Raw genomic sequence first — 285,985 nt, 5'->3', positions numbered from 1 at the left:
CTTTTCTCCATCCTGTTCTCCCACTGTCAAATTTTCAGAGTTGCAGAGCACAGACAGTTTTCATGGAGGACACCAGACAAAAAGAGAATGAAGCATGTACAGGGCAAGATGGCCTGCCTGCCCGTTGGTTATCATCAGCATACCTACCCCAGTCAACCAACCAGAAAGTTGTAGTGCTGTCTGCTCTGCTGAAATCCTTTAAGCATAATAGTAGAACCCAGTGGAGGCTCCAGCTATGCTGTTGAAGTGTAGGGTGGGAGGGAAGCTGAGCAGGGAGCGAATCAAAACAAAACTTATACGTACTCATTTCTTCACATTGCCCTGCTGTACTTCCTGGTACCCGTCCTGTGCCCTGTTTCCATCCCATAAGCTTTAAAATCACAATGAAACTCTCAGCCCAGAGCAGGAGAATCTGGCTTATTGACTCCTGGCCAGCTGCAGGAACGAGGCACCATTTCTCCCTGGAGCCTTTTTAATTGCTGGCGCACCGTATTATAAAGTAAGTAGAAGAATTGGATTAGTCTTTCTGGCTGCTTAGCTCGTGCTTTTATTGCTCTCTCCTTCCCAAGGCAGTTCCATGCATACAGCAGAACGCAGATGAATGAAGAGCTGGTTTCTAGGTGCTGTTTTAGGACTAGATTTCCTGCAGGGAGGTGAGGGGAAGGCTAGAACCACAACTCAATCCTCAGCTAGAATAGAAGATGCAGGAGCACAGAAAACAAAAGCTTTTCCATGGATTTCTGCCCCCGTGTGCTTATTTACGGTGTCCACAGACAGGCTCCTGAGTCCACATGCAGATACCTACATGGACGACCCGATTTAGCGAACAGAATGTTGAGAATCATTAAGAAAGGGATGGATAATGAGACAGAAAATAGCGTATTACATCTGTATAAATCCATGGTATGCCCACATCTTGAATACTGCGTGCGAATGTGGTCTCCCCATCTCAAAAAAGATATATTGGAATTGGAAAAGGTTCAGAAAAGGGCAACAACAATGATTAGGAGTATGAAACGGCTTCCATATGAGGAGAAATTAATAAGACTGGACTTTTCAGGTTGGAAAAGAGACTAAGGGAGGATATGATAGAGGTCTATAAAATCTTGATGTGTGGAGAAAGCAAATAAGGATTAAATACTCCTCGTAACACAAAAACTAGAGGTCACCAAAAGAACTTAATAGGCAGCAGGTTTAAAACAAACGGAAGTATTTTTTCACACAATACAGTCAACCTGTGGAACTCCTTGCCAGAGGATGTTGTGAAGGCCAAGACCAGTGGTGGGCAACCTGCAGACCACATGTAGCCCATCAGCGAACTACAGCTGGTGCGGCCGGGGGGGGGGGGGGGGGGGGTGTGCCTGCGGACTGTCAACATCAGCAAAATGTCTCGTGGCCTGCAATCAGATTACCCTGATGGGCTGTATGCAGGCCACAGGTTGCCCACCACTGGCCAAACAGGTTTCAAAAAAGAACTAGATAAGTTCATGGAGGATAGGTCCATCAATAACTCTTAGCTAGGCTGTGCAGGGATGGCGGCCCTAACCTGTTTGGCAGAAGCTGGGAAGGGGCAAGGGGATGGATCACTTGATGATCACCTGTTCTGTTCGTTCCCTCTGGGGCACCTGGCACTGGCCACTGTCGGCAGACAGGATACTGGGCTAGATGGACCTTTGGTCTGACCCAGTGTGGCCATTCTTATGCTCAAAAGCACAGAGCCCCCAGCAGCTCCTCTTCAATTCAATGGGGAACTCATTAAGGACCTGATTCAAAGCCTATTGGAGTCAAAGGAAAGACTCCCACTGGTTTCTGTGGATTGTAGACCCAGGCCTTAGGCACCATAACAGACTTAGGAGCTTTGGTAGGCACTCGGTAATTACGGGAGGCACTTATTTTGGAAAATCTTAGCCTGTTCTATTCAATAAGGAGGGGAGATCCTGGCAAAGGCTGCAGCTTATCTCCCAAGAGGAAAGCCAATGTAAGCTGAAGGGAGCAGGAAGTGTTTAACAGCTCGAGTAAATTCCTATTATTTTATGTGGTGCATTCGCTTCAGGGAGAGACATGGGCCTCTGAAGCGCCCACAGAAACTCTCTCAGGATACAACGTAGCCTTTTATTACGCACCCTGGCAAGTGTCGTAAAAGTGACAGAAAACATACTCAACTTTCTGGGCAGAGGCTGCTGATTAATGCCACAGAGATTACAGACGGCTGATCAAGGCAGACGTTTTGACTGAAGGTTTGCAAATGCTTCTGTGGCAAATCTAGTTGGGAAAATTCGGAAGGTTTTTAGTCTAAAGATAAGGAGTACTTGTGGCACCTTAGAGACTAACCAATTTATTTGAGCATAAGCTTTCGTGAGCTACAGCTCACTTCATCGGATGCATACTGTGGAAAATACAGACGATGTTTTATACACACAAACCATGAAAAAATGGGTGATTATCATTACAAAAGGTTTTCTCTCCCCCCACCCCACTCTCCTGCTGGTAATAGCTTATGTAAAGTGATCACTCTCCTTACAATGTGTATGATAATCAAGGTGGGCCATTTCCAGCACAAATCCAAGGTTTAACAAAAACGTCTTGGGGGGGGGGGGGTTTGTAGGAAAAAACAAGGGGAAGTAGGTTACCTTGCATAATGACTTAGCCACTCCCAGTCTCTATTCAAGCCTAAGTTAATTGTATCCAATTTGCAAATGAATTCCAATTCAGCAGTCTCTCGCTGGAGTCTGGATTTGAAGTTTTTTTGTTGTAATATCGCAACTTTCATGTCTGTAATCGTGTGACCAGAGAGATTGAAGTATTCTCTGACTGGTTTATGAATGTTATAATTCTTGACATCTGATTTGTGTCCATATAGACATGAAAGTTGTGATATTACAACACAAAAACTTCAAATCCAGACTCCAGCGAGAGACTGCTGAATTGGAATTCATTTGCAAATTGGATACAATTAACTTAGCCACTCCCAGTCTCTATTCAAGCCTAAGTCATTATGCAAGGTAACCTATTTCCCCTTGTTTTTTCCTACACCCCCCCCCCTTCCTCAGACATTCTTGTTAAACCGTGGATTTGTGCTGGAAATGGCCCACCTTGATTATCATACACATTGTAAGGAGAGTGGTCACTTTAGATAAGCTATTACCAGCAGGAGAGTGGGGTGGGGGGAGAGAAAACCTTTTGTAGTGATAATCACCCATTTTTTCATGGTTTGTGTGTATAAAACTTCGTCTGTATTTTCCACAGTATGCATCCGATGAAGTGAGCTGTAGCTCACGAAAGCTTATACTCAAATAAATTGGTTAGTCTCTAAGGTGCCACAAGTACTCCTTTTCTTTTTGCAAATACAGACTAACACGGCTGTTACTCTGAAACTAGTCTAAAGATGGTGCTGTGATTAATTAACCGCCCTTAACTACCCTGCCTGCGGCGTGTTGTGCTCATGAGACAGCAACACATAAGAACCAAATAACAGGAGTTATTTGGAACCCAGCACAAAATAACTGAATGGCCTCCCCCTGGACTACAGCAGCTTAGCCCAGCCAAGGGAAGTTCTGCGCATGTCACTCTCAATGCAGCTTCCTAGGAGCAAAATTCGGCTGAAGAGCCGGGTGGGACCCTGGGCTGGGTCATAGCCCCGTCAAAGGAGCTGCGAACTGGAGGGATTTCGGCTTCCTTTTCATTATTGCTGTTGGCAGGGCTGTGGTGCCGAGGAGAGGAGCACCGTCCGGGTGATCGGGGAAGGCCAGTGCATCACCTAGAGCCACTGCAGCGTATCACATATTTATTACAGAGCATGGGCTTGGTGCCCACCCATACTACGGCCCTGTTACGCTGCTCTGGTGCCAGCAGGGGGTCAGAAACAGGGACCTTTCCGCCAGCATAAAGCTGGCTATACACTGGCCCTACTCACTGCTGCTGGCACCGAGGGTGAGCCAGGGCTGGGAAGGGGTCAGCGTTCACTGCTGCCTAGGGACCATGGGAAGCAGTGTGTAAGTTAGAGCAGCCCTGAAATGTCTCTAAATGACACCAAGGGCCAGACAGGGCCCTGCACAGCCTCAGACTATGGGGCCATAAAGGTGTCTTAAAGCATGTTTGTCCCTCTCCCTCTAGTGCATAGTGCAGGAGAATTGGGGTCAAGGCATGTATCTCGGCATCCTGCTAGAATATGTACTGTAGCACTTCTGTGCAACATGATGCCCACTGCCAGAGCAAATATGCCAAAGTTTCCCCCCCACAAAAGCAATCAGTAGGGCTGGGGGTCCAGTTTCTAGTGTGGGATTATCAGGGACTGTGTCTTCAGAAGACCAAGCTTCACCACTGGTTTAATAATCTGGTCTCCCAAATGTGGCCGCTGCCATCTCCTGCCCATTACAGAGTCTGTCCACGTCCAGGCAAAAATAACTGCGTTCAGTTCAGCTGCTCAACGCTGACCCGTGCTTTGTTCCACCGGCTGACAGCCCCCTACAAAATCTGTCATGCCTATTTTGCCCTGGTTATTTAGAAAGTGAAAGTTATCTGTAAATTACAACCTGCCAGACCCACTTCTCAGGCCGCCCAAAGCAGCTGTTCTTGGTAATTGGTGGGGAAATGTATTGCTGGATTTATACTGAATAAGCCTCTGAAAGCCAGCCTGGCTCCAGCATCTAGTGGCCTAACAATCCAGCTCTTTGTGCTGATTTAATTAAGCTCTTGACCTGCTTGGCACGGGGGTTGACAGCAGCCTTTCTTCAAGTCCTTCTGACAACAGGTGTGCTTCACTTCTGAATGGTCCTGTTCACAGTGGGCTAGCGCCACTAACAGAGTTACGCATTGCCCAGGTGCCCTAGACAATGCATGGGTGGGGGAGGAGTGAGGAACACCCCCCCCACCCGCCATGATCCCAGTGGTTAAGGCCTCACCTTGCATGTCAAGGCCCTGTTTTCAAATCCCCACGCTGCCTGATATGGCCTGCTCTGTCCTAGGTCAGTGCCCTAATCACAGAGCGCTCTACATATTCATTAGGCCAGAGTGTAAGTGTTTACATAATGCTGCCCCTCCAAAAATAACCCCCCCAGCCCAGTGGTCAGGGCCCTCAGCTGTGAGATGGGAGAGCTAAGGACAAGGCCTTCCTCCTCATTGGGCTAGTGGGGAAACAGAGGCAGCTGTAACCCCTCCCCCCCCTTCTCAGCTTTTCTTGAAAAAACAACTGACCTGGCTGCCGGGAGGGTTCATGGCTGGGAATCCTGAACTGAAGGGGGCTCTCCCTCTGGCCCAGAGTTAGGCATCCAAGGCCCTTAGAGGGGCAGGGCCTAGGCACACCCCTCTCCTCCCTATTTCTGACTGGTTTGTTTAGATGGCTTAGTGTGCAGGACTCTGTGGATCTCATTCTCAAGTGCCTGGTCTCCCCGGACCTTGTACAGGTCGCCTGGGAGCCTCATTCGGGGTGTGGATTCCACCAGGCAGCAGGGCGCCTAGATGTTATGTGTTGCAACGCTGAGTCAGAGTCCCACCCTGGGATCTTTAGGCTCCTAAACACCTTTGAAAATCTGGCCCCATGATCTTGTAACGCCTGAGTATCACAAGCACTAATTTGACTGGTTGATCACTCCAGGGGTGCTAATCCCATTGACACCAGTTGAGGATCTAAGCCCCAGGTGTGAATTAAGCCTGAGAATTAAATAGGATGTTAAAAATCAGAAAAGTTTAAAGAAGAGTCTGACTAAGTTACTACAGCTCAGAAAATCCCCTCAGAGCCTGATCTGTGGGAAATGAACATTGCCACACAGGTACAGGCTGATGGGACCTTGCATGCAAGCTCTTGCTCTGAGGAAGTTAGGTATTAAATGATTCTGGTCAATCATTTCTCTACTTTCATATTATTGTTTAAAAGCAGGTCACGTGGCTCTCTTAAAAGCAGGTCACGTACCTCTGTTTGTGGCATGTGGACAAGTATTGAGAACCTCTGGAATCAGTAACACTGGTTATATTTGCAAAAGTGACTAATGATTTCAGGACACTGGTTTTGGGTGCTCAACCTGAGATGCCTTAATGGGATGTGATTTTCAAAGGACAGATGCTCAGCACTTTCTGAAAACCAGGTCCTTTTTAAGGCAGCTCAGGTCAGGCACCCAAAATCACAAGGCACATTTAAACATTTGGGCCCTTATTCACTAATGTCTGGAAAATGTCAGTGACTACCTGTAAATTCTAGTGTTTGCCTCATGTTTGCAAAATAAAAAAGTTTAAAAAAACCCTTAAAATATAGCACTTTATTGTTGTAATATACAATTTTTAATTACAAAAGTTTTCACATACAACAATTGTTTTTCTTAAAAAAAACCAAAAACATAGGGGCCAGATCCTCAGCTGGTGTAAATCAGCATCGCTCCGTTCACTTTAATGGAGTCAATGGTTCTTCAGTGGAATCACGTCAATTTATACCAGCAAGGGGTCTGGACCAGGATGTGTCCCACAGACAATGTGAAGTGGATAGAGAAGATCCAGCATAGAACTTGCCTGAAAAGAACAGAAGGATCAAGGTCCCCAGCTGGTATAAATCCACTGAAGTCAACGAGACTAACTGAGGCTCTGTCCCAAAGTGAGAAAGGCTGAAATGTGAAAGAGCAACACCCTCCTTTGCCCTGTAATTCCAGCATCCTGCAGAAGGCAGAAAAAGCTTCAGCTTCCATTATTGCCAAACTGTAACAGCCCTAGATAGGTGCCTTGCTGGGCCTGGAGTCAAAATGCTATATCTCAAGAGCACAGACGGGACAACTCTATATCACGCAGGCGAGCCCCGTCTGCACACGGGATCAGGGGCAAAGAAGAGCCCTTTGCATATTTCTTACTCACCTCCCAAGATTCAGCAGCAGAAAACATTTTGGAGTCATCCCAATTTCTCATGCTATAGTCACGACGTGGTGCAGCACATTGTGACTTTCACACTTGCCTGCACAGCTGAACTCCCAGGACCCAGTTCATCCTTGCAAAAGCACTTTGGGGTCTGTCTACAGCAGGACACTGACCCACTGCTTGAGAAGTTTCAAGAAACTCTTTAAGTGGCAGGAGTGAAAATGTTTGTGTCTCATCCTGGTCACAGCATTGGTTCAGGAAGACCAATCGCTGATGACCGCTGTCAGGGAAGGATGAAGGTGCGAGGGTAGATGGACTCCTAGCATTTAAAAGGTACTGTGTGAAACCTGACTTTAGTATTTGGTCCTCATTGTTCAATACCATTTTAGCTCCACTGCAGACTGGGCCTTAACGCATCATCTCCAACACTGGGACTTAGAGGAGGCCTGGACATTTGAGCATTACAAATGCAGCAGCAAATCTTACACTGCAGGCCAGAATTGCTATGAGCAGTTATTTCCTGGAGATAAACCAGATTACACAGGACATATTATCAGCTTCTAAAACCCTGCACTCTTTACATCCTTTTCCCTGTGCAGGTGGCTCCCAACAAGCCACTATGGAGTATTTTTTGCCCTCTTTAAAAAAAAGAGAAGCCATCATCACATTCTGCCTGCTTGTGACTGAACTTTGAGTGGTGTTTTTGTTGCTGTTTAGTTTTTTGCCCTGTCAGTTGAAGGGCTTGGAGTCAGTCTACGGCTTCATGCAACTGCAATGCTCCTTTCATTTTGCCTCGGCAACAGGCAGATTGTGCCTTTCCTCTGGGCTGAAACAGTTCCAGTTCCTGGCAGGAAAGTAAAATTCATTCCAAGTTCCTTTTCTAGGCCACTAACTGGCTAGACTCTGGCATTATTGTGGTCTATCCGAGGCGACTGATTTACTTGGCAATTGCTATAAGATTGGTAGAATGGCTCAAAGAAGCAGAAACGAAAAGTCGACGGCAATGTGCTCCTGCCGCTGTTGATTTAGTGTGTAACATGTTTCGTGAGTGGCAATATCCCAAAGTGATAAAAGGAGGAGGAATTAAAATGAAGAGCTCGCACTGAAAGCTTCTTGCAACGAATGGGCACAAGAGACCCTTCCCAGCTTGGTCTCTGCAGTGGCACCAGCCTAAGGGAAAGGTGAAGAAACTCACACGAGTCAAAGAATAGTGCAGAAGATGCTCCCATTGTTGTGGCAGCCTCCGTCCATCCGTGCAGCTATTCTGGTTGACATGGTGGTAACTTTCTGACTGTTTGTTGCCGAGGAGGTTCCTCGAGTGGATCCTTCGATGTGAGGTCGTGCTGGAGGGTTCTCCAGGGTCCATGCAACGTCAGACCTGGAGAAACAGAAAAAACACCCCACAAGCATCCATTAGCAATCGGGGAGGGGGAGGAGCTTCCTTCTCAGCCAACGGAATGACTCCATTGTCCTGACTCGAGAGCTGATTGATGTTTTTGGAATTGGGAAACGTCAAAGAAAATCTTTGTCAGAATTTTGCATTTCAATGAAAAAGAAAACACGGGAAAGTAAATTGATTACATTTATGAAAATCCGCCCCCCCCACACACACATTTTGTTCCAACTCTCAAGCAGAACAATGTGTGTTAAATTTTGGAATTTCAATGAAATGTCAAATTTTGATGAGAAAAAAAAGGGGGGGGGAATCCAAACACATTTGTGTGATTTTGTTCCCTGTTTTTCAACCACCTTCTCCATGTGAGCGCAGTGCAGGTCTTGGGGATGTGGTGGGTCAGGGAAAGACAGCAGCGGAGGAAAAGTGTACTTCTGGAATCTGTACAAAGAAACCCTGGCTAAACTGGTTACGTGAAAGAACAGGTTTGTTTGGGGATGAAATGAAAGCTGTTGGGGATTCAGTAGTCACGGCTGATTTGGGTCTCAAGAGAGGAATGCACTAAGGTGCAGGCCTGGAACTGTACACATACCCCCAACCCACACAAGAATTGCCTGCCTTCCCGTCCACCACCGAGTGGTGCTGATTTTCGTTTGACTGAGAACAGTGGAAAGCGACAGCCCCAGGCTCTGAGGGCACTGCCGGTGATTTTACAGGAACAAATTCAGAAGCACAATCCACTCAGATCAGCTCTTCTAACAAGCAGCAGCTCAGAGTGGAATACTAGTCTGTCTGTCGGTGTTTCACAGGCCGCCCGCCACCAGGGGAACGGGGGTGTGCGCTCAGGTACATCAGGCTGTTCCTTTCTCTTCCAACCTCCCTTCAAAGGCCAGGTGAAATCAATGGGCCCTGTTCAGGGAAAAGGAGGCCACACCCAGATCTGAGAACAAGCCTGCTAGGAGAGAGCCAATGGAAGAGCATTCTTGGGGCCGACATTAGAACAGGTGCATCAAACTTCTCGCTTCTCGCCAGTGGGGAGTCTGGTTTTCCCATGGTCAGGAGTGAGATGATTCCAGCCTCCGTCTCCAGGTCCTCACAGAGCTTGGCACTGCAGGAGCCGGTGCCTGGAGTAGCTGAGCAAATCTGCCCCAATGGAAGAAGAGGGGGAGGAAAGCGGAGCAGGCTCATGGCCTGAAGCCCCCAGCTCGTGCCCTCTCCTAGGGATCACTGCCCACATTTTGAGAAGGGCTGTTCTAGGCCAAGGGACTCGTTAAAGAGCAGCGCGAGGGGCTTACTTGCTCTTGAAGGTGAGGAGTTTGTTGTTCTGCACAATACAATCTTCTGCATTCGACACCTGCTGCAAAATGGTCTTCTTGGCCCTCCCTTGAAAAATCAGGTTTTCCTGCACCAGGCCTTTGGTTTGGTCAAGCATAACAATCCCATAATCCCAAAAGGACTGGATCCTGTTCTTGGTTACCTGCGGGGGAAATATCCCAACATGGCACAACCAGAACCTGGCAAGAATATTGGGCCAGGTGGCCTTTTCCATGATCTAATCAAATAAAGTGCTGAAGTTGTACATGGTACTTAAGTATATCTATTAACCTGTCATCAGTACAAACAAAACCCCAAAGATCATAAAGCGTAGGGCCCTGATTCAGCAACCTATCCCTATTCAGCAAAGCACATGCTCAGCGGTAACCACATACTTAAGTGCTGTGCTGACTAGACACAGATTTAGGGCTTAAATGCACTGATGAACTGGGGGCTAAATGTCCAAGTAGGACCAATACAGTTAAGCAAAGGGGCAATGTTTAGGCCAGACTAGAACAGAGAGAGATGGAGAGGTTACAGAGTTCCAGGATGGTTTCTCATGTGCTCACAGAACTTTGAAGGAGTCACGTTTAGAAGGCTGTTAATTCTATTTTTTAAGGTGTCCTTGTAACCCAGAAGGCTCACACCTGGGGACGGAGTTCTGGGAGATGGTGTGTTTAAATACGGTGTTGTCTGAAGGTCAGCGCTGTGCCCAGTGGGGCTAGGCAGCTGGACTGCAGGTTACACGTCTCAGAGAGAAGTGTGCTGTGAAACCCTAAGACTGGGGCAGTGACCACACTCCATTCAGGCTCCAGAGGCTTAAAACACCCAGAGATCGGGTTGTTCCAATGGTTAATTACTCTTCCTGTTAAACATTTAAAGCCTTATTTCCAGTCTGAATTTGTCTAGCTGCTACTTTCAGCCACTGGATCGTGTTAAACCTTTCGCTGCTAGAACTTTATCAAAGGTTGTGGTGGAGTCTCCATCAGTGATCATTTATAAATCAAGAGTGTATGTTTTTCTAAAAGATCCACTGCAGCAATTATTGTGGGGAAGTTCCCTGGCCTGTGTTATGCAGGAGGTCAGACTAGATGATCCCTTCTGGCCCTGGAAGCTCTGAGTTAGAACTAGGATGCCCTCACTGCTGAACGTCTCCCATGGGCAGCAGTCCCAATCTCTATCATCCTTGTTATCCTGGGCAGAGCCACCAGGGGCAGTGCAAACTGTTTACTTCTTCTCTCGGGACAGGTAACAGATCCTTGCTAGAGTCTTCATGAGAAACAACAACAGCAATTAGTGCAGCCCGGGCTTCAATCAATGTCCCTTGGGGCCCGTGACAATTTGAATTCTCCCTCAATCCTTTAGGGGTACTTGCATCTGGGGAGCAGTATGATTAGGGTTTCCATAGGTCTAGTTTTGCCTAAGGCCCAGACAACAACAGCTCCCTGATCAGAATGTTTTTCAGAAGGAGTTAGTGGTTGGTGAACAGAACAGAGGAGAGAGCACTCATCTCTCTAGCCTAACCTCAGAGCTCTCTGCGCGTTCATTGCCGGGGCCTTTTCAGTGACGATTATTGCAACAGACTAGTACTGCACCTTGCTGCAGCTTCACCCCACCAGAGACTAGAACAAAGGTGCCCTTAGGGTAATACTGGCAACTCGCCAGGAGTGGGATTGCTGCATCTAGTTTGCAAATATCGGAGCAAACTGCAGCAACTCCTGCTTTTAATGCAGTGGTCCAGCCTGCAGTTTCTGGAGGTCTCAACCTGCAATGCTCCCTCTTGCTCCAAGCAGCTTGGGTGTTTGGCTGACATGGAGCAATGCATGCTGGGATCTGTAGTCCCCATTAGCCACACCAGTACACTAAACATGAAAGCAAATGTTGACCGTATTGCAGAACTCCGTGGGCTGCATTTGGCTTTTGGGAGGAATTTTGGCTACAACAAGGGCAGTGGAGCAACTAACTAAATAAAGCACGTGGGTGAGGAGAAAGAGAGAGTGTGCCAAAGACAAGCAAAGTGACACTCCACTGTAGTCAAGAGGACTACCGCAGTCTCCGACTGTCTCAGCTGCTCTCTTTCATGGCAAATAGGTTCCACATGGAAGACAATTGTCTATCCACATACAAGGAATAATCACAGAGCTACCTATGCTGGGAAAAGTCAGATCAACACTGTACGAAAAGTAAAATAAAAATCAACATTGGAGTGACAAATGTGCTATTAATCAGAAGTGTGGCCTAGCAGATAGATGAACATGATTTGTAGGGGAAGAATCAACTTGGTTTTTATAAAGGGAAATCATGCCTCACCAATCTATTAACATTTTTTAAGTGGGTCAACAAACTTCTGTACAAGGGTGATCCAGGGGATACATTGTACTTGAATTTTCAGAAAGCCTTTGACAAGTTCCCTCACCAAAGGCTATTAAGCAAAGTAAAAAGTCATGGGATCGGAGGGAAGATCCTCTCCTGGATTAGTAACTGGTTAACAGATAGGAAACAAAGGGGTAAGAATAAATGGTCAGTTTCAAAATGGAGAGAGGTAAATAGTGGGGTCCCCCAAGGATCTGTACTGGGACCAGTCCTATTCAACATATTAATAAATGATCTGGAAAAGGGAGTGAACAATGAGATGGCAAAATTTGCAGATGACACAAAACTACTCAAGATAGTTAAGTCCAAAGCAGACTGTGAAGAGTTAGAAAGGGATCTCACGAAACTGGGTGAATGGGCAACAAAATGGCAGATGAAATTCAGTGCAAAGTAAAGCACATTGGAAAATATAATCCCAACTGTACATCTAAAATGATGGGGTCTAAATTAGCTGTTACCACTCAAGGAAGAGATCTTAGAGTCATCGTGGATAGTTCTCTGAAAACATCCACTCAGTGTGCAGGGGCAGTCAAAAAAGCAAACAGAATGTTGGGAATCATTAAGAAAGGGATAGATAATAAGACAGAAAATATCATAATGTCACTATATAAATCCATGATATGCCCACACTTTGAATACTGCGTGCAATTCTGGTCACCCCATCTCCAAAAAAGATATATTTGAATAGGAAACAGTACAGAAAAGGGTAACAAAAATGATTAGGGATATGGAACAGCTTCCATATGAGGAGAGACTGGGACTGTTCAGCTCTGAGATGACTAAGGGGGGATATGATAGAGGTCTATAAAATCATGACTGGTGTGGAGAAAGTGAATAAGAAAGTGTTATTTGCCTCTTCACATAACACAAATACCCAGGGTCACCCAATGAAATTAATAGGCAGCAGGTTTAAAACAAACAAAAGGAAGTATTTGACTGTGCGTTGTGTGAAGAATCTGTGGAACTCATTGCCGATGTTGTAAAGTCCAAAAGTATAACTGGGCTCAGAAAAGAATTAGAGAAGTTCATGGAAGATAGGTCCATCAATTGCTATTAGCCAAGATGGTCATGGACGCAGTCCTGTGCTCTGGGTGTCTCTAGCCTCTGACTGCCAGAAACTGGGACTGGACGACAGGTGATGGATCACTCAAAACTGCCTTGATCTGTACATTTCCTCTGAAGCACCTGGCATTGGCCACTGTGGGAAGACAGGATACTGGGCTAGATGGACCATAGGTCTGATCCTTTTTATGAGCACTGCACAGGGACTTTGGAGAGCTGGACTCTATTTTGGGTGACCTCTGGCAAGTCGCTTCCCTCTCTGTGCCTCAGTTTCCCCCCTTGTAAAATGAGGATAATGATGCTGACCTCCTTTGTAAAGAGCTTTGCAACCTGCTGATGAGAAGGGCGAAGTACTATTACTATCATTACAAGTATATTCCATCAATGGGAATTCTCTCGTTCACAATCTCCTAGCCTCTCCGACATGCATGTTTGTTAAGCATCAGAGTTGCTGCACATGAGCAGTGCTGCTCTGCTCTCCTGTGAAGGGAGGGTGAATTCTCGCTGCTCCTGTTTCCCTTTGATTACCTTAGTGATGCTACAAATGACTAGCAGCTTTCACTACAAATCCAAAGAATAGAAGCTAAGACCTATGGACTTTGACCATTCTTCTGGGATTGACACCAGCACTGAACCCAGGTCTGGTTTCCTCCTAGTGCACCAATCCATCCAGCCTAATGAATTCAGGAGAGACAAATTCAGACTGGAAATAAGGGGCACATTTTTAAACAGTGAGAATAATTAACCATGGGACCATGGTGATAGATTCTCCATCATGGGCTATTTTTAAATCAAGATTGGATGGTTTTCCTCTAAGATGTGCTCTAGTAGAGAACAAACAGGACTGTATCACACGGGAGGTCTGAGTAGATGCTCACAGTGGTCCCTTCTGGTCTTGGAATCTAGGATTTGTTTGAACACCCACCTTCATGTCTGCAGTCTGTAACAACCGGAGGCCACATCCCCGGTTGCCTATGATGTCGTTCTCAACGACGACCCCGTCACCCTTGGAGGTGATGCCGTGGCTGCTGTTGTCATAAATGCCATTGCCACGTAGCTCCACTCTGGCCTCGCTTTCGATCAGCACCCCCCCGAGGCTGTTGCAGGAGATGCTGTTGTTGGCGATTCGTGTGAGCTGGCTGCTCTGTAACACAGCAATCCCGCTGTCGTGGTTGGCATGGATGGCGTTGGCTATGATGTTAAGTGCTTCGCTGCTCTTGATGTACAAGCCAGCGGCTGCAAAAGAGGGGGAAAGAAGTCAGTGAACTCGTCTGAGGGAATAAAACAGGGCAGGTGAAGCAACTGGATCTGCTGGGCAGCCAGAGAAACAAGTCTTCCACCAGCCTGTGACTGGGAAACTCTGAATGTGCTTAACCGTTCAACACCCCTAGTTCTGGACTGGAATAAACCCCAAAATGCCAAGAGAAACTCAGGCTAACCGGCACTCAGGTTTGTGCTAAGGATCAGCGAGCCTCGACTCTGAGGCCGTGTGATAAGTGAAAGGAGGGGGAGAGCTCCCTTTTATGGGCACCCAGCCAGCCAGTTAGCTATAAAGTACCTCTTGGTGTCTGTTCTCTGCTTGCTTTACCTGTAAAGGGTTAACAAGCCCACAGATAAAAGAAAAGGAGTGGGCACCTGACCAAAAGAGCCAGTGGGAAGGCTAGAGCTTTTTAAGATGGGAAAAAAGCTTTCCCTCTGTCTCTCTGTTGTTCTCTCTGGGCTGAAGAGATGGGGGCAGCAGGAATGCTGTGTAAAGTTTGAACCAGGTATGAAAAATCATCTTCCATACCTAGAAGGATTCATTGGGACAGGGAATGTTTAGATAGACACAATCAGGTTTATTTCTTCTATTATCTGTAAGGCTTGTGGACTCCTCTGTGCTCACCCCAGATGCTTTTGTTGCTTGTAACCTTTAAGCTGAACTCCCAAGAAAGCTAGTTTGGGTGCCTAATTTTTCCAATTGCTCTTTTAAAATCTAGCAATAGCCTAAATTCCAGATGTATTTTCTTTCTTTTTGTTTTTAATAAAATTTGCCTTTTTAAAAAAATACCTGATTGGTTTTGTGTCTTAAAAGGTCAGTGCATATGTTATTCAATTAGCTGGTGACAACAGCTGGGATTCCCTTTTGTTTGTTTTCTTTTTTGGCTTCCCTGAGGGAGGGCTGGAAAAGCCGAGGGGCCTCAGGGAAAACTTCCAAAGTGAGTTTTTCCAGGATTTGCAAGAGGCAGTTTTTCACTTGGGTGGTGGCAGCGTTTACCAAGCCAAGGTCAGAGAAAAGCTGTAACCTTGGGAGTTTAATACAAGCCTGGAGTGGCCAGTATTAATTTTTAGAATCTTTGCAGGCCCCCACCTTCTGCACTTGAAGTGCCAGAGTGAAATGCCAGACACTTGACAGGCTGTCTTTGGACAAAGCAGGGTGGGTTTGACATTTGTAACACAACCCCAAGGCCAGGCTAGTTCACAAACTACAGAAATTTTGCACAGCTCTCGTGACAAACTCCAGGATGTCAGCACTGAACTGGTCAGACTCCGGAATGGGAGAGGGCAACAATACTGTACAATACTGAGCACAGAAATGACAGCTATGATAGAAACTGAGAGCTACCGGTTTGCATAGGAGTAATATAGACGCTGCCCAAGGGTTCATTAATGTAGCGGCATCTCTGGTTTCCTGAGACTCAAGCTGACCCTTTATTCAGGGCTGTAGAGAGAGGGATTTTACATACCCCAGCGGTGGTTTCCCACGTCTTCCTGATCTTCTGCTACTACTCCCGTCACCTGTCCTGCCCCCCACAGACAAGCTCCAGCAATTAACCTCTTGCAGGAATCAACTTTCCATCCAAGGAATTCTAGGTGGGGCTCGCTTTGGAGCTCCTCAACGCTGCTCCCTACGCAAAAGCTTTTTCTCCATCTCCCTTCGAAAGGGATGAACCCATAGGCCCTGCAGCCTTTTCGCTTCCTGAGTACCTGCTCCTTTTCTGCAGGGGGTGAAGAAAGTGGCTTTAAACTACCTTTGTGCTTCCTGAATTGTTGCCCAGACCAGTGCCCACTCTGGCTTCAGCACAACCCAGAACAGCCCAATGGCTGCTGTAAGCCTCACCAGCATGTAATGGCCCTCTGAAGACTCTCTGCGGGGCTCATATATAGCCAGAGTACAATGCACTCCAGCCACACACTCCTTTCCACCCCGCAACCTTGGGGGCTGCCAGGGGCTGGTGTAACATGGTTCTACTGGGATATGCCCAGAGAGGAAAATCCCAGTGATGGAAATCCTGCAATGGTTGTTTCCACCCCCTTTGTAGCCTATATAAAATGGCTGCAGCACTGGAGAAAATCCAGTCCCTGGTTTAGAGACTGAATTTATCCTCTGCAAGGCAGTGCCAGGGCGCTACCACTGCTAGGCATCACTCCCCTCCAGTCTGCTCCTCCATATTCGAGCTGCACGGTTACTGTGGTTGTGATCTCCGCAGTCCCAGGAGACCCCGAGCACATCTCTCCGGGGACTCAGTGCGGGGATGGAGTCAGCCCCTGGACAGCATGTTTGGGGCAGGCCCAAGCAGCTGGGACCATGTTCACCTCCATTGTGATTGATGCTGTTGGACTCCACCAGTGCCACGCTGATGGGCCGTCGGGAGGTGAAGCGCTCATCCTCGCTGTCCAAATCATTCTCCCAGCTGGCAGCTTCACCCTCGTCGTTGAAGTTCTCGTTGCCGCCTTGGTTGGCGAGATAGTCGTTGGCATCATCTTTGCGGCAAAACACGGCCACCCCGTAGATGCTGTTGTGGCAAATTCGGTTGTTTGTGATGTGAGGGAGACTGGATGACATTATCCATATGCCACAGCCCTTGTTACCTGCAACATGCAGAGACAGACCAAAGGGTAACAGCCAGGCTCCAACCATGGGCTGGCCCCACTGGCCTAGGCCCTGTGCAGACCAGAGCCGGGTGCAATTTTTCAGGCAAAACTTTTTTTCAGCAAACCATGCAGCTTTGATGACACCAGAACGTTTTGGGAATTTGTCTCGGTTTCACCAAATGGTTTCAGTCAGAAAGAAGCCCCTGAAAATAAATTATGAAAAAAATCGAACCATTTCCATTTTTCACCTTGAAATGACTTGGCGTTTTGACATTTCCTTTTGTTTTACTTAAAAGAATTAAAAAAAAAACCCACATGAAAATGGTCAAAATTGAAACAAAACAAAAAAAATGCCATGCAAGAAGAGACAAAACTTCATTACACCTGAAATGATTTTCTGTTCCACTTTTCGACTCGCTGAAAATTTTGAAAAAAGAAAAGGAGAACTTGTGGCACCTTAGAGACTAACCAATTTATTTGAGCATAAGCTTTCGTGAGCTACAGCTTACTTGGCTTATGCTCAAATAAATTGGTTAGTCTCTAAGGTGCCACAAGTACTCCTTTTCTTTTTGCGAATACAGACTAACACGGCTGTTACTCTGAAACCTGAAAATTTTGAAAAATTCCATTTCCGGTTCAACCGGAAACCACTGGCCTTGCCAGCAAACTGAAAAATCTGTTATTCACACAGCTGTACTATAGACACCTAGTGAGAGACAGCCCCTGCCCCATAGAGCAGTTTGCAAATTAATTATTTTTAATGTTTTATCTGAAATGCTTTTACCTTAAGAATAAATGTGCTTGTGTACAAAGAGCCATGTAGTAACTTAGAACTGTGGGCCATTACGCTGTTCATAGACCAGAGAGAAAGCAAAACACAACGCTGGCCTGTTTAGGCCATCTGGCTCGCTAGAAATATCACAGTGTAGGCAGGGAACTGTGCAGCCTGGAAATACCCCGTCAGAAGGAAGAGACACACAGGTCTCTACCCAAGAGAGGGGGACAGCTGGGGAGCGGGGAGTCTAGAGTGGAGCATGGAGGGGGAATACAGGCGTAGCTGCCCTGAATGGTGACACCTACTGTGTAGCAGAGGTTGGACAGATGCACATTGCTGCAATGATCCATTCATTTCTCTTTCATTTTTGATTTGCTGCTACCTCTTATGTCGACACACAAAAGGAAGGACACCCAGGCTCAGATCCTCAAAGGCATTTAGGCACTTAACTCCCACTGAAATCAAGTTCCTAAACAAAGCATTTTGGGGTGGCGGGGCCCATGAGTTTGCGATGTATTGTACATACTGCCTTGGCCTTGTGGCTAGCGGCCTGGGCTGAGATCCAGGGTTCTAGTCCTAGCTTTGTCACAGACTTCCAGTGTGACCTTGGGCAAGTAGCTGAGTCTCCTTGTTACTGAGTTTCCCCACACGGAGGATAACCCTTCCCTTCTCCTCAGGGGCGTTCCAAGGCACGAGAAGTGGTCAAATATCATAGTAATGATGGACCATGAGTGCCTAGCCAGGGAGATGTCAGTGCTGTGCTGGCTAAGTGCTCACAGCCCAGGTGGTCTGAGAAGTTGGTGCCATTACACTTCCTCTTGCTGCATATTGGAAGTAACAATTTCTGCGACTTTATTTTCTAGCATGAGCGGTATCAATGTACGACTCTTCTTGCCAAAAGAGCCATGGGGTCTTTTAAGACCCTGCACAAACAGGCAGGGTCCTGGCTTATAAAAGGCTCATCCAAAGGATCTCACACACTGTACAATCTCAGTGGCAGCCTCAGGCCCACAATATACAACCTACAAGACTTCCAGCTGTCTGCTCTGCTAGGAGCCCCTCCTCACACTGACCCACCAGCCAACCAGTCTGATGGACCCAACTTACAACCCTCAGCACCCACAGGCTGTGAGAGGGGTCCGCAGCCTGCTTCTCTGCCCTGCTTTGACAGTTGCTCACAGAGGCGGATTAAGATTTACTGGGGCACTGAGCACAAAGAACATTAGGGGGCCCCCTACATACACCCCTGCCACAAGGCCCCACCCCCTGCTCCTCCCATTGTCCCAAGGCCCTTTTTCCTGTCTTGGTAGGAAGCTAGGGATGTGAGAAGAGCTGCCCAGGGAGCCCTGGACCCTCCATCTTCTCTGGGCGGTGCACCTGGGGGGCAGGGACTACTCTCGGGCACCCCAGACCTCCACCCAGGGCAGGTGGGGAGCCCATGGCCCTCCACCTACCCTGGGAATGGAGGGTGTTCAGCCCCCACAGGAGCTGCTCAGCACCTCATGGGCTCATGCCTGAGTGTTTTGCATAAACGGATCATCCCCAGCTCTGGTCAATTACATGAGAATCACACTTTCAAAAGTAGTAGAGGGAAATCTTGAAGATTTTGGTCCAAGCATAGGCACGGACTCCGTGGGTGCTCCAGGGCTGGAGCATCCAGAGAAAAAAATTGGCAGGTGCATAGCACCCACAGGCAATAGAGCTGTAGCCCCAGCCAGGGATCAGTAGTTACTGGGCAGCCCCGCCCCCACCGATCAGCTGGGAGATGGCTGTGTTAATCGCCTATGGGGGGTTCAAGGTTTGTAGCCCCTGGGCTTGCGCAGAAGAGGCTGACCCTGCCTTAGGTAGGGCCCCTCCTCCAGCAGCCTCAGGGACCTGCTCCTGCTCCAGCCAGGGTTAGGGGTGGGCGAGGGGAGAGCACAAGGCTCCCTCTCCTCTGCAGAAGCCCAGCCTGATCAGCAGCGGTGAGACGCTGCTCACCTGGGTCGCCCTGCCTCCTACCTAGATCTCCTGGACAATGTCCAGCTCCCAGCCGGCCCCAACTGTAGGCAGCATTAGGTGAGTCCTGTTTCAGGCAGAGGGAGTCTGGCTGGGGGGCGCTGCAGTATCAGGAGAGGGGGCGGAGAGTCCACCATGGGCACAGTTTGGGGGTGGGGGGACATGCAGAGTCACTGCCACTGCCTTCCCCCATTTCTGCCAGTGCCTTGCTGCTCTGCTCTGCCTAGGTGGGGAAGTGTCTGTCCTCAGGAGTCAGAGTAACAGCTGTGTTAGTCTGTATCCGCAAAAAGAACAGGAGGACTTGTGGCACCTTAGAGACTAACCAATTTATTTGAGCATAAGCTTTTGTGAGCTACAGCTCACTTCATCGGATGCATACTGTGGAAAATACAGTGGGGAGATTTATATACACAGAGAACATGAAACAATGGGTGTTACCATACACACTGTAACTAGAGTGATCAGGTAAGGTGAGCCATTACCAGCAAGGGGGGGGGGGGGGAGGGAAGAAACCTTTTGTAGTGATAATCAAGGTGGGCCATTTCCAGCAGTTGACAAGAACCTCTGAGGAACAGCGGGGGGCGGGGGAATAAACATGGGGAAATAGTTTTACTTTGTGTAATGACCCATCCACTCCAGTCTCTATTCAAGCCTAAGTTAATTGTATCCAGTTTGCAAATTAATTCCAATTCAACAGTCTCTCCTTGGAGTCTGTTTCTGAAGTTTTTTTGTTGAAGAATTGCCACTTTTAGGTCTGTAATCAAGTGACCAGGAGTGCCCTTTAAGGGAGAAGGGGGAGGGGGGGGAGAATGTCCTGGCCCCCCCAGGATAGTAAAAATCTGGGGGCAAATTTGTCTCTCTCATCCCTCCCTTGCATCCATGCATCCTTTATCCAAAATACTCATTTGGCACTGAAGTTAAATAGGTGTTAACAAAATCAGACAAAACAGAGTTTTTCGAAGTGTGATTTAAAATCCTTTCCCCTCTCCATGGCTCAATATTCTGCCTCTTAACTCTTGTGATGTCATTTCACTAGTTTTCCTGTTATCGTAGGCTTTGTCTGGACTAGCATTTGTCCTGCTGCTGTAATTGATTGCCAATTGCTTGGTAAGTGACTGTAAATGCTAATCTAGATGCAAACATTTGCAAAGTATCGTGACATGGTGGCTCAGCCTCAGGCAAACCACAAAACTTTTGTGGCCCAGAACAAACATTTGTGGAGAGCTGCAGTTATCAAAACAATTAGCATTTACGATCAATTAGCTCAAACTATAACAGGTCCACCAACTCTAGTCTAGGCAAAGACAAAGCATGTGTCCCCCAGGCAAGACAGGACTTGGATTTTTAATATAAAAGGAGGCAGCATGAATGTAGCTTCCCTATCCAAAATAAATTTGTCCCTTTTCACCGTTGCATGTACATATAGAACACAACAGAATAGGTTGGGGTAAAAGAAACCCGATTAGTGGAAAGAGGCCCTCAAAAAAAAAAATCTTGTTTTGAAAATAGTTACAGGGTTGGTTTAGTAGTCAAGATTTTTGAGGTTGTTTAAGTGAGATACAGTCCCACTAAAATAAACGTAACATCCAAATCTTATAATTTTTTTTACACATACTTGGGGCTCAAGCTATGGCTCTGATACTGATATTACTCTCTCGGGATCAATCGTGGGTAATTTCCACCCCCCACTTCCCTTTTGGGGAAGCAATAATTAAAAACTGTTCAGGGACTGGGGTAGAATTTATGGGGCAAATTTAGATCATTTGATCAAGAGGTTCTCAATACATGTCCTCCCCCTGCATTATGAGCTTCTTTTAATTTTCAAAGTACTCTAAAATCCACATGCATAATGAGATTATCTAGAAAACAACAAGGAGTCTGGTGGCACCTTAAAGACTAACAGATTTATTTGAGCATAAGCTTTCGTGGGTAAAAAACTCACTTTAGTTTCGTGGGTAAAAAACTCACAGTTAGTCTTTAAGGTGCCACCGGACTCCTTGTTGTTTTTGTGGATACAGACTAACACGGCTGCCTCCTGATACTTGAGATTATCTAGGATATTGGTAAACCACAACAGGGCCAATGGTGCAAGTTTGGAATAATTTGGTTCAGGCGTTCCTCGGATATTGTCCCCTCCCCAATAAGAAAAAAATTTTAATATTCCAGTAGCTCTAAAACAGACCTGCATAGGGAGATTACCTTGAACAATGGTATTCCACAGCTGAAACTGAGGTAGAGGTGAACTCCCATTGAGATGAATGGGTCATTTCACACCACCCAGAGCTATTGTGTCTTTGGAGCATCCTAATTCATCAGAGCACACCCCACTGAGGTGAATGGGCCATTCCACACATCAACAGTTCTCCTGTACTGCAGAGGGCTGTGCAGAGCCCCTTCCCTTACACTAGCTCCCTGAAGTAGGTCCGAAGTCTGGGGCTCCCTGCTATTCCTCTTCCTGCCTCCAGCTGGTGGATGTGCTCCTCGCAGCCCATCAGTTACCATCCCCCTTTCTTCCCATGGCCCTTCCCGCCCAACCGGGGGAACGGTGGAGCCAGGAGGAGGGCAGAGCTGGTAGCTAAAGTGGCAGATCATCCCCCTCCCACAGGTGCCCTCCAATCGTGCCCCTTCACTAACCTCTTCCTCAAGAATCAAGGGAAATTAACCAAAAACATGGTTAATGCAGGTCTTCTTTACACTACAGTGCCTTTGCCAGGATAGCTATGCCAGCTAGACTCACCCCTGCTTAGTACCCTCTTCAACTCAAGACGTGTTTCAGACTCCTGCTGGCATTGCCAGTCTGACGTGCCTTCTCTGGCTTGTCAGATTGGGTTTATATCTGCTGGTGAACCACAGCGCCACTCGTTATACTGCTTCCCAGGCTGGTGAACCACCTGTGGTTCATTAATTTTATACCAGTGTAACTCCACTGATTTCACTGGGGTTGCTCCTGATTTACACTGCACCAAGTGAGGAGAGAATCAGGCATAGGCACCGACTCAGTGGGTGCTCCAGCGCTCAAGCACCCATGGGAAAAAATAGTGTGGTGGTCAACACCCACCAGCCACAGCTGTTCAGCTGGGCTGTCGTTCAGCTGTTCGGCAGCTGGTATGGGGCCTCGGGGGAGAGGGCAGAGCGGGGGCAGGAAGAGGTGGAGCAAGGGCGGGGCTTCGAGGGAGGGGTGGAGTGGGGGTGGAGCACCCCCCAGGAAAAATAAAAGTCAGCACCTATGGGTCCAAGTTCTGCTTGCAGAGGACCTTCTACACCAGATAACTAGCCTCCCTTTCTCCTTATTGCTTTTCTGCCCCCACCACAGCATATAGAGGCTTCTAATTCCAGCTCATGGCATCAGCACCAAGTATGCATATTGGAACAGCTGCTTTACCATTCATCTTGCAGCCGAGAAGCCAGAATAGGGAAAGACCTATTAAGTTTCATGCCTTTCCCCTGCTGGTGAATGGATATTTCCTTTTCTAGTAAGGTTTTGAAAGTCTCAGGGAATGCATCTTCTACCACTGCCCCTGCAAGATCATACTACAGCCTCCAGAGGTGAGTTTTCCCAAGGAGTCAACCTTGTTTTTCTCTTTCCTAATCACATCCCTTTACTTCTACTGTAGTCACCTCTACCACATAGCTCGCTAAATAATCTCACTATGGGTTTACATAGACAGTGAGGCAGCGTGATCTTGGCACTGGACTAGGACTCAGGAGTCTTGGGTTCTATCCCCAGCTCTGCCCGTAGCCTGCTGGGTGACCTGGGGGAAGTCGCTTCCCCTCGCGGTGCCTCAGTTTCCCTAGCTGTAAAATGGGGATAATGATACTCACCTTCTTTGTAAAGCGCTTTGAGACCTGCTAATGAAAAGTGCTAGATAAGAGCTTGTTATTAATAATGCACATACATCACAAGGGGTATTACTGAAATAATAAACCTACTAAAAATAGGAAACTGTCACCCTGCACTCCCCAGTTAGAGGCTTGTTGTCTTTGCTCCTCCTTTCCTGTCTCTTTAGCCCTAATTCCTGCTTCACCTCTTGCCTCCCTCCTCATTAAGGGACCAATCCAAAGCACACAGCAGTCAACACAATGACTCCCACGGACTTCAAAGGGCTTTGGGTCAGGCTGTACATACCGGTGCAAGGCACAGGAGCTCATACCGGGGGTTCCAACAGCTTTTCACATGTGCCGCCATTTCATTTTGATCCTGTGAAACTGGGATTTATTTATTGCTCCAACCTGAGCATTTAATTTTAAAAACGCAACTAACAAGCCAGAGCATATTTACTCTCTCCCCTTTTCTTTCACCTGAAGGGACCTGCTGTTCTCATTTGAATTCCCCTATTCTCCTATTAATCTGTATGTCCTCCTATCACTCCCACCACTGATCCCAGATAACACTCGTTTCTGGACCTCCTATAGCCCAAAACAGGCTAATTGTTGCCCAACTGGACCACAGCTCTCAGCTTTGGGTGACCAGGGACTTTTCCTAGAGAAGTCTTCCCAAGGCTTGAGACATAAAGACAGCAGCACTGGTGTGAGGTGAGAGCTGGCCATTAGCAGCTGTTCTGCAGCCCCTGCAGTACACACCTATCCCTACGGATACATCATTCTACACAAAGGGACAGATTCCCTGTCCAATCCACTCCCTGAGGGCAGGCTCCAAGCATGACAATCAGGGTCTCGACACCCCAAGCGGAGAACAAAATGTTTAACCCCCCTCCCCCCCCCCCATAAGCAGTTAAACCAACGGATTGCATGCTGTGTTATCGTACAATGAACGTATAGCAAGTAAGATCTTTACAAAAGCTTGGAATACACTGAACTGAACAGTCGTTACGGTTATGAATGCATGTGGAAAATTGTAGTTTTAAACGTGGTGCAACTTCGGCAGCATCTCACAGCCAGACGAGGGCGGCACCAAGCACTTAGCCATTGTCCAGCCCAGGAAAAAAAGCAATGAGGAACTATGCAAGCAAACAGAAACAGCTCAAAGCTGCAAAGAAAACCCCAGTGTTCGGGAACGAAGGGCTGGTCAATACTGGAAACGTACATTGGCCTAGCTGCGTCTCTCAGGGATGTTAAAAACCCACCGCCCCGAGAAATGTAGCTACGCCAACCTAACCCCTGGTGTAGACAGCACTAGATGGACAGAAGAATTCTTCCGTCAACCTAGTCTCCACCTCTCAGGGAGGTGGATTAACTTACAGCGATGGCAGAACCCCTCCGGCTGCTGTTTTTCACCCCAAGCAGGTCTCTGTTGCACAAACTGCATGGAAAGAAAACAGGAGTACTTGTGCATGGAGTGTCTGTGCTGAAGCAAGCTGATAACAGGAGGGCTGCACAGACGATGAACCAGAGGGGAACGGGCTGAGCGTCTGGTAATTAAGAACTTGAGGAGGCTGGGTTTGAGGAGACGGGACTGGAAGGGCTGTTGGCAACAACCTGCCAGGAATAGCTAGGCTGGTGAGGGCCGGGGTGAGACCTTGTGATTGTGGACTTTTTGCGGATACAGACTAACACGGCTGCTACTCTAAAAGGAATTTTCAGAGCACCAAGGCCCCTGAAGGTACAGGGTAGTCCCCAGAATGTCAGACCAAGGCAGGACAAAGGGAGTGGAGATTGGCTGCAAGTCCCCCATCATGGATTCCCCCAGTTTAAAGGAGTCCAGTGGACACATAGCCAGCTCCCCTCATCACCAGGGACCCCTCCCTTGGCACAAGGGTTGTGTTAGGGACAGGGAGAGGGAAGGAGGAGTGGCTATCCCCAGCTAGGGTATTGTCCCTTGAGGACCACAGCCTGCTGGCACAAGTTAGAGCAACATCTAAGCTGCTCTTAGTTGTGCTGGGGCAGAGAATCAGGGAGCCATAACTGACTTCCTTCCCACCTCCCCTGCCCTTGCTCAGCATGGAATCCAACTCTAAAGCTGCACAGGACCCTTGATTAAGCAAAAGGTGGGGGACAGCACAGTAGGATGTGGAGAGCTGAGGGCAGGAGCCCAAGGCATTTTCCATATTTTTGGCTTCTTACCGTAAATGGTGTTTCCTTCGATGAGCCCCTTGCCTCTCTCTCCCACGACCACTCCATCCGAGTAGCCACAGCAGATCAGGTTGTTCCTAAGGACAGGGTCACCCCCGCGCCGGATGTCCACCCCTCCCCACTGGTTCTCACGAATGATGTTTTCTAACACAGAGCAGGAGAGAGAAAAATCACCAGAGAGCCCCACTGAAAGAACAGAGGCCGTGCAGTGTTCCTATGCACAGTCCACCCCCGGGGCGTAGCTGCTAAACAATTATACATCTGACAGTCACACACACTGCTGGGAAGTCTTGAAAAGCAAAGAAGCTGAAAAGCAAAGTGCGTGTTTGTAACAGGGGCAGAAGAACCCAGCTGGGGAAGTGCAGAAATGACGCATATACAGCTGAACTGAGTAAATTCACAGAACACATCGAATTATATCCTGACCCCAGTGAAGTCAAAAGCAAAATGACTAGAATGAAGCCAGGATTTCACCCACCATTTATTTAGCAAATTTCACCTCTTTTTGTTTGCAAATCATGCCATATAACTGGCCTGAATTTGCTCTTGGCGAAGTTAACCGGATTCCCAGGATTGGGCCTGGATAAGCACCGTTCTCTATCCAATCACAGAGGGGCCTGACCCAGCTCAGTAGAGCAGCAACACAGGAAAAGGAGATGCAAGAGCAACAATGGCTGGAGACAGGACCAATGGTTACAGCAGAAGCAGATTACTGCTTCTGTCTTTTGAAACAAAAGAAAAGATTTAATTTTAGCGTGTGCCGCACTATTACTATCTTCTATGTTCTAGTGAGTATTTATCCTGCACTGTCTCTTGGGAGCAATTCAGGCTTTTTTAGAAACACATTAACTTTTTTAAAAAGTCCATAGTGGTGGGTCTGTATTTACTTTTTTCTGATGGAAAATAGGGCAACAATTATAATCTTGCCCTATGGAACAACAGAAAAGATTTAATTAAGTACAATTACTGTCCATAACTGCAAACGGAGGGCAGCAGTGTATTCAGCATCTTAGGAGTATCACCAGTTCTACATAATTAGCCTCCCTCCTTCACACGTATATGTTAAGCAGAACAATTGCTAGGGGAAACAACTCCAAGATGCCGCTGAAGTAGAATAACGTTGACGACTCAAGGTCGCCGTGAAAACCAGATACTGGACAAGTAAAAATACAGTTAATCTGGAATGATGCTTCCATAGCACAGCTCTACGAACAAACAGTGCCAAGGAGAGACCAATGATTCCAGTGAAACAATACAGAAAAGACACGCCTACACCCTCCCTTATTGGCGTATGGACTGATGATCTAAGTCTAAGGCTGATTCCAATAGAGTTTGCACTTAGCCACTGAGTCTAAAACAAAAATAACTTTGCAAGAAAGATGCATCTAAGTATGACTTAGAAGCCTGACGCCCATTAGGAAAAACTGTCCATCATGCATAACAAAGCTGGTTTTAAATTATATACCTATTATTTGGCCTCTTCCATTCTCATTCACTGCTATACCAGCTGCAAGCCCCTGGAATATATGGTTCCCACTAGAGTAGAAAGAAAGGAAAACAAAGTTAGCTGCCAACGTTGTTGCTCTTTGTATTATATGTTAATCACACACAGATTTGCCCTAACTAGACTTTCTGGGTTAAAGGAACTGATGCAGTAGCCCTTATATCCTTTACACATTACCCAGCAGAGAGCGCTTCTGTTCAAAGTGCTACCTGGTTGACTGGCTCTAGGCTGTAGTTCATTTCCTTTTCTTCTTTAATGAGACTGCATCAAGCTGTGTTGTGACAATAAAATGGTCATGTGTAACGAGGGAAAAATAGACAGAGGAGAAGATACATACAGAACTTATAAGACAACCGAGCTGCAGGTGTTTGGATAACTTTCATGTGGTTCAAAATATGAATTGTAATGCCAATCAAATGGGGGAAAACACACTGAAATACAAAGCAACAGAAGCAACCCTATCATTAGAGACAGCTATTGTTGGAAGTGTACATCATATTGCAAGACCCGCTAATATACTTGTTATAAAACATAAAGAAGCCACAAAATTAGGAAACAGCAGGTTTGAAAATGCTCTCAACTCACAGATCTTCATAAATGTAACCCCGCAAACTGCAGTAAAGGGCATCAAATGGGATGATCCTCCATTAGCGGAATACAGAGAGAACCCCCATAACGCACATCAACGCGTCAATGGAAGGCAAAGTAAACTGGAAAAAAATAGGCCAGATTCTGCTTTCCAATGCAAATCCACAATTCAAGTGAAGCCACATGGGTTAGTCCCAGCTGGCAAAGAAGCTGGCCTGATCTATCAAAGCATAACGTGCACATTTTATTTCAAAGCAAAAATAAAAGTCAGATATTTTGGCTCAGAAGCACCATGGGACAAATCTTATTGTCATTTACACTCCCGTGGTGTTGCGTGAGTGTAAGTAAGGGTGGATTTTGGCTCAGTGAGTTGCACTTTAATTGTTTTCAGTTTGCTGTGTCATAAAGAGGAGTGAGGCAAGCAAAAGGGTAAAAACCACGGAGCTGTTTGTTGGAAAGGCAATTACAATCTGATCCCGCAGACACTTACCCACGCTGTCCCAATAATTTCAACAGGACCCCTTGCACGAGCGAGGATTACTCACGAGAATAAAGGGCCCTACGTCTCACATCTTAGCAACGTTGGGCATAAAAGGCAATGTGCTGAAGTTTTAGGCCCCCTATTCTCACTGTAAATAAATGAGTTGTCGACGTTTGGGATACGTCTCTGTGCATTGCACCATCTCCGTTCGTGTACTGTGCTCCAGCAACAGGTAACATGGGAAGTGCCCAGATCCTCAGAGGTTTGCAGGGCCACATCTGGTTATGGAAATGTATGGCGGGCCATGAATGCTCATGAAATTGGGAGTTGGAGGGCGGGAGGGCTCAGGCTAGGGGTGCGGGCTCTGGAGTGGAGCTGGGGATGAGGGGTTCAGGGTGCAAGAAGGTGCTCCGGGCTGGGACCAAGGGGTTCGGAAGGCGGAAGGGGGATCAGGGGGGCAGGCTCCAGGTGGCGCTTACCTCAAGCAGCTCCCAGAAACAGCAGCATGCCCCCCTCCAGTTCCTATGCGGACACGCAGCCAGGCAGCTCTGCACGCTGCCCTGTCCGCAGGTGCCGCCCCTGCAGCTCCCACTGGCTGTAGTTTTCAGCCAATGGGAGCTGCGGGGCAGCGCTTGGGGCAGGGGCAGTGTGCAGAGCCCCCTGGCTGCCCCTACGCATAGGAGCTGGAGTGGGGACATGCCCCTCCTTCCGGGAGCTGTGCAGAGTGCAGCAAGACCCCGACCCCGCTCCCTGGCGGGAGCTCGAGGACCAGATTAAAACGACTGGAGGGCCAGTTGTGGCCCCCGGGCCGTAGTTTGCCCACCACTGCTCTACACCCTAAATGGGCAGTGTTTTATAACGGACAGTCTAAGACCACAGGAGGTGCTGAATGATCATATGGGCATCTGGCCATTATATATTGAATGTCTCAGTTTGCTCAGTACGCTCAGAGCATGCGTTCATTTACTCCTATTTGCAATTGTATTTGTACTATACAGAGAAGCATCCACATTTTCTCTATCACTAGCGTGTGTTGAGAAAACTGCAGTAATAACATTACAGCATTATGCGTTAGGATCTCTCTGTCCCTGAAATACAATGCAGTGCTCACAAAAGACGCAATATTTAGAGAGCTATTTATATAGAGAGCTGCTGCCACACAACAAAAGGAGAAAGTACCACACCTCCGCCCACAAACAAATACGCACACACACATCCACCCAATGATTTAATTCGGTTGTCTTTCCAAAAATGCATCTTCTGTGAGGCGATGCAAACATTTAGAATGATAGCAGCTCATTCGTGGGTATAACTCACTTCAAAATGCACTGGGGAAAACGAACGCCGCCCGAATGTTTTGTTCTGCAGCGTGATAGTATCGTTTAAAACCATTGCTGCTGCTCATTGACGAGCCCTCTGTGCAGGCTCCATGGACAAAGATCAGGCAGCGGAATCTCTCGTCAGTGCCACCTCGTGTCTTTATACTAACGGGCCATGGCCTGCCATTGTTCCATGTACACAGCTGTCTGTTGTCTCTGGCCTTACACTTAGATTACAAACTCTGTCGGGCAAAGGTTGTCTCTTTGGTAAATGTCTGTACAGTGTCTAGCACGGGGCGGGGGCAATCCTCTAGCTGCTACCACAATACAGATATAAAAAACAACAACAGTCATAGGGGTTAATGGGAATTTGTATAAAAACAGATGGGTGGTTCATGTGTGACTACTTACCTTTTGCACTGACAGGGCCTACTCTGAGAGGATGGCAATGAAATTTTCAGAGGTGACTATTACTCCTATTTTACAGATGGGGAAACTGAGGCACAGCGTGGTCATTGGCTGGAAATCTCTGCGTCTTGCCAGAAAGCTCAAGACAACGCCCTCTCTGGTAGGGAGAGCACACGGATAGGCAAGCAAGGAGAAGGGGAGGGAGAGGACATCTACAGAACTCTCGGCTGCAAGGAGGTACTAATGATTGGGGTTATTCAATGGCCACAGGGTTTAAACTGAGCATAAGGTTCCCCATCCAGGGGGAGGCAAGAGCTTCTGGCTGGCTGTTTGCAGGGATGGTGGTTCAGCCCTGTTGGAGAGGGGATGGTGAGTGGAGCCGGGAAGCAGAGACAAAAGCAGAGCCCTTCCATTCTCGTTTGCACACAGGATCAGCACGTGGGCTTCATGGTGGGACAGCTGGAGGTAGAACATCATTAGCAGCAATTGGAGCTTGTGATGTGCATGCAGCATTTGCCAAGAACTCAGTACCTGTCAAACTGCACTGCACCGCCAAAAAGCTGCTTTCATGCACCTGGGCTGCCCTCGCCGGGTTGTTATGAACTTACTGGATCATGCTTTGAAATATACCGGTGCCGTATCGCATCGTTGATCAGCAAACACATCAGCGTGCGCCACCGCTGCTTTGATACCACACTGAGAGTGTGCATACAATATCCCCTTCTCCTCCGAGTCCACAGAGCAAACTCAGCTCAGGAAGGGAGACTGAATGCAGGAGACGCAAAAAGAATTGTTCCCCTGGGGATCATTTCACTCTAGCCAGGGGAAACGTTCTGGGAAACCCAAGGCCCCTGGGTGCTGCACCAGTAAGTCCCAACAAGGGGCAGGTAGGTTGTGAGTCACCTAAGGCTGACTTGTCATTGCACTTCCCAAGCACCCCCACATGGGCCAAACTGAGGAGACGATCAGTTACGGACCGGATGATTAAACAGCTGCCCATGAGGTTCAGCTTGTTAAACGCAAGACAGGGGAGCAAGGGAGGCTGGGAGGAAGCGCCAGAGATGCCCCGGATCGCCAAGCGATGAGATCTCTTCCTCCTGCGCTGAGGGAGAAGGTAAAAGCCTTATGCTCCGGAGAACAAGCACTTGTGTAGCACATTGGGAATGACGCACACGGCGTTGGACCTACGCAGGAGTGCGTGAGGCCTGTTTGCCGCGAGGCGTCCTGGGGGAGGGAACCCTGCCCTGTGACATAGAGAACCCGCATTCTCAAAGGAGCAGTTTCATTGATGTCAGCGGCATGACATCCTGGAGCACCTGCACATCAGTGTGATTAAGGGTCCCCCACCAGGGCCAAAATTCCATAGCCTCCTAGCAGTGATGGGTCATCATCCAGGATGAAAAGAGCCTCCGCCTGCAGGCAGAGAAGATACGTGAGGCCTTTGGCAATGCTGTGGAATGGGAAAGGGTTACTTCATCTCCAGCATGACATGATCTACTGTGAGAAACTACAAGCTTTACAGTCATGTATTAATAGTCACCCCTCCAGCGCCTTAGGGTCTGTCTTCACCGCAGTTAGCGCAAGTTAGACTCACTTGAGTGACTCCTCTCCGGTCAGCCTCGCTTGCCTGAGAAAGGCCTGGCCGCGAGAGAATACTGGGGCTGCTGGCTCCTCCCTCGGGGGTGCTGCTGAGATTTCTGGGAGCCCACCCCATGGTTTTTTGTGCTGCACTCTGCTGAGCCACTCTAGGCACTCTTTCCCAGTGAACTGTGGGAGAATTTGTCTGTCGTGTCTGGGCATACCAGAGGAATTATGGGAAGGCACTGGAGGACTTGCAACTCTCAAGTGGAGCTAGCCTGCATCCACGCTGCAGGGTGGCCGTGTTAGCAGCTGATGAGTTGTGCTAACTCGAGCTGTAGCCGATGGACCAGCCAACTCAAGGGAAAAGCACCACCGCACTCGAGTGAAGTGGGGCGGGGGGGTGGGGGTGGATGGGACTCAGGTTAGGGGCAACACTTGAGTTATAACTCAGGTTAACTGTGCAGGGAAGACAAGCCCTGAGATTGTAGCTAGCCCCTCTGCAGCCACCCGGGAGGCAGCAGAGAGCACCTCATAGATTCAGAGGCCAAAAGGGACCATCATGCTCATCATAGCACAGGCCAGAGAACTGCCCCACAATAATTCCTAGAGCAGGAATCCTAGAAAAACACCCAAACCGAAGTTAAAAATGGTCAGGGATGGAGAATCCACCATGGCCCTTGGTAAGTTGTTCCAATGGTTAATCGCTCTCATTGCTAAAAAAAAAATTATGCCCAATTTCCAACCTGAATTTGTCTAGTTTCAACTTCCAGCCACTGGATCACGTTACACCTTTCTCTGCTAGACTGGAGATCCCATTATTAAATATTTGTTTCCCATGTAGGTACTTACATCAAGTCACCCTTTAGCGTTATTTCTGTTAAACTAAATAGACTGAGTTCCTTATGTCTATCACTACAAGGCAGGTTTTCTAATCTTTTAATCATTTTCATGGCTCTTCTCTCCACTTTAGCAACAGCCTTCTTAAATTGTGGGCACCAGAACTGGACACAACATTCCAGCAGTGGTTGCACCAGTGCCAAAAACAGAGGTAAAAATCTCTCTGCTCCTGCTCGAGATTCCCCAGCTAATGCAATCCTGGTATGCATTAGCTTCTTTGGCCACAGTGTTGCACTGGGACCTCATGGTCAGTGAGCTCTTCAGCCAGTTCTTTTAGAACTCTTTTAAACCCCCACTCCCTCCTTTGGGCAGTATGAGCAAGGGCTGCCCAGAATCATGGTTTCTGCAGTCAGTGGGGCCTTCCCTTGGTGGGAGCTCATGGGGAAGGGAGAGCGGAAGGTCAGAGTGGGCAGGCATAGCCAGGACTCTGCATACCCCCATGTCCAGCAGAGCGGGTCTGTGAGGAGTAGGTTGCACCATTGAAGGGGCTGTAGTAAACCTGTTCCCCTCCTTAGCAGAGAAGGGATACTTTGGGAAGCACAGAGCCCTCTGTTACTCTCAGGGGCACTATGCTGGTGCAGCAGCCCTTACAAGGGGCTGTGCTCAACCCGTACAATTTAGCCTAGAGTTTACAAAAAGGAAAATCTATCTACCGACTAGAGAACCTCACCCGGGACCTGCCTCAGTGCCCACCCAGCAAGAGAGTGATGAGAATCAGCACTGGACCCAGGTACAGAAATCCAAGCCACAAACACAAACTCAACAGAGAATGACCCACTGGGGGCTCTAGGGAGATGTTTAACGTGCTTTGTTCCATCTGGGCTGCATCACTGAGCAGGCTAGCGACTGGAATCCCTGCCTAGAGGCAGAATGCAGGGGCTCAAGGGGGCCAGGGCTATTTTCTCTAAAAGTGGGCATCAGATTGCACTCACAGAACAGTATTTCTCCAAGTGCAGACAAAGCACCGAGGACAACTGGAAACAAAGGGCTTTCCCTGCCCTTGGGCACCTGACAGCAGCATTGCCTGGGGCACTGCCCTCCCGTTTTCTGCATGTGCACAGGGAAGTTCCTGTGCTCACGACTGCACAGCTTGAATTCAAAGCAGTCGCTCCAGGCTCAATTACACTTAATGCCTAGTCAGCACAGCTCAGTTTTGACAGCCGGAGGAAGCCAACCTTGTTCCATGACTACAACAGAAACACAGTGAGCAACGCAAGAACTGAAAAGCTGAAGATATGGTACCCGCATTTGCTGTGCATTTGACGTTTCATGGGAGTCACTGTTACTGTTGAGAAGAATTTTCAAAATCTTGCCCAGGAGATGCATCCAAATGACGTTCAGATGTCCAAAGGGTAACCCTCTGGCTGTCTAACAGTCACATTTCCCTGCTATGCCGAAATCCAAAGCTCATACACAAGGGTATTTTTAAAGGTGCAGTCTGGGACCGCGACATTCATGTCCTATTGCCCACATGCGATTCACTGCCTGAGAAGGGAAACGGAGCTATTCCACTGCGGTAAGAACTTCAAAATCACCTATGTGATTTAGGAGCATCAGCCCTATTTTCAAAAGCCCCTTGATTATTTCAGACCCTAATCCTCAGAGGCATTTCGGTGCCTAACTCCCACTGAAATCAACGGGCCAGCACCTAGATACCTTTGAGCATTGGGCCTTTTGGAGCCTAAGTCCTGACTTAAGTGCTTTGGAAAATGGAACATAGGCTCCGAAGTCACTAAGGGCCAGATTTTTAAAGGTATTTAGGCACCAAAGATGCACACAGGTACCTAGTGGGACTTTAAAAAGTGCTAAGGGGCCTAAGGGCATCAAAATCAATGGCAGTTCAGTGCCTAGGAGCTTTGGCTACAACCCTAACGTCTGGAAGTCATCTGTCTGAATTACAGGCAGCCGGATAGGACAGCTAAAGGGTTTGGAAGACAGGCTAACTCAGTCAATTATTGGCATGGCAATCCCTATTCTCTGCATATTTAGAGTTACAGCAGGGGTAGAGCCAGGGCAGCAGGTTCGGTTTCAGCGGTAGCCAAGGAAGGCTCATTGTCCCACAGCGTTGTGCGAGCAGCACAGAATGACGTGGTTGGTAGGAACAAGAGTGCTTCCAAATGCAGGGGGAATCAAGCATGGTGACTCGTAGGGGAGCGAAGGCAAGGGTTCTTTTAAATTCCCACGGCCTGCTCAGCAACGATTGGGCTAGCAATACTGTCTTGTGCAGAATAAAATTTCTTCCCCTACTGGAACCCGAGAGTAAATTATCCCTGCCTCTTCGTTCCCTGTCCTCCTCTCTTGCGTCAACAACTGATCTTGATTGCTCTTGATTATAACCTGCTTTGGCAACCTGCCAGTGACACTGTGACTAGGGAGAAAATGAATCACTTGCTCTCCAGCCTGTCTTTCTCCAGACTTATTAGCCACATCATCACAAAGACCGGTCCATTTTATAAATTGCTACTTGTCTGATGGAGCACTTCCATAATCCTTTATAAAAGAGACCCCCTCTTGACCCTGGTGTTTTACAGCACAGTAAATCTGTCTTGCACTTGCCAACCCTAGCTCCCATCCTAGAACAAGTGGTTCTGCAATCGAGACTTAAGCATTTTTACAAGTAGCTCAAAATAATACTTTCAGCTCTGCACTCAGCACAGAATGTGGACTAATGAGAAGTTAGTGGGAGTTTTACTTAAATAAGGACTGCAAGATTTGGGCTTAATTATACATATTATTAGCATGAATAATCACATTTTGCCTATTACAAATCCCTTGCAGTTACAATTCCATATAATATTTTTCTTCCCTCCTTGCCTATACTGTTGTGTAGTGTTGCTGTGAGCTGTTACTATGTTGGCTGATTCCATCCTAGATTCCACCCCAGAGGGGGCTGCATTTCAACAGTGGCTGAAGTGATTTAAATAGACTTTGTAATTCAATTTGGGCTCCTTCAGGAGAAAGTCACTTTATCTAAGTGCACAGTATGGCTATTACAATTTAAAATACAAAAACCAAATTACTTAAACGTCGAACAAAGGAGCATCATTAAGGGGTGGGGGGGAGAGAAGGCAAATGAAGGAAATATGGCAGCTTATTTCACAATGTTAAGTGTTCTAATATTGTATATTGAGACAGCAATTTTCACCCCAACATGCTTTACAAGCTCTGGTCCCTATGTATGAACCGAATAAGAGGAAGGGCTCCCGAAGATTAGGGCAATAGATTCAGACGCAAGTGAGCTGCATTCACTTCCTGATCCTGCTACAGACTGTGTGCGTGTGTGTGTGTGAGAGGCTGGACAAGTTACTTGTTTCTCTGTGCCTCCGTTCCTGACCTCTACACCTGGGAAGATCATTCTTCCTTCATTTATGTGGACTAAGCGCCGCAGGGCAGAGACTGTCTCCCATTCGGTGTGCGTGGTGTCTAACACAATGGGGCCCTGATCTCAGTTAGGATGAGGGAGGCAACCTAGTGACAGGTTTCAGAGTAGTAGCCGTGTTGGTGCCACAAGGAGTACTTGTGGCACCTTAGAGACTAACAAATTTATTTGAGCATTAGCTTTCGTGAGCTACAGCTTTTGTGTGACAGAGGATGTGGAAAAAACTAATGTACTCAATGCTTTTTTTGCCTCTGTCTTCACAAACAAAGTCAGCTCCCAGACTGCTGCAATGGGCAGCACAGCATGGGGAGGAGGTGACCAGCCCTCTGTGGAGAAAGAAGTGGTTAGGGATTATTAAGAAAAGCTGGACAAGCACAAGTCCAAGGGGCCGGATGCGTTGCATCTGAGAGTGCTAAAGGAGTTGGCGGATGTGGCTGCAGAGCCATTGGCCATTATCTTTGAAAACTCATGGCGATCGGGGGAGGTCCCGGACAACTGGAAAAAGGCTAATGAAGTGCCCATCTTTAAAAAAGGGAAGGAGGAGGATCCTGGGAACTACAGGCCAGTCAGCCTCACCTCAGTCCCTGGAAAAATCATGAAGCAGGTCCTCAAGGAATCAATTCTGAAGCACTTAGAGGAGAGGAAAGTGATCAGGAACAGTCAGCATGGATTCACCAAGGGCAAGTCATGCTTGACTAATCTAATTGCCTTCTATGACGAGATAACTGGCTCTGTGGATGAAGGGAAAGCAGTGGACGTGGTGTTCCTTGACTTTAGCAAAGCTTTTGACACGGTCTCCCACAGTATTCTTGCCAGCAAGTTAAAGAAGTATGGGCTAGATGAATGGACTATAAGGTGGATAGAAAGCTGGCTAGATTGTCGGGCTCAACGGGTAGTGATCAATGGCTCCATGTCTAGTTGGCAGCCGGTATCAAGTGGAGTGCCCCAAGGGTCGGTCCTCAGGCTGGTTTTGTTCAATATCTTCATAAATGATCTGGAGGATGGTGTGGATTGCACCCTCAGCAAGTTTGCAGATGACACTAAACTGGGAGGAGTGGTACATATGCTGGAGGGTAGGGATAGGATACAGAGGGACCTAGACAAATTAGAGGAGTGGGCCAAAAGAAATCTGATGAGGTTCAACAAAGACACTTAGGATGGAAGAATCTCATGCACTGCTACAGACTAGGGACCAAATGTCTAGGCAGCAGTTCTGCAGAAAAGGACCTAGCAGTTACAATGGACGAGAAGCTGGATATGAGTCAACAGTGTGCCCTTGTTGCCCGGAAGGCTAACAGCATTTGGGGCTGTAAAAGTAGGGGTATTGCCAGCAGATCAAGGGACGTGATCATTCCCCTCTATTCGACATTGGTGAGGCCTCATCTGGAGTACTGTGTCCAGTTTTGGGCCCCACACTCCAAGGATGTGGAAAAATTGGAAAGCGTCCAGCAGAGGGCAACAAAAATGATTAGGGGACTGGAACACATGACTTATGAGGAGATGCTGAGGGAACTGGGATTGTTTAGTCTGCAGAAGAGAAGAGTGAGGGGGGATTTGATAGCTGCTTTCAACTACCTGAAAGGGGGTTCCAAAGAGGATGGATCTAGGCTGTTCTCAGTGGTAGCAAATGACAGAACAAGGAGTAATGGTCTCAAGTTGCAGTGTGGGAGGTTTAGGTTGGATATTAGGAAAAACTGTTTCACTAGGAGAGTAGCGAAGCACTGGAATGCATTACCTAGGGAGGTGGTGGAATCGCCTTCCTTTGAGGTTTTTAAGGTCAGGCTTGACAAAGCCCTGGCTGGGATGATTTAGTTGGAGACTGGTCCTGATTTGAGCAGGGGGTTGGACTTGATGACCTCCTGAGGTCCCTTCCAACCCTGATATTCTATGATTCTATGATCTCTAGGCTCTACTGCAATATAAATAATAATACTAAATGCAGCCATGTCTGGGGTGGGAGGGCAGCAACCAACCATCCCAACAGCAAGGGACAGGGTCATTTCTGACCAAAACGACCAGGGCAACCCTCTGAAGAGAAGAGGACTTGGCGAGCTGCATGGCTTTCTGTTTCCCCTCAGGAGAGACGTACCATTAGGCCGTGCCCTTTTTCTGCCTGGTGCCCACTGACTCTGGCAGGCGCAGAGTATAGATCCATCCCCTGCCCCACCTTGGAATGCACCAGACATTGAAATGCTTCTTACCAGGGAGAGCAGCAAGGTCAAATTTAAGGGGGAGGCCGCTCTGGTTAATGTGTGTCACCTTCACCAGGAGCTGTGCACCAGGGGAGTGCACCCTCTCACTCCCATGCCAGGAAACCACCTGTCCAGGCGGCAATGCCCTGCAGGCTCCATGCCCTGCCCTCAGGGGGAACATTCTGCTTCCCATGCTAGCAGAGTTGCATGCACAATTCGAAGGCAGGATATGACCCAAAGGAGACGGCCCATTCATTTGATCAAGGCTAAAAAGATTACTCTCCTGGGGGGAGGAGGCCAGAGCTCACTTTTCAATTCCAGCATCAATGACTAATCAAACTACCCATCTGCTGTGCTTTGACAGCAGGGTTGCCCGGTGGGTGTGCATGAGGGGGCAGAGGGGGATGGACACATAGAGGCTTTAGAACATGATCCGTGTCAGACAAGATGATCACAGCAGTACCTTCTGGCCTTGGGGAGTCTATGACATGTTTGGGGGGATTTTGCACTGAGTCTGGATCAGTCCCAGCACAGATTAGCACATGATCCAATCTCTGCTCTATGGAGCCAGGAGACACCCTGGAAAACAGCACATGCTGTCCCCCTCCTCACCAGGAGCTATGTACTGCATGTAGGAAGAGTTCATGAAGAACCACAGCCAAAGAATGAAGTCAGCTGAATTCTGCTAGTCTGAAGGAAACCTGCCAGGCTCTGACACTCCTGTTCAAACGGATCGGATGTAATCAGCAAACTCCAAAAGAAATAAGGTGCTAGGAGGATTTTCATCAGGAAGACAAACCAGAATGGCAATTACTTGTCTGAAGATCGATTGCTTCACTCCCCCCGACTCTGAGTCCAGCGGCCACCTTCTCTGAACAATGCAGCACCGGCAAATCCCGGTTCCCTTTGAAATCAAAGGTCAGCATTAGAGAACTGCACATGGGAGCTGCTGGGGGACAGAGGCAGCCACAGAAAAGCCCCATGACAGTGTTATTTCTGCTCCTTACCTGAGGAAGGAGGTAATACATGAAAAACATACAGTGAGGGAGACAAACATGAAAGGAGGGCGCAAGAGAGGTCATTGCTTAATAACATACCTCACAATGGGGTTCCCATTATACAGAATATAAATGCCGGCTTCTTTATTCCCATAGATCTGATTGCTACGGATGATGCCTTTTCCGTTGCCAAGGACAACGATGCCTGAGCGAAGGCCACTGTGTATCTTATTACACTGCGGTTTCATTTATGCACATGCGGAGAGAATAAAGGCAAAACAGGAAGAGATTACTCAGACAAGTACACGACAGGAGCTTGCATGAGAGAGATGGGCAGCTTGTATGGAGAGGGATGTGGACAATGGACCCAGTTGCCAGGAGCGGTCAGAAAAACAGAAACCCCTTTAGTAGACCAAAGTCCTGTTCCACTTTTAATTTTCCTGCATGACTTTAGTGCTCACTGAAATAACTTTAAAGCTGCCACACTGGGTCAGACCAATGGTCCATCTAGCCCAGCATCCTGCCTCTCACAGTGGCCAATGCCAGGTGCCCCAGAGTGAATGAACAGGCAATCATTGAGTGATGCACCCCATCCCCCACTCCCTGCTTCTGGCAATCAGAGGCTACAGACATCCAGAACATGGGGTTACATCCCTGACCATCTTGGCTAATACCCCTCGATGGACCTATCCTCCAGGAACGTATCTAATTCTTTTTGAGCCCAGTTATACTTTTGGCCTTCATAACTTCCCCTGGCAATGAGTTCCACAGGTTAATTGTGCATTTTGTGAAAAAGCACTTCCTCTTGTTTGTATTAAGCCTGTTGCCTATTAAACAGATGCTGGATCTATAACTCTGGCACGACTGGATCCCCCCTCTACCCAGCTGGAGTCTACCCAGCTGCTACAGCAGCACTGCAGCCACCTCCACCCTGCCCTGCCAATGGGTCCTGACCCTGGATAGGCCTGGGGCCGGAGGGTCTTCATGCCCATTCTATCCCCAGCAGGCCTGCGGACACCCAACTAGGGTGCCATGCTGGGCAGTGCCTCTCTGTGATGTGCCTACCAGGTCGAGGTCGATCATCACCAAACAGCCAGCGGAGGAGGGGAAAAAACATTGGTCAGCCCTAATATGAATTGTTGGCAGCACCATGGAAGTGAAAGCTCTACATCTCCTGAACCAATCAGGAGCCCTCCCCGCTGCTGGAGAGAGCAGTCCTGTACTGTTGAAATGCAAAGGATTTTGTTTGGTCCATGGAGGGCACGATCTTTGAGTGGAGCAATACACCTGCATGCTTCTCACGCACATACATGGGGCCACCACCTAATCCCGACACAGGCAGATGTCCTGCTAGGTGCACTCAAATGGCAACACGCTGTCTTTACCACAACCAGCTCTTTCAGGGGACAAAAACAGAGGGGTAAACAGAGCTTGATGAGCAAGCTTAGAGCAAGGACGGCGAGTGTGTCAGGCTCAGTCTTCCCGTTTCCTCCATATAAAGATCTCTCTGGGCTCTACGCAAGAATGTTATACTTCTTGGCAGCCCTGGAACACAGCCCAGGTCAGCCTGCTTTGGTCCTGCATCAACTCAGCTCATTACGTCATTTGAGTGCTCCCTGTAACCAAGGGAGTAGTTACAGCGTGCTGACAGACAGGATAAGGGCCCAATCTAAGCTGATCCCGGGGCAGACGGGGTGAGGGAAGGAAGGACAGAAGAGCTATGGGACAGATTTTCAAAAATGCTCTGTGCCCCACAGCTCCCGCTGAGAACAATGGGGATTCCCCTCTCCCCAGCTGAGAACAATGGGGATTCCCCTCTCCCCAGCTGAGAGCAATGGGAGCTGTTGGCTGCTCAGCTCTTCCCAATGGAAGCTCCTGTTTCAAGTGCTGCCGAGTTGCAAAATATTGGACTTTAAACCTGACCCTGGTGCAGGGCTGAATATTACCCATCCTAGGGCTTGGGCCAGCGCAGCCTTGGGGAGGTAATTCAGATTGGAAGCAGTGTTTGTACAGCACCCAGCACACTGGGGTCCCAGTCATGATTTAGACCTTTGGGTGCGACTGTAATAACAATGTTTAATAAATAACAACACTGTGGAAGTCGGCTCACGGCAACGTAGGGAGGAAATTCCACATCAGAAGGGCAAGAGGACGCATTACTGGGGCTGGTTGGGGTTTTTTCCCCCATTAGTGGCTGCTGCTCAGAGATTTGAAGTTTGAGATTAAACCCCAGGGCAGATGGAACAGTGGGCAGAAGGCAGGTGAGCTGATCCAAAGTGCAAGGTGCAATTTATCACATGACTGCATGATTTATCACATGGTTGCACAGGTGACTTCATTGCTATATTTCAATGTCCATTTGATAGGATATTTAGAATGAGGAGAATGCCCTGATGCCCTGTAGGTAACTGTTTTTTCCCTAAGCAGAGCAATTACAAGGTAGGTGACATTTGGGGGTTATTTAAATAGCCCTATAGCCTGTTTGCCTTGAGCCATCATTTCAATGTCAAATGAAATACACTTGTCCAACAGGAGGCCCTCTGAATCAAGCAGATTATTTTGAGGCAGAATTCACTAATGAAGAACTGAAAAGGGTTAGACTTGGGGCAAGAAGCCAAAATCCTTTAGTTCTTAAAGCCCAAGGTGACTCTCCAGGGCAGTTCAGACAGGAATGTTTGGTGCCTGTCTGGCCCCCAAAAAGGAGGAGCTTCAGACAGATCCAGGCTGAGAGAATGTACCTACCAGTATCAAAGGGTTGGCTCCCTTCCGGATATCCACCCCCGCCTCGCAGTTTGAATGGATGTTATTGTCTGCAATCAGACCTCCAGCTGCCAAGCGCAGAAATATCCCTGATGCTTTGCAGTGGTGAATGTCATTCTTCAGCATGATTATCTACAGGGCAGAGGAAAAGCCATTTTAGTCAGTGTGTGTCTGAAGAAGGAACCTCGTAGGAAAAGCATAGGTTTAACCTTCTGCCACCTCAGGAGTCCCTGGTGCATGGAAAACTCCCATTGCCTTCAACTACTAGCAGTATCATGTGCTGTGTTATGATGCCAAAAAGTTCATTAGATTCAGACTTTAAGGCCAGAAGGGACCATCGTGATTATCTAGTCTGACCTCCATCGCAGGACACAGAACCTCACCCACTCCCTCCTGTAACAGACCCCTGACCTCTGGCTGAGTTATTGAACTCCTCAAATCATCATTTAAAAGACTTCAAGTGACAAAGAATCCACCATTTACTCTAGTTCAAACCTGCAAGTGACCCCTGCCCCATGCTGCAGAGGAAGGTGAAAACCCCCCAGGGTCTCTGCCAGTCTGACCTGGGGGAAAAATCCTTCCTGACCCCAAATGTGGTGATCAGTTGAACCCTGAACGTGTTGGTGAGACCCACCAGGCAGACACATGGGAAAGAATTCTCGGTAGTAATTCAGAGCCCTCCCCACCTAGTGTCCATCACTGGCTGTTGGGGATATTTGCTGCTAGCAGTCACCAATGGGCCACATGCCATCATGGGCAGACTCACCATCCCATCCCCTCCAGAAACTTCTCAAGCTGAGTCTTGAAGCCAGTTCTCCCCCACCCTTTGCTCCCCTTGGAAGGCTGTTCCAGAACTGCACTCCTCTGATGGTTAGAAACCTTCATCTAATTTCAAGCCTAAACTTGTTGATGGCCAGTTTATATCCATAAATTCTTGTCAACAAGGCACTTAACTTAAATAACTCCCCCCACCCATCGTTGTTTATCCCTCTGATGTATTTATAGGGAACAATCGTACCTCCCCTCAGCCTTCTTTTGGTTAGGCTAAACAAGCCAAGCTCTTTGAGTCTCCTCTCATGAGGTAGGTTCTCCATTCCTCAGATCATCCAAGTAGCCTTTCTCTGCATCTGTTCCAATTGCATTCATCTTTCTTAAACATGGGAGACCAGAACTGCACACACTATTCCAGATGAAGTCTCACCAGGGCCTTGTACAATGGTACTAACACTTCCCTGTCTCTACGGAAATACCTTGCCTGAGGCATCCTAGGATTGCATTAGCCTTTTTCACAGTCACATCATATTGGCAGCTCACCGTCATCCAATATTCTCAGGTCTTTCTCCTCCTCAGTTGCTTCCAACTGATATGTCCCTAGCTTATAGCAAAAATTCTTGTTAGCCCCTAAGTGCATGACCCTGCACTTTGCACTGCTAAATTTCATCCCATTTCCATTACTCCAGTTTTCATGGTCACTGGGGGGAGGGATAACTCAGTGGTTTGAGCACTGGCCTGCTAAACCCAGGGTTGTGAGTTCAATCCTTGAGGGAGCCATTTAGGGATCTGGGGCAAAAAAAATTGGGGATCGGTCCTGCTTTGAGCAGGGGGTTGGACTAGATGATCTCCTGAGGTCCCTTCCAACCCTGATATTCTGATTCTATCTGCAAATTTCATTAGCACATTCCCACTTTTTGTTCATGAATGAAAACATTAAATAAGACTGGTCCCAAGTCCAACCCCATAGGAACTCCACTGGTAACCTCCCACTCCAGCCAGGCAGTTCCCTTTCAAGATGACTCGTAGTCTCCTCTTTAATCAATTCCTTATCCACCTTTTGATTCTCATATTCATCCCCATCTTCTCCAATGTAACTAATAATTTCCTATGTGGAACTGTATCAAATGCCTTCCTGAAATCCAGGGAGATTAGATCCACTGCATTTCCTTTGTCTAAAAAGTTATTTTTTCAAAGAAGGAGATCAGATTGAGCTGGCACAATCTACCTTTTGTAAAATCATGTTGTATTTTATCCCAATTACCGTTTACCTCTATGTCCTTAACTACTCTCTCTTTCAACATTTGTTCCAAGACCTTGCATACAGCTGAGGTCAAACTAACAGGCCTGTAGTTTCCTCAAGCACTTTTTTCCCCCCTTCGTAAAAATAGGAACTATATTAGCAATTCTCCAGTCATAGGGTACAACCCCCGTGTTTATGGATTCATTAAAAATCCTTGCTATTGGGCTTGCCATTTCACGTGCCAGTTCCTTTAATATTTTTGGATGGAGATATCCAGACCCCCTGATTTGGTCCCACTAAGCTGCTTGAGTTTGACTTCCACCTCGGATGTGGTAAGTTCTACTTCCAAATCCTCATTTCCATTAGCCGCCCTGCCACTACCCCTGAGCTCCTCATTACCCTGATTAAAAACTGAGGCAAAGCATTTGTTTAGGTGTTGGGCCATGCCTGGATTATCTTTAATCTCCACCCCATCCTCCGGGTTTAGTGGTCCGACTTCTTCTTTCCTTGATGCTTCACAGGAGGCAGGGCCAACTGCAAGCCCCTTGTTCACACTGGTAAGCAGTAAATCGCACCCCTAGCCCCACTGACATCAGTGGGCACACTCTCGTGAGAGACTGCTCACCAATGGCAGTTAGTGTTCCCAAAGTGACACACCCCCTCTGTGGTGCAAGAGGCAGAACCTGCAAGAACCCCTTTGCAAGATCAGGGCCTAAATCCAGAGAAGGCTTCTGGACCGGGCCTACAGTCTTCATCCATTCAGTATGATAAAACACAGCCATCTTTTCCCATACCTTACTTACAAGCCCTGATATTAGAAGGAACAAATACACTTGGCTGCAGATGCTTTACATTCCAATACAAGACGTGCAGCTGTGTGTGGGGGGAGGAAGGTATCACATTCATTCAGGGGACATTCCCCCAGCAGACGGCCAGTGCAAGCTGTATGCAAAGCTAAATGGTACTTACTCCCTCCAACAGGAGATAAGTAGGATCAGCTGATACATGGGGCTGGGGCTGGCTTCTGCATGGGGCGAGTTTTGTCTTGAATCCCTTCCAGTTTCACCGCTGGATCCCTGGCTCAGGTTTCTGCAAACTGAATGTATGGGTCGCAGCACTTTCCCCAGTGACGTCTGCCCAATGCCACAAGAGATAGCACGTGGCTTGGCAGCCTACGCAGAAGAGGGCCACTAGATCTGTAATCTCTTTGGAGCAGGCCCTGTTTCACTATGTGAAAGCAGAGCCAATTCCCCACTCAGAGAGTGGGGAAGGTTTAAAACATTGCCCTGAACAGGCTGCGACATCAAGGAATTTGGAAGACATTGTTTATCGTTATTTTTCTTCCAAGCACACTCAAGACCCAACAGAACATCTTCAAATTAATTGCTTTCCGAGAACAAAGGACTTCCCCTTTAGTATCTAAATACATTAGCAAAGCAAGATGTCCCTTGAAAGAAATCACCTAGCCTAGAAGCGAGCTGGGATTTGCACAGGGGACTACTGGGACTGGGAGCCTCCTGCCCACAAAGAGCACTGCCGACCCCGAGTTCAAAAAGCATGAGGTCCTCAGAAATCATGAGATTGACTTAAAAATCATATGCTATTTAAAATGATGTTTTGGATCCTTTTGCTTTTCCTGCTCTGTTTAGAGCCTTTAGGAGGTCACATTTTCAAGCCCTCTATCACTACGTGGATTAGCAACTTATTTTTTAAAATGAAAGCAAGTCTCACATAATCACGGGACTCCAGGAGGTGAGGCTTTAAGGGAAAAAACACCGAAGTGTGAGACTCAATAAAATCACAAGAGGTAGCAACACTGCCTTCATTTTCACTATGCTTTGGGCACCTGATTCCTTTGGGCAGCTCTCAATATCTGCTCTGATGGCAGAGAGACCAGTTTACTACCATGGGTTATCATTCCTGAGCTAAACATTTCCTGTCATCCCAGGACTTTAAGATCCTTACCGTGAATTTCTCTCTATCTCTGTCTCTCTTGTTTCTGTCAGCTGCTCCCTACTTCACTGCAGCAGCTACCGCAATATCATTGAGACAAATCCCACAGCTGCAGGATTAGGGTTTGACTAAGTGTCCTTGCCAGTCAGTTTCCTGCAGGACTGAGACGCTCCATGATGGCTACAGATAGTCCATGCGGCCCAGTGGGTAGAGCACTGGTGTGGGACCCAGCAAACCTGCGTTCTATTCCCAGCTCTGCTGGTGACCTTGGGCAAGTCACTTTCCTGCCCTCTGCCTGTTTCCCCACCTATAAAGTGGGGATGATACTGACCTCCTTTGCAAAGCGCTTTGAGAAGTATTGGTGAGAAGAGCTGGATGTTATTAATATCCACACACACACACATTAATAATATTTTAATGGACTCTTTTTGGAAAATCCTGGGCCTGATCCCCAGTTATTCCACTCCTGCACTTGGCTGGTGGCTTCAAGCCACCTTGGTGCTTCCCACATTCTGTGGCCATGCAGGACACAAAGCCTCAGGGCTGCTCTAACTTGTGCACTGCTCCCCAAGGCTCTCTATCAACCCAGGAGGCACAGAAAAGCCATACTGCAGAGCCCTCTGGTCATGCCCCAGGTCATTTCTCTATGCCAGGGCCTGGGGGTGGGGCAGAGATAGAGCCCTTACGCCAAGCAGGGAAACCCCTGCACAGGCTGCATCCATGGGGGAATTTTTCCACACACTTTAAGGCCTTTTTATGCCATCAGAGCAAATTAGCAGCAAACCTGGTCCTCTCTACTCAAGATGCAATGCACAATTCTGGAGACGAGTTAACAAACGAACACCCACAAAACAGTCATCACAGGAACAATAACAGTGTTTAAAATAAAGTATGATGGGCATGAATGACAAACATTGCCGAGAGAATTCTGCCACATGCAGAAACCCAGAACTAGATTTTGGGTTGTTTGCAAAACAGTCAAGTCAGATCTCATTTGGAGGGATTTTTTTTACATTGTCCATGATCTCCCTTTATTTTAAAAGGCAGGACGTGTGGTTTAGTGGTTAGAGTGCTCATTCAGGAACTCTGAAAGCTATTCCCGCCTTTGGCAAGGCACAGGAACACAGGAATTGCCAAGGTCCATCTGGTTCAGTATCCGTCTCGGCCAGTACCAGAAGCTTCAGACAAAGGTGTAAGAACCCCACAGTAGCAGATGTGAGATAATCTGCCCCACATTAGCTCTCAGCCGGAGTGCTAATAGTTAGAGATTGGTGAGAGTGAAGAAGGAGGTTTTACAGCCTTTCCAAAATGTTTAGTATTAATTATAACTCTGGATATTCTTGTTATCCACACAAAAGTCCAATCCCCATGCTAAGTTCTTGGCTTCAGCCAGTTCCCCTAGAGGTGAGTTCCACCGTCTAAGCATTGTGTGGAAAAACAGTGCTTTTTATCAGTGTTGAATTTGCCACCTGTTAATATGGCGGAACATCCCCCTGTTCTTGTGATAGGACCTTGCTGTGTCACCCTGGGCGAGGTCACCCCATTCTCTCTGCCCCTCAGTCTGTTCCCCTGTACGACAGGGTAGGAGCACATCCCTGCCTACCTCGGGTGCTGGGAGACTGTATCCAGAGCAGTGGATAAAAGGGGCTAGGTCCCTGTGAGGTACGATTATTGAGTCTCTCGCCAAATGGAGTCTGGTAAGGTCTTTCCTACGGGCCTGTGCCCCTCCCCACCTGCCTCTTGCAATGCTCGTGTAAATGGATCATTCTCAAGGGGTGTGCATCAGGCTCGGGGTGGGGGAATGGAATCCTCCCCCCCCCCCCCCCAAAATCTGGCAACGTGATGGGAGTGCCACATGTGTATCTCTGATGGAGGCCACTGGCCCCAGACCAGCACAGCTCTGACCCTAGAAGCGAGTCTGTGAGGAGAATGTTGAGCAAACAGAAGCAGCACCCAGCCAGGGAAGGGGTGGAGAGGAGAAATGCCCTCCGCCCACACCCGGAGTAGAGAGAGAGAGTGCTGAACAGGACCGCGGAGCCACAAAGCAATCCTGACCAAGGTCTCCCTGGAGATGGTGCATCAAGGCGAGGTGACCTGCACAAAGGTCATGATGTTGGAACCTTGGCTCTCCTGTGCCGGCTTCGTGACTCTATTCATCTGGAGGCTTCTTGGGGGCTCCAGTCTTCAAGGCTGAGAGGTGCTGATGGAGCAGGAGAAGCACTAGGGTCAGAGTCCTCCATTGTGCCAAATCAGAGCAGGGGTGACTAGCCTTGAATACAACGTGCTCTATGTTTTCACTAGTATTTCTCATCCGCGCCCTTCCTCTAGTGTGTGCTTAATGCTCCAGATAACATTTCATGGACTTTAACCACATGTTGGATATTGTTAGCTACAGCAGAGCCACACTATGGTAACCGATCTCATGAGACGCAGACAAACACAGCTCAGCAAACCAGGGAGTCATTCACCGAGCTTTCGTCAGCTGCTTCTCACCCAGAGCGAGGTGATTCCGAAGTCAGGTTACAAAGCAGAACTTACAACATGCTTGCACACTTCCCTGCTATTAGAGCTACCCTGAAGTTAGAGACCCAAATCCAGACTTGGTAAAAGCGGGCACCCCTCCACTAATAGAGCAGTGCCTGCTTACACCCGTCCTGAATTTGGCCCAGCAAATGCACTATTTGCATGCTGTGAAAGTACACCTACTAAACAAGAGGACACAGAAGGCAGAACACCTGGTATCTAGATGCGGAATCAGCCCAGCAAAATTAAGGCGGATTACCTTTTAATCGCTGCATTCTTTTATTTAAGCAAACAAGTAGTTAAATACTCCTGCAGTTATGGTATTTAATTCTTTCCAGTCAAATGAACCCCTAGCACCATGTCTGTTTACGAGAGAGAAATAATCTACAAATTGCTTTCACTTATTCCCATTTCAATAAACAACATGGATCAGAAGGTAATTAAATTACACTTCCTTTATTTGCTTGTTCCAAAAAGGTGCTTAATTCAATCTGTTAATTAAACGTGGAGCTAGGCAGGCAAGACTAGTCACTTCCCACTGTCCTGGTGGGGAGGGCAAGTTCACCGTGGAATGCCAAGCCCTGCTCAGCGGAGCAGTGGTAACAGGGAGACTTATCCTGTGAGCTAAGCACGGGCACTCCTGAAAGTTGCGCATCTTGTTCAAGGGCTTTGCTGGGCTGGGCTCTGATCCGACGCCCATTAGAGTCAGCGGAGCTGATCCCACGGACACCAGTGGCCACTGGATCAGGCCCTTGGTTCATCCATGCTATAGTGATGGACAGCAGAGAAATCATCATTAATCCAACAAAGGACAAGGACAAGGTACGGATGATACTTCGCTCCTCACTCCTCCCTAGCACTTCAGTATTGCCTACAATGCAGCACGGAATAATAACCAGGTACTGTAAAGTGCACTGATAACAGAGTGGGCAGCCTTAGCTTGGAGAGTCTTTGCTTTCAAGTGGGGAATTTATGCTAAGCAGAGCCCGCAGTAAGAACTGCTAATCCAGTTTCCATTCTGGCATCAGAAAAAGCCCTGTCTAGTGCCAGGTGCCACAGAAGAGCTCAGCTGGCCTGGGCCTGCACCTGTGTCAGGAGGCTCGCGTGCCATAGCTTTCCTCCGGCTCAGCGCCGCACTCCCCTGATTCGGGGCCGCTGGATGCACAGCTGGTTCTCACTCAGAGGATGCTCTAATTTACATCAGCCGCTAACAGTCTGCAGTGGCAAAACTGCAGCTGGGATAGTGGGGAGTGTTGCTGGCCTGCCCCTTTCCTCCAGCCACGCCCATTACGACAGAGAGGGGAGTGGCACAGGAGCGACTGTCCCACCACAGGATCTCCCTTTGCACTAGGGTGACTCTCCCAGGCCTCAATCCACTGGGTAAATTCTCTGCCACTGGAAATGGGAGAAGACTCCACTGAGCACAATGGAGCTGCACCCACTTACTCCAGCAGCGAATCTGGCCAGATTCCCCCAGTACCACAGGGCATGCTCCCTGGTTTGCAAACACCATCAAACCGAGAGCAAGGGCGAGGCCCATTGTCCCCTCCCTATACACAGCCAGTTTCCTTCCCGCAACCTTCACAGAGGCATGAATGAAGCACAAACTGTAAAGAAGCATCTTCAGTCTGAACTCTGAGTTTCCCTGCCTTAAATCAGGCCGTTATTGTTACTAATACCTCTTTGTGTGTGTATGGCTGGGGCCTGCTGGAGCTGTGATATAACGCTCTCAGCTGCAAACAACATGGCCCAGCTGCTCCAATGGGGATAAGAGGGAAGCTGTTTTAGATAAGAATCATGTCATTGTAGCTCTGTAATAAGAGGAAACGGGGCAGGGATTTTATTGTACAGCTTCCGAGTTCTAAAGCTAAAAGATTTCATCCACTTCAAATAGCCAGCCCTGTGGAGCCAAACAGGCTAATTTCTAGCCTCGCACGTTCTCTCCAAGAGCAATGACAGGACACAGCAAACTGAATGGGGATTAGGCAATCAATTCAAATCAAGCTCAGAAAATGAACTGGAAGTGAATGGTCTCAGATGCCAGGCCAAGAAGAAATCCACAAGAGCAAATTAGTGCAGGAGGAGGGGAAGACACCTTGGAGCCAGCACCCCAGGAAGGGAACCACAAGGGTCATCCTGCCTTTTGGGGGAGAGGTGGAGGGAGTGGACACAGAGTTTGGAAATGTACGGAGAAGCAAAATGACATTTTGTCATCCTTCACTGAGGCAGCACAAAGGACAGCGCTGTTTTCATTCTTCAAAGCAGGATCCTAGGCATGGACGCTAGTGCTTTAGGTGAGACAAGGATTTTAGCCTGTTAAGTTCAGACTGTAAGAAGCATGTTAGACCTTTTGTTTTCTTTGTAAACTGTTCTTATCCTTGCTCACTGTCTCTTAAAAAACACATACTTAGTAACAAAGGGCAAGATGTGTTTTCACAATCAATAGATTGCAGTGCTGTGGTGTTACACTGGGACTGATACTCAGCTGAATCAAATAAGCTTGTGGGGGTGTTGTCTTTCTGGGGACACCTTCCCTGGTAATTGCTGTGAGTGTCCAGTGACAAGGGCTGGACACTACTGGAGGCTGCTTCGAAGGAGTTTGTGGACTGGGGTACAGCTGGCAAAGCAGAGCTGAGGCTGGCACAGCCCTCAGAAGACAGCATGAGTGTCTGAAAGGCTGGAAGCATTAGGGAGCTGACATCCATATTGGCAATATGTCCCAACTTTGTATCACCTGCAGATTTTATTAGCACACTCCCACTTTTTGTGCCAAGGTTATGAATGAAAATGAAAATTGGTCCCTAGACCAATCCTTGAGGATCTCCACTAGTAACCTCCATCTAGCCTGGAAGTTCACTTTTCAGTGTGACCCACTGTTGTCTCCCCTTCAACCAATTCCTTATCCACCTTTCAATTTGCATATTAACCCCCATCTTCTCCAACTAAATAATTTCCCATGTGGAATTGTATCAGATGTTTTCCTGACATCCCAGTAGATTAAAGCTACTGCATTTCCTTTGTCTAAAAAACTGGGATAGTCTCAAAGACCGAGATCAGGTTGGTCCGACACGACCTACCTTTTGTAAAACCATGTTGTATTTTATCCCAATTACCATTTACCTCTATGTCCTTAACTACTCTCTCTTTCAAAATTTGTTCTAAGACCTTGCATACAATTGAAGTCAAACTTTTCCAGATCACTTCCCCCCTCCCCATTTCTTAAATATAGGTACTATATTAACAATTTCCCAGTCATCTGAGAGTACAGATTCATTAAAAATCCTTGCTATTGGGCTTGCAATTTCATATGCCCATTCCTTTAATAGTCTTGGATGGAGATTTTCTGGAGTCCCTGATTTGGTTCCATTAAACTGCTTGAGTTTGGCTTCCACCTCAAATGTAATAATTTCTATTTCCACATCCTTGTTCCCATTAGCCACTGTCCAAGCACCTCATTATCCTTATTAAAAACTGAGGAAAAATATTTGGTTAGGTGTTGGGCTATGCCTCGATTATCTTTAATCTCCACCCAATCCTCGGGTTTAATAGTCCCACTTCCTCTTTCCTTATTTTCTTTTTATTTATATGGCTATAAAACCTTTTACTATTGGTTTTAATTCCCTTTGCAAGGTCCAATTCCACTTGGCTTTTGGCAGTTCTCACTTTTTCCCTACGCAGTCTCACCTCCCAGAGGTAGCTTCCCTTGCTGATCCAACCCATCTTCCATTCCTTGTAGGCATTCTGCTTTCTCTTAATCACCTGTCTTTGATGCTTGTTCATCCAGTTTGGTCTGCAACCCTTCCCTCTGATTTTTTTCCCCTTGCTTGGGATGCAGGCTTTAGATACTTTAAGTTAAAATTGCAGAAACTAATTCCAAGCCTCCTCCATATTGAGATCCTTGAGTTCATTAGTCCAGTCCACTTCCCTAATTCCCCTAATTTTATAAAGTTTTCCCTTTGAAATCAAGTTGCAGACCTATTTTTGTTGATCCTTCCATTTAGTTTAAACTGAATTAATGCAATCACTCGAACCAATGTTGTCCCCTACAACCAATTCTTCTATGAGGTCCTCGCTACTTACCAACACAAACTCTAAAATGGCATCACCTCTTGTCGGTTTGGCAACTATTTGGTGAAGAAATCTCTCAGGGATCATAACTGAAAAAGTCTGGGCCCTACCATACTTAGTAGCACTTGTCCTCCCATCTATATCTGGGAAATTAAAGTCCCCCATAATCACACAATTCCCAGTAGTGCTTATTTCATTACAAATATTTTAAAGAGATCTCTATCCATATCCAAATCAGATCCTGGGAGTCTATAGCAGACCCCAAGCACTCTCCCAGAGGAGCCTCTGTTACCTTTCCTCCCCAAAGTGATTCTGACCCAAACAGATTCAGTTTTATCCATTCCATAACTTCTAACTACCTCATCATTAATATACAATGCTACTCCACCACCTTTATTTCTGTCTTTCCTAAACAGCACATACCCTTCAATACCTGCACTCCAGTCATGACAACTATTCCACCATATTTATGTTATCCCTATAATATCTGCTCTCACTTCTTGCACCAGTAGTTCTAGTTCCTGCATTTTGTTACCAACACCCCTCACATTGGTGTACACACATCTTAGTTATTTGTGCTTGGCTTTGCCCAGATTCCTCACCCGATTAGACAGAGTAATCCTACTGCCAGTATCGCCTATCTGACTGTTACTGTCAGTGCTACTGGCACTATCTTTCCTCTTGATGTCCATTCTCCTACCCTCTGTTCCTTTCTGCATCGCCGTGTCCTCTTTCACTTGATTTTCTTCCTGCTCAATATTAGACTCAGGCGTGGAGATGAGAGGAGCATCTCCCAACCATCTCCCCTGAATTCCTAGTTTAATCAGTTGTGCCACCCTCCATCCTCGAAGTCTATTTCCCTCCCTACTCAGGGGGAGTCCATCCCATGAGAACGGTCCCCTGCCCATGAATGCCTCCCAGTAGTCAAACATCCCAAAGCCCTCCCTATGGAACCACTGCCTGAGCCATCTGTTGATCTTCATCATCTTGTCTCGCCTTCGTTCTCCTCCCCCAGGGACAGGTAGAATCCCACTGAAGATCATCTCAGCCTCCATTTCTTTAAGCATCTTCCCCAGCCTGGCAGAGTCTCCCTTGAAGCATCGCAGCATCATTTGTTCCTGCATGAAGGACACTCAGTGGATTCTTTCCAGCTCCCATTAGGATCCTCTTCAGCCTCAGGTCCACATCCCATATCTTAGCTTCCCGGTCGTCGGCAGGTGGGATTGAACCCGGGGCCTCCAGAGCTTAGTGCATGAGCTTCTACTGCATGAGCGAAAAGCCAACTGGCTGTTAAAATGAGTCTGCTCTACAGCCTTAGCTATCTCTCTCTTTAAGTGGTCTCAGTGCCGCTAGATGGGACAGAGCACCATGCCCAGAAGGTGTGTGGGTTACAGGCGCACCCTTCTGTTCTCCGCATCAGCTCTGGGGACAGGCCTGTCTGTTCTTCATCGCAGGGAATCCGCAATCCAATGGACCTGCCTCTTCCTGGTGATGGTGCGATTCTCCAGCCTTCCACCTTCTGTTTTTTCTGACTGCAAGTCCTCTTGTCTTCTGTTCTCACTTGCAAACTTCTGAGAGTCATCCTCTGTCCTCCAGAGGCTCTGAACTCCATTGACTCTTCCCCTTGTCTTGCAGAACCAGCCAGTCTTCCCTTCTGTTACTGCCTGCCTCTCCCCTTCATTTTCCAACTCAGCAAACCTGCCCCTCAGTCCTGGGCACTGCGAGAAAGTGTCACAAGGGGTGTTAACCCAAATGCTAAATTCTGGCCAGTTTTCACCACAACAGTTCCACCTCCAGCCTAGGTATTTCCATCCTTCCTGTTTCCATTCCCTGCCCCAATGGGGCTACTTGCGTTAGCACAGTTATGTGCTGTGTAAGTGTTTGCTTCACTAAGCCCAAGTTACTACACCAGGACCCGAACCAAAGCCCTCTCAAGTCTGTGGAAAGTCTTCACAGGCTGTAATTGCCTTTGGATAAGGCCCTGATACACATTCGCCATTTGCATACAGAGATTTGTTTCTCATGCAAATCTCCCATGTTTTGATACTAATCTATCAGACTTCAAGTAATGGAAGCGATAACGTGAAAGACGTTTAACACACGGCTGAGCACAGCACTAGAGCATATGCTGCTGTCCTGGCTGGAGAATGCTCTAAGTGGCATAAATGATCCTTCCCATTCCTAATTTGTAAGATCACTTGTTTAGGATCTACCAGGATTACGATGTGTTTGTGGTGAAGGGGGTAGGTGTTAGAACTAGCTGTTGCCTTAAAAACTAACTAAAATCTCTTTCCCTATAAGCAGATGGATGGAATTAATGACTTGGAAGGGAGGATGAGGACACTGCCAGGTGCCATTGCAAAGCATTTCATCTGGGAAGCATCGTTATATAATGAATGTAATCTCCCACCTAGTGCCTCACTCACTAGTGCAGCCAATCAGCTTGCAGTAGCCCTCCTCTGAGTGTTTAATGCTACGGTTCAGTTCAGTTCATGTGCCCTTTCCACGTCCTTATTGCTAAGAAACAAACGTTTCCAAGCCTGTGGCCTAAACAACATGCGTGTCACCACCCCACTGTGTGGGAGACCTCTTGTTCCTGCCCAAAATTGCGAACTGCCAAGAGCTGAGGGCTACCTCTCAGACATTCACCTCTCCTGCGTGCTGCTGTAGGGATAAGCACCTGTTCCACATGGTGTCTACAGCGCTACAATCATCTTGACCATTTAGCTTCAGGTCAGCTTTTGGTGGAACAGTTAGGACTCAAAACTAGTCACAGGTGCCATGGCAAACGCATTTCATTTGAGAAAACCAGTTACGGTTGCTAAGTGCGAACAGGGACAGAACCAGGCACTTGAGAGCAAGGACATGAATAGTTAAGCGCATCAGAAATCTTATACTCCCCGTATACTAAACCAAGACCTGATCCTTCACTCCTTTACACCAGTATCCCTCCACGAGAGCTCACTGTCAGGAAGTATTTTCTGATAGTCTGAATTGGTTTGTGGGGGGGGGTTTGGTGAATTTCATTTCCTACATCCTTTCTGAAGGGATATTAATTTTTCCACATTCTGAACTCTTTAGTATGCATAGAGCACAGGGCCACTTTACAAATCTATGCTGATAAAGGCCTTTATGCTTCAGCCTCCAGCTATCGGAGGTTAGGAAGGAACTGTCTCTTTGAGCAGGTTACTTCCTCGCTACCTACTGCAGAGTTTCTTGCACATTCCTCTGAAGCAGGTGGTACCGGCTGTTGTCAGCGGTGGGACACTGGGCTAGACGGACCACACTCTGATCCAGTCTGGCAATTCCTGTGTTCCTACACTGCTAACCGGGTGGCCCCTTGGCACGTTCAGCATGTTCACAGATGTACTTGGAAATGCTGACTGATAGCACCACACTTTTAAAGGGGTCTCCATCGAGCCTCTAACTTTGCAGGGAGAGTCAGATGCCTCCAGACCTGACAGCACTTGGATGTCTAACGACTTGATCTGAAGGTACAATCAAGCAGACATCTAAGTGCTTTCATTTGCACCCACACTTTAAGTGCAGGTGCAAAGAATGAGGCTGGTTAACAATGTGGCCTGTAGGCTCTGCCGACTGAATCCCCAGGCGGGTGGGAGGGTTTCATTACCAGCCTGTACAGCACCTTGCTGTTCTGTATGCACCGCACGGCATAGGTCAGCTCCCTGAAGACGCTCCCTTCCAGCTTGGCTCGCCCTTGCGAGCAGACAAAGACCCCACCTTTCCCATCCCTGAACAGGCACTTCCGAATGAGGCATCCTTGCAGAGAGCTGGCAAGAGACTGGGCCTCCTTGTCCCTCTGCAGCTCCTGCTGCAGAGTTTTGAGCTCCAGGTCCCTCTGCAGGGCGGTGAGCCCATTGGTTTGCGGCCTGCTGTGGATCACGTGGGCCAGCATGTGGCTCAGACTGTGGGCCCGATAGGACAGTTTGTACATCGACCGGTCATCTTCCTCATTCTCGCTGCTCGTGCTCAGCTCACCATCACTAGAGTCTGTCTCCAGAGTCATGGCTTCCCCCTCCTTTGCTGTATAAAGTTTGCCATTGACTTCAGCCTCTCTCTCACCTGCTTTTTCAAGCACCAGCTGAGTCTTGGAAGCAGGAAGTAAATCATTTTGGTCCCCACCCACCACGATCTCACAGGTCCTTAAGTTCCTCGCTAGCGGACTGCCCCAGCCGCCCCGCTTCGATGCGTTGCAAAGCGCAGGGTCTGACGCCTGTAACAACATGCAGTGGGACTTGGCCAGTGTGGTTAGGTGCTTGCAGGCCCAGTTCCTCTCAGAGGAAGGGATGCCCTCTATGGTGACAGAGGCGTTTTCGCTGCCAGTGAACTCACAGTTTTCCAGGACCCCAAGGGCCACGCTGTGGAAATGGATGCTGGACTGATTGAAGGTGCAGAACTTCACCTGGCATGTCCCCGGGGCGTGGATCTGCAGCTGCCCATTCTCAAAGTTGCAGTTGTCGAACTGGACGTGGCCAGAGGTTGTCTGGAGAAGAATGATCATGAGACAAAATAAATACAAAAATAACTCACATTCCTGGGGATACCATTATGTCCCATTCCACTTCTCAAACCATTCCCCCTCCAAAACACACACATCTAGTGGCACAAGGAACTGGCATGTGTCATGGGTAACTGAAACCCATTGGCTTCTGCACCAAGAGTCCATGCATTTAACTGCCCCAATCTCGATCAGTTACCTTTATGATGCTAGATAGCGTGGCATGCTCCAGCTGCCACATCCCATCAACTAGGTGGCTCAACATGACCTGTTGTGACCATTGAACTGAGCAACATCCATCTACTATGAGTTGGTCCCTACCCCTGGCAGTTTTAGTTGTTGTCAGCCTTTTTTACACAAGTTGTTGGGCTCAGTACAGGCGTAAGCGGGTGAAATGTAATAGCCAGTGATATAGAGGAGGTTGGACTAGACATCCTAATGGCCTCTTCTTGCCTTAATATTTATGAATGTACCAGGAGCGTATACAGCATCTGCTCTACATACTATCACACATGCTCCATCTGTTGTATGCCAGGTTCCAAGCATTCTGCAAGGAAGTTAAATGTTTCTCTCACACATCTATGGGTCAGCGTTAGGCAGGGAGATTTGCCTTAGCACTGGAAACTTCATTCACTCTTCACTGTTGTCCATGTGAACGTGGCGCTGGATTGCTGACATCTGTCATGTCGTCAGCTGTCCCTTCCATGGCTCGGGAGGCTTTGTGACACAAACCAGCACAGCCTGTGTGCAGAAAGCCTTGGAGATCAGCCTCAGTAATCTTTATATACCTTGTGGTGAGAAAAGACAGGACTCTCCTACAGAGAGCTTTATAGCACCTCCTGATTATCCCCACAAGTATGAGACACGCAGTGTCAGTGTCCCCACCTTGCACTGACAACATACATGAGCCATGACCCACAGGGGTCTGGTACAGTGGTCCCCAAACAGTGGGAGAGATTTCGATAAGAAGATACAATCAGTGACTGGGGACAGGAGCTCCCAGGCCACAGGAATCATTTTGCACAACTCTCCAATTTTTATACCTGACCTTTTCTTCGTCAGCCACACATTGCACATTCCCAGGGTAAAGGAGCAGACTTTCAAATCAAAGCGCTAAGATAAACAAATGAAGAACATTGCAATATTTTAGTGAGAGATCAGCTAGATCGTGCATCTAACACCTACATCTTTACCCTTCCTCTTTTTTTAAAGCTACTTAAAAGGGACACTGTGTCACGGAGTGTGGGGGAGTCCAGGCCCTGCACCCCTCTTCCTGGGATTCACTGAGACTCTCAGCCAGCCAGTAAAACAGAAGGTTTATTGGACAACAGGAACACAGTCCAAAACAGAGCTTGTGGGTACACCCAGGACCCCTCAGTGAAGTCCTTCTGGGGGAGCAGGGAGCATAGACCCCAGCCCTGGGGTTCCCTGTGTTCCTCCACCCAGCCCCAAACTGAAACTAAACCCACCGAGCAGGTTCCCTGCTGCAGCCTCCGTCCACATTCCTGGGCAGAGGTGTCACCTCCCCCTCCCCCTCCTGGCTCAGGTGACAGGCTCTCAGGTCTCCCGTCCCCAGGGCACATTCCCAGGTCAACACTCTCCCCTCCCTGCTGCGTCACATCGTCACATCTCTCCCCCCTTCGAGACTGAATTGAGCGGGGTCACTGTGACCAGTGACCTGGGGAAGTTCGGGGCCCCCTCTCCGGGACAGCGCATCCGCTATCAGGTTGGCACTTCCCTTCACATGGACCACGTCCATGTCGTAATCCTGCAGGAGCAGGCTCCACCTCAGGAGCTTGGCGTTGGCTCCTTTCATCTGGTGCAGCCAGGTCAGGGGAGAGTGGTCGGTGTACACGGTGAAGTGTCGCCCGAAGAGATAGGGCTCTAGTTTCTTGAGGGCCCACACCATGGCCAGGCACTCCTTCTCGATGGCCGCGTAGTGTTGCTCCCGGGGTAGCAACTTCTTGCTCAGGTACACGATGGGGTGTCTCTCCCCCTTTTCATCCTCCTGCATTAACACCGCCCCCAGTCCCGTGTCGGAGGCGTCGGTGAACACCACAAAGGGCTTGTCAAAGTCTGGGTTTGCTAGAACTGGGCCACTGACCAGAGCCTCCTTCAGCGCCCGGAAAGCCTCCTGGCACTGCTCGGTCCAGACCACCTTGTCTGGCTTCCCCTTCTTGCATAGCTCAGTGATGGGGGTGGCTATGGCGCTAAAGTGGGGCACAAATCTTCAGTAGTATCCTGCCATCCCAATAAAGGCTTGGACCTGCTTTTTGGTGTGGGGAGCGGGCCAGTCTCTGATCACCTCCACCTTGGCCGGTTCCGGCTTTAGGCGGCCGCTCCCCACCCGATGGCCCAGGTAAGATACTTCAGCCATCCCCACCTTGCACTTCTCCGCTTTGACAGTCAGCCCAGCCCCCTGGAGTCGGTCCAGCACTTGTCTAACCTGGGACACGTGGTCCTCCCAGGTCTGGCTAAAGACACAGATGTCGTCAATATACGCCACGGCAAAACTCTCCATCCCCCTCAGGAGCTGGTCCACCAGGCGCTGGAAGGTGGCCGGCGCTCCCTTGAGGCCGAAAGGCAGGGTCAGAAACTATAGAGCCCCAGAGGGGTGATAAAGGCCGATTTCAGCCGGGCATCTGCATCCAGCGGCACTTGCCAGTAGCCCTTTGTAAGGTCCATGGTGGTAAGGTACCGAGCTCCTCCCAGCTTGTCTAGGAGCTCGTCCGGCCTGGGCATGGGGTAGGCATCCGATACAGTGATGGCATTGAGCTTCCGATAGTCCACACAGAACCGGACTGACCCATCCTTTTTGGGGACCAGCACCACCGGCGAGGCCCAAGGGCTGGCCGATGGCTGGATCACCCCCAAAGCCAGCATGTCCCGGACCTCTCTTTCCAGGTCCTGAGCAGTTTTCCCCGTGACTCGGAAGGGGGAGCATCTTATCGGCGGGTGCGACCCTGTCTGCACCCAGTGGACAGTCAGATTAGTGCGTCCAGGCTGGTTGGAAAACAGCTGTCGGTACGGATGCAGCACCCCCCTGACCCCAGCTTGCTGGGCAGGGGTGAGCTGATCCGAGAGGGGGATTGTTTCCAGGGGGGGAACCAGCTCTGGTCCCAGGGAATAGATCTACTAAAGGGTCATCTCCCTGCTCCTCCCACTGACCACACACAGCTAACACCACATTCCCCCTGGCATAATATGGCTTCATCATATTCACATGGTACACCCGGCGGTGGTGGGCCCGGTTCGACAGCTCCACCACATAGTTTACCTCATTGAGCTGCTTGACGACCTTGAACGGGCCCTCCCAGGCGGCCTGTAGTTTGTTCTTTCTCACGGGGATGAGAACCATCACCTGATCCCCGGTGGCGTAGGCACGGGCCCGCGCCGTGCGGTCATACCAGACCTTCTGCTTCCTCTGGGCTCTGGCCAGATTCTCCCTGGCCAGGCCCATGAGTTCAGCCAGTCTCTCTCGGAAGGTCAGGACATACTCCACCACTGACTCTCCATCGGGAGTGGCCTTCCCCTCCCACTCGTCTCTCATCAGGTCCAGGGGGCCCCTCACCCTCCTTCCATATAACAGTTCAAAAGGCGAAAATCCGGTAGACTCCTGGGGCACCTCCCTGTACGCGAACAGCAGGTGAGGTAAGTACTTGTCCCAATCCTGCGGGTGCTGGTTCATAAAGGTTTTCAGCATCATCTTTAGCGTCCCGTTAAACCTCTCCACCAGCCCATTGGACTGGGGGTGATACGCTGAGGCCCAGTCATGCCGGACCCCACATTTCTCCCACAAGCACCGGAGCAGGGCCGACATGAAGTTGGAGCCTTGGTCTGTCAAGACTTCCCTGGGGAACCCCACTCGGCTGAAAATGGTCAGGAGCGCATCTGCCACGGTGTCTGCTTCAATGGAAGCTAAGGGCACTGCCTCGGGGTAGCGGGTGGCGAAATCTACCACCACCAGAATGTATTTCTTCCCCGACCGGGTCGTCTTGCTGAGAGGCCCCACGATGTCCATGGCCACCTTCTGGAAAGGCTCCTCTATGATGGGCAAAGGTCTCAACGCCGCTTTCCCCTTGTCCCGGGCCTTCCCCACCCTCTGACAGGGGTCACAGGATCGGCAATACTGCCGGACGGTGGTAAAGACCCCGGGCCAGTAAAAGTTCTGTAGCAACCTCTGCCGGGTGCGCCGGATTCCCTGGTGCCCTGCGAGGGGGATGTCATGGGCCAGGGACAGGAGCTTGCGGCGGTACTTCTGGGGGACCACCAGCTGCCTCCTGACCCCACAGGACTCCCCTTCCCCTGGGGGAGCCCATTCTCGGTACAGGAACCCCTTCTCCCACAGGAACCTCTCCTGGCAGCCTCTCCTCATGGTCCGTCCCTCACTGAGGTCGGCCAGGTCCCTGAGCTTCTGCAAGGAGGGATCTTTCCTCAACTCGGCCTGGAACTCAGCGGCTGGGGAAGGGATGGGGCCCGGTTCCCCCTCCGTGGCCAGGTCTGAGGCCGCAGCCTCTCTGAGCCGTGCCCCTCGGCGCTCCCTCCCCACCCGAGTAGGGTCTCGCGCCTCCAGTGTGGTACCCTCCCCAGGGTCAGGTCGCAGTGCCCCTCGCCGGCTCTGGCTACGGGTCACAACCAGGGCGGTCTGGGGGTCGCTTGGCCAGTCCTCTAGGTCTCCCCCCATCAAAACTTCAGTGGGCAAATGGTGGTGTACCCCCACATCCTTGGGGCCCTCCTTGGTCCCCCATTTCAGGTGTACCCTTGCCACGGGCACCTTAAATGGGGTCCCGCCCACCCCCGTCAGGGTCAGGTAGGTGTTGGGCACCACCCGATCTGGGGCCACCACCTCGGGCCGGGCCAGCGTCACCTCCGCGCCCGTATCCCAGTATCCATTGACCTTCCTCCCATCCACCTCCAGGGGAACAAGGCACTCTCTCCGGAGGGACAGCCCCGCACCCACCCTGTAAACCGAGCACCCTGAGTCCAGAGCCTCCAGCCCTCTGGCGGGGCTGGCTGGGGGTACTCTTCCCTCCTGAGCAGGTGGCAAACTGGTAGCCCCCCTTTCCTGGGTCGCCTGCCCCTCGTCCAGCTGAGTCCCTACCCAGTTAACCCTGGGTAGGTTGGGTCTGCTCAGTGTGTCCCGGAGCCCGGGGCACTGGGCCCGTACGTGGCCTCTCTGGCCACAGTGATAGCAGCTCAGGTCACGTTGGTCCCCTCGAACGGGTCGGAGGGGCCCGACACCAGGCATTCCCCTTTGGAGGGGGTTCTCCCTATTTCCCCGCTGGGAGGCCCCATGGTGACTCTCTCTCTGCATCGGGGGGGCCTGTTCTTTTGGGACTCCTCCCGGCTACCCCCTGACCGACTGTTCACAAACTCGTCGGCCAGCTGCCCTGCATGCTGGGGTTTCGCGAGCTTTTTGTCCACCAGCCACAGCCTCAGGTCGGAAGGGCACTGTTCATACAGGTGCTCCAGTACAAACAGGTCAAGCAGGTCCTCTTTAGTTTGGGCCCCCGCTGTCCACTTGCGGGCATATCCCTGCATCCTGTTGACCAGTTGTAGGTAGGTGACCTCAGGCGTTTTACGCTGACTCCGGAACCTTCTCCGGTACATCTCGGGGGTCAGCCCAAACTCACGGAGCAGGGCCTGTTTGAACAGTTCATAGTCCCCTGCCTCTGCCCCTGTCATCCGGCTGTAGACCTCCACGGCTTTGGGGTCCAGTAAGGGGGTGAGGAACTGGAGCCTGTCTGCAGGGTCAACCCTGTGCAGCTCGCAGGCATTCTCAAAGGCCGTCAGGAAGCTATCTATGTCCTCCCCCTCCTTCCGCTGGGCCAGGAAGCACTTATCAAAGCTCCTTGCAGTCTTGGGTCCCCCCTCACTCACCGCAGCCGGGGCCCCACTGCTCCTCAGCCTGGCCAGCTCCAGTTCATGCTGTCTTTGTTTCTCCTTCTCCTGCTGCTCATGTTGACGTTCCCTCTCCTTCTCCTGACGCTCCCTCTCCTTCTCCTCCTGCTCATGTTGACGTTGTTTCTCCTCATGTTGACGTTGTTTTTCATGATCCTCCAGCTCCCTCATTTTCCTCTCCCTCTCCCATTCCAGCCGCATCCGCTCCAGGGATGGGGAGCTCCGCTGGGAGGATCCCCTGCTGGCTGCTGGGGTCAGGGGGCCCTCGGTATTCGCTGGGCTTCCCACAACCCCTCCCCCAGGCATAGGTAGGAAGGGTCTCGGGGTGTCCTGGGCAGCAGTCTGACCCCTCCCAGCCTGGTCAGGCCCCAGGGCCCACACTGCGTCCGCCGGGCGGCTTCCCTCAGGGACAGGGATCGGGTCATCCAAGCGATCCCTCTCCTCCAGCTGGGCAATCAGCTGTTCCTTGGTGGACCTCCCGACGCGCAGCCCCCTCTGCCTGCACAGCTCCACCAGGTCGCTCTTAAGGCGTTTAGCGTACATCTCCCGGCTGGCCACTCGCAGGCCGGGCAGCTGTCCACGGTTTCCAGGAAAAGCCCCTAGTGTGCCAGTCCTTCTTGAGGTCACCACCTCTTTGCCAGGGTTGAGCTGCAGACTCCTCCGCCCCTGGGACCGCTCGCTGCAATCCCCCGGGGGACCCTGTTACTGCAAAAGTCCTTCTCTCTGGTCACACACTCCCAGGGGTTAACCGCCCCCTGAAACCGTCTCTCTCTGAATCTTCAGCACGCCTGGTCCCCGTCAATCCCCCTTCGTTTTACTGTTCCCCAGTCACTTACTGCAGGAAGCGCCGTTCACGGGGTGCAGTAGATCCCACCGCTCCCACCAGTTGTCACGGAGTGTGGGGGAGTCCAGGCCCTGCACCCCTCTTCCTGGGATTCACTGAGACTCTCAGCCAGCCAGTAAAACAGAAGGTTTATTGGACAACAGGAACACAGTCCAAAACAGAGCTTGTGGGTACACCCAGGACCCCTCAGTGAAGTCCTTCTGGGGGAGCAGGGAGCTTAGACCCCAGCCCTGGGGTTCCCTGTGTTCCTCCACCCAGCCCCAAACTGAAACTAAACCCACCGAGCAGGTTCCCTGCTGCAGCCTCCGTCCACATTCCTGGGCAGAGGTGTCACCTCCCCCTCCCCCTCCTGGCTCAGGTGACAGGCTCTCAGGTCTCCCGTCCCCAGGGCACATTCCCAGGTCAACACTCCCCCCTCCCTGCTGCGTCACATCGTCACACACTGTCAAGTCAATTTCAGGCTAAACAAATTATTTGGTAAAAGCTTTTGCAAAATCTAAGCTCAATTCATGGCTCCATCTTCTTTTTAAAATAAAAACACCAATGGGAAATGGGCTTATTTGGAAGGAAACATTCCCCATTCACTGGCTGCAACCCAAATGCTGAAGCTTTGAGCTGATTATGATCCAGAAAGCAAAACTGACGATCAATGAAAGGGAAATGTATCTACTTTCATTGTGGGGGCTGAGAGAAATGTACAACGTCACTAAACAGCATGCAACAGTGAAGAGTAAATTAATCTGTGTTTCAATAATCTAAACAAACACAGAGCAGGAAATCTATTGTTTATTAAATACGATTTTTTTTTTTACCCTGACAGTTTTTCCTTTTAATACTTGTATAGCACTTTTCCTCTGAGCATTTTAAAAACAATTAAGTTAAATGAAGTAGATAATTAAATTATTTCTAAAAATAACAGAGTTCTACTACTCCTGTAAGGTAAGTTTCCATTTTACAGACAGCTCAACAGAGGCAAAGCTCTAGAGGCAAGAGGTCAGATTTTCAAACTTTTACTCCCATGGCTGCGCCTCGAGTAGCCCGATTGGCTTCAGGGTGTACAAATGTCTGGACCAGGCCTCAAGGTGACATGGGCAAGGTCAAACAGCTACCATGCCAAAAAGAGAATTCAGGAGTCCTGACTTCTCCAAGCCTTGGTAACATTACTAAAAAAGAGCATGAATGATATCATGTGTGTGCATCCTCCAGGAAGACATGTCATAGGGACCAGTCTGACCTGCATCTCACAGGCCACAAATACCACCCAGCACCCGCACACTAAATCCAACAACCAGAATTAGATCAAAGTATTACAGCCCTCAGGAGACTAAACTACTGTGAGCCACAGGCAGAGAACAGGAGGGACTGAGGTGCACCGGCGCCCAAAGCCCTGCAATGGCAGGGAACTGATTTACTGAGATACACCCAGATGCCCTACACTCCAAGCTGCAAAGGAAGGCAAAAACCCTTCCAGGTCCCGACCCGGCAGGAAATTCCTTCCCAACCCCACATATGGCGACCAGTTAGACCCTGAGCACGAGAGCAAGAACCAGCCGGCCAAAGAAGAGAATGCTCAGTGCCGCCTCAGAGCATCGTCCCACCCCCACACCCCCCCATGTCCCATCTCCAGCCAGGGCCATCTCGAACGCCCTAACAACACCCATTGTGAGAGTTTCAGACCCACCTTGTACACAACGGGGGTGAACCAGGCTGGCATAAAGACCACGTTGCACAGGCGAGTGGTTGGGCAGTGCTGATCAATGCTGACCAGCAGGGCCACATCTCCTAGCTTCCCCTGCCCCACGATCTCCACTGGCACCTTGAGGATGATCTCGCTCTGCTCTTCGTATACCCCCGGCAGCAGCACGATCCGGTCGTAGACGTCGGCCGAGGCCAAGGCGGCTCGGAGGGTATCGAACTCGCAGCCCTGCCCAACGCGGAGGACATGGCGGTCCTTCTTCCTTCGGAACAAGTAGAAGCAGTTGGAGGACTCGAAGTCCTGGGCATTTTTGGTCCAGGTTTTTGAGGCGACGTAGTGCTGTTTGAAGGCTTCCCGCCAGGACTGGGGCTCCACATCAGGCTGGTTGGGCCAGTTCGGGTGTCTGCATTCAATGCAGCCAAGGCACAGCTGGCGCCATCGGGTGTTATCCAAACTGAGGATCAGCTCGCACCAAGCTCGGCAAACTAGACTGCAGCGGCCAAGGTCGGGCAGACGCAAGTAGGATAAAATCAGGCGCCACAACTCCACCGGGAGACCACTGACCTCCATCGTCACCTAGCAACAGTGGGACACAAAGACAGGCGTTAGACCATCAAAGGCAGGCATTGGTTAGACCTGTGACAGTTCCTTCCTGTGGCCTCAGTCTCACTTCATTCCCTGTAGATGTCCACTGGGTTTGTTCTGCAACCTCTAGCTCCACCCCCCCTCAAGGGCTGGCTGTGCTGCCTTTGCCCTTCTCCTGGCCCCTGCTGACCCAGAGAGAGGGGCCAGGACTGAAAAGTGAACCCAACCTGCCTGGATGGCTGTGCAGAGCACCAACAACTCACTCCCTGCAGAATCCAAGTCAAGGCTTCAATGCACATCAGGGGCCTCATTCAGCACGGCCCGGCGCCTCATGTGGGCAACTACACCAGTGCCAAAGCAGAGCCTGGTGCCACCTGACCAGAATGATGGCCTTTCACAGCCACTGGGCACTGATGTAAAAAACAACAACCATACCTAGCAGCCGATGGGCCCCTGGAGCGGGTGACCTGGAGACCAAGGAACCAATCAGGTACGCCTGTTCTCTGGGCCAGACTCCGTGTTGCCCTGTGACCATCTACACCAGTGCAAAGGGACAGGTATAACAACTCAAACAGCACGGGCACAGGGTGTCTTCAGCAGATGGGTGTTTCGGGAGACAGACCGGGGGCTGCTGCAAATCCCCTACAGGCTGTGGGCAGGAGGAGGCACAAATTAGGACAGGCTATATCAGAGGCTGAACCTGCCCTTATAGGTCTAAAGGAGGATCAGGGTGGTCATGGGTTGCATCCTCCTGATCCTCACGTGCTACCCATGCTGCCGGCTGCTCAGCTAGCCAAAGGTCAAGGTTGAATTTTTTAAGTTGACTGGGTGTTTAGAACTGTGGGGCTTTGAAGACTGCTCCTCCAGGGCATAGTCTGGGCACTCAGCTGTCAGGCATGGGAAGACAGTAGATCTTCCCCTACAGAATATAGCTGCCTCTTCGTGAGCAGCAAGATCCTTACTGGACATTTAGCCCTCCCAAGATTTAAAAAATAAATCCCTGCTACTCCAAGACCCATAGGGGTTCTGGAAGCACGAAACACGCTTCCGTTATCCCTCTGTAGCAAGCTGACTTACTGGCTGGTTAAAAGAAAAGGAGTACTTGTGGCACCTTAGAGACTAACCAATTTATTTGAGCATAAGCTTTCGTGAGCTACAGCTCACTTCATCAGAAGCATGCTGTGGAAAGTGTAGAAGATCTTTTTATACACACAAAGCATGAAAAAATACCTCCCCGCACCCCACTCTCCTGCTGGTAATAGCCCATCCAAGGTGATCACTCTCCTTACAATGTGTATGATAATTAAGTTGGACCATTAGGCTTGAATAGAGACTGGGAGTGGCTAAGTCATTATGCAAGGTAACCTATTTCCCCTTGTTTTCTCCTACCCCCCCCCCCCCGACGTTCTTGTTAAACCCTGGATTTGTGCTGGAAATGGCCCACCTTGATTATCATACACATTGTAAGGAGAGTGGTCACTTTCGATAAGCTATTACCAGCAGGAGAGTGGGTTTGTGTGTGGGGGGCGGGGGGTGAGAAAACCTGGATTTGTGCTGGAAATGGCCCAACTTAATTATCATACACATTGTAAGGAGAGTGATCACTTTGGATGGGTTATTACCAGCAGGAGAGTGGGGTGTGGGGAAGTATTTTTTCATGCTTTGTGTGTATAAAAAGATCTTCTACACTTTCCACAGTATGCATCCGATGAAGTGAGCTGTAGCTCACGAAAGCTTATGCTCAAATAAATTGGTTAGTCTCTAAGGTGCCACAAGTACTCCTTTTCTTTTTGCGAATACAGACTATCACGGCTGTTACTCTGAAACCTGGCTGGTTAAAGGCTCTGCTATTCAGTCCTGTGGCTTGACATCTCTTGAGATGTTGTGTGAGATGAGTGACTCTGTCCTGTCACATCCAGGCAGCTCTTAGAATCTCAGCACAAACAGGGCTGAATTTTAGGCTTGTAGTCTGTAACACTCATTAAATTCTTCAGATGCACCTTAGTCACTCTAGGATGCCCAGGGTGGTAAGCATTGCTTTTCATTTCTATCCTGCAGCTTCAGGACTCCCAGGAAAGGGGAGTGGGGGATAAAAAGGACTACCTGGCTCTATAGATCCCGCCAGCACAATAATCCCCTGTGCTGTAAAATAAATCAAACAGAGGAAGAGGTAGCATTGTACCTCACACTCAGAAATGAAAGGCGTTTGGGTTTAGGGAAGCAGGAAAATCTCTGTGTGGAAGGCGCTGTCTGCAGAAGGTCACAGCAGACAACTGAAGGAAGGAGTGAAATCCAGGGCTTGACGAGAGTGTATTTACCAGGAGAACACTGAACCGTTTGCATGAAGTGCAGCGGCACTCTGCAAAGTGATGATGTAAAATGACACCATCTGGCTGAACAGAGCTTCTGGTGTGCACTGAGAGTCAGACACACTGGCTCCAGTGACATAAATAAGCTTTTGCTGCTTTTTGAGTTCTGACGGTCCTAACGCAGCTATGGGTCTGTGAGCCTGATTCTAGTCCAGCTTGTGCATCATCCACAAAACGGATCACTCAGTTCTAATCAGTGAATCGGGTGCAGACGCAGTGGGGCTGTGCTGGTACCAGTAAGGCAGTGGGTCTCAAACTATTTACCACTGTGGGCCGCATATGCAGCTCTCTAAGTGTTATGTGGGCTGCATCCAAACAACACGTATACTACCTTTATAGCCCTGAGGAGGTCACATGGGCCACCGCTGTGTGCTCATTGGGCTGCAAGTGGCCCTCGGGCCACAGTTGAGAACCACTACAGTAAGGGCTCACTTTTAAAACAAGAGTGGGTACAGGCCTGACCAAGGGTAGCATCTGGCCTTTATCAAGTGCCTTTATAACTAGAGATGAAGTGCAAAGAGAAAAGGACCTAGCCTGACCTCAGAATATAATATGCTTGCAAGATGCTAGCATCATGGATACAAAATAAACAGGGAACCTCACAAACAAACCCCAATCACGTGACACAGCAGAACTGTGCACTAAGGTGAACTTTCCAAGGCGTATGCCAGAGGTAGGCTTCCCAACAGGCAACTGTATTAAATGAGGAACTATGGTGTATGAGACGGATGTTCCCTTTTGGGGGCCTGATCCCCTAGCCGCTCAAACTACAGCTTCAGGCCTTACCTTTGGGGAACCCATCATGACCTTTTGGATTTACTTGGAATCCACCCGAGCCAGGACAGTCATAGCCAGCTTCCTGACTCTGTACAGCTGGATACCCCTATGCCAAGCTCAGGAGAAGTGGGGCCAGCAATGGCTGATGAAGTTCTGGAGCTCTTGCCTCTGCTTCTCATTCTTCATTTGGGACACAGGTCTAACTAGGAGCGCTTGGAGATTCTCTGCAGCCTGATTTCATCAGCTCAGTATTTTTTTCCAGGGGAGGGGCCGGGGAGGGAGTCAGTCCTTCAAACAATTGAAAACTGTGCTTCATATTTCAGAAAATGAGTTCTTCTTTCATTGGTTTGGATTCCATGATCTGAGAAAGGGAAATCCAGCTTCTGAGCTGAAACAGACTTTAATTAACATAAGAAGCCTGTAAAAGAGGCACTTCTAAATGATGGAACATTTGTATCCAGATCAATAGATGAGGGATTAGCCATGAAGAACCCTAGGGAACGTGATTTGGGATGCATTCTCAGCTGAGCTATGCTCACTGGTTCTCTGTTATGATAAAGAGGCAGCTATGTGAAGCAAACCCAGAGGATTACATTTCTTCCATAATGATGTGCCCAGTACATCTTGCACCATCCCATATTCACCTTTCCAGTGATTTCACTGGGGTTTGGATCATGCCCATAACACATACAGAAGTTTCTCTTTACAGCCCACAAATGTCACAAAGAAACAGGGACAGTAGTTAACTGTTGAAAACTTAGATCAGCGTTCAAGGATTAGTGGGGCCAGACATTATGTCAAATCTGTCTCCACAAGAGATTTAAGATAATTTCTCTCTATTTTAGCTCATTGTTATATTTGTTAAATATTGTGCTCCTTCTCCCATGGGCCCAACCCTGCATTCCTTCAATGGGAGGGCTGGGTGCAAAAGGAACATAAGACCTAGCTGGCTGGCTGAAATCTTAACTCCACTCAAGTCAGTGGCAAAACTCCCTTTGATTTCAACAGGACCAGGATTTCACCCTGGATTTCTACCTGAATTGCAAGCCAAAATACATCTCTCTCCTACTGGAGACCTGCAAGCACAATCCTCACAACAATATTTTCATAATGCCATGCTATCCATAGCTCTCAACATACACAAATATTTATTCTCAGCAAGCATGAAAATGGCTAAAAATAAAATGTCCTGTTAATATGAGCTCTGTGGCTGGAAATATCATTACTGGTGACCAGGAAATAAATCTATAATGAAAAATAGGGTCCTGAATCTTCCACCCAGGCTCTCCTTATTGCAGAGCAACGGTGTTGAATTAATGATGTATATTACAGAAGTGTCTAGAAACCCCAGCTGAGATCAAGCCCCCAGTGTACTAGGAGCTGCATAAACACAGTAAAAGACAGCACCTGCCCCCAGAGAACTTACCACGTAAGCAGACAAGACAAGCAAAGGGTAGGCAAGGGGAGAAAGCAGAAGTGGTTTGCACAACGTCCAGGGGAAGGCCATTGACTGAGCGGGCACAGAACCCAGATGTCCTGAGGCCCAGTCCAGTGCTCAGTCCACCAGACCACACGCCTCAAACACAGTGTGGTGGTTCTGGTCAGTGGCTCTAAACACAACATCATATGGTTTCGTATTTACTCTTTCCCAATGACCTACTCATTTGACTTTATCACCCCTTACGAGCTGAGTCATGAGCTCAACTTGTTACTTGAAAAATCAAGCTATGTTTCATGAAGTCAGAAAGAACCACTAGCTCATCTTTCTGTGGATCACAAGATATCAGATTGCATCCAGGTACCCCTATGTTGAGCCCAGTGACTTTAGTTAGACTAAAGTAATTGGCCGCAGAATTTTTATGCCTTGTGATGATATATGAATCAGAAAAAAAGTAAACTCAAATTACTTCCCTATTACTAGGAATCTAGATTATTCAAAATAACATTTGGGAAATCTAATTTACTTTTTACCATTTATACTGGTTATTTATAGGGCTGTCAAGAGATTAAAAAAATTAATCACAATCGCACTGTTAAACAATAATAGAATACCATTTATTTAAATATTTTGGATGTTTTCTACATTTTCAAATATATTGATTTCACTTAGAACACAAAATACAAAGTCTACTGTGCTCAGTTTATATTTATTTTTTATTACAAATACTTGCACTGTAAAAAACAAAAGAAATAGTATTTTCAATTCCCCCATTGCTAGTCATTTAGTGCAATCTCTTTATCATGAAAGTTGAATTTACAGATGTAGAATTATGTAAAAAACCCTGCATTCAAAAATAAAACAATGTAAAACTTTAGAGCCTACAAGTCCACTCAGACCTACTTCAACCAATCACTCAGACAAACAAGTTTGTTTACATTTGCAGGAGATAATGCTGCCCACTTCTTGTTTACAATGTCTCCTGAAAGCGAGAACAGGCATTCTCATGGCACTGTTGTAGCTGGCGTCACAAGATATTTACAAGCCAAATGCCCTAAAGATTCATATGTCCCTTCATGATTCAACAACCATTTCAGAGGACATGCCTCCATGCTGATGACAGGTTCTGTTCAATTAACGATCCAAAGCAGTACGGACCGACGCATGTTAATTTTCATCATCTGAGTCAGATGCCAACAGCAGAAGGTTGATTTTCTTTTTTGGTGGTTCGGGTTCTGTAGTTTCCAAATCAGAGTGTTGCTCTTTTAAGACTTCTGAAAGCAAGCTCCACACCTCGTCCCTCCTCAGACTTTGGAAGGCACTTCAGATTCTTAAACCTTGGGACAAGTGTCATAGCTATCTTTAGAAATCTCACATTGGTTCCTTCTTTGCGTTTTGTCAGATCTGCAGTGAAAGTGTTCTTAAAACAAACATGTGCTGGGTCATCATCCGAGACTGCTATAACATGAAATATATGGCAGAATCTCCCCCAAAGAGTTCAGTCACAAATTTAAAGAATGCATTATTTTTTAATAAGTGTGATCAGCATGGAAGCATGTCCTCTGGAATGGTGGCCGAAGCATGAAGGGGCATATGAATGTTTAGCATATCTAGCACAGAAATGACTTGCAATGCCGGCTACAAAAGTCCCATGTGAACAGCTGCTCTCACTTTCAGATGACATTGTAAATAAAAGGCAGGCAGCATTATGTCCTGTAAATGTAAACAAACTTGTTTGTCTTCGCAATTGGCTGAACAAGAAGTAGGACTGAGTGGACTTGTAGGCTTTAAAGTTTTATATTGTTTTGGTTTTGAGTGCAGTTATGTAACAAAAAAAAAATCTACATTTGTAAGTTGCACTTTCACAATACAGAGATTGCACTGCAGGACTTGTATGAGATGAATTGAAAAATACTATTTCTTTAATCTTTTTTGAAGTGCAAATATTTGTAATAAAAAAATAATATAAAGAGAGCACTGTACACTTTCTATTCTGTGTTGTAATTGAAATCAATATATTTGAAAATGTAGAAAAACATCCAAAAATATTTAATAAATTTGACTTGGTATTCTATTGCTTAACAGTGCGATTAAAACTGCAATTAATAGCGATTAATTTTTTTTAATCACATGAGTTAACTGTGATTAATCGACAGCCCTAGTTATTTCCTATCCTAAATTTGATTATTGTCTTTGTCCAAGCTGAATAAATTTCACTTTTCTTTCTAGTCCGTTTCATTTCCTGGTGTTAGGATAAGGTCACAAATTCTACTAGGGCAAGTGTGGGCAAACTTTTTGGCCTGAGTATGGAAATTGTATGGTGGGCCATGAATGCTCACAAAATTGAAGATGGGGTGCAGGAGGGGGTGAGGGCTCTGGCTGTGGGCTCTGGGGTTAGGCCAGAAATGAGGAGTTCAGGGTGTGGAAGGGGGCTCTGGGCTGGGACAGGGGTTTGGGGCACGGGAGGGGGTCAGGGGTGCAGGCTCCAGGTGGCGCTTACCACAAGCAGCTCTTGGAAGCAGTGTCATGTCCCCACTCCGGCTCCTATGTGGAGGTGCGGCCAGGCGGCTCGGCGCGCTACCCCATCTGCAGGCACCGCCCCTGGAGTTCCCATTAGCCACAGTTCCTGGCCAATGAGAGCTGCAGGGGTGGTGATTGGGATGGGGGCTGTGTACGGAGCCCCCTGACTATCCCTAAACATAGGAGCCAGCAGAGAGGGGGCATGCTGTTCTTTCCAGGAGTCTCAACATACGCGAGCGGAGAGGCCTCTGACCCCGCTCCCCGGCTGGAGCGCGGGAGCAGAGCAAGCCCCAGACCCCGCTCCTCAGCGGGAACTCAAGGGCCGGATTCAACAGACTGGAGGGTCGAATGTGGCCCCCAGGCCATAGTTTGCCCACCTCTGTACTAGGGCATGTTGCAAAACAAACACAAATTTGCATTGAAACCGCTTACAATTTGTATTAAAAAATGCTTAGAATCATGTTTTATTTTCTATTTCTTACACAAAATTGAAATTCTGGGTCTAAGTCACCTAATAAGCTTTAACATTACCAAAACTAATGATTACTTCTTTATATGCAGCAGGAGGTTCTGAAATCTATTCCCTAAGGTCATTCAGGAAGAAGTCTTTGAAACCCTCACTTATGACTGAAGGCTATGTGACCCTGGAAGTCTTACAGTCTTTTGTCTTCCATAGTCTTAATCATGGCCGTCACAATCAAATAGCTATCAGAAGTACAATAGTTAAGGGAGTAGCGTTCTACCCAGGGCTTTATATGGGAAATTTATTAGTCCTGGGCTCCCTGTTATTCAGCTACTATCCATTATAGTTACAGAGTAGTTTCCGATATCTCAGAGAATAAAGTAATAGTGGCAAAATCAGATAGATACCCTACTTCTTTGTATTGTCCACCTTGTCTGTTTAGACTGGGGATTATGGATGGAGCCCGGTAAGGATAAATTAATAATAAGTATTGTTATTTACATAACAATAACAACAAAGATCACCTATAAGCACTTGTATAGCACTTTATATGTCCCAGTTACTGTACGAGCACGAGTTGATCCTCACATCCAGACCTGTGAAGTGTGCTAAAAATGATCTTCCACCTCCAACAGATTGGGGAAGTGAGGCAGGGAGCCCTGGTCAGTGAGTGGCAGAGTCAGTATTTGAACCCAGAATTTCCTCACCAGCCCACACAGTCCCCAAAATGTTTTGGAGTGATCAAAGAGTACATGGAGATCACTGCATATGCCAATCTGAAGCCATAATATGCAGCTACTGCTGATTCAGGAAAGCACGTACACCTGGGCATAAGTCCATTTCTATTTAAGTGCGTGGTGTTAAAACAGGTACTTACACGCTTTCTTGAAGAGAGATACTTTCCTGAATCAGGGCCATGTTTTTTTGAACTAAAGAGGGCACCACCAATTTATAATCAACTCAGTTTCAAAAATGAAGTTAAAAGTCATATTCACCCTGCCCTGAGTCCCTGGTCCATTTATGGGGGTTTACAGTAATTGGTCAATGTTTTCTATTTCCCCGATTGCTTTTGTGAAAGACTCACATCAACAGGGGACACTTACTACAGAGGGGAAAACAATGATGCTGATTGTACACAAAGCACTGTGGAAGCCACAGGGTAAAGAAATTAAAAAACAAACCAACAGCAGACTTTCCCCCGCTTTGCTCTCTTTAAGCTACAGTCAGCTGAGCTGCTGCTTGTAGGCAAATAAATAAAGACATAAATAAAATAAGAGTCAGACAGAAATGTGATTTTTAAATTGATGGTGTCCTTGTAGCTAAATTAATCAAATCACCACAGATACGCCACAGGGCTAAATGCAGTAAAAAGGACCACCTTGTGCATCTCACCGCTGCTGGACGGTCCCTTCTGGCCTTAAGGTCTATGAGATGAATGGTACCCGGGGAAGGGTCTGTCTGGCAGCTTTAAAGCTCTGTTTCATTATAACAAATCTTCTTTTGCCTGTGAAATCTTCAATTAGAAAACCCATTTTTTCAGTGGATGCAGGTGTAAGGGATTTGTAAAGGTCAAATTTACTTTTCACAGCTCTGTTACTTAGAGGTATTCATGGGATGAATCCACCGAAATGAGACAGAAGATAATACCAGCCCAGGTTTCTAAAAGATTTCACAGACATCGGTCATAGACATCCATCAGCAGCAGAAAATATGGCTTGAATAAACAGGAGCAGCACTGGGCAGCATACACCATCATCAGGGGACGTGAGTGACTTTTAGAGGAGCTGGACTTTGGGGTAAAAGGCATTAGACACCACACATGCATTCAGTCTCTTCCCACTACACAATGGGAGCCTCCCAGCTCTCACCAGAGAAATGCTTTTGACAACAGCTCTAGCCTGGCTTCTCCTAATCACGATCAGACACAGTTCCAAGCTTCTGGGGTCACAATCTGCCCCCACATGCAGAGGAGCAATTCTTCCAGAGGTCAGTGGGACTGTGCACATCTCCCTTTAGTGCTAGCCAAAAAGCCACAGATCTCCTTCACCCTGTACCCTATCCAATCTCTGCCACCGATCTCCTTCACCCTTCCTATCTGCTGACTGGCAGGGACGTCCGGAACCAGGGAGGAGTCCCAGAGATCTTCATTGTCCTCTGCTTCTCCCACAGACTCCACCAGCCCAGGAGGACATTGAGCAGCCACTGGAACAGTCTCCTCATTCCCAAAGGAGGGAGATTCAGTGGGAGAAGCTCGCATACCGATTGTCCCAAGAGGGACAGGCAGTGCTGCCCCAAGCCGGGATCCAGCGTCATCACCACATCACGCAGGATCAGGGGCTCAAGGACTCCCCGTGCCAGGGGAAGGCAGAGCCATTGGGAGCTCCAGACAACAGACCTGCCATCCAGCACAACGCTATCCTCCTCCTCAGGGCACATAGCTCCATTCTCAGCTGTTGCCAGCAGCTCAGGGGCCTCCAGAATCTTCGCCCTGTCAGAAACAGTCCCACGGAAACCTGTCCCATCAATCTGTTCTTCACCCCCATCTCTAGAACCTGCCTCTGTTTCCGCTGAAGGAAGGGAGCCCTCAGCCTCCAGGACTCTCCCCTGTCCAGGCACAGTGATGGGGTCACAGCAGAGGGTTCCTCGGGGGAGTAGGGAGGGCTGCTCCCTGGCCAGCAACAGGCCACATAAGGTGACGGGGGATAGACTCTGACAGTGCAGATGCAGGTTCTGTCTCCTGCTGGTCCCTTGCTGTCCCGATCCCCACCTCACTATCCTGGGGTCCCCACATTCGTACCAAGGACCTCTGAGCCAGCAGCAAGTAGGCAGGAATCCCTCAAATGAGTACAGTCACCCCTCAGGAAACATTTAATGTTTTCCAAAGTAGCAAACACTGTATAACCGGCCCCATCTATGACACCAGGTGCAGGGGTTACATAGAACCACATACACCTGGGGCTGGAACGACAACACGCCTCACAATGGATTCATCCTGACAGCAGGAACTGCCTTCCCCTAACAGGAGAGATCAGACAGTGGCGTCTCAGTGTGGAAGGGGGCACTGGAAAAAAACAGCTTGAATGAGGAGTGCAGAGACAGGAGAAGGGCAAAAACAATAGGTACAAGTCTTTTAGGAGCCTGCCAGCCCACCCGTTTACAAATGTACATCTCCAGGGGGAGCTGAGACAGATGAGGGCAGAGGAAAAATGGCTGATTTTTGCTGGGTGAGAGACCTGGGTTCAATTCCTGATCCACCATAGGCTTCCTTGTGCCTCAGTTCCCTATCTGTACAAGGGAAGCAATGACACTGCCCAACCTCACAAGGTTATCGCAAGGATAAATGCATTAAAGTCTGTGAGCTGCTCAGATACCAGGGTGATGGGCCCAGATAAGTACCTGAGATCAGACATGCTTTATTAACTGGTCTGGGGAAGAAGACAGCTCCCTCGACCCCACCCCTGGTGCACTGTACCAGGTGGCTTTGCAGAGGAGGACAAAGCAGCCAGTTGGTGTCTGGAGTTTCACAGGTGGGGTGATTATATACAGGCTGCAGCACTGAGGGCTGTTCAATAGGGCAGCTGAATGGCAAGAAACCATTGAAAATGGTGGGAGCAGGAAGGGAGACCAGAAAGATCTCTCTGCTGCCACGGGGAGCCTTTGTGTTGAACAGCAGCATTTCCTCAAGGGGTCAGGAACAGCTCACAACACAACTAGATCCACGAAGCTGTCTGAAATCTCCAACCTCCCTCAGCTGCTTCTGCCCACCGACCCACCTCCAACCTCCCTCAGCCGCTTCTCCCCACAGACCCACCTCCAACCTCCCTCAGCCACTTCTCCCCACCAACCAGCCTCCAACCTCCCTCAGCAACTTCTCCCCACCAACCCGCCTCCAACCTCCCTCAGCCGCTGCTCCTCACAGACCTCCCTTGGCTGCTTCTCCCCACAGACCGGCCTCCAACCTCCCTGGGCCACTTCTCCCCACCAACCTCCCTGGGCCACTTCTCCTCATGGACCCGCCTCCAACCTCCCTGGACCGCTTCTCCGCACTGACCCCCCTCAGCGACTTCTCCCCACCGACTTACCTCCAACCTCCCTCAGCCACTTCTCCCCACCAACTCCTTCGGCCACTTCTCCCCACCAACCGGCCCCCAACCTCCCTGGGCCGCTTCTCCCCACAGACCCGCCTCCAACCTCCCTGAGCCGCTTCTCCCCACAGACCTCCCTCAGCGACTTCTCCCCGCCGACCCACCTCCAACCTCCCTCAGCAACTTCTCCCCACAGACCCGCCTCCAACCTCCCTCAGCCACTTCTCCCCACCAACCTCCCTCGGTCACTTCTCCCCACCAACCCGCCTCCAACCTCCCTCAGCAACTTCTCCCCACCAACCCGCCTCCAACCTCCCTCAGCCGCTGCTCCTCACAGACCTCCCTTGGCTGCTTCTCCCCACAGACCGGCCTCCAACCTCCCTGGGCCACTTCTCCCCACCAACCTCCCTGGGCCACTTCTCCTCATGGACCCGCCTCCAACCTCCCTGGACCGCTTCTCCGCACTGACCCCCCTCAGCGACTTCTCCCCACCGACTTACCTCCAACCTCCCTCAGCCACTTCTCCCCACCAACCTCCCTCGGCCACTTCTCCCCCCCAACCAGCCTCCAACCTCCCTCGGCCACTTCTGCCCACAGACCAGCCTCCAACCTCCCGCAACTGCTTCTCCCCACCGACCCACCTCCAACCTCCCGCGGCCGCTTCTCCCCACCGACCTCCCTCGGCCTCTTCTCCCCACCGACCGGCCTCCAACCTCCCTCAGCCACTTCTCCCCACCGACCGGCCTCCAACCTCCCTCGGCCTCTTCTCCCCACCGACCGGCCTCCAACCTCCCTCGGCCTCTTCTCCCCACCGACCAGCCTCCAAAGTCCCTCGGCCTCTTCTCTCCACCAACCTTCCTCGGCGACTTCTCCCCACGGACCCGCCTCCAACCTCCCTCTGCCACTTCTCTCCACGGACCCGCCTCCAACCTCCCTGGGCTGCTTCTCCCCACTGACCCCCCTCAGCCGCTTCTCCCCACGGATCCGCCTCCAGCCTCCCTCGGCAACTTCTCCCTACAGACCTGCCTTAGGGACAGTGCCTCAAAATCGCACCGTACCCAGGACTAAATGTGCCATTACTGCCCCAGGGTGGGACCAGAGGAATCCTGTTGCAGAAGCACAATGCCTTGGTGGGCAGGCAGCGTACCCTCCCTCCTGCCCCACCTGAAATATAGTCATGAAAGTAGATCTTTGTATTCCCCTGCGGTAACATTCCAAAAAAGTACCTAGTCCGGGTTTAGCGTAAGGAAATATATTAATCTGGTGTACACAATGCAGCCAATTACAACAAGTAATCCAGCAGTACAGAAAACCACGCTGGATGCCCATGTTAGAAAGGTACCACCCCCTTTCCCTTTTGCTTGTATTCTAATGGGGTTTCATGCAGTTTTGATCAAAAGACTGGCAGATCTCCGAGATCCTGCATCGTTCCAGGTTCTGACTATTGAGTGATTCCCTCTCCTCTCCATTCTGCCATGGATCACTCTGTTTTGAAACAACACCCTACTCTGAGGTCACCTCATGTCAAAACCCTACTGCACGCGAGGAAAGAAAACCAAAAGTCCCACCACTCATTTTAAGCCACCCTTCCAATCACAAAACAGGTTAGAGATGTAGCTCGGCATACTTGCAAGTAATTCTAGAGACCGATCCTACCTCCACTAACACTCAATTCCCTTATTAAAAAATATTACCCCAGTAACTAGAGAAAGCACTGAAATCACTTTAAAACCACGTTAGACAACTGATTCCCCTACGGTAAATAATTGACTTCAACAGATGTTCTATATATTAAATCAAAACAATATTTAAAGCAACAGTAGAGCTCTGGTGGCCAAATATCTGAATGAACGGTAGAAAAACTGCAGAATGCAGCGAAGAGTAAAATGTGATAGAAAATACACCTAACAAAAGAACAAAGGGGATACATGTACTATGTCTACTATAAAACTACTTCAAAACACAACACAACTATTTCAAAACACAACTTGTAAGTGAGCATTAAAAGAAACTGGTTTTCTTTTCCGTGCTGTGCCTTAAAATGGTTGTGAACACGCTCACTGATGGGTGCCTCACGGTAGTAGAAGAGCACTGGCAGCCTCACAAGCCACACAGCACTCATATTACATAACTCCGGTCCTCTCACAAGTGTGTGTAAATCCCCTGGTTTTCGGAATACAAGTTTCAACAGAATTCGGTTTCCTTAAGGACCATTAGCACAAGTTACCTTAACTTGCCCGTAAGTACAAGTTACAGATGGTTTCCCCCTCCTTAAAGCAGCCTCCCCTCGAGGCTGCGTTCACACACACATTATTTCCCTTCCGACACAGAAATGGCAAGTTTTTGCTCCCAGCTGCCTTCCCAGCCGAGGGCGAGGGTCATGAAACTGGCCTCACCGCAGCCTTCACCCGCCACCCGGCTGCTAGTGAGACAGCGGCACCCCGCAACGCCGAGTGTGCCCAGCGCGGGAACGGGCAGCGGCTCGCCTGCAGCCCTGGCTGAGCACGGGGGGGAAAGCCAGGCTCCGAGCCAGGGCAGGGCTGCCCATCGCCCCCCATCACTGCACAATCAACCCCGCGCCTGTTCCCGCCCGCCAGGCGCCCCCCGGGAAACGCACGGGGCAAGTTTGCAGGGCAGTAGCCCTGCCGGGGGGGAGGGCAGAGTTCGCCCCCCCCCCGCCCCGTCCCGTCCCGTCCCGTACCTCAGATCCTGCCGGGGAGCCGCCACATCCCGGCTGCGGCCGCCAGAAGCTGCGGTGGGCGACGCTCGCCCAGCAGAGCCGGGAGGAACAAGCGGGAGCCCCTCCCCCCCGCCCAGACCATAGAGAGCCGGGAGGAGAGAGAGCCTCTCTCGGGGTCGCGGCGCTGCGGCACCCGGCGCGCGGGCGGGGAACGCTGGGAGCCGGGCGGGAATGGCGCGTGCATCTCCCGGGCGGTGGGAGCTCAGCGCGCGCCGGGCCCTGCAGCAGGCTCCCTGGCGGCCCGTGCAGGGCTGTGCAAGCTGAGAGCGGGGCGCTGGGGGAGCCACTGACCACCCCCCCCCTCGGCAGCTCGGGCCTATTCATCATCATCCTAACGCCCAGCTCTCCTCCAGCGCTTTTCAGGGGCCCTGGCGGCGCTTTGCCCCTAAGGCTGTTTGCCTGGCTGCAGGCGAAGGGGGTGTCTAGCCAGCATCACGCAGCCAAGCGCCCAGCCCGGGCCCACAGCTGGGGCTTTAGAACCAGCGGTGTGGACGGGCTGGAACCCAAGTTCTGAAGCCGCGGGAGGGGGGCTTGCACTAGGGTGGCCAGATAGCAAATGTGAAAAATCGGGACAGGAGGTGGAGGTGGGCCTCTAGAAAGGAAAAAGCCCCAAATATCAGGACTGTCCCTATAAAATTGGGACATCCAGCCACCCTAGGGCCTGTGGGTCGTGCCACAACTTCCAAGCACTGTGTGCACAGCTATGTTTATTGCGCTCCACGAGCTCGGCTAGCCCCAGGCTGTCGGTCCAGACTCACTCCAGCTTGCTGTGCAGCCCTATCCGGAGCTCATGTATACGCTACAGCTGATGCAGCTGTGCCGCTGTAGCACAGACACTTCCTACCTCCACTGAAGGGGTTTTCTGTGTTGCTAAGCCCCATGTCTCTGACAGGTGGTAGCTAGGTCAATGGAAGAATTAGTTAGTCGACCTAGCTGTGCCTGCACCGGGGCTTAGGTCAACCTAACTACGGCGCTCAGGGCATGACGTTATTCACAGCTTCAGCAACAAGGAGTCCGGTGGCACCTTAAAGACTAACAGATTTATTTGGGCATAAGGTTTCATGGGTAAAAAACCACTTCTTCAGATGAGTGGCATAGCTACATGGATCTAATTTTTAAGCACAGAGCCACCTTAAGGGACCTACCTGTGAATTCTCCGGGAGCAAAGGGATCCTTGGATGGGGTTGAGTCAGTGGGGCTGTGCCAGCTCTGTGCCCCACCTCACTGCCCCGAGCATAGTGGGGTGTTGCAGAGGAAGACACGTAGCTAGAACATGCTGCACCCCACAGTGATTCTTTGATACATAGATTCCAAGGCCAGAAGGGACCATTGTGATCATTTGGTCTGACCTCCTGCATAGCACAGGCCAGGGAACTGCCCCAAAATAATTACTAGAGCAGAGCTTTTAGAAAAACAGCCCACCTTGATTTTAAAATTGTCAGTGATGAAGAATCCACCATGACCCTTGGTAAAATGTTCCAGTGGTTTAATGACCCTCACTGTTACAAATGTATGCCTTATTTCCAGTCTGAATTTGTCTCACTTCAGTTTCCAGCCATTGTATTGTGTTATGTCTTTCTCAGCTAGACTGAAGGGCCCATTATTAAATATTTGTTTCCCATGTAGATACTTATAGACTGTGATCAAGTCACCCCTTCACCGTCTCTTTGTTAGATGAAATAGATTGAGCTCCTTGAATTTATCACTATAAAAGCAGGTTTTCTAATCCCATAATGCTTTGTTCTAGGTGAGCCTTCAGTGGGCCTGACAGTTATAAAAAGGCAGTCAGCTGCTAACTAGCTGAGCAGCGAACAGTGGAGAGGCTAACAGAGGGAGTTTGCCTGGGGAGAGCCCACTGAGGCTTTCATCTTGCAGGCTTCTCTGAGTAGTTACTACAACACCCGAGGAAGCTCTTAGAAGGAAGGTAATATGGATGGTGAGCGTTCAGCTGTTGTTACCTGCACAGGATGTGCCATGTTTGTATTTCTTCCACAGGACAGAAGCGACTTTGTCTGTACAAAGTGCAAGCTGGTCTCCATACTGGAAGAGAAGGTTCAAGGTCTGGAGAAACAAGTATCGACCCTGCGTTGCATAAAAGAAACTGAAGATTTCCTGGACAGATGTCAGGATATGCTTCTACGAGCACAACGTTCTGAAGATTCAGGGCAGGATGTGCAGCGGGGACAGAAGGACGGTGAAGAAATTTGGCAGCATGTGACCTCCAGAAGAAGAAAGGGGACCGTCCATGTACCAGCAATGCATATACAGGTAAGCAACCGTTTTCATGTTCTCTCCACAGGTAATAATGCGGAGAATGGACTAGATAATACATCTGAGGGAAGGGAGCAGAAGGAGACTCCGCCAATTGGAAGGCATGAGATGCACTGTCTTAGGGAAGGGAGCTCCACGACCACCGCTTCCAAGAGAAGGAGGTGGGTGGTGGTGGTCGGGGACTCCTTCCTCAGGGGGACTGAGTCATCTATCTGCTGCCCCGACCGGGAAAACCGAGAAGTCTGCTGCTTGCCAGGAGCTAGGATTCATGATGTGACAGAGAGACTGCCGAGACTCATCAAGCCCTCGGATCGCTACCCCTTCCTACTTCTCCACGTGGGCACCATTGATACTGCCAAGAATGACCTTGAGCGGATCACTGCAGACTACGTGGCTCTGGGAAGAAGGATAAAGGAGTTTGAGGCACAAGTGGTGTTCTTGTCCATCCTCCCTGTGGAAGGAAAATGCCCGGGTAGAGACCATTGAATCGTGGAAGTCAACGAATGGCTACGCAGGTAGTGTCAGAGAGAAGGCTTTGGATCCTTTGACCATGGGATGGTGTTCCAAGAAGGAGGAGTGCTAGGCAGAGACGGGCTCCACCTAACGAAGAGAGGGAAGAGCATCTTTGGAAGCAGGCTGGCTAACCTAGTGACGAGGGCTTTAAACTAGGTTCACCAGGGGAAGGAGACCAAAGCCCTGAGGTAAGTGGGATACCGGGAGGAAACACAAGCAGGCGAGCGTGAGGGGGGAGGGCTCCTGCCTCATACTGAGAAAGTGGGACGATCAGCGAGTTATCCTAAGTGCCTATACACAAATGCAAGAAGCCTGGGAAACAAGCAGGGAGAACGGGAAGTCCTGGCACAGTCAAGGAATTATGATGTGATTGGAATAACAGAGACTTGGTGGGATAACTCACATGACTGGAGTACTGTCATGGATGGATATAAACTGTTCAGGAAGGACAGGCAGGGCAGAAAAGCGGGGGGAGTTGCATTGTATGTAAGAGAGCAGTATGACTGCTCAGAGCTCAACTATGAAACTGCAGAAAAACCTGAGAGTCTCTGGATTAAGTTTAGAAGCATGAGCAACAAGGGTGATGTCGTGGTGGGAGTCTGCTATAGACCACCGGACCAGGGGGATGAGGTGGATGAGGCTTTCTTCCGGCAACTAACGGAAGTTACTAGATGGCAGGCCCTGATTCTCTTGGGAGACTTCAATCACCCTGATACCTGCTGGGAGAGCAATACAGCGGTGCACAGACAATCCAGGAAGTTTTTGGAAAGTGTAGGGGACAATTTCCTGGTGCACGTGCTGGAGGAACCAACTAGGGGCAGAGCTGCTCTTGACCTGCTGCTCACAAACCAGGAAGAATTAGTAGGGGAAGCAAAAGTGGATGAGAACCTGGGAGGCAGTGACTATGAGATGGTCGAGTTCAGGATCCTGACACAAGGAAGAAAGGAGAGCAGCAGAATACGGACCCTGGGCTTCAGAAAAGCAGACTTTGACTCCCTCAGGGAACTGATGGGCAGGATCCCCTGGGACAATAACATGAGGGGGAAAGGAGTCCAGAAGAGCTGGCTGTATTTTAAAGAATCCTTATTGTGGTTACAGGGACAAACCATCCCAATGTGTAGAAAGAATAGTAAATATGGCAGGCGACCAGCTTGGCTTAACAGTGAAATCCTTGCTGATCTTAAACACAAAAAAAGAAGCTTACAAGAAGTGGAAGATTGGACAAATGACCAGGGAGGAGTATAAAAATATTGCCCAGGCATGCCGGCGTGAAATCAGGAAGGCCAAATCACATTTGGAGTTGCAGCTAGCAAGAGATGTTAAGAGTAACAAGAAGGGTTTCTTCAGGTATGTTAGCAACAAGAAGAAAGTCAAGGAAAGTGTGGGCCCCTTACTGAACGAGGGAGGCAACCTAGTCACAGAGGATGTGGAAAAAGCTAATGTACTCAATGCTTTTTTTGCCTCTGTCTTCACGAACTAGGTCAGCTCCCAGACTACTGCACTGGGCAGCACAGCATGGGAAGGAGGTGACCAGCCCTCTGTGGAGAAAGAAGTGGTTCGGGACTATTTAGAAAATCTGGATGAGCACAAGTCCATGGGGCTAGATGCGCTGCACCCAAGGGTGCTAAAGGAGTTGGTGGATGTGATTGCACAGCCATTAGCCGTTATCTTTGAAAACTCATGGCGATCGGGGGGAGGTCCCGGATGACTGGAAAAAGGCTAATGTAGTGCCCATCTTTAAAAAAGAGAAGAAGGAGGATCAGGAACAGTCAGCATGGATTCACCAAGGGCAAGTCATGCCTGACTAATCTAATTGCCTTCTGTGACGAGATAACTGGCTCAGTGGATGAGGGGAAAGCAGTGGATGTGTTATTCCTTGACTTTAGCAAAGCTTTTGATACAGTCTCCCACAGTATTCTTGCCAGCAAGTTAAAGAAGTATGGGCTGGATGAGTGGACTATAAGGTGGATAGAAAGCTGGCTAGATCATTGGGCTCAACGGGTGGTGATCAATGGCTCCATGTCTAGTTGGCAGCCGGTATCAAGCAGAGTGCCCCAAGGGTCGGTCCTGGGGCCGGTTTTGTTCAATATCTTCATTGATGATCTGGAGGATGGCGTGGACTGCACCCTCAGCAAGTTTGCAGATGACACTAAACTGGGAGGAGTGGTAGATACGCTGGAGGGTAGGGATAAGAGACAGAGGGCCCTAGACAAATTGGAGGATTGGGCCAAAAGAAATCTGATGAGGTTCAACAAGGACAAGTGCAGAGTCCTGCACTTAGGATGGAAGACTCCCATGCATTGCTACAGACTAAGGCCCGAATGGCTCGGCAGCAGTTCTGCAGAAAAGGACCTAGGGGTTACAGTGGATGAGAAGCTGGGTATGAGTCAACAGTGTGCCCTTGTTGCCAAGAAGGCTAATGGCATTTTGGGATGTATAAGTAGGGGCATTGCCAGCAGATCGAGGGACGTGATCGTTCCCCTCTATTCGACATTGGTGAGGCCTCATCTGGAGTACTGTGTCCAGTTTTGGGCCCCACGCTACAAGAAGGATGTGGAAAAATTGGAAAGCGTCCAGCGGAGGGCAACAAAAATGATTAGGGGACTGGAACACATGACTTATGAGGAGAGGCTGAAGGAATTGGCATTGTTTAGTCTGCGGAAGAGAAGAATGAGGGGGGATTTGATAGCTGCTTTCAACTACCTGAAAGGGGGTTCCAAAGTGGATGGATTTAGAATGTTCTCAGTGGTAGCTGATGACAGAACAAGGAGTAATGGTCTCAAGTTTCAGTGGGGGAGGTTTAGGTTGGATATTAGGGAAAACTTTTTCACCAGGAGGGTGGTAAAGCACTGGAATGCATTACCTAGGAAGGTGGTGGAATCTCCTTCCTTTGAGGTTTTTAAGGTCAGGCTTGACAAAGCCCTGGCTCGGATGATTTAGTTGGGGATTGGTCCTGAGGTCCCGTCCAACCCTGATAGTCTATGAATCATTCTCGTGGCTCTTCTCTGAACCTTCCCCAATTTATCACCATCCCCCTTGAATTGTGGGCACCAAAACTGGACACCGGATTCCAGCAGCAGTTGCATCAGTGCTAAATACAGAGGTAAAATAACCTCTCTGCTCCTACTCGAGATTCCTGGTTATGCATCCCAGGATTGCATTAGTCCTTTTGGCCACAGGGTCACACGGGGAGCTCATGTTCAGCTGATTATCTACCAAGACCCTCCAAATCTTTTTGGGAGTCACTGCTTCCCACGATAGAGTCCCCCTCCTGTAAGGATAGCTTATATTCCTTGTTCCTAGATGTATGCATGGACATTTATCCGTATTGAAATGCATATTGTTTGCTTGAACCCAGCTTACCGAGGGATCCAGATCACTCTGAATCAGTGACCTGTCCTCTTCCTTATTTACTGCTCTCCCAATGTTTGTGTCATCTGTAAACTTTCTCAGTGATGATTTTATATTTTCTTCCAGATCATTGATCAAAATGTTAAACAGCACAGGGCCAAGAACTGGTATGTTGGAGGTGGTCATAAGCTACAGTAGCCATCAAGCTGGCTTGTAATATTCCACTTACAAAACTGGCCCACTGCAGTGTCCGATGTGGGGAATACAGATGTGGTATAAAGCCCTTTCCCCAACCTCCACAGGTTTGCACTGAGCATAGCTTGGCCGGACCAGAGTATCAGGGCCACAGTGTTAGGGAATGAAGAAGCATGTGGCTAGCACTACATGGGGCTGACTTGGGCTCTTTAAGTCACAGCTACAAATACATTTTCTAAACTGAGTCATGTACGGAGCAGGCAGGCCTGGGGTGGGAGCATGTCGTCTTTCCCATAGTGCTGAGCAAAAAGCCGAACACGTGGATGGTTCTTTAGAATGAGCATATGGAATCATTCCTGCTGCGAGGGTCTGATCCTGGATCCAGAACCCCGCAGCAGAACCCTACGCTCTGTTTATAAGGGTGTAGGCAACCTCCAGATCCTTTGGCCTTTTGGATAATTTGTCCCAATCTGCAGGCTGCTCACTGGAGTTTGCTGGCATTCAGATTTTTACTGTATGCTGTGGTCTCTGTTTATGTTGCATTAGTAAGTTAGCAGTCCTAAGATTCGTACCACTTATGTATTGCGGAATATGCCTCAGTTAAGCTGTGCCTTCTATGTTGGAGGGCCTAGGAGTAATGTAGATTTGGCCACGGGGTGGCGCTAGAGCGATACAAAGTAACCAGCCCTTCTGCAAAGCGACATTTACACTTGTGCGAATTGTTTACATGGTATTGAGAAAAGCTGTGGTTTGGTGTATCCATCAAGCCTGGGGGACTGTGGTCTGTAAGATCCATGACTGTAAACTCCTTTGGGGCAGGGATTTTTTTTTGTTCTGTGGTGGTTCACTGCCCAGGGGGGCTTTGATCCTTGATTAGGGCCAGGAGACATTACTGCAATGCAAATAATAATTGCAAGGTATCACTGCTTTTAAGGACTTGTGGACTTCATACAGCATTGCATACGTGATAATCCCCGGAGATCCCTATCAAGCCTGAGGGAACAATGATGGTGTCTATATAAGAATAGTCCTACTTAACATGTTATAGCAACTCCCCTGACAGAAACATAAGAGAACTTCACTGGACGGACGGACACACACTCAAACACACACACACACATACGCAGAGTGGGGTTTAGGGTGTGGCTGCATAACACTGCCTTGTAGTTATTGTACACTTCCTAAAAAGGAGTTTAAATACCCAACTACGGGAGAACCAGGAAATGCGGAATTAGCCTCTCCGCCTGGCACCCTTGCAAGAATGTTAGAGTTGTAAGGAAGGATGGGCTTATGGTTAAAAAACATCTGGTCTGTGACTCAAGAAACGGGGTTGATTCATTGCTCTGCTTCATTTCTCTGTGGATCAGTAAAATGATCCACAGCTGTAAAATGGGGGTCAGAGCACTTCCCTACTGCCCGATGGGGTGTGAGGATACCAAATAAAAAGAACTAAGGATTGTGAGGTGCTCTTATGGAATGGTGATGGGGGCCAGCTAAATACCCAGACTGATAGAATCAAAAATAGCGAATATCCGAGCATCCGGAAGGGCTGAGTTAAGGTGACTCTTCTCACACAATCTGACCCTTTTACTCACCTAGCCAGTGCTCAGACTTATGTCCAATATGATTTTTCCCACAGATTTCAACACTTTTCAGAAACAATTGTGCCCCACTTCTGCATGCTTAACAAGGCCAGATGATGGGGTGTTCTGCCTCCCATGCTACAAGCTGCCGTTATCCGAGTCGGGCTCCAGCTCAGAGCAGTGTCCCAGTTACCACCCTGTATCCTCAGTTGATACAAGGGGTAAGATATTGCCAAAAATATTTGCAAAGAAACGAGAGAAAGTTCTCCCAGTCATTACCCAGCATGGTCAGACCGCCTTCATTAAATAGATACGGAGCAGGTAACCTGTGACAACTGATGACTCTCTGGCCTAGTCGATAAGTGCACTTGCTTATATTTTTATTAGTGAATGGACAAGTGATACAATAAAGATGGAAGAAAGTTCAGTGTAACTGGGATCCGGATTTTCCAGATTCGGTGTGCTGTTTGCTGCTTCCTCAGAAGAGAACTCATGGGGTGCACAATGAAAATGGAGCCGCATTGTCCCCAGGCTCTGGACTGGGACTCGGGAGACCTGGGGTTTATTCCCAGCTCCGCTACTGTGTTCCTGGGTGTCCTTGGGCAAGTCACTTCCCCTTTCTGTAAAATGGGATTAACGATATTGCCCTCCTTTGTAAAGCGCTTTGAGATCTACTGTGAACAATGCTATAGAAGAGCTAGGGATTGTTAATTAGCTACAGTAAAAACTCAACAATTCGCATAAACTTGTAAATTGTATTAAGCGAAACTGAATGTAAAGATGAAGAAATTACAGCAAATATATATAATGTTAAATAATATGATATTAAATGAAGAAATGTAACATAGGATATTAACATTTTTCAAGAAATAATGTCACCCAAATAACAAAGTCTTATTGTACAGTGGTGCATTGATACTAATTCTGTACTACTGTGGATAGGTCATTGTGTTCTCTGTAGGTTCTTACACTGCTCATCACTGTAGTACCTGAGCACTTGAGTGTAAGGATCCACATGGGTCCCAAAACCGCCTACCCAGAATAGCACCGCACAAAGGCTTCGGAATTCTGTTCAGCATCACTAGCTTCTGCTTGATCATCAAACCACTGAGCCAACTCCCACAAACACCAGGCTTCCGAACTGCAAACTTCACTGAGGAATAACAAGTAACAGCAAAATTAGACTTTAATAAATCAGGATCATGAGGCTGCTTCTCCGTAATCGGCTGGAGATCCTGATAGCACTTTAATGCTCTTCACTGGTGATGCTCTTACTTCAAATTCAAAAACTCCCTTCCAACACATTTCCTAAAACGAGTTGCCACTCTCAGCTGCCTCCTATACCCCACTCTCAATGGGTCCTGCTTCCAGCACTCGGTGGTTTCTTTGACAATGTCTTGATTAGCATAAATCTCTTGCCCAAAGAGATGAAGGGCTGCCCTCTCGCGCGTGGTGATGTGCATGGTGATAGAGCAGGGGTGGGCAAACTTTTTGGCCCGAGGGCCACATATGGGAAATTGTATGGTGGGCCATGAATGCTCACAAAATTGGGAGTTAGGTTGCAGGAGGGCTTCAGCTGGGGGTGCAGGGTCCTGCCTCCAGCCCTATATGGAGGCGTGGCCAGGTGGCTCTGTGCACTGCCTTGTCTGCAGTGTGGTTCCCAGCCCATGAGAGCTGCGGGGGCGGCGCTTGGGGTGGGGGCAGCATGCGGAGCCCCCTGGCTGCCCCTACGCATAGGAGCTGTAGAGGGGACATGCTGCTGCTTCTGGGAGCCGTGCGGAGTGGGGCAAGCCCCAACCCCGCTCCCTGGCTGGAGCTCAAGGGCCGCATTAAAACATTTGGAGGGCTGGATGTGGGCCCCGGGCCGTAGTTTGCTCACCCCGTGATAGACGTAGCTAAAACTACAAAACTGTGTGCCAAAAACTGCACAACCACATTTGCTTGTCAAGCCAAACAATGGAGCAATTCAAATCGTTAGTACATTTCTCCTTCCACTTGCATGGAGGTTATGCATCTGCTTCATAGATGTGGCCTTCAAATGGTGGTGTCTAACTGTAGAGAAAAGATAATTCAAACAAGCATACTTGTTATTTATTTGTACAGTCGTGGTGGCATGAAGGAGACCACTCATGGACCAGGATCCCATTGTGCTAGGCACTGTACAGACACTTGGAGGGAAAGCAAATCTTGGACAGAGAGACCTACTGGTCAGGGCCAATGCCAGCGTCTAGGAGCCTAGGTTGGGGGCCAGAACCAGGGTTGGAGCCTAACAGTGGTTGCCTGAGTGTGGGACTGGGTTGGGGTCCTAGTACTGATGCTGGGGGCCAGAACAGAGCCAGGGTTCCAGGAGCAAAGCCAGGGTCCATAGCCAGAGTAGGAGTTCAAGTGCTGAAGTCCAGGGTCAAAGTCGGAGTCCAGATATCAAAAGTAGGAGTCCCAGTATTGAAGCTAGGGAGCAAAGCCAGAATCCAAGTCCCAAAGGGGTCAGAGTTCTAGGGTGGAAGCTGAGGGTCTGAGCCAGGGCTGGGAGTCAGAGAGCAAGCTAAGAGGCAGGTCCATCACTACTGCTCCCATCAGAGTCCACCTCATTGCATAGAGGCTTCCTGGAACTTCTCTTGGGCCCAGGGCGTCTGGCTCAATTGGCGGCCACGAGGAAACTATCAGTCCAGCTTCCCCAGGTAGCACTTCCTGTAGTATTGATCTCCACAGAGTCTGTGGGTAATGCACACAGCCCTACCATGACTGGTATAGTGGGGTGCTCTCTGCCATCACACAGATCTGGGTTCTAGTCTTGTCCCCCCAGAACTGCACAGTCTGATAGTGACCCAGACAATAATGCAGCTGCTTTCTGAGACACGGATTTTTAATCTTGCTAGGCAGAAGGTAAATCACATATGACTGAATGGCATTTTCCACCCTCCAAAATTAATGCTCCACTTCCTCTGATGGAGCATTCTTTTCACCTAACAAAAGTGCAGCATGGCATGAAACCTGTGATGAAAATGCCTAACACAGTAATTAGCTGTGAAGCATACAATTCCCTACATCATGACTATCTGGTTTAGCCCACAATAGCAATTTATACTATTCCTGCCAATTATACTGTGCACAACTAAGAGTAAGAATCTATGTAGGAGGCCCACACTCTTCAATATGCAATGTAGCTCTGAATTAAGCCTCTATTTATACCTCTGACACTCCTTTGTTCCACACAGACCTGCTACAATATCCCCCAGATTGTGTTCCAGGCTTGGCTCTTTACTGCTGGCTTGTTCTACAAGCTGCTTTGCAGCAATTTGCTCATAACTGCTACACAATTTTAGAAAATGACCAATTGTTCCCGAGGCAAGGTGCAGGAGGTGATCTCTTTTATTGGACCAACTTCTGTTGGAGAGAGAGACAAGCTTTCAAGCCACACAGAGCTCTTCTTCAGGTATGTCTACACTGCAGTAAAACACCTGTGGCTGGCCCATATCAGCTGACTCAGGCTAATGGGACTTGGGCTGCGGGGTTATAAAACTGCAGTGTAGACATCCAGGCTCGGGCTGGAGTCTAGACTCTGGGATGGAGGATCTGGACATCTACACTGCAATTTGATAAATCCGCAGCTTGAGCCGTGCAAGCCTAGGTCAGCTGGCAAGGGCCAGCCATGGGTGTTTTATTGCAGTGTAGACGGACCCTCCAGATCTGCAGAAGGTACTGAGAATGTCACAGCTAAATGCAAGGTGCAACAGATTGTTTAGCATAAGGATTTAACACATATTCTAAGGGTCCATTCATGATGAAGTGGCCCATTAACACCGCTGCAGTCATAGGAGAAAAAAGGGGTTAGTGGGTTACAGACTGTTGTAATAAGCCATAAATCCAGTGTCTTTATTAAGACCATGATTTTAGTGCAGAGGTGGGCAAACTACAGCCCATGGGACTGTTCTGCCCGGCCCTTGAGCTCCTGGTTGGGGAGGCTAGCCCCCGGCCCATCCCCTGGCCCGGTGCTCTGTGCTGCACGGTGGCGTGGCTGGCTCCAGCCGGGCAGTGCGGCTGTAGCACCGCCAGCCACCAGTGCTCCAGGCAGCGCGGTAAAGAGGCAGGGAGCGGGGGGTTGGATAGAGGGCAGGGGAATTCAGGAGGGGAGATCAGGGGGCGGGGGTGTGGATAGGGGATGGGGCAGTCAGAGGGCAGGGAACAGGGGGGTTGAATGGGGGCAGGGGTCCCAGGGGGGACAGTCAGGAAGGGCGGGGGGGTTGGATGGGGTGGCGGGGGGCAGTCAGGGGCAGGGCTTCCAGGGGCAATCAGGGAGAAGGGGTGGTTGGATGGAGCAGGGGTCCCGGGGGGCAGTCAGGAAGGAGGGGGGGTTGGATGGGGTGGCGGGGGGCAGTCAGGGGACAGGAAGAAGGGATGGTTGGATGGGGCAGAGGTCCTGGGGGGCAGTCAGGAATGAGAGGAGGGGTTGATGGGGCAGCGGGGGGCAGTCAGGGGTGGGGGCACCAGGGGCGGTCAGGGGACAGGGCGGGTGGACAGGGGCAGGGGTCCTGGGACAGGGGGGGTGTTGGGGGTTCGAAAAGGAAGGGGGGGATTAGGGACGGGGGATGGGCCACACCTGGCTGTTTGGGGAAGCACAGCCTCCCCTAACCGGCCTTCCATACAATTTCCGAACCCCGATGAGGCCCTCAGGCCAAGCAGTTTGCCCGTCCCTGTTTTAGTGTCTAGCAGAGTTATGAATCTAAGCTCCCAGGCTCATGGTTTGAACGTGGCGTGCAGGCTTCCTGGGAGGATGAGGACTGAGCGGCCAGATAAAGGAGTGATCGTTCTGTGAAAAGTGTTTGCCCACGGGTGAGATGGTGCTTTTGTCTTTTATCATTTTTCTGTGTAAGTTCATTCGAGAGCATAGTGATAGTCTGGTTTCACCCACATAGGTGTTATTGGGGCATTTAGTGCACTGAATGACATGCACCACACGTTGTGACAGGCTTGCATAGGACCCATAGATCTTGTGTTGTGGGTGGCATTGATCATTTTAGCAGTGGAGATATGGCTGCAGGTTTTGCATCTGTTGTTCTGGTAGGGTCTGCTGCCGCTTTGATAAGACACTATGAATGGCACCCTCTTTCCTTCTTTGGAATTGTCATTTCTTCTTCAAGTACTTAAACCTGGAATGGCATGGAGTGAGTGCTTTGTAAATACCTTGACCACTCAGTTCTGCCCTCGTAGATTCCCACCTCTGTAAATTCCGTCTTATGACAGTGATCTCTTCCTTGTGTGTTTCTACTTTTATCCAAATATGCCATCTCTACCAGCTACTGACATCACTGAGAGAAACTCTGGAAGTTGCTAGCACTACCAGATCCAGTAGCCAAAAATATGGTAGCTCAGATGAGTAAGAAATACTTTTTAAAAAAATTTCAAAATAAAATTTAACTGTACACATCCTGTTTGCACCAAAATGTATGTGCTGAGACCCCCATCCCCAACATTCCAGCTCCTGTATGGGAAAGCCTTCAAACCTAGCATCACTGCCCAAGGAATGGGATAATATGACAGGACTGCCTGGAGTGAACTGGACTCGATGACCCAGGAGGTCCTTTCCAGTCCTATGTTCCTCTACCCCATCAAAGCTTAAATGTGCCCCTTGGCTGGCTAGGCAATTTGGTGTCTTGGCAGAGCTCTGGGGATTGGGTTTGATTTGGCCCTCTGGCTAAGTAATCAGTCCCCTTCCAGAGTATAATAAAGAGTCCAAGACTAAACAAAATAAACACATTTTTACTCAGGTCACAACCCTTTGTCCTATGAGAACTACCCCTGAGGTTGCAGGGAAATGGTGCAAGACAGCTGGGGAGAAGGCACATCCTACCCACTCCTCAGTGAGAGGGCTGATTCAGATCACAGGGCAACTTCAATTCATAATCAAATACACATTTTCTTAACAGCTGCCCCCAAGGATCACAGGTGTTCACCGTGCCACAGGTTGGAGCAGAAATTTTAAAAAATTAAAAAACTTTGTTCAATCGCCTGGTTAAAATTCTGTATGGCCAATCTCCAGTTATGATGAATTTAGAGGGGAAATAAACCACTGACTCATACATTTTAATCATGAAAATCCTAGAATTTTCATTCTGTCAGGGAGAATAGTAATGCCATTATAACCATCCCAAATCAGTAGATGAAGTATGTTGATATCCAGTTTGTAAGCACCTTGTCACTATCTAAGGAGAGATGAGATAGACATTACAAGAACACAATGCCGTGTTTGAGGTATGTTCAGCAGCAGCCAAACACAAAAGCAAGTTAGTTGTTTTTGCCACTAGGCAGAACACTGCAGTGGCGCATATCAAGATTTATGTCCTAAGATCACATGGCTTTTTTCCTTCATTTGGAAACAGGCCTCTCTGAGATCCATCAAAAACGACGTCTGAAGCAACAAGATCCAGCAGAGTGCCTATGGTGAACTCAGAGATATTGAAACTCTGCTTACAGGGAAGGGTAATGAAATTCCTGCCTTGTGTTAGTGCAGTTCAGTGGATGTCAGATCTGCTGAGCATGAAGGAAATGATGGTGGGGTAGTCGCCCACTGTAGTTAAGGTTGAGATAAGCTTAATGTTTAACAGCTGATTTTTCCAAGTGTTCTAAAATCCATGTGCTTACTTTCAGGTTCCTTGAAAACTGCTGTGCCTCATGGAGCTCTGATGGAGGGTTAGTGGTTCAAACTGGAGTTAGTTTAAGCTAGAGATTCCTGAGATACCTACACACACTTACAAAAATAATGACATCAACTTTTTACGGTTCTTACAGCTTTTGATGGGTGCAACTGGGGCTCAAACTATGGCTCTTGTCCTCCCCAAACTGATCTCACCCAGTCAGGGATTATCTCGGCTTGAATAATTAACATTCAAGAATTATAACATTCAAAAACCAGTCGGAGAACAGATCAGTCTCTTTGGTCACTCTATTACAGACCTAAAAGTGGCAATTCTTCAACAAAAAAACTTCAGAAACAGACTCCAACGAGAGACTGCTGAATTGGAATTAATTTGCAAACTGGATACAATTAACTTAGGCTTGAATAAAGACTGGGAGTGGATGCGTCATTACACAAAGTAAAACTATTTCCTCATGTTTATTTCCCCTCCTACTGTTCTTGTAAAGTGCTGGAAATGGCCCACCTTGATTATCACTACAAAAGGCCCCCCCCCCCGTAATAGCTCACCTTTCTTGATCACTCGTGTTACAGTCTGTATGGTAACACCCATTGTTTCATGTTCTCTGTGTATATAAAATCTCCCCACTATATTTTCCACTGTATGCATCCGATGAAGTGAGCTGTAGCTCACAAAAGCTTATGCTCAAATAAATTTGTTAGTCTCTAAGGTGCCACAAGTCCTCCTTTTCTTTTTACGGATACAGACTAACACGGCTGCTACTCTGAAAGCAAGACTGGGGCTCTGTCACAAATCAGAGCGTTTGCACGCAGGCTGATGGCAGAGTAAATGTGGCTCCGTCTAGGTGACATGCTACAGGCATCGAACCTCCACAGCTCTCATGCGCTGTCAAGTCAAGTCCTGCTGTTGGCAGCTCAGATTCGTGTGTTGTGCAAATTAGTTGCATTCTGCAGGGGCTGCCTCTGGAAGCTCTGCTCTGAGTGTAAAGCTTCGGGTTTAAGAGGCAATATTTCAGAGTGCTCAACAATCCGCACGCAAACTCAGATTTTTATTGGAGAGGTATTGTCAAAGAAAATAGCATTAATTCAATAGAGGGAAAAGGAAAGACTCTTGTAAGCAGCAGCATTCGGGTAATTTAACCATGCTGCATACACCTCATCTGTCTCCTGAACAATGGGAAAAGCAAGGAGCTCCAACTCTCATCAATGTCAGCATGATCAAAGGAGTGGCTGAGCAACGTGAAAGACCAGTAACAGAGAACCCTATTCTAATGACTGCCATAAGGGCAACACCGACTAATATGATGCCAGCATGGTACCCTCAGGCAAAAGACAGGTTTCAGAGTAGCAGTGTTAGTCTGTATCCGGAAAAAGAAAAGGGGCGCCTTAGAGGCTAACAAATTTATTTGAGCATAAGCTTTCATGAGCTACAGCCCACTTCATCGGATGCATTTTCCACTGAATGCACCACAGAAATATTTTAGTCACTTTTTAGCCCTTTTTATAAAACAACCCTGTGATATTCCCCCCCCCCCCAAGACTGTTATAGAAAAAATCAAGCACTGTACAAACTACAGTAAACATTTCGCTAACCCAAAAGACAGGGTTTTGTAGATTTTTTTTCACCTCTATTAAAAATGAAATCCAGACAACCTTAGCTGTGGTGGCATTACTGCCCTACCATACGATAGCTGTGCCATATTAGGGTAGATTAATGGCACAAGCTGGGGACGTTTGGGTTCTCCAGATACAGATCCTCCACTAAGGAGATTATTTTAATAATCAGCATGCTCTATAATCCACAAGCATAGCCATATTGTCTTGAAAACTGTCCAACAGGGGCAGCAGTGTACTACTTAGAGCAAATTTGCAGAGGGTTGTGCAGAGTCCCTTTCCCCTACACTAGATCCTAAATGGAGTATAGAGTCCACTCCACGCCCCATCGGTGCCTCCTGGTGGCAGATGTGCCCCTCACAGTCCTTTGGTTATTACCTTTCTTCCTACCAGTAGCCCCTCCAGCCTGATGGGGAGAATTCACTGCTCTTAAACTCCACTGATGCCAAGTTCAAGTTGTGTGGCATTGCCTCAGACTCTTCCAGAACGTCAAGCGCACCTACACTTCACCCTCTGAAAACAAGCCTATGAAGAGTAAAGGTATGTGCCACTCCCACAACTCTAACTGTGCCACTGGAGCTGGCAAGAGCCAGTGGGAAATCTGCAGTAGAAGTGCTGCCAAAATAAGCAGATATGATTAAAGACTAAAAGAATATGCCATTGTTTGTACAGTGTTACACAGAGTTGAAATCCAACATGTGCATGCGACTGCCACTCACGGTTCGGTGTATATTGAATGGTGGAGGGATTAGCTGGAAGGGGTTGGCAGACCTGTTGCTGTGATATGAGGATCGGTGCATGTGTACCCTCAGGGATCAGGTACGATTCATTCCAGCACTAAGTTCTGCAGGTTGTGCCAGCTGAGATGAACAAGGTCTTCTTGCTACGGGGACTGTCAGCAGTCGGCTGGCATATGACTCTCTGCTGAGGCTTAGTAAGGAGTAAGCAAAGGCAATGTCTCATAAAGAATCCTTCGGACAAGGGTGGCTTGTGTGGAGTAGGCTCAGTGTTTAAGTGTAGGCCAGGATTGCGACAACTCCTGTTTGCTATGCCTTGCCTAAACCCGAATTTTCTTTAGCAAAAAGGTGCTAGATTCTGTCCAACAGTGCTCAAGCGTTCTGTTCCTGAAGTGTTGTAACTTCTGTAGCATCTTGGATGGTAGAGTACTAACCTGTTATTGGCATGCTGGGGTATCACTCAAAGAAGGCAGAGTTAAGGTTGTGTTGTGCGGGTGACACATCTTAACTCCAGTAATGAGCTGCCAAAATCTTAACTGGTTCCCTCCTCACCCCCCGAGGGGGTCATTGCCCACCCCCGCCCCCCAGGACTCCTGCCCCATCCAACCCCCCGCGTTCCTTGACACCCCCCCCCCCAGGACTGCTGCCCCATCCACCCCCCTCCCCTGTCCCCTGACTGCCCCCAGAACCGGGCAGGAGGGTCTCGTGGGCCACCGTAGTGGATGCCCACCCCACCCCTAGGAGCCAGAGGGACCTGCCGGGGGGCAAGGTGGGGAGTCCCAGCGGTGCTTACCTGGGGCAGCTCCTAGGAAGCATCCAGCAGGTCCCTCTGGCTCCTAGGAGTGGGGGAGCGTAGCTAGTCGGGAGCAGGGGAAGCAAGGGGAGCGGCCGCTCCCTCCACTGATCACATCAAAAGTGGCACCTTAGGCACCGACTCCATGGGTGTTCCGGGGCTGGAGCACCCACCGGGAAAATTTGGTGGGTGCAGAGCACCCACCGGCAGCTCCCCGCCCCGCGCCCGGCCCCCGCTCACCTCACCTCCGCTCCGCCTCCTCCCCTGAACGCACCGTCCCACACTGCTTCTCCGCACCCCCCCCGGCTTCCCGCGAATCAGCTGTTTGGCAGAAAGCCTGGGAGGGCTGAAAAGCAGGTGGTGGCTTCCCGCTCAGGCCAAGGGTGGCGGAGGTGAGCTTGGGTGAGGAGCGGTTCCCCTGCGTGCTACCCCCCCCCAGGTTACCTGCTGCGGCGCAGGTGGTCCTCCTCGCACCTCCCTGCCCCAGCTCACCTCCGCCTCCCTGGGCCTGAGTGCGAAGCCACCGCCTGCTTCTCAGCCCGCCCCGGCTTCCTGCGTGAACAGCTGATTCACAGGAAGCCTGGCGGGGGCGGAGAAGCAGAGCTGGGTGGTGTGTACAGGGGAGGAGGCAGAGTAGAGGTGGGCTGGGGGTGGGGAGCTGCCGATGGGTGCTCTGCACCCACCAAATTTTCCCCTTGGGTGCTCCAGGACTGGAGCACCGATGGAGTCGGCGCCTAAGGCACCACTTTTGGCCTGTTAAATTTAGAAGCCCTTTTAAAACCAGTTGTCCCTCGCAGAACAACCGGTTCTAAAAGGGCTTCTAAATTTAACAACCGGTTCTCGCGAACTGGCTCCAGCTCACCACTGCTTAACTCAGAGGTTTAAGTATATCACCACTTACATAGTGCTTTTCAGTATAGGTGCCCTGAATATTCTAGAAGGGCACAAGGCACTGCCAGTCAACCTTATCTCCATGGAAAGAAAGTTATGGGGCAGTGAATCTGTGCTCAAGGCAAAGCTTTCTCTCAGCCACAAGTTAGGTTGATTTAGTTGGGGATTGGTCCTCCTTTGAGCAGGGTGTTGGACTAGATGACCTCCTGAGGTCCCTTCCAACCCTGATATTCTAGGATTCTATTCCACTGTCAATTGCAACACTTCACATCTACTTTGCCCTCCTCTATCCTACAAACTGCACACCTGTCAGTGACACAGTGAGCAATGGTCTCAAGTTGCCGTGGGGGAGGTTTAGGTTGGATATTAGGAAACACTATTTCACTAGGAGGGTGGTGAAGCACTGGAATGATTTCCCTAGGGAGGCGGTGGAATCTCCTTCCTTAGAGGTTTTTAAGGCCTGGCTGGGGTGATTTAGTTGGGGTTGGTCCTGCTCTGAGGAGGGGGCTGGACTCGGTCTCTTCCAACCCTGATATTTTATGACACCAACCTAACCCCCAGAGTAGAAGGTCTTCGGTCAACAGAAGCTACGGCCCCCCCGGGGGGGGGAGGACAGGGGCTACGGCCCCCCCGGGGGGGAGGGGAGGAGCTACGGCCCCCCCGGGGGAGGACAGGGGCTACGGCCCCCCCCGGGGGGAGGGGAGGGGAGGACAGGGGCTACGGCCCCCCCCGGGGGGGAGGGGAGGGGAGGACAGGGGCTACGGCCCCCCCCGGGGGGGAGGGGAGGGGAGGGGAGGACAGGGGCTACTGCCCCCCCGGGGGGGGAGGGGAGGACCCACGCCCCTGGGAGCGGCTCTACCCTGGCTGTAGTGGCACCTTCGTCAAGTGCCACAGGGCACAGCTGCACCAGCCCTGCGGGAAGCGGGGTCTGGCCCTGGGAGGTGAGCGCCCAGCGATCGGCGAGGCAGCAGAGGAGGGGGGCTGAGCTGGGGCGCTGTGCAGGGTGAGGGGGACCCAGGAGTCCCCCCAGTGCAGGCGAGGGGGCCTGGGGGCTCTGCTGGACTATCACGGGGGGGAGGGGTCCGGGCTGGGGGCGCCTGGCACGGGCCGGGCCCGCCCGCTCCTCGCAGGGCCGCTCGCCCCCCGCCCCTGTGGAGCCCCGCCCCCGCTCACGCCTTCCCTTTGCCCCCGGCCGCCCTTGCCTCGCCTCCCTTGACCCCCGTGCTCCGCGCGCGCGCGCACACAGGCCTGGCGCGAGACCGTGTCGACGCAGAGGCCAGCTCTGCAGCTGATTGGGTCGGAACTGGGGGCTCGAAGCTACTCGAGAGTCGGTGAGGGGGGCGGAGCCATGCCACATTCGCTGGTCACGTGGCGCGTTTCTGCCTCGCCGCCGCCCGGGGAGGGGGGCGGGTCCGGGCGTCCAGGTCACATGCCGCTCCTGGTCGGCACGCGCGCACGCGCAGAGTGGGGGCTGCCGGGCTGGGCCGGCGGTGGCCGAGGAGGAGGGTGCCGGGCCCGGCTCCTGTCAGCGGGCGCGAGCGGCCATGGAGCCGGCGCGGGTGAGTCACCGCCCCTCCCCCCCCACCCCCGCGCGCGGGGCCTGCCCTGAGGGGACAGGTTAGCGCCTGTGGGTGCTGGGTGCGACCCGCCCCCGCTCGCCGCGGCCGCCGTTCCTGGCACGGGCGCGGGGCGGAGCGTTGGCGGCCGCGCGGGACCCGCCCTCCCGCTGGCTCGAGCCGCTGCTCGGGGCCGGGCCGGCCGGGGTCGGGCTTCGGGGCCCCAGCGGGAGCAGCCCGATCCGAGGGTCCCGCCGTCATGTCAGTGATGTGTGGGCCGTGCCCTGTGCTTCCGGCGGGATCTTCCTCGCGCGCTCGGCGTGCGCCCTGGGGCCGTGGGGGGCGGGCAGGGGTCTTCTCCCCTGTGGCCCTGTGGCGGGGGTGGGGGTCACCTTCGTCCCCAGCGAGCGGCTGCCGGTCACTTGCCCGGGCTGCGTGGCTGCAGCTCCCGCCTTCCCCTGGCTGTGCCGGGGCAGCGGCGCGCCTCCCTCTCCCGCGCTCCCTGTCGGCGTGTCACAGTCCGCTCTCCCCTGGGCCGGGCGGCTCCGCTTCGGGGTGCACGGAGCCCGGGGAAAGCCTCCATTGAAAGCGCTTTTTTTATTTTTGTTTATTTTAAATAACTGAAGTACAAATGGAGAAGTTTATTTTGGGAAGAAAGGCATGTTCTCACTGGTTGATCACCCGCTTTAGTGGTCCTCACTTACAACTAAATAGAGGCTTTACACGGGATTTGTTACATCTTTTTGCACCTGGGAGGGCACACGATAATTGTCCACTTGTTTAAGCTATTATATAGCTTAGTATTTTCAGTCTTATTTGTTGTACGTTTTTAGTATAGTAGAAAATGGTGAATGATAGATATATTGCTTATTTCCTGGACAATTAACTTTCCTCCCATGATTTGTGTCAAGCTGAAGCAGAAGGGTAACTGGCATTTAAATACACTAAAAGCATATATAAAACTTATTTTTTATTTTAAAAAAAACCCTTAAATGTTTGGATACATACACGTCTCATCAACACATGTTTCACATTTACAACTAAATGATTTATTAAACAGAGGGATTAACTGTAGTCAGTGAACTAAACTGATTATTTCAGGCCAACCTTCAAAAACTTTCAAATATGCTTAAGTTTCTTCCAGCCTACGGCTATGGGAGAGTGTCTCCTGCGGACATAGTGCAGTCCACAGCTTATGTCAGTCCAAGGGGTGTTTTTTTCACACCCCTGAGTGACATAAATTTTACTCACCAAAATGCTAGTGTAGACATAGCCTTGGTCTCTTGAAAATGAGACCATCTCCTACTAACCAATTGTGCCATATTTATAAAGCTTGACCTCTAAAGTTAGAATGGGGAAAAACATCTTCCTTTATATAGAGAAACAGCTTTTAACTCCGTTTTTGATAGAGGCTCAGTTTTATTTAAATGTTTTGAGTGACTTATGGTAACTTCATATTTCATTTTAAGCAGCTTTATTTTTAAAAATAAAAACTCATAATATAAATTTAAAAAACCTGATTTAAATTTAAAAAATCGAATTTTTATCTACCCTGGTTTGATCTCATTTTGGTTGTTAGGTATCATGTGCGGGTGGCCTGTGATATACAGGAGGCCAGACAAGGTGATCTGGTGGTCTCTTCTTGCTTTTCAACTCTGTGTATGAAGAGACTCAGGTTGTGTCTACACTGCCACTTTCAGCGCTAAAACTTTAGTCATTCAGAGGTGAAAACACCCGCCACCCCCGAGTGACAAAAGTTTTAGCACTGAAAAGCGCCAGTATAGACAGCGCTTTATCCCAGAGATAAAGCTACCACTGCTCATTCAGGGTGGTTTTTTTTTATCGCCGTGAGAACCCCCCCTCCCCCGGGTGATAAAGCGTGTCTCACTGTCCACATCACAGTTTGGCTGTGCTGTAACATGGGCAGTGTAGACATACCCATAGAAAGTGAAAATGCCTTGGGAACAAAGCTGAAACTGAATGAGTCTCTTTTTAGTGTTCTAGCTGATTGAATTGTAACAAAGCAAACAGCGTACCAGGAGAAAAATAAATTAGATTTTTACAGTTCTTTGATGACTTAATCTGCAATGTTAATGCAAACTTTTAAAATGAGTTTTATGTTGATTGTGCCCCTTTAAAGAATGAACATAAAGAAAACTAGGTAATTAAAAGAAAATGTCCTTATAGCTTGGGGAAAGTAGAGAACGTTAAAAAGCTCTCGGCTGGGAGTGAATGCAAAGGAAAATTATAAGTGCAAGAAAAACCTGCTTAGAAGTTGGCTCAACCTTTTTTTCCCGGGGAGGGACCTTCTGTTCTAAATTTAGATCCTATTCTAAGCTGCTTCTGTGCTCTAGTGGTGCTCGAACTTTTTTTTTTTTTTTTTTTGCATGGGGACCCTAAAACCATCTGTTTCTTGTAACACCTACCGAAAGGCTGTAAAGGATGATAGTAACTGCAAGAAATTGCACTGCGGTGTTGTGGGATTGGAGGACATCTTTCTGTGTTCCACCTTCTACCAGCACTTAGGACGGGGTGGGCAAACTACGGCCCGCAGGCAGGGTCCGGCCCCTCAGGGCTTTGGATCCAGCCCTCAGGATTGCCACCCCAGTGGCGCTGCGCTGCTCCGGGAAGCAGCCACTCCATGTCCCGGCAGCCCCCGAGGCTGGAGGGGAGCGGCAGAGAGATCCGCACACTGCTCTTGCCTGTGGGTACTTCCCCCAAAGCTCCCATTGGCCAGGAACGGGTTACCACGGCCAATGGGAGCTTCGGGGGAGGAACCCATAGGCGAGGGAAAGACACAGAGCCCTGTGGGCCCTCTCCCCCCAGGGGCTGTGCAGGGACCTGGTTCCAGCCGCTTCCTGGAGCGGCGCAGCATGGGGCCAGGGCAGGCATGCAGGGAGCCTGCCCTGGCTCCGGTGCGCGCCGCTGCCAACCCAGAGCCGCTCTGGTAAGTGGCGCCGGGCCAGAGCCTGAACCCCTCCTGCACCCTGCCCCCCAACTCCTTGCCCTAAGCCCCCTGCCTGCACCTCGCACCCCTTCTGCACCCCAACTCCCTGCCCTGAGCCCCCTCCTGCACCCTAACATCCTTCCATGAGCCCCCTCATACAGCCTGCACCCCTCCTCTGCACCAACCCCTTGCCCTGAGCCCCTTCCTGCACACCGCACCCCCTCCCACACTCCGCCCCCGCACCCCAACCCCCTGCTCTGGCCCTGCAAGCAATTTCCCCACCCAGATGTGGCCCTCGGGCCAAAAAGTTTGCCCACCCCTGATTTAGGTTAGCCAGTGATTTTTCTTTGGTGACTACCTCTTGCTCCAGAATGTAAAATTTATTTTAAAAATAAAATCTTTAGCCTTTAGTAGCTGTGAAGGTAACCTTCAAATGTAAACCAATGTATAGTTCAGTCTGCCTGATCAGAAACAGTTATAAGGGAAGTCTAAATTGTCCCTATTCATTTAAAGGGAGATTTAACTCTGAAGCGTAATAACTTTAATGTCATCATAGTTAACTATTTAACTTTGATCAAAGAATGTGATAAGTAAAGGGACATTCTTATGAGGATCTAGCCAATCTGAGTGGCATCCCATTTTAGCATCTTTAGTGGGTGGAATTTTGGTTATGAGAAGATTTTCAGAGAGTATCACCATTTATTCCCCCCCCCCCCCCCATTAAACATCCAGTTGGCATTTAGAAAAAAATTCTGTTGTTTGCAAATTTGGGCAATTTGATACAAAAATCAGTGAGACAATGCCATTTTTAGAGTCAGTTTTTGGAGTAGAACCAAGCTTTAACATTCATGTAAGGCTTGTCATGTACTAGTTGAGTTTGTCTTGTCAGCGGTTTGCAGCAGTGTCATAAGAATGGCCATACTGGGTCAGACCAAAGGTCTGTCCAGCCCAGTATCCTGTCTACCGGGAGTGGCCTGCATTAGACTGTCCTCAGTATATGATTGCTTGTTTACATTTATACATTTTTATCTCCTGATATGGCTTTGAACTAACAAATCCCAGTGTTACCCACCTCTGCCTTTCCTGCCTTTACATGGTTTTAGTCCTCTTTGCACCAAAATAATAAATGTAATAGACTATATGTTTTCTCACAAGGGTCTCGACTACCCGAGTAAAAAAGGCTAAAATATGACCAGCTAACACAAATTCAGAGGTCTTAGCCTGCATCTACATGTATGTTACTAGGGCTTTTCATTCACGTTGAGCTAAAATGATTGAAGGAGGCACCCTTTTTGCTTTTATGGACAAGTCCCTGAAGACCTCAGACCTGGGGAAGTGGGTGATGCAGGGAATTAGGGAGCATGTTACTTGTTGACCAACTAGTTCAGATATGTCCCAAACTAGTATTAGTCTAAAGTTACCAAAGGTGGCTTCTGAGTGACCTATATGGAATGATTTGGTGGTCTCAGTCAAATTCCTAATGAACATGTGGCCAAATTTAAACAAACAAAAATTAAAAAGCCCTTGTCTTTATAATTGGAACTCTTGTAGTTTGTCTTAGCAGAGACCAAGGCGAGATCTCCAGTAAAGACTTCTGCTGGCATAGCTATAATTGGTCAGAGCTGTGACCCCTGACAACACAGATGTGCTGGCAGACACGCCTAGTGAGGATGCAGTTATACCATCAAAACGGCACTTTTATTGGTACAGCTTGTTTTGTTCAGAGGGGTGTTTTTACTATACTGGTACAAGTTGCCGCTCTGCCAGTAAAGCTGTGTTCACAGTAGGAGTACTTTGCATGTATAAAGAAAAGGAGTACTTGTGGCACCTTAGAGACTAACCAATTTATTTGAGCATAAGCTTTCGTGAGCTACAGCTCAATTCATCGGATGCATACTGTGGAAAGTGTAGAAGATCTTTTTATATACACACAAAGCATGAAAAAATACCTCCTCCCACCCCACTCTCCTGCTGGTAATAGCTTATCTAAAGTGATCACTCTCCTTACAATGTGTATGATAATCAAGTTGGGCCATTTCCAGCACAAATCCAGGTTTTCTCACCCCCCCCCCCCACACACAAACCCACTCTCCTGCTGGTAATAGCTTATCTAAAGTGACCACTCTCCTTACAATGTGTAGATTATAATTATACTGTAAAAAATCACACCCCTAATCAAAACAAATACACTAGTAAAACTTTTAAAGGTAAATCGGGTTCAGATCAGTTCTTGGCTGTGGTTATTCAGGGTTTCCCATGCATCCTGCCTACCACAGGCTGGTAGTGACTGCACTTGTGGAAATGACCCCATATACTAGGGGTGGGCAAACTTTTTGGCCTGAGGGCCACATTGGGGTTGCAAAACTATATGGAGGGCCGGGTAGGGAAGGCTGTGCCTCCCCAAACAGCCTGGCCCCTTCCTACTTCCCACCCCCTGACTGCCCCCCCTCAGAACCCCAGACCCATCCAACCCCCCCACCCCCCCCGGCTCCTTGTCCTCTGACCGCCCCGCCCCCCGGAACTCCCAACCCATCCAACCGTCCCCTGCTCCCTGTCCCCTGACTGCCCCCCCCGAACTCCAGACCCTAACCGCCCCCCTGGGACTCCACCCCCTATCCAACCCTCCCTGTCCCCGACTGACCCAACCCCATCCACACCCCCCGACCCCTGACAGGCCCCCTGGGACTTCCACACCCTATCTAACCCCCCGTTCCCCATCCCCTGATCGCCTCCCCCGAACCTTCACCCTGTCCAACTGCTCCCTGTCCCCTTACTGCCCCCCCAAGAACCCCCGACCCATCCAAGCCCCCCTGCTCCCTGTCCCATGACTGCCCCCCCCCCAAGAACTCCTGACCCATCGAACCGCCCCCTGCTCCCTGACTGGCCCCCCCAGAACCCCCGACCCATCCAACTGCTCCCTGTCCCCTAACTGCCTCCCCGGGACCCCCTGCTCCCTTACCATACTGAGGCCAGCCGCGCTGCCCTGCAAGAGCGGCGGGCCAGAGCGCTGGCAACGCGGCGCACTCAGGCTGCAGGGGAGAGGGGATGGCAGGGGAGGGCCCAGGGGCGAGCCTCCCAGCTGGAGCTCAGGGGCCGGACAGGAGGGTCTCGCAGGCCGTAGTTTGCCCACCTCTGCCATATGCTCATGCCTTCTGATGGAGAATGCAAAGCAGAGTAGGCTTTAGAGTTTAGACACCTTTAAATATCTCCTTTAGAAGTCTGAGGTACATTTAACTATTCTGGAACTGAATGAAATTTCCAAACAATATAGCCTAAAATCAGATGTTAAAGAAAGGAAAAAAATTATATTAAAACCAAACACAAATAATATACTTGGGTCTAAGACACCCTAGCTTTTCTTGGGTAGGTCACAAAACTTTGAAATTGCAGATATTTAGAACTCTCTGTAGATAATACTTGTATTAAGCACTCACTTGTTGTCCCAGTTCTTCTCTGACCTTTAACAGGACAATATGTGCACCTAGGATTGATTAATTGTAATTCTGGAGTCAGCTCTTTATACTTGCTTGGTATTATAGCATAGCCAAGTATGCAGACATAGTTATTTAAATTACCTTACCATTTTGACAAGCCACATTTGAATTTATGGCTTTGGTTAAGTGGGATAACTTCTCTCCTCCCATCCCCAAACCCACTGTATGTTCAGGTTGCATTCAGTATTTTATGGAATGCTGTTTCTCTATGTAATCAGGTTGTGTGGGTTTTTATTTTCCATCCCTTAATGCAGTGGTCCCCAACCTTTCTGTGGGAATAGCACATTCTTATTCCCAACAGAATGTGGCGGGCGCCAAACACCCCGTCGCTGAGAAGTGGCAGCGGAAAGAAACCCCGCCGCTGAAAAGCCGCCAAGAAACGGCAATGCTTCTCGGTGGCATTTTGGTGGTGTGGTATCCTGCAGGTGCACACAACTGCCCCGGCAGGCATCATTGTGCCTGCGGGCACCGTGTTGGGGACCCCTGCCTTAATGCATCTCACACTTACCCAAAAGATCTTTCAAAATTGTACACTCAGCACCGATTCAGATTCCTTCCGACCCATCCCATTATATTTTTGCGGTGTTCTGCCTTTGGATAAAACCATGTAGGTTGCTAATTGACATCTGTCCAACTGCTTACTTTCCCTGAGCTAAGTTGTTATAGTGTAGACAGTTCTTTAGAGACTATACCCATATTTTCTATAGTTTGTGATCTGTAATTTCTACTCCATAGCAAATGTGTTCTTTACAGATAACATTTGGTCTGTTACAGGGTCATATAAAATATGAGTCTGAATAGTCAAGATGACTTGTAAATAGCAAGTTTAAAAAAACAAAAACATACATTGATTTGTTTTGTATTAACAATTGTCAAAATTGCTAATGTGTAGTGTAGGAACCTTAACTTCTGAATTTCCTAACTTCCACTTACATTTTCAGCTTTCACATGGCACTAAATATGCCATGTTGTTTTAAAATTTATTTCTGTGTATAACTTTTTGCATTTAATCAACAAAAAAGTTCCTTTTTTACCCTACCTTGTGTCAGTTAGCTGAACAATGTATAAATCTTTCAGTTCTTTGAGAGCTGTAATGCAGCCACTGAAACCACTTGTACATGTGTGAGCTATCAAATGTGGCATTTATCATTCTGTTCCTCTAAATTTTCATGGAATTGCCTGAAGACCTTATGCATGCAAAGGATTTATATACATGAATTAAAAAAAAGAAAGTGGGGTTCTGTGCAGCTGTGTTCACGTTCTCCTTTGCCTTCTCGATATAGGAGAGGACAACACCCGTATGACAAAAGAAAGAGCAGTATGATGGATTCAGAAGATCTTGTCCTAACAAGTTCAAAGCAAGATATTGCTCATCACATTGTAAAAGTTAGCTCGGGTAAACATTATTTTTGTGGATATTGTGCAGCCTTCACCAATATAGCAATCACCTTTCCCATCCAGAAGGTCCTCTTTCGACAACAACTGTATGGAGTGAGAATAAGGGATGCAGTGTGTCAGTTACAGAAAGATGGAATCCGAAACCTGTACCGTGGACTCCTCCCTCCATTAATGCAGAAAACTACAACTCTTGCCCTGATGTTTGGCTTGTATCAGGATTTCTCCTCCCTGCTCCAGAGGCACACAAATGCACCTGAACTTGTGACTTGTAGTGTGGCAGCAGTGCTTGCAGGAACCACAGAAGCTCTTCTTACACCTTTTGAGCGGGTCCAGACTTTGCTTCAGGACTACAAACATCATGACAGATTTACAAACACTTACCAGGCTTTCAAGGTGCTAAAAGACTATGGAATTAAAGAATATTATCGGGGTTTGGTACCTATTCTGATCCGAAATGGACCGAGTAATGTACTCTTTTTTGGTCTGCGAGGACCCATCAAGCAGTGTCTGCCCGAAGCAACTTCTTATAGTGCTCATTTGGTCAATGACTTTATCTGTGGAGGGCTGTTGGGTGCCATGTTGGGATTCTTGTTTTTCCCAATGAATGTTGTAAAAGCTCGCATGCAATCTCAAATTGGTGGGGAATTTCAGTCTTTTCCAAAAGTTTTCATGAAGATTTGGCTGGAACGTGATAGAAAACTGACACGTCTTTTCAGAGGAGCTCATCTGAATTACCATCGCTCTATTATATCCTGGGGTATAATCAATGCAACATATGAATTCTTGCTTAAGTTATTATGAAAAATGTTACCTTCTGTGAAGTCCCTTGGCTCAGTTGGGTAGTGGCACATTGAGGTTACTTATTTCCTAGGATCAAATTTGTCATAATCAGACCTGTTCATGAATCACACTGAAATTTGGAGAGTTTAATTGCAAAACGGTGGTTACATTTCAGCAGAGAGAGAAGTAATTTTTACCAATGCCTGCTTAGTCTGAAAGGTAATTACAGTCCGTCTTCATTGATGGTCTTCAATCTTTATGGGGTGAATGTTGGCATTGTGTCTAGATCTTAATTTAAGAAAAATCAGTTTGCTCAAAAGTGCGCTCTTTATTAAAGTATTTAGATGCTGGAAGGTGAATTCACCCATACCTGAATAAACTAACTGAAACTTACTTTCTCTTTAAATATTGGCCTTGGCCTAGAAACTTACTCCAGGTCACCCTCAACCTTTCCTAACACTCCTGGTGATCAAAACTATGCTTGATTATGCACTTTGTGGAATATGAAAGTGAGGGAGGCTGACAAAAGCTATTTAGTTTCCCTACTTGGTAAACTTGGAAGGTATGATGTAGCTGATGCAGTTGTTGTAAGACTACTCTGAACTCCCATAATGTTTCAGGTTTCCCAGGTATCTTTACTGTTTGAAACCAGACTGCCAACTTTTAATGAGGATGGTGTTACTTCTCAACTAAGCCTTAAGATTCAACAAAGCCTACATGAATTATTTTTGCCAGCTGGTTTTTGCTAGTCTCCTAATATGAATGCCATCTTGTCAAGCAACATAAGGTAGCTACTAAGGCTATGTCTACAATGCACTTTTTAAACCATTTATTTACGACAAAAAGCACTGGTGTGGACAGTGCTTTATCGGCAGATGCTCTCCTGCCCACAAAGCAACTGCCCCTCATTGGAGGTGACTTTATTTTGCCAGCAGGAGAGCTCTCTCCTGCCATCAAAGAGTAGCTACACCGGGGACCTTACAGCGGCATAGCTGTGCCGCTGTAAGGTACGCAGTGTAGATATAGCCTACATTTTCAACTTCAGCGTAAGCTGATCTAATGCAAAGTAGGGGTATGTGTACTTATGTGAAAAGGGAGTAGCGGGTGGGGGGGGGGCGGTGGCGGGGAAATGAAACAAATTTTATCTAAAAAGCTTTAAAGTGTCCTTCATTTACAGTATCACCTATTTGTGAATGTGGAGTCTTTTATTTTGTCTTTTGTGCTGCTTAGTTTCTGTTGCAAACAGGCATGGCGCCAGAAAGATGACGTGGTTTCTGCAACATTAACACGTACAGAAGTCATATGAAAACTGACGGGAGTCAAAGTACTTTGTAGAGAGCTTTTGTTGTATTAAGGTAACATATGTCCTTTTGCAACTATTTTTACTTCCTTCATGTGAGGTTGTAGCATAACTGATCACTTCAGTCAGTATTTTTAGCTGAAACTTGCTCTACCCTCCATTTTATGCCTTGGTCAGGGTATATCAGTGTAGTGGAAAAGGCACTCCAATACTATGGTGAGGAGGACCATATAAGCGCTGGGCTTGGGGGTTTCTCTGTGATCATTTAATCATGTTGATAAACACTCTCATAAATATTAAACAAAAGTAATGTACTTGGTATTCAGGTGGATGTGCTTTAAGGCCTTGGAGAAGAAAAGAGAGGGCAGAAACACAAGTGTGATTACCAAACTAGTGGTCTTCATATAAAAAAAGACTTTTTTGTATATTTTTATGCAAAAATGGTTCATAAAGTATTTTCATATTTTGTGGTGACCAGGAAAGCTTTCAGAAATTTTGGATGTTTTTTTAATTTTAGAGTGAACATTACTTTTTTTGTATCCTTAAGTTTTCAAATGCTTATGGTTTTAACTTTCTTACCCCATTTCAGTTGTTCACTTGACGTAACTGCCCCTAAATAATTACTCCCAGAGTGTCCTATTTCTTTATAATCTAGCTCTGTACTACTAAGCTTCACAGTCAAAGATGGCCAAACACAAATAAAGCACATTGATATTTTGAATGTTGTGATTCTATGGATTTAAATATACTGTCTGTTGGATGTTACTGGTGGAATCTGATTTTACCAGTGTATTGTTTTTGTAACCTTTCCTTGATGGAATAAAACAAAAGAAAATCTGTTTCCCTGGCCTTAGTTTTTTGTAGCACATATTTTATACTTTTATTTTTTCCTAATGTGTTACTGGCACTTGAGAAAAGAACATAAGTTGGAGCAAACAAAGCAAGTGTTAGCAATTATAGTTCAATAAAACAGAACATTTATTGAGGCTTGGCCTCATGCTTGTTTGTTGCTATACACCACTTCACAAGGGAAGAGCCAAGAGTGTCTTCTAACTCCATTTTCAACTTTTAGGTCATGGTTATCAGGAGTTTAAAGAGGACATCAGGCATGGCTAAATACCTCTTATCAGAATTATACAACTTAGTTATATTCTGTGTACAGGAGAGTTGTCAGTGAAGTTAATGGGAATGCAAAAGATGAGATCTCTTGGGTTTAATAAAGATTTGATAGTATTGGAAATTATATTCCAGGGACTTGATATGAGGATTATTGGATGGACTGAAGTCTGTAGGCAAAGGTTAATGATAAACAATGTGTCAAGTTAGAGACAGGTAGGTTGTGGCAGAATACAACAAATTAGTACTTGAGTAGGTCCAGATTACTATTTTCATCTGAGCTGGAGGAACATGTACTGTGCAGTTTAGCAAACGGGGATGGGTAGCCAGTATCAGTAAGATAAATAGTACCACAGGAGCTACAGTGTTAAAATGGACAAAAACGAATTGGATACAGGTGTAGGAAAGAATGATTGAGGTGGGAGAGTGTGCTAACACAAGTATGGTCCCTGCTCCCAAGGAGTTCAGTCTAGTTACTACAGAGGCTAGATTGTTCTAGGAATAAGTGTTTGTGTCAAATGACCCAAAACAGAAGCATGGATTAAGGAGCACTGATGGGAATGGGAGAAGAGAACCCTTATTAGACTGAAACAACGAGGCATCCTTGTGGCACCTTAGAGACTAACAGATTTATTTGGGCATAAGCTTTCATGGGCTAGAACTCACTTCATCAGATACATGGAGTGGGAAATACAGGAGCAGGATAAATACATGAAAGGATGGGAATTAGACTGTAAGCTGCATTTACAGAGATGTGCTGGAGCAGGGAAGTCCATCTGACTCCAGTCAGGCTAGCTGGAACATTATTCATGTCTGGGCTCATTATCAAAATGAAGTAGGAAAATCAGTAAAAGCAGAGTACCATGCTATTAGGGTGCTGATTTAGACACATGGGGTATTAGAAAACATACTGATGGACACAAGTTGGCATTGTGGAAGATTGTTACAAAATCTCTGCTTAAATCTTATTAAGCTAACTTTTGACTTATTACCCCCATCTTGGTGAACAACTTAAATGTTTGTACCTATTCTTGCTATTAGATTAATCTGAATAAATGTGGGCAGGTTTTTTTTTGGTTGCCTTTCCTGGGGTTACATGCATTTCCCATATTTCATATTCCATGGCAAGACTCAAATACATAATTTCCTAATTGCCAGCATTGTATGAGATGTAGATAAGTGGTTTGATGTACCAGTCTCTTGCACCAGGTGAGTCAATCTAATAAAAGTGGAGATACAGTAATGTAGGTTGCTCTTTTGTACCAGATGCTACATCTGATCTCCAGAGCCTTCTCTAGCAAAGGCAAAAGCTGTGATAATAGCAAATACTGACAGTGTACAAAAAGATTCACAAAAACAAACAGTCAATGACTGGTTCTTTTTCACCCCTTGAAAGGGATATAATATTTAGTGAAATAAGATTCTCAAGTTGAAGGAGTGGCAGTAAATAGCTTTCTGGCCTATGTGGTTCTGTTAGAAGTATGGAATATAACTTAACATTGGGAAAAATGCACCCTATCACCTTTCAAAAAATGCACTGAATTGCTTTATTAAATGTTTAATTTATTTTGCAAGCAAGAGAAACTGTTCACAAACAGTACAAGTTACTGAATAGGAGCAAGTACAGTATATTCAGAACAGCTCTGCTACTTGGTATGTATTGTATTAAAAGTCTACCCCCTCTGACTATGAAACTTTGAGTATTTCAAAATATTCTACACACAACTTACTCTTGTATTAAAAAAAGACTTCTACAGTTGGTTGGAGACCCTGTTGAATACTAATATCATTGTAGCAGAGAATGCACCATTGACTAAGATCATGCTTCCCCCCCTTCCAACAGAGCAATCAAGCTATAAGGGGAAAAGAGGCAGACATTTTTCTTTCTATCATAATCTTGGAAACTAGGGATTTTTTTTAAGTTTCCATGCGGCAAATGTATTTGTTGCATTACGAAGAGCCTGAATTTCAGAGCTCTTCTGTTTAGCTAAGACTTCAGTTTTATTTTGCAATACCTAAACTTTTCTGTACTGGCATTTGTGGCATCCTCAAGGAACAGTGTTTGCACTCCTCCTAAATATTGTAGGATCAATGAAAAGATGTTAGTTTTCACTAGTACATTTTCCATGTAAACAGTTAGAATCTTGTCTAGATTTCAGATTAACAATAAAGCAAGCCAAGTTTTGGGCTTCAGTCCTTTAGTGTGTCTAGATATATTTTGCTTTTCCCCATTCTCCCCACCTCAAAATAGAGACATGCCAGCTAGATCTTTTCACTGAGCTACAAACTTTTTTTTAAAAGTTTCATTTTTACTCAGTTACCTCTTCCCTTGCCAAAAATGTTGACAGTGCTCTGGTGATTTAAATCTGACCTCTAGAGGAATATGTGAAAAATGCACTTCACTTCAACAATAATGGTCACGGGACAAATACAAGAGTTACTGGCTTCAAACACACTAGGCGTGGTTTTCATAAACACTTCTAAAAAGTAAACATTCCTATGGAGATCTGCTTCTGCTTATCTGTCATGCTGAAGATGGAAAAATTACACTTTACTACAGCAACTAATGAATATGAACCATGCATTTAGAAAGTATATTGCACACTTCACAGTCCAGCTAAGATCACTAACGCAGAGAAATACTTTAAAATTTAGCAATAGGTTTAATACTTGAGTGGTATAAAATATACCAATACAAAACAATGATAAAAAATGATTGGTATAAACCACTACCTTAATTCTGGGGTTATCTATTTAACCCATTTTGCTCCTTATATAGTATTGGGATGGAAGAGGGTTAGTCTGTCAGAATTTAATGCAAAGCAAGTGTATAACTTTTCTGCTACCTAGAAAAAAAAATGCCAAAGCTCACCCCAAGTCACTTTGTTAATTCCATAAGGCAAGATAATGTGATTTAGAAAGAAAAAATGGTGAGAATAATTTTTTGGAGCTATAACTGCAAGGTATCTAACTAGTCCATTATGCATCACTGCACAAAGTGTTTCAAGGTACTGTTAACTATACTGAAGTAAAATCTATTTGCTTTCACTGAAGACTTCCAGCTGTTATTGAAAGGAGTAGTTAAATAATCACAACTGAAAATTATTTCATTCTAATTCAACTTATTGCAAAATGTAATCAGGAAAGTTAGGCAGCATTCTTACAGCATACATGGACGGAATTGGTCTTAATATAAAAATGTATCTGCTCCTACACCACACTATACATACACTACAAAGCACCACAAAACACGATCAAACCCCCCAAAACAGGGCAACCTCTATCATCAGCCTTGCACTTTTCAATGGTCTCGCTTCAAAGTGATGAGCTGTTTTAGATGGTCACTCCTGGTGCTGTGCATTTTCAATAGTCGCTATATGTCATCTATTTAACACAGTAACCATTCTCTATTTATACAGAAAAATTCGTGTCAAAATGTTTCAGAGCAATAACCTTTTTTTAAAAAAAGCATGTCATGAGGTAGAATTAAAAATAATACTAAGTGCATGTCGACAGGCATAGATTTTTTTAAAAAAAGCGAAATGAGCATTTCAATTCAAGGAATTCCGATAGTCTTAATAGAAATTACAAAAAGCTGCAATTACATCAGGGTGCTTTTCTGCATTTTGAATCAATACACCTGGGCAGACAGTACTTTAGAGCAATTTGAAAGGATTGACCGTTGATCTTTTCAGCAAATCATTTAGCAAGCCAAGGAGTAGCAGACTGGGGTATTCTGAGACGAGATGGTCCCTGGGAAGAACTTTTCCTTATCAAGTGGTCCACAGAAAGAAAAGCTGGAGAATTAGGATCCTACATAATTCTGTAGGGATATATTATTCTTAATGGGTATGATAGTTGCATATGTGCATGCTGGCTGAGAAAATACTCTTCATTCTGGTTTTTAAAATTAACTTAGTACTAAAAGGCTACACAAACTTAACCCGATTTGCCATCCTTTGGTCTGTGAGCTGTAAATCTTCCACTACAGTTCATTTCAAGAGCACAATTTATATCTAGGAGTTCTGCCACCCAAACACAGATAACAGCAGATTCCTGTTCCTCTGTAAACTGTTTTTTTAAATATAAAACCTAATCTAAAAACTGTTTCCAAATTAGAGAGACATTCTCCACAGGAGCTTAACTACTTTGCGGATCAGAAGCTTGCATCCTGGTCATGCAGAGTAGTACATTGGGTATTTAATGTAATTTGTAGTCCCTTACATCATAAAGAAGGAAAATACCTTGAAAGCAGACCTACCCTCATTCAACAAATCCAAACTGACTGAGAATTAAATTTTCAGACTATTGAACAGTACAAAATAGATACATAACAAAGGCGGGTGAAGACTGAAGGGATTTTTCATTTCAATAATTTGTATTTTGGACAAGTCATTTTATAGGATGAGTAAAACTGGCATGTAGGAGCACGCGTCCCACTATAGCCACTCAATCCCCTTTATTTTTCTTTGAGAAAAAACAAGTAAACTTATTTGACTTGATCATTCTGCTTTATGCTGAAAATGGTTTATTTCTAATGCATAGTCTTCTGAGTGGTGTCAAAGTGAATGATTTTGCTCCCACAACCTAGTATATTTGTTTTAAAACAAGCTTTTAATGCAAAGAGAATACATAATTTGATCACTTACTTGTACATCTCCCATCACTGCTGTTCTGAGCTCCTGGTGGTAGCGCCAATGATAAAAAAAGAGCTCATGTAGTACCCAGTTTTCACTTCAATAACGTACTGAATCTAAGGCATGTCCTTTCATTTTGGGTATAAGTACCTGTGTACATCAGTTGCTGTAAGAAGACGAAGGGATAGCCCTATACTTTGCTCCATTAAACGTAAAAGTATGACTAGGTTAAGAGCCACTGCCTCCTCAAAACGCAAGGCTATTATACAGAGAGTTCATTTAATACAGGAGAAATGGGGGTGGGTAGGGAAGGATTCAACAACTCCGGCTTATTGTGTGTGGAAATAGGGAATTTCGTTTCTCAATTGCTGCATGTTCCGTCACTTGAACTCAATCCTCAAACAATTAGTTGCTATGGAGTTAAATATAATTTCAAACAGGAGATGACACAGGAGTAGATTAACCTTCCTCCAAAAGCAACAACAATCCAATCTTCATGCAAATACCCTCAGTAGCAAAAAGCAGCCGGGTTCCTAAATCAATTTCTCCAAAGCTTTCCCATGAGGCACCAGCCACTCAAAGTGAGTTCCACTGATCCATTCTGGTACACACACACACAGGGCATGACTCATGGAGTGATCCAGTCCATTGGCAGGATTCCAGATCTTCATCTACTGAACCTAATCAGCATTTAATTTTCCACCCTGGACCTGTAGTGCCTTCTGCAGACTGTTTAATGTAGATTGACTCTTGAACAAAAAAGTATATTTTGTTTAAAATCCCTTCAGATACCACTGCGGACTAAAATCTACATTCTTTCAGGCAAAATTCTCCCATTTCACTGGGTCCAAATCAGGACAAGTCCCCAGGAGTGTTTCACTTACTAAAGCCTCACGGATAAGCTAAGTACAGTTTAGGTTAGGAAGTCTTTTACTGGCCATTTCTAGTGTAAAGTCTCATTCCTGTATATTTAAACTGACTGTGGGTTTTAAAAAAGCTTTTTAACCCAGTTAGTACTATAGCTGAGCAAGTGTCCCTACTAAGAGCATGTAGAAAGGTTTGTTGCCTCCAGAAGGGGACTAGGAGGAAGCCACGTTCATCTCCTCCTTAGCGACAGTCCGTGCACTTGTCAAGTCTTGAGAAGTTTAGTTCCTAGTTTCATGCAATAGGAATTCCAAATTTTAAATATGATTAAATTCATTTGCTTTCTACCCATACTATGAAATTATACCTACATCCACTTGCACACTGTTGGGTTTTGAGCCACTAGAGGACAATCTTTTTTTCTGCAGATAAAAATGATATCCAGAACATCATGTTCTTGTGATTACTAGTGAAGCAACTCTATGTTCAGAAGGGTAAACAGCACTGAGGATAAGTGAAACGGAGTAATTATAGCCCTGTATTCTTGCTGCTGAAAAATCAGTTGAATCCAGATAATTATATATTTAGCCTGTATATACTGTGCTCTGTTCCAGACTGACTATGGAATCTGAAGGGCTGCTTCGTTTGGCAGAATGACAACAGACTCTCTGCAGGCTAATTCTTTTGCAAAGGTGGTGGCTAAGATCTGGGCATGTTACAAAAGGGTATTTTATTATGCAGCTCAGCCTTGGTAACACAAAGGGAAACAGAGTGCAGCATTTCTTATGTTTCAAAACAAAATGTGATTACGATTTTTTATTAATGTGGAAAGCTTCCTACAACAAGGGCAGCAATTAGAAACCTTAGTGTCTGGGGCACAACTTACTCCACCGGGGGCATTTTTAACTTGTCATTTTATGTCAAAACATTCCAAACAACTGTGCCATGATCAACTCTGGCTTCCCTGCTCAATATGGCAATGTCTTCCTACTGAATTCATGGAGGAAATGCATCTCCACCCTGACCTTCTACCATCTTATAATAAAACACAATATATGCACATTAAGGAAAACAAGCTAAGAGATTTAACTATATCATTATATTGTGAAAGGAAAGTGTTTCTCTTCTTTGTGGCTAAACTAATCTAGTGTGCAGGAGAACAGCTCCATTACCTAACTGTTGTAGAGAAAAGTTACAGCAATAGGAGGCCAAGTGAGAGGATGTCAGGAAGTCCAGCTCCTTTGTGGCAAGGAAAGATCGTACCAGCAGGAAATGTGTGGGCATTGTTTGGTGTAACAATTCCCTCAGCCCTAGCCAGACATCTTGCGGATAGTCCACCCTAAGTCACGCTGAAAGACCAACAAGTGCTACTGTGAAACCAGAAAGCCTGGAAATCAGTGGCACTGGATCATCAGAAGCAACGGTTTGCATGGAAGGCTGAAAACAGAATGCAGTAGTGTAGTCAGAACACACACGGTGCTGGACTGAGTACTCATTTCATCGCTATGTTCACAGACCATAGTAATTATGATCTTGTCCACATTTACAAGATTTTTGTTAAAAGAACACACTTCAACCAAACTGAAGTAATTATAAAAACAAACATCTGTGAAGTTCCTGTTGATGCAAGATGTGCCTAGAACTTTGGCTGATACAAAGAAACACGTCCACTAAGGCACCCTGAGGCAATCTGACAATGTGTTGGAGAAAACTTGGTCGTCAGTACCACATCGTTGTGTGAATACAGAGAGCGAATTTCCTGCAAGGGACCGGCTTCTTTGGGCAAACAGTCGACAAGTTCACTGCACTGCGTGTCAAATCCCAACAAGCGGATCCCGTAGCCATGTGGGGAGGAAATCATTCGACCATCAGGGCTGAAACAAAGTTCTTTGATGTAACCCCGGCCTACATTGGCTTCTTCGATGCAGTGAGTCAATCGGAGAGAACAACGAGGTGAGACGGGGCGCACTGGGGCTCCTTCTTGGAATTCGTACACACAGGTCCACTAGACAGGGGAGAGAGAGGAAAGTTATATTTGTCCACATACACGAGGAGCAACCCAGTTATTCATTCACCCCACCTTGTAGGTGAAGGGAGTGAGACACAGGAACTAAAACCAACACTTTACTTCTCTCTCCTTTGATACCACTGATGGCTGTGAGCTATTTAAAACAGAACAGCCCTTAGGCCATTTCCCCCCTTTAAACCGAATAGGTAAAACTGACACAGGATTTCTCTCAGTGCAGAAGCAGGTATGTCGTTGCTAAAATAAATCATTCAAAATACAACATCTGATTTAACTGGAGGAAGTAAAATGCAGGGCTGCTCAATAGAAGAGAAGATGCACCTACTGCAGCATAGGAAACACTCAAGGAAATAAGAGGCTCAACTGGAACTGTGATAGAGTGACTCACGATTAGACACTGCAATTTCTGCACCGTTTGAACCTCAACACAAATTGGAAAAAACATTTAGAAGAAAATAGAGAAACCTTTTGTAGGAAGATCACTGGCAGTATGTCAATATGTACATTAGTCCCAGCCAACATTAATCCAAATGTTGGCAATCTAGAAACTGTATCCTAGGAAAAGGCATTCATTCATACTGAGTGCTTCTCAAACTACTGCTGAACAAATAACTAGAGAGAAAACCACTCTGGCACTTTGGGGTTAAAGTTAGGGAGAGGACAAGGTCGTACCTTTTGTATTTGTTGGCCTACTAAACAGGTCACTGCAATTCACATTTAAGGCACTGATTCTGAAAAGACGTGCACACGTGACTTTACTCACATGAGCAATCTCACTGAACTCAAATGGCACTACTTGTGGTTAAAGTGAAGCATGTACTTACATTTTTGCAGGATTGGGGTTTAAATTGTGAATGTAAATCAGATATTCATGCAAAACACTGAAAATTTTACCAATGCTCTGAAATTATTCAAATGCAAATTTGTAGCACACACCATAGAAGTCTTTACATTTAAAATGTAAATTTCACTTTTTGCAACAATTCATTGAAGTGCTGTACGACTGGAAAACAATGCAAGACGCTAGCTTTAGAGACGCCAATATTTGTAAAAAACCAACTATATAGCAACATTATTATATCTTAATCTGGCAAAGTTTTGTATCCTACTCATGAAACTGTGAGGAAAAGGTTTGGCTTTAACAGAAGGTCAGAACTCAGTATCTCTCTGAAAACAACAAGAAGGGTACTCTATTCATTATCCTCAAGACTAATCTACTGAAGCACTCACAAGACCATTCACAAAGGAAGCTGGTTGTACCCTTGCAGAGAGTGTAGAAACTGCCTTTAGTTATGTAGCCAACAGATAAGAGGAACAATTCACTGTACTGAACTGACCCGAGTCATGAATCTGTCCATGCAGTCTCATTTGAGTTGTATCATTACCAGCTTCTTTTGTAACGAAGCTACCTGCTGCATCATCAAAACCTTTTAGAAAAGCCTTTCCATCCTTTATGCTTATCCAATAATCATCCATTTATTTTGGATGTTTCTTTGCCCCTATATAGATAGGGAAAGGCAATCCTGTATCTAGGCACCTCTGACTGCATTGTAACGGAGCTCACTCTTGAAGTTACTAATGCTTGTCCATTATGGACAGCTCTGTGTTCTGCTTGTCCTGACTAGCCACCAGCAGAGAATTTTAATTTGCAGCATAAGCACCTAAGGGTGGTGAGGTTTTTTGTATTAAGCTTATGACAAGTTGGAGTTTACACCACTGTGACCTGAGCTTGGACGAATTTTCATGATTTCCAACCGTAATGAGATGTGTGGAGCAAAGCTGGGAAAGCAACCTGTAACAATTTTTCGATTTAAGTCATAATGTATGGACTGGAGTCTAATTCTTTATGTAAATGTGCACAGGAAAGAATGAGGCAGCCACGTGTCCTAGTTAGAAACTGGTTTCTTAGAAGAGAAACATTTAGGCCACTCACATTGAATTAGCCAAGGAAACTCAGTTATCTGCATATTCGGAAAGTACTTTTTAGTACAAAGTAACACAATGCATCTTACAATGGTTTGATTGTCAATTCATAGACTAGTCATTATCCATCTCAGTGCAAGTCTGCCAAGCTTCCAGTAATTACTTTTCAAGACACTTGCAGAACGTGGAAGTTGCTTTGGTATGGAACAAAGCCATTCCAATGCAAAACGTGTCAGATGGAGCTAAACAATGTGGTTTATCACTGGCACGTGTTATTAAAAATAAGCCTTTTTGCTCTTAGAAAGTGACCTGAATATATGCCCTCGGTCTCCTAGCGCACTACTCAGGCGAGCTCCAGCACAACTCTGCAATGGCAATGAGATTTCAGGGACAATTTTATTTTCACCATTTCAAAGATGGAGAAGGTTGCTAGAGGATGGAATCGGTGACTCACAAATGATAGCTCTGCATGTTCTGCAGCTGATTATAAACACTGGATGCATTTCTGGAAGAGCTGCTTTAGCTAAAGACAAGTGATCAGGCTCAACACAGGGGTAACTGGATAAAAGTTTAATGGCCTGTGATATAAGGGAGATCAGACAAGATTATCTAATGCTGCCTTTCTGGCCCTAAACTCTATGACAGTGTTTTTACACCAAGATGCTAACTTCTACCACCAAAGTCTCTCCAGAAGGGTATTCATTGATCCACAGATATTCTGCTAAGGAGCCAGCAGTGTAACATCAGATTTCTTAGAGCAGCGCACACAAGCCTCTCTTTTATAAGCAGATAATTAAACAAGAGATCTTGATAACCTCCAACAGGCATATACTATGACATTTAGGAACTGCTGTTGTCAAACGCTTAGGACATCCAACAAATTCTCTACTGGTAAAGAATCACATTTGCTGCAGACTGTTGGCTTAGCCAAGTATTGTGAATACAAAGCTGTATTACGTACATAAACGCCACACGCTATTATGAACACTCCTTGAGACTTTAATGTCTGCACAATTATTCAGAACAATGGTGCAATCTGATGCCTCTCAGCATCTGTAGACAAGCTTCTGGATTTGCAGGAGTGGTTTTCTCCACCAAAAGCCTGAAGGCAAAACTTGCATTTAAAAAAAAACAAAAACAACAACTTGGTCCTCCTGGTCTTTGGTGTTGAGTTCCTGGGGTCCTGCGTGAAGCACACAGGTAATGTAGGGTCAGTAATTCAACTTGCTAGCACATGCTTCTTCCCTGCAAAACACCAGGAATGGCAAAAGAGGTGGTATGCTATTCTCTGACTAAGAACACTCGATAATTCTGGATCTGCATCCTTGCTCTCTTGCCAAGGGCCACACATTTTCCCCTGGCTCCAAGTGTTTCCACAGTTCACGTTTGCCTGTCTTTAAGGAGCTCCGCTGAAGCCCTCTGGAGCGCTCAGGTGCAGCTTCTGTTTACCTACTGCACACCATGGCAGGCGAGTCAGACAGATGACAGCGCAGCCTGAAGTCCTTGTTACCGTGAGAGACTGTACGCTCCTTCTGCCAGATTGTCAGAGTGACAAATTCTCAGCTCAAACGCCTCTTCCTTGATTGTGTCCTTACTGGTCACATTCAGACTGAAATGCAGGCTGCCTACCCAATCCCTGCTCTCACCTGCATGCCATGCGACAAATGGAATGGGACAAACATTCACACTGCAAATCTCCCAGAGAGGCATGCTATGGTGGTCAGGAAAAGCCCGTGATTCCCCACATTACTATTCGCTTCCTATCATTCCTAAAGATAGGAATGCAAAGATTAGGAAAATGGCATAAATTGAATACCAACTAGTCACCCTGTTCCTAATTCAATCCAAAACAGTGTACTGTAACCAGAAAAAGGTTAATCCGCACTCAATCATGGAGATGCAAAATCCACGTTCACCTACAATTAAGGAATTTGATATGCAGTTCAAGGATTTGACACTTCTTATTCTAAGTGCTAAGTTTTTAAGTATGTGCCATGGTTTTTTTTTTTTTTTGTTTGTTTTACCTCCTGGTCATCTGTATTACTTGAGCACCGAAGAAGAGTAGCCCATCCTTTGGGATGGAGCTGCAGCGATGTAATGCAATTACCACGGTCCCTTTCTCCAGGAACTTCTGGTGTTAAAACCTCAAGGCTATTTCGTGGAGATCCACCTAGGAGGGAGATACCAACCCACAAGTCACACAGTATCACTACACAACAGTTCATCTCTTTTCACTATTGACCAACTCTACATAGCAAAACGCAATCAAATGAAAAATACATTTTTGAAACTTACATCACATTGTAAGAGAGACTAAGTGGTTTAACACAAAACTTAACCACCCTAAAAAGTATTTATACCAATTCCACAGATAAGTAAACTGAGGCAGAGATTATGTAACTTGAAGGGTACAATTAGTCAGTGGCAGAGCAGCAAGAGACCACCAGAGTCCTGATTCTGCTCTGACAACTTATCTTTTAAGAAGTCTGTGTGAACCCATCTCAGATGACATTAATACGCATGTGCAAAGATAGAGGATATCACACAAACGTTCAGCTTTTCAACATCATTGCAAGATATTTTTAAAGAGCACAGTTCCACAGTAACACTAAAATGGGCATTGGAAGGAGTGCCTTCCTGTATCAGCCTTGCTCAGTTCACAAGTAAACAATGTTTATATTATTGCGAGCTGTGCAAACTCACCCTGGGATCTGAATCTCAAGCTGGGTTCTTTCCTTTTTGTTGATCACCACTAAAAGTTCTGCAGGCAGATTCTGCCCTCACATTTAGGTACTCCTATAACCAACCCTCACATCACCATAACATCTGAGCACTGCACAGTCATTAGTGACTTTATGCTCAACGCTATCCCTATTTTACAGGTGAACTGATATATGGAAAGATAATGGAACAAATTATTAAAATAATCCATTCGTAAACACCTAGAGGATAACAGGGTAATAAGTAATAGCCAATATGAATTTATCAAAAACAAATCATGCCAAACCAATCTAATTTCCTTTTACGATAGGGTAACTGGCATAGTAGATAGGGATAAGCAGTAGACATGGTATATCTTGATTTCAGCAAGACTTTTGATACCATCCCACATGACATTTTCATAAGCAAAACAGGGAAATGTGGTCTAGATGACTTTATTATAAGGTGCATGCATAACTGCTTGAAAGACCATACTCGACGTGAGCCACTGATAACTGCTCTGTCAAGTTGGGGGGTATGTGTAACTCTAATGGGGTTCCAGAGAGGTCAGTCCTAGGCCTGGTACTATTCAACATTTTCATTAATGACTTGGATAACGGAGTGGTGAGTATGCCTATAAAATTTGCAGATAACACCGAGCTGGAAGGGGTTGTAAGCACTTTGGAGGACAGGATTAGAATCCAAAATGACCTTGACAAATTTGAGAATTGGTCTGAAATCAACAAGATGAAATTCAATGAAGAAAACACAATCAAATGCATGAACATAAAATGGGGAATAACTGGCTAGATGGCAGTACCACTGAAAGGGATGGGGGTTACAGTGGATCACAAAGTGAACATCAGTAAACAACTGATACAGTTGTGAAAAAGGCTACTATCATTCTGGGGTGCAAAAACAGGAGTTTTGTAAGACACAGGAGATGTCCCACTCTCCTTGGCACTGGGGACGCCTCAGTCAGAGTACTGCATCCAACTCCGGGCACGACCCATTAGGAAAGATATAGGCAAAGTGGAGATAGTTCAGAAGAGAGCAACAAAAATGATCAAAGGTTTAGAAAACCTGACCTATGAGGAAAGAGTAAAAAACAGGGCATGTTTAGTCTTGAGTCAAGAAGACTTAAGGGTGACCTGATAACACTCTTCAAACACATTAAGGGCTATTATAGAGAGAGCGGTGTCAATTGTTCTCCATGTCCACTGAAGGTCGGACAAGTAACGGGCTTAACCTACAGCAAAGATGATTTAGGTTAGATACAGTTAGAAAATTTCTCCTAATACTAAGGATAGTTAAGCACTGGCATAGGTTACCAAGGGAAGCTGTGGAATCTCCATCATGGGAGGTTAAGAGCAGGTTGGACAAACACCTGTCAGGGATGGTCTAGATATACTTGGTTCTGCCTCAGTGTGGGATGGAGTTGGGAAAGGAGGTTGGACTAGATGACCACTCAAAGCCCCTCCAGCCCTACACACAAAGATTTAGTGACTTGCCCAAGGTCACACAATGTCTCTGGCAGAGCAGTGACTCTCCTGAGTCCCAGTCCAGTGTATGAAGCATGAAGCCACCCTCCGTCTCTCTCACTTTAATAGGTTTTTAGAGGTCTACAACTTGCCCTGTAACTGGAATTTCATGGTCAATTCTGTTGATGCCCAAAGACGAATAGAATCCGTCTCACTCTCCACTGGGTTGGCTCAGAGAAGCAGTAAATGTTTTTTTCTGTCACTAGCAAACAGAAGAAACTGAACATACAAGCAGCGGGGAGTAGTTCTACTGAGTAAGAAGGTGTTTTACACAATCACTTTTCCAAGTGTAAACTCTTTCAAAACTGCTTCCATTTACTAAAAGAAGCTGTATGTCTTCCTCTAGCAATGGTGGCATAAATGCCCCAACTACACCTCTACCCTGATATAATGCGGTCCTCGGGAACCCAAAAATCTTACAAGATAGTAAGTGAGAATGCGTTATATCGGGGTAGGGAGAGGAACCACTCCGCACCCCAGCTCACCTCCGCTTCCTCCCCTGAGCACACTGCCGCCGCTCCACTTCTCCCCCTCCCTTCCAGGCTTCCTACACCAGGTGAGCTGGGGCAGGGAGCGGTTCCTCTGCACCCCCCCGATACTTGCTGCGGCCCCCCCGCCCCAGCTCACCTCTGCTCCGCCACGAGCGCACCGCAGCACCGCTTCTCTCCCCTCCCAGGCTTGCCGCACCAATCAGCTGATTGGCCTGACAAGCCTGGGAGGGAGAGAAACGGAGCTGCAGCACGCTTGTGGGAGGAGGCAGAGCAGAGATGAGCTGGGGCGGGGGGGCAGCAAGTAACAGGAGGGTGCAGAGGAACCACTTGCGGTAACATGAATTCAGATATAACAAGATTAAGCAGCCCTGCTCCCCAGAGCACTGCTTTATTGTGTTATATCCGAATGCGTGTTATATCTGACTGCATCATATCAGGGTAGAGGTGTACTCAAATGAATAAGCTGCACTGAGAAATACTACACAAAAAAATAATTGTGATTTCATCATGTGCATAAAGGTGCTTATGTCATAGAATCATAGAACTGTAGAGGTGGAAGGGACCTCTATCTAGTCCAGTCCAGTCCCCTGCACGGAGGCAGATCATCCCTGACAGGTTTTTGCTAACCTGTTCTTAAAAATCCCCAAGGACCTGAATTCGACAACCTCCCTTGGTTCCAGTGTTTACATATCCTTAGAGTTAGGAAGTTTTTCCTAATGTCTAACCTAAATCTTCCTTGCTGCAGATTAAATCGATTACTTCTTGTGTTTCCTTCAGTGGAGAACAACTGATCTTTATAACAACCTTTTACATACTTGAAGACTTATGTTCTCCCTCAGCCCTTTCTTCTCTAGGCTAAACATACCAATTCTTTCAACCTTTCCTCATACATCATGTTTTCTAAACCCCGTTTTTTTTCCCCGTCTCTCCCCTCTGGACTCATCCATTTGTCCACATATTATACATTAATGTAAAATGTAAAACAAGTGTCTTGTTTCTCTTTTGAAATCTGAAAGCAACAACATTAGAACTCCGGACATCACCATTCTATATACTGTGATGATATATAGTACGGAATTTGTGTAAAGCCTAGTGAGATTTTTAAAATAGCTTAAGCAATAAGAGGTAGGAAAGTATATAAAACTTAAAGTACACACTATTTATTCACATTTACATTTTGGCTACTCACTGGACCCACTTACACATAAGAACCTATGCATTTTATTCTAGTCTTAACATACCTTCTCGTTGGGAGGGTCGCGACATGTGTTTCTCAGACAACGGACCGGAATCATTCTGGTGACACGGTGAACCCACAGCTCTAGGACCAGATGAACTGGTAGCTGTCGTGTCTGAAACCAGAGTAGCAGCCATGTAAATCTGACAGATGGGATAAGCTCTTTTGCTTTGTATGTATCTCATTTTAACCTCCTGTGAACGTAAACCAGCACAGTCCTAAACAAATATGACTCACTAATGAAGACAGTGCTTTCCCAAGAAATGCCTTAAACCACAAACAACTGAGCACCAAACCACTCCTTCTAACCCCAAATAAGCTAGTGTTCAGTGCACTCTTTTCAATTTAAAGTGTGGCTCTGCTCTGAAAAACAACTCTAGAAGTACCATTATGGATCCATGTTTGCATCTGTTACAAGTAAACTAACTGCCAGCACTACAAACTCAACCTAGGGTCTAAGTCAGGAATCGGGTTCTCTCCTGCTCATGCTTCTGCAGTAATGGATGCCGAAAGGTAAAACAGTCTCTCATTCACACCTGTGCAACTCCATTTAGACCGAGGCTGCACAGGGGTAACTTGGGTCAGGGTCTGACCTGCAGCATCTTTGCCACTGGTGCTGATGAGTCAAACAACAAAATTCAACTTGGATTCAGGGTCTGTATGAATGGCAGACAGCAATTAGAAAAAATCTGCTCCATTCACTAATAACTACAGAAAATTTGCTAGGAAATAACACGAAGCCCCATTATGCCATTTATAAAGTCCCTTTTCAGAGCAGCACCCCATGTTTAGTAAGTTACCTTGTAATGACCACTGGGCAGCCTATAGTAGCTCTGCTAAGACAAAAGTGACTGACACCAAACAGTAAGGGAGGTGCAGAGTACATTGTTAATTTGGGGGACTATTTTGTTAAGTTCTTGCAATGTGGCAAAATGAACCATGAACCACAGAATTTCCTGCTGCTGAGTTCTCTGGATCATAGAATATCAGGGTTCGAAGGGACCTCAGGAGCTCAAAGGGGACCAATCCCCAATTTTTGCCCCAGATCCCTAAATGGCCCCCTCAAGGATTGAACTCACAACCTTGGGTTTAGCAGGCCAATGCTCAAACCACTGAGCTATCCCTCCCCCTGCTACTAAGTATCTCACAGCACCCATGTGTTTCCTGTTAGTCTGTCAGTCTCCCACATTAGTTATTTCATATTTGATCACTCTCTGGTGGTATCCTATTAAGGCTTATCTACACTTAAACTGCTAGCAAAGCTTCAGAGTAGACATTACCTACACCAACGGGAGGGATTCCCCTGTCAGCACTGGTAGGCCACCTCCGCAAGAGGCAGTAGCTAGATCAATGGAAGAATTTTGTTGTTTGACTCATCTAGCGCTGTCTATATGGGGACTTAGGTCAGCTTAACTACAGACCAGGGTCACTCCTGAATAAGGTAAAATAGCTATCATAGTGCCATTTTCCTGCTAGAATCTTCTTAGCCACTCCTCTAAGGGAACAGTATATGTATACCTCCATCAAATGGATCACAATGTACAGATTTTTACTAACAAGAATTCACCTGAACTTGATGCAGTTCTTCTGGCTCTTAATATTGGATAGCTGCCAACCTCTAAGGACTTGGTTAAATCAAGGTCATGCAAAATCAGAAGATACCCAGAGGAGGTGGAGATCAACATTTTTGAACAGTCTGGTGTCAGTCTCATCCGCATGAGAAAACGGGTGTGAAAAAACTTCTTGTGAGGACATCCTTCTTCAGTGCACCTGGATAGTGCAAAATGAGAGAGATGATTAGGCTCCTGTTTTTGTCAATCTTGGCCCTAAAGTTAGATTCTGAAATCCACAGGTCAATTCATAAACACATGAGCTGATTTTCAAAGTGCTGAGCACTCTGTGTCCCCCACTGACTCATTCACTATTTGTACACTCTTATGGATCTCATTTAAACTGGACTTTAAATAGGGGGTGGGGATCCTCAATGTGCACACTTGTATTTCTAGATTGATACAGCACATTTTCAGCTTTGTTTCAATCTGACCTACGTAGCCTCCTTTGAGTTGCTAGATCTTCATCGCAATAAGGCAATCCTAATTCTTGATCGTCCCCATTGGCTGATGAGCCATCAGTGACAAAATTTAAGAATGTATTAAGTTTCCATTCAGAGCAATAGAGTTTCATCCAAGATGAATGTATATTTTAAAAGAGCCCTGTCCCTATCACAGTTCATATATTTAATGACCATACATAACCCATATTCACATACCTGTTGGTGTCCCAAATGATCACATTACCATCAAACCCTGATGTTACTAGTAGTCTGGTATTGGTGTCATATTCAATGTTCTTCACCCAGCTCGTGTGACCATGTAAAGTGCACACTTTTGTGTTTAGCTTTCTCAGATCCCAAAGTGCTATCGTAGTGTCATCAGAGCAAGTTGCAAACAGTCGATTATCTAGAAACCTGTGAAGTTGACAGACAGTTAAATATTGTAAAGCAAGCACAGTCTTGTCTGCCTTGTGTGTCTAAGATGTTTCAGACTGTTACTCCTGAACTGGGAATTATGATTTATAAAAATAAAGCCACACACAAAGGATGGATAGTTCGCAGTAGCAGACAGTTTAGTGATGTGAATCTTACCACTCTTTTTGAGGCAAAAACATAAGTATCAGTTTCATATTTCATCTCCAGGGACAAACTAAAGAGAGCAGCTAACAAGATCTATGGAAATAGAGCAGGGGAGGGCAATATTTTTTGATAGCATGGACCACATCTTAAAAACTGTCTCAGGGATGTCCCATTCGTGGTTTTCATAGATTATGAGGCCAGAAGGGACCATTGTGATCACCTAGTCTGACTTCCTGTACAGGACACAAGCCTTTCCTGAATTAATTCCTGTTTGAACCTGCCATATATTTTAGAAAAGCATCCAGACTTGATTTTAGAGATTTCCAGTGATGGAGAATACACCACAACGCTTGATAAGTTGTTCCAATTTTTAATTGCCCTCATTGTTAAAAATGTATGCCTTATATCCAGTCTGAAGTTGTTTAGCTTCAACTTCCAGCCATTGCATCTTGTTAAACACCTTTGTGTGCTAAACTGAAGAGCCCATTATCAAATTTCTGTTACCCATGTAGATACTTACAGACTAATCAAGTCACCCCTTAACCTACTCTTTATTAAGCTAAATAGATGGAGCTTTTTGAGTCTCTCACTACAAGATGTTTTCCATTCTGTTAATCACTCTTGTGGCTCTTCTTTGAAACCTCTCCAATTTATCAACAGCCTTCTTGAATTGTGGGCACCAGACCAGGATACAGCATTCCAGTAACGGTCACGCCAATGCCAAACGCAGATGTATTGCCACCCCCTGCTCCTATTTGAGATTGATCTGTTTATACATCCATTAGCACTTGCGGCCATAGCGCTGTACATGTGCTTTGAATGCAATGACCCCCCCCAAGTCCCTCCATGTCCCACTACCTGCTACCACATCTTTAGCAGATTGTAGAATAATGGCTGGCCTTTTAATAGATGTATGGAATGACGCCACTGAAAGCCAAACTGCCATGGAAGATGTGCGGTAAGTGTTTATTGGATTTATAAGGCTTGCCACTAAAATAGAAAAGGAGCCCAAATGAGTCTTAGGTAGCACTGGTGACACTGATCTCCCCCACAAATACTTTTTGGGCAGGGGAATAAAATACATTTCTTAACTGATGGAGAATCAAGCAAATACTATTAAATTAGTCATTTATTTCTCTACAGATCTATATAGGCACCCAACACTGTACTATATATAGCCTGTCATCCCTGTGGCAACTAAAGCAATTGCTCATGCGGAAGGTACTAGGGAGGATTGACTGTATTTTTAACTGCCTTTTAGTACAGTTTAGCAGCTGGACGCTAAAAATTAGCATCACGTGACCAGCTGGCTTTCAGACCACCGTTAGCATGAGACTCCCACTGGGGAGCCTCTTTGTTAGAGGGATATTCTCAAGGCTGTCAGACTTCATTTAGACCTGCAGCCTTCACTTTGGTTTCAGAATCGCTCCACTCTTGTCAGCAGCCAGAGTGCTGAAAGATACAGGAATCCTCATCTCCACACTTTAGATAGCACAAGATTCTAGTAGGTTTCACTGAATTAAGATGACATGGTATTGTTCTTTATTCTTTTTTCCCCTCCCTCCTTACCACATCCTTTGACTCTTCCTCCCATGCTGTCCCTTCCATCCCTGCTGGACAAAATCACTAGCTTCTCTCCATTCAAATCCCTCCTTTAAAAAAAAAAAACAGAACACATTTTCTGTGAAGCCTACCAATATTAGCCCATTATTAAACCCTGTCCCACTGTAAAAAGCACTCACCTAGCTGGGTTAGCCAGTGCATTTTATGCCTGAAATATTTTCTGGCAAAGTCACAAACTCCTCGGGGTTTTATACAGCACACCACTGTCACTTAAATATCCAAGGAAATTAGTATGGGATTTTGACCCGAGCACAAGGAGACCTCACCTCATTGTGACCTATTAATGTTATCGACAAAGCAGATTGTTTCAAAGTTTTGGTGCCTGAAGAAAGTTAACGGTAGTCAAATTTTCAGACGTGCTGCCACACAACTAACTAATCTGGGCAGGGCCATGTTTGTACTCCACCACCCAGGGTAATTGCATTATTACCTTGAGTACAAGAATTTCTGAAAATCTGGCCCCAAACTGACTGAGAAGTGTATAAAGATGCCCTTCAACAATACAGGAGAGTTAGTCCAACAAAGAGCTGACCAGGACATAGTGAAATATGCATTTTTATCCTCCTAGCTTAGTATTTGCCTTTTTACTGCGACTCATGAAAACGTTTAAAGACACTACTGATGTTTTGGCGTTGTTTCTTTTTATTTATCCAGAGTGTTCGTAATATCTCCAGAATCTCAAATGCAAACACTTCAGTCCCTACTGGTTTCGTCTGTAGTTTCCTTCACTGCCTATTGTAGGCACCAGCATGAAGACAGTAAAACTCTGGGAATATTGCTCGCTGTGGCGACAAGAGCCAGCAGAGGGAGCTCTGTACAGGATTGAACACATATCTAAAAAAGCGGTAACAGGAGTAAGACAGACCCGTGCAATTTTCTCCTAGGATTTGCCATCATAGGAGGTCAGGTATACCTTCCTCCCACCTTTCTCCAATCACTAACTTCTGCTGCCAGACCTCATTCTTCTAGTTTCTTGGCCTTTCTCCCCATCTTCCTCCAACCTCTCCCTACTTGGTCCTACAGTTTTATTCCCCCCCCCCCCCAACCCCAATCACTTCCCTCTACAAAAAAAATTTAAAATCTTAAATAATTCCATACTAAAAAGTCTGCACTAAAAGATCGAGTTGTGTAGTCACGCACTCAAGAGCCATGGAATGCCTGCACAGCTGGAACTCCACCCCTTTGTGCATCTGGATTATGATCCCGCTTTTAATGACAACCGCACACTTTTCCTGTACAGGACCTCTGCCTCACTCAGTGCACACGCTGGACTGAACAGTGAACATGGCAATTCAATAATTTAGTTATTCTCAGGGTGGAATAATATAAAGTCAAGGTGACTTAAGCCACTGGATTTTTTCTAAAAAGTCACTGATTTAGATCAGGTTGAGGCTTTGTAAAACTAATTTAAAAATGTATGATACTGCAACTTTAGATTAAAATTTAAAATGAACTAATTTATAAGTAAAGGAGTTCTTGTGGCACCTTAGAGACTAACAAATGTATTTGAGCATAAGCTTTCGTGAGCTACAGCTCACTTCATCGATGAAGTGAGCTGTAGCTCACGAAAGCTTATGCTCAAATAAATTGGTTAGTCTCTAAGGTGCCACAAGTCCTCCTTTTCTTTTTGCGAATACAGACTAACACGGCTGCTACTCCGAAACCTAATTTCTAAGTGCTGTTTTTCTAAATGCCACTATTGGTACAGTATCACCGCAATGTTGCAAAACTGCTAGAGGCAAAAAACACAGAATATTGGAAGTGAAGGTGTGGATCCTGCAAATGCTTAAGATAACAACTTTACCCACATGATTTGTCCCAATGGCTTCAGTGGGACTATCAGTGTAGTTAAAGTTAAGCATGCCCATAAGTGCCCGCAGCATCAGGGATATCATTACTGAAAGCATTAGTGTCAAAATCTGTCACTTGAAAACAAAAATTGCTCCACGTTAACAGTGAAAAAGTCATTAACTAATACACGGGCCAAAGTTTCCAAAAGCAAGGCCTAGGCTCCTAAACCTATATTTAGACACGTAAAAGTGGGATTTTTCCAAAAAATCCTAAATCCCATTGACTTCAGGTTGCAAACCCTGATGAAGGAGCATAACCTGGTCAAAGCATATCAGCTTTCTTGGTTTATGGAATTTCAATCTATAGGAACGTGGTGTTAGCCTGTGCTATATTTACAGCCATTTGCATATCAGTTTTATGTCTGACAGTAAATATATCAGTGACGCCCCCGATTTTTCTTTTTCAGCACGGACATGGATTTTAAGTGCAAAAGTTCTTAGAAGAAAAAAAGTCTGAAAGGATGCTCACTAAAATGAGTATACCAGCTTCAGTAATTTAAGACTACAAAACAGGAAGTAAAGAACTAACATGTAAATAAAAATAACTAACGTAAACATATATTTAAAAAAGAAACGGTTAACAAAATCTTTAAGAAAACCATGATCTTATCCACCCTGAGTATTCTGACCGTTCAATGTGCTGTCCCCGACTTCATTCACTCCACACTGACTAACCTATGCATGAAACGAGGCAGATGTACTACACACTTGCATCAGTCTGTACACACCACCCAACGTCTGCCGCAAATGTGCATAGTGGCTCTCCACTATTTAGTGAGGAGACACATTGGGAAAAATAGAAGTCAGGCACTTTACCTTCTGCCAAGTAAGAAGACTTTGAAACGGGAATGGTGCAAGACTATGGATGGTCTAGTCAGATTATTACAGTCATCAAATGAAGCACTTAGGTATCACCTGATAGCATTCTTTATCCTGATAATCTCTGGGCTTCAGACAAAAACCCTGGTTCAGACCCATGACTTGACTAGATCACAGTCTACAAGTATACACAGGGAGGAGACAGCCAATACCAGAAGGTTCTTTAATCTAGCAGAACAAGAGCCTGGGGTTGGAAGCTGAAGCTAGAAAAATTCAAACTGGAAATAAGGTGTGATTAAAAAAAACAGTAAGAGTAATTAGCCAATGGGACAGCTTAAAAAGGGAAGGAACAGATTCTCCATCACTGAAAGTCTTTAAATCAAGATTCTTCCTAAAAATATCCACTCTGCTTCAACCACAAGTTCGTTGGGCTCAATGGGAGAATCACTGGGTGACGTTCTATGACCTACACAATGCAAGTCCACTTAGATGACCACAGCGATCCCTTCTGGCATTAAGATCTATGAGCTTGCTTTGCTTCAGCACAGAGGAAAATGACAAGACTGTTTGTGCAGATGAAAGCGTTGTAAGGGAGGTGCTTGAAATGATTAAACAGATCCAGAATAAAAAAAAGACAGTGCAGCAGGGATTGGCTTTAAGGGGAGAGGTTGCAGCAAGGCAAGAACCCCAAACCACGGAAAAAGAATGGTGATAACACACCAGAGACATGTTGTATTTTTCAAAATAGAAACCAGTTCTACATTGCTCAGTAACTATGTAAAAATGGCACCTTTTCACTCAAGGTGGACATGACCAAATACACTGGAGAGGACCCTGGTTAGCTCTATCGGGCCAACATAGCTATGGCTGAGAGAGCTTAATTCTACCCTTCCTTGCAGATCAACTCAGTTCCAGTCAGTTATCTTTACACATTAAAAAAATTACTTCTGTAACATCATCATCCATAGATCTCTTAGGTATCTGGGTTGTACACTGAGGGCGTACTTGGTCTGGTTTATTCTTGGTGATGCTGCGTGAAGAGGAAAGAATTCAGCTCGACTCCGAGCTCACGTTGCATTTGTAGGGCTGGCAGGTTAAATCACCGCAGGTTTAGTTGTAAACTGAGCACATTTGATAAGAAAAACATTGTGATACAGAACCCAGAACCTCATTAGCCATCTTTACTCTTTCACTTTTCAGGAGTAGAATATTTTAAGAATCCCAGGTTTGGAAATTTACAATATAAAGGAGGGCAGGGTATCAGAATGAGCATTTACAGCGAGTGGGATCTCTAAAAGCAAAAGTGGAGTTGACAATACACCAAATATCTATAAACTAGAGGAAATAAAAGACAAGAGTAAAGGGCTCTAGCAGGAAGGTCAATGCCATGTTGAGAAACTCAGTCCCTGCACTCTTCCCACCATATGTCATGCTGGCCTATCTTTCACAGCCACCTCTGGGTGGGAGTTGTCCCATCCCCACCTCTAGGAAGGATGGAAGAAGGTGCTTACTCACAGTAAAAACAGACAAAGTGTTGAAGGGGAAAAAGCCACAAAGAGGTGAAGTGACATGCTCAAGATCACATAGTAAAGCAGTGGCAGAGCTGGGACTATAACCCAGGTCTCCTAATGCACAGTGCAGGCCCTTATCCACTATACTACATTGCCTCCAGTAACATTCCTTCTTCTAGCTATCCTTGCTCCAGCCTGAGATTTAAAGGGACAAAGGTGCGTTATATGTATATGTTCGATATTGCATTGTGTGCTCTCTTATTTGTAAGATTTTCCATCAACTTTCTCCCCACACCCATACTGCAGTTTGTGAACTGGTATAGTTATACCACATTGTCTGCCGACAACACAAAAAGCACAGAATAGCACAGGACTGATCTGTATATCACTACAGCACCATGAACATGTTAACACCTACAGTTAGGAAAAATGTTGGAGTTCTATTTACTGAAAGTTTGGTTTTGTTTCCCATGATACTAACCTGATATTATTCACACAGTCCTCATGAGCTTCAGAGAGAGTTTTGATGTGCTTTGAAGATATGGGGTCAAAAAGCAGGACCTCAGTCTGTTCACAAGCAACAGTCAGCACTGACCTGAAAAGGGAGAGAGGTATCTTGCAGTTAGTAAAGAGAAATGAAGGCTGCAAACACTGACGAGTAACCCTTACAGCCGTCGTCATTGATTCATCTCTGTTTTATTGCTAAATGTGCACATTTTACAGATGGATACGGTTCTGATGGGCTTTGTACAGTTACCTTTTCTCAAACCCTTCCTACTTCATGATTGTACAGTGGAAACTGGTCTACTGCTTACTCCCTTACCAAGTCAATTCCTCTACTACCTTTTCGGAAAGATTCCATCTCCTCAACAGCCTGGCTGTTGGCATACATTGATGCACAGCTGGTGTGATCACATGATCTTTTTATTCAGAGTGTTTTATATGTAGTATGGTTGTTTTATAGCTATTGAACGGATGTGTTACTTCATAACATTTGATGCCACAATTAGGTATATTTTAGTACAGTTTTTACAGTGTTCTTTAAGGACACTTTGCCCTATCAGTGCAGTACTTTATATTCTAACCTAGGGGTTCCTAGGTGGGAAAGCGTGTGCTGATTGGTTAAGGATTATTGTCTGTAATAAGGACAGGAAAAGAAGGATGAAGAGTAATAGTGAAGATGTGGGTTCTATTCCCCACCTCTATCACGGATTTCCCATGCGACCTTGGGCATTTAACAATCTTCCTCTAGCTATACGATGGGAATACATGCCTCTCAGAAGGGTACTGTGAAGCTATATTAATTCATGTGTTGAGATCCTCAGATAGAAACCTCTAATACACACGCAATGGACAGTAGCAGTACTTAAGTACATTTGGAACACATGGGAGAACTCTAGAATCTGGGTCATGTCTCACCACCCTGCCAGTTGTAATGTATGTGTTTGGATCATTTCAAACTAATACACATGCAGGTGTTCTGTAATCAGCAACTGACCAGTAAATATAAACAAAAAAATTTGCAATTTAAACTATTTGATGTTTACCAATACTAACCAAACCAGATAATTACTTCATTTCAGGCAGCTGTTTCTGAAAGTCAAATTAGTTTGCACCCAGTCATAATAGCTCATCCCTTTCTCTATAATAATTTTGAGTTAGGTAGCTGCTCACTTAGGGCCTGATCCAAAGCCTACTGAAGTCAGTGGAAAGAAAACATTCAGGATACACTATTTAAAGAGTGCTCTGTCAGAAAGCAGAATTCCTTTAAACTGACTAATTTTAAAAAAATTCAAATAGAGTGCCATTTAAGGATAATCTGACCATTCCAGGAGCTCTGTTAAACTTCTCAATTATTCTGCATGTGAAAAAAGAACCCACGCTTTTGGAGCATAATTTGGCAATCATTTAGAACTTTAAAATACTTGGCTATTTTAGGACTCAACCATTTATTGTTAAAACTTAAGAAAATAAAGCTGATGTGGGTTACTAAATCTTAAAGATTTAAAACACAGGTAGAAGTCAGAGGAACGATTTGCAAATGTGTCATTTGTCACTAGGGGTGTCTTCACAACCAAAAGGTAGTTATTTACAGCAGGATAAAACTAAATGTGGGTTAGCTATCTCACTGTACAATCCTAGAGGAGGTAAGACACAGGTAGCTTTTACCACAATGTACGTAAGCAAGATCAACATCCCGTTCACCTCACTGAGCCCCACCTTGCGATAAAAAACTACAAAGCCTTGTCTCCACGAGGGTTTTACAGAGCGATAGCTAGCAGGTGTTAATTATCCTGCTATAAATGCAGTGAAGATTGGCCTAGGTGTACCTGTTCACTGATGTTAACAGTTGTCAAAAGTTGTTTGAGAATCTAAGATCCTTTTCGGGGCATGTTCACAGATAATACTAGGAAAGCAAATGGCAGCAAGACAATTTACAAAAATCCCGGAGAGGCACATAGGTATAAGATGGCAGTAATCTTTTGGGGAAGTCTGGTTCTGCATTAGTCAAGGGTATCCCATTTCACTACCAAACAACATTTATGTTTTTAAAATTAGCAGAGTATCACTGAGCCAGATGATGAGCATTACTAAGCTCACTTTGCATCCCTAGAGCTACACAAACTGATGTTAGAGCTGCCTTAAATGGGAAGCTAAGGATTTCCCCAGCATAAGAGGATTCTTGAGTGGTGTAGAGTGATGCAATGGGGTATTTCAGCCAAGAAGAAAATGTGCTTCACCAAATCCTCAACCAGTAGAATGATCCCATGGGGAATGTTCTAGCTAGCATAAGTTACAGTAGGCCTGTGCCTGCTAACTTGAGCCAAGTGTCAATTTGGTTCCCAAATCAGCCCAGGATCATCGGATGTGTAAAGGCAGCTTAGGCCTTGTCTACAATGAGTACTTTTGTAGTGAGGTAGCTACGCTGGCACCACTGCAAGTGACTTTTTACATCCGTGCAGCACATGTACACTAGGGGTTTGAAATGATGCTTCATTGTAGCTATGCCAGTGCAAGAGTCCCAGTGTAAGAAAAACTTATCTCATCACACAAAACAGCACTTGTTTAATCCTTCATAAATGCTTCCTACTATTGTTACTGAGTGCTCACTGTTGGTAATATATCTTCTACTAGAGTCAGTGGAAGTGGAAAAAGCAACAAGATAGTAATCAGATCTCGACTACGTAATCCCGTCATAGGACCTGCTGCAGTTATAAGCAAATACTTTATATTGCTGGACAGTGGAGATCCACAGCTTTCCAATGGCTCAAGTCATTTGTTTGTAGTCCAGGTGGGGGCAAGGTAAGACCTTAGAACTGACATTGGTCTCCCCCAGCCTAGCACTATCTTTTTGGCACAAAAGTGAATACAGCAAGTCCCAGACCTTGAACTAGTTTTTGTAACCCAGATGCCCATTGGCTCAAACATGGCGCAGGTAGTCATTAAAGCGATGGTTCAGTCGAAGAAGGTTCAAAGTTGTCTCCAGTAGCTTGTGACCAGCTGTTTTACAACAGAATTGTAACCATTTACATACCATGCCACTCCCTGGGCCAAGCTGTGCTCATCTTACTTATTCACAAGTCCCACTGACTTCAGTGGTACTATTTGCATATGTAAGGCAAACAGGATTCAGCCTTAACACAAAATCTTTGGTCCCAATACACGGTGTCATTGTATAGTTAAGCCTTAGCAGTGTAGCTTTTTTTAAAATCAACTCTTGAAAGCATTAGACAGATTTATTTCTTTACTGAATTTCCCTACCCGCAACATGAATACACCCCACTTTATTAGTGTAAAAAATCTTTTTAAAAAGATTTGGTGAAATTACCACACTGAACAACAAAGACTTTGCAAGCAAGAAGTGATCAAAACTTTTTGGCCTACAAATCTCGACAGCGTCTCTAACGGCATCTGCTCAGTTCCTTATTCTCACACACACATCAATGGGCAGGACACCTATAGATTCATTCTCTCTTCAGCCAAATAACAAAGCATACACTTTAATAATGCACTCACACACCAACATTGGATTTGTACTGGTTAAACTTTCAGAACAGCAAATGAAACTGGAACGGGTTTGTCAAATCAGGAAACATGGTTTAACTTTTAACACCTCCCTAGGAGTAGGAATACAGCTATTGTTATTCCAAGACAGGTCAAGAGTCAGTCTTGTCCCAGTATCTACTTCACTACCCCCCGGTCTATGAGGAAGACTTTTTTCCTATCCCAAATCGTTATTAGATTATATAGGCCCTGAAAGGATACTTTGTGCTTTCTTATAAAATAGCATATCCAGAAATGCTATTGTTTATATACATGTCTAATCACTGTTCAGTCTAATAACCTAACATAGGAAGTTCCACAGAATTAGATATATTTTAAATATATTGGTTTCAGTAGTTGATTTCATAGTCTTAATGGGCACTCTCTTGGTTCCCTTATTATGCAATTGGCCTTTCCCATTCATTGCTTTCGAGAGGTTTAGCAGAGAGACTGAATGCACTATTCAAGGTGAGGACATACCATCAAGTTTACATAATGTTTTCCGTATTATTCTTTATTTTCTCCTAAATACAGCCTAACATCTAAGCCACTTTTTTACCCACCACTGAATACTGAACTGTTTTCTATGACTTGCATCTGCCATCATGCTGCCCAGTTACTCTGCGCTGCTAGGTTGGGTAGGAATTTTTCACAACCCCTTCCTAAATCTTGACTAACAAATCATGTGTCAGCAACTTTTGCCACCTCACCATCTACTCCTCTTTAAGGTCCGGTATTGACCACTGGTGCTCGTCGGTGAGGCACACCCCATTACTAAACATTTTGTTTACAGAGAACTGGTTGTTTATTCCTACTTTTTGCAGCCTGTTATCCTGTGAATGGGTAAACTGGTTATCTCCTGTCATCTTGCAGTTGCCAATTTTAGCAGCTTCTTGTTAGAGACTTTCCCCAAGGATCGTAAGTTGCATCTATCAGTACCTTTATCCTCCATTATCATATAAGTCCAGCAGATGGGACAGAGGATTAGGAGGTGGAAAACAAGTTCTGTTCACAGCTTTATTGTGTGATCTTGTGCAATTCACTCTCCTTCAATTTCCCCAGCAGGGCTAGGGATAGTTACTGACCTCAGTCAATTTCCTTGAGATCCACAGACTATTAATTGTAATTGTATTAAGCATCCAACTGGTTAGAGATACAGTTCAACCTTTGAAAAACATTCTAGTCATCTAAGTGCTGTTTAATGAGTGGATTTTGGCCCTCTATTTCCCCCCTCAAGGCAATTAATGTCCATCCTGTGATCATACCTACTGTTGCAGCTGAGTACAACAGTGTTACGCACCCTTCAGTCCTCTGCCATATAGTGTGACCTAAGCATCATCCCAAACCCCATCAGACCCACATGGGGGTGCAGAGACAGGCCCATCTGCACCCGACTCCCCACGTGGCAGACACCCTCCATCCCCATCAGAGCCATAATCCCTCTGTCCCAGGAATGAGAGTTGCATCCGATGAAGTGAGCTGTAGTTCACGAAAGCTTATGCACAGATAAATTTGTTAGTCTCTAAGGTGCCACAAGTCTTCCTTTTCTTTTTGCGAATCCAGACTAACATGGCTGCTACTCTGAAACCAGGAATGAGAGTGTCTCTCGGGGCTCCGCCAGGGAGTAGATCATCTCCACTGGTTGCCCATGGTGGGTAGGAAGCTCTGTTGTACCCATAGGGATTTCAGGGGGTCCCTCCCCCAGGGAATGTCAGGATGGGAGTATCTCAGGTGGGCCCCAGCAGTCTCCTACCTGTCCAGGTGCGGGGGTGGGAAGATACTGGACTATGCCCCAGCAGGGCCTCCCCTCAGTCCCCCACCTGAATGGGAAGGAGTCTTTCTGCAGAAGGGTACATATCCAGATGGGTCACAGTCTCTTACTGATCTGGAGGTGGGGGCTCCCCAGAGAGGGGAGGTGACAGGGTCCCTGTCATGGTGGAGGTCCAGGCTGGAAAGAGTGGGGGCTCAGCAGAGGGAGGTGCAGGGAAGGACTGGGGTGTGTGGGGGGGTCCAGACCAGGGGTGGGGGAGGGATGGGGCCAGGCACAGGGGTGGGGGTGTGTGTGTGTGTGTGTGTGTGTGTGTGGAAGGGGGGGGAGCAGCATGTGTGTGTGGAGGAGCAAGAGTTGTAATCCGTGTGTGTATGGAGGAGATGGGGGTAGGGATGGGACCAGGAGGATCGCTGTGGGGAGGGGGTATCTGGGGACGGGAGGATCGAGGCGGCGGGGGGGAAGGGATGTGGGCCGCGGGGGGGGGGGGCACTGGGGGGAGGGGGCCGGGAGGCGCGGGGCCGCGGGGGGGGGGCGGGGGGCCGGGACCGCGGGGGGGGGGCTGGGCCGGGCCTTACCCGTCCGGCGAGTACTCCAGGTTGAAGACGGCGCCGTGCGTGCGGGTGCTGAGGTACACGGAGTCGGCGGGCTGGATGGAGCTGTACAGCCCGGTCATGGCCCGGAAATTGTCGCGGGCCGGGTCCACGAAGAGCCCCCGGCCCAGGCAGCGGCCCCGCAGCCACCCGAACAGGCCCCCGCCCGCCGCTCCCCCTGGGGCCTGCGGGGAGGCGGGCGGCGGCTCCCCCGGCGGCTCCTTGGCGCTGGGCGGCTCCATGCCGGGCGGCGGCGGGGCGGGGGACGGGCGGCGAGGCGGGCCCGAGGGGCCGTCCGCCTCCCCGCGCGCAGAGCTCATCCCGCGCCGCGCCCGGCCGCTCGCATCACAGCGCGCGGGACGCGTCGGCAGCGGGGCCCGGCCCCCGAGCGCCGCTTCCGCTGCTGCCCGCGCCGCCGGCCGGAAACCGCCCGCGCGCGCCCGGGCCCCGCCCCGCCGGAGGCGGGGCCACCCACAGGCCCCGCCCCTTCCCGTCCCCCCCGCCATCGCCCCGCCCACGTGCCCCCAGGGCCGGACCCAGCGCGCGCGCGCGGGATCAGCCCAGCCCCCCCCCCGGCATGGGGGGTCCTATCTACACACACACTGGAGTGAAGCTGGGGGAGGGGAAGAGGGTGTGAATGGGGTGGGGCTAGGGAGGGAAGTCAGGGATCTTGCCGCGTTACCGCCCCTTTCACCCCTTCTTCATCAATCCCTGAGCAAATCCTGCTGGGGGCGGGGGGGGCACGCCGAGAAATGCACACGCGTGTGCACGCCCCCTGCACGGCTGCCCCCGCTCCCTGGAAGCGCCCCGCAGGCTGTCAGCTGGGGAAAGGGGCGTGGGGGCAGGGTAGTACCGGCGGGAAGAGCTGCTGCTCCTTTGGCACTCCCTGGCTTCCGTGAATTTTGGATCTAGCCGGAGGCTTCTCACTTGCAAACCTTTTATCACTAAAATGGGGGGGGTCAGCGAGTCACCGAGAAAGGAGAAAAGATCACATTTCACACAGTCCAACCATTTTCAAAAAAGGCTTATATTTTTTGACCTGTATGACTAAAAGTTGAGTCAAGAACCTTAATGTTACAATTTACTTTAAAATACACATAAGGCAAGACAATTGCATTTTACAGACATGGTTTTGTGTTGGAAACAACTCAAGCAAGAAAATCACATTTCCTAACTACTGGGGAGTGAGTGGATGGAGTTTGTCCATGATCCATTTACGGTAGAGACATTTTAGAAAAGTTGTGAGAAATAGATTGGATCAGGGCCGGCTCTAGGCACCAGCCAAACAAACAGGTGCTTGGGGTGGCACATTTCTAGGGGTGGTATGCTGGCGCTGGCCATGCCGCCCCTAGAAATGTGCCCCCGGCGCCCCAGCTCGCCTCCGCCTGCTCCCCTGAGCGCACCGCCGCCGCTCCGCTTCTCCCCTCTCCCTCCCAGGCTGGCTGCGCGCAAAACAGCTGTTTCGCGTGGCAAGCCTGGGAGGGAGGGAGGAAGGGGGGAGAAGCCGAGGGGCAGCGGCGCTAGGGGGAGGTGGTGATGGTGGAGCAGAGGTGAGCTGGGGCGGGGAACAGTTTCTCTACCCCCCCCGTTACTTCCTGCGCTCCCCCCACCCTCGCTCACCTCCGCTCCGCCTGCTCCCCTGAATGCCCTGCCTCTCCCTCACCTGAGAGGGAGGGGGGAGAAGTGGGGCGGCGGCGTGTTCAGGGGAGCAGGCGGAGCGGAGGTGAGCGAGGATGGGGGGTTGCGGGGTGGGAGCCACAGGAAGCAATGGGGGGGGGAATGCAACACGCCTGGGGGAGAAGGCGGGGCCAGGGATTTGGAGAAGGGGTTGGGAAGGGGCAGAGCCGGGGAAGGGGCATGAAAAAAAGTGGCAGGGAAGGCCAAAATTTTTTTTGCTTGGGGCGGCAAAAATCCTAGAGCCTGCCCTGGACTGGATAGAGGAAAGTTGCAATGTTGCCAATCCAAAGTGTTCAAGAATCATAGGTCAGGCCATAAAACATAGAAATCAAGAGATTTGACAAAATAACAAACTGGGGGGTTCTTTGTCAGGGGGTTTTTAAGCCTTTAGGATGCACAAGAGTCTCTGCAATCATGAGGGCTAGAAACTTTCTTTTTTAAACAATGGACTATGAGATTCTCACCCAAATCACCTCACTCCAGCAGCTAGGGCTGCAAGCAGAACACCATATATCACAAGACCTTTGATAAAACTGCGAGAGTTGGCCACACTGTATCATGCACACAAACGCTTCATTCCTTCACCACTCAGCCCAGCAGCATTAGTCAAGAGAATTTCTTCATCTGAGCATTTGAAGAAAAAAAACCAATATTTCACTGTCAGGGACATTCTACGGGCCGTTATTACTGATACGGTACCGTGACTGAGTAAAAACTTCCCACTGTCACACCTGCACGGCACAGCTCTGCTCACTCTGGCACTAAGGACCTGATCTGACTTCCAATGAAGCCAAGCAGAGACTTTCCACTGACACCAGTGGGATGTTTTGGAATGATCGTGCTATTACACCAGCAGCATTATGCCTTCACTGCAGGATCACATAAGAGTAATTAATAGGGCTGAGAAAACCTTCTCCCTAACCCTTATTTATACATTAATCTCTGATAATTAGCAAAAGTGCAATGAGAAATTATTATAGCCCTTCCCTGTCTGACAATGGTACAAGACTATACATACAAAAGCTCATCTGGTATTTACTCTGTTACAGATGTGATGACAAAGTTGCTATCAGCTTGTTTATCAATCACGATATGTTACCCAGCAAATTTATCCCAATGTAAACAAGGTTTAAGACAAAAGTTTTGATCTTGCAGCTACTTTAGGAATTAAAAGCGTTATGACACTGGCCCATAGCTGAAAACCCTTTCCAGCTTTTTGCATGCTGGAGGAAAGTGTAACCCATTTCCCCACCTGATCTCTTCTGGTAACAATCTGCTATTAGCTTGTGCCTTTTATATATTCAGCAACTAGCAACATTAGCCACAGCATTAAGTGCTTGATATGTCTTCACAAAATTGTGGGCAGCATTAGGGAGTTTCTGCCTTTTCCTTGTCCCGAGGTATTCTGCCCATGGTGTAGAATTCTTCATTTGGACGCAGGTCAGTAAAGTGAGCTATACGATTAGACAGGGCAAAAAAGGAGGCAATCATGCCTATGTCCCAGGCATCTTCCCGGTCAAAACCCTGCGCCTCCAGCTTTTGGAAGTGCTCTTCAGTTATGTTATCACTGTGACTGACTGCAAGAGCAAACTCCAGCATTGCCTGCTCCCGATCACTTAGATCAGCCAGTTTCCAATTCACAACAACCTGCAAGAAAGAAAAAAAAGCTACAGAAAAATGTATTCCGCGCCTATAAAACAATGCAGCTGGGTCAAAAACTTAAAAACCTTTCATTCATCAAGTTTATTGTCAGGCTGTCTGGAGTGGCTTACAACTGTGAGTGCCAATCTCAGGTCAGACTGTCAGAAAGCAGGGCAGATACCCCAAATTGATGGTATATTCTAAAATTAGATTTCACCAAGCCAGTAACAAATGTGCCCTCCTGGATCATTGAACCAGTCTCACTATGGAGTCACAGTCAACTCTCCAGTCTATCTTGCCACCTAGACAAACTGGATTTTGTGATAAAAGGTTATGTAAACCAAAAACCACATTACATTAGGTTACTCCCAATCCCAAAGGATCAGTCACTTACCCCGGACCAATTTGGTACTCTGGATCTCACACCAAAGACAACACTGACAGCCAATTCTCTAGTAAACTAACTAAAGATTTATTAGCTAAGAAAAGAGATCCATTAATGAGAGGTTAAAACAGGTAAAATATGTTAACAGGTGAGTCAAAGTTTGTAATCCAAAATGATAGCAGAGATGTAGTAGTCTGCTAGTTTCCCAAAAGTCTTTCAGGGTTACCCAGAATAACTCTGGGATCACTGTCTCCTTGTCCAGAAATTCCACCCTATTAGAATTCAAACTGTCCAGAGATGCAGGATTATTCTTTTGAATCAGTTATTTATAGTTCATGCTCACAAAAGACAATCTGATTAATGTCTTCACCCACAAAGGCCAGAGAATTTCCATTGTTGAATAAAATGGCCCTTGCTTTGAAGGTAGCACTCTTCTTAATTTACATTGCCAAGGCTCCAATCACATTTGATGGGTAATTTAATTACAGGGATATACACAATGTAAAAGGTAATGGAAGAGTAAACAATCCTTCATTAGTTTTCATGAAGTTTACACATCAAGTACATTCTCATCTTAACATTAACACACACTTTTGACCTCGGGTTAAGAAGTTACAGGGATATGCATAATGTAATGCAATAAAAATCAACAGGTTATAGATAAGTGAAGACAATACCATTAACATTTCCTTTGAACCAAACCAATACAAGTGAATTGGCCTGTGCTGCGGGGAAGGTACACCCTGTCAGCCCCTTAGAGCAATATGGCTTCGCAGCCCAAGTCAACTAAGGCAGACCTGGGCTTCAGGGCAGTAAGGTCTAGTAGCCAAAGTCTAAGTAGCAACCTTTCTTCCCAGGATAGTATGGCACAATAGCCAGAGTCTATGTAATGGCATTTGGCAGCCCAATTCACCTCCCTGCCCATTGGCAGTGTCCACAGAAGGTCAGATGGGATGGGGGACCCGGGCCCACCCTTCTCCACCGGGTCCTGACCCAAGGCCCTAGGGAACCAATACCTCGCTGCTCAGTCTCAGTCACCTGCCTCTACCATCCCATTCCCTGGGTTGCATCCTACCCCTTCTTCCAATGCAGGGGGCCCCCGGCAGTCGCTGCCTTGCCTCTGTCAGCCTCAGTGGTTGGCTGGAGTTTGGTAGAGGCATCAACCTGGCTGGCATCAGCATCTGGTGGATCCAACAGTATCCCAGCAGAAGCCTTCCGCACGTATCTGCTCCCATCAGCAGCCCACCCAGACTGAGCTGCTCCCTCTTACACTGTGCTCAGCTGGGGTGAGGGGGCATGGCTTCCTCAGCCTATAGCATGGGGTTAATCCCCTCCACTCCAGCGCAGGGTAGGTACACCCCGTCACAGTCTGATTACACTACAATATCTTTTGACACTCCTTTCATTTCTATTAGCATCTGAGTGAATTAGCCTGCAGCCCTGTCCTGAACTGGCACCTGGGTAGACAGCTATGTTGTGTTTCATGGAAGAACTGAGAGATGTTCACTAGAAAATTTTACCTCCTAGGAGAGAGACAAGTACTGAAAAGACATATGCAAAGGCAGCAAAGGAGAAATCAAGGCCAGAATTTTCCCAGATTGGCCACTGATTCTGGGAACCCCAACTTGAGAGACCAGGGGCAGCTGACTGTCGGCAGTGCAGTGTCACAACTCCAGTTGAAGTCCATGGAAGCTGTAGGTTGCTCAGCATATCTGAAAAATCTGGCCTGGCCTAGATCAGGCAGGCCCTCAGCCAGTATCAGATTTTGGGGTAGTGCAATGTGGCTTTGCCCGCTGCCCCTCCATTCTGGCACCAACTGGAGTTCTGACAGAATGGAGAATTCACCCCTGGTAGCTGGGCTGGTCAATTTCTGTGTGACTGCCCTTGGCTGTTGTGGAAGAGAAGTATCTCTTTTTCTTTCAAATTCAGTGCCTCCCCCGGCATCTGGCAGGCCCTAGATGCACTGGGTCTGTAGCAGTACTGCTGAGCATATGGGAAGAAGGGAAAAGCCACACAGAGGCTACGCAGAGGGGGCCAGACACAGCCAGCACGCTGGAGATCACTGCTTTGTCGCAGGTCTCTCCAGAGCAGAGGTGGGAGCAAGTTAGTGATGTTACTGGCCATTTCCTACACAAATCATCTGATGGAAACCCCCACGCAGGGTGGGAAGAGGAAGAAGATTTAGTTTCCTCTGAACCCCTACCAGAGATGCCATGCACCCAGCCTGTTTACCTGGGCTATGCAGAGGTAATCAGGATTTGGTCCTCACAAAGCAATTTTCAGACCTTCCTGCCCCTAAAAATATGAGTGCAAATAAAGTGGTGCACTATCAATTTGAGGAGTGCTTCAATGCTCCTCAGACGTCAAGGATGGATTAAACAGTCCCCACTAAAGCTTTCTACTAAATTCTGCATTAGCTTATTGTGCTGGCTGTTAACAGAGGATAACCCAGTCATGGGCAGAGAAACAAATGGACTAGCTTGGAGAAAGAGAGCTATTGTATTAGGCCCCAATCCTGCAAACTGTTTCACGCAGTCCCAGTGGGGTCCATCTGCATGGAACAGATTGTAGGATTGGAACCTTAGACATCTTCAGCAGTCAGGAAAAGAAGAGACTTTATTTTGATTATATTTTTTCCCCATCTCAAGACAGCCTACAAAGCAGGCACAGAGTATGCCCTTTTGTTCTGATATTTTCATTACTTAGTTTAAAAACAAACAATCCCACTAACCTGATCAGCCAAAGCTGGCTTTTTAGAATATATCCGATGTAAAGCACCGTGTGCAATTACACAGTAGGGACATCTGTTAACAACGCTTGTAGCCACAACAATAAGTTCTTTGTCAGCCTTGCTGAGTCTTCCTATGGGGGAAAAATAAATAATCTAAGGGGGATTTCTTATTGAAGCTTTTCATTTTATTACAAAAAAATACACACGGATCAATGGTACTGGGAAATAACAGATGCTGTAGAGCAGTCGTTCTCAAACCGTTGTCCTGGTGACCTCTTTCACAGAGCAAGTCTCTGAGTGTGACCCCCCCCTTATAAATTAAAAACACTTTTTTATATATTTAACACCATTATAAATGCTGGAGGCAAAGCAGGGTTTGGGGTGGAGGCTGACAGCTCACGACCCCCCATGTAATAACCTCACGACTCTCTGAGGGGTCCTGACCCCTAGTTTGAGAACCCCTGCTGTAGAGTCAGTGGTCGGCATGTACTGAAGCATGCAAGAAAGTACATAGGAAAGCATTCAGAGGGACATCGTGACTACAGGGGTACTGGAACAGTTTGTATAGTGGGGGGCTGAGAGCCATTGAACCAAACTGTAAAGCCTGCTTATGATGAAAACCGCTTCAAGCCAAGGGGTGCTGCCGCACCCCTAGTTCCAGCACCTATGTTTGACCAGTACAGTTATGCCAGTAATTTAATAGACAGAGGGTTGAATCTTGCAGTTCTCACTCAGGCAAAATTCCTATTTAAGTTTTGATGAGATAAGGACTGCACATTTGATCCATAGATAATTAGGGCCCTAACTTTCAAACAAAAGTAATTTTACTCATGTAAGTAGTTAGTGGAGCTGCTAATTAGTCCTATCAACTTCTCACATAAGTAAAAATACTAATGTGCCTAAATGTTTGCAGTATACACATCCTTAATCAGTACTTTTCTGCGGCTATTTCAGAGTCAAATGATTAATAAGTTTGCATCTTGTTACTTGATTCTTGAACCCTTAATTTTCAATTGGAATTTTGTTCTTATAGGCAAATGCAATGTTGCAGGCCCTATTCACCAAGGGGATAGGGGGAGGTTCACTTTTGTGCAGGAGACAAAATAGAAATAATGAGGTTCTCCTTAAGTTGATGGGCTTGAGATCATGTTTTATAACCATCAGGATGGGCAAGTCACCTAGACCAAGCTTCCAGAGAGTTTGTTTTCTCAGTAATTGTTGGTAGATGTTTGAATACCCTGAGCAGACTAAAGCCCATCATTCTACAAAGAAGCCCTAGGAATGTGACTTGAGCTGTGATAGAGTTAAATATAAATCTAGGGATTTACATATGCAACATCAAACACAGTCAGGTTCTCAAGACAAGCCATCGATTTTCGCAGCATTTCATTTTTTTAACTTATGTTTCTTGCCCTTATGGTTGGGAAGACAGCCTTATGCTGTGTTCCTGAGCCCACTTCTGCTGCTGCTGCTAGCTTTCCAAGCCTGCGCCAGATGAAATAAAACTCTGGTCAGTTTCATTTTCACTGCTGCTTTCAGAATTCTGTAGGCAGCTGTGACTCTGATGAAAATCATGTCAATTTCACATTGCAGGCTTCTGGCTACTGTGCCAAGCAGCAGAGGTAGGTGTGAGGCTACTGGTTTACTTTCTTTTAAATCAGTAGCAGGCAGGCAGGCCTAGGTAAGGCTCTAGGCAGAAGCTCTACAGTGAAACAGAGAAAAGAGAGAACCTTAAGTTCAGTGTTAGGAGAAGGAAACTCTTTTTGTGATTTTTTTTTTTTTTTTACAGTAGTCACTGGAGCTGCTGACAGGAGACTTGGGGGTGGAGGGTAGAGAAGAAAGAAAAGGAAAAATCCTTCTAGAATTGACGGGAGAGGGGCAGGGCTCAAGCTTACTAGGCAGCTACTAGCCAGCCACTTTTGCAAAATATGAAGCCACAAGCAAAGACCAGGGAGAACACCATGGTAGGAGATGCAGTGCCCTCTGAAAGGTGTGGTCACACTCCAGGGCATTGCTCTTGTATCTCAGTGACATCCCCTCCTCTGAAGACACAGCTCTTCTGCATCTGCCTCTAGCTAACAGGGGGTTGGATCGTTTTTTTCAAGCCAATAGAGGTTAGGTCAAAATTTTCAAGGCGTCTTAAGAGATTCCGACTTTATGGAAATGTCCTCCAAGGTAAAATAAATGAGGGGACCTCTCCCCTACTGAAAATGTGACGCATACAGAAATGTTCCTAATACAATGTTTTCTAAAGATTTCCATGTGATTTGAGCAGTTCTTTATGCACACCACACTCGGTCAAAACAGCTCTTCAGTACTAAAAGAGCCAACGGGCACCTCTATTTTCATTACAGAAACACTCAGAGCATATCCTGCAACCTTGCTGCTTCCAGTGACTGTTGCAAAAAGCATATCACATTATTACTGCTCCCACAGGACATGAATAACTTTGCTGGCTTAGAAATCCACAAAGCAGAACACTGAGCAACTGTGCAGCCCTGCTTCGCCTGACAGCTGGTTTTGAACCCGGGACTGTCAGCGCTAAATGCATGAGCCTCAAATATTATTTCAGCTGGAAGCAGCAGCAGACTCAAGCCTCTTATGTGGACCAGCCAGACCTCACTGAGTGTGGATTACCATTGCATGGTGGAGCTTGTCGTCTCTGCTGGCTGTAACTCTCTAGGTGAAGATGAGGCTGGCTGCAGGACATACAGAACTCAGAGCCAAGTGCCACATTTTAGCAACTTTTGACCTACAAAGCTAAAGGCAGTTTCAAGGCGGCTGCATCGTTTACCTCTCTCTTTGTTCATGATGGCATTGTAATATGCGAAGAACGCTCTGAACTCCGCAGGCCGATGAGACATCACACTGAACACATTGGGCAAAAATCCACTCTGTTCAAGGAGTAAAGAGAAGAGAAGTCAATGGCTGTAACCTGACTCCAGAGAGCACATGCTACAAAAGCTCAAGGTGGAAAATACATACGATGTGGCTGACTGGCCCTATGTTGGTAGTGATGTAGTTAATGAGGCAGGTATGCTTCACATTGGGGACTGGAGGATTGAGGAAAGCCCATGGACCCAGCTGATCCTGCCCACTACCCCTACAGCCAATGTCAGTCATGGAGTGGGGTGATAAAAGGAGGAGGCCTTGGCCAGCTCAGGGCTGGCCAGGGACGAGTGCAGAGTTCATCTCTTTCAAAGAGGGATGCTGGGTTCCAGCCCAAACTTGAGGCAAACTCCTACCTGGTGGAGGTGACAATGGGGCCCAGGGAGACTGTCAGAAGAAACTGGCAACACAAACCCTGAGCGGAAGGGCAGGGTCCTGCTGAGATCCCTAGCATGACCCTGAGTTTTGAGGTCACAGTTGGCCTTTGTTTTCTTGGACTCTGATACCTTGGAAAGGGTTGGACTGCAGTGTGCCCAGGCATGCTACACTGGATTGGAGCAAGGGTGTCAACTGACTGTCAGAGACCCACAGCTGGGTGGGCTGTGCTTTGATGGGCCACAAGGGGGTACTGCTTAGACAGCCCAGTTACAATACACTTTGGGCTATGCCATGTTTTACTGATATAATGACTTCAGTTGGGGCTTCCGGCACTACTGTAATAAAAATAACTAATAGCCAGTCAGGTGCAGAGAGGCAGAGTTATTGCTGCTAATTCCTCCTGGCAGTCAGACCCAGTGGGTCTTGTTAGCTCCAATACAGGGGAATAAAAAGGTACACCATGGGCCTGAGGCAGAAGGAACCTGGGGGAGGGATAGAGGGATATTGCAGGGGAAGACTCTACAAACCACCAGGCTCAACAGAAAGTTGTGATGCCTGGAAAAGAGGAACAAGGCTGGCAGACTCCACAAGGGGCCACTGCCATATAACAGAATCAGGGAGCAGAGATTTTAGCCCAACAGGAAAAAGGTAGGAACTGATGACCAAAGCTCCCAGGAAAGCCTAGCCAAGATCTTCCTCGGTGAGGGTGTTCAGGATGGAGAGAGCAGAGAAGGGGGGCTCAGGGCTAGGAGGCAGCGCAGAGAAGAACAGGGCAGGGAAGCAGGAAATAGTGCCCGAAGGGGGGTTCTGGGGTGTGGGACAGAAAGGAGCAGAAAGACATTCAGGGGAAGAGAAAAAGGAGACAAGGAGCCTGATTCTCCATGGCCTTGCACCTTGTGGTGTTCCTTAGAATACGTACACCCATTTGGATGCAAAAGCATCTCACACCCACTCTCGCTCTTTAGCTTTGGGGAAAGGAGAAAAACAAGCAGGAGAAAAATCTTGCCGGCCTTTTCAATGCATCATCAGTAATGAAAAGAATGTTTCGGATCAGGTTTAACTTCATCCCCTTTTCCCCCAGTAAAACGAACAGGGAAGGTGGGGGAATGGTGCTTGCTGCCCTTTTGAGCTAGAAGCCATTTGGAACCAACAGTAACCTCCCGGAACAAACAAGGCGAATAATAACCACGCTGAGTCACCCAAGTATTTCCAACAAAGGGCCTGATCCTGCAAGCTGTTCCATGTGGTTGGCCTGCATAGAACTCCAAGGGTGCCGGGGCCATCCCTAATGCTGATCCAGAAACTGTCTCTTGGTATTGGCCAAATTAGAGGCTGGGTTGTGTCCTCTGGGAAGAGCTTTTCTCAGCAGACTCTACTTACCTTCATCTCGACTTCTTCCATGAGCTCCACTATATCGTATGGCAGGTCCTTCTTGTTGGGTATTGGATAGCGCCCAGTCGGCCTCCTGGTGCTCCCTGCCTGCGTACTGTATGCATGGCGTATGGCTGCCGTTTGTGCTCTTCCCCACAGGCTCCCTGACACAAGGAGAGGCCGAGGCTAAAGAGAGAGAGGGGGAAAGGCTTGTTTAGCCAGCAGGATGGTTATTAGCTCCCTTCTCTGCTTAGCTGCTCTGATACTACTTCAGGATTCATGTAAACCACAGGCACTGCTAGATCTCATTTCACCATGACAACCTACACAACTGACCATTGGGAGACAGCATGGTCTAGTGTGCAGGGCACTGGGCCAAATGACCTGGCTTCTATTCCTGACTCTGCCACTGACCTGCTGCATGCTCTTCAGGGCCTCACTTTGTGCCTCAGTTTCCCCTTCCACCCTAATTCAACTGTAAGCAGCTCAGGGCAAGGACTGTCTCTCAGGATGTGTTTATAGAGCTCCTAGCACAATGGAGCCCTGATCTCAGCTGGGACCTTCAGGCACTGTTGCAATAATGCTGCAATGACCATGCTGGTGTATTATCTTCACCCTCTCCACTTCTACATGGTATCCTCTTAAAGCCACAAAGCTGTTTCTCAGAACTAATGCAACACAAGCCCATCACTGCAGTACCCTACAAGAAAAAATACATCAAATCAATTAACCAAAATTAATGGTATCAACAAAGGGCTAAACTTACCACTGGTATAAATGCACCAACCTCTGCTGAATTGCTCTGGGGCATAGGTTTAGCACCTCAGCTTTGGATGCCAGTGCTTGTGGGTTCAAATACTGGTCATACCCTGCCTCTGAGATGTGCATCAACAAAAATCAATACAACCATGCCCACTCATGCTTATGACATAGTTAGTGTATGGGCATTTAACTGACACGATGAAAAAAATAGCATTATTTCTAGAGGCTTGCTTTATAAATGTTTGTGCAATGAATTGTCCAGAAACACCTCCCTCAGTAAAGAATGATACTAGGGACTCCTGGATTCAGTTTTTTTAACAAAATCCATCCTAATTCTAAGTACTGTAAAGCGGCACCACCATCCAAAGTACAATTAATTGCTGAAACCTGAGCAATTCCTACCCCACTGGCATGGGTTTAGTTAACTGGATCACATCCCTTACTTCAGAACTCTGCTGTCATTGGGTTAGCCTAATATGCTTAGCTGTTATGTAGCACTCTTCATCCGTACATCTGAAAGTGTTTTACACAGGAAGGTCAGTATCATTTCCCCATTCTACAAATGGGGAAACTGAAGCACGGGGTGGAAGGAAACTTGGCTAAGTAAGTCAGTAGCAGAGCTAGGAATAGAATTTAGGTCCCCCGACTTCTACCAGCGAACATCATTTACTCTGTTCCTTCTTTCTCCCAAAAAGGTGTAATAATCCACACATACCCTGCAGCCTAGAACTTCACATATTACCATCCCAGAACTCAGAATCACTTGTGGAAATGCATTGGCTGTCATCTTACTGCCACTTTTAAATGGAAATTATACTGCTTAGATTGTAAGCACCAGGGATCTCTTTGTTCGCTGTTTGTACCGCACCTAGCACAATGCAGTCCTGGTCTATGAGTGAGCTGCTTAGACACTGCAGTACAAATTATTGTTATTAATCAGGGAAAGAAGTCTGTCCGAATTTCTTGAAATGGTAACACAGCTATCTCTGGCAGCCAGATCCTGATGTGCAATTAGAAACCATGCTCTAAAGTGATTTTAAAAGATAGTGCAGTATATGTAAATCACAAAGTATCTAAGAGAAACTATTCTAACAATGACAGGTTTCAGAGTAACAGCCGTGTTAAATAAATTGGTTAGTCTCTAAGGTGCCACAAGTACTCCTTTTCTTTTTATTCTAACAATATCTGCAGTAGTATCATTGTTAGACAAATACCGTAGTCAACCAAACATGAGTATTATCACCAAGTCCAACTGCACATATATTAAAAAAATGGAATAAGCACATCTGAGGCAATAAAAATAATAAGATTTATGGGTCTAATTGCTCATTCTAAAAGGAAAATTCAAAAATCTGAAGAGATGAAAATCTAAGAAACATCATTGACTTGTCCTGAGTGACAGGAAGTAACAGTTAGTAAAATGAACGTGCCCTTTGTTCACCAGATTTTTGTATTCTTCTGGTGAGGGAAAAAGCAAACAAGGAAAGAGAGAGAACTGCTATCTGAACAAGTTGTGTAATTCTCTAAAGGTATGGGGTTTTTTTTAAATCACTTAAATAAATCTGTAACTGAACTTGCCTTCAAACATTTCACCTTACGGAATAAAGCCAAACTAAACCATGTGAGTTACTGGGCCCAGGCTTGTAAACTTGGACACCAGGGACCGGGGCACTACACCCATTTTAACAGTGGAGGTGCTGAAGGCAGAAACCACGTATTTGGGCTGCTATTACTATTTCAAGCCAGGAGTGCAGCAACACCCCCCCATACCGCTAGTTCCAGCACCGATGACCAGTGACAAAAAGACAAAAGTTTTGCTGACGCAAGTGGCGGTGTGAACCCCCCCATTTACATTAATTCTGATGGGGAAACTGGACTCACTTAACATCGTTTCGCTTAAAGTAGCATTTTTCAGGAACGTTAAGTGAGGAGTTACTGCGATATCCCTGCCATATTGGAAAGGGTAAGAAACTGAATGGAAAATAAAGCATAAATTGAACAAAGTCCTTTAAAATCTAAATTTCTCATGGTGTCGGACAATATACCCGTCTTGTGTTAGTCCAACATGCTCATCTCAGTCTCAGGCAGTGTCTGCCAGCCAGCAGCTGTGGGCCCCCTGCTCCCATCCCGCAGGAGCAGGAAGAGGCTTGGGGCGGGGGGAAGCTGGACAGTAGCTAAATGGGATTTCAAGAAGGGGAGGGGCAGGTGGGTGAAGGAGGGAGCAGGCCTGGCACAAAGTTGATGGGCTCTTTCTGCTCCCTCCTTCCCACTGCCCTCTGATGAACACTATCAGCTGCTCCCACCTTCCTCACCCCTCCGCTGCTGAAGTCCCTGGAGGGGAGGGGGTTACTGGAGGCACTGGAGGAGTGGGGAGCTGAATTGGGGGGGGGGCACCATGGCATCGGGGTAGTATTAATTGTTGGAAGTTGGGCAGCATTAACTGAATTTGGTGCCACCACACATAGGCCTCAAATGACTCAAATGTGTCATTGTGTGTCATGCTATAATCGACACACTTAGACTCAGTGGTGAGCCGGAGCCGGTTCGCACCGGTTCACTAGAACCGGTTGTTAAATTTAGAAGCCCTTTTAGAACCGGTTGTTCCATGAGGGACAACCGGTTCTAAAAGGTCTTCTAAATTTAACAACCGGCCAAAAGTGGCACCTTAGGCACTGACTTAGGCACTGACTGAAAACTTGGTGGGTGCAGAGCACCCACCGGCAGCTCCTCACCCCACCCCCGGCCCCAGCTGACCTCCGCTCCGCCTACTCCCCTGAACACAACGCCCCGCTCTGCTTCTCCGCCCCCGCCAGGCTTCCCATGAATCAGCTGTTGGCGCGGGAAGCCGGGGCGGGCTGAGAAGCAGGTGGCGGCTTCGCACTCAGGTCCAGGGAGGCGGAGGTGAGCTGAGGCGGGGGGGGCGCGAGAAGGGCTGCCCACGCCGGAGCAGGTAACCCGGGGGGGCGCGCAGGGGAACCGCTCCCCGCCCCAGCTCACCTCCGCCACCCTTGGCCTGAGCGGGAAGCCGCCACCTGCTTCTCAGCCCGCCCCGGCTTCCCGCGCGAACAGCTGATTCGCGGGAAGCGGGGGGGAGGGGAAGCGGGAGTGCAGAGAAGCAGGGCAGGGCGGTGAGTTCAGGGGAGGAAGTGGAGCGGAGGTGAGGTGAGCTGGGGCTGGGCGCGGGGTAGGGAACTGCCGGTGGGTGCTCTGCACCCACCAAATTTTCCCCATGGGTGCTCCAGCCCTGGAGCACCCATGGTGTTGGCGCCTAAGGTGCCACTTTTGATGTGATCAGTGAGGGGAGCGGCCGCTCCCTCTGCTCCCCCCCATCTACGCTCCCCCGCCCCTAGGAGCCAGAGGGACCTGCTGGATGCTTCCTGGGAGCTGCCCCAGGTAAGCACCGCCGGGACTCCCCACCTCGCCCCCCGGCAGGTCCCTCTGGCTCTTAGAGGCGGGGTGGGCACCCACTACAGTGACCCACGAGACCCTCCTGTCCGGTTCTGGGGGTAGTCAGGGGACAGGGGAGGGGGGTGGATGGGGCAGGAGTCGGGGGGGCATCAAGGAACACGGGGGGTTGGATGGGGCAGGAGTCCCGGGGGGGCGGGGGTTGGCAACGACCCCCTCATGGAGTGAGAAGGGAACCGGTTGTTAAGATTTTGGCAGCTCATCACTGCATAGAATGGTATTAAGTATACTACCTGGCGTTGGCAGTTTTTCCTACCGACTAAATCAAATCCACTGGTGGTGTGGCATGGAGCCCACCACGCATGCAATTAGCCTGGCACTGATTGCAAGAGACCTTTCCCGCACACTGTGCATTGGCCTGGTAGGAAGATGCTCCAGTGAGCCTGAGGGCTAGGCCAGCAGGAGGCTGAACTCCTGGTAGAGCCGTTCCTGCTGGCCAGGGTCAAAGGATGGGGACTAGCCAAACAGCCCACTGCTTTGCCAGCGTGGTGGAGCTGAGCAATAGCCCAGCCCTGCCTTGCAAAGAACTGAAGTTACGGAAACCCAGCAAAGCAGCCATTCCAGCAAACAGTGGGGCAGGCAGGGCTAGGGTCTTGCTTGTACCCTCAACGATGCCTGACTCTGGCAGCTGGGGAAAGATTCTCATTCCCAGACGCAGATTGCAAGAGCGGTTTATTTGAGTCACACAGTGAAGACGAAATCCTTAAAAACAGCTGCATACATCACAACTCTGAGCAGTGCGCAATGCCCGAAGGCACAGGTGCCCCACAGCTGTGGCTCACGCTGGCACCTGAGAAGTATGCTCTCAGGGAACTGCAGACTGCTGACCAAAGGCCCAGAGCACACCCTGCGAAGTCCGAGGCCCTGATAGCATCGTAGGACTGGAAGGGACCTCGACAGGCCATCTAGTTCTGTTTCCTGGACTCATGGCAGGACGAAGCGTCGACCATCCCTGACCGGTGTTGTGCCAGCCGCTAAAGGCTGGATGCATAGGGCAGCCCCGAGCGGGTCTGGGGGGTGGGTCTGGCCCTGCGGGGCAGGAGGGGATCCGGCAGCGGGAGGGGGATCCAGCCCCATGGGGCAGAGAGGATCCAGCAGCGGGAGGAAGGAGGGTCTGGCCCCGCAGGACGGAGGGGATCCAGCAGCAGAGGGGGGGCCTGGCCCCGCGGGGCGGAGGGGATCTGGCAGCGGGAGGAGGGGGGATCTGGCCCCGCGGGGTGGAGAGGATCCGGCAGCGGGAAGAGGGGGGATCTGGCCCCGTGGGGTGGAGAGGATCCGGCAGCAGGAGAGGGGGGATCCGGCCCCGCGGGGCGGAGGGGATCCGGCAGCAGGAGAGAGGGGATCTGGCCCCGTGGGGCGGAGGGGATCCGGCAGCGGGAGGGGGGATCCGGCCCCGCGGGGCAGAGGGGATCCGGCAGCGGGAGGGGGGGGATCTGGCCTCACAGGGCGGAGGGGATCCGGCAGTGGGAGAGGGGGGATCCAGCCCCGCGGGGTGGAGGGGATCCGGCAGCGGGAGAGGGGGGATCCGGCAGCGGGAGAGGGGGGATCCGGCCCCGCGGGGTGGAGGGGATCCGGCAGCGGGAGAGGGGGGATCTGACCCTGCGGGGCGGAGGGGATCCAGCAGCGGGAGGGGGGGGATCTGGCCCCGCGGGGCGGAGGGGATCCGGGGGGGGGGTTGGGCCCCGCGGGGCTGAGGGGATCCGGCAGCGGGAGAGGGGGGATCCGGCAGCGGGAGAGGGGGGATCCGGCCCGGCGGGGCAGAGGGGATCCGGCAGCGGGAAGAGGGGGGGATCTGGCCCGGCGGGGTGGAGGGGATCCGGCAGCGGGAAGAGGGGGGGATCTGGCCCGGCGGGGTGGAGGGGATCCGGGGGGGTAGGGCCCCGCGGGGCGGAGGGGATCCGGCAGCAGGAGGAGGGGGATCTGGCCTCACAGGGCGGAGGGGATCCGGCAGTGGGAGAGGGGGGATCCAGCCCCGCGGGGTGGAGGGGATCCGGCAGCGGGAGAGGGGGGATCCGGCAGCGGGAGGGGGGGGATCCGGCCCCGCAGGGTGGAGGGGATCCGGCAGCGGGAGAGGGGGGATCTGGCCCTGCGGGGCGGAGGGGATCCGGCAGCGGGAGGAGGGGGATCTAGCCCCGCGGGGCGGAGGGGATCCGGGGGGGTAGGGCCCCGCGGGGCTGAGGGGATCCGGCAGCGGGAGAGGGGGGATCCGGCCCGGCGGGGCGGAGGGGATCGGTAGCGGGAGAGGGGGGATCTGGCCCCGCGGGGCGGAGGGGATCCGGCAGCGGGAAGAGGGGGGGATCTGGCCCGGCGGGGTGGAGGGGATCCGGGGGGGTAGGGCCCCGCGGGGCGGAGGGGATCCGGCAGCGGGAGGGGGGATCCGGCCCCGCGGGGAGACCGGGCCTGCGGCGGAGCCGGGCAGACCCGGCTCCAGCCCCCCGCGGGCCCCGGCCGCGACCAGCGCAGCGCCGCGGGCTCCCGGGCCCGGCTCCCCGGCTCGGCCCGGGCAAGGCGGGTGCCGGGGGCCGCACTCACCGAGGCGCGGCGCGGCAGCAGCAGGCGCAGGAGCGGCCCCTTCATGGCGCTGGCGGGCGGGAAGTGCCCGGGCTGCCGGCAGCGGCGCTGGGCGGCGGGGGCCGGCCCGGCCTGCCCCGCCGCGCCCGCAGGGTGTGACAGCGCCGCACACAGGAGGCCCGTGTCTTCATCCGCGCTGCACGGAGGAGGGAAACTGAGGCACGGAGACTTGCCTGCCGTCAGTCACCCAGTCACCCAGTCACCCCTACAGTCAGGAGTAGTCCCCCAGTGTGCCCAGCCCAAGGACAAGGGACTCTTCTTGCCCTGCTTTTCCTGGCTGGAGCCACAAGACGAGGGGCTAGTCGTAGCTGGGTCCCAAGGTGGCTGGCAGGATCTCCAAGCACCCTGGAATCTCTGCAGAAGAAATCAGTGAGTGGTAAACGGCCCTGCCCGGGGCAGGGTGAATGACTCGGGGCTTTAGTCTCATGGAGTTTAAGGCCAGAGGGGATCACTAGATCATCTAATCTGACCCCTCTGCCCATATATCACAGGCCACCAACACCACCCAGCACCACACACTAAACCCAACAACGGAAGTGAGACCAAAGTCAATGAGAGCCCCAGGAGGCTATTACCTGTCACAGACAGAGAAGAGGAGGGCCCGAGGTGCATCAGTGCCAGAGGCTCCTGCAATGGCAGGGAAATGATTATATGAGATATACCCAGATATTCTGCCAGTCACCCACACCCTGCAGAGGAAGATGACCACCCCTCCCCCCCCCCGACCCCGTCACTGCCAGTCTGACCTGGGTGAAAATGGTGGTCAGTTAGACCCTGAGCATGTGAGCAAGAACCAGCCAGCCAACACCTAAGAGAGAGAGAATACTCAGTGCCACCTCAGAGCCCTGGCCCTCCCTGTCCAGTATCCCATCATCAGCCGTGACCATCCTGATGCTTCAAAGGAAGCATATAAACCCTCCCAGAATACAAGGGGGGGATTCCTTCCTGACTCTTGCCAGTGGCTGGCTGAAACCCTGAAGCATGAACTTTGGCAACGTAAGATGTAAACTCATAGTGAGCCCCATCATCATCATGAGCAACCATGTCATATAATCTCACTCAAATTTGTCCAACTCTCTCTTAAAACTAATTAAGTCATTTGCTCCATCGGCTCCTATTGGGAGGCTGTTCTAGAACCTCACTCCTCTGATGGTTAGAAACCTTTTAATTTCCAGCCTGAATTTGTTCTTGGGCAGTTTATTTGTTCTTGTGTCAGCCTTGTCCTTTAGCTTCAATAGCTCTTCATCCTCATTGGTATTTACCTCCCTTCCCCCAGTGTATTTAGAGAGCATTATATCCCCCTCGGCCTTCTTTTTTGCAAGACTAAACAAGAGAACAGCATATTAGAAATACTTATCACTGCCTCTTTCCTGAAGGTTGACAAGATAGTGGGACAACAGGAGAGTCTGGGGGCAGCCGCGGCCTAAGGAATCTCCCCTCCATCCCCCTCTAAGTTCCAGAGTGCCAGAAACCACAATCAGCCTGGAGTGGCTCAGCTCCTGGAGTATTGGGATTAGGGGAAAATTCAGCTTTCATTTCAAACCGCTCAGTTGCTAGCCCTGCTCGTTGAGAATGTGATTGGAGTCAGCACCCAGGGCTCAGAAACCGGAGGCCAAAGAGGCCCCAGGGCACAGCTGAAATCTCACGGATTCTTTGAGGCCCTTCAGAAGAGATCGCTTTATTCCAAGTAAAATAATAAGATGGTTTAGTGGCTCAGTGACTTTCCCGAGGCCATGCAGCGACTCACTAACAGATCATGATTAGAATGCAAGAGTTCCTGCTTCCCGTCTCATGGCCAGTCCAGTAGGCCAGTTGTATCCTGGTCATATCCATTTAGCACCAGGGAAAGGCGGAGTGATTGGAACCCCCCCCCACGGTGCCTATTTTTGACCGACCCTCTCCCCTCACTGTTTCAGAACCCCAGAATTAGCCCACGCACTCTCTTGTCAGATTGAGAAGCCAAGCCCAGCAAATATTTTGGATGAGTTTCCCAGGAGCATTTTAAAGAATCTCAAGAAATCCTGATGATCGCTTCCTTACCCTGACACAGACAATTTTAGATGCATCATTTCCAAGCCTTTGGAGAGAAAACACCCAGGATAACATCTGTTTACACTGTGTGCTAATCCGGTTAAATCCATTCCTGGTAACATACCCTACAAATCCAGATACATCCTTTGAGATAACCCCGTTTGATGTGAGTTTGTCAAGAGGAGTGAGTTGTGGGTAGAAAAGTGTACACTAAAGAGTTTCTAATGTTGTATGGGAAAGCCATTGTGTATTGGGTTGTTATAATGTGTGCCGGGCAGTTAATGGGCAACGACTGTTTTTGATTCTGTTATGGACATCAAAGAAAATGTGCCATGACCTGTAGGCTTTTATCTTAGTCAAATACATTAATTAAACAGAAGGAGTAGTTCAGTGTGGCCAGCTAGATCAATGCTTGCCTGTCCTCTCCAGAGCTGCTGTTCAAATGTACAGAAAAGGTAGGCATATCATTCGTTTGGGGGTTTTATGGAACATGGTGACTTGGGCCCAGATCCTCCAAGGAGCCAGCAATACCAGTAACTGCCATTTCACCGCTGCATGGTGTCAGCTTTTTAGTTTACCGTTTCTCTGTATTTTCCCCCCTATTTGCTTGCTGAGTCGACCTGCACTTCACTCATCAAAGCATTCTGATGAGGATTCGCAGAGCTACCTTAACAACATTTCAGAGGAAGGAATCACCCAGAAAACAATTGATTTATGACAAGAATGAGGAGGAACTTTTATGACTTCATGACATGATGTGTGTCAGGGCTCTAAAGACAGCTATGCTGACCTGTATGCATGCATATATCAGCCCATTACAGCTAAATCAATCGAATGATTGTTGTGAGATCTATTCTTAGGTAGGGCAACATCCTAAACTGCTTAGCAAAATCAGGATAGTAACCACCTGTCATCTCAGGTCCCCCTAGGCCTGTGCTTGGAGTTGCTATGTGGCTCCTACTCTGCAGACTGTCAGCTGTTCTTCTGAGCTTGCATGAAAAGCATTCCCTGGTGGGACTTGGTGGGAGTCAGTCAGTCAGTCAGTCAGCTGCACCTGTGGAGAACCTAACTGCCTTGTCACTTAACTGCTGTCTGCCTTCAGCTTACTCGCTGTAAAATGGGTATATTTCCCTGCTGTGAAGATAACTTAATACATATTAACTTAAAAGATATGCTCCTCTTTGAAACAGAACTAGCTCAAAGCCCTCAGACAAATTTCTTAACGTGTGTCAGCAGCGTGTACATGGACAGTTAGCTGCTGTAGTCTAGTTGTTCATGTAGACAAGCCCTTATTTGCTCTGTGCCTCGGTTTCCCCATCTGTAAAATGGGGATAATAATGCTGCTTTTGTTTTGTCCCCTTAGCCTGTAGGCTCTTCAGTGACATGGACAGTCTCACGATGTGTTTGTATAATATCTAGTGCAACATGGTCCTGATCTCAGTTTAAGCCTCTATGAACCACCATAATACAAAGATGACACAGTTGCATTTAAATGACAGTCTATGTTAAAAGAACACTTAGGTTACAAAGTCAAATGCTCAAAAGTTAAGAAATGCCAGAATTAAGTTTTGCCCATATAGTTCCAGGAAAAGTCCTACTCAGCCCCTGCAGGCCCAGGATGGAACGTGCTCAGTTGCTCTGTCGGGATGGCACATGGTGTGAGTCACAGGTGGGAATTCTGTGGGGATGGAGCATGTTCGGTCCAAATGGAATCTTTGGAAAATTTAGCTGCCAAATTCAAACAAGTCTATACTGAGCATGTGTGAACTGCAATTTTTCGGAAGCTTATAATTTGGCAAAATTTGGGTGGATTTTCATAGTGACAACAAATGGCAACTCTCTGACACTATAGGGCAAAATTCCCCTGCTAGATTTCAAGTCCTTGCTCCAAAACATGGATGCACTAGAGCTTCTCAGAGAAACAACTCTAAGAATTATTTTAATATGGGCTAAACAATGTCTTTAATCTCATTCTTGGAAACAACTGAATCACTTTAGCTGCAACTTTCCAAAAAATTCAGCATGAGGCAGACACCTGGCATGGAAGATTTCAGCACAACCGTTTAAAGTTTGGCAAAGTTATAGGCAACTGAGAACAGGGGCTTACAGTGGGAAGCGTCAGACAACCTGAACTAAGGATAGATACCAAGAAATATGAACTATGGAAATAAAATGTAAAGCAAAAACCCTCTGACCCCCAATTTCCCAAAGGAAAAGAGGGTTTAGAACATTACTAAAGGGGAGAAAGGTTTGCTTTCAGGTTAAAAAAGAAGTCAGAGAGGAGCAAGAGCAGCTCTTTCTGTCTTCTTTCACATGGCTTAAAACCAGCAATGTTAGATGTCCAAGGTGCTCGTTCTCTTAGCTATTCAGAGTATTAGGACTACAACTCCTAGAATGCAATTGGCTCAGCAGAGGAAGTGACCTTGAGCGTGAGCCACATGACTCTGTCTAGCCGTCACTCGGGAAGTTTGGTGCCTGCAAGCTTCTTAAAGCTGCAGGTGCTGTTACAGCCTGGCCGTGTCCTGGGCGCTGGCCATTGTCACTAGGGGACCAAGCGTGCCTGGTGAGTAGCAAACATTCAGACTTGTAAAGAATGAAATCGTATGAAATATTGGTGTCCCTGCCTCCACATGGCTGGTTCTGGATAGCCTGTTACTAGAACTAAGGAATTGCTGAAGGCCAGATGTGTATTTTTATTTTAAAGCCATGGGGCCAAATTCTGATTTCCTACACCAGTGTATATGTCCAGTAACTCCCTTACTCCTTTGGCTGCGGTGGTGTTACTCTGGATTTAAACCAGTTTAGCCTAGACTGCAAAATCTATATGTAATAGAGAAGGGAATGCTGGGAATTTTATGGGCTTGTCTATATTCAGCAGGCATTATTATTACAGCAGTGCCTAGAGGTCACACCCAGATCACAGCCCTAGGCACTGTATAGACATACAATAAAAGACAATGCTTGCCTTCAAAAGCTTAGTTTTAGGATAGCAATAGATGGTTGAACCAAGAGAACAGGGAAGGGTGGATGGGGTAACAGTAATATGGGTTAAAAAGAACAGGAGTGCTTGTGGCACCTTAGAGACTAACAAATTTATTAGCGCATAAGCATAATATGGGTTGTTGTTTGTTTTTTTTCTTCTTTTTGGCCTACCGAGTGTGTGCTGTTTGTAGTTTGCAGTGTAGTTGTAGCCGTGTTGGTCCCAGGGTGTTAGCGAGACAAGGTGAGTGAGTTAATAGTCCAATAAAAGGTAACTTCTGTTGGTGAAAAAGAAAATGTTTTGAGCTACACAGAGCTCTTTTTCAGGTACAGTTTGTAGCATGGAGAGTTTGGAGTTCTTTTGCCAAATAGAGACAAGTGTAATTAAGCCATCTTCACTTTGGTTTCTGTCACAGTCCTGCCCAAAAGGGATAAGGTATACCTAAGCATTAGGGAACAATCAAGTACCATCACCCTTCCAAAGAAGGGTGGGTTCAGTTTTGAAAAAGCTTTGGGGTAAAAAATGTCAGAACTTTATTTTTAATATTTTTTATGCTTTATTATAAAAATGTGGAAAATGAAGATGTAGCTGAGAAGGGTTGTGTGTGTCATGAGTTTGTCCCTCCGGATTATGGGGTGCTATATTTCTATCTGCTAGTCAACTGCAATCTGCTGCCCTGCTTACTCACTTCCTCTCCAAAGAGAAATGTCGCAGTGCCAGAAGGCTGATTCCTTCCACGCATACATTCTAATAATCCCATCCTGCTGCAGCCTGTCTGCATCTGACTCTGTCCCTTGGGAGAGCCCCACATTGTTAGTGACTCAGCAGGCTCATTAATCATGAAGTGTACAAAACCTCTTCTTGCTTTCTTCCCCGCTCAGTGGGTATTTATGTCACTGCCTGCACTTTCACCTAGCAGGGTTTAAAGATGTATGGGGCCAGATTTGCTCCAGGGTCTGTGTACACCGGGCCAGGGAATCCCCTGGTGGTTCAAGGTTCCTACAACCTCCCCTTTTCTGGAGGAGCCTTTGAGAGCTGGTGCAGCCTGAATGGGCTGCAGCCCCATACCCTGTTGCAGCCTTCCCTGGCAGGCTCCTGGGGGTCAGACTAAAGCTGCTTTCCCCCAGTAGAAGCCCTGGAGGAGGGCAGCAGTGGAAATGCTGCTTGATTTTTCTCTGCCTCCTGGTGCTGGGCGCCGTGAGCCAAGCAGGTGTGAGTTGCGCCTAGGAAGTATCAATCTGGTTCATTGAATTAAATGTGCAAAGTCTCCATTAGACTCTGATCACCTTCCCGTTCTATGCAGTGCCACCACTCCGCACCGTGCCGGAGCACAGGGCAATGATGAAACATGCAGAGCATGACACAGAGGAGAGTGACCCTGTGGGGGGAGCAGATCGACAATGGGAATGCGACATCGCCTGGCAGGATGATGGAGGGGACAGGGAAAGCATCTGTGAAAGCTTCCGGCTCCTGCAGATTGACACGGGCTGTGACAGCCCAAAGGACCTTCCTGTGGGGAGCGAGAAGTGGTACTCGGTAGGTACAGTATAAGGTAAGGCCCCGATCCTGCCAGTGGGTCCGTATGGGCAGCCCCTTGCAGCCAGGGGGTTTGCATGGGCACACAGCACTGCCCGTACAGATCCAGTGGCAGGATCAGGGCCTAACAGCATTCCACACAAGGTCAGAGCTAGATGCTGGATCTATTAAAAGTAATGACTAAAACTAGAAATTATATTCTTTAACAGACCCATGTAAACATTCTCCGCTAGTGGAACTGGGAACCCACACACAGCTGCATCCTGCTAGAGACTGGTCCCTAGGCCGTGAAACTGGCCAGTCTGTTTGCATCATCCAGGCTGAGAGACACATACAAAGTAGGGGAGAAATAGCACAAATGTGGGAGAGTGGGAAAGCATAGTGGATCTTTTAAAGCTCTGTTTTAATGATCTGAGCCATGAGTGACTCAGGTAAGGAAGGTGGTTTTTTAGCTGTATGGTGTTTATTTTGACAGTGTTCCTTTGGTAAATTCATGACAGAGCTAGATGTAAACAAGAACTGTCACTCAGCAGCAATCTTGGAAAAAGAAAATATTTGTAGAGGCTTGATCTTGCAGCCTGGAAGTCAAGCGAGTTTAGCTGAAACGGGCTCTTATCAAGAGAAATAGACTTGATTGGTGGCTTTGTTTCCTTGACTGTTATTGCGTAGTTTGAAAGACAAAAATGCTTTTCAAAACATTTTTTTTTTTTAAATCCACCCCTAAATTTTGTTGTTTAGGCCCAAACGTTTAATGGCGCTTCAGTGCAGCCTATTGATTTGCCCCCATGATTTTGCACAAGCAAAAACTGAATTTGTGCACACAAGTTGGGTAGGTAGGGATCTGCTCAACTTGTGTGCACGCGTTCAGGGCTATGGCTGCACAAAGCTGCAGCCGAAAACTTGGTGTCCTTTTGTGAAAGGTGACTCAAACTTAGGTCTGGGTTTTAGAAAACCTGGTTAGGTCAGCACTTTAAATCTTTTGCATCTTTATGAGCTTCTCAGATCCTTTTGCTCTCTTTGTGTTAAAAGAGGAATGTTTTGAGGAAACAGAGGCATTGGGAGAAAATAGTTACGGCAAAGAAGAAGAAGAGAAAACAGGAAAAAGAGAGGAGAAAAGCTAAACATGCTGAAGATAAAGGTACAAGCAAACTGAAAAGTATGGGGTTAGCTCTTCAGTTGGTGGACAGTGGCCATCTTACAGCACCTGTGAATCTGGCTCTGTGGTTTAATGACTTTGATTCTTAGCCTATGGCATGGCCTACACTACAGGGACTATGGGCATAGCAACAGCACTGTACTGTCGTGGTGTAGATGCAGCATACGCCGATGGAAGGGGTTTTTCCACCACTGTAGGAACACCACTTTCCCGAGGACACCAGGGGTGAGGTCGCAGAGCTCTGCCGCTCAGGGGTGTGGATTTTTCACACCCCTGAGGGATGTAGCTATGTCAACCTAAACTTCAAATGTAGACCAGGGCAATGTTTTATTTTTACTGTGGAGTTAAGTCAAACGATCTACACTTGAGTTCAGTCCTCTCCAGTTAGCCTAGCTCTAGTGAAAGCGGCTACACTGCAGAATAACACTGGAGCTGCACAGAGTGACTGTGTTAACTTGACTTGTTGCCTATCCCTCTAGTCCTGCTGGCCATTGCAAATGAACGCACCACCATGCTCACAGATTTGTGTGTGTGGCTGAGACTTGAGATAGCCCTGCGGTGAAGACAAGCCCATCGACGCTCGCAGAGAGTCCTCCTCCAAGATTCTGCTGCTTACTGACAACAGAGTATCAAGCTTTTAACACGGGGGGTGGGGGAATCCATTTTAAAACTGCTTCAAAATGAGCAGCCACCAAACACGGTGTCCAGAAATACCTCTGGAGTTTGGCATATTCATAAAGAGCCCAACCCCCTTGTAATATAGAACTAAATCCAACGATACAAAAGTGAGCAATCTACACAAGACAATGATATTGCCTTTTTACAAACCCATCTTATATGAGCAGCTAGAACATTAGCCGGTTTGATTTTTGAGGCCCGTGCTTTATTAAAACGTAAATTTTACCTGGAGTTGTTTGTTCAACATCAGAATGAAACGTCCTGCCAGTTAAGGCCTTCAGAGACTTATACACACACATTTTTAATGTTGTGCAGGCGGGTACTTCACGCTGCTGCGTTCCCATGTACGTCCGTGGGAATCCTTATCTGCGTGAAGTTACTCCCACGTGTGAGTGAGTGCAGGGTAACACCTGTAATATCTTCAGGTACAAGTGTCTAGGAATGGGACACCTCGTCATGCCTTTCCCATCTGAGAAATTTCTCCTTGGGAGGAATCTGTATGTGGCCCTTCTTCAGAGGCTTCTTTCCATGCAGTTACTGCAGCAAGAATCCTCTCTGAGGCCAGCAGCTCCTCATGGAAAATCTGAAACTTACAATCATTTCGAGTGGCTGCCACCAAGAAATTGGTGTGAAAATTTAGCAGCCAATGACCTAAATCTGTTTCAAGCCCTGAGATCGAAGACCGAGCATGTCCGTATTGAAACCAACAAACCATCCCCTTTGTGTTTCTTTAAGGCAGCGTTTCCCGGCCTGTTCGTGGGGGGTCACAGTAGTTTGGGGGTGTGGAGCAGACATGAGAGGCAGTGGGGATAAGGAAAGCTGCTGCATATCCCTGGATCCTCTCTGTAACTGCAGCTACCACCGCCCTTTTCTGCTCCTTCAGTGGGAGGAGATCACGTGGCGAGGCAGCCGCTTGCCAGACCAAGCTTCTCTTCCGTTTCCATGGCACGGGGCTCAGCCCTGAGAACACAAGGACTGCAAAGGCCCTTCTGAGTCAGAGAGTCCAGGCCCCTGCTCTCGCAGGCAACCCCACTAGATAATCTTGTTCATGGACTTGTCAAGGCCCATTTTGAAAGCAGTCAGGCTGTCTGCCCCCCTGGCTTCTGCTAGGAGGCTGTTCCAGACCCTTGCCCCACTGGTGGCTTCTTCTCATTTCCAGCCTGAATTTACTCCTGACCAGTTTATCCCCGTTGGCTCTTGTGCCAGCCTTGTCCTTTGGCTTCAGTAGCTCTTCTCCCTCCCTGGTGTGTTTAGTCAGATCCCCTCCCGGCCTTCCTTTCACTGGACGGAGCAAGCCAAACTCTGTGAGCCTCCTCTCATGAGATCGGCCCTCCGTTCCCCTGATCACCCTAGCAGCCCTTCTCGCTACCTCTTCCAGGCTGAATTCCTCTCCCTGGACCACGGTGAGCAGAATTCAGCGTTCTGCAAGAGGCCTTGCCAGTGTCTTGGGCAACGGCATTAATATGTCTCTCTCTCTACTGCAAATACCTCACCAGGGGATGTGACTAACGGGAGACCCTGCTGCCCCCACACCAACATAGATCTGTGGGGGAGGGGCCACTGGGGGAGTGAGGGGGTGGGGAACCCAAGCAGGGAAATGGGGCTGGGGAGGGGGAAAGCTCATCTGCCACTGAGGACCCCAACAAGAAAGCTGGGGCCTAGGATTTAGGGCAATGTTACAGGTGCCTGCATAATTTCAGCGATTAAATTTCCTCTCTTCCCCTCCCCACAACTCACCCTAACACTTCCCCTCCCATCTCTCTCTCTGCTCTGCATTCCAGGTGCTGCTCACCAGCACAGCAAACGTGTTTTAAAAGAGATTGCCAAGGAGCGGCTTCTGGCGGCCAAAGAGGCAGCGCCTTGGCTGTGTGTAGATCTGAGTCTGACCAGCCACATGACGAAGAAGGTATGCTCTGCAACCGCTAACTGTCCCGAGTGCTTGGGAGCCTCTTGGGGAGGAATCTTACAATGAGGTCGGCCAGCAGAGGCATCTCCCTGAGGTCGGTGGGAGGTATTTAGCAGAGATCCGTGCCAGTGGGTCCCATTGCACAGGTTTGAGCCACCGGGTCCCATTGCAGGATCGGGGCCTGGCTGGTAAGAACGATTCATTTACAGTAACTCCTCACTTAAAGTCGTCCGGGTTAACTTTGTTACATCGCTGATCAATTAGGGAACATGCTCTTTCTGCAGTGCTCCCTTATAACGTGTCATTTGGCAGCCACCTGCTTTGTCCACTGCTTGCAGGAAGAGCAGCCCGTTGCAGCGAGCTGGTGGGGGGCTTGGAACCAGGGTGGGCCAGCAGCCCCCCTATCAGCTCCCCGCTCCCCTAAGTTCCCTGTGCGGCAGCAGGCTACCAATTGCCGTCAGTTCAGCTGTCCCTCCCCGCATGGCCATGTGCTGCTCCTGCCCTCTGCCTTGGAGCTGCTCCCAGGAGCCTCCTGCTTGCTGCGGGGGCGGGGAAAGAGGGAGGCTAATGTCAGGCTGTCCCTCCCCCCGCTCCTGCACCCCACTTACCCCATCTTCCATAGAGCAGGAGGGGACACACGACAGGGCTCAGGACGGAGGGAGCTTCCTGGCAGCAGCTACCGTCTCAGCTTGCCGATTAACTTAACAAGGCAGTGTACTCAGAGTGGGGTCAGCGTACTTAAAGGGGCAATGCGCATCTCTCTCTCACACGCAGGGGTGTGTGTCTCTGTCTGCCATGCTGTCTCCCCTCCCTCCATTCGTGCTGCCTTGTAGAGTGAGGCTACATCAACAACGAGTTAACCCTTGAGGGCTCAGCCAAGTGCTAGGTCATTATTTAGCAGTAAGGTATTCCCTGGGAAATATCCCACCCTCTGACTTCACCACCTCAACCAAGCTTCACAATTATCGTCGCGTGTACCAGTATTAAATTGTTTGTTTAAAGTGTGTGTGTGTGTGTGTGTGTGTGTATATATGACTATTGTCTGGTGAAAAAAATTTCCCTGGAACCTAACCCCCCCCCATTTACATTTATTCTTATGGGGAAATTGCATTTGCTCAACATCGTTTCGCTTAAAGTCGCATATTTCAGGAAGAGAACTACACCGTTAAGCGAGGAGTTACTGTCTAGGCATCCATTTTTTGATGGGTGATTCTTTTTTGTTTCCGCGATTGAAGCTCGTCTGCTGCACAACTAGTGTGTTTCCTTTTAAATAACCAATGAGGTCAGAGCTAGATTGGATGGGGGATGGGAGCTGGGGGTAGGGGTGGCAGGTTGGTCCAGCAATGCCAACAATATCTCTCAGCAAGCAGGGTTGCTCTGCAAAGCTTTATCCCAGGGCTGGAGTGTCAAGGGCTACTGTAAAAAAAACAAAGGCTTTTACATGGGGGAAAATCCCAGCCCTCAACCACTAGGCATAGAGCTCTGCTTCCCAAGAGAGCTTGCTCTCCAATAGCTGCATGTATTTGATTGGCCTTTCTGTCCTCGGCCTGCTCTGTACCCATGCAGTGTGCCCCTGCCCTTGGCATGCTGTCTCTCTGAAACGCAGTGCACAGGATGGGAACCCAAAGGCCAAGGGCAGAACAGAGCCTTGGTTACCCCACTCTTCCTGGCCAGAATAAATCTCCACTGTCCCTCATGAATGGCCTTTAAAACACCTGCTAGTCCATATGTATAAGGTAGGAGCTCAGCCACCTCCTCGGCTTCTGCATGCTAAGCTGGGCTGTGACAGGAGATCTCCAAGCTGGGCCTGAGGTGGGAGGAAGTGGTGCCCTTAGCTCTGAGCCCATACCCATCCAGGCCAGTTGTGTGAAAATGTTTGTCATCTCTTGGAAGGAAGTAAGTCGCCTTGCTGCTCAGATAAGGAGGCTGTATGGTTCCAACAAGAAAGCTGGAAAGCCGTTTTGGATTTGCCTTACTGGATTTGTGGCAGGCAGTCCTATTTCTGAAGAGTGCTTCCGAATGAATGATGGGTTTTCCAATTACCTCGTAAGTATCGTAAAAGTAACTGACGTGAGCGAATTCTACAAGACAGTGGCTACTACCCTTTTTTACACAGCAAAACATGTTGCTCCTGTGACTCATATCAATATAATCTAGAAGACTGTTTTTAAAACGCAGTAACGCAAGCTAGAATCTTTCCCGTCTTCGTTGTACCTTTTCGTATGCTCCTCCTATGAACACAGCCGCTATGTATCTTAGAAAGAAAAGGAGTACTTGTGGCACCTTAGAGACTAACCAAGTTATTTGAGCATAAGCTTTCGTGAGCTGTAGCTCACAAAAGCTTATGCTCAAATAAATTGGTTAGTCTCTAAGGTGCCACAAGTCCTCCTTTTTCTTTTTGCGAATACAGACTAACACGGCTGTTACTCTGAAATATGTATCTTAGCTTGATCTTCGAGACAAGTGTCTTATTCAAAGTCAATGAAACAAGAGTGAATGACACTCAGTGGGATCATAAAATTGCATGTAGAACTGCTGCAGATGAAAGGGAAATTCTTATTATTAATTCTTTGCATTGCTGAAGTGCCTAGGAGCCCCAGCCGTGACCCAGGGCCCTATTGTGCTTGATGCTGTGTGAACACAGAACAAAAAGACAGCCCCTGGTGCAATGGAGGGACACTGTTTTTTGGGCAGATGTGTGGGATGTGATGCATCTAGTGCTGGCCACTAGTAGAGACAAGATACTGTGTGAGATGGACCCTGGGTCTGACCCACTGCGTCAATTCACATGTTCCGTTTTCATTGCTGAGATTTGGCTTCATGTGTGATTATACTTGGAATATGGCCTGCGGGAGGAGGGGTGTTCCATGGTTGTTGGATCTCGGACTTCACATCAGACTTGTCCAGTTCACAAATTAAAAGATGCTTTTCCTAACCACCAGCCCTGCAACCTCAGCCTAGAATGGCTGAGTCAAGCTGGGTTTTTTCCTCTGCGCCCATGGTCAGCCGTAGTTAAGGCTTTGTAGGCCAAACTATGACCTAAGCTAAACCTGTGTAACCCTGTCTTCAGTGGCACCGGGGAAACTCTGTTGCTATCAGTGGAATTGCAGAGGAGCAGTTGATGAGAAATTTTGGCCCACATGGCTTGCCCTACAAGTGGTCGCACAGCCAGTCTGTGGGAATAAAACTCAGATCCCCCCAGCCAGCATCTCCATGGGAAAAAGACAGAGCAACCGAGGAATGAATCAAGCCCACTAAGCTCTTTGGGGAAGGGCCCATCTTTTTGTCTTGTGCGTTGTACAGCGCCTGGCACCATGGAGTCCTGACCCCTGGATACTATTGAGCTCTATTCCCTCCAATAAACTTCACGAGCTGGGCAGTTAAAGGGAGAAAATGCATGACTTTGCGATAACTAGTCATGGAGAACATTCTAATTCTCAACAGAGGCAGTGAAATTAGTTAGGATTATTGCTAATCTCTTTCCCTCAATACGTCTCCTAATTTTGCTCAGGAAATAATTTAACAAAACTTGAAAATTACCAGTGGCATTTATAGATATGGAATGTGTGATAGTTTCTTCTGAAAAATATCGTGCCCTTGTGGGTCTGAATGACCCAGCAACCTTACCAATTCTGATATGCTTCATGTCTGAGAAGGGTATTCCACCCCAGCAGATGGACTGTAGCTGAAGACACTTCTTGTCTACTTCACATGCGTGTTCTCCCTTTGCATTTTTCAGATGGATACCACTCCAGAAAGTTATCTTGACCTATTTCCTTTAGAGACAATTATCTACCTCACTCCTGACTCGGAGAATGGTGAGCCCTTTGCTTGTTTGGGGGAGCTGTGGCGGGAGAGAACTCATGTTGTTAAAATCTAGAATTTATTTTAAAAAACAATTGACCCAAGATTGGTTTGAAAGCCTTTCTTAAACCGTGTTTAAAACTACTTCAGACAGATCAGTTCCGAACTGGTGTAGCTGGGATCTCTATCTGGATCTGATCTACACTAATCAGTGCTCAAGATGTCCCAGCAACGAATGAAGGTTTAGCCCCAGATCCTTGAAGGTATTTAGATACCTAACTCCCATTAATATCAATGGGAATTTGGCATTTCAGTACCTTTGAATGTCTTGACCCATGTGCTGTGTGGTTAGAACCCTGCACGTTGCAGTACTCCAGGGCAGCAGGCTGGAAATTCAGTGGCTGTTTCAGATCTATCTTAAAAAAAGAGGGTTTACTGAGGTAAACGTGAAAATAAAACGGTCCCTCTTGTGGCTTGCTAGTGAATGTATTGTAAGCTGCTCCTCTATTTTGAACTGACAGTCTGCTGCAGAATTTCATAGTGGAAAGGTGCATCGGGTCTATGGAAGCTGTTCAGAGGTGTGTGCGGGAAGCTTTGTAGAAACAGTTGGAGCCTTTGGCATGTGGTGAGGCCTGGCTCTCTGGGGTTGTAGGGTAAGCACACAAGCTGCATGTCAAAATGATCAGCAGTGAAAGAGTTAACAAGTGTTGCCATTGCCGTTTGCATCTTCCGATTCCTCAGTTTTCAGCCCACCTCGGAGCGGTTGTTTCCGGCTCTCTGCAGGCTCAGGCAGATGTTCAAGTTTTGACGGCTTCCTTTGTAACCATTAGGGTTAGACCCCGTCCTCCAATACAAACTTAGGGTACGCAGCACAATTCTGGGGCACCGGATGGCTTCTGCAGCACACTCCATGGCCTCAGCTTCCTGGAGCGCACGGGGCCCGGCTTGGGCAGAGAGAACAGTTTGAGCCAACCCCTCCTCCGCAGCAGATCTGCTACCGCTAACCGGCCTAGTGTTCTGTTTAACCATGGCGCTAGCGTGGCCACATGTGCGCTCTGTTTCCTTTCTAGCTCTGCAGGACATCGACCCCCACAGAGTGTACGTCCTCGGCGGGCTCGTGGATGAAAGCATTCAGAAGGTGAGTGCTCGGTGGAAGCTGCACCAAACACTTGGCACCTTCAGCCAGCACGAGTGGAGCCCCTGGCAGGAAATGATGCCGGCCGTGGTGCAGTTTTCTCCTCTTCACTAGCAGTGCGATCAGGTTATTGCAAACTATTCCTAATGGATGGTCACAAAACTATGTCGTGAATATAAGTTTGGTGACTTCCAACCCTGCCATCTCTCCTGATCGCTGAGGCCCCCCTCCTGAGTCGGATGCTCTAGCATGGACCCCTGCACCGCAAAGAGTCCCAGTGGGGAACGGCGTCATCCCTCTGTGGGTTTGGGGCCACACACGTCCCGCCGTCGGACATGTTTGGAGACGCAAATTACCAGAGGGCAGATAAGGCAGTGTGTTAGAAAGCCGTTGGCTCGCAGTGTTAATCAAAGCGTTTCAAGTGTGTGATGCTGTAAATTCCATAGCATCTGGCACCAGACCCGAACAGATGTCTCACCTTGTGCCCTGGAGATTGTTAGACGTGGCGCCTTCCAAGGGGCGTGGAGTCCATGGGCAGGGAAAGCACTGCTGCTGACCTGGAGGCGCTAACCCCAGGTTCTGACAGCATGAGTCCCCAGCTGAGGGGCACCCTTGGGCCAGGGTCTGGGTGACAGATACTCAGGGTGTAGGCAACGGGCAAGCTCTTGACTAAGCAAGGCCCAGACAAGTCACAATTTAAAGATCGTCAGTGAGGCCCATGCCCTCAGAGTATGGAGGCACCTAACTCCCATTGAAGGCTGTGGGCATTAGGGACTTAACTGTTTTTGAGGGCCAAGCCCTGTGTTGAGTGCATGCAGCAGTCTAGCCTGGAGGCGACAAACACTCAGATGCAGGAGCCATGCTTGGGAGGAACGTCTACAGGCTCCTGGCCTGTGATAGATGGTGACAGGAGCTGCCAGCTACTGCTACTGTCTGGGAATCCAGGAGCAACGAGGGATCCCCTCGGCTCATGTGTCAGTGGAAAATACACCCTCACTAGCTGGTGCAGACGTCCGCGCTGTCCATTCCTCCGCTGCCGACAAGCAGCGCTTCTGGCCGACTTCCTTCCTTTCCTGTCTGCGAGGCACTGGGAGTGCCAGGAGGCTGCCGATTCCAGGGGGACCGAGGTGAATCCCCCAGCCCGTGGCTGCGCAGACTGACTCGGGCTGCGCTCCTGGCTTCGTACAGGCCTTGAGCAGGAGGGCTGGCAGGTTGGGACCCTGCCCGAGGCCGTGCACGGCTGGCCCTCAGGGAGGGAATGAACTGGCTGAGGGGATTTCCCTGAGAGGAAGGAGCCAAACTGAGAGCCACTCAATCCATTCCCAGTAGGCACCACAAACAAGGCAATGGAACTTGTCCCCCCCACGCCAAACCCAGGTCTAGCCTCAGCTGGAAACAGATCAAAGAAGTCTGGACTCCAGTGTCCATCTGTTTCCACTCATTCACCTTCTGCCAGGTGCGGGAGGGAGGGTAGAAACGGGCTGGGAACTGGCAGGAGACTATGTCCCAAATGGCCTTCTGGGCAGCAGCCTGCCCATTGCTTGTTACTAAGTGTGGCTGGCAGCTTCCTCGCAACATTCTGGGAGGGAGATCAGTGTTCATGCTTCAGGGATGAGCTAACCTCTGCCCCTTGGGGTCTGGGAAGGAACTTCCTCCGGGGGCACGTTTTTCCAGAACTGCCTCCTTCAGGCAGCTGGTGCCCCGGTCTGTTCTGAGGTGGCAATTTCCATGGGGAATGGAGGGACAGGGACAGCTCCAGTCTGTCTTAATTGGCTTTACCCAGCCATGGAGGGCGTGGGTCTGTCTCCCACACTCCTAGCCCCTCCTAAGCAAAGGGGTGTGTGTACGTGTGTGTGTGTTACAAGGTCATCAGACTGTAAAAGGTCAGGGTGCTGGCATGTGCGTGCATAATCTCTTACTTTGACTTACAGAAACTGACCTTGCAGAAGGCACAGGAGCACTCCTTGCAGACAGCTCGGCTGCCCATTGCAGAGTACATGGTGAGGAACACCAACGTGAAGAACTATCATTCAGAGACGTTAGCAATCAATCAAGGTATGGCTCCCAGGCTGGTTGTTGCCAGAATGCAGCTACAGGCCAGAGCTCTACACCCTGGTATCAATCATGGGCCAGGGAATGGGGAGGAAAGTTCAGGCACCAGAGTTAATTCGACTAGAACACCAAAAGATACGGCTGAGTGTGTGGTAGGGCCTAGATACCAGTTTGTCTTCCGCACATGTATAGCGGAGGGGAGGGATAGCTCAGTGGTTTGAGCATTGGCCTGCTAAACCCAGCGTTGTGAGTTCAATCCTTGAGGGGGCTATTTAGGGATCTGGGGCAAAAATTGGGGGATTGGTCCTGCTTTGAGCAGGGGGTTGGACTAGACCTCCTGAGGTCCCTTCCAACCCTGATAATCTATGAAGCTTTCCCGAACCTCTGCCTTAACATGGGCACGTGGCCCCTCACTCTGCTGGAAGGCTAGCTCGGTAGCCAATGCCCATTCATGTTAACACTGCCAGCGGAAGAGCCACCGATTGTGGAGGTGCCATAGCTCGGCAAAGCAAATGCCTATTTGCTAAGAACTAGTCTGAGGACAAGCTCTGTTAGACCTGGGCCAGCTTGCGTCTACACACTGGTTGCTGCCAATCCATGCGGTATTCTGGCTGGAGAACTGCTCCCTGACTCATGAACATCCTCTTAAGGACTGAGGGCAGTAATTGCAGCGGGGTGGGAAAATGAGTTATTATCCCTTGCGACTGAAATTCCCCTCCCCATCTTACCAAAACACATGAATTGCTACTGCTCAGATGAGTGGGTGGGTTCAGAGCTGCCTTGCGCATTGCAGTAGGGCTGCTGTATTGGGGAACCCTGCTGGTGCTGTCCATATATGTCTTAATGAAGGTGTGGTGTGAGGAGGAAAGGAAGGATAATGAAGAGGAGCATTCAAAATACTGCCTAGGATAGGCGTGTGTGTGGCAGGGGGGAGCTACATGAAAGTGGCTAGAGTCTGCATGTATTTGTTGAATGTATCAGAAGAATCAAGTCTAAGCAGTGAGGAGTAGACCCAGGAACGGGAAGTAGTGCTCACATCAGCTTGCCTTAAATGGGAATGCCAAGGTTCTCAAACATGAGTGCCAGAAGCTACGCTCACTGTAGGCACCTGCTGAAGGGGGCCTGATTGTTTTTCCTAATGCTCTGGACTACGCAGCTATCTTGAGGCACCCATGTGTGAGAAGTTGGCCCAAGTTTAATAAACGTGAAAGTGTTCACCTTAAAGTTACAAAACATGAAGAGCAGCGTTAGGAAACACAGAAGTGTGACTGGAGAAGCTGTTCTTAGTGGAGAGGCCCTGCGTATGTTCTGCTTTTCCGGGAAGCTGTAGCTGTTCCATGGTGGCTTGTCAAGAGGTCAACATGGCTGTCAGCTAGAAGGCAGAATTTCCTCATGCCATTGATCTTTAGCTACCAATACATAACCTCTGGTCACAAACGAGTTTCCTAGGTTGCCTGCCCATCAGATTCTAACCAACAGCAACGATGCCTGGCTGATGTCAGCTGTCAAATCTTCCAGACTGTGTTGTTCTAACGAGCCCAGATTTCCAGTGATCGCTGTATTTATACTGATCTTGATCACTCTTCTTGACAGTCTTTGATGCCTTATCAACTTACTATGAGACCCAGAGCTGGCCAGAAGCGTTGAAAGCTGGAGTTCCTCCTGGAAAAGGCTACGTTCTCCAGGAAACAGCTATATGATGGAAAATGCATCTGCTTAGCAACACACAAGAAGAGTCTTTCTTTGTTCTGTGATGTTAATGGGCTGCACGGCCAAAGGAAGCAAACTCCTCCCTCATTATTTCAAGCAGAGGCATCAGCGTAGCTTGTGTACAGTGAAATGTGGCTCAAGTGGCATAATGAGCTCAGCGGTTTCATACATTCTACCTCATTGGTGTATCGCTGGAAAACAAGGGTCATCCCTGGGATTCAAATACAGACCAACCGGAATTTGTCATTTCTTGCTGATGTTTTTGTTAGTGTTTTGGAAATGTCTGCACCACTGTACTACCAGTTCCTCTTTTGGGCGGGGGAGAAGATGTACAAAAATCCCTTTAAGGTTTTTACTGTCATGTTAATTACAAGTAAGCAATGTGGGTTTATAGTAGTTAATTACACCAGTGTAGCAGTTAACTGCTAACAATCTTTTCACAGGTAAAACACACCGCTCTTATCTAGTAAAATTTCTCTTGTAATGCTGTACCCATATTTCTGCTACTTAGTATCTAATTAATGTTAGAATATTTACTCTCGATTTCCCCCACCCCACCACTAACCACCGCTGTCTGCCCTCTTGAAACAAGCAATAGGATGAAAACAGGGAAGATACCCCAAACTGATACTGTCACTGCACGTTACCTATTCCCCCTACACTGCCAGGATATATTCCAGGAAAAAAGCATAAATGTTTCTAAGTATAAAGTGTGCATCAAGGGAAGTTCATTAGCTCACCCAGTGCTGTTGCCACCTACCTTTGTTGAACACGCTTTCCCCCCCCCCCATTTAAATGGGGGAAAAAACCCACCCAAACTGGATTTCGAAGGCTTGAGTCTCATGGCGGTGGGGGGCTGTGCGTGCTGCAGCTGGTGGTGTGATTTGCAGCTTGTGGCTATGTACCAGCACGAGCTGTGCTCTACCTAGCTCACTGAAATGAAAAGTGAGGATGCTCCAGCATGAGCGTCTGTGCAGGCCCCATGTGTGCGTGTACCTGGGCAGGGGGGTGGGCAGGCATGCTTCTGAAACCCACCCTGGGGCATCCTCTCTCTGCTGTTTTTCTAAAGTGCAGGCATGGCTACATGAGCGGCAAATGGCACCCACAGCTGCTCTGCAGCCACACCCTAGGACTCCTTTGTGCAGCCAGAGTTGTGGATGGGGCCTTAACGTACCTGAGAGTTGGGCCCAACGTATTGAGAGACCTAGCTAACAAACAGTACAGACCTGCTGCAGCTGCTGTGGCTGGGCTGCAATGTTTACGCCCCGGGGAATTCTGCGCAGGCGCTGCATTTATGGGCTAAGAAGAATTTTCTTTTTCCCTGCAGAAAATAACTTCTGAGGGAAAGTTGCTGAAGTTATGCCTTTTGCCCACCAGGGGCCACTGTGGCACTAGAACAGGACAGCTGCTCCAGCCCCAGCTGCTGCTAGGGCAGAGAAGGCAGCACTCTGCGTGTGGGGCCAGGTCCGGAGACAGGGGATATGGAGGGACAGACAGTGTGGGACATATGGGTCTGCTGGGGGGTGTCACAGACAGGTTCATAAGGGATACTGAGGGAGGACAGACTGGGGCAGGGGCTGAATGGGAATGAAGGTGCAGGGCCCTGTGGGGACACAGGGGAGAGGGTGCAGGGACACATGGGAATGAGGGAGGGGGGTAGGGACACATGGGGGTAAGGGGTAGCTGAGTGAGGGCAGAGGGACACATGGGGGAAAGGGTTAGCTGAGTGGGGGCACAGAGACATGGGAATGGGGGTGCAGGGAGACATGGAGGTGTTTGAGAAAGGGTGGAAGGACACATGGGAATGGGGGGTGTATGGCCATATGGGGACAGACAGATGTGCCTGATTGAATGGGAGCAGCTAGGGATCAGCCAGGGTCTGCATGGGGGAGGCTCCCTAACAATCCCCACCCCTCTAAAAAAAAAAAACAGAACATGTTCCATACATCCCCCACCCACATCCAACAACCCTCCAAGTTCCCACTCAGGCTCCTTCCTGGCAATTACTTCCCTCAGCTCCTCTGTTACCCCTAACGCCCCCAAGCCTTTGCACTGTTTCTGGAAGCGGGGGGGGGGGAATACGGTTCTGTATTGCAGTTTAAATGAATTTTTACTCAGAGTTCTGTATTTATATGCCTAGTAAGGCACCTATTTGTCAAAAAACATTTCCTGAATCTTTTTTATTGTCCATATTGTTACGGACATTCTCCCTGACAAGTATTTTGAAATAAATTACCAAAATAATTGAAACTGGGGGGGGGGGGGTGTGGTGTGTGTGTGTGTGTGTGTGTGTGTTGTTTTGACAAATAAAATATGCAGAATTTTGCAGATTTTTAAAATACTGTGTGCAGAATTTTTAAATTTTTTGGTGCAGAGTTCCCCCAGGACACGCTCCTGGCCCCCTGCACCTTTGGGGTGGTTTGTAGGTAGATTATTAATCCAGGGGGAGGCTTTGCTTTTTGAAGTGGTCTCGTGGCTTAGCTTCCAGCCCTGCTGGAGGTGTCACTGCTGTGTGGAATCTGAACGGTGGGGTTGCTGTTAGAGGCTTTTGCGGGAATGTTTAAGTGCCTGAGTCATCTAACAGAGGGCAGCCTTTCAAGCAGAGGCCACAGCTGTGTTAAGTGTTGTCTAACCCTACGCTGAGCTGGTCCATATGACGCAGTGCCGAATGCCCTGTGGTCACACTCCCATTCCACCCCCGCCTAGCCCCAGGAGGCATGGCTACAGGGAGAAGGGGAAGGGATTTTCTGGAAAATGTCCTGCCTTCTACTCAGAAAGTTGCTGCCTTCAGGGGGTTCAAGGCAGCCGCTGCGTTACACTAACTGCTGAACGGGGGCTAGTCTAGCTTCGTTATGATCATGCCTTGAGGTGTGCGGCCAGACTGCTGAATGACTCACGTCGCTTTTCTGTGGGAGATATTTTATTGGGTTAATGGGTTATACAGTAAACGTTTGTTGAGTACTTTCCTGTCAGCAGTACACGAGTATGAGAGTCTGTCTAGCGGAGCGGCCATCTTTACACCGCCGGTGCTGCCCTGAACTGCTGGGTTAGACAGAACACTGCTGCCGTGAGGGCCGTGCCCTGGCGTGCGAGCAGCGTCGCACTTAAATCGTGACCGCCCTTCCCCTCGGTCTGGAGAGCAGCGCAGACAAACTCATGGTAGGTGCAAACCACGTCCTTCAGATTGACTGTGAGCTCCTTGTGACGTCTCCCACACAGCCCACAGGCTGTGAACTGGAAACACAGCGCCGTCAGTCGCATGAGGTCCCGGAAGGTCTCCTGCAATGCACCTGGCAGCTCTTCAGAAGGCCTGTCTGGTTGTAGGACCTTCTGGCAGCTAGCCATCAGCTTGCGGGACTCCGCGCAGAGCACGTGCTTGTGTTCAGAGTAATGTTCTGCGCACGTGTCTCGAGGGTGTTTCGTTCGGTTTCCCGAGAACTGCCTCACAAGGGCCTGGAGCTCTGCCACATTCGCCAGGAACTGAGAGAAGTCAGCCGGTGACTTCCCTGCTCTCTCTTGCAACTGACCCAGCGCTTCTGGGTGAGATTCTGGCCATGGGCCGTTTTCACTCCCACTAGGCTCAGCGGCCACACAGTTACTCTCGTCCGTGGTCCTGGGAGGGGGCTGGCCTAGGAACGACAAGCTCCCAGCAGCCGGTGGGGTTGTTAAAGGCCTGGAGGAAGTGCTATGTGCAGAATCAACACACTCATAATCTAGGTCATTGTCTAGCCCGCGGAAGCAGCTGGCATAAGACAAGTGACAGCTGCACTTGTCCATGCCAGCTTTGAGGAAGAGGGTCCCCTTAACACTGGTCAAACCCAAAGGACGCGTTGTGTTGCAGCTCTTGGACACTGGGGCATCTTTTTCATGGGTCACACAAAGCAGCGACTGATCTGCACCGGAGTTTCCCTCTCTGGGGGCTGAGGCGCCACCAGTATCTTTGGGGGAAGGAGCATGTAGCCCCGGTGATGTGATTATATGGCAGCCCTTTCTTTGCTCTGTGGTCTCCTCTATGAGGAGAGGAGTCAGAGCAGGCTGGGGCTGTTCGTGGCGACCATCCTCATTTAGTGCATCTTCTCTGGGTTCTCTCTCCTCTGGGCACTGGCCACTAAGCAGCTGCAGAGGAGGGTGCGATTTTGGAGAAGCGGAGGAAAAACGTGTTTCCTTCCCGAGGGCACCTGAGTCGGAATGCCCTGCTGTCCAGGGACTTGGGCCAACAGCTTGGGCAGTCACTGCTGGGGGGGCGTCCTCCATGCCCCCCTGCTGGCAGGGCATTGCTTGGTCTGTCCTGGTTCCAAATGAAAGCCAGGAGAGGCGAGTGATTATTCCCGATGCTCTGTTAAAGCCTGAAAGCAGCTCCGTGGCATTAGAGAAACCCAAATGGTTTTTATCTTCCACTCTTCTTAAGGGTTCTCCATTCAGGTTCTTGCTGGTTCTCTCTCCAGATACCAGTTCAGCATCTTGCTTCACTGCCCAGCTAGTGGGATCAGCTGTTCCCCTTGCAAAGGGAGATGATGGCACAAGCTGTTCACGTGCTTCTCCTTTATCAGCAGTGGACGGAGAATCCAGGTCTGAAGCTGCAGCCTGGGGCAACGGCTGGCCTCTGTAGCACCCCAATGGAGAAGGCCCGGGCTCAGCACAAGCAGGGATCCCTCCTTTGCCCTGATGTGCAGCCGTATTGAGTTCACAGCGGCCTTCCAGAGCCTCCGCGGCACTCTGTGGCATTGGCTGCTCTTGTCCATGCACCATGCAGGTTATACATCCATCCTCGGTTTCAGAAAACGGGCGACCACAGCCACCGGGGCTGTTCCAGGCGCCTCCTGCTTGTTCTGGGTCTCCGATGTCTCCCAAATGGGAAGATATTTCAGAAGGACTTACGCAGCCACTGTCATGCGTGCATGCAGAATCAAGAGGCCCCAGGCTGTTCTCCGCACAGTTGGGCAACAGGGTTAGGTCCGAATTTTCTTTCCCTTCCTGGTCACCCTGGAGCTGACTGGCTGAAATGGAAGGGATGACTGAGGTGGTTAGTGAGTTGGTTTCTGTGGCGTCAGGCTCCGTTTCCATGAAGCTAGATGAAGGGTTTTTACTCTTGGCTTTGCTCTGAGGCTCTAGCTGGGCAAAGGTCCTGGCTTCCAGCAGCGCGGGTTCCCCGGTAGTGTTGTCCAAGGAGGATGTCATGTGAGTGAGAGAGACGGAGGGCAGCTGGGGCTCCTGTTCATAGCAGCATACAGGATCAGTGCTCTCCAGGGAGGGGGATGGAGCCACCGGGAAGGTAACCTGCGACGTGTAATCCGTCTGTAGGAAAGATCTTCTCTTTCTCAGGCTCTTCGCATGCTTCAGCTCCTTCTCCTTTCTGTGCTTCTCCCTGGTAGCTTGTCTAGACATGCAGCTTTCCCCAAGGTTGTAGCACCTCGACTTCTTCAGGAAGCAGGAATCGCCCTTCCCCTCATGGGACAGTGCCTTAGAGCCTGCCAGGAAAGAAGAGAATACAAGGGTAAGGAGATGGTAGTGTTCCACACACGTGTGCATAACTGGCTACACACAGAGAGCCATGGGCTGTTCACGGGATCTCCTGGACTGATGATAACCATGCATCGGGAACATCTGCCATCTTGGCTGAGACACCAGGGATTGAACTGGGGAACCTTGAGCACTAAAAGCATGAGTTGCTGTAGCTTGAGCTAAAGCTCTGTAAATGGGGGGCTGTGACAAACCTGTGTCCTATGTGGCTCAGCACAGAGGGTGCAGCTTATAGGATGGTTTAGGTGAAGAACCGAGCAGAAGTTAGGTTTGGGGCCTCAGCATACAAGAGTACAGGAGACAGAGAGTGTTATGGGAAAGAAAGAAAGAAAGAATTAGCAAGGACGCGACCCAGGGTTAAGTTACACTAACTGCTGACCAGGGGCTAGTCTAGCTTCGTCACAAGCTGCTGATCGTGGTAACTGGTTTTTGCAGGGTTTTTAAGCGAGTGTTTTTGAGAATGGGTTGTTAAAATGTGCTCTATATTGATAGCGTGGGAGGGACAGCTGTTAACTTAAATAGTGTGTAATGTAAAGAGCCCATAAGGCGGTGGTAGAACTAGAATCCTGGGAAAGGGCAGTTTCATATTAATTATAAAAGGAGTTGATTTTCTAAATGAGCATGAAGAGGGTAGGGTCAGGTTCCAGGATTGTAAGGCTGTAGCTCACTCTGTGGTCCAGGGACTTACACCATTTCATCTCTGAGCGTGAGTATAATCGGAGCGCGGTGTAAGTGCTCATTGCATGCCTGTTTGCGTAACGAATCATTTTTCTTTTGAAAACTTTTCTTCTTCTTGGCTTACTCTAGGCCTTAATTGGTGGGGCTGATGGATGGATAGTGTGCCCCTAGCTATGCATTTCTGTATTGTCCAGATTTGGGCTGGTGGGTTGTAAAATGGAATGGTAATTTGTGATCTGTCCGAGGGGAAGAGAGAGGAAGTTGCAGTGTGTTCTCCTGGGGCTTTGGGGCTCAGTTTAAGTGATAAGAGTTTTTCAACTTTTAGTCTAGGGATTTCTTTAGGTTTTAAGAATGGCTAAGAATCACCGCTTGGTGTCAGGGGTCAGGCAAGCCTGGCAGGAATGGGTCCCTATCTCCTTCCTAGCAGCCTCCCACCATTACACAGTGTCCCCTCCCTCCCATTCTCTGGACTGAACCACTTAGTCCCTATACAGCTTTCCCGCTTCCTTTTCTTATGGCCTGCTCCTGTATCTACACCCCCCAGGATTCCTGCCAGCCCATGCCACCCCCGAGCACAGCGGTCAGCCTCTGGGCCAGCTGCACCCCCCACGGCATTTGTGAGGACCACACACACTTTGCAAAGTGCATCATGTACACAGCGAACACAACAAACTCACATGGGTACTACTGAGGCTTAAAGACCTTTAAATAACATGCATGTTCCATATATGTCCGTACTCTAGTGTGCTTGTGATAGCGGGTGGGGTTTCGAGAATGCCGAACGGTCTTAGAGGCACAGATCCCATGACTTTCACTGGGACTGGTTCTCTGAACTCACCTGGGTGCTACCGAAAAATCCCACCCAACCCTATAGCTACGATATCGATGTGCTCTCTGCACAGCATTTCTGCCTGCGAGGGATTCATTCTTGGAGAAGGGACGTTTAAAGTTTGTGTACAAAGTTTGTTTGCGAGTCGAAAGAGCTTCAGGAAAACCTTGGGAAATTGAACAAGGGGGACATGTTCTCGGCATTGTGGATCTGACACAGGTTCATTATTCATCACTCGTCCAGCCGTACCACCAGAGCACCCCAGGAATGATCAGGTCCTGCCGTACTAAGTGTGCTGGGTAAGAGAGCGTCCCTACCCTACTGAGCTGATTTGCTACATAACCTCTTCTCTGAGCACACCTGTCAGGACGTCTGTTGGGGTCAGCCTGTCTGCAGCATCGTAGAATTCATCCTCTGAGCTGGTGTCCCCGTAGCCCGGAGGCGGGTGCAGGATGAGGTCATTCTCCTCCACTGTTGGATTGACCTTGTAGAGTCCCTCCTGCTGGCCCGACTCGGCCGGCAGGTCCTTCACAGAGCTGTTCCCTGGGCTATGATTGAGGACGCTTCTCTCTCCATTGCTGGCTGGGGATATGCTGGAGCAGAGACTGTAATACTCCATCACGTTCTCCTCCGACAGCTTGGTCTTGAGAGCCGAAGCATCCGCCTCATTCTCCCCTCTTTGCTTGAGGCTTGTCTGCTCAGGCCCAGGGTGGCTTCCTTGGGAGAACTGCAAGAAACAAAGGAAATCTTCAGACTCTGCCCCACCGCTCCCCTCCTTGCTGGCCAGAGCGAAGACGCTCTTGTCTTGGCAGCTGAGTTCCTGAATAGTGGGTGTGAAAAACTGGAGGAACTCTGGCCTGCTGGAGGAGCAGGCCTCCAAGTCGTCCTCCTCCAGAGCGTCCATTGAGTCACTCGAGCCACTGGTCTTGCAGTCTCTGCTCTCGGTGTTGGCCAAGTCAGAGGCTTCGGACGCACTGTCCGTCCCGTCGCTCCTCCCTCCAGGGTTTCTGCTCTCTGGCTCCAGCTCAGGCAGCTCCTCGTGCCCTGCCTCCTCCTCACACAGAGGTTGGACGCTGCTGGGGTTCAGCCAGGGGGGGTCCAAAAAGCGCTCCACAGAGGAATCCAGTTCCCAAGAGTCTTCGGAGTCGCTGCAGGCTCTCGACTCGTACCCTGCAATGTAAAGACACCGGGTGAGCACAGGCCAATGCAAACAGCTGGGTACAGCAGCCCAGCAAGCCCAGAACAAGCAGCAATTCAGTCCCCTTGCACTCTTAGAGAGAGATCCACTCCTGTGACTGCTGCTCGGATTCTGAACAAACGAGCACGGCGCACAGTCTGTCCCACAGGGCCACGACCTGCAAGCTAGTGCCAGGTCCCACCCTGCGGCTGAAAGCAGAGGCCAGTGCTGGAGCTGGTCACTAATACAGTCTAATGCCTAGATTCCCAGGCTGAAGGGCCCACGGGGCCCACCTAGTCTGACCTGCCCGGTAACACAGAGCTTTCCGACAGGAATTCCGGCCTTGATTTACAAGTTGTGGTGGATTCCCCATCACGGACCACTCTTGGCGAGTTGGTCCAGCGGTTAATTACTCTCACTGTTAAAACGTTACACTCTATTTCCAGTCAGAATTTGTCTGGCTTCAACTTCCCACCTTTGGGTCGTGTTAGACCTTTCTCTGCTAGATCGAAGAGCCATTCTGAAATATTAGTTCTCCAGGTAGGTACTATTGACTGATCAAGTCACCCTAACTTAACCTCTTTGTTAAGCTAAATAAATTGAGCTCCTTGAGTCTATCACTATAAGGCAGGTCTTCTAATCCTTTAATCATTCTGGAAAAATTGGAAAGCGTCCAGCGGAGGGCAACAAAAATGATTAGGGGGCTGGGGAACATGACTTATGAGGAGAGGCTGAGGGAACTGGGGTTATTTAGTCTGCAGAAGAGAAGAACGAGGGGGGATTTGATAGCAGCCTTCAACTACCTGAAGGGGGACTCCAAAGAGGATGGATCTAGGCTGTTCTCAGTGGTGGCAGATGACAGAACAAGGAGCAATGGTCTCAAGTTGCAGTGGGGGAGGTTTAATTGGATATTAGGAAAAACCTTTTCACTAGGAGGGTGGTGAAACACTGGAATGGGTTATCTAGGGAGGTGGTGGAATCTCCTTCCTTAGAGGTTTTTAATGCCCGGCTTGACAAAGCTCTGGCTTGGATGATTTAGTTGGGGTTGTTCCTGCTTTGAGCAGGGGGTTGGACTAGATGACCTCCTGAGGTCCCTTCCAACCTTATCTTCTATGATTCTATGATTCTCATGGCTATTCTTGGAACCCTCTCCTGTGTGTGGCTTATTATTGTTGTTGTTGTTATTATTATAAAAGTTACTATTATTTCTTTGTATTGCAGTAGTGCTTCGGGTAAGAGCCCCCCTAGAGCCCCCGCCATGGACCAGGTCCCACTATGCCAGGTGCTGTACAGACACCGAACAAAGGGACAGCCCCTGCCCCAAGTCGCTTCCAGTGTAAGTGGAAAGAGAACAGTCTTTCCAATAGCTTCAAGGAGTTGTGAGCCATGAGCTGGGGCTCAAGAGGGCACTAACTTCCTAGCAGAAAACTCTGCACCTGACATGCGCCTGCGGTGACAGATGCTCCTAAGTGATTAGTCAAGGTGCTTCGTCACTCGCCACCCTTTGTTGAAAAAGGCGACTAGTTCTTACCTTCTTCCGTGGAGATGCGGTGGGCCTGCTCCTTAGTCTCACCCCAGATGAATATGGAGACGCCCGAGTCTACACACAGCCTGTAGTAACCGGCAACGAGGCAGGCGAGATCTTTGGCACTGTTTGATTCTAGCATCAGCGTCAGCAACTGTAATGAAAAAAAATGCATTACACTATTCACACTTGGCCCCCGAAGTGACCGGAAGAGATGTGCACTTAATAAAAGGACATTCCCGATCTCCCATTCTGTCCCAGGTATGGAGAGGAGTATTACAGAGTGGGCCACAAGGAGGAAAGGGAAACAGATTTTTCTTTGATGCGCAGTGTCCTACTGATGAAGGACAGCCAAATATTTTTTAAAGGAATGTCATTTTCCTTGACCGGGTTGCATCTGTTCTAATGGTTCTCCTGTCTTTGCATTAACATAACAGAATATTGGCCCTACTGGGTCAGACCAAGGCTCCATCTAGCCCAGTGTCCTGTCTTCCGACAGTGGCCAGTGCCAGGTGCCCCAGAGGGAATGAACAGAACAGCGAATCATCAAGCGATCCATCCCGTCACCCATTCCCAGCTTCTGGCAAACAGAGGCTAGGGACGCCATTCCTGCCTATTCTGGCTAATAGCCATTGATGGAACTAGCCTCCATGAATTTATCTAGTTCTTTTTTGAACCCTGTTATGGTCTTGGCCTTCACAACATCCTCTGGCAAGGAGTTCCACAGGTTGATTGTGCATTGTGTGAAAAATACTTCCTTTTGTTTGTTTTAAATGTGCTGCCTATTAATTTCATTTGGTGACCCATAGTTCTCGTGTTATGAAAAGGAGTAAATGACACTTCCTTATCTACTTTCTCTACATCAGTCATGATTTTATAGACCTCAATCATATCTCCCCTTAGCTGTCTCTTTTCCAAGCTGAAAAGTCTCAGTCTTATTAATCTCTCCTCATACGGAAGCCGTTCCATCCCCCTAATAATTTTTGTTGCCCTTTTCTGAACCTTTTCCAATTCCAATATATCTTTTTTGAGACAGGGCAACCACATCTGCACGCAGTATTCAAGGTGCAGGCGTACTATGGATTTATAGAGAGGCAACATGATATTTTCTCCCCTATTATCTATCCCTTTCTTAATGATTCCCAGCATTCTGTTCACTTTTTTGACCGCCACTGCACAGTGAGTGGATGTTTTCAGAGAACTATCCACAATGACTCCAAGATCTCTTCCTTGAGTGGTAACAGCTAATTTAGACTATTTTATCCAATGCAAAATATTTGCCTTTAAAAGAATTGTCAAGTGATAGAAACTCTGATAAATACAGCCTGCTAGTGTGTCGAATGGTTAGGCACTAGGGAGACATGCTGCCTTTTGAGCAGAGTGTTAATGCACAGTGTTAGGATATAGATATTCAGGCCTGTCTGTAAAGGCCTGTACTCTAAGAATTTAGGTGTATTCTTATCACTTGGCTAGTTAGAGGTATAAAAGAAAGAATCAAAATCACTGTCTGCCAGTGTAAGGTCCTTCTCTTACTGTGACAGTCTGAGGCCCTGTTCTTAGGCTAAGGCCTTTGGCTAAGCGACAGAGGCAGCCATAAGCTGGGAAGCGACCGGTCACATCCTCACATTCCAAAGTAGTCACATTGAAAGAAGGTGCTATTGGGCTGTTAGGAATACAATCCTGTCCTGATAACGCCTATCACCTCCAGAGAAAGGGAAGTGCCTAGAAGATGTAAAAGGAAATTGAGGTTGATAGTTTTCTGTCTGGTAAGAACTCACTTATTAATACACAGAGCTGGGAAACTCTTATGTCTTTATAGATGTAGTTGTGAAATCCTCACTTCTGTATTGTTTTGTCATTATAGTTCCCACTTTGCTATTGTTTATTGGCATGGTCTCTGTCTGGTTCTGTGATTGTTTCTGTCTGCTGTATAATTAATTTTGCTGGGTGTAAACTAATTAAGGTGGTGGGATATAATTGGTTAGCTAATCATGTTACAATATGTTAGGATTGGTTAGTTAAATTTCAGTAGAATGATTGGTTAAGGTATAGCTAAGAATATTACTATATTAATTTTGGGCAAACAGGAAGTAAGTTGGGATTCGAAAATAAGGAAAAAGGAACTTGTATTTAAGCTTGCTGGAAGTTCACCCCAATAAACATCGAATTGTTTGCACCTTCGGACTTCGGGTATTGTTGCTCTCTGTTCATGCGAGAAGGACCAGGGAAGTGGGAGAGTGAAGGAATAAGCTCTCTAACATCTTGGTGCCGTATACACATTGGTCATGATAGCCAGCGATATACTACAAAGTAACTAGGAAAATAAAAATGTCCCACCACTGCATTTATTAAAATAACAGAAACAGCAAAACAAACACATCGCTGTCTTTACTAGCATTAGGAATTCAATTAGATAGTTAGATCACTGAGAAGATCGAGGAACAACTCTCCCAACACATGCACCATCTGAAGCTGCAATTACCTTCACATCCTGAAGGTAGATCTTTACCATGCTCACTTTCTCAGACTCTTCGGTAAGCTCTAGCCTGCTGATGTTAGCAAACTCCGCCAGGGGTGTTATGATGTTGAGCTTGTTATTGATAATCTGGCTGATTCCATACTTCGCTCCGACCAGCAAGGCGACATACGATTCCCTGTCCTGTAGCTACCGGAGAAAGGTGGGTTAGAATCCAGCCTTCGTAGAAATCTAAACAGGAACCTCGTGACAAAGCGGGACGCAGAATCCAGAGTTGTGCATTACGGCTTGGCACGTTTCAATTAGGGGAAGCAGCCACCTTCTACTGGCCCCCAAATGTGAATAGTGGGTAGCTCCAGTTTGGGGACTTCAGCGACAGCAGTGCAGAGATTAAAGTGAGATGGAGGCTGCCTGCCTCACCGGGTACATCTACACGGTCACTGGGAGGGTGCTTCCCTGCACGGCTGGACAGAGGCGAGCTAGCGTGCTAGAAAGGGCAGCGTGGCTGTGGTGGCTCAGGCTAGCTGCCCACGCACGTACCCACAGGATCAGGCAGCATTGTGCTTGGGCAGCTGGGCACGCTGCTATTTCTAGCATGCTGGCTGCCGACCCGTGCCGGGAGGCTCCTCCCGGCTGCCAGGCCGGTTCTCAGGTTCCAGGGGAGTAGGTGTTTGCACGCTCCTGGCAGTTGCTTTGCAAACAACAAGCCACCTTCCAGGAGGCCGAAGGCTCGTTCGACTCCTGGAAAATCTGGGATTTTAAGAGTTTAAACCAGTAAGATGTGGCGGGTGGGTCAGTATTTTGCGGAGATTTAGAATTTCTAGAACGGACGAAGACTCTCCAAGCTGCTGTTCCACCGGCTAACTCTGGACACCTTTGCACATAGTTTGGCCTTCCTGACAATAATTCGGGACCCCCCAAAGATCGTTTTGGGGGCGGGGGGGGAATGTCCCCTTTTCTGCCCCTCCCTCTGCCAGTGCCAGGCCTGCCCCCCTGCGGTTGAGAGAGACACGGAGCTGGTGGGGGATGGCCAGGGCTCGGGGTTGCCAGGGCCTCCATTGGAGCTGAAGGAGAGTTGTTGGTCTCCCAGGAAGGGACACCAGCCCGTCACATGGAGCTCCAGCCCCACTGTCCACGCTTTGGCAGGTGTGGGGCTCTTTCATTATATCGATTGGGTTGGTGGGATTTTAGGGGTTGTTGCAAGATCATGTGTTTAACACCCTTGCTTCCTTGGCCTGCTCCTGTCCCCATCTTTTAATTTACCCGTCCCTCGTGGGTCTAAAATGCTGGTCATCTTTCTGCAGGTCCTTCATCTACCGTATCTGTGAATTGCACTAGCCTAGCTGTCGGATGGGCTGCTCCGGATGGGCACTCAGCGCTGTGAACCCAGGGCTCACCGGCCCCAGGGTGGCGCACCGAGGAGAGAGGATTAATGGGATCTCCCTCCCATGGGCATCTGGGTGCCCCCAGATGGGGCTGCATTTACATCCTTTTAAGTGACCTCCCCAGATTCTAAATGATCCATTTGTAAGACATTCCACTGCTCGAGAGCCAGGACGTAGCCCCCTTTCGCCCAGCATGGCTGCCCCGTCAATCTCATGGCAGATGCACATGCTGGGGTGATCAGTGCCCAGGCACATCGCCACACCCGCCACTCTCCCTCGGCTGGCATTGGGGGGGGTGGGAGGGGACAGGAGTTCTGTGCTCTGAAACGTTTTAGCCCCACTACTGCCCAAGAAAATATATCTATATATTATGAAATATTGACCTTTCCCCTCAGAAAACAGACACTGTTCTAGAAAAAATTAATTTAATCAAAAACCCAATTTTCCCTTGACAGCCTAGAGATGGAAAATTTTCCACTAGTACTACTCAGTGTGAATAAGGCTAAGGCAATAGTAATCCACTGGTGAGCAGAGCTGTCCCTTGGGGGTACGGCAAATCAGGGCAGCCGCCCCACGCCCTGCGCTTTGGGGGGCCCTGCAAGAGGCAGGCGGGGAGGTGAGGCGGGTGGGCGAGCCGTGTGAGGAGGCGAACAGGGAGGCAAGCAGCAGTCGGGCAGGCGGGGTGAGGAGGAGCAGATTAGAAACTTGGCACCTATGTCCTGGGCCACCAAAACCCCTAGGGATGGCCCTGCTGGTGAGTGTGCATTCCAGGCCCCCGTCTCTGCCTGGTCCTCAGAGGACATGAACGTCTCAGCTGCCAGCTCTAGAACCTGACTCTCTAGCATAAACTGTGGCAGTTCCTGCTGTTAGCTGCGGAGGTCCTTGGTTCAATCCCATGTGTCAGCCAAGATTGTGTCATGCCTTATGTCAGAAGACCTTCTTTCAAAGGGAAAACATCATAGAAGATTAGGGTTGGAAGAGACCTTAGGAGGTCACCTAGTCCAACCCCCTGCTCAAAGCAGGACCAACCCCAACTAAATTATCCCAGCCAGGGCTTTGTCAAGTTGGGCCTTAAAAACCTCTAAGGATGGAGATTCTACCACCTCCCTAGATAACCCATTCCAGTGCTTCACCACCCTCCCAGTGAAAGAGTTTTTCCTAATATCCAACCTAGACCTCTCCCAATGCAACTTGAGACTATTGCTTCTCGTTCTGTCATCTGCCACCACTGAGAACAGCTGAGCTCCATCCTCTTTGGAACCCTCTTTCAGGCAGTTGAAGGCTGAAATCCCCCCTCACTCTTCTCTTCTGCAGACTAAATAACCCCAGTTCCCTCAGCCTCTCCTCATAAGTCGTGTTCCCCAGCCCCCTAATCATTTTTGTTGCCCTCCGCTGGACTTTCTCCAATTTTTCCACATCTTTTCTGTAGTGGGGGGGGCAAATCTGGATGCAATACTCCAGGTGTGGCCTCACCAGTGCCGAATAGAGGGAAATAATCACTTCCCTCGATCTGCTGGCAACGCTCCTACTAATGCAGCCCAATATGCCGTTAGCCTTCTTGGCAACAAGGGCTCATTGCTGACTTAACCTCCCCTGAAAATGGATGACTCCTGGCCCAAATCAACGTCAGGGTATTTTTTTAATGGCATTTAAAATATTCTCAGATCTTTGAAGGGCATTAGAACCTGCCTATGGAACAATGGACCAATCACATCTGAAGATCCACAAGACCAACACTGAATGCCACACCTGCGCTTCTTAACAACACATAAATAAAAGAATCCTCAAAAACTGGTTTTATGGTCTTGACTTCAAAGGAGCTATGCTGGTTTGCACTGACTAAGGATTTAGAATGCGACTGCTGGAAAGGGCCAAGAGAAATGTGTCCGTTTAGTTGACGCAGCAATGCCAACACACCCGATGGTGAGCGTCCCGTAGGCAGCATGGCAGAGGGGAGAGGAGGGGAGGGATGTGAAGGAAGACACAGGAAAGCTTTACGGATTTTTCCAGGGAGCTGATCTGAGGCAGAACTGGGAGAAAGCGTGAAGGTGGTTGTGGGCAACTACGACTAATGGGTGATGAAGCTGGTGTTGCTGGCAGAACAAATCTGGGGGAAGATGCCCCAGCAGCAGGTTAACAGGTTGTTTTTGATTCTCAGCTGTTAAAAAAAAAAAAAAAAAAAAAGAAAGAGAGAGAGACATCCTGCTTCACAGAAAGTGCGCTTTAATCAAGGCGAGGCGTGGTCAGTTTCAGCGTAGTGCTAAAAATGACCCCCATTGCACACGTTTGTTTCCCACAGCATGGTAACACAACACACACAGAAGGAACGGCCAGAGAAAACACAAAGATTTGCTAAAATCACAGACAAACAAATGCACATACCATTAGGGTGGCATTAAAGATTTTCCCGCTGTACATTTTCAGGTCTCCAAGTATCTGCAGGTAGCTCAGACGCACCTGTGTGGCCGAGAGGACGTGCTTGGATTTTAAAGAAAAGAAATATTGCTGAGAAAGTTACAAACCAACCACTGGGACAAGTTGGGCGTGTGGGTAAAGGGGTTTCTAAATTTTTCATTTGGATCAAAGCCGCCTTGTACAATTCACAGGACTGGATGGATCTCACTCTCACACACACACACACACACACACACACACACACCCCTCTACCTAGATGACTGCCCTCCTCCTATACACAGCAGGCAAGAAGTAAGTTCCAGGGCCCACTGAGGCAAAGGTGGCAGCCCAGGGGGTCACTGGGAATAGTCTGCTTAGGAGGAGACCCAACTTTGTGACTTCGGGCTCCCATCTCTGACTGCCCTCTTGACAAGGGCTTGTCTATACCTACAGAAGCAGCGCACAAGCAATGCTAATGCGGGGAGAAATAGTTGTACCAAAGGAGAGGGGACAGAGAGAAGAGTAAAGAGAGGCACAATGCAGCCCCCATGAAAACAAAATAAAATGCAGTAGCAAGGCTGTGAGGACCCCAGCTGGAGAAGGCTGGTGTAGAACATGGTGCTAAAACCATCTCGGCTCAGTCCCACTGAGGCTGGGCTCAGTGGCCGAGCCGGCTGGCTTTCATTGAGCGATCTCACACACATGCATAGGTTCTACCTTTTGTCTTGGGTCCAGTAAGATTTGGTTCCTCTTCATGTGAAAGCTGATGGCTTTCTTGATGTCTTTGCCTTTCATGTTTCGGAGTAAAGTTGGAGATATAAAGTTTTCTATTCCCCAGTCCTTCCTGCCATGAAGACAGAGCAGATGGGTATAGCTCCAAGAGAAATTACGGGTTTGTTGCACAAATTCCTGGGTGAGTTTTCTCTGGCCTGTGTCATACAGGAGGTCAGACTAGGTGATTATAATGGTCCCTTCTGGCCTCAACCTATGGACTGAGGATTCCATTCGTAAAGCGCGCTTGGCTTTGCTTAAAAGAGGATAATATTTTGGTGACTTTTGGGTTAATGGTTCCCGCCAGTCTAAGATTATAGGCCAGTTGTTCCCATGGAGAATTTTTCCAATGTAATAAGTATTACTTGCTAATTAAGCCCATCATGGAGCTTTCTGTTGACATGTCTCTCTATTCCTTTATTCGTTGGGGCATGGTGTATCTGACTATAAAGACTCATTCAGTGGCAGAGGTGAACACATAGCCCAGCTGGGGCTGCAGGTATTAGGCTACAAACGTCCGAACAACCCATGCAATAAGGTGCCGCACAGCGTGTCTGCCTAGGAAGGGGAGATGCGCTATAGATTTGCTGGGGGCCATTCCTGGGCAGTTGTAAAGGATACGGCCTTCGGCCACTGCACTCAGAACTCCCAACAAACACGCCCGCAACAGGCAGCCTTGATTTAAATAAAATCCTGCCTGGTGCAACAATAACTACCTAACACATTACAGGTGCTGCTGTAGAGACAGAGCTCAGCCCAGCCACCGGTTGACATTTCGAGCCAGTACGCCATGCGGGCGGTTTAGAAGGGAGATAGAGGGCTGGTTTTGTGCAGCCGTCTCAACCTGCTGCTCCTCTCTCTCTAAAAGGATTCGCGTGACTAATATATAGACTCAGCATTAATGGATAAGGACAGAGCACGATCCAATCTACTACCAATGCCCAGACCGAGCCATCTTCCATTTCTCTGGTGCCTATCACAGCCACAGCAGAAAAGATATATGGGACTTGGGTCAACTAGAACGGCAGAGGACTTTCCACTTACTCTATATATTTGAAAGACACTTTCTGCGGCTGGGCGCAAGCATAGATCCGCTCTTGTATATGCAGCGCGGCCAGGCGCAGGGCCACGCTGCACTTCATTTCGACAGCAAATCGCTCCTGGAGCACATCGCTGCAGCTCTGGAAGGGACACAGCCAGGTTAACACACGCAGGCAGCACGGCAGAGAGGAAGAAGCCCAAATGACCCGCTATTTGTTATAGTACCTTCAGCAGCACGGGCCACGTGCCGAAGGAATGACTTTGTTTGGGCACCCCCTTTTGCCTGGCTCAACCATTTTTGATCCATATGTGAAAGGCGCCCCAGGTGCCGACTTCCCCGCTTTCCCCTGGGTGCTCAATGCCCTCTCTGCCCCGTCCCCACTTCACCCCTTCCCACTCCTGCCCCAAAGTCCCCGCCCCAACTCCACCCCCTCCCTGCCCCCTATTCCAACTCCTTCCCCAAATCCCCGCCCCGGCCCCGCCTCCTCCCCTGAGCGTGCCAGGTTCCCGCTCCTCCTGCTCCCTCCCAGCGCGCTGCCAAACAGCTGTTTGGCAGCGGCTGCGGGGGGGGGGGGGAGCACTGGGAGGTAGGCGGAGGAGCGGGGATGTGGCGCGCTCGGGTTGGGGGGAAAAGAGGAGCGGGGGGGAGGGGAGCTTGGATGCCAGTGGGTGCAGAGCACCCACTAAATTTTTCCCCGTGGGTGCTCCAGCCCTGGAGCACCCATGGAGTCGGCACCTATGAAGGGCATAAGTAGTTAACAAGTCAAGGCTCAGATTAGGAATCACTAAGCCACTCAGAGCCAGATAATGTCCACTCAGCTTTTGGCCCCAGTTTAACAACACTGATTTAAATATCACACTTTAATCCTAAATGGGAGGCAAGGCCTTAGGACAGAAAGAGTTATCAATACAGTATGGGATGTTCTGTTTTCACCTGCAAATAAAGGTATTCAAAGGTAACTGGATCTTCTTGTAGGAGGTCCAATGGATCCTTCGGGATAAAGCAGATTCTGAAGAGACACCGGTAATCATGGGAATCTTTCCTTTGGACCACCTGGAACGAACAAAATAAAATAGTGTTAAACAATAGAAGCTCTGCGAATTCCAGCAGGTGCAATGAATTTGCACAGGGCAGCCCTTCACACCCTGCAGAACAAAAATCACGCGGCGTCTGGTTTGGGGACAAGTGGGCCACTTTCTCTAGTGACAAGGAGGCATGAGTGACTCCTTGAGAGGGAAGCAATGTGAGAATTAAAGTCAGATGAAGTGGACGCTACTTCCTTTGCAGAACTTCATTAAAGACTCCACAACCTCCCAGAAAAGCCAGGAAGATGATTGATTTGTACTGGGCTATGCCCAGAGGCCCTGTTGGGCCAGGTGCTGCACAGAGATAGGCTCTGCCCCAGCGAGGTTATAGTTTAATTGGGATCCAGGTACAACAGGGGTACAACAACTAGACCAAATCCAGTCACACTATTTTAGCTGGGATGACAACAAGAAGTTGGGGCAAAGGACCTGCACCCCGGTCTCAATGTCATAAATATAAATCTTGTGTGAATACGTAATGCTACAAACCCTACAGCAGAGACTGATCACATGGCCCTACCAGGACAACAGAGGAAAGCATTTAAAAAAAAAAAAGACACAAGATTGAAGTGCTGTTTGTCCTACCGAAATGTCAGTTAAACCTTCTGAAAGTCGCTGGATTATACTAGCATATTTTATTTTGGATAAATCCAGAACTGGCTCATCAACTGGATGGAAAGAGAAGTTCCCAAAGAGACGTATGCCTGGTATTTAGTAATGGGATCTTAATGAGTGAGCCTCAACATCTTGCGCCTGTCTCACTGACTGGTGAGATGTCAGGGAGTGAGGAAGGGCTGCTCAGAGTCTTAGCTCAAAGTTAGGAACATAAAAGTACCCAGGAAATAAAGACAAGAATGAGAAATGTTAGGGGTGGGATTTGCAAATAGCGCTCAGGGTTGGGCTAACTCTGCCGAGGCAAAACTCCCATGGACTTCAAAGGAGAGCCCAGCCAGGCCGCCCCTCGCCGACTGCTTTGGAAAACCCCAGCCTTGATTTCTTTTTATATAATCCCAGATCAGAGGTGCCCTTTTCTGGAGGACCATTTAAGGAGCAGGAATTGGCCACAGCTGGAGAGGCGACACTGGACAGGGCAGGCCAGTGCTCAGAGGTGGTCAAGGGAATCCTCTTTCTAGATGCCCAGCTGGTGGATCTTGCTCACATGCCCAGGGTCAAGATGATCACTGGGCCTGGGGTCGAGGAGGAATTTTCCCCCAGGTCAGATTAGCAGGGACCTTGGGGGCTTTTCACCTCCCTCTGCAGCAAGCACCATGGGCCACTTGCTGCGATCACCTGGGCAAGCCACACACAATGCATTCCCTGCCATTGCTGGTGCTTGGCCTCTCCTCTTCTCTGCCTGGGGCACATGATGGTTTAGTCGCCTAGAGCCTGAAATGCTTTAGTCTAACTGAAGCTTTTGGGCTCAATTTAGGGGGATCTTGGTGACACTTAACAGCCTGTGATATGCAGGGGTTCAGATTAGATGGCCTCATTGCTATGAAACGAGGACAGCAGGAAGAAGCGTCGGCAAAACAAGCCGGCCACGAGCGCTGCCCGTTGCCGTCTGCAGGAAGGGAGCGAGGCGCTACGAACGTTTACGCTCTCGGTTCCGTCACAGAGCAGGAAGGCCAGGCTGCAGTGCCGTCACTAGTCAGTGCACGTGGGACAGGCAGACCTAGGACGGCGGCGTCTCTGGGGAGGCACAGCCGCTCAGAATCCTCCCTTTGATGCGGGAGCTCGTGATCGGGTCTCACACTCAGCTACTGAGCTCCCCCTTCCCACCAAATCCCCATCCTGCCACCCAACACTCCCTCCTCCATCCCCGTTTAGTCTGCACTGCACTGCACATCCTCGTTTACTCTGCACTTTACTCCCTCCTCCATCCCCCTTTATTCTGGGTGTCCATGGAGATGCGTCCAGGGAAACGCCAGCAGCTGGGCAAGGGCTCTTTTCTAAGCGGGTTGCGTGACAAACGCTGCCTTGCTCCGACAGGCATGGCAGGAGCTCTGCAGGCAGCACTGACCTGCTCAATGAGCTCGTCCTCATGCAGCAGGTAGAGCTTAGAAATGTTGTACTGTTCTTCCAAGGCCAGGGCGAAGTGCTCAATGCTCTGGATGGAGAGCTTCTCTTTCAAGGTTAGGATTATGTCCTGCCAATGAAAGACACAAGGGACAATCTGATTTCAAGCATTTTAAACACAATGGCCGGGCATCACTAGGATGCTTAACGGGATTGGATGTTAACAAAGAGGCTCTAGGTTCCAGCATGCTAACGACAGTTCTCCAAGGCAATCATGGACTTTTCAGCTGGAAGGGCTGCATTTGATATCAGAGAGACACTCTTCCCAGGAGCTCCCTCACTCATCCCGCACACTCCCTCCCCCTTCCCGGGCACAGTGGTGACGGTTTTCCCACAACCCATTATAGAGAAGATGGGGCAACAGGCTCATTTTACTACCACTGTTTGGATACTTCCTTTGACAGGCTCTTCGGGATCCTGGCATCTTCGCCAGCTCTTCAAGTCTAAGTTCTTGTGGTATCCGATCCAGGCCATTAACCCTGTCTCTTCTCTCGCTCCAAGATTCCTCATTAGTTCCTTCTGGACTTCTCGTTTCCTGACCCCTCTATACCTCCCAGACCCCTTCGCCTCTGCCCTTCCAGTCAGGCCGAGTTCAGCAACCCGCCTTCGGCTGAGGGGAGCAAGCAATACCCCTGCCGCTCAGTGGAGGACGGGATGAACAGCAGTTGCTCTCCCCTGCTTATTGCTCCATTGCCCCGCTGAAGGCGAAGTCCCAGGGCGTTCCCAGGCCTGTAGATCTTCCATACCCGCTGCACCACTAGACTTTATCATAAGCAATTTTAAAAGGTAACGGCTTCATTTGCCAACGGCGAAGCCCCTGCAGCTCCATGTCAATCTGGGTGTTGAGCCGCTCCAAAAAAATAGTGGGCTGTAAAAGCCCAGAGCCTATTGCCGCTCTCCACTCCCTGCCCCCCAAATCCGGTGAGCTTTGTATCTACCCATCTGGGGTCCACATTCACTAGATCGTCTTGGACAATCAATTCCTGGTATATTTCAACCTTTTGTGAAGTAGCAGAGATTAAATGGTGGAATAAAGGTAACCACACAAGCCACAATACCTTCACTGTCGTGGTGGTGTCAAATTTGAAAGCCTTCGTCTGTCCATTTTCCAAGTATACCTTGAGAACATTCGGCACACACAGAAGAGCATTCCCCTGCACAACAAAACAAGCTGGGAGCTCAAGTGTCACAGCACAGTAAGGCAAGGGTTTTTGGTATTCTGGGACTAACTCAAGGGCTCATCTTTGGTAATGCAACACATACAGATTTAAATGCAAAAAACTTTCTCCGCCTTTAAATAAAGCCCCATTCACGACATGTTAGCATTATGTTCTGCTATGAGACAGAGGACAAAGAAGAGGCATCAAGTGACAAATTCACCCCTGATAAAAATCCCACTCAACTCAGCAGGTCCCACCAAAAATGAATTTTGTCCCGTCCCTATTGGGGGACCCAAGAATGATTATTTATTACAGAGAAAGATAACACATTTATGCTGCTGTAATCGAGCCAAGTTCTGTTGGTCTCACATTAGTAGCCTCAAGAGATCAGACCCTCAGCTGGGTAAATCGGACCCACTGGGTTACATTTCTCCATTGATTTCAGTGAAATGATGCCAGTTTATACCAGATGAGGATCTAACCCAATGTGTCCAGTGAGGCTACTGGCATAAATAAGATGTTGCTGTTGTTTTGTAACATCAGCTCAAAAGTCATCTTGGAATCTCTATACAGAGCTTGGGGACAAATTAAAAACCACACATTGTTGCTGATGCTACATTCAACATATGTAATGATTATGTTCCAGTCGGCAATTATCGTAGGCTGTCTTTCTGCTAGTTCAGCCAAGTTGACAATTTTGCTCTTTCTTGGCAGGATCTTGTAGACTATTTAAAAATTAATTCTAAAAACGTAGGCCCAGCTCCTCAGTTGGCGTAAACATTGCTCCATTGACTACAACGGCACGACACCGACTTACGGCAAATTAGGATTTGGTCTACAGCTTCCAAGTATACCTAAAACATCTAATGATGTTCAGCCTGGCATGACCTGTCCCCCACACAGAGCTCTGCTCTGAGGATATAACCCAGATCTACCCTGGAAAATGAAGGCTTGAAAGCTTTTGGTCTCATCAATAATTCCTCCTCTAGAACTGGAGTTTCAGATTTCAGCGGCATGAGGGAGTGTTTGGGCTATTTCCAAATGAGGCTTAGCTCAGTTAGCAACGTTCCATTAAGAGGACAACGGTACTGTTCCTGAAGCAGAAGGCTATGCAGTTGTTGGAATTACTCTAACCATTATGGATGCTATGCTCTTTCAGCCCAGTTTCTATCTGAAAGGGGTGGCAGCTTTTGGAAACATGACATGATTTCCCTTTAACAGCCAGGAACGGCTCCCCAAGTGTTCCAGCTTGGTATCCTTTTCTGCCACATTTCCCTGGCCTGAGCTGCAGACAGACGGAGATACAGACATGCTGCACACTCTGTATGTATCAAGTTGCCTGAAATTGTACAGTTATTTGTACATTGTTGTACAACTGAGCTACCCAAGTGCATTTCATATTGCAAGCCAGGATAGGACGACTGGATACTTCTGTAAATGAGAGATCAGGAAGGCAGACGTCGGAGTCCTGCAGACATCTTAGGACTGGTCCACACTGGGAACTTACTTGAGCATAGATACACATGCCTCGGGGGTGTGAAAAATCCCCCCCCCCCGAGAGATGTAGCTATACTGCCCTAACCCCAGTGTAGACAGCGCTAGGTGGATGGAAGAATTCTTCCACTGACCGACCTACCGCCTCTGGGAGATGTGGATCACGTAGGCCGATGGGAGACCCTCTCCTATAGGCGGAGGTAGCATCGACACTGAAGCCCTAGGCTGCTGTAGCAGTCTAAACATAGACATGCCCTGAGGCAAGTTACAGCAGAGAAACAAAGCACAATTCAGTTACATCAGGTCACGTAACACACCTTTAAGGAAACATATGATGCCAAATTCAATAGACAATACAACTCATTAAACTCGATTGCCATGGGAACCGGAGGAGGTACCGAGGTTACCTCCTCAGCATTGAAGAACTACAGGACTAAGCACCCATTTCCAGTGCATTCAAGGTAACAACATATAGCCACGTGAATCCTGGGCCTTTCCTTGGCCACTCGCTATGTAGACAAACGACCAAACACAACAAAGGGAGTGCCAGGTCGAACGAGCTCACTCTATTCTGTAATTCAGCAGCATCTGCACCATCCTAACTGCGCTTAATGGTATTGCCCATTTAGCTCAACATAGTTCAAGCCGGTCAGCGCTGCCACTGAGCAGGCTCTTGTGAACGATTTCATACAGCACCGCACCGACCTGAGTGTGTCCGTTCACCAGCACCTCCTCGGCAAACCGCACTTTGACGGGGTTGGTTTTCAGCCGCGCCCTTTTCTCGGCCGTAAGAAATGACGATTTAGGGCCACCCTGAAAAACAACAGCACTGCATTTGTAATGTGACCTGCCGCTGCTGAACGGGAGAACAAGACACATGTGCGGGAGGTCTCCATGACCTGAAATGGTGGTTCGCAGTCCTTTGGGAACCCGGGCCAGACTAACCAGCGGAAAGACCCAGGGGTGCCAGCCACTGCCCGCCGACTCCCACGTCACTAGGCATGCTGCACCCTGCAATTGACTTTGGGCTGCCCCCTAATCCAGGCTCACCCTGCGGGGCATCCAGGGTCTCCCACTGAGGCTCATCCTTAAAGCACTGGGTGCCTGGAAGGGGGGTTTTATAAGGCTGGTGTTACTGGCACACTTAGAGGTGACTGGCCACCACTGATCTAGAAAGGTTTTGTCAAAGGTGTCACATGACCACAAAGGTGTCCTGTTACTCGACAACAGCCAATCAGCAGACTGTAGATTTACATGGGTGTTTACATATTTGCATACATTTAGGAACACACCCACAGCAGTGCCTACATTTCCATGTTCAAGATATTCTGTAGCCAAGCCCTAGGGCGAGGCGATTGTTTATGTTTATGGAAAGCCTAGACAGCTTGTTAGGTGCCATATATGATCTCTGATAAACAATTAACTTGCAGGCTGAATCACCAGTACTGACCTTATTTGCTTTCACATGGTAACAATTCCTAAGACGACTGGGGTGTGTAGAAGGGCGGGTGGGGGGGGCTGTTAGCATCCCCCTAACTGATCTGATTTGGCATAGCACTCTCTCAGGGTGCTGCTGTGTTCCTGTGAGACTCCCACTACATGGAAGCGCTTTACAGAATGATCTTGTTTATTGGAGGAAAGCTATTCACAGTTAGGGGAGAAAAGTCTCTTCTCCAAGCGAACACAGTACAGGTCCCATTGGGATAGAGAATTATAGCGCCCTGCCAGGGAACGAGAACAGACACACTGCAGGGTGCATCTGTGGAAGCCCATCACTGAGCCATCACTTCTAGCATGCCTAGAGCAGGCGAAAGACGAGGCCCCAGCAGAGCTGTTATGTAGCTGGTGATCAGAGGCAGTACCTCTCCGCTCAATAGGCGGCAGGGCTTTTAGGGGCAAGTGCCTGCCCCAACTAGCCAAGGCTGATCTTGGGTATTTGCAGGAGTCCTTAAAGTGACCTGCAAAGGAAAAAACAAAAACAGGTTTGTGCCTGAGTTGCGCCTTTATGATGCGTGAAGGCCTGCGCGACATTTCCCGTCCCTTTCTCCGCACCTCTCTCATTCAAAAGGCATTTTTTCCTCTTTGCTTGGTTTCACAAGTTAAGCGCTAAGGTCTTGTCTGCCTCACTTTTCTTGCAAGATGCCATGGCCAGTCAAAGCCCTGGAAGGATTTTAACACCCCACACAGGGGAAGCCAGATTAACGGAGAGGGGAGTGACTGTGTACTCAGCCTGCTTAAAGTTGTGTTAATGCCTGTGTAATTCAACGACCTGAGAAACACTTGGGAGAAAAAAGTCTGTTAAAAGACTCCATCCCCGTCACATCTTCAGGAGAGGCCTGAGAAACCTCCCATTCCGAGTCCGAGCGCTCTCGTGACTCTTCCAGCAAATCCGGGGAAAAGGAGACCTGACATTCTTTATACTCCTAAGATTTTTTTTTAAAAACGTAACCCCCCGCCTCCCCCAACGCTTCAGGCCATTTTCATACATCACAGGAAGCCACAGAAGGCACAATCCCAATTTTGTCCTTGCTTTGCAGCTCTGCTTTAGCACACCTGTCAATCCGTTCGGATAAACACATCCTGGGAGGCATTCCGGCCTTTCCAGATTTCCTCATCATAAACGAATCAGCAAAAAGCACTAAGGTTTTAACAGAACACTTCAGGTCTCTTCCTAAGGCCTGGGTACATACACAGCTTCAACCTTAATGGAAGGAGGACACACTGAGTGAGAGCCAACTTCCTGATTCGGGGGGGAGGAGTGAGTCACAGAACCACCCAGTAGGAGGGGAAAACAAGACAGGAGGTTTAGCAGCTGAAAGCAGCGAGATCTGAGATTGGCCAGACAATCAACGGCAACATACACTTCCGGAATTCACGTTTCCAAGGAGACGTCTCCTTAGGCGGCGATGGACGATCACACAGAGCCCAGACAGCAAGGACGAACCCTTAAATTGAACCAATAGGTTCAAAAAAGCAGCTTGACCACCGCAAGAGCTTTAAAGTAGCATTCGGTGACCCGGCCACAGGGTCCCCCTACGGAGCTCCCTAATTGCACAGCTGAGCACTCGCTGTAGAGGACAGCAGGACCTCCCCTGGCTACCAGGGACTGGGACATAGCAAGAAGAAGCGATCAAGTCCCAGGGAGATCTGAGTTTAGGCTTATCCCAGGTGTTAAAAAAAAAAAATAATAATAATAATCAGGCTCTTCTCAGAAGTGCCAGGATCTTCAGACAGACGTTTTTCTCTGCCCATTGGATGGAGGGAGATCTCGAGACCTCGGCAGCCTTTGCTGGTTCAGGAACATTATTGTGAGTGCACAAGTGCCGGCCTGCCCTTCAAGACAACAAACACGGCCCCAGCTCCTAACTCCAGGACAAGCACGTGGAGCGTCAGTTCTAAGGCACGCCCGCGTCCCCTGCACCAACTCTCTCCAACACACGTCTCCGTGGCTCTTGGGGGCCTGCAGCATCCCACCACCACAAATCCATGCGACTCCCCAGTGCATGTTAACGCAGCCCTGGGACCCCCATCACCTGCGTGGGAGCTCTGGGGCAGTCTCTAGGCAGAGAGCCCATGACGTCACAGCCCCGTTGCCAAGGAGCCAGGAAGTCGGGCTGCGGGGCCTCAGGGATGGGGGAGGATCCCCCGACACTGCCCCCAAACAGAAGAATTGTGAGGCAATGCTGCTGGAAAAATTCACCAAGGGCAGCGCCAGGCCCCAAAGAGATGCGTGTACAACTGTGTGCATTGGAATGAGTAACAGCTCCTTTACAGTTTCTGATGTACCACTCAACATTACACACCCAGCCTTGCTGTGCTCTGAAACGGGCCAGTCATTCTCGAGGGGCCCCTGCACAGTCCCCCACTTGTGAGCCCAGCCCTGTTACCCATCCTAGGGCTAACGTCCTGTCGCAAAGGAGCAGTTCTAGCGAAAGGGTTAGAGAAATGCAATTTACCGAAGTGCATCGCAGAACAGTAAGGAGAAGCGAGTCTTCGGGTTCCCTGTAACAGACAAATACAATTAGCTGAGTGTAGCAGTAAACACAATGTTGCCTTCTGACTAAGAACCAATTCCAGTAATGTATAGCATACGCTGCCCCCCCCGGGTGCTTCTGTTTTACCAGCTCTTGGGGGGAGCACTGGCTTGGCAATGGTCACAGAGAAGGCTGATGGGGTTTCCACTCTGTTCCACCCAGCACAAGCTACCTTAAATAGAAAGATGCTTTCGCTGCTAGGAGTAGAGCTGGTAGACAAATGTTGGGTGGAAGAGTTTTCCGTCGGATCAGAAGATGGAATTTCGCCAAAACTGAAACGCATCAACTTTGCAATCCTGGGAATGCGTCAACTTTGACAAACCTGTAACTTTCTCATTTCCTTGTGACAATTCAGAAACATTCCGTTTCAGGAAGGTAAAAACATTTCATCTCAACTTTGTTTTGATCAATTTCATTTGAACTTTGATTTATATTAAATCAAATCTATCACATATGCATTCAGTATAGTAAATTATTTTTAATATTTTACGTATTATAAAGTTTGGACATTACCAAAATGAAACATTTCTATGGTCCGGAATCAATGTTTTGGGGAATTTTTGTTCCATGGGAAAGTTCAGCTCTTTGTTTCAATTTGGAACTATTTTTCACCCCTCCCCACAAATGTCAATTTCTCAGGGAATGGAAATTCTGTTTTCCGACCAGCTCTGTTGAGGAGTTTGTGTTAACATTAGCTGGCATACCAGGGACATTTACCATTAACGGGTTTTTAAAATCAAGCGTGTAACCCACGCCCGCTCAGTGTGGAGCCCTGTCCCCCTTCGTGGCGGCTGGGCCACAGGGAAAGGTTGATGAGCCTGTTTTTACAGCCTTGGCTAACGTAACTGGTCCTCCAGCGCGGGCAGCAGCAGCTCATATTTTTAGAACCAGAAGCCCCATGTTCAATCTCTGAAGCCAAGGAGCCACCCAGGCAGGAGCACCAAGCAGTTTCCACAGCCACAGGCAACTGTGACTGCGCGGGGGGTGGGGGGGGTACCTTAACACATTCCAACTTCACAGACTGATGGTGTGACTGCATGAAGCAGAACAAGGCTCGGGGTGGGGGGTGGGGCACTCAGCACTATCATAACCCACATAACATGAGAGAGAGATTCGCAGGAAACAAGAAAGTTTCTCTTGCACATCTGTGTTCAGACTCTCAGAGAAAACAGCCCACACTTGGGTCTGATGCACTCGCTATGAAACAACCAGTGGAATTTCCACTGTGAAAAGCCAGGATTGCAACTGCAATTGCCAGGCAGCCCCGGGATTGGAATTCTAGAACTTTGCTCTTAAATCTTCATCCGCCCTTTTGGTTTCCAGGAGTGGCCAGTACCATCCACACGATCCTACCTCAACAGGTCAGCTGCCTGCTCAATAGAAATGTCCTCCACAGCTTTGTTGTTTATCGTGAGGATATGATCGCCGGGCAGCAGCTTCCCGTTGGCTGTGCTTCCTAGCAGAGATCAGCAGCAGGTCAGCTACTTGCTCAATACAGCTTCCCTATCGCTTGTGCAGATCACAAACGTAGGCACTGCTACTCAGTGAAGCATCTATATTTGGTTTTCCAGCCCCAGATGGTGAGAACAAACACTCTCTCTATCCCTCCCACAGCTGAAGACTTATGCTCCTGACTGGGTTGAGTGGTGACTCAAAACTGAGTCACCACTCAACCCAGTCAGTAGCCCCAACTACAGTTAACAGCCAGAGTTAATAACCCTAGTAAACAATTCACAATGGTCCCTTCTGGTCTCAGAGTCTATGACTGGCCGCTGAAATCAAAGGGCAGAATCCAAAGCCCACTAAGGTCAGCAGCACAGCTCCCAGTGACTTCTGGGGGCTTTGGCTCAGGCCCAGAACGTGTGTGTGCATTGTACAGGAACCAGGGGAGGGGAGCTAACGTGGGTTGGGGCTGTTGGCAGGGAAGGGTGGGTGGGGCAGGAGAGAGGTCACCCAAGGAAATGGGTGGCAAAGAAGGGATTGGAGGTGTGGCATGGATTTGTGAGGGCAAGGCAGGGAGGCAGAGATGGGGCACAGGCAGAGGAGGGGAATGCAGATGGAGGGGGGAGGAGATGAGGCAGGGGTAAGTGTCATGGAGCGGCACAGCCTGGGGCATGATCAGTGAGGTGGAAAGGAACGAATGCTATTAGAACAAACCCAGCCTGGTGCCACTGGTGCCAAACCCAGCGCAGCTCTGCACCCAGGGCGGTTGGACACCAGGCTCCATAAAGCTGGGACTATGTCCCTGTGTGGCTTCCTCTGGCTTCAGGGGGGATGCTAAGGGTAGGGGCTCACTCACCCTTCCCAGCCTTGGCTGCTCCTGGCCGAGGCCTCTGGAGAAGGGGGACTCAAGGTGACAGTGACTCCAACACCCGACTTTGCTCAGTTGGACAAGCTACCCAGCCCCTGACAAAGGCTGATCCAGTACCCATGGGTCCTTCCAGCCCTGGGAGACCGTGCCTAGGATGAATGCCAGCAGGAGAAGGAGCAGGGCTGGGCTGGGGAAAACGGCGGAGGGAAGCGTTAGTGAAAAGCGGTGTTGCCGCGACAAGGCCCTTCCCCATGAACACCGGACCAGAGCAGGAAGGGTGGGAGAGGTGAAAGAAAGGACATTCCACTGATTCACCCTCAAAGCAAACCCAGCAGGACCCAGTCTGTTTAGTTTTAAGAGGTATTTCTTACGATTGTACATGATTCACAGTTAAACTTAGGAGAACTCCAAGCTTGCTAAAGTCTGCAGTGCACCAAATAACCTTAACTCTGCCCTCTGATGACACCACACAAGGGCCACAGAATTACGACTACAGCGTTTGTGTGTTTGTGGGCCCATATTAGATGAAACAGTTTTAAAGACACTGTTTGTTTCCCCCTCAGGATGGCCCTCCAGGGCAAAATTAAAGCTATGTGGGTGCCGCAACTGTGTACTTCCATCCCTTAACAAGCACAGATTTCTTTTAAGTTTCGCTTTAACTCTGAATTCATTATGCCTGTGGTTTAGGATAATTATAGTACCCTGTCAATGAATCTGCTTCAAAGTACTGATGGTTTAAGGTGAGAAATTGCTAATTCAGCCAGTCCAAGCAGCGGATTAGCAGAACATGCTCCTGAGTCGCTGGTTTGAAGGGGGGAGAGGCCTCTCTTCACAGCAGCAGACCATTCCGCACTAAGCTCTGCCAAGGGGCAGAGGGTTTGGTGTGCGGGTGCTGGGTAGCGTTAGTGGCGTCTCAGAGACGGGTCAGACTGGATAATCTAGTTGTCCCTCCTGCCCTTAAACTCTCCGACTCTAGGAAGCATGGGGCTACACATTCCGGAGCTCTCCTGGGAACACCGCTTCTACCGCCATTATAAAGAGAGAAAGGCTCGAGCCAAAGCCCGCTAAGTCCTGGAAAAATTCAGATCCAGATCCAAGCTTCTCATCTCAGGCCGGTTCCTTGCTAGAAATGGACATAACCCGATCAGCCTTACTTGGGGGTGCGTCAGCGTGGAATCCTGCCAGCTGTTCACGGCCCCCAGGCAGCTTCCCCCAGGCACTTATGCAGGGGGGCTAGGAGGGGAAGGGGAGAGGACGATTCCTACCTGCAGCAACTGATGTGATAGCAAGAGGCGGGTTTGGTGAAATCTCAAAGCCATAGTGACCGAGAAGCAAATCCTTGTGTACGGTGACTGTGAGCTTCACCCGCGTTACTGGCTGATTTAGGCCATCAGATGGGACGTCCACTACTGAAGATCTGCCCCTGAGCATTTGGATAGGGGGGAAGAAAAGGCTGAGGATTAGCAGACATTGATGCAGGACATGGAACCCTGTCCATGCGGCTACCGCCGCTTTTTTAAAGGGCGGTGGGACTTTTACAAATATTGAACCGGTACAAGACGAATTGAAAATAGAAGTCTGCGTTGCCCTGTCCACACATCATCAACCCAGACTGAGAATAATGGCCCCCCACCAAAGCAGAAGCAGCCCTGTCTCAGACTGGCTCACACCTCTCCTCCAAGGAAAGCCCAAGAAAACAGACTTGCCCGGTAGCCCATCCTACCCCTTGCTAGATCCATCTCCCTGTCAGATCAGGCCTTGTGGCTGATCACACAGCAGTGTCCTACAGAGAGAGGGGAGGCAACCATGTCTCAAACCGCGTAGGGCTATACAGGACAAAGACAACATCTGAAACTCCACCACCCCGAATCCAGCTGGAGCCCGTGCAGACTACTGAGTGCTGGTGTGACATGCTCTCGCCACAAAGCATCGCTTACACTAAGTGGATTCACATTCCGAAGATGTGTTAGGCCAGGTCAACACTACAAACTTCTCCAGCATACCTGCGTCTGGTGTGATGCCTGCCCGACAGAGCTATGCTGGCAGGAGCCCCAGGGTACACACCGTTATAAAGAGAGTCCTCCTGCTGGTACAGCTTATTTTGTTCAGGGAACTGGTATAAACTAGACTGGCAAAAGAACATCTTTGCTGGCATAAGCTGCTTCTCCGCTAGGGAGTACAGCTCCACTGGCAAACTCTCTCTTGTGTAGACAAAGCCCCAACCTTAAAAAGGCTTGGAGGGGTGCCCCATGCAGGATGCACCACCAAAGCCTGGTCTGTGGGTGACCAAGGTGTGCATACAGGTAGCAAAGTCCACGTCCAAACCCAAAGGGTGCATACTCCTCACCAAGGAGAGACGGAAACAACAATGCAGCCTTGGCCACAGCCTCCACCCAAGCACCCGGGAGTAAGTAGGGACCTAGCACAGAGTTAAGGGCAAAGCTGAGTCACATGCCACAGGTGCTCTGACCTCTCCTGGGGTAGCTTTGCCCACTTTGCCAGTGTTGCTGGTCTGATCTGGGACGAGCCCTGGCCAGCCGGCCAGCCCCCAGCTCCGTCACTGGCGAGGGTGTTTCTACACGCTAGCTGGCTCTGATGAGATGGAGACAGTGAACGGGCTGACATCAGCATCCCAATCGAACCACAGCTCCTATCGCCTCGCCAGCCTTCCTAGCACTCACAGGCACATGCAGAACATGGAGTTGAGGAGTGAGCCCTCAAGACAAACCAACGACCTTCTGGGACCTCTTGCAAAATTGGAATGGGGCTATTCAAGACTGACTCCTCCTAGCCCTGCTGGCGCTGCACATGTGCTAGTGAAGCTTCATGCCTGGAAGGCATTGATGGATCTCAGACAGTCTGTCGGGAAAGCTGCTCTTCATCCATTGCCAGGAGATCAGAGGTGTGACACTACACCCCATATTCATCATAGTGGTACGATTATGACATAATTATGATGCATTTTGTACAAGATGTGTCATGTGAGGTGTCACTGGAAAAGTTATGATTTGCTGAATATGATTATCCTATTTGTATGCATCTATCATTTTGGTATCTGAAGTTATGAATATTGTCTATGTATCTGTATTTCAAATGTGCCTACTCTAGGTAACACCCAAAACTAGCCTATCCAGTACAACAATGAAGAAGCTGAACAGTGCTGATGGCCCATCAGTAGGGTCCTATCAAATTCACAGCTATGAAAAACACGTCACAGACCATGAAATCTGGTCTTCTACTGTGAAATCCGGTCTTGTGTCTGCTTTTACCCTACGCTATACAGATTTAATGGAGGAGACCAGTATTTTTCTAACTGGGGGGCCTGACCCAAAAGGGAGTTGCAGGGGGGTCACCAGGTTATTCTAGGGGGGTCATGGTATTGACACCCTTACTTCTGTGCTGCCTTCAGAGCTGGAGTGGGTGGCTGGAGAGTGGTGGCTGTTGGCCGGGTGCCCAGCTCTGAAGGCAGTGCCCTGCAAGCAGCAGCGCAGAAGCAAGGGTGGAAATACCATACCATACCACCCTTACTTCTGCGCTGTGGCCTTCAGACCTGGGCAGCCGGACAACGGTGACTTGAGGGCCCAGCTCTGCAGACAGCAGTGCAGAAATAAGGGTAGCCATAACTGCATCCCCCCTACAATAACCTCGTGCCCCCCCTCCCCCCCGTTGGGTCAGGACCCCTACAATTACAACACTTTGAAATTTCAGATTTAAATATCTGAAATCATGAAATTTACGATTTTTAAAATCCTATGGCTGTGAAATTGACCCAAATGGACCATGAATTTGGTAGGGCCCTACCTATCAGCAAAGACAATGGACCATGGAACAGCTTTGTCTTCCTGTGAATGTTTCAGCCAGCCTATGGGTAATGACTGCTACGACTTAGCAAGGCATGCAAGGGCATGTGACCAGACCACATGACACTGAACTCCATTTTGATACCTGTATTTTTCCACAAACTGGACTGGGAACTGAGCTTGGAACAAAGGGGTCCCGCCCTATGGAAAAGCTATATAAGGTGGGGAGTGACATCATCTCTTGGCCTCACTCCCCACACAAGACGACTCCTGGAAACACTTGAGGAACAAAGACTGAATTGGGGGAAGTGCTGGTCCCAGGCTAAAGGGATTTCTAGCCTGTGTATGGAAACTTGGTGAGCTGCTTGTATCATCAGTTAGGGTGAGAAATTACTAATTCAAACGCTATCTAGCATGTTAGTCTTAGTTTGCGTTTTTGTTTATTTGCGAGGTAATCTGCTTTGATCTGTTTTCTATCACTTAAAATCTATCTTTCTGTAGTTAATAAACTTGTTTTATGTTTTATATTAACCAGTGTGTTTTGAGTGAAGTGTCTGGGAAAATCTCAGCTCTGAAAACAAAAGGCTGTTGCAGATCTTCCCCACATCAAGGGAAAAGTGAACTATATTAATGAGTTTGCATTGTACAAATCCCTGTGCAGTGCAAGACGGTATAATACTGGGTTTATACTTCAGCAAGGCTGCAAGGCTGGGGAGCTGGGAAATTGGTTGTTGTCTTCTGTCTGTCCTTGAGTGGCTTAGGTAAAGTACTCAGGTAGCTCAGTTGAGTGTGTGGTGCCACCTGCTGTCCTGCTGGGTGATAACAGGGCCTGGAGAGGCTGGCTGAATCACCGGCAGAGCAGTGTGAGAGAGACCAACCCAGCTGTATGGTTAGGGAGCAAATCAGTTCTCACGGCTCCCAGACTGCACCCCGGGGATGACAACGCATCACAAGAGGTATGTCCTAAAGAGGTTTGCTATGCACATGGGAGCGCATACTTTGTCTGGAGGGTGGCAGCGACCAATACAGATGGAAGGGAAAGCTTGTGAGGAACCTTCTCAGTCATCTATGTCCAGGAGCTGCATCTCAGTCACTCCCTTTTCCTGGTTCTCCTCCTCCTCCCCAGCAGGAGAATCCCATCCGGGGAGCAAGGGCCTCCTGGCGAGCAGAGGCCCTAGCTCGGCCCTGCCCGGCCAGCCAAAGAAAGCTCTGGCGAATGGGAGCCATTTCAGACCAGTGCCTCTAGCCACTCACATCCTGCTCCACGCCAGGGGCAGAAGGAACCAGACATGCTAAGGGGGGCCTCAGCTCTGCCCCAGCTCCAGACCCTCATACCCTGGAACTTGGAGGACGAAGAGTCCGGCCCGCTCAGCTGTAGCTGTTTGCTCTGTGGTTGGCTCAGCACTAGGCCAGTGAGTGAAAGAGTCCCCATCCCCAGAGCGGACACAGAACATCCCCTCCATCCACCCAGTGGTGGGGAAAGGGAGGCGGCAATAAGGGGACCCACACTCAAGAGGGACTTGGGGGCAGATGAGGGAATGAGATTAACAAAGGGGCACTAGGTTCAGGCCACCTGCTGAACAGCTGTTGGATGGAAACTACTCGTGGCCACTCGTGACGTGGATCAGACTGGAAACAGTGACCTAGAAGACAGACACTCGAGGTCCCAGCCCCAGGCCCTGCAGCCGTCCTGTTCTGCCTCCTGAACACAGGCTGAAGAGGGGGCCTTAGCCAAAATGGTGTGGAAGGTTAGCTTCAGTTAAATACTCTACTACATTCCCTAATGCATCCCCACGCAGGCATAACTGTGGCAGGGATACATGCTGGGGAGAGCTTCCAGAAGTCATTCTGCGCAGTGTGAATGGACAGCCCATGCAGTGCTGCGTCCCAGCACAGCTGAGAGATCCAGAATACGCCATCTTCTCACCTGCATGCTCCACCTGACAACCTCGTTCTCTACCGAACGGGTAGAGTTTTGCTGATGGCTCCTTTCGAGTGTTGTGGGAGTAGCGGAGAGAGTGAAACCCAGAGAGCTAGAGCAGATTTTCCAGACAGGAAGGACACACTGTCTTTTCAAATAATACTTAATGGACAAGCTATAATAGTGTTAAGTGACATCACATGGTTTACTGGTCCATTGCTGCACATTCCATGAGGCTTGGGAATATGCAGACAGAACAAATTCTGTTATGTTTTAATGCTGTATTAGTACGGTAAGTGGGAAATTTTAAGATAAGATTCCTCCCCTCAGGTTTAGGGCATTTAAAACTAGACAGGCCAAAGAGCTGGAAAAATGAACTGCAAGGAGCAGTTCTGCATTGCTAAGGGATTGAGAGATTTCTTCTTATCTTGATGGTAAAGTTTTTGGGATTCAGTCCGATAGGGTATACCCCACATCAGAATGACCTCTTATGTCTAATGCTGGGTATGTTACACATTATGGCATGACTAATCTAGAAAACAACAACTTCCTTTAAAGGCAGAATACATCCGTCGTTATTGGAATTTTATAGCACTCAACATATGTGCCAGGCGCTTTACAGACAGACAGAGAAGGAGAGACAGGGCCCCAGACCCAAAGAGCTGGGCACATTTTTCTGCTGGAAACTTTTTTTGGAGAAAAATACGGATCGACACAGAAATGTTTTGCGAACGTGTGTCTGTTTCACCAATGTTTGTGTCAAATCCTCTCTGCCCCCCAAATTCTGAAAAATCAAAACAGTTTGGTTTGAAATAACTTGGTTTTCAAATTTCCATCAATTTTATTAAAAACATTTGAAAATGCTCAAACTTTGAAATGAAGCATTTTGTTTCAGAGCAAATCAAACATTTAGTTTGACCCCTAAATTCCTTTGTTTTTCAACTTTTTGAGTCACCGAAAATCCCTGAGCAACATTTTCATTTTCAGTTTGACGCAAAACAATTCTCCCTCCCCCAATTTTTCAGTGAACCAAAAAATTCCATTATTGGCCCATCACTATTAATAATCTCATGTTAGATATGACACATCATGTTAGCAGCTAGGGAACGTATAAGAAAGCTCAGGTGAGATCAAAGACGCTATAGGTCAGGCTGCTCACTGCATACAATGCTACTCCAGTAAGAGTGCCATAATCGGACCCTAAAATAGACACAGAAATGGCACATGGCAAAGAGAAATAGAAACCAGTTGATACAGGGCCAAACCTGGCCACCCTCATTCCAGGCTGGGTAGCTCATTATTCCACACATAATCCTACTGATTACAGTGAGATGGATTGCGTAGCAAGGCGCTGCCCACCATGTAAATGTAGCAGCATCTGGCCCACAGTAAATAGCTTTGGGCTGCTTAAAAATGTAATGCATGTTACGTTCTAGAACATATGGAATTCATGTTCCCTGAAACGAACAAAGGGAGGAGTCAGACCCGAGATCTAAGACCTTCCCTAGCTTGCTGGAAACCAGTTTGTTCAGCACCCAACTAGTAAAGATCCTGTTCATGAAAATGTATTTACCTGGATATGCTATCCCGAGATCGACGGAGCCATCTTGCTACCATTTGTTCTATTCGACAGGCTTTGCGTGCTTGGAATAAGTTAGTCTCCAGATCTTCCATTTACCTGAAGAAGACAGAGGTTATTACAAACTTAGGGACATGGGAATCATCAGACTGGATCAGACCAGCAGTCCAGTGCCTGTCTCAGACAGAAGCCAGTACCAGATGCAAGTGGCAACAAACCTGAAGTAGACAGTTAGGGGATTACCTGCCCATATAGGGAGGTGTATTCCTAGACCCAGGCTGCTAGGGGAGCCCTGAAGCACAAGTGTCGACATCCCTTCTAAAATGTAGGGAAGTTTCTTGTCAAGGCATTTCCACTGAATGGGCCAGAACCTGGGAACAGTTGCACAGGACCTGGGGTGGGGTGTTCCAGCCAGCAGCATGAGAATCAGGGGCACGGGCTGCATGTTTGGCCATATTCGGCACTGACCAAGTCACCCTGTGCACAGTGTGTGCTACTAGCAGGAACAATTTGCACAAGGGTCTGTCTGAATGCAGGAAGCTTAGCCTAGCGCATCTCATGTGCACCCATTCTTGAGTCACGTATTCTGGGAGGCAGGTTTGGCCTGAGGCAGTTGCTAACTCCCATGGTTTTAATCACAAATCTCATATCCCCTGGATTCGTGTGAATACATGAGACTCTCAACTTTTATTTTGTTTTAAATTAAGTTTCTAGCCCTCGTTGCAGAGAAAAACTAGAAAACACAAAGCCCCAGTGCCTCCAATACCAGAAGGTAACAATAAAAAGGACCCAGCCTTCATTATTTTTTTAAAGCTCATGATTTTGGGAGATCCCAACTCACTTTCCAAATGCTTGGGGTTGATAATACCGCTCATTTATTTTTAAACAGAGGTATTATGCAGTCTATGCTCAAAATGTGACCGACTTTATAATGTAGGGACACGTGGAAAGAGATCAATCACTCTGTATAAACCCACAAATTGGTGCCGTAGACCAGGGGTTTTCAACCCTTTTTTCATTTGCAGATCCCTAAAAAATTTCAAATGGAGGTGTGGACCCCTTGGGAAATCTTAAGCATAGTCTATGGACCCCTGGGGGTCCATTGGCCACAGGTTGAAAACTGCCAGATAAAACATACAGTGTTACCAACAGAAAGAGTTAATACATCTAGAACTTCCTACCATTCTATCCCCTGCACCTTGTGTGAATGTTATTAGTACAGTTATCGGATGCCACCTGCAGCTCTAGTGCCTCGTTACAGAAACTGATTCTGGCTAGTCACTGCTGATTCCAGAGAAGATTTAGACAATCATGATGTGCAAAAGAGCATCCTTATTTCAGAGCACTGAAGCAGCTCTATGGCCTAGTTCTGGAAGAGCGCTCCCCCATCTCTGTAGCAATGACTCCACATTATTACAATTTGCGGTACCTGCAAATCCACATTCTAAATGTTAAGTTCAGCCAACGCTCCTGTGAGTTGCAGAAATATGTAGGTCCAACCTGACAACAGCTTTAACAGTGGATGTTCAAAGAAATCCTGATACATAGGCAGCAACACTGGGGAGGATGAGCCCACCTGGCCAAGGGGTGCAGGGGTACACCCTTCTGGTTATTCTTCATGGTTGGCTGGGCTTTTGCCTTTGACCACCTGATTGTGCTGGTCATTACCCCCATCGACTTCAGCTAGTGCTAAGGAGAACGGAGTCATTCTTCAGGCTGGATGAGGAGGTTCCAGATATCTTGGGGAGAGGAATGTCCACTGCAGAGAGCAGCCCCATGCCCTGTCTGTGACAGAATTTTGTCTCATTTTAAATATGTATACTGGCTGGGTAGCCACAGAAATTCTATAGAGATTAACAGCTAAACAAGGAACTGGACTGGCAAGCTCATTCACACTGGGAGGAATGGTGTTAAAACTAGTGGCTGAAAACTAAATGCTATACTAGTAATTAATTGTACCAAGGTCTGCTAATTCTTGGACTACAGAACTGCGTTTGGTTAGATTAATCTCTCTTAAAGACTAAAGTAGAACCTCATTGTAGTGAAGGGGCATGGCCTCCCTTTGAGAGTCACAGGGAGGGACCACCGCCCGCCCCCTGGTGGGCGGAACCAGGAAGGCCACACCCACCCTGCCAGAAGCAGAGGGGTGGGACAGGAATAGGAAGTACAAAAGGCAGGCCTGGCAGCTCAGTTGTGCTGGAGCTGCCGAGGGAGACAGACAGTTCTCCACTGCTGCCGGAGTGGGACGCCGAGGAGGACCTCTGAGGACTTGCCTGAGCTTCCAGAGAGTCCCACCATTCCAGACACCGAGGAGCTGCTGGGACTACCATTGGTGGTGTGCCCCGGGGAGATGGAGGATGACCCCTGGATCCAGGTACCTCCCGAGGGGAGGGGAGGAAGTGGCCCAGGGACAGCTGACTGTAGTCTGGCCGCGTTGCGGCTGGATCCCTGCTGACCCAGGGGCAGAATGCTCTGCCACCAATAGGGCTCTGGGCTGGCACTTGGAGGAGCAGCGTGGGCCCAGGTCCCCCTACCACTCCATCCCCGGGGTGGCAGCCTCCCCCACCTTAGGTCAGGAGGCCTGTGTTAATCTATTGTCCACCAGAGCTAGGACACTAGATCCTGTACAGCGCTGCCCTGCCTGAGGGCTGCAGCTTGGTGCCCCGCCATGCCTAGGGTCTAGGATCTGGGCCCTAGACTATTCACTGCTCTGCCCCGCTTGAAGGCCAGAGCCCCCTAGCCTATTGGATGCTCTGCCTTGCCTGAGGGCCTGAGCTCCTAGACTATTTACTGCCCTCCCTGCTTGAGGGCCAGAGACCTCTAGACTGTTTGGGGCTCTATCCTGCCTGAGGGCTTGTGCCCCAGAGACTGCTTATTGCCCAACCCAGCTCAGAGGGCCTGGGCGCCAAAGATAGCTAATCCCCACCCCTTTTTCCAGACTGCCTTTTGTGGAACAAGACAGCGAGGGGGTGTGGCCTCCCTCCAAAACTGACAGGGAGGGACGGCCACGCACTCTTACTCTCCTCCAAAACATTCGAGTCAAATCACTGAACATTGGTATTCTGGGTGTAGAAGCTTTCGAACAAGAACGACTAACCTCTAAAGACAATGCTAACCCTCTAGATTTCATTACCCTGTGTCTCTGGGCAAACACTTCACATTAAGATCTTTTATGATCTTAATAGTCTATGGCAGTGTTGAAAAATGGCCATGAGGGCCCATGATACAACCTAGCCATGCAGCTGTATCATTTTACCATACAACTACCATAAATTGCATCAGCCAGACTGCATTAGCAATTTCAAGCAATAAAAGAATAATCCATACATGTATATTTTTGTTTGAAGAACTGGTGCCTTGAAGATTGATTTTGCTACGGTCCTAGAAAGGGTCAGGGGGACTGTGCTCCAATTCTTGCCAAATCAGTTCTCTGGAGTTTTCTTTTTGATGATGTAGAGATTTTGGTGTAGAAAAACAAGACTTCCAGAAAGCTGCCTGCACACAAATCATTCTTATTTGTCAGTTATTTAAGCAATATTTATATACATTATTATAATTCCTTCCAAGAGCTTCAGTCCCCATCTCTAGAGTAGGACTACATACCACAGATGCTTTTTCAGCTCCATTTACTGTAATTTCATTTATGTCCTTTGAAGGTTCTGATCAGATATGATTACATCAAAATGGCTACTTTCTTAACAGATCCATTCTCTTGTCTATTCAGAGTTACAGGGGCTGATTTTTACAGGCAGAAATAAGATTTTTTTTTTTAGTCCAGTTAGCCCTGCAGATCTAATTAGCTATGAGAGCAGGAGCTAGATGAATTCTGTAAATTAACTTTTATTAGCCAGAACTTCAGCTACAAAATCTGTCTAGTGATGAGACAGAAAGGGCTCAGCTTGACTTTCAGATCCCAAGTTGAACTTACAAGTCTACAGTTACCACAACGTCCATAGTCAGTTAATTTACAGGTAAAAATGCATTTTTTCGAAGAGAAATCCAGCATACCACTATGCCATGTTTAGAGTCACTTTTCACACACTAGAAGATCAGAAAAAGTTGTACGCTACCACTGAATCCACAAAAATAAAAGGGGACACCGCAAAAATATTTTAATCTAAAAAGCCGAAGACTGGTATTAAGCTATAGAAAGAAAACCAGAATATAGCTGTTGCATCCATCTGTTGTGTCTCATCTTATACTCAGATTGTAAGCCCTTGTGGGGTGGGGCCATCTTTTTGTTCTGTCTGTACAGCTCCTAGCGCAATAGGGTCCGGCTCTGTGACTGGGGCACCTAGGGGCTATGCAATACAAATAATAATAAATAATGTTTAGCATCACTCCAGCTACAGAAGAGATGTATGAAACTTCTGTGCTGGAACCATGCAAATTCAGCTGGTTTTAGACCCAAACATGAAATCCATGGAGGTTTAGTGAATCTGGGGCTGACCCAGGACCCCTCCCAACAGCACCCCTCCCCCGTACCAGACCAAAGCTCTCCCCACCACTTTTAGCTCAAGTTTTCTTCTGGGGGAGAGGGGCCAGGCCCAGTGATCTGCTTTGGCTTCTCTTCAGCCCTCAGGGAGCGGCTGTGTAATCTATTTCACTTCCTGCTCCATTTGGGGTGGACAGAAGGAAAGGCGTAGAATCCATTCCCCAGTAGATCCTTAGTGTAGGGTGACCATATTTCCCAAAGGGAAAATGGGACACTACATGGGCCTAGCCTGAGGGCTCCCCCCTGCCCAACACAGCGCTGGCTGAAGCCCTCCGCCCAAGCCCTGCCCCCGTTCCCCGCATGGGCTGGCCTGAGTTGCCCTCCCAAGCCCTGCTTGCCTCCCAGATGCAAGGCTGGAGTTGGCATCACTGCTCGCTCGAGCCCTGTCTGCCCTTCGCCTGAGCCGTGCCTCCCACCCTGCATGCGGCAGGCATCGCCGCTCACCCTCCTCTTTGACAAAATGGGCATTTGCCCCATTTGCTCTTTCCAACTTGATCAGTTGGCGAGAGCAAATGGGACAAACGCCCACTTTTGTCAGAAGAGGCTGCACGGCTGGGACAGGGGTTAAAAAAGGGACTGTCCCGGCCAAAACGGGATGTATGGTCACCCTACCTCAGTGAAGCCTCTAGGCCTGCCTGACTGTCTGATAAAATTCCAGATCCTGCAGTTCCTCCAGTCATGTTGTTGTTGCATCTGTCTCTGAAAGATGGCCAAGAATCCTCTAGAGGAACAGGGCATTCCTTATGCAGCCACCTTTATGATGCAGACACCTGGGAAACAAACTAGGATTGATGGGATGGACGCTTATGAACTTTCCAAAAGGAAAGAGGAGAAGTTTCAGCTCAAACAGGAACTTGAAAAGAAAACAAGGCTGCAGCGCTATGCCAGAGCAGATTAATGGATGCTTACAGTGCCCTGCAGGTGGGTATTTAAGAAAACCACACGCCTAGGGAGCAGTTCAAAACAAGGAAGCAGTGCTGTTGATTACGGCACATGGTGCGTCAGTTCCCTGCATACGGAGAGTTAATTCCCTTTCAACGTGAATACTTTATGCTTCCTGTCGGCCCACTCCCAGCCCGCAAACTTCCTGCACATGATACCTTGCGAGATAGACACGCTACTGCAAGAGCCACTTTCCCGGCATGTCGCTTTGACCACATTGCCCTTCTCTGTCCATCACATCCCACGCAAACTTCTTGCCTTCTTAGCCTGTCCCCGCCCGACAGATCATCTCTCACGCACTGCCGAGATGTCAACTCCTGCCGCTGCCCAGCCCACGACGTCTGGTCCATCACCTGCTTGTTACATGTCCCAACAAACACCTTTGCACTTTCTCTCATGCTGATCCTTACACTAGGGAGGATCTTCTGTGAGCCCCTCCAAAGCCACCTCATTGTCCCTTTCACACCTCTCCTTAAAACCCCCCTCTGCCACAATGCCTCACAACACTCAGGCTGCTGGCGTGCTGAGAACAGGCTGACCACTAGTGGCTCGATATTTCCTTATGCTGCCCCATCTGTCTGTATCCATCAGTGGTCTCTTGTCTTAGACGGTCAGCTCTTTGGGGCAGGGCCTGTCTGTGTTCTGTGTCTGTACAGCGCCTAGCACAATGGGGCCCTGATTTAGGGCGGAGTCTCCTGGGTGCTATTGCAAACAAACAAATAAGGATAATAATATGGTAAGTTCTGCAAATGCGTGTTTAGCTCTGACGGCCCCATTTCTAGCTTTCCTGGGACACACAGGTCCGAACCCATACTGTAACAGAAGCAGCAGAGAAAACAGCCTTTTTGAAACCTGTCTACTGATGCAATAGTTCAGCTAATGGGAACAAGGTTCTGTTCCTAAATTCCACTCCTGATGGATGCACAACTCATTTTACAGCAGTCAGAAAAGCTTGACCACGTGAACCCAACGGCAAATAAAAAAAAAAATCTTAAGAAATCTCATGCATTTTAAGATGGTGTTCAAAAATCACGAGTTGAGAGAGTGGCAGTATTGTAGGGATTCCTGCCTCTAGTCCAATAACATGGGGCTGCAGGATTCCCGCGTGCCCTCTCAGAGGAGGCTACTTGAGCAAATCCTAGGTTTCTCCTTCCTTAATTAGGAAAGTTACCTTACACCACCAAGAAACAGGGTGCAGAAGACCCTCCCCCAGATGGAGACAGCAGCCTGAGGTGTGGATTCTCATGGTGTCACGGACAGAGAACACGCAACACATGGCTCTGTGATGCTTACAAACCAAATTGCTGCCCGCATCCCAGCAGGCACATGGGCTAGCATGTGCCACAGAACTGCTCATACCACTGTGCTCTAAGGGGGACCCGACCTGGAAGAGTGAGCCCCACCCCACCACACCCCACTGCTCTGCAGCAGCCAGGGAGGTCTGGGGGGCGCGGAGAACTGACGAGAATGCTGCAGCCAGAGGGGATGGGGAGGGGTTTCACGTCCATCCTTGGCTAGTAGGTGACCAGGTTCGAAGGACGGAGCCCCCCCCAAGAGATGGGTAGGGAGGAGGTAGGGAGAATGGACTTCCTCCTGGTTGGAGCACCCAGCTGTCAGCTCAGATTCTGAAGGCTTGTATAATTCCATCCCTGACACTGAAAGAGACTTAACTGGGGGACAGTGGGAGACAGACAGATACCCAGGCCAGTAGGGCCCTCAGGGGAATTGTGAGGCAGGTCTAGCGGGGTGAAGGGATCAAAGCAGGCGGAGAGGAGGCTGGAGAGTATCCCTGTATGCCAGGCTCACCTCTGAGCTCTGCTCACTCCCCAGGCACAGGGGGCCATGTGCCCAGCCCAGACTAGTGGGGACAGCTCACTGTCTGCACCCCCGCTTTCCCTTGATTGCGCCAGTGCTAGCCCCTAGTGCAGATGTGGTTTGCATCAGTGCAGCACGATGTGCACTGGTGCAGCTTCTCCGGGCTGTTAACCAGGGTCAGACACATGGGTGACAGTCACGTTGATACTGGGGTTTGCACAGAGGCACCGATCTCGGTGGCTGAACTCCCAGTAACACCAGGCGTGGCCGCGATGGGCAGTTTGAGCTGGTCTCCCCTGCTTAAGGCTTGAAGTTGCAGGGTAGATAGGAAGGTAGGGCCAGATTGCCTCGATTGCCAGAACCTGGGAGTGGACGACAAGAGATGGATCGCACTCGATAACTGACTGTTCTGTTTCTTCCCCTTTAAGCATTTGGCACTGGCCACTGGCGGAAGACAAGACACTGGGCTAGATGGACCAGTATGGCCGTTCTTATGTTCTTATTGCATCCTGCCTCTCAAGGGGGTGCCCAAAAGGCGAGGAGAGACCCCAGCACAGGGGCCAGCCACACAGTGACTCACTAGGACTGGTCCTCGGCAGCACTGCTACCAACCGCAAAGGAGTCTGGGTCGTAGCCCCAATCCTCCTGCACGCCAGGCTGCAGAACGGGCTGGCTGCAGCGGGAGCGTAATAGGCACCTGGAGCCCTGTGCAGATACGCGAGCCCCGCCAGAATGCCACGGTCTAGCCGTGCCTGCAGGTATTCCCTCCCAGAGCGCACACACAGCTACGGCACACAATAGAGCGGGCTTTCTGCGCTGAAACGCTGCTGCGGGTGCCCAGGGAGCCCGAGAGCTCTTGGCCCTGCATTCTTCTTGGACTAAAGTAGGTTTTCAGATTTGGGCCCCACTTACCACAGCACAACCCCATCACACTGGTGTAACTGGGAGCAGAATTTACTCCGTTGCATCGAATTTTATAGCCCAGCACATCACCAAGGAACCGTGGCTCTCCCAGGAGCCAAATACTCAAGAGGGGCTTAAACTCCGTGAAGAGGACGGACCCTGACCTCTCGTGGTGTGTCTGTGTCATTACACAGGCCTCAGGCTGGGTGGCTACACAGAGCCAATGTAAGAAGTGACAGATGTCTCATGGGAAACCCTGAGACTTCATTCTCTTTCGAAGCAATGCTGCTGCTGAATCAGATAGCAGGGCTTGAGCAATGCCAGCCAGAGAGCTGTATAAAACAATGCCAGGTATCTGCAGGCCAGAGGCACTTCCTGGAGAGAAGCCCTATTGCCCTCAACCTCCAAAATGGTGGTGCAGAAGTGGAGAATGCTAGGATGCCCGCCAGGGTGGAACGTCTTTATCAGCCTCCGGCTGGCAGGTCTCTGATAGGTTTGAAGTGCTCCGACCCCTTCTGGCTATTGGCAATGAGGAGCATCCTATCCCAGTCTCTGGCTGCTGGTGGGGATCAGGAAAATGTTCAATATTCTACCTACTCCAGCCTCTTGGTTGCTGTGATGGCGAAAGAGGTTTCAAATACTCCACCACTAGCACAAGCAGCTCCTTCGATGGGGGAGTCTCCCACACCTCAGCTTTGAGTCCTTTTTCTCCTCCCCACTGAATAGCGTCAGCGTGTGCCTCCACCGCAAGTTGAGAAAGCTATGGGCAGCTGCAAAGGCACTGGTGCTTTCTGCAGACTCAGACACAACGCTGCACAGCTGAATATTCACAACTGGAACTGGTCCAAAATTTTTCGGATCGAACATTTTTCCCCTCAAAGGGTTAAAGGAACATGTTGATATCAACATTTTGTTTGATGTTTTGGTAATATCAAAACATTTTGTATCCATTCTGACTTCTTCTGAACATTTGATTTGCTGGAGCAAAAAAACAAAACAAAATCAACATGTCCCAGTTGGGAAAATACATTTTGAAATGTCAGAATTTCCGACCGGATGGAAATTGTGTTTCAGCCAGCTTTGTGCACAACCACAAGGGCTAGATGCAGTTTTTAAAAGAGCTTGGATTCTGCACCAGTCTTTGCTTGCCAGTGGCAAGTGAGGGAGTGGAATTTCCAAACCCTGGCTTACAGTGTATTTTCTACTGCATGATGGAATTCTCTGATTCATTTTCGATATTCCTGAGAACTAGAAAATAGAACTGCTCTCTTTTGAGAAAAGGAGTACTTGTGGCACCTTAGAGACTAACCAATTTATTTGAGCATAAGCTTTCATGGGCTACAGCTCACTTCATCGGATGCATTCAGTGGAAAATACAGTGGGGAGATTTTATGTACACAGAGAACATGAAACAATGGGTGTTACCATACAGACTGTAACAAGAGTGATCAGGTAAGGTGAGCTATTACCAGCAGGAGAGCGGGGGCGGGGGGGGGGGAAGAGGAGAAACCAAGTTAGTTCCTGGGTTAGTGTTTTTTGTTGTGCAGTGTGTGGTTGCTGGTGAGTATTTGCTTCAGGTTGGGGGGCTGTCTGTAAGCAAGGACTGGCCTGTCTCCCAAGATCTGTGAGAGTGATGGCTCGTCCTTCAGGATAGGTTGTAGATCCTTGATGATGCGTTGGAGAGGTTTTAGTTGGGGGCTGAAGGTGATGGCTAGTGGTATTCTGTTACTTTCTTTGTTGGGCCTGTCCTGCAGTAGGTAACTTCTGGGTACTCTTCTGGCTCCGTCAATCTGTTTCTTCACTTCAAGTGGGTATTGTAGTTGTAAGAATGCTTGATAGAGATCTTGTAGGTGTTTGTCTCTGTCTGAGGGGTTGGAGCAAATACGGTTGTATTGTAGAGCTTGACTGTAGACAATGGATCATGTGGTGTGGTCTGGATGAAAGCTGGGAGGCATGTAGGTAGGAATAGCGGTCAGTAGGTTTCCAGTATAGGGTGGTGTTTATGTGACCATCGTTTATTAGCACTGTAGTGTCCAGGAAGTGGATGCGAAATGTGAAATAGTTATGGGTGAGGACAAAGTCACAAAGTTCAGCCACCAGGTTTGCTGTGACATTATCGGGGATAGTGTTCTTGACGGCTTGTAGTCCATCTTTGTGTGTAATGTTGGTGTAGAGGGCTTCTACATCCATAGTGGCCAGGATGGTGTTTTCAGGAAGATCACCGATGGATTGTAGTTTCCTCAGGAAGTCGGTGGTGTCTCTAAGATAGCTGGGAGTGCTGGTAGCGTAGGGCCTGAGGAGGGAGTCTACATAGCCAGACAATCCTGCTGTCAGGGTGCCAACAAACAAACTACAAGAACAAATCTGCACAGACACACCCCTAAAACCCAGACCAGGGGTATTCTATCTGCTACCCAAGATCCATAAACCTGGAAATCCTGGACGCCCCTTCATCTCAGGCATTGGCACCCTGACAGCAGGATTGTCTGGATCTACAACCTATCCTGAAGGACAACCCATCACTCTCACAGATCTTGGGAGACAGGCCAGTCCTTGCTTACAGAAAGCCCCCCAGCCTGAAACAAATACTCACCAGCCACCACACAACAAACACACTAACCCAGGAACCTATCCTTGCAACAAAGCCCGTTGCCAACTGTGTCCACATATCTATTCAGGGGACACCATCATAGGGCCTAATAACATCAGCCACACTATCAGAGGCTTGTTCACCTGCGCATCTACCAATGTGATATATGCCATCATGTGCCAGCAATGCCCCTCTGCCCTGTACATTGGCCAAACAGGACAGTCTCTATGTAAAAGAATAAATGGACACAAAATCAGACATCAAGAATTATAACATTCAAAAACCAGTCAGAGAACACTTCAATCTCTCTGGTCACTCGATTACAGACCTAAAAGTGGCAATTCTTCAACAAAAACACTTCAGAAACAGACTCCAATGAGAGACTGCTGAATTGGAATTAATTTGCAAACTGGATACAATTAACTTAGGCTTGAATAAAGACTGGGAGTGGATGGGTCATTACACAAAGTAAAACTATATCCCCATGTTTATTCCCCCCCACCCCGTTCCTCACGTGTTCTTGTTAACTGCTGGAAATGGCCCACCTTGATCATCACTACAAAAGGTTTCCCCCCTCCTGCTGGTAATAGCTCACCTTACCTGATCACTCTCGTTACAGTGTGTATGGTAACACCCGTTGTTTCATGTTCTCTGTGTATATAAAATCTCCCCACTGTATTTTCCACTACCTGCATCCGATGAAGTGAGCTGTAGCCCACGAAAGCTTATGCTCAAATAAATGTGTTAGTCTCTAACGTGCCACAAGTCCTCCTTTTTGTTTTGTGCATACAGACTAACACAGCTGCTACTCTGAAAACTCTCTTTTGAGAGTTTGTCACATGTCTTTGATCTGTGTTTGTACAGTGCTCCCACAATGGGGTCCTGCTCCACAACTGGGGCTCCTCTGCAATAGGATATACAAATATTAAGTATTTAAATAAGTCCAAGTTAATTGCAGGCTTCCTGTTGCTCCTATAGACTCCAGGCATTAAAATATATGCACACGCCTAGCTTAATGCACATGGGTAAAGTAAAGTAAAGTACGTGTGTGTTTGCAGGCTCAGCGCCACAGATTTTTGTAGCTAATTACTTGAAATGACATGCGGAGACAGAATGACGCCCGACACTCCAGCAACGTATCTTCTGGAGAATGGGAGGAAGGAATGAAATACAGGAGGGTTCTGGGAGATGCTGTGCAGCTTGTGACTCTGAAGATTCCTTAGTCACATCTAGCTTGTGTCAGATGGAACTGCAGGGTGAGATTTTGTCGTCATGTATGGCTGCAGTGAAGTGAGATTCTTTCCACGTGCGCAGGAGACAAGGGTTTTGAACAAGTCTGGGGAGTATTTTGGGCTGTGTTTTATTTAAAGTCAGCAGTTGCTTCTCGATTAGGACTCTATCTGGCCCATTGTTACAGGATCAAGCCAATAGTCGCTAAAGGAGGGAGATGGCCTAGTGGATAGAGCTCGACTGCCACTCCAGAGAGCTGGCCTCCGATCCTGGCTCTGCAACTGGCCTCCAGTAAGTCAATTCCATGTGCCTCAGTTTCCCCATCAGTAAAATGGGGATAATGACACCAACCTCCTTCGTGAGGCATTTTGACAGGTGCTGAGGAAAGGTGCTAGCATAGACGTAGGATTATTAGAAGTGTCTGAAGCTGAATGAATACAAACTTTCCATTCCCTTTTAGGAGTCCTTGGAGTTGGATTTATTTTCTAGCACTGAGATGTTCAAAGCTGACTAGGGGATTTGGACATACACCAGGGAATTGTGTCTACATCCCATAATGAGCTGTCAGACCACCACCTAGAATTCCAAGCTCTCTTTCCCCACAGCAGAATTTGTTCACACCCAAGGCAACTTTGAATTTTTCCATTTCCATCCTGTAAGCTTCATGTTCTTTACTTTAGTTTACAGACGCTCTTGAAGCTATTCAGCTTCCTGCGTTCTCTTGGAGAGAGTGCTGAGGGGCTGGTCCAGTTCTCGCTGGAGTCAACGGGCTTTTTGCCATTGACTTCAATGGAAAGAGGAGCCAGCTCCAAGTTTGTCCTCCTCATTCTTCAGAGGTAGTGGGGTCTAGTGGATAGAGCACTGGCCTGGGACTCGGGAAACCTGGATTCTACTCCTCACTCTGCCACTGGCCTGCTGGGTGACCTTGGGCAAGCCATGTCCTGTGCCTCAGTTTCCCCCATCTGTATAATGGGGATAATGATACTGGCCTCCTTCGTAAAGCACTTTGAGAGCTACTGCTGTAAAGTGCTATAGGAGAGCGAGGGATTGTTAGGATGTTGTTTTTGAAGGACTAGCCTGCTCCGATACCTTCTAATGGGATATCGTCCAGCATAACTTCCTCGGCATATAAAGTAATAGCTGTTAATTTCTGCCCCTGCCTACCCAGGACTCCTTGTCTGCGCACAAGGGGTAGCGTCCAAATGCCTCGTGTTTAGCCACAGCCTGAAATCCGGCTTAGCTGAAGCCTAAACTGTGGTTTCCTGGTCCCCAAAAGAATGTCACAGGCCCATGTGGTCAACTGATATTGGGCTGTTTTCCTTCTGCTGTTATTACTGCCACTTCCTACTGTGCTCTCCCTGCCTTCCTATAAATAACAAACCCTTGACAAATAATTAAAAACAATTTAAACCCCCCCCCCCCCGCAACCTTGTTACAGGGTGGGAGTGGGGGAGGGGGCCTTAGGAACCTTTCAAGAGCAGCAGTATAATTAACATAGTCACTCCTTGGGGGTTCTCATTCTATTACCTGGATTACGTTTGTTCAGCGAAGTGAACGAAGAACTGGGACCATGGCAGCTTTTTGGTAATTTCTGAATTGTTAAAATTAGCACAAAATTAACCCCCTCTTTACCCAGATTCACCTTCCTGGAAACGAGAACTGCAGCAGTTTAATAGCTGGCTCGTGTTAGATCCCAGATTATAGGGAAAACTTTTAGATTTAAGAGGCAAAAAGCCCCCGTGGCGTATAACGGACAGTCGGGGACTCTATTAACAAAATAAAGGTTAACAGAGTTATTGATTGCACCCCGTATCCGCAGCTGCTGGCCAGAAAACTGAACCAAGCTCCTACAGGGTGTGGAGTCACCTGTCATGGGAGCAACCCCAGAGCAGAGGTTGTGCAATACCTTGAGAATCACCACACTTCAATGGAAATTTTCCACACACGGAAACGTCATCACAGCAACCTCATCTTCAAAGCAAGCATCATACTGGAGATGGGCTCATGCAAACATGAGACCAGTTTTTAATCTGCCTTTCCGGGGCTTTCATACATGATCATCAATCTCCGACCTAACAGCAGTGAGCGGAAGTTCAGGGTGCACGTTGTGACTTGTCTCTCTCGTTCAGTAATTAGCAGTAACGTTTTAACGTACACAATGTGGTGCAAGTTTCACGGCAGGGGACCTGTGTGCCGTGGCATAAATCAAATCCTATTATGTGTGTTCTCTCCTGCTGGGTGGGCTTGAGGTATAGAAGGCAAGGTGTATAGAGTTATAGACGGCACCGTGACTTTCAGCAAACCGTCTTCTTCTGGATTGTTCTATCCCCACACGCAGTGACCTGTGTAGAACCTGGGACAGATGCTACAGGGACCTGCTCTGCCTCACATGGTCCAAATGAAGCTCAGGAACCTGAGGGGGACCATAACTGCTGCAGCCTCTGCTGTCTCGTCCGATAGCAAGATGCCACAAGAATCACAGCAGCTCTCCCCACGCTTGCTACAGAAACAGCACGAGAGGAGGACTCTTCTCCTCAGTCCCCTCGCTCTCGCAGGGGCGAAAGATCAGGGTTGTCAAACAATTCTGCCGCATCTTAGAGCTAGCCCCCTCGACTGGGACCCCCACAGATCCCTCAATGAAAGTGCAGACTGAAGAGACTGATGAAACCACCCCTGCTCTGAAACCTTCCATGCCAGGGCTGCTAATTGGCCATCTCTGGCGTAAATGCTTGTGGTTATTTTCCTCCATCACTATGGATATTGCACACCGTGGCCATTATTTTCCCATGACATGATTAAATGCGTTGGCATCTGAAAACAAGACGGCAGAGAGAATGCACAGCAAGCAATTGTAGCCTCGTCTGCTTCGGTCTCGTCGCAGCTGCTACCCCAGGGCTTTCGATACAGGAGACGCATTTTCATGGAAGAAAGGATGGTTCGGTAGTTGGGGCACCAGCCGGAGATCTGGGTTCAAGTTCTTGTTTTGCCACAGACCTGTGACCTTGGGCAAGTCATTTAACCTCTCTGCACCTCAGTTTCCCACTGTAAAAGGGACCCTGCCCCTATTCCAGGGTGTGGGAAGGATAAATGCACTATAGATTGTGAGGCACTCAGATACTACCATAATGGGACCATATATGTACACAGAGGATAGATTTTTAAGGCCAGAAGGGATCATTATGACAGGCTAATCTGATCTTCTGCTCAACATGGGCCAGGGAATTGCACAAATACAAAAGCTGTTCCAACATGACTACGAATATGGTATTTCATTGCCTCTCCCAAAGCAGAGCTCTCAGATCTTCTCAGTATTTCTCTGGGCTGCTATGAGCCACCAGAGTGTATCCCTGGAGGGAAAAATCCCCAAATCAAAACGCTGCATTAAGTGCATGCTGCTGCAGAGAACTGCCTGTTATTAATGGATATTGATCTGCAGTCTCCATCCTCCCAAGAGGCAGAGTAACCGCTACTTGTTTTCTTGCCTTCAGAGCAGAAGGCTTTAGGCTCAGATCCTGCCAGGTTACACATGTGAGTAACTGTACTCACGTTGAGTAATCCCCTAGGGTTAAGTGGGGCCGCTCACATGTTGGCAGGACAGAGCCGCTTCTCTTTTAACACAGGGGTCCCTGTGACGGCCTCAGAAGACTCTGCATTACTGGTGAAGGGTTACAAGCATCACCCCGAGTGACCACTCTGTCCTTTGGTTAGAAGAACCATGCAAACAACTAAGGAGTGGCGGCACTGTACAGAGCTCTTCAGGTGGCAGCAGGACGTTCGTTCCTCTCCGTTTGCCACAATACATCCTCAGAGGCCGGGCAAGTCCGGTAAGAAAAGCAGCCCAACGGAAGTGTCCGCAAGCTCTGAAGACCCAGCCTTGCAGTGACAGGGCTGGGGGGAGGAGGTACGTTGACAGACAAGCCAGTATTAGTCGTGCCCGCTCCCATCTCTGGGATTTAAACTGAACAACAATCTCGCATCCCTTAACTGCCAGGAACAGACCATCAAGGGTTCCTCGCTCCCAGAGCCCTGCTGTAAATACTTAGCAACATTTCCTCCAGCGCTCTGCTCCTCGGGTCAGGAACCAGGCCCTCCTCCACGCGAGTACAGCACCAGGCACACCACGCACGGGTAGCCACGCTGAGATTCGCCACAGCCTGCTCCGATCCCGCTGAGCAGAGCGAGGTGGGGAAGTAGTGCCGTGGGTTCATCCTTTCGACTTCAAACGCTTGAGGTTGGGCTCAGAGTTGATCCAGGTCTCAGTCTAGTCCTGAGGAAACATTTATCCATGTCAAAACCATCCCACAGAGATAGCCGGCGCTTTGGATTCACGAGGGCGATGCAGAGGACACCACGGGACCACGCAGCGTGCTGGGTTCTAGGTAATGCAAACAGGACCGCGCTATGTGGCACGCACAGCGGACCTCGGCGTGGCCTCTCAGCCCCTTCGTCGCATGCTCAGGGAAGAGGCTCCTGGAATTCATGGGGCTGTCTCGCAGATGCTGCTCGTGCCTGTGCTTCAGGAGACTTAGCCCTTCAAGCTGTAAGGGCTCAGATGTAGCCTCAGGAGGGCTGGGTGCCACGCGGGGCCTTGACGATCAAGGCTGCCCATAAACAGAAGAGTCAAAGGTTCCATCTCAGCCCTTTGCACCAGGGGAGGGAAGCATGGCCCGTGATGCTTGCCTCTCCAGGCACGTTCCCCTGGCAGCGGGCAGCCATGCGTTGTGAGCCTGACCACTGGAAGGGAAAAGCCTCCACTTTTCATGTGACAGGGTCCCAGCGTCTGCAGCCCAAAATCAGGACTTTGAAACAAGCGGCCAAAAGCTGCACTTGGGGGTGTGCACGCGCGCAGGGCTCATCCGGGCACAGAAACACTCAACTTCCCCCCACTCTCCACAGGCGTAGATAGCTCAGAACTAGGCATCAGTCACGGAGATGTCCACTCCCACCTCCAGCACCCACGTGTAACATGTTCAAACGAGCACCCTCCCGCTGCCCCTCACACTGGGGAGGAGGCTCCCCATAGCCATTAGAACCTCAGAACAGCCAGACTTATGGTCCATCCAGCCCAGTGTCCCATCTTCCGGCACTGGCCAATGCCGGATGGCCCAGAGGGAGTGAACAGAATAGGCAATCAGTGAGTGATCTATTTTCTGTCATCCAGTCCCAGCTTCTGGCAGTCAGAGGTTTAGGGACCCCACAGAGCACAGGGTAGTATCTCTGACCACTTTGGCCAATAGCCATCGATGGACCCACCCTCCATGAACTTATCTAGCGATTTTTTTAACCCTGGTATGCTTTTGGCCTTCACAACATCTCCTGGCAAGGAGTTCCACAGGTTGACTGTACGTTGTGGGAAGTACTTCCTTTTGTTTGTTTTAAACCTGCTGCCTATACAAGTTCTGCCACCCACAGAGTCACCTTACTAGTCTCCTTTGCCATGATGCCTACAGAATAGGGTTAGGCCACAGGTGTGCTGAGACCACTGCCCGCCATGCGGACCAGAATGGTCTCATTGTTTCTTGTGGTCCCTCATCTATCTGTATCTACCTGTTGCCTCTTGTCTGATGCAGAGATAGCCAGCTCTGTGGGGCCAGGACTGTCTGTCTGTACAGCACCTAGCCCAGTGGGGTCCTGCTCTGTGTCTGGGCTCTTAGGTGCTAATACACATAATAATTAGAATTTCAGTTTTGGCAACAGTGCCAGAAACTCCCGTCACTGAGACCTAGCGCATTAAGAATCCTGGGATCTCTGGCTGTGAAGGCCACTTCCGAGAAGGAGCGAAAGCACTCCCTTGTCGGAAAAGAGATCTTTTCATTGCATCCCACTCGCTCTTCCCCGTGACACCACAGAGCCATTAAACCCAGGGCATCAAAGCAAAAAGACGTAAACAAATCCAGACCTGCTTGGGTCCCAACTGCTGCACCCTGCTTAAAAGCTTCCCACGCTCTCTCGAGACACCACACTGTGATGATGACTGTCTGATGGCCTGTGACGAACCACATCGGGCCTGGGGCGGGTGGGCCTCTCAGCGCTGTTAGAGCTGCGACAACCCATCTGGCGGTGGCCGTGCCAGTCACCAGAGAGACGCAGCTTATCACTTGGAAACAGTCGTAAGGCGGCCAGGGTGGGAGCAGCAGCAGGCAGATTCCTGCAGCATCCGCTTGGGCTTTCAGCTGGCAACCCTGGGAAAGCCAACAGCTCGCACCGAGCGCCTTTGTTGTCACCTGGCTGTCTCTGGGGATAGGAGCACATGTACACAGAGAGCAGACAAAGAGTTTCGGTTTGCCTCCCTGGCTGCCCCAAACCCCCACCTGCTGATGGACAGCTCCCTCCTTGCCGGCCAGGAGCAAAAGGAAGAACCAGTGAGGGTGTGTCTATATGAACAGTTGGTGCATGGCAGGAGAGTGTACTGTAGATGTACGGCCTGGCTTGCCACGCACTAACTGTCCATGTGGACCCTGCCAGCATGCACTATAAATTTCCTAGTGCCCACTGGCCTACTTCTGTTTCACAGCCAGCTAGATCAAAGCACACGAGGGAATTGGTAGCACTCGGCAGCAGGGTCCACACGGCCAGTTAGTGCTGGGTAGATTCACATGCCAGCTTGCCACGAATGACCTGTTCATGTAGACGTGCCCTGGCACTCACCATTGAGGATCCCAGAGAACAAAGCATGAGGCAGCTAGGCAGACACAGCAACACCTGGGATGTTTAAATCCAAGGCTGTCTGTCACCTACAATCATGAGGTTACACTGGGGTCCCCAGGCCAATGACACCCGTCCTTTCTGATGAGTTGCACCAATTTAACCTATCAATGGAAGGCGCTTCTCTGCCCCCATCGCTGCAGTGTTGTGAGGCCTCACGCTCTTTACTGTATTTCTCCTTGCAGCACCCTGGGGGCAGGACATGGCTGGTATCCCCACTGGACAGCTGGGACCTGAGGCACAGAGAGGCCAAGTGACTTGCCCAAGGTAACACAGGGAGCCTGTGGCGGAGCAGAGACTTGAACCCAGGTCTCCTGAGCCCTATGCTAGTGCCCTGACCACTAGTCCATCCTGCCTCCTACTTGCACGCACTTCAGAACACTTTCCACCGCTCCACTAGACGGACTAAAGCCCTCAGCTGTGCCAGCCAGTGCCCCAGCATCTCACTTCCTGGGAGCGGATTCACAACGGACCCTGCCTGTCTTGCAGTTCCAGGCAAGAGCAGACGTGGCTCACGGGCAGTGGCCAGCGGCGGCAGGCTAAGGCACGGCAACACGGCTCACTGACCACTGGTTACAATTTCAAACCATCCCCTTTGTGCTCTCTCTTGTGCTGGGGAGGAGGCTCCATAATCATCTGTAAAACTACCCCCTCTCGTCCTCCTTCAAACCCCTCCTTCGCTGGGACAGCTACCAAAAGCTTGGCAATGGTTTGGCTGCCGGTGTGCAGAGAGCACTGCCCATCAGCCCGACCGGTGTTGTCTCATAGGATGCTCGTGCTCCCCCATCCGTCTGCAACCACCCGTTGCCTCTTCTCTTCTGCTTCGATTGGCAGCTCTTTAGGGCAGGGCCAATCCTTTTGTTCTGTGGCTGTGCAGCGCCTGGCACAGCGGGGTCCTGGCCCACGTAGGTCTTATGATCACACAAATTGTAAACAACGACAACAGACGAGAAACCCAGCCCTCACGAGAGTCCACCCTGGGGTCGTCTTTGAAAAGATCAGATCAAGTTTCTTTCACAGTTACTCTGCCCACAGTCCCCCGCTGAGGGCAGAGCCGTTAACCCCGAGCTCAGGGCCAAGGGGCCAGCAGCTGCTGCAGTCTTGGAAGGCTGGAGCAGCTGGGATGAAGGGTCCCTCCTGAGTTCCAGCAGCTGGGCAGGGTGATGAGGCCACCAGCCAGCACGCTGCCCAAGGGAGACTAATGGAGTGGGGAGGATTAAGGGGATGGGGCAGGTGTTGTCACTTGTGCGGCTCAAGGTATAGAAACTCAGCCCTCTGCCCAGGGGCATGTTGAGCCTGCAATGCCCCCAAAAGAGCTGTTGCTAGCTGGGAGCCCATCACCACCTGTCTCCTTCCCCCGCAAAGCTGGCCAAAGGGTGGGAGATGCTGCGACCAGCAGGAGAACCTGCGCTCCCAGAGTGACACCTACCTCTTTGCCCTGCTGCTTAACTCTCCAGCTGGCCGGTCTGCCCCCAAGCAGCCAAGAGTCACAGAGTGTCTCCTACACAGCCAGCTGCAGCCTGGGGAAGGGGACTGGTACATGCAGGCAGGAAAATCCCCTCTCTCTGTGCCTTCTGCCCTTGTTAAGTGAAAGCCTGCCTGGCCCAGCGAAACGTAGGGAGATTTTCAATAATATGACTGATGTGTCTGAGTATAGCTTGATATACCTCCAAAGCTGGAGCCCATGTCTGCAATTCACTGACACCGGGGTGGGAACCAGCCTGCAGAAAAGAGATCTTCCGGACTATGTTATGGACCGCCCCGGCAGCCTGCCATTCTCTGACTGACACCACCCATTGCTCAGAGACATCGTGGGCTAACGGATAAAGCTAGGCCAGCCCTTCCCAATGGCCTTCCTTACTGACTTCACCCTGCGGGGGACTCTTCTGTTCTCCATTGGCCAGGAGGGACTAAGGAAGCAGGATGAGGATGGCTCAGAAAACTCAGTGATCCTGTAGCCTGGGCTGTAGCAAGCGTTGCAGCCCTAGCGGCAGCCCTGGGCTCACGCTTTACCGAGCCATCTTCGGCGTAGCTGAGCTTTAGAAGGTCGGCTCCATGTTGCCAGCCTCCTGGGGGAGGAGTCGTTCGGCTATGGGCCTTTCCGCGAAGGTGCTGTAAGAGCACTTCAGGCACTGCCCAGGGGATGGCATGAACCTGGCACAGTTCCTGCTAACCCACTCTGACTGCCACCAGAATGGAGACAGCCTGTGCTCGGATATGTAACCTTATCAACCCCTTACACCACTGTCTGGGTTAAGTGCCAGGCTGACACAGGCATGCCTTTAATTCTTCCGAGGAGGAAACCTAACTTAGGAGACTTCACACTTCCCACGTGACACAGCCAGTACCCTGGGTTTACAGCTATGTGAGTGAAAGGATTAAATGGTGTCCGTGAATGTGCTCGTATGAGAAACGCTTCCGCTCCAGCATCTATCTGTAGCAGGCTGGGGCAAAATGTGAGCTAGTTGGTTCAGGAAATACAACCCTTTGTTGTTCTGCACTGGGAACCCAGCGTTCCCATCAATCCTAGCCACAAACGGCTGAGGTCTCTCATCATTAATTGTATGCAGGTCCCAGCTGAGATCGGGGCCCGTTACACTAAGCCTGGTACATGGTAAGGGAGACACCCTGGCTCCAGACAACTTGCAGTCTAATAGACAAGGGCTGGGAGAAAGGAATGATTACCCTCGTGTTGCAGCTGGGAAATGGAGACTGAGTGCCTTGCCCCAGTCATACAGGGGGTCTGTGGCAGACGCAAGAATGGAACTCAACTCCTGAGCCCAACCCAAGTGCTCTCACCACAAGACCCCCTTCCTCCCATAGCATCTTAGTTCAGAGCTGGCGATTTCCCTACGCGTTACCAAATGAGTGTAACGCGGCCTGAAGCAGCACCGCGCTCTGTCCCCACTGGGGGCTTGCCCACGTGTAGAGATTTCTGACCATGCAACAGCCCTGGAGCTAAGATAGCTGGCTCCTTTTAGCTCAGCTGGTAAAGTCTCTTGGTTTTACATCTAGATCTCCGGGGTTCAGTCCCCACTGCTTGACAACTCATCCTAGGGGTGTTACATGAGGAATGAGAAGAGTCTGCAGAACAAATATACAAAACAGTAAGGAAAACAGACTGCCAAAGCCAGATGCTGGTCAGAGAGGGAGCGACATTACGTTGAAGATCAGGAGCTATTTGAACTATGCCTGCATTGTTAATGTTTTTACATTTCAGAAGATTATAAACCAACACATACAAGAGCGGGAGTTTAAAAATATATCCCATCCTCCCCCGCCTCCCCTCATCACAGCAAATCTCACTCCAATACCAAATATGATTTGGGGGGGGTGGGGGGTGCAAATTGTAATAAGATCTTATTTTTTCCAGAGCTTTGAGAAGAAGCTAAAAGTCATGGGACAAGAGTCTGACCTCAGTTCCACCCGAATAAATCCAGAATCGCTCCCATTGACTTCAGCGGAGTTGCACCGTGTTTTCACTGGCATCACTGGGATCAGAGGCCAGCCTGGCAAGCTGAAACAGAAATTACTTCCTGAGGAAAAGGTGTCTGGTGCTCATTTGATCAGGCGTCGTACAGAGAAGGAACAGCTCTTTCCACCTTCTTTTTCTCTCCACTCATTACAAAAAAAACAAATCTGTCTCTTGAACTCCATTGACCAAGGTGAAGAAATTGGAATAAAATCCAGTCCCCATGTGAAAATCAGAAACGGCTTCTACCTTCCACTCTATCAGTCTCTTACCTTCTACAGGTGCACCGATTCTCACCCCACAAGAAAAACAACCCCTGGAACACAGGGCATAGCATTTCCAAATCTCCCTAATAGGATTAGAGTCTATTTAGCATAGTTTAACCTCTGTGTTATTACGTCAGGCACTTATCTGATCACTGCTGATGGCCTTGTTTCAATCACTTTGGTACCAGAGGACAAGCCTTTTGGAAAGAAAGGAAGCCACAGCTGTGATATCCTGTATTTCAAACTGGCTAATCATCACCGGTCCTCCAGCCCACGTCATTTAATTGAGAAGCCAAGCAGCTGAGGATGAAAAGCTTCTGCTCATTAGGTCACAGGGACAAGAAAGCTGCGAATTGCAGAGCAGGGGGTTATGAAGCTGTTAGCCTAATTGTGAGACTAGTTAATGTAGTCTCCTTATGGCTGTCAAAACCAACAGCCTGAAATCCAAACACACTCCTGTTTATTAAGGCCATCTGTTAAGGAGGCCATGGCAGATCTATGAAACGTCTGCACAGAAACTCACTGCACACACAAACACACCCCTGTCCTGAGCCACCGCTCAAAGACAGCAGCCTTTGAAAAACAGCAGCTGCTGGGTGTTGAACAGTTGTGGCATTTGTACGTGAATTGCCGTTCCCGTAGATCCTGTTAGACCGCATACCCTTCAAAGGGCACGCGGAACTCTCTGGGGCAAGGAGAGAGACCCACACTTGCTGATTTGTGCACCTGCCAAGACAACTGTAACCTCATTGTTGTCCCCTGGGACTATGGGAGTGGTCTAAGTGCACAGGTGCTGATTCTGGAGGGAGCCCAAATGCACGAGCGCTGATAACGGGCGGGGAAGAGCAGGGACACAATCCCTCTCCCCCACTGTTTATAATATGGTTGTGCCATTCACTGAATCTACAAACCAAAGCATCAGAAGGGAACTGTTAAGAGGAATCTCACTACAGACCCCTACCACGATGAGCACGTGGATGAAGGGCAGCTGGCAAAAGCTGAGCCCAGGCCAGGCTGCGGGAAATGCCACGTAGAACTCAGCTCTCCCATAACATCCCCAAGTGCCAACGGCAACTGGCCTCAGGTCACTAAGTGGCTCCACACCGTGGGGACCTCACCACTGCTACTGGATACCCAGCTGTGGCGAGGTCCCAATGGCAGCAGGAGCAGCAGCCACTTCAATCCCTGGCCAGCAGCCTATGCACCCTCCCATCAGACACAGACTTGGCCACAGCGAGCCACACTGGTTATGTCCCGGCTTGATTACTGCAGCTCGTATGTTGGAAAGAAGCCTCGTGCCCTGGGAAGCTTCGCCTAGTAGAAAGTGGCCACCTATTCAAGCAACCAAAGCCTCCATGAGCCCACCACCGGGTGCTCCCTGTGCCGGCCCCCCACTGAACACAGCCCAGTTATATAGTCAGTCCATTTTATTTTGGCTTTGCAACTAGTGCCAATTTAGCACCCTGGTTGGGATCCTCACCATGGTCCTAGTGACTTCAATGGCGCTACATCAGTTCACACCAGCTGAAGATCTGGCTCCGTATCGTTAACCCACTGACTGCACTGTATTCTAAGAGGATCTAGCTCTCTGGGCACCTTGGAAGGTTACCCAGCCACGCCCATTCTGGGCAGCACTGTTCATCCGCACTAGCCGCAAGGAGCGGGCGAGCGTCTGGATCACAGCCCAGTGCAGAAACAATGTCCTTGTTTTCAGCACAAGACAAACCAGAGGGAGTTTTGCCCCTGGGAGCTGGTCAGGTTGCGTGCTCCGGCGCTCCATAAGTCTTCCACTTCCATCTCCAACAGATACCCGGAACCAATACAGACGCCAACTTTAAACTCATGCTCCAACACCAGACCTGCACTGTGATCTCCTCTGCTTTTTCAGTATCCATTATATCAACAGATCAACACACCTGACTGTCACACGTTCTGCACGCGGGGGAAGTTATTCTGCCTTAATGCTGCTGTGATCACTTGTCAGGTTTTGGGTTAGAGTGCAGGGCTGATAAAGTTGTTCTTCTTGCTGAATTAATTCATCTTTCACCAGCTCACCTTGAACAACTCAAACCCTACTCACAGTTCACATTCCATGTCTTGGGTTTTGCCATTTCAGGAGATGTTTACAGAATAAAGGTTTAAAACACCTATGAAACTGAAAAGGTTAGAGTCACCCTTCGCTGTTTTATTGTCAATTATTAGGAGTAGCAGTATTGCAGCAGCGCCTCCGAGCCCCAGCCACAGATCTGGGCGTTATTGTGCTAGGCGCTGTACAAACAGTAAACAAAAAGACAGTCTCCTGCTGAGTCCAGCCCTTCCTTCACTCTCCAGCCGCCCCACTCACAAGGGCAGGAACTTCCTGTAGCCCTTTCTCTATACAATAAAGGATAATGCTTTCTCCACCAGCTACGGGCTGGGCGGAGACCCTGCTGCGCAGCATCAGAAGGGGGAGTGCTGAACAGACTTGGGGTTCAGAAGCCTGTAGCATCAAACAATGATGCTTTAATCAAAGGACAAGAGCAGGGTTTGACGTACACTAAATAGAACTGGTCAGAAAACAGGGTCGTTTCCCATACCCTGGAAAATATTGTTTTTTCTGACTTCTGCAAAAAATTGAAATCCAAAATATTATGGCTGATCATTGAAATATTTTGATTTGGAAATGCTGTTGCAGTGTCTCACGGGAGCTGTATTCTGGGTGATTCATGCTGCTATTCTCCTCTATGGACATCTCCCACGATGCACCATGGTTTCCCCTCTTGACCTGGGGAAGTGGTGCATCATGGCAGTGGCATGGCCAGAGTGCATCATGGGGGATGAAGTCCAGCTGGGGAGCCAGACCAATAGCTGAGAATGGGAACATGGGGCACCCAAACTACAATTCACATGGGACACTGCAGCAGCATAGCCAAATCCAGATATTTTGGTTTCTAGCTGAAATCCAAAAGCTTTTCGGGGTGTGGGGGGGATGACCCCCTCCCCCCATCACAATTTTCTGTGGAAAGCAGCCATGTTACATGAAAACTTTAATTTAATTGAAAGCCCAATTTCCATAAATCCAGTTCTGATGGAAAATTTTCAGCTGGACTGAATGCTAAATCTCTCCAATTAAAGGGGTTTTGAATCATTTGAGCAAGCATAAGGGGGATGCGAAAGAGATGGCTCTAGTGTCCAGTTCTGCAGCCCTTACTCAGGCAAAACTCCAAGTCCCTCATTTTGCTGAGTAAGGATTACAGGATTGGTGCCTAGGCCTAGCAGAGACAACGCTGTGCATATAGATTACAGTGCATGTGTAACTACAGTAAAGAGATTCCAGAATCTTCAGGCCATCCTCGCCTCCGGGCACAGTCGTTTAAGGACTGATACAGGTTTTATTTTTACAAGTCCACCCCGGCGCTCTGACAGGCAAGCTGAGATCTTTCCACCTCATGCTTCTCCACCATGAACCCAGGCGGAAGGGTGGCCTCAGAGGCACCGGTGTAACCTGTCTAGCCTTGGATGGATTTGCACGTGTCACCGGCAACAGGAATTGAAGGCAATGGGGCTGCACAGGTGTAGCAGGAGGCCTAGCCTGCCATGCAGAACCTCTCCCACGCTGAAGGGGAGGTCCCAGCTTCGCTTTCAGCGCTCACGGCCAATTTGTGGGGCTGCCAGCTAGAAAGACACCTTTTTAACTTGCAAACCCAGGAAATCCAATAGGGCAATTCATGACCATTTATAGCGAACCCCACCACGCCATTTAGGTAAGGGCATTTATAGGGCAGCACCACACTTCATACTCACATTTACTTGGAGACCCCCCCTGAATTCACTGTGCATGAAAAGCTAGACTGCTACAGATCCCTGCCCAGAACGGTCACACACTTGCAGACAGTGAAACATGTACATGTTACTATGGTGGGCTGTCCCCAAATACCGAATTACTGAGCGTGAACTGGCTGGAAGCTGGAGTCCAAGGTCAAACTGGAAATGAGGCACAGACTTATTTATTTTTTTAAAGAACAGGGAGGGTAAGTAACAGGGCCCTACCAAATTCATGGCCATGAAAAACATGTCATGGACCATGAAATCTGGTCTTCTCCCATGAAATCTGGTCTTTTGTGTGCTTTTACCCTATACTAAACCAATTTCATGGAAGAGACCAGAGTTTCTCATATTCAGCGTCCTGACCCAAAAGGGAGTTGCAGGGGGTCACAAGGTTATGTTAGGGAGGATTGTGGTATTGGCACCCTTACTTCTGTGCTGCCTTCAGAGCTGGGCGGCCGGAGAGCAGCAGCTGCTGACTAAAGGCCCAGCTCTTGCTTCTTACATCCTTACTTCTGTGCTGCGGCTGGCGGGGGCTCTGCCTTCAGAGCTGGGCTCCCGGCCAGCAGCCACCACTCTTCCGCTGCCCAGCTCTGAAGGCTGCCAGCAGCAGTGCAGAAGTAAGGGTAGCAGTACTGCAAACCCCCCTACAATAACCTTGTGACCCCTCCCACAACTCCTTTTTGGGTTAGGACCCCTACAATTACAACATGGTGACATTTCAGATTTAAATAGCTGAAATCATGAAATTTACTATTTTTAAAACCCTATGACCATGAAATTGACCAAAATGGACTGTGAATTTGATAGGGCCCTAGTAATTAATTAATTAACCATTGGAACAACCCACAGACTCACCTAGGGATGTGATGGATTCTCCAGCACTCGGTACCTTTCAATCAAGACTGGTCATCTGGGCTTTTTGCAGGAAACTACTAGGTGAAATTCTCTGTTCTAATGCAAGAGGTCAGAAGACTCATGTCTGGCCTTAAAAGTCTACAGAACTAGAAGTGGAAATGTGAAAAGCACAGTATAAACCCAGAAAAAAAGTCCTTACAACTGATGGGATTGAAGAGAAATTGACAGCATTTGAAAAGTGCATCTCTTTCTCATAGTCTCAGTGAAATTAAATTAAACTGAATTAGCCTATTCCAGTCCAAGTCTGTCTGCAGGTACCTCCTAGCCTTTGCTCTGCTTTTCATATGTCTGACCCATCCCATCAGACCTTTCACTCTGACACAACAGAGTCAAGACTTGAGGTATTTAATGACTAAAGTAGTTTTACAATACAAGGCTAGGGACACAGTGTGCTAAGAATTCTGGAACCAAGTAATCACTTCAGCAAAAGCCACATCCTAGGCTAGCTAATATATTTAGACCCCAAAGAGAACACGAGAAGGGGTGACTTGAGAATAGCTGCACTCAGGGCCCATTACAGACAAAATGTAGAAAATTATAAACAAAATGGTCAAGGTGGGGGGGAGGAGAGGGGAATCAATAAGTTTCCTTCTAAATAGCTTTCACTTCTAAAAATATCCCAGTGCGCAAATGTGATGGAAACCTGTATTCCTGCAACAATATCTGTCTGGACAAGAACAGTGAGTGTACAGTACAGAGCATTCTGGAGTTTTCCCCCTTCCTAACTCACCTTTCCTTAATAACCGTCCTTGCTGAGACATGCTAGCAATCTTCCCTGGCTGCAGTTGGTTCTCTCCCTCATGCCTCCCTTGCATAACACAGCAATGCCAGGCAGCACCTGCTCAGTACAGGGTCTATCAGCAGCATTTCCAGGCCACTTTCCATTTGTGCAGCACAAATGGATGCTATGCAAAGCCCCACTCATTTCTACCGCCCTTTGTGTGCTGGTAGAGGCCCTGATCCTGCATGCACTTTCACACATGAGTAGCTTTACTCGCATGAGTAGTCCCATTCAGTTGCAGAGGATGAGTCAATTTGCTCACATGCATGAGGGTGTACAGGATTGGGGGCATACATTGTAACAGGTTCCACCAGGCCTCTGAAAGATTTTGATCTTTTGCTGGGATTTCACTGAGTGGGAAAATTATGCCTGTTGTAATTTCTCACCACACAAACTCTTGTCAAATGTAATTGCTTGTCAACAAGAAAAGCAAACATGGCAAGGAAAATTAAACACACCTGAAAAGCATTGCCATTGCAGTTCCACGTGGAGCCATTTCCCGGACAGCCTCCTGGCTCCTCTGGAGCTTTTAAAATGTCACCCTCTTTTCAGCATTACGGTGTGTCATTTTCTAGCCCTGCATTTACACTCCTCTTGCTAGAAGATTGCTTAGTAAGAATTCCAGCAGATAGTTGGCTAGAATCCCTGGGGTGCAAAATCCTGGACAAATTCAACAGTACGCAACTTGGAACCATTACCTAGACCCCGACTCGCCAGAGGCTGAAACATGCAGGACGGGACGTCCCTACCAGCCAGCTCCAGGTGAGAAGTTCAGCTTCCCCCAGCTGTGGTGGCTCCTGCTCACGGGCACCTTTCTCTGATAAGGTGTAAATTGTTTTTACATGTTGAGAATAATTAGGCACGGGAACAATGTACCAAGGGCCAACGTGGATTCTCCACCACTGACCATTTTAAAATCAAGGCTGGAAGTTTTTCTAACAGACCTGCTGTGGGAATGATTGTGGGGCAGTTCCCTGGCCTGCATTCTACAGGTGCTCAGACTAGATGATCGCCCAGGTTCCAAGGCCAGAAGGGACCAGTGAATAACAGCCTCTGGCTGACAGTTTGTGACTGTGCAATCTGACCTTTCCCCACCAGCCCAAACGTCCTGTGGCTGCTAGAAGGTCTTCTGCCTTCTTTCACCCCCGACCAGACCCTCCTAGCTTGTGTGAGAATGGACACATCCTCTCCTCTTCTCCCAGCCTCCTTGCTGCTGGGACACTGGGTGTGGAGACATCCGTTCTTAGCTTGAGTCTTCCCCACACACCGACAAATCCCTCCATTGTCTGCCTCTGCTCATCACTTTACCACAGGATCCTGGTCAGTTTCAGTACCGCCAGGGGTGCTAAGTGCAGGGGTTAATCTGCTCCGAGTCAGGTCAGTTTCACAGTGGGGCTGCTGGCTTGGGAAAGGGAACGTGGAGTAGGCATTAGTCCCCGTTTGGGTACAGCCACCACTGATGTCAATGAGGACGTTATGTAAGTGAAGACTGCAGCATCAGGACCCCTCTCGTTTTGGCACAGAAGCCTTTTCACAGGATTGGAACCTGCTGCCAGGGAAGGGGCAGAGCCGGGGAGGGAGAGAACCTCTTGCCGAGGCATTGCCCTTCTGCTAACCCCAGAAGGATGCCCTGCCTTAGGTAGCACTGACTGACCCTGCTGCTGCAGCCACTCGCTGCAATGGAATGGCTCACGCGCACCAAGTTACGCACATGCCAGGTCACCCACAGAGGATGCGACTAGGAAGCTCTGGCTCCTCACCTCAAGCTGCAGCAGCTCGTGCTTTTAGCTCTGGAAATCCCCAATTCAATCCCCAGGCTGAAGCCACAAGCACAGCTATCACAGGATCAGGCCCTCCGTCAGCAATAGCCTGAGAGCTTTCCTTCTCCGTGCAGTGAGCCCCCATCCCCAACAAGGGAGTCATGGACCAGTGGCCGTCAGGAACTGCCTCTCATGATTCCCCCAAGACCCCTGCCCATTCTGTGTGCATGGGAAGGGAGATGCAAACCCTGCTACTCAAGGGGAACCTCCGGGAGGTTTTTATTGCCATCACAAACTGAACAGATGCCACCATCCCCATTATAGAGCTCTGTGTCCTTGCTAACCATTGCGACTCAAGTACTATAAACCTTATTCATGACCATTCCTGCAGACCTCACCTTCCCGCTTCACCTTCTTTAACCCGCAGGGAGTCTCAGGCCTGGAGCCAACAACCATCCCAGCTGAGGTGGCCTAATCTAGCAATCTTCAGTCCAGAGCACACATCATCCAAATGCCAACAGTCACTCCAACCCCCATGTACAAGAACTTGCGGAGATTTTTCTCCATCTCCTATTTTCCCTTTAAATCATGTAAGTCCCTCTCCTGGAGTTCGTTGGTCTCTTGTAGGCTTTTCCCTAGGCAGGGCTCAGTGTGGCCCATTGACATCAGAGAGAAATCATGCCAGAAGCCATCTAACTCAAAGCACTTCACTGAAAAGAAAGCTTCTCACATTCAAGGTCAATAACATTTCACTCAGACACAGCAGAAGGAGGCTGCTGTGTAGCCAGGGGCTATTTTTGGATGAGACATGAGGATGGGACATCAGATCAAAACCCAAATATCTGGGAATGTTGGACTCTTGTTAGACAGTTGGATCTTACTGCAAAATCTCAGTCTTTACCCTTTCACTGTTTGTGGGGCTCAGAGAGGTTAAGGCCAGAAGGCCCCACCGGATCATCCAGCCACCAACACCATCCAGCACCTGCACACTAAACCCAACAAACAAAATTAGACCAAAGTCATACAGCCCCACGGATACTAGACTATTATGTGCCACAAACAGAGACTAGGAGGGTCTGAGGTGCACCAGTGCCCAAGGCCCTGCCACGGCAGAGAAATTAGGTGAGATATACTGAGATAATCCCAGCAAGTGGCCCGCACCCCATGCTTTAGAGGAAGGTGAAAAAAACCCAATCTAACCCCGGAGAAAATTTCTGCCCGACCCCATATATGGCGATCAGTTAGACCCTGGAAAACCAGCCAAGCACCTGAGAGAGAGAGAATGTTTGGTGCCCCCTCAGAGCCCTGTCCCGCCCTGTCCAGTGTCCCATCTCCAGCCACGATGCTTCAGAGGAAGGACACAGACCCCCTGCCCTCAAGCCCCAGAATACACTGAGAGCAAAAAAAGTTCCTGCAGGTGCCTATCTGAAGCCCTAAAGCATGAGATTTTCAGAACATAAGACACAAACTAGCAGAGGGCCCCAAAGCTGCCAAGCCCTGCCCGCACCATCATAAGCAACCCCGTCATACATCCCATTCATAAATGCATCCAGCTTTCTCTGACCCAAAGCTCACTAATATCGGGGGTGGAGGGGTGGGGTGGGGTGGGGGGAAGGAATTCTTTCCCCTGACTTACAGAAGCTTGGTGTAGCAGGATTAGCAAAGCAATTTGCTAGATGTTTTTCAAGAAGCGTTAGCAGGTTTTGCTCAGAATTGACTGAAGCGACTCCAAAATGCCTTCCATAGCCAGAAATAATCACTTTGGAAACTCTAAATACATAGATAAGCCACCATTTATCCACTGGAACGCTGAATACAACCAGCTCCCTCACTGAAATCAGCCTCCTGCATGTCAGGAGTGGTTGTTTGCCAAGATGCTGAACCAGACGAGGTCAATACATGAGGAGATCATTGTAATAAGCAGGAGGGAGGGATCTACAGCGAAATAGGGTCTGAACAGAAACTGGGTAGGAGTGAACTCTAGAAGTTTCACAAGATGCAAGAGCCGAACAAGCAACATGGACACCACTATGCAAGCAATTGTTCTCCACTCTTGTCCAAATTATGGGTCCTCTGATTTCAATGGGAGTTAGGCACACAAATACCTTTGAGGCTCTGGGCCCCTCAGGATTGGGCCCTGCGTACTGTCTGCACAGTGATTACACACACCCTGCTACTTACACACAGACCTCTTCAGAGGGGAAATAACTTTTTTTCAGCAGCTCTCTCTCACATTGGCATGAGTCTGATACCAGGAGGCTAGTGGAGACGCTGCTCTACCGGAAGCGAGTCCATTTAGAAAGATTTATACATCCCATTGCAGTCCTGCTGAACGCTGGCAAAAGAGGGTATGGATTATTGGATTGTCCCGGAGCCAGAAGAGGGCTGCTCTGTAGAGGGCGAGACATGCATCTTATTCTTTATCATCCTGTGCCGAAGCGCACAGCCAGAAATGATGCTGCCACCAAGTTCCTGAGGGGGGTAAAAGACCCCCTTGGGGAATAGGGCGAGAGCCACATGGTCACCTCCAGGAGTTGCCCCCGGCCCCTTTCTCTGAGGGCAGAAGCGGGCCCCGAGGAGGGGAGTTAAGGATCAGGCCGAAAGGCAGGGCGACAGCTAACAACGCGGTCTGTTTGCTCTAGTCACCCAGCGGAGTCTGGAGGAGGGAAAACCAACCCCGGGGGGCGACCGTGTCACGATTCACCCACTGCCCCACCGAGAGGCCGGCGGACCGGCCAGCCCACCCCGGCATTTCCCTTGGGGCGTCTCCCCCCCGGCGGCGCTCCCGGGCGGCGACCCCCTGGGGCTGGCTGCTGGCGGGGCGGAGGACAAGGACCGCGCCGGACACCCGGAGCCGCCTGCCGAAGGGAAGCGCGGGAGAGGGGATCGCCCCCCAGCGCGTGTGGCGCAGCTCGCCCCGGCTGATCCAAGCCCCCGGGACAGCCGGGCTCCCCGGCCCCGAGCCGGCATCCCCTGCCCGCGCAGGGCGCGCCTTACCCGGGGGGCCGGCAGCGCGGCGGCGGCGGCGACGAGCGGAGCCTGCGGGCGGTGGCGGCGGGGCAGGTGCAGCCTGTGCCCCGGGCAGGCGGAGCTCGGCCCGGGGGCGGGGCTCCCAGCGGGCCCCGCCCAGTCTGGCACAGCCCCCCCGGCCCCACCCCGCTCCCTCCCGTCTGGAGAACCCCCCCCGCCCCGGGACAGCCCCCCAGCCTGGCACAGCCCCCCCCAGCCCCACCCCGCTCCCTCCTGCCTGGAGAACCCCCCCACTCCGCTCCCCCGCCCCGGGACAACCCCTCAGCCTGGTACAGCCCCCCCTCACCCCGGCCCCTCCCGCCTGGAGAACCCCCCCAACCCTGCTCCGGGACAGCCCCCCAGCCTGGTACAGCCCCCCCAGCCCCCCCCACTCCCTCCCGCCTGGAGAACCCCCCCCGGGACAGCCCCCCAGCCTGGTACAGCCCCCCCAGCCCCACCCCACTCCCTCCCGCCTGGAGAACCCCCTCCGGGACAGCCCTCCAGCCTGGTACAGCCCACCCCGGCGCCACCCTGTTCCCTCCCGTCTGGAGAACCCCCCACTCCGCTCCCCCGCCCCGGGATAGCCCCCCAGCTTGGTACAGCCCTTCGGCCCCGACCCCCCAGCCTGGCACAGCCCCCCCCCCACCGCACCCCGTTCCCTCCTGCCTGGAGACCCCCCCCAACCCCGCTCCCCCGCCCCGGGACAGCTCCCCAGCCTGGTACAGCCCCCCCCGGCCGCACCCCATTCCCTCCCACATGGAGAACCCCCCAGCCCTGCTCCGGGACAGCCCCCCAGCCTGGTACAGCTCCCCCGGCCCCACCCCGCTCCTCCTGCCTGGAGACCCCCCCAACCCCGCTCCCCCGCCCCAGGACAGCCCCCCAGCCTGGTACAGACCCCCCCGGCCGCACCCCGTTCCCTCCCACCTGGAGAACCCCCCATCCTGCTCCCCCACCTCGGGACAGCCCCCCAGCCTGGTACAGCCCCTCGGCCCCAACCCCCCCAGTCTGGTACAGCTCCCCCCCCGGCTGCACCCTGTTCCCTCAAGCCTGGAGAACTCCCCAACCCTGCTCCCCTGCCCCGGGATAGCCCCCCACAGCCTGGTACAGCCCCTCCCTTCGGCTGCACCCCATTCCCTCCCGCCTGGAGCCCCCCCAACCCCGCTGCCCTGCCCCGGGAAAGCCCCCCCCAGCCTGGTACAGCCCCTTGGCCCCGACCCCCCAGCCTGGGATTGGGACACCCCCCCAGGGCAGCCTCCCAACCCGGGTCCCCCCCCCACCCTAGCCTGGGAGTGGGACAGCGCCCCCCCAGGGCAGCCTCCCAACCCGGGTGTCATCCCTCCCCCAGCTTGGGAGTGGGACAGCCCCCTAGGGCAGCCTCCCAACCCGGGTGTCCCCCCATCCTGGGAGTGGGACAGCCCCCCAGGGCAGCCTCCCAACCCGGGTCCTCCCCCCAGCCTGGGGAGGTCTCCCCAACCTCCCTGGGGCACATCCCCGGCCGGTCCCAAACCTGCTATCCTGAGCCTGGGGCAGCCACCCCATCCCTAAACCAGTCCCACCCCCCTCCAGCTGGGTCAGCCCCAACCCCGCTCCCTGAGCCTAGGGCAGCCACCCCCTCCCTAACCCCCCCCCCCCCGGCTGGGTCAGCCCCAATCCCACTCCCTGAGCCTAGGGCAGCCACCCCCCCCCCAAACCCGCCCCCCCCCCTCCGGCTGGGTCAGCCCCAATCCCACTCCCTGAGCCTGGAGCAGCCACCTCCTCCCTAAACCCGCCCCCCCCCTCTCTGGCTGGGTCAGCCCCAACCCCGCTCCCTGAGCCTGGGGCAGCCACCCCATCCCTAAACCATTCCCCACCTCTCCCCGGGCTGGGTCAGCCCCAACCCTGCTCCCTGAGCCTGGGGCAGTCCAAACAGGCCCCAAGCTGGGAGCCAGGGTTAACCCAGTCTCAATCCCAACTTCCTAGGGTAGGTCCCCTCTCCCCCCACAAGCCTGGGGCAGCTGGGTGCCTCCCCCATCCCATGCCCCCAAGCCTGGGGTGGCCCACTCCTCCGGTCCCCAACCTGACCCTTCCCCAAGCTTGGGGCAGCCACACCCCCACAAAACCCAACTCCTCTGTAAGCCTGGGGCACCCTCCTACCCCTCCCCCATGCTCCTTCCAACTCAGAGCCCATCAGAGCCTGGGGTACCCTCCTATCTCCCCTACCCAGACCACTCTCTGAGCCTGGGTCAACCTCCTATCCCCCCCTCCCCATGCTCCTTCCAACCCAGACCCCCACCCCAGAGCCTGGAGCACCCTCCTATCCTCCAACCCTAATTTGTCACCAACCCCTCTCTGCTCCCCATCCTTCCCTGAATGTAGTGCAGCCAACTGCCCCCCCCACTCCATACTGACCCCCACACCCCTCCTGCTCCTAGGAACCCTAAACTTTTACTCCCTCTCCCCTTGCAGCTGCCACCCCAGTCCTGGGCTCCTCTGAGGTCCACAGCCCCTCACCTTCACTCAAAACTCTCACCTGCTCCTGAGCCTTCACTCTGTCCCCCCAGCCCCTGGGCAATGCCAGCCTTGCCAGCCCTTGCAGTTTTATCACAAATCTCCCACTGTTTGGTAGTTTCTGTAAAGCCCCAGCTGCTGGAGTCCTGGGGATCTCAGCTGTCACTTATACAAAAATCAGTCCCCACCCTTCCTGTTTGGGGTGAAAACCTCAGATATGTGACCCAGGCACCCTGGAAAGGCCCAGGACCTGGAAGAAAACAACCAGAAAGATAATTAATCCCCCCCACCCCATGATTTTTAAGCAAATCTCATGATGTTTGAGTGTTGGGGCTGGCAATGCTGCAGTGACGCCCAGTGCCCTTAGCTCCTCTGCCCCCTTTCACCGACTCCCCCTACATTCTTCTCCTCCCTTGACCCACAGCTCCCTGCTGTGAAGGGTGCCCCCTACCCTGTGTAAGTCATGCCAATCTTCTTACCTATCTCACCCTCCAGGGCTGCTCTCTCATATGCTATCCCTTTCCCCACCATCCCCTTTTCCTCCTATTCAGCCCCCTCCCTTACCTCTTCCCCCTCCACTTTCCCACCTCCCTGACCTTCCTGGATCTCTGTGGGCTTGTGTCAGGCCCTTTCTGAGGTGATTTTCCCCCCTCCCCCCATTTCCCTGCAGAGCTCTTGCTTCGTGGCTGGTTGGATGAGGCAGGGCTGGGTTCACTTGTAACTACATACAAGTTAGACACCAGCCCCTGTGCCTGGCCCGCACTGGTCATCTACAGCAGTGGGAGATAGTTATCAAAAGTGCAACAGAAGTTACATCCCTTCAGGGACATTTCATTTTGTCTGCATGGGGCAACTGGCCAGCGTAACTTTTCTGGAATAACTAGCCTGCTATGGCTATTCCAGAATAATTCCCCACGTGGATGCGCTTTTCTGGACTAGCGGTACACTTTAACTTCACAGCAGCCTTATTCCAGAATAACTTCCTCATGTAGACAAGCTCAAAGGCCCTGATCCTGAGAGCCGGGCCTGCAGCAAGCCCCCGTGAAGTTAACAGGAGGTTCCCCCTGTGGAACAAGATGTTTAAGGAACATGGCCCTTGGAATGGAAACGCTTAGGTGAGCCAACTCACTTCCACGGCAGGGCACTGGCGTTTACTTAAAAAGGGAAAATAAATAAAGATTGGACCTTTGCATATAAAGAGCTATTTTAAGAAAGCCGAGAACAAAAAGGCAGCCAGGAAGGTAGAAAGAAGGAATGGGAGGTTAAGGAAAGGCGAAGGGTATCTCAATTTTCATCTGCCAGGGAGCAATCAAAGTTTTCTAAAGTCTTTTCAGTTTTGTCAGAGGTCCCTCTTCTCCAAAACATTACTGTAACCAGGGAGGGCTTCTCCCCCCCACCCATGGCCAAGTATGTGCTGGCACACCCAGTCTCCTTTGGCCTGTCTACACGGCAATTAGACACCCACAGCTGGTCTTTGCCGGCTGTAGACAGGTGCAGGCTGCAGCCCGAGCTCTGGAACCTTGGCACCTTGCAGGGTTCTAGTGTCCAGGTGCCAGCCCAGACCTCTACACCACAGGTAAACAGCCCCTTAGCCCGAGTCAACTGGCACAGATCAGCCCCGGATGTCCAACTCCAGCATAGACAGACCCTTTCCAAGCAGGTGTATTCTCTTTCACCCGGTAAGAGAACGACATGGCTGCAGTGCTGTAAGCATGGGACTGTCCTTGCTCTGTGCCCTCAGGGGTCTCTGGCACCTGCTCCTGGCAGCTTGCCAGTTCTAGGCAGCTCTGCTCCGTTCCTGGAGCAGTAATCCCAGTGCTGCCGCCCTGACCCCCTAGCCCTTTGCTCTAGGGGCTCACCATAGGCATTAACTCCATTCCACCAGGGCTTGCCTTCCCCAAGCACAACCTACCCCATCCCTCTCTCCCTCTGCCTGGCCTCTAGCAGCCCCTTATAGGCCCAAATGTAGCCCAGCCCCTTTTAATTGGCTGTATTAGGCTCACCTGCTCTCTGATGCAGGCAAGCTGGGCCCTGTAGGGACCTGCTCCCCTGTGACACTTACTTGCTCTTCAAGTGGCTGTGCCAAGCTTCTACCCCTGGAGGCTGTCTGCTCTGCCATCTAAGCCATGTAAGGTTAAGGCCCAATCTTGCAGCACAGATTGTCATTCCCTTTGGGTGTGTCTCGACTGCAGCTGGAACGAGCAGCCCAGCCCGGGCAGACAGGCTCATGCTAGCGGTGCTAATCATAGCAATGTCGACATTCCACCTCGGGCTGGAGTTTGGGCTCTGCTGCCTAGGGGTAAGGTGGGCTTGAGTGCTTGGTGTCTGCCCATGCCAGACTGTCCACATTGCTAGTTTTGGCACCAGCCCCGCTAACACAAGTCTGTGTGCCTGGGCTGGGAGGCTTGCTCTCAGCTGCAGGGCAGACACACCCTTGGCCTAGCCCTTCCAAAAGGGAAAGGTGTCGGTTTCAACTCTGCAAAATCAGTATTTTGTACAGAAAGCTGAATTCTAAGGTGAGGTGCAGGGATCTGGGAAATGAGACTGTGACAGGTGGTTGGGGGATGGCAAAGTGGGAAATAACCTTATGTTAATAATCATTTCAACCCCCTTCACCTCGGAAGACTCGGAAGCAGTGTTTCTGGAAGGGAATATTCATCTCTCTTTAAACTGCTTTGATTTTCTGGCCTAGATGATGGAGTGATTGATGGGAACAGGAGAAGAAATGGGCTAAAAAAGAAACCCTTGATTAAAGGATCACCTGTAGCTGCCTTTGGCAGGTTTAACGGACAGACTGTTTCAGTCGAATGTAGCCTATAGGTCTAGGTATTCACTAGGTAAGGCACAGATATAAGTTAAGGCACTAATGGAATGAAATTGAACAATAGGCCTGTAAAACAATAACGTAGTTAAACAAGGGGTAAGCCTTGGCATAAGCAGCTAACTAGGAGTAGCCCTAGATCATAAAATGCCACACGACAGAACACCAGGATGACAAAACTGCTGCCAGGTAACCACAACATGCTAGTTTATGCCAGCGGGGGTTATTTTAAGTTAGGAACATCCGCAGCTGTCTGACCACAAGAGTGCCATGGTAACTAATTGATGTATATGCTAATCAACTTGAGGCAAACGGACTAGTAACCTGTGGGAGAAGGGCACCCCCACACTAGTAGGATGAGGAAATACAAATAAGGAAGAGGGGAGAAACCCCTACGGCACATGCATTAGGCATAGTGGCATCCGCGTAACACGTGATAACAGTTGTACCCCAGCCTGCGTGCTGTGGGGAGATGTAACTCTTGAGAGACGCCAGGCTGCCAACCGCTGGAGGTGGTGTTGAGGAAGAGGATGAGGAAGACAACGTTTCTGGTGTGAGCATATGGATGCTCAGATGCGCATTCTGTCTGATCCCCCGTCCCTCTTGCTGGGCTGGACTGTTTGTAACTTTGCTAAGTGTGTTAAAACTATTCCAAATACAGAAGGTTTTTCCTAAGTGTGAGTGTTGCAGCTGTGCACATTGGGGTTCCTCTTGGAACCTCAATTTTAATAATACTGGGCCTGATCTTGGGACCAGAACCTACCAAACCTCACCATGTTAACTGGGTATTCCTAAGTAATCAATATAATTAATACACGATCAATAGATCAGACAACACTATAATGTTGGGATGATAGTGCACTCCTCCTGACATAGGCACTTGTCTAAGTGTTTGTGGGATCGAGGCCTTGATGCAGGAATCAGCAGGTGAAATCTTCTGGCCTGTGCTATGCAGGGTCAGATGAGATGGTGCCTTGCCTTCAGACCTTAGAATCTATGAGTGGGGGACAAAACATGGACCTACAGCCTCCAAGGTGGCTGTCCTTGCCCCCCCATACATGGTCTGTGCTAAGATGTAGAGGATGCACAGACACTCCTGCATGGCTCTTCAGCCTCTGTTTTAAGCTCCTGGCATCTGCCCTTCGGCGAGAATAAACATGGAGTTAAAGCTCAACATTAGCAGTTCGAATGAAGGTGTCCACCTGCATCCCCGCTGGTGCTGAGTAGGGTTTTCAGTCCAGTTAAGCTAGGTCCACTGAGCTACCTTGACTGGTAAAGCACCTTTTCCTCTAGTCTAGGCAAGGTCCAAGTTGTGTTGCAAACCCCCAGAGGTTAGCTAATATTCAGGGCCTTGTACAGTTGTTTCCATTTGGAGGAGAAATCAGGGATATGAGACAAGTATATTCTTGATGTTGAGTCTGGCTTGTTTACAAAGAATGTGCACACAACCCTGTTCCTCTGAACGCAGCAGAAACAAACAGCAGTAGGCAGTTTCCTGGCTCAGAAATCCCCACATCTGCCGCTCCCACAGGCTCTGTGCCCAAGAAGCCCTGTCTCTCTGCTTCCTCTCAGAGTCATGCTCACAACTCCTGTTGGCTGTCTCTCCCCCACCCCACGCACAACCTGCAACCAACCTCCTAGCCTTTGCCTTTGCCACCAAGGAAAGCCCTCAATCCACACAGCTTAGCTTTGATCTGTCACGCAGCCTTGGTTTGGGCAGACACCCCAGTTATCTGCAGCTGTCTTTGTTCCATAAAGGGCCTTGGTTGCTCCTTCTATTGAGGCGGAGAGTGCTTGGCACATCCACTGGCTTTCACAAGGTCTGGGATTAGCTTTGCAGCTGAGACCGCCCGGCTGGCAGCTATTAGCATCTTTCAGCATAACAGCATCAAGAAAACGATTACAACCCTCCATGGGACTGAGTCCCCGGTGTCCTGCATCTTGTGCAGCCATTGACCCCAGAGCAAAGTGCGGGTCTCAGGGCAGGAACTCCAATGGGCAGGGTGTTGCACTCCACTGCACTGGGGCAGATGATGGCCCAAGGGAACCCGACCCACAGCCTCCAGTTTCCTCCCTCCCTCCCTCTCCCTCTCCCTCTCTCTCTCTCTCTTTTAAATGAATAACATTTGTCAGGGTGCAAAAGCACTGAGGTGTATTTAAAATGTGCTGGGTGACAATCTGCAGCCCCTTTGTTTAGCATGGGGTATGTCACAAAGAGAAGACAATTGCCTAGCAAGGCAGCTATTGGCTTTTCTATTTTGTGCCTCTGTTTTCACCCTTCCAGGCTCACTAACCACGGGGTGTCTACATTGTGCATCCTTCTCCCTTCACCTGTTAACTCTCCCCTGATCCTTCCTGGAGATGGCTGTGCCCGGATGAGCTGTTTCCTATAATATGGTACTCATGGGCCTGTCCCGAGAGGTGCTGAGCCCTCTCTATCCCAACTGAAACGAAAGCTGAGGGGGACCTTCCGCCGGTGCTGCTGGGAGGGGCCCTCCCCACCCCACCATCCCTGCTGCCCCACCCCCACCCCACAATGTGAGTGGATGCGGGAAGGGCTCCCTCCCCTCCTTCTGCCCAGAGAGCAGCTGCTGCAGTGCCAGGTGCGTCCACACTACAGCAGCGGCCTGGGTGAAGAGCAGAGGTCAGGCCCAGTGCTAGCCGTGGGCAGTGATGACCCTCTGAACAAGCAGGTCTGGCTTTAACTCTTGCGGGGGGCTCTGAGAGCCAGTTCCGGCCCCCGTTACCACGCCACAGGGTATCTGCCTGCAGTGGGGACGTGCAGAGCCTGAGATGTTCCTCGTGGCTCATCCCTGCACCCCTTTGATGATGGTGGTGAATCATGTTCATTACAGCAGTGCCTAGGACCAACCAAGAACGGGGCCCCTTCTGCGAGGTGCTGCACCAGCGAGCAGCCCACAGTCCCCAGCACAGACCCCGTCTCCCGAGAATTTCTGCCTACGATAAAAGAAACGGATGGCTTTTCCTCCAGAGACCAACATATTCCCAACTCCCTGGGACTCTGGCAATGGGGTATCTCGCAGTCCTCTAGAGCTGTCTTCTTCACAGCCGGCCTAAACAGGCCCCACGTTTGCAGCTCTCCTCTGCTTGGCTAAGTGCTGCTCTCACAGCTGCAGCCCTGGAAACCCCGCAGTTTTGGAGGCAAGCCCAAGAAATGCCACAAAAGCCTGAGCCCGCGGCTAAACTCCTGGGGTTTGACCGTAATGCTCAGCAACATGCTACGCCTGAGGAATTGGGGGAAACAAGGTGTATCCCCCGCGAGAGGGCTCTGCTAGAATCCAGACCCAATGAGTCAAAGTCATGGGTAATGAAGAATGACAAGAATGCTGCAGAGAGAAGAAATATCTTATAATGTACATACCGCAGGGCTTAATTTGTAATGAAAGAGGTGCCGGGGCTCAAGCCATTTTTTACTTTTCATAATGGCTGCTGCAAGCCCACAGGTGCCAGGGCTATGAACTGCCAAGCCTAGCGGTGCCAGGGCTCACCCCTGCAAACTCTGGCACAAATTAAGCACTGACAAACAGCATACGTTTGGAGTGGCATCTTTAAGTCCCCAGCCTCCTGCTGCAGAAACAGATCACAGCTGTTTTGTTCCAGGCCTCACATAGGTTGTCATCAGTTTACATTTCCACAGCTGCACACGGCCCACCTGCACAAGGGATATTAGAAACTTCAGTTTAGAAAATTAAAAGGATTCTCTTTCTGGGGGCCCAAAAGCTGGCTCTGTTAGAAAGGGACCATCTGCACGCCCTCCACACGGTCAGATATATTGAACATGTGCCAGCATGCACAGGGTCCAGAGGGAGAACTGGGGTAGATGTTGTGGGGGTGATCTCTTCTTTGGTTGTTCTACATTCCTGCTCAGGAATCTGGAGGAGATACTTCCAGGACATTACCAGATATTTCTTGTCCTTCATTAGCTGCAATTTTGTCGTCTTGAGATTGGGCTGTAGGGACATGCTTTAAAACTAGCCAGACACATCAGCTAGCGCTTGTTCAGTGGCACTTCCAGCAGCGAGCCCAGAACGTCAGAACTCTGACATCTGCTCTTGTTACCAACTGGTCTCTTGATGGAGTTCTTCAAGATGCTGCCGTTGACCTATAACAGACGACCCCCCCCCCCCCCAGAAGAAATCTGGAACCACTTGGCTTGGGCCACTGACAGAGCTTGCTGGAAAACAGTGACAACTTTTAATGAAAACAATTATGTTGGAATTTTGAAAACTTTTAGCAGCTCTGCTTATAGGCACTGTCAGCCTCCCCATCAGAGCGTGTAAGGCACTTGATCTGGACCTCTTCAACCCGTGGTGCTTATGTGCACCGTTGCTGGCAGAACTTGTAGATTGCCATAGTGCTAGTTACTCTACGGAGTTTACAGCCCTCTGAGCTGCCGTGCCCTGAAGATTCCTCCTCAAAAAGGCTGTGGGAAGGAGGGGGGAAGGAATAGAAATAGAAACCTGCTCGAGTGATGTTCTTCAGACAGGGATTACCTTTCAAAACTCAACGAGATCTAGAAAATCAACCCAGTTTCTAGCTTCATCACACATTTCTGAGTGGAACGTAGGGGGGAAACGGGCCTTTTCGATCTCTGATCACTCAAAAAAGGCGCAGCTCAGCGGGTGTGTACTTTGAAACAAAAAACGGGAGAAAACAGAAAACGTCAGCCCAAAAGAAATGCGCATGCTCCCCACTACGAGCAACGGCGCGAGAGAGGGGCTTCTGTTGGAAGCTGGCATTGCACTCTCACTGGCGGGGGAGCCCTTAATTAAAGTGAGCAATCTGCAGCGTAATCGTAGTGAAAACCTTGATCTTCGCCGTGGCAATCTTTCTAGAAGCGGTCCAGGGTTTGTTTTCATAGTAAAGGTTGGGACCGTTACACGTCACTAAAATGTGACCGGGTCAGCTTGGACAACACATATTGTGACCATGTCAAAGGAAAATCCCATATTTTTTTATGACCACATTGCCTTACATTTCTTTTGTCCTATGCCACATTATTGACTGAGTACAAGATCCTATTCCACATGGATCTGTTTTCTGTAAGGTTCTTCAAGACACCAGTGCTATTCAGCAATGGATTGTGTTTAAAGATCTCCGGGGCCGGAAGTTCCATTTCAAGCTTTTATTGATGGAAACAGATTTGCATCATCTGACCACGTGAACCAACACAGACTGTCAGGGCAGCAGCTTTTGTGGCTTGAGAAGTGGCAGAACAAGTCAGCATAAATCAGTGGTTCTCAAATGTTTGTACTGGTGACCCCTTTCACACAGCAAGCATCTGAGTGCGACCCCCCCCCCCTTATAAATTAAAAACGCTTTTTTATATTTTATATTTAGCACTATTATAAATGCTGGAGGCAAAGTGGGGTTTGGGGATGGAGGCTGACAGGTCACAACCCCCCATGTAATAACCTTGTATTCAGTTCGATGGCAGCATGATGACCCATGCCTCATGGAAGATCATGCTCAGTGTAGTGTGAATCTAAGTAGCTCCCCAACATTGGGTGGAGGTGGGCCCAGGGCCACCCAAATCTCAAGGCCCATCTCCTCAACTGAGGGAGGAGACACAGAACACAACTAACTGCCGGGGACAACAAATGAGAAAACAGGGACAGGACTGATGGTCAAAGGCTCAAAACAAGGGCACCAGATGAGGACACTGAGCAAAGAACCCCAGACAGTGCTCACTGCTCCTACCTCCCTGGGTTTCTATGGGCTTCTCCAGCCCATAGATCCAGTCGGGTCCCTGCTCTGGGCTGTCTGTGGGTGGCTTCTCATCAGCTTGCTGCAGGACTTTCCATCTCCAGCCTGCCTGCCCCTCTGGCAGCTGCCCTGACCCTCGCATCCCAGCTGTTTTAATCTCCTGGCTGCTCTGAGGCTGCCCATCGGCCTGGCAGGCAGTTCGTGCATCAGCCCCTTGGTTGTCAGGCCAGCACGGGGTAGAGACACCCCATAACAGTGAGGTGCTGGGAGGCCGTGGTGGGGAATAGCAGGGAGCAGCCATGGTGCCCAAGCCCAGCAGGTACAGATGGGTCCCTTTGTAGGGGCTCCTGGGCTCAGTTCCCCGCCTGTGTAACAGCCGCAATCTGCCCCTGACGGTCAGGCAGCTCAGTGCACAAGCCGCCACCGCCTGCTGCCAGTTACCACGTGCAGGCTGAGCAGGGAGTGACTGCTGAGGAATGCACCACACACCAGTTACGTCCACCGAGACTAGCCTTCTCAGTCAGTCCTCTCTGAAGGAAGCCCTGTGTGTGTAGGTGTGACCACTGGCCTTGGCTTTAACCAAGTGACATTAGAGAGAGAGACAGGAAAGGATGAGAGAACACCCTCTTCCAAGGCGAAGACATTAATGGCACTCGCTCCATTACACGTCCTGGAGCTAACTGCGGCTAAAAGGATTTCGAGAGGGGGGTGAAACATTACAGTGGGGTGGAAATAAGCTCTTCCTCACCATGACAGTGTACAAACATCCAGTGAAATACAGCAGCATTATTAGCCTGAGCTGTTAGGGAAACCACGGGCTCTTTTTTTTAATTACATTGTGCTCGACTGTTACAGAGCAGACGAGGTCCCCGCGAGGCGTGAAGTTCAGTGAACGCTGTAACTCTGATGACTGCCTCTCAGGGTACGTTTGCACCGCAGTCACAGGGCGTGATTGGAGCGCCAGTAGATCTACCCAAGCTAGCTCTCATCTAGCTAGCTCAGGTCCCAGAGGAGCGAAGCCGCCCCAATCCCAGGGTAATTACTCATGGAGCAAGCTGTTGCTGCTGCAGCTTCAGTGCTTTGGGGCCTGTATGCATATGGCTACAGGAGCTGCAATCACACCCTCTGATTGCAGTAAAATCACACCTCAGTCACACCCTCTGATCGCAGTACAGCCACACCTCAGTCACACTCTGATTGCAGTAAAATCACACCTCAGTCACACCCTCTGATGGCAGTAAAAGCACACCTCAGTCACACACTCTGATTGCAGTGCAGTCACATCTCAGTCACACTCTGATTGCAGTACAGTCACACCTTCATAACTGCTGGACTGGGCAGAGCCAAGACCCCGTGAATACAACAGGGTCTCACGATTGAACTGATTAGTTACTTGTCATGTCTCTCCAAATCTCATGCCACTGTAACATTTTTTTCTCCTTACTCTTCAGTACCCACTAAAATCCATTCTTATCTTTCTGCGCATTCTCTGGATCCAAAAGACATTCAAGGGGAACATCAGCACTGACTGAAGTGATAATACGAGGCTAGATCCTCAGCTGGTACAAACTGGTGTCGCTCCACTGATGTTCCTGAAGTTATGCCAGTTTAAACCAACTGAGGATCTGCCCCACCATGTTTATCTTCCTTTTTTTCATTCGGATGATACAACTTCAGCTTTTTAAGACCAAATCGCCCCGGGTTTTTATCTGGACCATTGAAGTGATAGCAAATGTTTATAGAAAATATTGCCGAATACCATTATGCAAATTTGTCCAAACTTTATCATTTTCAAAGTGGGTCTATCAAGCATACCAGGCATTAATGCTTTAAATGTTATCTTCAGCTTCTCTGCTTTCTCTAATAACTTGGATTCCTCAGGTTTCTATATAATTTTCCCAGATGTACTGCTAAGAAATATAACAATAATAGTAATCCCTAGCTCTTAGATAGCATTTCATCAGTAGATCTCAAAGTACTTTACAAAGGAGGCCAGTATCTTTATCCCCATTTTACAGATGGGGAAACTGAGGCATGGAGCTCTTAAAGTGATTGCCCCAGGTCTCCTGAGTCCCAGTTGAGTGATCTAGCCACTAGGTAACACTGCTTTCCCTTTAATCGCTTGTCCCTGCATTTGGATATGTACATTTGAAAGTTATTGCAATCCACTGCCTTTTTGTTAAAAGGGTTTAGCAGATACTTACATTATCCTATCTACCTGCTAACATCCTCTGACCAAAAAAAAAGGACAATATATTGTCAGCCCATTCTGCTTATTCATTAGGGAAGGAAAAATAATCTTATAGTTAAATTAAGTCACAGGACTGGGAGTCAGGAGAGGTAGCTTCTGTTCCAGCTTCTACCACTGAGTGACGGAGTATCTACAATATTTCCCCACTGTTGCCACCATCAGGGGGACCTCTACCGTAGACAAGGCACATCAGCCACTATCTTATTGTCTACCCTACCCTTAGATGGTATAAACCTGTGGTTGCCAGCACCTTGTCTACACTAGAGCTCCCAGGATGGGACATATTAGGGCGATTTTAAGTCTCCCACTATAAGGTATTTTCTTGCAAATTATTTTTGGGGCTCATGTGTTTAACTTGGTGAGAGTTTGCCAGTGAAATCCTTGAAGCTTGATCTTCTACGCTCTAGCATCGTCACTACTTGGGCTGCATGGGAGAATTGCACTGATTTAGCCTGCAAATCCACCCGTCAATTCAAGTGCAATCTAAATCAATACAACTAGTCTGAAACTGGTACAAGTGCATCCCCACAGGGGTTTGCACTGGTTTAACCGATTCCATATTTAGACCAATGGGCCGTTTCCATAGAAAATCCTATAGTGGCAGACGTTGCTCTATGCAACTGCTTTGCATGATCCCCAAATACCAGTCGCTGCTATTTGATATTCAGATGAATAACTCAAAAGAAGCTTTGTCACATCTACACTGCAACCACGTCTTCCGGGTTAAATTGTGAAAGCTGAGAGCAGCAGGTGCTGTGGCAAAAATGCACACACAGTCACTACACCCACCATTTACATATGGAAACATGCACGTGGAGGGGCAGTCCGCATGACCTGGGGTTTGTGCATGCAGCTCTGATAAAGGGCTATTAGACAAAGAGGCTGCTAAGCCTTTAGCTGAATATCATGACCAAGTGTCAATGTGTGTGCACAAAATGAATATTTGCATACACAATGCACATACAATTATTGTGGCATACATGACGGTTGGCCTCTGGACCTAGAAAACGGCTAGGGTGACCAGATAGCAAGTGTAAAAAATCGGGACAGAGGGTGGGAGATAATAGGTGCCTATGTAAGAAAAAGCCCTCAAAATCGAGACTGTCCCTAGAAAATCAGGACATCCTGTCACCCTAAAAAAGGGGCATGGAACGTGCTGAAGTGCCTGGGGCCAGAGGGCTGGTGGGTATCTTTTTGTGTAGTTTAAATAGGCAGGAATACTAGTTTAATTTTGGGGCATTTTTATTAACCCCAGGAAATGCACCATTTCGTTATGCCCTTGCTGGAACTTAGTGCCTGATCCATCACACCAGAGCTCACGGTGAAAGTTCTTAGAGTGACAAGCCAGAATAGCCAGCTAGGGAGAGAGCGTGCTTTATGGTTTGTATAGCGGGAGAAAACTGCTGTTAACGTCTGTATCACTATTGATTGTTCTGATGGGATTAAAGGGTCAATATGTCACTCAGCTGCAGGTGTTTTATAAGACAGGCATCTGTAAAAGCTACATGGCGGTTGAGTAGAATCCAGAAATCGCTATTGTAGATTTGTAAGAATCAAGTCTGTACTTTTTCAGCTGGCTTAACAAACACTTCTTGTCTTCTTCACTTAAGGAGTCAGTATAAGTGCCTTCATTAGTCAACTTCTGGACTGAAGTCTTTGCTTCTTCCAGTACATTTTCAATGGATAGCTCTCTGATTGATCCAAGGGGAGCAAGAGATTCAAATACTGTTGTAGCAGATGCCTGGATGACATTGTTTAATGACCCAAGTCGTTTCAACAGTAGACTTACAAGAGAGAGAATGGTGATAGTCTTCTCTGAAATTAGTAACAAAAGTAGTCCACCAGCCTCACTACTTAGATCTGTCCTATCTTGGTAGATATTTTCCAAAGCCAATAATAACAGTTGCAGTAATTTTAAGACAACAGCCAAGAATCGCTCATGAGAAAGCCAGCAGGTTTTCCCAGTTTGGACTAATTTGAACTTCAATCCCAGTGTATTTTCTATTTGTTTTTGACTCTTGCTGGAAAATAGAGTATAAAAAAGCCATTACATTTATGGCTTTTTAATGTCTTTTCATTCTGCAGCTTGTACTAGCACTAGCTGGAGTAGATGGCCTCTGCAGTGTGTATAGGAGAGATTAGGGTTACACTTTTCTCTGAACGAAGCTTGTGCTCCATCATGTCTTCCAGAGAAGTTTGTAGCTCCATCAAATGCACAAGCAGCCGTCTCTTTGGGGTTCAATTTTCAAGCATTTAACTCTTCTAAGACGTCACAGATGCAGCCGATGTGTCTTCTATAACCTGAACATCTAGAACATCTCTACTGGCCTACCACGGACATCGAGATAACGTACGCAATGACTTAATACTTGATGCCTGTTTGCATCGGTGCATTCATCAGCCACGTATGCACATATTTTGAATATGGTGAGAGAGTTCTTCACTTTTTCAACTGCTGAGTCTTTCACTGTTGCACCGCATGCTTCTAGAGAGTCAGCTGAGTTTTTTCAGAAAGATAGTGAGCATTTGCCAGTCTTGTGCAAAATCAGTGTCCAACGTCAGGATGAACAAGTGACAATGCACTTAACATTGGCCTCCCGTTTGTAGTGTGTGGTATCTCTTGCTTAAATAGAAAGTAGGATGCAACAGCCATGTTGGTTCACATAAACTGAGTTGTGTCTCCAGCGTTCTTAACAGCCTCATTAAGTTCTTCTAAAATTGGTTTTGACAGTGACTGGCTTATAAGGCGTTCTGCATGTTGATGCAGTCCAGAGGCATGGTGTTTTGCAGCCTTTTCATATAGGTTGTCAGTATTGGCTTATCCGATCAGTCTGGCAAACCAAGCTCCTCCACTTTTATTATATAAATCCATGGTACGCGCACACCTTGAATACTGCGTGCAGTTCTGGTCACCCCATCTCAAAAAAGATATATTGGAATTGGAAAAGATACAGAGAAGGGCAACAAAAATGATTAGGGGGATGGAACAGATTCCAGATGAGGAGAGATTAATAAGACTGGGACTTTTCAGCTTGGAAAAGAGACGACTAAGAGGGGATATGACAGAGGTTTATAAAATCATGACTGGTGTGGAGAAAGTGAACAAGGAAGTGTTATTTACCCCTTCACTTAACACAAGAACCAGGGGTCACCCAATGAAATTAATAGGCAGCAAGTTTAAAACAAACAAAAGGAAGTATTTCTTCACACAACGCACAGTCAGCCTGTGGAACTTGTTGCCAGGGATGTTGTGAAGGCCAAAATTATAACTGAGTTCAAAAAATAACTAGGTTAGGTCCCCCAATGGCTATTAGCTGGGATTGGCAGGGATGCAACACCATGCTCTGAGTGTCCCTAGCCTCTGTTCGCCAGAAGCTGGGAGTGGACGACAGGGGATGGATCACTCGATGATTCCCTGTTCTGTTCATTCCCTCTGAAGCACTCTCTGAATAAAGAAAAGGAGTACTTGTGGCACCTTAGAGACTAACCAATTTAAGCTTATGCTCAAATAAATTGGTTAGTCTCTAAGGTGCCACAAGTACTCCTTTTCTTTTTGCGAATACAGACTAACACGGCTGTTACTCTGAAACTCTCTGAATAGTCATTGTCGGAAGACAGGATCCAGGGGTAGATGGACCATTTGTCTGACCCAGTATGGCCATTCTTACATAAAAAATAATTATAATAAAAATGTTTAGTACAGAAACTCCCCAGGATAATGACCTCTTGAGACAGCGATGATGTGAGATAATGACCTTGGCAAATAATACATTTAAAAAATCTTGGCCTACTAGGAAATGTGTATTTATATAAGTTTCCCAGTCTCAAACCTAGCATTCTGGAGCGAAGTCACTAAAACATAGTCCAATGCTCTGGCAGCTGTTGTCTGTCGTGCCCCTGTTCACTCTATTGCTCCGTCCCAATGGCCCTGCACTGTCACCTTCTTCTGCCACCTGTCACTGTGACCTCTGTGTGAGTCGGTCTCTCGAGGGTCTGCCAGCTCTCAGTCGGGGAACCTCGCTGCTAGTGCAGGCTGGGCTGTCTCCTCCACAGAAATGCTGTCCGCACTTAGACCTGATTATCAGTGATTTCAGCTCCAGTGGCCACTTAACAAACCAATGCATCTGATGAAGTGGGTTTTAGCCCATGAAAGCTTATGCTCAAATAAATTTGTTCGTTTCTAAGGTGCCACAAGTACTCCTTTTCTTTTTGCGAATACAGACTAACACGGCTGCTACTCTGAAACTTAACAAACCAAGACTCTCTATGGAGCCTAATCAGCTCTCTCTCTAAACAGGAGAGAGGGGCAGGTCAACTAGTGCCTCTGACTCACAGGCAGAGCCCACCCCACCAAGCAAAACACCTGTGCCCCACCCTCTCTCTCTGCACCAGGCGATGGCATCCAAACCTCCTGCTTGGGGAGTGCCGTTCAGCGGAGGGTGACCAGGGCTTAATTTGTAACCAAACAGGTGCCGGGGCTCAAGCAAGTTTGTTACTTTCATAACTGACGTGACAAGCCCAGAGGTCCCAGGGCTCTGAATGGCCGAGCCTAGAGGTGCTGGAGCCTAGAGTAAGCACGGAGGGAGACCCCCTCATTCAGGCAGGCTAAGCACAGTTCTGCTGCCCTTTAGTCAGACAATAAGGAGAACATTTCAGTGATTCGTAACCCAGCACCAGCCAAAATTGATCTCTTGGGCAGCACAGCTCCGTCTGCTGGATAGCGAGGCAGAGTAGGTGTGTTCCCATAAATACGGTCTGGTCCTGATGCCTTTCCACCCACCCCAGCTCATCATGAGCTGTCAGGGGAGAGCTCCTTCAGACCTTGCTTACAAATAATCATTTGAAAGGATTAGGTAGTCCAATATAGCCGAAACGAATGTGCCGACACTGGCATAAATAACAGCTGTGTGAGGAAGCTAGTCTTTGTTCAGACTTTTCAAACCCATTCTGCTTTCTTAGGTACAAGTATTTTCTCCTATACTGTGTATGCTTTTAAAGTGTGTATTCATGTTTCCATTTCAATTCAAATGTCCAACTGACTAAATCGGCACACTGCATGTACCTGGTGGGGGGGGGAGGGGTGTTGGGGAAATTCAGGGGGAGTCTAGGGAAATCCGCGGAGGCACCCACCACCACTCCTCACCTTTGGAAATACTGGCCCAGAGGTTTTCTCTTTCTTTCCCCTCCCAGCTGTCGCCTTTTTTACTAGCAGTGTTTGATTCTCAAAGGCATTCGGATAACTCCCGCTGCCCCGAGTCACATTAGCTTCCTGCTCTGCCATGGAGCCGTGTTCACTGGAGACCGTCACTTCTGCTTACAGGGAAAAGCATGTCCCACTGGGTCGGTTAGCTAGAAATACTGGCTCAGATTCACAGACTCTAAGGCCAGAAGGGGCCAGGGTGAGCATCAAGGCTGGCCTCCTGCCCTACAGAGGCCATAGAACTTGTCCCAGTAACCTACGCTCGAGCAAATCAGTGTAGCTCTCTGGACATCAATGGAGCAATGCTGGCTTACAGGGGCGTGCACGAGGGGGGGCAAGCAGGGGCATGCCCCCCCAATAATTGGCAGGGGGCATAACTTCTCCGGCCCCAGCAGGAGCTGACAGCTCCTCCCGCTCCAGGGTTGTGGTGGGAGATGAGGAGCTATGGTGGGGTCACAGAGCTCCTCTGGTCCCGGGGCTGCAGCGGGGGCATACAATGTGCCCCTCCAAAACCATCCAATTTAAATTCCTGCTGGCTTACATGAGCTGAACATGCAGCTGGTTATTGTTTTAATTTCCTCCAGAGAACCCCAACATACTCTGCCCAGTTCAAGATGGAGAATCTAACATTTTCCTTAACAAACAAAAGGTTTTGTGCCAATGTCTCCTTAATTTGTTGCTGAGGCTCAACAGCTAAGGCCCCTGTCAGCATAATTGATGAATCGTTGGGAACCATCATGCTGCAGGGAATATCGGCAGGTTGGAAACGCCTCCCTTTGTCCAGCTCTCGCCTCCTGAAGAGGCAACGGAAGGTGAGAGAGCTGGATGCCCACGCAGACTAACGATGATGCAATTAGCCTCATTAAGCAAAAGAAACATGATCCCAGCTGCTCTGTAATTGGCTTTGTTTCAGGTCACAGGAGGTTGAGTTGAATGAAATCCTTTTTCGGATTCCTCTGGCCTGTTTCCGTACGCCCACCATAAAAATCTTTGCCCGCTCCCGAGGAAGGCCGTGATTCCAGCGCTCCCTTTGACACGGAGAGGCTGGGCCAGCGGGCCCAGACAGCAATGGTGGCTGTGCTGTGTTAGCAGCTTTAGCACACAATCCTTTTGGCCTAACCCTGCGCCCCTTTAACCCTTTCGCCTCCCTGTGCGGCTGCTGTACCCCCTGTCCCCATCATGCCACTGAACTGGGTCATTAGGAGTTTGTATTTAATCCAGACAATTAAGTGTCCCTTACCTAGATTTTCCTAGTGGCTTGTTCCCAAAGCTACATGAGAAAGACAGGAAAGGTCCAGGTCCAGCCCTCACGCCTCTGCACTCCAACCCTCTGCCCCAGCCCTGAGCCCCCTCCCACACTCCGAACCCCTCAGCCCCACCCCCACCACATGAATTTTGTGATGTGCACCAATATGGAGGTGATGTGTCGCACGTCACCTCCATATTGGTTCACATCACAAAAATTCATTCCACACATGGGTGGGAAAAATTAGAGGGAACACTGACCTTCATTCGGAGAGCTGTCCTGATGAGATGGGCCCCACCCACACAGCTGAGACAGAGATATTTCCAAAATGAGGGGTTGATCAGATTTGAGGGTCTGGTTCATCGCTCAGGATGTCTGGTTCCGCTGCTCCCACTCCTCCCCCCAAGCTGGTCCCAGCCCTCGAAGAAGGCACATCGGCACCTTTCTGATTAAGGGTCACTAATGAGAGTTTATCTGTGGTGCTCCTGGGATATTTACTGTGCATTAAGTGCCCCCACAAGCCACTTCACTTTGACCTCAAAAGCCCCAAGTCAAAGTGCCAGGTGGCTGCCTGCAGCCCTGTCCAGAAAGGAAGCTCGGGGTGTGACTTGCTCCAGTCGATCCCGGTGGAAGACTCTGGCCATGGACACCATTCATCTGCCAAGTGTATCAGCCTCTTCTAGACCCAGGAGGTACCTTCTCACCAGCCCCCCTCTCCTCTGGAAGCCAACCCTCTGAGGCAGAGGAGGAGGAGGGTGAGTTATTGCTGGTATTATTGTAGTGTGTAGGTCCCCAGCCACGGACCAGGACCCCCCTTTGTGAGATGCTGTACAACACTGAACAAAAAGATCGTCCCTTCCCCAGTGAACTGACAGTCTGAGTAGAGCAGCTGATCTCCTTGCTGATGGTCCTTAGGAGAATGGGGCCACTCCCCTGCTTAAGGGCGTGGCTGGCTCAGGCCTGCATCCACGGAAAATTGGAAGGGTTTTTTGGGGGGGGGGTTCAGGGGGGGAGGCAGTTTGTCATTTTTTTAATTATCCAAACACTTAATTTTTTCTTTCATTCTACAAAACACCATTATTTCCCCCCTTCAGACAACACACAAATGGCCCTAATTAAGTTTATTAAACTAAGCTAACCCAACAAACACAAATCTCCTTTGCTCTGAGATTGTTCTGAATCTGGCCAAAGGGGGATTTGGCAGACAGTTATCTGTACCCCAAAAGGCAGGGCTTCTAGGGAAAATGCCTCCTGCACAGTAAGGGTGAGCAGTTGATGTGTTGCAACCACTCCTTGTCATGCTGACCAATATTGCCTTGTACTCCCCCACCTGTTGGTCTGAATTCAACTGTTCTCTCTTGTCTTATACTGAGATTGTCAGTGGTTTGAGGCAGAGACTGTCTTTTCAGTCTGTGTCTATACAGCATCTGGCGCATTGGGTCCAGGTCTGCGGCTGGGCTCTGTTGCGATAATTGGAGCCACAAATTAACTCTAATCATGAGCTCAACTGTAAAAAATAGGTGAAAGTTCATCAGACATGTCACAATAACTTAGAAAACGTCCAAGGGATAAATACCAGGGAGGGAATGGAGTTATTTAAGTTAAGCACCAATGTGGATACAAGAACAAATGGGTGTAAACTGGCCCTCAAGAAGTTTAGGCTTGAAATCAGACAAAGGTTTCTAGCCATTAGAGGAGTGAAGTTCTGGAACAGCCTTCCCAGGGGAGCGGCAGGGGGGTAAAAATCTAATTGGTTTCAAGACTGAACTTGATAAGTTTATGGTGGGGATGGTATGAAGAGATTTCCTACAATGGCATGTGGTCCATCAGTGACTGCTAGCAGCAAATATCTCCAATGGCTGGTGATGGGGAGGGCTCTAAGTTACTATAAAGAATTCTTTCCCAGGTGTCTGGCTGGTGGGTCTTGCCCACATGCTCAGGGTCTAACTGATCACTATATTTGGGGTCGGGAAGGAATTTCTCCCCGGGTCAGATTGGCAGAGACCTGGGGGATTTTTCGCCTTCCTCTGCAGCATGGGTCACAGGTCACTTTCAGGTTTAAATTAATGTAAATGGTGGATTCTTTGGAACCTGAAGTCTTTCAATGATGATTTGAGGACGTCAGTAACTCAGCCAGAGGTCAGGGGTCTGTTACAGGAGAGATGGGTGAGGTTCTGTGGCCTGAAATGTGCAGGAGGTCAGACTATATGATTGTGATGGTCCCCTCTGACTGTAAAGTCTGTACGGAGTCTAATAACAAATGTTGATGGGGAGACAGAAAAACTGAATTAGTGTAAACAAAAAAGTCTCTGGATATAACTCAAGACTGTGTTAAGATCATGCATGGTAACCAAGAAAATGCGGGTCTGGAAATCAATGAACCAAAATCGGTGTGTCAGAAACTCGGCCTAAGTGGTCAACAAAACAACAAGGGGTCGGGCTGTTCCACCCATCGCTCCCGTTTTGGGCCCTTATGGAAGAACAGACAGAGGCTACTGGAGCAAGCTTCACCAACATGGCTGCCACCACCGCCATCTCCTGGGACCATCGGCCTTCACCTAAATTCCCTGTAAGCGGCGCAGCCATGTGGCCGCCTATTTAGCACTGCGCAGGTGCTCAGGGAACCTGCCCGGACCTGCCAGGGGAGGGGTGCCCCTCCCCGGCCCGAACCCAACGCTGGCCTGGACCCAGGCGTGGCTCCCGCCCTAGCCCCAGAGCTCCCCTGGTGGGGACAGGCTCCTATCCCCCTCAGTCCAGGTGCTGCTGCGAGGAGAGAGTGCTGGAGGGAGTTCTCTCTCCCCGCCGTAGCCCCGGAGCACCCTCCTGGATCCCAAACCCCACATCCCCGGCCCCACCCCTGAGCTTGTACCCCCAGCCAGAGCCCTCACCCCCTGCATCTAACCCATTGCCCCAGCCCTGAGCCCCCTCCCACACTCTAAACTCCTCAGCCCCACCCCCACCACATGAATTTTGTTATGTGCACCAATATGGAGGTGATGTGTCACACATCACCTCCATATTGGTGCACATCACAAAAATTCATTCCGCACATGGGTGGGAAAAATTAGAGGGAACACTGACCTTCACTGTCCTCATTCGGAGAGCTGTCCTGACAAGATCGGGCCAGAGAGAGGGATCCAGATAACGCCACATCCCTACCAGCTCCAGCTGGATCCCAAACATGACGTGAGTTTAAACAGGCTTGGACTGTAACCACAGCAGCCCATCTCAACTCACTTCCCACAAAGGACGGTTATTACCAGCTTTGTTACCATTTAAGAGACTTTGCCAACGAGGGGGCTTTTCCTTCTAAAACTCTCCAGCTAAAGGGAAAGGGAACAAGCTGGGATGCTGTTAAAATGGAAGCTTTATTTAACACTTTACATTTCAAATGCTTTAACTGGTTTTCCTTCTTTGATCTTTAATAAAATGTTAAAAGGACGCTTAATGATGTGTTTGTTTGCCACGGCACTACACAAACACATACCAAACCCTGAACCTCGTTTAAACCTGTTTAATGTTGGACACTGACTGGGTTATATTAACACCTTTGGCCCATATAGTCCATCTAAATTAATACATCAGCTCCTAGGCACTGCCATAATACTAATGAATTAATTAATTAATAACAAACACCAGCATTGCTGGTACAATGCTATAATAGCAGTGCCAAGGACAAATGTGTCATTCAGGAAGGGACAGGAGGCATAACAAAGCCTACGCCAGCCATCCGGTGTGCCGACTCATGCAGCAACTAATGTAATTAGACAATGACAGGCATTTTCTAGGTACTGTAGTAAACTGATTTACATATTTTTCACCGTGGCCAAAGGAGCTGATGGAAATTAGCTGGCTTGAGCTCAGAATGGAGGAGACAGGTTCTGGCAGAGGAAGATACTTGGAGGAACCAGGACGGGATGTAACTGTGCCCTCAACTGAGGAATTTTGCCTCTTGGTTGTTGATAGAGATTAATCCAAGACCCAAGACATCAAACTGCTCTGTTCCTGGACTCTCAGGTAGAGCCAGTGGCCAGACAAGCCAATTCTCATCTTCAGATAGCCAAGAGATTGAGCCTTTCCTCTTGGATCAGACATGCACCTTGCCAAGGTTACCTGTGCCTGGTCATCTAGAGGGTGTCCCACAAGAGGTCTGAAGCTCAGTTGTTTCAGAGATCATCCCAACCTCTTTGGTCTAGAATCTGGGCATCAAATCTCACAGGAACAGGTCTTTCCACAGCAGTGATTTGCCTACACACTCCCTGGGGGGGTGTACACCCCCCCTGAATTTCCCCAACCCGCCCACCCCCAGTTTTGTGAACTAGTTCCATGCCAATTTAGTGACTGTTTGGAAATTTGAATTGAAATTGAAACATTAATACACATTTTAAAAGCATATACAGTGTATGATGAAATACGTGTATCTGAAAAAGTATAATAGATTTGAAAAGTATGAACATAAACTAGCTTCCTTATACAGCTGTTGTTTTTTATGTTCCAAACAACCTGGTCCTTTCTGCCTGGGAGCATGTTGGAATGGCCTGGCCTATGAGACTGTTGTTTACAAACTCAACCAACACCAGGAAATGAAGGAACATGGGGAAATTTGTGGCAACTCCAGGTGGTTTGGGTTCAGTTTGAGCAAATCCAGTTTGCTCAGCCCCAGTCCCTCGGAGTTTGTGCTATGGCAGCTCATCCTTCTCATTCCGTGTCCTGGAGCTGGGCTCATGCTGGCGCGTCCTGCCCCCACTTCTCCTTGTCAGAATGGCTAAGCCGGTTACGGCCTACCTGGAATTCAGAAGGCTGGGGTTTAAGGTCCACACAAGGACCGAGGCTCAGAACCAGGGCCGACACTGCTGGGAGTTGTATGGGGCTGGGTAGCTGTCATAGATATAGGTTTCAGGCCCCGTCTGCCCACCTCAGGAGTAAGATACACAGCGGTTTTCAAAATGAGTAACCGATGTCCTTGTGCAATCTTCCCTCTGTCAGTGAAACGGATGCTGAAAGTCATTGGGCCAAAGTTTCCTCTCAGTTATGACGTAAGTCCGCTGACATCAATGGAGCTCTGTAAATGAGAAGCTAGAACAAACAGAGCCAAATGATCACTGAGCACATGATAATTGTTCCCTTTGTCCATGCAGCACCTATTTCTCCCTGCTGTGCCACTCAGATCAGGATGTCAATGGGGCAGCAGGTATGTACATCTGAGGGAAGATCTTGAGCTGCAGTAGCTGTTGCATTGTAAAACGCACTAAAACACCTTCAAGATGAAGTACTGGGAAGAACCAGATTCTATTTTATCTGGGGTTACACTTTCCACCCCATGTCTCTTGGAGCTATTATTATTTATAATGTGTATTGCCATCGCATCTAGGAGCCCTAGTCCTGGAGCAGGACCCCACTGTGCTAGGCGCAGTACAGACACAGAACAAAAAGACAGTCCTTGCCCCAAATTAACATTGTGCCATTTTGGTTGCTTGCCTTTGCAATGAAGCTGCTGAATTCTAGCCCAGCGATTGTGTTTCCATAACAGTGCCGATTGCAAGGCTCATCTGCAGATCCTTTCTCTCTTCGTTTTTCTATGCCATTTGCCTTAAGCTGATTCCCAAATGACTCGTACGTGCATAAGTTCTCTTCTGTCCTGAGTCCAAATGTTTCCTTCAAGTTTTCCAGTAATTCTACCTCTGGGTACTGCTATAGCTTTGCGCCTCACTCCCCATGATATTCAATAAGAGTTCGCAAAGGGATACATGTTAATGTGATGATTACATAAAGTATCGCATTCTCTTCCCAGAAGCAACATGAAATTCACCAGGAGTGGTTGTAATGCCACTGCAGGGAAAGTTTCATTATGTCCGAAAAATGGGGCATTTCAAGCATAAAATACATTTGACCTCTGAAAGCAAAAAGGTAGCAGAAAAATATATACTAGAGAGTGTTACAACAGTGTCTGCCACTCCCACCTTTGTTAAGAGCTAATCCATGTTTCTCTTTTATATTAGAAATTTCAGGGGTTCTCTAGAATTCAGTCATACAAATTTACTCCTGATAAGCATCTGGGCTGGAACATATAGAGTCACAGCCTAAGAGACATTTTCTTCACTCAAATTGGGGATTTTTCCATTTTTAACACATGCACACGCACAACACACCCCAGCAGGGAACCTGCATTCACGTTTGAACTGTCCTTCAGTGAGATTGTAGGCAAATCACCTCTCATTTTGGTGGTCAGCACCAGGCCTTCCAGACAGCAGCCATCCCATGATCGTGCTGCTGGTGAGCCCAAGATCAGCAGGGCTCTGGGACGACAACGAGCGCTAGCCTGAGCTGAACTCCATTGTGAGGAGGCCTAGCACCCAGCGGGGCTTTGGGAAGTGCTGGGCAATTGGGCTGTGCCGCCTAGCGAGAGACAAGGCCAAAATGTCAATTTTCCCTCACAGCTCCACAAGATCTTGGAACCAGACAGAGGAAAGTAATGTAAGCTGGAGGAGCAAATGCAGCTAGGCAGCATGGATTTATCAAGCCCAGCTGGGGCTCAGGGACTTTTTTGAGTAATGCTTTTGATGCAGTCCCGCATGATGTTCTCATAAACAAACTAGGGAAATGAGGTCTAGATGAAATTACTCCCTGGTGGGTGCACAACTGGTTGAAAGACCGTACTCAAAGAGTGGTTATCCATGGTTTGCTGTCAAATTGGGAGGGTGTCTCTAGTGGGGTCCTGCAGGGGTCAGTCTAGGGTTTGGTACTACTCAATATTTTCATTAATGACTTGGATAATGGAGAGGAAGCTTATAAAATTTGCAGACAACACTGTCACACTGTCTGGAATGGTTCACAACCATGAGTGCCAACCTCAGGGTAGACTGTCAAAAAGCAGGGCAGACACCGCAAACTGGTGGTATGCTTTGTGATTAGATATCACCAATCCAGTAACAAATGTGGACTCCTGAAACACTACAGCTGTCTGACCACGGAGTCCCAGGCAGCCCCCTTGGGCATTCCAGTATGTCTTGCCACCTAGGCGAACTGGACTTGTGATAGTTGGTTGCTATACACCAAAGATCACAAAATATTCAGGTTACTCCCAGTCCCAAGAGACCAGTCACTTAACCCAGGTCAATTTGCACCTTAGATCTCATGCCAAAGACAACGCCTGCAGCCAATCCTGTAATAAGCTAATTAAAGGTTTATTAACTAGGAAAAAGAAATAAGAGGGTTATTTACAGGTTAAAGCAGGCAAACATATACACACAAATGAGTTACAGTCTGTGGTTCCAAAGGGTGACGGAGACATACTAATCTGTCAGCACTGAATGTCTTTTAGGACTAACCCAGGTTGACCCTGGGGATCTCTGCTTCTGTTTCATAGCTCCGGCCCCGTGAGAGTTCAAACAGCAAAACAGACAAAAAAATTTCTTGTTCACTATCTTTTCTACCTTCTTGAAAGAATTCCAGCTGATGGGATGAACCCTTTTACAGCTAGCCTCTTCATAGGTGTGCAGGGGGACAATTAGCAAAGTCTTTGTATTGTCATGTCCCACAATGGTTCATTCAGTTTTGATAGGCTTTCCTGATGAGCAGGAGATGATCCCTTCTGACAGGTTGACAGTTTCAGGGCAAACACTTGTTACAGTTATAAAGCAAAAACTTAAATGTTACCATATAGTATGTGATAAAGATGTTACAAGTAAGCAGCAATGTACAAGCATTTCATAAAGTCTAAATGCTAAACACATTGTTATAAGTCAATACCCATCTTAGCCAGACTAAACACAGAGAGGAAACAGACTGGTTCCAGCAATGAAATGATCAGTGCTTGGCTGAGGCCTAAAATCTTGGCAAGGGCTGGCACCTGGTCTGCCAGCATCACAGACACCAACCTGGGAGGGGTTTTAAACACTTTAGGAGACAGGATTAGAATTCCAAATGACTTTGGCAAATTGGAGAATTGGTCTGAAATCAACAAGATGAAATTCAATAAAGATAAGTGTAGTACTTTGCACTTAGGGAGGAAACATTGAATGCACAATTACAAAATGGGGAATAACTGGCTCGGTGGCAGTGCTGCTGAAAAGGATCTGGGGTTGTGGTGGATCACAGATGAGTCAATCTGATGCAGCTGTGAAAAAGGCTAACATCATGCTGGGGTGTAGTATCGGGAGTGTCCTGTGTAAGACACAGGAGGTCATTGTCCTGCTCTACTCAGCACTGGTGAGGCCTCAGCTGGAGTCCTGTGTCCAGTTATGGGCACACACTTTAGGAAAGATGTGGACAAATTGGAGAGAGTCCAGAGGAAAGCAACACAAATGACGAAAGAGTTAGAAAACCTGACCTATGAAGAAAGGTTAAAAAAACCCTGGGCATATTTAGTCATGAGAAGACAAGTTGGATGGGGGACCTGATAGTCTTCAAATATGTTAAGGGCTGTTATACAGAAAATTGAGATCAACTGTTCTCCATGTCCACTGAAGGTAGGACAAGAAGTAATGGGCTTAATCTGTAGCAAGGGAGATTTAGGTTAGATATTAGGAAAACTTTCTAACTCTAAGGGTGATTAAGCTCTGGAACAGGCTTCCAGGGGAGGTTGTGGAATCCCGGTCACTGGAGGTTTTTAAGAACAGTATGAAATTCAATAAATCCTGCCAGGGAAGGTCCAGGTTTACTTGGCCCTGCCTCAGCGGAGGGAGCTGGACTCAATAATCTCCCGAGGTCCCTTCCAGCCTGACATTTCTCTGATTTTATGACTTATCAAGACCAGCTGACTGTAGAAGGGACACCGCCATCTCACGAGCATCCCTTGCAGCTGTGTTGCCTGCCTCAGGTTCCCCCACCCAATGAAGTAACAATGATGTCACTTAGCCCAATCAATAGGGTTGCCAACCCTCCAGGATTGGCCTTGAATATCCAGCAATTAAAGATTAATCTTTAATTAAAGATTATGTCATGGATTAAATCTCCAGGAACACGTCCAACCAAAATTGGCAACTCTCCAGTCAAGGAGAAGACAACTTTACAGCAGTGTAACCCCCTTTAAAACACACTTCGGAAAGAAGCACAAGGGTTTGCAGGCTCTTCCCTCAGAGCCCAGATAAAACTTAAAAGTCCTAAAACAAGTTTCTGAGTTCCAGTGGAGCTCCCTCTGCCTGGAGAGCTCTGCCCCCTTTCCTCTGTTCTCCTGGGATCTCTCCCAGGTCTCCCCGCCTGGAGAGCTCTGCCCCCTTTCCTCTGTTCTCCTGAGGCCTCTCCCAGGTCTCCCCGCCTGGAGAGCTCTGCCCCCTTTCCTCTGTTCTCCCGGGGTCTCTCCCAGGTCTCCCCGCCTGGAGAGCTCTGCCCCCTTTCCTCTGTTCTCCTGGGGTCTCTCCCAGGTCTCCCCGCCTGGAGAGCTCTGCCCCCTTTCCTCTGTTATCCCGGGGCCTCTCCCAGGTCTCCCCGCCTGGAGAGCTCTGCCCCCTTTCCTCTGTTCTCCCGGGGCCTCTCCCAGGTCTCCCCGCCTGGAGAGCTCTGCCCCCTTTCCTCTGTTCTCCCGGGGCCTCTCCCAGGTCTCCCCGCCTGGAGAGCTCTGCCCCCTTTCCTCTGTTCTCCTGGGGCCTCTCCCAGGTCTCCCCACCTGGAGAGCTCTGCCCCCTTTCCTCTGTTCTCCCGGGGCCTCTCCCGGGTCTCCCCACCTGGAGAGCTCTGCCCCCTTTCCCTTGTTCTCCCGGGGTCTCTCCCGTGTCTCCCTGCCTGGAGATCTTCGGTCTAGCTCAGGCTCCCTGTGAGCTCTCTTCCCGGAGCTACCTTTCTCCTCCAGAACTTTTTCCAGCGGAGCTCTCCTAAGCCTTTCATTAGGCCCAGGTGCGCCTGCCTTGATTAAGTGCCTACCAAGTGCTTAGTGGGTCACTCTCCCCATGGGCCTGGGCTGGCTCCTTCCCTTCAGTGAAGCCTGGCACAGGTCAGCTGGGCCTCTGCCTCCCTGGCAGGTCCAGCCCCGTGACACTGACTCCCATCAGAGGAAAGGAGTGCCTGGGCAGGGGGACAGTTTAGATTCAGGCTGCCTTGGCCTGGTCTGTCTGAGGGAGCTACAGGACCCCAGCTAGCTCTCTGAGGGGGAGGCAGACCTGCTCTGTTCTTCAATCCCCCCCACCATTGGTCCTGATGTGACTTTGGACAGCACAGAGATGCCTGGGAATGATGTGGAGGTGAGGCAGGAGAGGGACAGGGCCTGGGACCGACTCTGAGACCAGAACTCCAGGGGCCTGTTCACGGCAGCCCACAGCTAGAGAAGAGGGATGGTCTGCCCAAGGCCTTTTATCCAGTGCTCTGGGAGCTTGGGCGGGGGGTGAGGCTGGCCAAGCGGCAGGGTGTGCTGGTGCAGGGTAATTCATGGACCCAACATCGAAAAATTCAGGTGTTTCTTTTTCTTGCAAAACTATATCTCCTGTGTGGCTCTGTGCTCTCTGCCTGGCCAGGGGAGGAAAAGGGAACGATGTATGATTGGGTTGGGGTGGGGGGAATAAAGGCATGTAGGTCCAGGTCCTGTTACGGGAGCACCTGGCCTTCATACAGGGCATGATTGAAACAGACAGGAAGGAAATCAAATGCACTTTACATGTCCATTAACGCTTGCTGCTTTCCATTGCTTATTGTGATGCTGATACTAGAATAGGAGAAAGGGCAGCCTCAGGGCTAACGCACCGGAGTGGGCCTAAAGAGAGCTGGGGTCAATCCCTGACTTTCCCACCGTCTCCCTGTTTGACTTGGGGCAAGTCACTTAAACTTTCTGTGCCTCAGTTTCCTACGTGTAAAATAATGATTCTTCCCTCCCTCCCGTGACTGTGGTCAGTCCATTCATGCTTGGATGGGCATGTCCCTAGCTGGACGGTATGGGGCAGGCTGGCCCACCTGACAGGAGCGCAAAGGAGGGTGCCTGTGGCCAGGAGACCCATACAAGGAGAAGTACACTGAGGGCATGGGAACAAAGTCTGACCTGGTGTGGGTGAGAGTGGCACTGGGATGCCTACGCAGGAGAAGCAGAGAATGTGGGTGACAATGGGAGATGACATGGGAGTGTGCTGGAAATGGAGCCACGTTCCAGAGCCATGGATCAGAAGATGAAGGGGCTCCCTTAAACTGAATCCCCTCTGGAGAGGGTGGGCCAATGCTGCTGGCACTGCTGGCCAGCACCATCACTCCCCTTGAGTGACTCCTCCTCCATGGCTTGTCACCAGTGGCAAATGTCCCCTCCCATGCGCCGTCCCCCGCACAGCTGTACCCTCATCAGTCAGTGCCTGCCTTCCAGGGAGAGCCCAGACCCCAACAATATACCCCTTCCCCCCACTTCTGATCTCCAGCCTGCGCCTCCCCATGCTCCCCTTCCTGGCATCTGTGACCAGTGGCGTCTGACAAATGGTGCATGGCTTGGACGGGCTGTCCATGATGCTGCTTTCGGACTCAATAAACACAACCTTGGCTTTGATTTAAAAAATCCCCCAATCCTTTTGAGTCGAATGTTCACTGTGCTGCTCTGACCAGTTCCAGGAACACCCGTGCCCCCCAGCGGCACCACACAGGGGACTACAGCACCACCGACCAGCATCAAGACAGGACTGTGCATTGGGGTCATCCACCCCACCCTCACACACACAGCGCAGAGGCACCCATCCCCCTCTCCGCCAGCATTCTCTTGGCCAGGATTAGTCTCCACGAGAGGGTGTCTTGCAAAGCACTGACAGACGGCCCCCCTAATTATATTAATATGCCTGTCAGCGCCAGCTGTTGTGGGCTCCTCATTCAGGCTCTGGCCGGGGAAAGGCCGTTGCCTGGTCTGGCCATTCATTATTTAATCCTTCCCCTCTGTTTCCACACATGCTGCATCGTATGCGGCAGGCAGGAGTCATAAAGGCAACCTAGCCAACAGCAGCCCTGCTCAGCCAGCGATGGGAATTCCACCTAGCTGGGAGCCTTGAAGTGCACTAGGCCGTTCCGCTCGTGCTGACTGGCACAGGCGCTGACAGTGTAATCAGGGTAGGGCTTCGTAAACCAGGGATGCAGTAACTGGGCAAAGCCTCCCAGAATGGCAGCGGGGAGAGAGGACCTATGAATGGTGGCCAGGATGTGGCTCTGGGTTGGGCCATTCTGACCCTGCTCATCAGCCCAGGGATCTGCCCGAATCCAGGCATTTTGCCAGGCCAGTCTATGCAGATTGAGGAATCTGCCGTTCCGATTCACCAGGGTTCGCAGCACCACAGAACGGCCACTTTCCCAGCTGACGTAGCCGGATAGCTCTAAAATGGCAATGTGGGTTAACCCCAGCACAGACTGACAAATCTAGGTGTGGAAAAGCTCCAGGAACTCTGGGGCATTGTGCACTTTGATCACACGCCTGCATGGCTTGGATTGCCAAATGCAGATCCAGGATAGTAGCATTCAGGATTGCCAGCTCCCATAAAGCAATCCCTGCTTTCTTGCATAAGGTGCGCAGAGCTGTTGTAGGCGGCTTGCATCCCAGTGAGAGCACAAGCTCCCCCCAGAGATGGGAAAGGTCTTGCTTATTCAGAAACATGCTCCGGTTCACCCACACATGCCGTCCATGGATGTGCTTCTGCACCAAATGTAGCTCTCCAGCTGGTGATGGTCCATTGCTAGCCAGCACCAGGGACGGTTCAGAATAATCAGATGGCAGTCTGTGCTTTTCTTACTCGCTTGCAGCAAGGACTCCGTGGCTACTGATTCTTGCACCCCAAGAGCCCTTCTGCCCTGCTGGAATACCTCACCCCCCACCCCTGAGATGGAGGCAGTCACCAGACACTTCAGTGTGGGCCAGTGGACAGGCCACTAGACTATGACTCAGGACACCTGGGTTCTAGCCATAGCTCTGCCACTGGGCTGTTGGATGACCTTGGTCAAGTCACTTCCCTGCCCTGGGCCTCAGTTTCCCCAGCTGCAAAACAAGCTGCTGAAAAGCACAAACTAAGAGCTGGGTAGTATTTCCAGTCAGAAGCTGGCCTTACTACAGCTTCTCCAAAATGTGGCTAAAAATGAAATAGCCCATTGCTTATTTCAGGCACTTTCTATGAACAACATGTGCTATAAATTAATATATGTGGCTGTGGGTATTTGTTGTAAAACTGGATTAGGACCCACAGAGGCTATATACAGCATGATCTAAATTCAGCACTGAAGCAGATGCAACTCCTATTGAAGTCACTGGGAGTTGTACCTTTCATTAGGGCTAAAACTGGTCCATGCTTCAGTGCCTGCAACTCTGTAGCAGTTGTACTGCTTGTCTAGCAATGAAATGGACCACAAAGTGCTCTTTAGGGACTGCACTGGTAACAGAGCACTTTGCGACATCAGTATCTATTTCCTCTAGCAACAAACTAAGTTACAACATAATTTTATATTAAATTAGACAGAAGAAAAAAAAATCCCCGGAATCTTTCCCCCCCTTGCTTATACAAGATCCGTTCATAGCTGAGACCAGTGATGGGAAGGAAATGTAAGGTCATTCTTTACAGCAGTTATTCATTAGATGGTGAAAATCTGCAGCCTTGAACTATAAAAATAGCATTGCAAGATTTTGCTCTGGAAGAAGCCGGATGTAGATCACTTTCCAGCACAACAGTAGCAGCCTTTCACCAATCTCACCTGAAAGGTATAGCGGATAAAGCTAGCTTTTGCATTTTATTCTGCTTGGCAGTGACGCAAGGAACCTACAGGCCTGTGTCCTGTAAAACATTTGCTTAAGCAGTTAGCATACATTAGCATAAGGCTTTCAGGCTTGTGAACTTTGGCATAGATAAATGGCTCGACTGTTATACCTTGACTTTTGGGGAACTGGGAACAGCGTGCTTAGGGGGGCAGTTTGCCCATAATGATACCAGGTAATGGCAGTGTCATAAATATAAGGGGAAGGGTAACCACCTTTCTGTATACAGTGCTATAAAATCCCTCCTGGCCAGAGGCAAAACCCTTTCACCTGTAAAGGGTTAAGAAGCTAAGGTAACCTCGCTGGCACCTGACCCAAAATGACCAATGAGGGGACAAGATACTTTCAAATCGGGGTGGGGGTGGGGGGAACAAAGGGTTCGGTCTGTCTGTGTGATGCTTTTGCCGGGAACAAATCAGAAATGCAAGCCTTCCAACTCCTGTAAAGTTAGTAAGTAATCTAGCTAGAAAATGCGTTAGATTTTCTTTTGTTTAATGGCTGGTAAAATAAGCTGTGCTGGGGGGAATGTATATTCCCGTTTTTGGGTCTTTTTGTAACTTAAGGTTTTGCCTAGAGGGATTCTCTATGTTTTGAATCTGATTACCCTGTAAGGTATTTAGCATCCTGATTTTACTGAGGTGATTCTTTTACCTTTTCTTTAATTAAAATTCTTCTTTTAAGAACCTGATTGATTTTTCATTGTTCTTAAGATCCAAGGTGTAGGGAGCCGGGGTGGCTCCCCTCCGAACCAGAGGTTAAAGAGCCACCCTCTGGGCCTGAGTGGGCGGGGCCAGGCCAAGCTTCCGCCAATCCCCGGAAGGGGAAGGGTGGGACAGGAAGTACAAAGGGCGGGGCCCTCTGCCCAGTGAGGAGAGCACCAGCGAGGGAGACAGACACAGGCTGCTCCCTCGCGATCCTGCTGCTGACCCAGGTGAAGCCCTGGGCAAGGAGGAGCCTGACCGGGGGGAAGGCCTGTGGCAACCAGGGCTGCCGGTCGCTAAATACCCGGAGGAACCGGGGCTGCCCGCAGCGGATTATCCGGAGGAACCGGAGCTGCCCGCAGCGGATTACCCAGAGGAGATGGAGGTTCTGGAGCTGCCCGCAGCGGAATACCCGGAGGAGATGGAGGGACCGGAGCGACCCGCCTGAGAGAGACCGGGTAGGAAGTAGCCCAGGGGCCCAACTACACCGTGGGGTGGGTGTATTTGGTCAGCGGGTGCGGATTGCCCCACTGACCCAGCGGTGGGACCTTCGCCCCCCGCCACTGTCAGGGCCCTGGGCTAGAACGCAGTGGAGTTGAGTGGGCCTGCGTTCCCCTATCCCGGCGCTCCCCTGCCCGAGGGGCGCGCTACTGACTCCGGCCGGCGCTCCCCTGCCCGAGGGGCGCGCTACTGACTCCGGCCGGCGCTCCCCTGCCCGAGGGGCGCGCTACTGACTCCGGCCGGCGCACCTCCCCGCTAATTCCCCAACGCCCGGGAGGTGGGGCTGAGGCCTGCCACGGAGACCATTGCTCTCCATCGCCCCTAGGGGCTCGGAGGACCGACCGACACCTGTCACAAGTGGTGGAGAATGCGAGCAGGCGATCCCAACCCCTGCCGCAAGGGGTGAGTGCGAGGGCGCCTCTGAAGCTCCCCTACTGGAAAGATGGAGATGGAAAGGCTTATCAAGTTCCTGGCTGAGAGCCAGCAACAGCAGCAGCACCAACTCATGCAACAGCTGGGCGCCCACCAGCAGCAGTTGCTCCAAACCCTGGGGGCTCAGCACCAGGAACAACAAACCCAGTGCTTCCAGAAGCTTGCAACCCTGTGGTCGGGCCATGGTGGTGCTCAACCGGAGAGGGCAACCACCCCGACCCCTCCCGCCCCACCGATCTGTCTGGCCAAGATGGGGCCTGAGGATGACCCGGAAGCCTACCTAGTGACTTTTGAGAGGGTGGCCTCAGTGGCTGGTTGGGCGCCTGACCAATGGGCAACTCTCCTCGCCCCGTATCTGATGGGGTTAGCCCAGAAGGCTTATCATGGGCTCCCAGAGGATGAGGCCCGCATTTATGCTCAAGTGAAAGCGGCTATCTTGGATGCCTTCGACATTACCCCGGAAACCTTTCGGCGACGGTTTCGGGAAAAGGTCTACCCACCGGGCGCGAGACCCCGGGCGGTGGCCCAGGAACTGAAGGATGCGGGTACCTGATGGCTCCAACCCAAGCGTCGAACCGCAGCTGAGGTGACCGAAGAGGTCATCCTCGAGCAATTCGTGCATATCCTCCCACCCCAGGGGAGGGCTTGGGTGTTAAAGCACCGGCCACAAAGTCTGAGTTCGGCCGTCGCGCTTATGGAGGACTTTCTCGAGGCTGAGGCCCCGATAGGACCGGCCGCCCGCCCCTCAAACCCTGGACCCAATGCACAGAAACTTGAACAGAGGGGGCCCACCTCCCAAACCAACGCACCCCACCGTACCCGACGACCAGAAGGTGGCGGGACCGAGTTTTCCGGACGGCCCGAGTCAACACCACACTCCGGCCCTGGACGCTTAACCTGACCACCAGGCCCCAGCCCTCTCTGCGGCCCCACTGGTGCCCCCACGCAGCTGGCGCGCCCAGAGGTAGGACCTTGTTTTCGATGTGGTGAGTATGGGCATCTGCAACGGGGCTGTCCTGCAATGGACTGCAACTTTGGCCTGGTGTGCGCCGGGGAGCGACGGGCCCGTCTGCCCTCTGTGGCCAAACTGACAGCTCCCATGGAAGTCGCTGGGGTCCCCGTGGTGGGTCTAGTCAATTTCGGGCTGTGGGCAGACCCTTGTCCGCCAGGTGCTCTTCTCGGACCCCCAGCGGACCGTCGGGGAAGTGCGGATTCAGTGCATCCGCGGAGATGTAATATCGTACCCCATGGTGCGGGTCCCCATGACGGTGCATGGAGTAACGCAGTTAATGAATGTGGCGGTGGTGTCATCCCTCGCCTATCCAGTGATCCTGGGCCGGGACTGGCCAGACTTCATCGAGGTGCTCCAATCCCTACCCACCAAAGAGGCGCTCGAGGGAGCCCCGCCTGAGAAGAGGACAGGACCTGACTCGAGCTCCAACCCTGGAGCGGAACCAGGCCCCACCCCTGGGCAGGAGGGCCTGGAAATGGCGGGTCCCCCTCCTGACCTGGTGGACTTTAGCCGAGATCAAAGGGAGGATCCTACGCTCCGGTTTGCCTACGAGCAGCTGGCCCGGGTGGATGGTGAGGTCGTGGAGGCGCAGCGCACCGCCCAGTGGCCCAGGTTTGAACTCAACCACGAGCGGCTCTACCGCCTTGACCGAGACCCCCAGACCCAAGAGGTCCGGACCCAACTCGTGGTCCCCCACATCCATCGTCGGGCTGTCCTGAAGCTTGCACATGACATCCCGGCTGCCGGCCATTTAGGGCAGGAAAAAACTGTGGCCAGGATCCTGGCCAGGTTCTTCTGGCCTGGCGTCCACCGTGAGGTGAAGGAGTATTGTGCGTCGTGCCCGGACTGCCAACATGCAGCCCCGGCCGGGGTACGGAAGGCCCCCCTGGTCCCGTTACGAGTCGTAGGTGTGCCATTTGAGCGGGTAGCAATGGACCTGGTCGGGCCCTTCCCAAAAAGCAAGGCGGGCCATCAATACATCCTCGTCCTGATGGACTACGCCACCCGCTTCCCGGAGGCCATCCCCTTAAGAAGTATCACCGCCCGCACTATCACTGCGGAGCTCGTGAAGATCTTCACAAGGGTGGGCCTCCCATGGGAGATATTCACTGATCAAGGGACCAACTTCACATCTAAGCTGTTCCACCAGGTATGTGCCCTATTGGGGATTAAGAAATTGCAGACCTCGGTCTACCATCCCCAGACTGACGGATTGGTCGAGCGGTTCAACCGGACCCTGAAGGGGATGTTGCGGCGTTTCCCCACCCAGGATCTCCGCCAGTGGGACCAGCTGCTCCCTCCTTTACTACTGGCGATTCGAGAAGTCCCACAGGCGTCCACGAAGTTCTCCCCATTCGAGCTCCTCTATGGGCGGCGACCTCGCGGGGTGTTGGACCTCTTGAGGGAGACTTGGGAACACAACCCGTCCGCA

General features: G+C 48.9%; 6 protein-coding genes across 7 annotated transcripts; 2 read left to right on the top strand and 4 right to left on the bottom strand.

Moving 5' to 3' along the window:
- Positions 1–6,324: 6,324 nt before the first annotated feature.
- On the bottom strand, positions 6,325–80,280 carry FBXO10 (F-box protein 10). Of its 2 annotated transcripts, XM_074953559.1 has the most exons (11): positions 80,198–80,280; positions 65,245–65,835; positions 55,931–56,803; positions 41,724–41,873; positions 39,081–39,217; positions 27,100–27,170; positions 25,626–25,778; positions 16,553–16,828; positions 13,902–14,212; positions 9,523–9,704; positions 6,325–8,212 (listed from the first exon to the last, which is right to left on the bottom strand). In XM_074953559.1, exons 2-11 carry the CDS (start codon positions 65,827–65,829, stop codon positions 8,035–8,037), a joined length of 2,916 nt encoding a protein of 971 aa, XP_074809660.1. In that variant the 5' UTR covers positions 65,830–65,835; positions 80,198–80,280; the 3' UTR covers positions 6,325–8,034. The 2 variants fall into 2 exon arrangements, with proteins under 2 accessions (XP_074809660.1, XP_074809661.1); XM_074953560.1 differs by lacking the exon at positions 55,931–56,803.
- A 19,991-nt stretch (positions 80,281–100,271) lies between these two features.
- On the top strand, positions 100,272–110,107 carry SLC25A51 (solute carrier family 25 member 51). Its single transcript, XM_074952143.1, has 2 exons — positions 100,272–100,395; positions 108,117–110,107. Exon 2 carries the CDS (start codon positions 108,154–108,156, stop codon positions 109,030–109,032), a length of 879 nt encoding a protein of 292 aa, XP_074808244.1. The 5' UTR covers positions 100,272–100,395; positions 108,117–108,153; the 3' UTR covers positions 109,033–110,107.
- Positions 110,108–112,960: 2,853 nt separating this feature from the next.
- Positions 112,961–142,006, bottom strand: DCAF10 (DDB1 and CUL4 associated factor 10). The gene is made up of 7 exons (XM_074953558.1): positions 141,672–142,006; positions 135,763–135,876; positions 129,116–129,313; positions 128,414–128,616; positions 126,851–126,961; positions 122,902–123,047; positions 112,961–118,933 (listed from the first exon to the last, which is right to left on the bottom strand). The coding sequence occupies exons 1-7, from the start codon at positions 142,004–142,006 to the stop codon at positions 118,565–118,567; spliced, it is 1,476 nt and encodes a 491-aa protein (XP_074809659.1). The 3' UTR covers positions 112,961–118,564.
- A 1,454-nt stretch (positions 142,007–143,460) lies between these two features.
- LOC141988011 (uncharacterized) lies at positions 143,461–164,124 on the bottom strand. The gene is made up of 6 exons (XM_074953832.1): positions 164,096–164,124; positions 159,518–159,692; positions 152,768–152,944; positions 150,915–151,014; positions 148,121–148,251; positions 143,461–145,010 (listed from the first exon to the last, which is right to left on the bottom strand). The coding sequence occupies exons 1-6, from the start codon at positions 164,122–164,124 to the stop codon at positions 144,732–144,734; spliced, it is 891 nt and encodes a 296-aa protein (XP_074809933.1). The 3' UTR covers positions 143,461–144,731.
- Positions 164,004–180,106, top strand: TRMT10B (tRNA methyltransferase 10B). The gene is made up of 9 exons (XM_074952142.1): positions 164,004–164,150; positions 165,871–166,103; positions 167,133–167,241; positions 169,719–169,843; positions 171,737–171,889; positions 173,583–173,661; positions 174,718–174,785; positions 176,714–176,837; positions 178,428–180,106. Exons 2-9 carry the CDS (start codon positions 165,906–165,908, stop codon positions 178,532–178,534), a joined length of 963 nt encoding a protein of 320 aa, XP_074808243.1. The 5' UTR covers positions 164,004–164,150; positions 165,871–165,905; the 3' UTR covers positions 178,535–180,106.
- Positions 180,107–181,455: 1,349 nt separating this feature from the next.
- Positions 181,456–247,707, bottom strand: FRMPD1 (FERM and PDZ domain containing 1). The gene is made up of 16 exons (XM_074953557.1): positions 247,664–247,707; positions 215,796–215,900; positions 209,767–209,924; positions 207,544–207,646; positions 206,113–206,158; positions 202,862–202,969; positions 200,561–200,656; positions 199,447–199,572; positions 197,275–197,394; positions 196,344–196,480; positions 195,246–195,372; positions 194,517–194,612; positions 190,756–190,938; positions 188,280–188,427; positions 185,932–186,741; positions 181,456–184,012 (listed from the first exon to the last, which is right to left on the bottom strand). Exons 2-16 carry the CDS (start codon positions 215,894–215,896, stop codon positions 181,560–181,562), a joined length of 4,812 nt encoding a protein of 1,603 aa, XP_074809658.1. The 5' UTR covers positions 215,897–215,900; positions 247,664–247,707; the 3' UTR covers positions 181,456–181,559.
- Positions 247,708–285,985: the final 38,278 nt, after the last annotated feature.

The sequence above is a fragment of the Natator depressus genome, chromosome 5 (genome assembly GCF_965152275.1).
Source record: "Natator depressus isolate rNatDep1 chromosome 5, rNatDep2.hap1, whole genome shotgun sequence".
NCBI classification, from domain to species: Eukaryota; Metazoa; Chordata; order Testudines; family Cheloniidae; genus Natator; species Natator depressus.
Note: the sequence above shows the minus strand (reverse complement) of the source record. Positions and strands in the feature narration are given on the sequence as shown.

Bases quoted from the DNA above. Each gene is read 5' to 3' on its own strand.
- FBXO10 (XM_074953559.1), bottom strand. From the start codon at position 65,829: ATGGAGGTCAGTGGTCTCCCGGTGGAGTTGTGGCGCCTGATTTTATCC. The intron at 16,829-25,625 runs GTAAGAAGCCAA...TGCATGTTGCAG, and splicing joins CGAAGGAAACACCATTTACG to GTAACAAGGGCTGTGGCATA. The intron at 8,213-9,522 runs GTAAGCCCCTCG...CTGTTTCTCCAG, and splicing joins CTCCTCACCTTCAAGAGCAA to GTCTGACGTTGCATGGACCC.
- SLC25A51 (XM_074952143.1), top strand. From the start codon at position 108,154: ATGATGGATTCAGAAGATCTTGTCCTAACAAGTTCAAAGCAAGATATT.
- DCAF10 (XM_074953558.1), bottom strand. From the start codon at position 142,006: ATGAGCTCTGCGCGCGGGGAGGCGGACGGCCCCTCGGGCCCGCCTCGC. The intron at 135,877-141,671 runs GTAAGGCCCGGC...CTCCCTTTTCAG, and splicing joins CTGGAGTACTCGCCGGACGG to GTCAGTGCTGACTGTTGCTT. The intron at 128,617-129,115 runs GTATGTGAATAT...TGCACTATCCAG, and splicing joins ATCATTTGGGACACCAACAG to GTGCACTGAAGAAGGATGTC.
- LOC141988011 (XM_074953832.1), bottom strand. From the start codon at position 164,124: ATGGCCAGCGCCCAGGACACGGCCAGGCT. The intron at 151,015-152,767 runs GTAAGTAGAGTC...CTCCTTGAACAG, and splicing joins TGGAAGAAGTCGAGATGAAG to AGTGGATTTTTGCCCAATGT. The intron at 145,011-148,120 runs GTTAGTGGGATT...TCTTTCTTGCAG, and splicing joins AGCCAGCTTTGGCTGATCAG to GTTGTTGTGAATTGGAAACT.
- TRMT10B (XM_074952142.1), top strand. From the start codon at position 165,906: ATGATGAAACATGCAGAGCATGACACAGAGGAGAGTGACCCTGTGGGG. The intron at 167,242-169,718 runs GTACAAGCAAAC...TCTGCATTCCAG, and splicing joins TAAACATGCTGAAGATAAAG to GTGCTGCTCACCAGCACAGC. The intron at 174,786-176,713 runs GTGAGTGCTCGG...TTTGACTTACAG, and splicing joins TGGATGAAAGCATTCAGAAG to AAACTGACCTTGCAGAAGGC.
- FRMPD1 (XM_074953557.1), bottom strand. From the start codon at position 215,896: ATGGAAGATCTGGAGACTAACTTATTCCAAGCACGCAAAGCCTGTCGA. The intron at 199,573-200,560 runs GTATTGTGGCTT...TTTCATTGGCAG, and splicing joins ACACCACCACGACAGTGAAG to GACATAATCCTAACCTTGAA. The intron at 188,428-190,755 runs GTAATTGCAGCT...TTTTCATTACAG, and splicing joins TCTACCTTCAGGATGTGAAG to TTGCTGACGCTGATGCTAGA.